The sequence below is a fragment of the Styela clava genome, chromosome 3 (assembly GCF_964204865.1).
Source record: "Styela clava chromosome 3, kaStyClav1.hap1.2, whole genome shotgun sequence".
Lineage (NCBI taxonomy): Eukaryota > Metazoa > Chordata > Ascidiacea > Stolidobranchia > Styelidae > Styela > Styela clava.
This window is the reverse complement of record NC_135252.1, coordinates 24,474,823-24,738,666: the sequence shown is the minus strand read 5'-3', so window position 1 is coordinate 24,738,666 and position 263,844 is coordinate 24,474,823. Positions and strand designations below refer to the sequence as shown.

The 263,844-nt window shown below is 36.6% G+C and overlaps 11 protein-coding genes and 2 long non-coding RNA genes across 15 annotated transcripts; 6 read left to right on the top strand and 7 right to left on the bottom strand.

Moving 5' to 3' along the window:
• The first annotated feature begins 3,018 nt into the window (after window positions 1–3,018).
• LOC144421114 (uncharacterized) lies at window positions 3,019–4,014 on the top strand. The gene is made up of 3 exons (XR_013474966.1): window positions 3,019–3,246; window positions 3,782–3,853; window positions 3,942–4,014. It is a non-coding gene; the product is annotated as an uncharacterized LOC144421114 (long non-coding RNA).
• Window positions 4,015–8,545: 4,531 nt separating this feature from the next.
• Window positions 8,546–18,869, top strand: LOC120343131 (pancreatic lipase-related protein 2-like). The gene is made up of 12 exons (XM_039412248.2): window positions 8,546–8,616; window positions 9,951–10,140; window positions 10,859–10,964; window positions 11,534–11,659; window positions 12,566–12,674; window positions 13,301–13,393; window positions 13,865–13,959; window positions 14,878–15,054; window positions 15,320–15,416; window positions 16,072–16,192; window positions 18,007–18,180; window positions 18,590–18,869. Exons 1-12 carry the CDS (start codon window positions 8,571–8,573, stop codon window positions 18,660–18,662), a joined length of 1,407 nt encoding a protein of 468 aa, XP_039268182.2. The 5' UTR covers window positions 8,546–8,570; the 3' UTR covers window positions 18,663–18,869.
• A 14,400-nt stretch (window positions 18,870–33,269) lies between these two features.
• On the top strand, window positions 33,270–39,242 carry LOC120343035 (uncharacterized). Its single transcript, XM_078111046.1, has 4 exons — window positions 33,270–33,421; window positions 34,874–35,191; window positions 37,126–37,203; window positions 37,739–39,242. Exons 1-4 carry the CDS (start codon window positions 33,358–33,360, stop codon window positions 37,945–37,947), a joined length of 669 nt encoding a protein of 222 aa, XP_077967172.1. The 5' UTR covers window positions 33,270–33,357; the 3' UTR covers window positions 37,948–39,242.
• Window positions 39,243–42,375: 3,133 nt separating this feature from the next.
• LOC144421076 (uncharacterized) lies at window positions 42,376–45,949 on the bottom strand. The gene is made up of 2 exons (XM_078111284.1): window positions 43,690–45,949; window positions 42,376–43,465 (listed from the first exon to the last, which is right to left on the bottom strand). Exon 2 carries the CDS (start codon window positions 43,403–43,405, stop codon window positions 42,668–42,670), a length of 738 nt encoding a protein of 245 aa, XP_077967410.1. The 5' UTR covers window positions 43,406–43,465; window positions 43,690–45,949; the 3' UTR covers window positions 42,376–42,667.
• A 3,517-nt stretch (window positions 45,950–49,466) lies between these two features.
• LOC120342185 (eukaryotic translation initiation factor 2A-like) lies at window positions 49,467–54,034 on the top strand. Its single transcript, XM_039410904.2, has one exon. It carries the CDS (start codon window positions 50,158–50,160, stop codon window positions 51,952–51,954), a length of 1,797 nt encoding a protein of 598 aa, XP_039266838.2. The 5' UTR covers window positions 49,467–50,157; the 3' UTR covers window positions 51,955–54,034.
• A 407-nt stretch (window positions 54,035–54,441) lies between these two features.
• Window positions 54,442–56,077, top strand: LOC120342186 (tryptophan--tRNA ligase, mitochondrial-like). The gene has a single exon (XM_039410905.2). It carries the CDS (start codon window positions 54,515–54,517, stop codon window positions 55,598–55,600), a length of 1,086 nt encoding a protein of 361 aa, XP_039266839.2. The 5' UTR covers window positions 54,442–54,514; the 3' UTR covers window positions 55,601–56,077.
• Window positions 56,078–57,533: 1,456 nt separating this feature from the next.
• LOC120342200 (uncharacterized) lies at window positions 57,534–62,363 on the bottom strand. Its single transcript, XM_039410929.2, has one exon. It carries the CDS (start codon window positions 62,138–62,140, stop codon window positions 60,314–60,316), a length of 1,827 nt encoding a protein of 608 aa, XP_039266863.2. The 5' UTR covers window positions 62,141–62,363; the 3' UTR covers window positions 57,534–60,313.
• Window positions 62,364–63,607: 1,244 nt separating this feature from the next.
• LOC120342078 (transmembrane 9 superfamily member 1-like) lies at window positions 63,608–69,497 on the bottom strand. Its single transcript, XM_039410750.2, has 2 exons — window positions 69,230–69,497; window positions 63,608–68,934 (listed from the first exon to the last, which is right to left on the bottom strand). The coding sequence occupies exons 1-2, from the start codon at window positions 69,418–69,420 to the stop codon at window positions 67,347–67,349; spliced, it is 1,779 nt and encodes a 592-aa protein (XP_039266684.1). The 5' UTR covers window positions 69,421–69,497; the 3' UTR covers window positions 63,608–67,346.
• A 1,817-nt stretch (window positions 69,498–71,314) lies between these two features.
• LOC120342942 (transmembrane 9 superfamily member 1-like) lies at window positions 71,315–78,973 on the bottom strand. Its single transcript, XM_039411998.2, has 2 exons — window positions 78,710–78,973; window positions 71,315–74,079 (listed from the first exon to the last, which is right to left on the bottom strand). The coding sequence occupies exons 1-2, from the start codon at window positions 78,898–78,900 to the stop codon at window positions 72,483–72,485; spliced, it is 1,788 nt and encodes a 595-aa protein (XP_039267932.2). The 5' UTR covers window positions 78,901–78,973; the 3' UTR covers window positions 71,315–72,482.
• Window positions 78,974–82,719: 3,746 nt separating this feature from the next.
• On the bottom strand, window positions 82,720–87,900 carry LOC144421093 (uncharacterized). Of its 2 annotated transcripts, none has more exons than XR_013474952.1 (5): window positions 87,702–87,900; window positions 85,550–85,746; window positions 84,805–84,926; window positions 84,187–84,347; window positions 82,720–83,208 (listed from the first exon to the last, which is right to left on the bottom strand). It is a non-coding gene; the product is annotated as an uncharacterized LOC144421093 (long non-coding RNA). The 2 variants fall into 2 exon arrangements; XR_013474951.1 differs by lacking the exon at window positions 87,702–87,900 and adding an exon at window positions 86,118–86,264.
• A 3,585-nt stretch (window positions 87,901–91,485) lies between these two features.
• LOC144420931 (uncharacterized) lies at window positions 91,486–95,304 on the bottom strand. The gene has a single exon (XM_078110785.1). The coding sequence runs from the start codon at window positions 95,302–95,304 to the stop codon at window positions 91,486–91,488; it is 3,819 nt and encodes a 1,272-aa protein (XP_077966911.1).
• Window positions 95,305–96,982: 1,678 nt separating this feature from the next.
• On the top strand, window positions 96,983–109,725 carry LOC120343168 (zinc finger TRAF-type-containing protein 1-A-like). Of its 2 annotated transcripts, none has more exons than XM_078110346.1 (7): window positions 96,983–97,103; window positions 98,811–98,994; window positions 99,400–99,510; window positions 100,114–100,292; window positions 101,436–101,574; window positions 103,844–104,089; window positions 105,226–109,725. In XM_078110346.1, the coding sequence occupies exons 2-7, from the start codon at window positions 98,833–98,835 to the stop codon at window positions 105,427–105,429; spliced, it is 1,041 nt and encodes a 346-aa protein (XP_077966472.1). In that variant the 5' UTR covers window positions 96,983–97,103; window positions 98,811–98,832; the 3' UTR covers window positions 105,430–109,725. The 2 variants fall into 2 exon arrangements, with proteins under 2 accessions (XP_077966472.1, XP_039268229.1); XM_039412295.2 differs by having other exon boundaries at window positions 97,086–97,103; window positions 98,823–98,994.
• A 155-nt stretch (window positions 109,726–109,880) lies between these two features.
• Window positions 109,881–233,068, bottom strand: LOC120343167 (titin-like). Its single transcript, XM_078110345.1, has 130 exons — window positions 232,856–233,068; window positions 215,889–216,039; window positions 213,331–213,497; window positions 212,542–212,664; window positions 211,495–211,620; window positions 210,710–210,807; window positions 210,116–210,284; window positions 209,033–209,163; window positions 207,764–207,902; window positions 206,868–206,942; window positions 206,236–206,349; window positions 205,392–205,475; window positions 204,515–204,592; window positions 203,233–203,421; window positions 201,929–202,006; window positions 200,260–200,445; window positions 199,793–199,870; window positions 198,879–198,955; window positions 198,316–198,427; window positions 197,452–197,529; window positions 196,522–196,710; window positions 195,167–195,244; window positions 194,572–194,642; window positions 194,161–194,272; window positions 193,453–193,530; window positions 192,879–193,073; window positions 192,164–192,241; window positions 191,376–191,446; window positions 190,313–190,424; window positions 189,826–189,903; window positions 189,223–189,408; window positions 188,053–188,130; window positions 187,818–187,894; window positions 187,285–187,396; window positions 187,030–187,107; window positions 185,976–186,158; window positions 185,292–185,369; window positions 184,986–185,056; window positions 184,506–184,614; window positions 183,978–184,055; window positions 183,156–183,350; window positions 182,737–182,814; window positions 182,000–182,185; window positions 181,379–181,456; window positions 180,165–180,366; window positions 179,218–179,354; window positions 178,571–178,648; window positions 177,835–178,023; window positions 177,121–177,198; window positions 176,413–176,604; window positions 175,891–175,968; window positions 175,473–175,546; window positions 174,643–174,754; window positions 174,136–174,213; window positions 173,346–173,540; window positions 172,275–172,352; window positions 171,588–171,776; window positions 170,984–171,061; window positions 169,957–170,145; window positions 169,707–169,784; window positions 168,080–168,153; window positions 167,611–167,719; window positions 167,316–167,393; window positions 166,449–166,652; window positions 165,656–165,733; window positions 165,019–165,213; window positions 163,993–164,070; window positions 163,596–163,781; window positions 161,973–162,050; window positions 161,582–161,657; window positions 161,127–161,236; window positions 160,520–160,597; window positions 159,473–159,549; window positions 157,328–157,439; window positions 156,873–156,950; window positions 156,568–156,756; window positions 156,048–156,125; window positions 155,082–155,158; window positions 154,474–154,582; window positions 153,625–153,702; window positions 152,849–153,043; window positions 152,245–152,322; window positions 150,873–151,061; window positions 150,110–150,187; window positions 149,816–149,957; window positions 149,544–149,635; window positions 148,926–149,003; window positions 148,389–148,571; window positions 148,036–148,113; window positions 147,047–147,283; window positions 146,185–146,262; window positions 145,708–145,899; window positions 145,418–145,495; window positions 144,694–144,894; window positions 144,052–144,129; window positions 143,101–143,292; window positions 142,634–142,711; window positions 141,780–141,965; window positions 140,930–141,007; window positions 139,825–140,016; window positions 139,296–139,370; window positions 138,745–138,936; window positions 137,919–137,996; window positions 136,814–137,005; window positions 136,615–136,692; window positions 135,953–136,147; window positions 135,140–135,217; window positions 134,177–134,368; window positions 133,640–133,717; window positions 132,910–133,113; window positions 131,927–132,083; window positions 131,294–131,424; window positions 129,746–129,893; window positions 129,161–129,285; window positions 127,972–128,128; window positions 127,250–127,380; window positions 125,788–125,935; window positions 125,077–125,198; window positions 124,536–124,699; window positions 123,588–123,693; window positions 122,377–122,501; window positions 120,265–120,335; window positions 119,129–119,250; window positions 118,333–118,386; window positions 117,720–117,853; window positions 116,674–116,770; window positions 114,641–114,756; window positions 113,850–114,003; window positions 113,238–113,412; window positions 109,881–111,854 (listed from the first exon to the last, which is right to left on the bottom strand). Exons 1-130 carry the CDS (start codon window positions 232,929–232,931, stop codon window positions 111,740–111,742), a joined length of 15,762 nt encoding a protein of 5,253 aa, XP_077966471.1. The 5' UTR covers window positions 232,932–233,068; the 3' UTR covers window positions 109,881–111,739.
• Between the last annotated feature and the right edge of the window lie 30,776 nt (window positions 233,069–263,844).

The window sequence follows — 263,844 nt, the reverse complement described above, 5'->3', positions numbered from 1 at the left end:
CGTAGGCTATCGTTCTACACAATTTTGACATAAACCATTCATGAACAAGAAAGTTAGAGCATAAAGCTTGATGGCAATTGACAAGCAGAAAAAGACAATTAACCCAAAACACAGAATCACCACTGCCAAACTTATTTTCCTTTCTGCAATTTCAATTTTGCGACATAATGGGAATAAATGTAAAATGAGAAGCATTGCAAGGAAATGGCGGCAATGTCCCCCACGCAACCATGCAAATGTGTCGCAACAATGTAAGGCGCAGGGTCGCACAGAAGGTAAACAATCAAAGTGCCGATTTTATTTATCGTCGCCAATACAATACGTGGCAAAGCGCTAAAATTCGTTTGAATATTTCTCTTGACAACGAAACACTGGTGAGGGCAAAAAGTGGCTATTATTAAAAAATCAGCCGCAGAAGTATTCAAATACTTATCCTTGACTGTGATGTGCGTACGACGCGTTACGATTCGTAAGGTCGGCTTATATGCGAATTTTTATAAAATCGCCGTTTTAAGGGAGAAGGCTTATATGCGTGACCGGCGTATAGGTGAGAATATACAGTAAGTAGACACTGTAGGGATGGGCCATTTAGAATAATTTACTATTCTAGAATATTTAAATTGAATCAAGAATCCTATTCTATTTTTATACTTATTTAAATCGTGGCAATTTCCCACGTTGATGAATTTAGATGTTAAAATAGCAAAGCTTTTTAATTGAAGTGTGAAGTATTTACAAAAAATATGATTGATATACAAAGGTTCCATATGCTACTCCCTCCTTCAAAAAGAAGTATCAGTATCGGTAAAAGAAGATTATGGAAACAAGAGAGCGATGCTCAAATATATGGACACAAAGACCAAATCAAAGTTTCGCGCAGGTTCGCGTCAAATCGGAAACATCCCTCACGCTTGGCGGATTGAAAACAGTGTTCTCATGAAAAATAAAAGTATAGCAAAATTTTGAATAAAATATCAGAACAGGATATCATCTCATAGGATTCATAGAAAATGCAGGAATAAATAAAAGTAACAGCCTCCTAGTGTAAAACTCTTTAACCACTGAAAAATTTCAAAGTAATTGGTCTAGTAGTTGAACAGAAAAGCGATTTTTTCATAACGATGGGAAGTAACGCAAAATACAAAAACATCATAATAACAAAACAATCCATAGGTCCACAACGTGTTCAACATAGCAAAAAGACCTGATGGCAAGCAAAGAACAGAAGAGTTTCATATAGATAGATAGTTTATTTCGAAAACTCCACAATATGATACAGTAATACAAAAAAATTAAAAATGGAGAATTCTGGAGAGCGAGCAAAACCTTTAAAATAATGATGAGTATCATGTGCCCGCTCACCAACACGCACTTACAAAAAAAAACACAAATCTTGTTAAACGAGGCTTGGGCCAAAAATAAACACACACGAAAATATGCAAATGTAATAAACTTTCGGGCTGTTGTATACTTTTAAAATACTCAAGCTACTGAGCTAATAAGGACTAATTCGATCTGATACAAAGACAACGTGTGTAGGTGTAATGTGATAAGATGGCAAGAAGGGTCAAAAACCATGAAAACTACATTGATTTGGCGTTGGTGAAAATGTCATACAGTGAATTTAATTTAAAATGCCACTGTCAACGTGTCAAACTTTACTCGAAGATTAAAGAAGAGCAACAAGCCAAAACACAGCTACAGACTGACAGAGTCTGAGAGTAGCATATCTTTTAACTATCGTTAGAGTATCATCTTTCCGTCTCTTTAAGCTTGAATAACGGAATGAGGAATTGTTTTGCTGGGGGCTTTCCTTTCGCAGTTTTATGATTTCAAGATTTGAGAATTTGAATTCGCTCATATTCCAAAATTTGAACAATCATATATACAGGTACTGGTACAGTATCACTTCATAAAATCCCGAAGTATCAGAATACGGCAGTGAATTAATTTTTACATGGTGATGAATAAATATTACGGTACCGGTATCGTACTCAATTCAGCAATTATAATACCGGTAACAGACTCTCTTATAAATATATAAAAGCAACTTAGTAAGCTTAAACCTTACGCACTAAAATTAATACAGTCTAGTGGACTACTTTGATAATTATATCTCACATAACAGGCACCGTTTCGCCTTCTTTTTGCCCAGTTTCCTCGAGCTGTCTTGCCTTGAAAATACGTACAAAGATCTCGAAGCAGGGTATGGTACTTATTATGATTTAAAGCGTTTATTATTTCACAAAAACAATTTAACTGTCAAAAATTTCATCAATTTGATATATTTATTTCATTCTAAAGAAAGTTTATTTGCCCTAACTAGTCATATTTAAACAATAAAACCATGAAAACTACCTAAAAATGGGTCTTACAATAAGACTGATAAATAGTAAATGGTTTAAGGTATTATAGGTTTCGATTCTGGCCAGTCATCAAAAACTCCCATTTCTTCACGTGACCTTGACGAACAACCGAGAAAATGGGATTTCTATCTCGAAAAAATGTGCGTGCAGCGCTTTAGTATAAATTGTAATAAGAAAATATTTATTCGAGATAAAATTCTCGATAATTCCCAAACATTTTGCGCATCCCTGGCCTATAGCCTGTCTGTAGGAGCTGAGCTTCGAAAATCTTGACGGACATCTTTTCTATTTAGTTATACTTCCCCGATATTAACCTCTTACCTTCTTGTACTTAGTAAATGCATTTTATTTATTTATTGCCTTATATCGCATTCGCATATTACTTTAGGCTGGCCATAATAAATATCTGAATCTATGGATTCTAGGCAATCAGTAAGGACGAACCCACTATCAAGAATACAATAAATCATTTTATTTCGGCATTCTGACATGAATCAAAACAACACAAAAAGTAAACGCACAAACGAAATGCAGAGATATTTGGAAGGCTGGCAAAACTTAGGATAAATGTTGAAAAAACGTACTAGTACGTGACCACCTACCAACAAAATCTGTTTCAGCGTTTTCAACAAAAGAATAAGTTAGATTCTGTGTGTAGGTCAGACCAATGACATTAAACAACATGATGCGCAACTCCGGCATTTTTGTCCGAAGATCGTATTCGATAGCACGCTCCAATGCACATACTTGACGAGACGAAAACGAGCGGATGTGTGCTGCTTTCGAGGCGTAGCACGAATGGTGTTCGTGCCTGCTTTGACAGTTGTTGTCGATTTTAATGATATTTTTGAAAGTTGGGGTAAAAAGAAATCGGTAAAAGGTAAGGTGAATACTATTGTTGTATATCACACCCGGGCATCGCACTGTTAAGTACATGTGGGAAAGCCAGCCTTTGTCAAATACTACGAAGTTATTAATTCAGTACGGTACGTAGTTGCCCATTTGCCGAAATTACATATTTACTTACCCCTTATGGTTTCAAATAGTTCATGCACCTCCAGTTAGATTTTTTTAATCAGTGAGGATATATACTCATTGTTGATTGCTGCTCATTGTAACATACTATTGCGCATTCACTTTTATTTGCGTATTGAATCAAAGTGTTAACAAGTTCACCTAACATTTCACTCATACCGGTCTATATTGTAGAGTCTGATTTCTCAAGTATTTGGAGCCACGAATGCTTGTAATTTTCTGACTAAACCCTTTTATTAGTTGGTTTATATACCAAATTCAGTAAAATATTTTTTACATAAAACATGAGATATTGGATTTATTAGCTTTTCCATTCTAAATCATATAGACTGCATTATTTATTCTTAACGAAAATTAATAAATCTCCTCTCTTTCTTCAGATGTGAAAGTTGTGGACAAACCTGTCTAAGCATTGTGAGACTCTTGCAGTACAAGAGGCAATAGCAGAAATAGTAAGTATATCAATCAAGAAATTAAGCCGACATAAAGCAAAACTTTCAACTATTCGTCTAATCTCAATTTCCTATTATTTATTCACAGGACAACTATAGCAGACGGGGAGATATCAGAAGTCTGGCGACATATCAGTGACAGTGTGATTCCAAGAAATATAATGTTTGCAAAAGAAAAACAACCTATGGAGGCATGCAAAGACATTTGACCCTCCGGTAGAGTTGTTTATGGCCCCCGCATCCTGCAGGGCTTGAGGAAAATAACTAAAAATTCCAAAGCGTAAGATTGCATAAGCGGTCTTATTTGTAAAAAGGCACAAAACACGCCAGACATACTTAAAACAGCTTTGGAAATGAGGATTACGGGTACCTCACTGCACCTGTGTTATATTTGGTTCATCAACTTTTGGTAGTACTATAGAAGAAATTCCGGAAGGGGTATAATCATCATTCATGATAAAATACTATCATATATTTTTTGAACAACTTCAATCTAGACCAGGGATCTCAAACTCGCGGCCCCAGAGAACTTCCAGTGCGGCCCTCGAACGCTTAACAATAATTGTAATAGTATTTTGGAAGTTTTTTTTTTATCTAAATGTAATAGATTTTTCAAACCTTCTAAAGTGAAATTGATTATTCACACAGAAAACAATTTACTGAAAGTAGTTTTGGAATATTAATTTTTTTTGTCCACATTTTGACCCAATTAAGAATACACATCAAGCTAGCAAAAGAATACTTGAATAAAACACTTGAGTAATTAAATTAAACGCAAAGTACATGAAGAAGGTGGCATTTTCGAAGAAAATGGGAGTTGTAACATTTCTGATTTTCACAAAATTCTGAAGCACATTGTTTAATTTGTCATATTTCCATCAATACAATCAAAAAACACAATAAGCTCAGCAGTCAATATGACAAATTCGAAGACCAACTTCGAACAGAAAATTTCCATGTGTTTATATATTAATATAATTATACAACGACTTAGTTACTAAAAATCAATATCAATAATAATTCAAGCAATCCTATGGCACGCAATGTAGTGCGAAATGTCTTGTCGAAAAAATCTGTCATTTGTTTTTTTACTGATCTATACATGAAATGATAAAAGTAACTTTTTTGCATTACTGGAATTAATTAAACATTCGTAAAGATCCAGATAAACCCATGATCATGTGGCCTCGTTAGTTAGAGTTGGTACTACAAAATCATTTCGAACTGGCCTTAGTATGCTGGTGACACGAAAAAGATGCCAAACGCCAGGACAAATGTAATTATTAAAACATTGAGTTTATACTGTAGTATTTTTGTTAATTTTAGGTTCATATATTTAGATTAAGTTATTTTTAGTGTATGTATTATTCTTTCCTTATTCAAAGCTTGTTCAAAAATGATTTTGATGGTTGTACATAGAATTTTACGATTTTTTATAATAAATACTGTAACTTGCAAATGTTGCAATAATAGTGGAATGCAAATATTAATATGTAATTGCATTTGAAATTGAAGAAAATAATAAAACTTAATCCAACTGTTTAGTTGCATCACAATATATGTCACAAACTAAAACTATCTTAAAAATATCTTTTAAGTATACATTATCAAAAACTGTTTGCGGCTCTTTTTACAATTTTCAAAATGCAATGCGGCTCTCGAAAACCCATGAGTTTGACACCACTGATCTATTCTAGACGATTCAAGCATTGCTTTGGGAAATTATATCACTTCATTTAAATTGAAATAATCTCGCTATATTAAATACAAAATCGTTGCTATCATAAAGGTAAACCAATTCAGCCACTCGAAATATATTGGCCTTCACAAAGCAATGGAGGCAAAATTGAGAGTTCATGAGCTATGAACATTTGTTCTTTTCTTTGTCTTGAACTTTTCATACTCCACAGCCCCTATTAATTTTTTTTAATTCTAATTACCCTGTGATGGTCATACATATCTTTAACTTGTATTTTCTGTCATGATGTATTATCTCAATGTGCCAAACTATTAATTAGTGTGCATATTTTGCTTCCAGATGACATAAATGTATTGTCATGTTTATTACCTCAGCTTGGAGTATTGACAAGATAAAGGTGGCAGTAAATTAGGTAAACAAATTTTCAACTCATTTTTATAATCAGAATTCACAATCAATAGGAATTATAAACAGCCAACAATCAGTGAGAATTATATGCGAAATCCCTCAGAATAAATTTGTCTAAAATCGGAGGAAGGCAAAAAATATAGGTAGTCCCCATCCACACAAGCATTTCAAGAAGACTTGCTCGAGCCAAACTAAATGAGCATCGTCAGGTGATCGGTAAGGCTGCAAGTTGAATTCAGCCCTGCAACCTCCTGCATAGAAGATAATATTAATTAGTGGGCTATGAGCTAAATTCCTAAATTTAAACAAACCTATCTACGATGCATTATGTACCAGCAATGTTACCTACGATTAACTGAATATGTAATATGTCTAATAAATTCACCTACAAAAGCAAGTTCGATAGGTGCAAACTTTGTGTTATGGAATTGTATCGCAGCACAGTTTTGTATGACACCCTCTTTAAATGAAATTTCAATGATTAAGCGCAAACATTAAAATTACTAACTTTGAACTTTGTCATTATCTGCAAAATGTTCCACACAAATCTTTCCGCTATCGCGTTTGTAATTTTCTCTGATAAAAAAAAACGTCTATGATGTCCAGAATTGCTCTTTACAGCTTGCCTGTTATTCCAGCTTTCCAAGTAAGCAAAACTTCTTAGATATAGAGATTATTTTGTTTCGTTACAGGCGCAAAAAGGCAGGTACTACACGTAAAAAAGACGCCGAGTAGCAAAAGCGAGCGGAAAACGGACGCGAAAGGCGACGAGAAATATGTGCATTGGAGCGTATCATGAAATATAATGTTTCGCCTGTAGTCTTATGGAGTGACGTCAGAGTTGCCTATCATGTTGTTTAATGTCATTGGTCAGACGCGCTGTCTTTTATATATTCTTATAAAGTTGAGTTCAATTAGTTTCAGATAAAAAATCACCCAATAAAACTTAACAATTACTTTGCTCTCGGCAAGCTTCATTCCGAGTCCGTTTTATGTTCTCAGCTCCCACACGGGTAGCCGACCACGTATATTAGAAAACGATTGCGGGTAATAAACGTATAGATACTGCAGGCACCACTCTCTCTCTCTCTCTCTCAAACAGGATGGTCATTGCTGACCAGTCGTTGCACTCTTCACAAATCAACGCCATCGGTTCTGTGGCATTTTGAACAACTGAGACATGCTCAGGTCCGCTATGTCCTTAATATTGTCTGTCATCCCTGTTTTTGGGTCGTCCACGATTTACAACACAAGTCACCACAGAGTCTGTTTTTCAATCGACGAATGTTAACAAGCTAAATTAGCTAACACAGCCGTACAGGCTCCCGCAAAGTCACTGGAAGCCTAAGATTGAGGATCGTATGACTTTTGTCTGCTTTCCTAAAAATGTCTAAAAGCAAGAAAGCAGTGCTCGAACATCAAGGTTAAATGGAAAATATGGTCATGATAATGTCAGTGAAAGTAAAAAAAAATTTAATGAAATATCAAACGAAAGTTTGTCGGTTAATTAATGGGAGGAAATAGCAATATTTGGCAGGTAATATTGGGCGCATCGTATTCAGGTGATATATGGAAAGAATAAACAAAAATAATAGCCCTCAGCGTCTTCTCCTAATCACACATGAGTAATGAAAATATGAAATAGATTGGTCCTGTAGTGGCACGGAGAATCGATTTTTAACAGCAATGGCAACAACAACAATATAGCGAGGTTGCACATGCCCCAGTTGCACAATTATATAACATTGAAAAACAAACGCACGATTATGCACGTTTTTACGTCGGCACATATATGGTAAACCATGAATGTAAATTTGCGCAGTGATGGGAACAGAACACCTGTTGCTGACGACTAATTATAACCTAACTTGCGGTTTATTATCAAACAATGCCTTCCTGCTCTGTATTATTACGTAGTCCCAAGTAGGGCGTAGAAAATTGTTTGAGACGGCGCGAAGCTAATTAAAAATAAAAATATTTAGTAGGATAGGATAGTATTTACATATTTATCCCGGGGGAGAGGAAAGCCGATAAGACGGCTTATCCATATGGCGAACCACGGCCTCTCGTCCGGTTACCATTCCAAGTCGGGTATGGGATTAGATTTACTGTATTACTTATTTTCGGAAGCATGGACTTGGTGGTGGAGGAAGCCGTAACCGACCAGCAGTTACGTGAACCACCCAACGACGGCGAGGAGTCCAGCAATCCTCTCGCACATAACCATCCCTGCATGGGATTCGAACCTGCGAACCCACGCAGAGTAGTTAGAGGTGCGGTGGCGAGCGTATTCCTAACGCTTTTCCCGTTGAGCCACACCGCCGCCCAGCTTATTTTGGATATTTAAGTTCCATCCACGTATTTTCAACGTGTTTTTGGAAAAAAACATACTTAACCTCACTATCAGTTATTTGTAGCTTATTGTTTGTTAGCTATTTATTTTTGAGCCGGAGCGCGAGACTTGACAAATTCTAAAATGGGGGAATTGCTTAAAAAGTTTGAGAACCACTGGATTTAGAATTAGATCATCACTTTACATTGCATGTTTACGTCTGTAACTGTGTTAAAAGCAAGATTGTTCTATTTTAAGTTTAGTGACACTAGGTCAATATGAATTTGGTGCGAATATCTGTTCTTGTGTCCTGTTTGTATTTTGGTGAGTATTGCTTTCTACCTTAATTCGGCAAATATGGGTCTCTAAGAGGAGTTGATAATTTGTTGAACTACGTTTGTCTAAAGAAGTCTGACCTTGGTCAGACGGAACGTTACAGAAATATATTTGTGTTAGTGTGCAGCAAGACTCTTGAATCATCCAAGAAAAGTGTAGGCAGTAGTGGGATTCAGCCGGTTCGCACCGGTTCTATAAATTCGTCTCACGGAATTTTATGATATCAGCGAACCGGTTAGCATTACTGGAAAAAAACATGATTTTTTTTGTGACAGAACCGGTTAAAAATATGACATTTGTGTGATGGAACCGGCTGACAAAACATCTGAATCCCACCACTGAGTGTAGGGTATTAAAAGAGAGATAATGATAATGAATTTTAAAATGCCAAAGTATCGCAATTTTTCTACCGAAAATCTAAAAAGCGTAACTAGGCAGAATAATTTTTTACCCGAAATGTTGATTGTCGAGTTGAAATGAAGCCAAATAATCCTGTTAAAAATAAAGTGAAATTTTAATCAAGTCGGTGCGTTTAAATATCTGGTAGACTATTTCCAATACCCGATCTGGACTGGTATCCAAGTGATGGATCACCATACGACTAAGCTAGTAGTCAGCAAACTGGGGGCCGCGGCCCGACTGTGGCCGCAGAACATTTTCTAGTGGACTTCCAATAATTCATGGCAGTGATACACAAAAAAGTTCTATAAATCCAACATTACACATAAATTTTCTGTCATTGGTTTTCTTCGTATATCAAACGATCATACATTGCGTTTATTTCAACTAAAGTTCTTCAACTTCAATTCCCTTTAACAAGTTTAGTGAGTGGTTAAATTTCAAACAAAATTGTTGGCTTTGTAACCTTCTTCGCTTTACTATTTGGGCCTCACTCAAAAACTTTGCCGATTACTGGACTGAGCCGATCTGTCGCTTTTTATAAAGTTTACGTATCTAAAACGAATAAATGTTAACCTATTCCAATGTCTGACAGCTGACTTGTACCGGTAACAGTCGTAAAATAACAGCGTCTTATCGGCCTCTCTCTCCTTGGAATAAATATATAAAATTATATCCTGATAATGGTACTCCCGTAGGGTATGTACCAGGATAGGGTTAGGCCATAATTTAATTCCGATTTCTCTTATTTTAGTTCTATTACTAGTTTGGGGACTGTCTGTGTTAGCCAAGTGAATATACCTCGCCCATAGGTTTCAGTCCCTTTACACAGCTTGGTGTAAAGTAGGCGAACAAAAATAGTTACCTCCATATTGGTACATATACTTTTCGAGCGCCATAAAAATTTCATTCTTATGATACAGTTGCTGGATATGAGACCGATTGCTATCCGGACATTGGATGCTTCACCAACGCCCCACCATGGGGTAACACCCCTGAGAGAGATATAGACACCATGCCCCAGGACCCCGCTAAAGTGGACACAAGATTCTTCCTTGACACGAGAAAACAATATGACCTGGAAATATTCTACAATAATATGGAAGCGGTGAAGTGAGTTAGTATTACACTATCGAAAATCAAAGCCCAATTACTACGATTTGAAAGTAAACTGGTAATTTATTAGTTACGCTCAATACGCTGGGATGGAATAGGATTTACATATTTATCCTTGGGGAAAGGAAAGCCGATAAGACGGCTAAATCATATAGCGAACCACAGCCTCTCGTCCGGTTACCAGTTCATGTCGGGTATGGGATTAGTTGCCAGTTTTTTTCAAATGCATGAACTTGCTACTTACTCCTAATACGCATTGACAACCGGAAACTTGGGATTACAAGGTAAAGAAAGCGCGATGGCTTATTCGACTTACGTTATAGCGGTTTTTCTGATTGTATTAACATGAAATTCCTTAAATCTCGCTAAAATATACATATTTGATAACGCACAATTCCACTCTATAATTCTTTACAGTGTCAATTATTCTTGGCAATTTGTGGTGGCCGTAGTTTCGCTCGGAGATTATTCTCCTAAATTTTAAATAAGAGGTAGAGAAATCATTAATCAACCAACGGTCAACTCACGGAAACTCTTGTCAAACTGTTCCGGCCACGTCTGCGTTCACATTTTATTAAATTTTTATCACATCGGACCCGCCAAACGTTATCAAATATAAGCGAAAAATAACTATAACTTGCACTCCTTTGTCTTAGGCTGGATATTGAGCAAAGCTCATTATTACAAATCATTATTATGAAATGCATATTTTCAGGTCCAGCACTTTCGATCTCACGAAACCGACTCGTTTGATTATCCATGGCTACATTGATGGCAGTGACGAGGATTGGATGAAAGATATGTCCGACACTCTCTTAGCGGTGAGTAAGTAGTAAAAATTCTTGGCGCTCCACGGACTTTGTCGCAGAAATCGGTAGGTTGGCTGCGACAACGTATTTGAGCATGGTGACGGGGACGCTCAACCAAAACTTTAAAAGACTTTTCTGCATTTTAAAATTGCAAGGAAAATTTTCTACAGAAGCAAAAATTACTGCAAATTTTGTTTTCTAAAATTGAAATCTCGAAGTCAAAATTGGAATAGCAACTGAAGTATTCTACCACCTCGCACTTATGCTGTTTTAAGTTGCTATATGGAATGTCGCCAATCGTTCCTCTCAATAGCGTGCAACATAGAATAACTGAACACCAGCAGCTATGAACCGGGTTTGCCGCGAAAATAACGGACTGGTCTGAGGGAATACCACATAGTTATGTTATATGAGCCAAAATAGCAAAATTTAGAAAATCTAAAGGTCTATGAGTTGCGCAGAAAGCGACTTTATCACAACAATTTAATTTCAAACATCCCAACAAGGACAACTACGAGAATTCTGCAAAACAAAAATGAAAATTAAATTGAACGTCACTGAATTTGCGCGTTCCTTTTCAGAAAGAAAACCAAAACGTGATCAGGGTTACCTGGATTGGCGCGTCTTTGAAAATAAACTATGACGAGAGCGTTGTCAACGCGGAAATCACCGGAGCAAGCACTGCAGTATTGGTCAACAATTTGATTGTGAGTTTCTAGATATTTTACGATTTTTTTGGTAGCATTTATGACGTCGAGGGTGGATAGGATAGGATTTACATATTTAACCCGAGAGAGAGGAAAGCCGATAAGACGATTCAACCGAATGGCGAACCATGGCCTCTCGCCCGGTTACCAGTTCTTGTCGGGTATGAGATTAGTTAGCCAGTTATTTGTTTTCTGGAGCATGAACTTGATCGAGAATACTATTCATCGTTCTGTCTTTAATCGAGCTTCGTTGATGGTTAAGGCATTAAGCATAAGCTCGCTATTACGTATATCAACTTTTGGTACTTGGCTTTGAAGTCTGCATGTGATAATTTATGCTCGTTGCGGGCGAATGCTCGATATAAAATATTTCATAACATAATAAATATGAAACGAGAATATCGGTCAGAGACCGAAGACTTGTCGATCGAAAGTTAGGGGATCCCCAAAACAGCGCTCTTACTCCATAGTGACACCTTGTGTCCCGTCACTAATTAATCAATAACTCGCTAATTATACGACATAATTCGCCCAAAATTAATAGGCTTCTGGTCCGAGATATGATAAACGGACATGCAAAATCTGGAGCTGATTCAATCTCGCTTTCGTGAGATATCGCGTGCATCTAACAGACAGACATACAGACAAATACCTATCAACATACTTACCGATTAAAATCGATAAGTAATAATTGAATATGCAACCCCGCTTGATCATTGAATCCTTCCATTATTGAATATGCCAGTGTATTGTTTATACAACAATATGTAATGTAAACAAATTCAATTTGTCTCTTTCCTTCAAGTTGAATATTTGAGATCAAATAAAATCTTATCCCAGAACGATTTGAACACAATAAGAAAAGATTTGAAAATATGAGGGTAACTATATTGCCTTATTTCCTAGGCTTCATTTGGATTGTCTGCTTCTCAGTTCCATTGCATAGGACACAGTATCGGAGCTCATATCTGCGGTTACGTTGGTGATGACGTATTTGGGCTTGGAAGAATTTCAGGTATGGTACTAGCAATTTTAATGAGTTTGGGGCTCACCTGCAAATGTTTCTGTGGTCTGGGACCCACTGGTTGAGAACCAGTGTGATAAAAGGTCCTTTTGAATACCAGACTCACTTTCAAAAAAATCTACTAACTTTTACGAGGGAAGGGGTTAAAGGTTGTAATCATGAGGAAAAAACGGTTCCATTACATTTGAACCCACGTACATTTGAACCCATGACAATTGCACCTGTATGCTATTGCACCTATGGAATTTTTTTTGTTTTTTGGATAGTTGAACCCATACTAACCCTAACCCATGGGTTTTAGCACCCGCATATAGATTGAACCCGTGGATATACACATGGGTTCAAATGTACGTGGGTTCAAATGTACGGTCACCGGAAAAAACACTCGTATTTCATTACTTGATCTAAACCAACCGTTCTTGTAAATATCAAAATATTAATCGTTTCTATTCAGAAACTCACGGTCGCGCTTTTTTATTCTCAAGCCTACTGACAGACAGTGGGTTTTTTCGTAAGAGACCTACTTATGAGCAACGATATTTAATTTCCCATACCAATTTTCGACGAGATATGTGTTTTTGGGATATAAACTCACGATTGCGCTTCTTCATTTTCAGGACTCGACCCAGCTGGAAGATATTTCGAGGGCACCGATGTCGCAGTCAGACTTGATGAAACTGACGCGTTGTTTGTGGATGTTATCCACACTGGTAAGTTTGTCTGTCAATGTACATAATGTATATTTTTACTTATAATAATATCGCTGAGATAAGGAAATGCAGATTGTCCATAAAGTTCTTTTACAATTCAATTTTGGAATGAAATCAGTTCTCAATATATCTTAACCAGGTTTACTTTAAAAATTAGTAATTGTTAAAGTTTTTTTTACTTGATTTATTACATCTGTTAGGACCAAAACAATATATGATATTGATAAATTCCCTCTTGCAATTTAAAACAAACTTAAGACTTTATGGACTTGGTGGTGGAGGAAGCCGTAACCGACCAGCAATTACGTGAACCACCCTACGGCGGCGAGGAGTCCAGCAATCCTCTGGCATATTAAATCAGCAAGAAGCCCAGCTGCATTCAGTCATAAAACCGCTTATCTTCTGATAGCAAGAGCACTGGTCTAGATTTAAGTAACAATACTCGTAATGATTAACTTTTGATATTTATAGATTCGGGCGCAGATAAAGGCTACGGTACTGAGCAGCAGTCGGGTGATGTCGATTTTTGGCCGAATGGAGGAGTGGAGCAACCAGGGTGCGATCAGGTAGAAATTAATAATACGTAACTAGTCGAGGAAGAGCCAATTTATGTCAAATGTAAAAATTATAATCGTTAATTCATAAAAACTTCGAACGATTTTGCGTCAAATCTTAAATTAAAATAGAGGAATGCATTTGAAAGGATAATGATAAGCCTTGTTGAGGGTGTAACTATGTATTGCTTTGTTATTATGGTATTGTTGTTGTTGGCGTTTTTCTTTTCGTTGTTATGAAAAAAATTGCTCTTGGTATTCACTAATGGACCAATTGCTTTCAAATTTTCAGTGGTTGAAGATTGTATTTTCGCTAGAAGGCTAGCACTTTTATTGATTTCTAAGTTTTTTGTGAATCCTAGGGGATCTGATATTTCATCCAATATTTCGCTATATATTTTTTTACATTGGGAACAAGGTTTTTAATTCGCCAAGCGTAGCGGCTGTTTCCGATTTTTCGCGACGCTGCAAGAAACTCGGAAAATAATTGACACCGGTAGTTGCGGTATGAAAAGTACTTTGCTTTGGATTCCGTGTCAATTTATTTGAGCGTAGCTTTCTTATTCATGAGTGATATTCAAGAGATACTGAAACCATATGAGGTTTTGGTGTTGCATAATGGGGCAGTTCAACGTCAGATTTGTAGAAAATTATCCAGTGTCTGTGTTGATCAATATTCCTTTTTGAGTTTCTTATGGTGTCGTTGTGTATTCCTTAATCTAAGCTAATGCTGATTTGATAAAGTCTGAAAAAACCTTTAGTGAAATCTAGGATTTATTTCAAATCAAATCTCAAAGTTATTTCCGAGCTGGTGCTGATTCGTTGACGTCTGAAAAGTATTAAACCTATTTCGTTTACGTCTGAAATTACGAAATTGGCGGACGCCCGCGAAACCGAGTATAATCTCAAAAACTCTCACATTACTTTTAGAACTTGGTGGTTGGAATAATTGGGACCGTAATTCCGGGACAATTCGTCGAATGCAACCATATGAGGGCCGTTCACGTCTACACAGAGTCAATTTTGTCATCCTGTCCCTTCAAATCGTATCCGTGTACGAACTACAATGATTTTGTCAACGGAAACTGCTTGACTTGTAAAGACACGGTGGGTATAGCGTTTGTTACGTTAATCAATCTAACAGATGCTTTCGAAAACAAGTAACTGGCTGACTAATCCCATACCTGGCATCGACTGGTAACTGGACGAGAGGCCGTAGTTCGCCATGGGATTAAGCTGTCTTATCGGCCTTCTTCTCTATCGTGATAAATATGTAAATCCCATTGAACACAAAGAATTGAAAAGCGGGGAAAATTGGACACTTTAGGCACTAAACTCACTATTTATTCATCATTTCAATGATTTTTTACAGGGCTGCCCACAGCAAGGATTTTATGCCGACGCCTACGCAGGGATGGTCTCAAAAACTCAAGCTTATCTAAGTACAAACGAGGAACCGCCTTATTGTGGTACGTATGTATGTCAATGCTAAGAGTTAAACAGAGTTCTATCTAATAGGCCAATAATTCCAATTTTAAAATCGTGTCCAGATAAGACTTTATAACAGAGGGGGGCGAGGTTTTTAAACCCGGGGCCAAAATTTTCGCCCACCTAGACTGGCGGGCCATGTGAGTGTGCGTAAAAAGTTACATTTTATGAACAATGTTTACAGTGTTACAAAAGCAAAAGTGGACAACAATAAGCTACGTGCTAAAACTAAATTCAATCGCAACCTCTACAATTCTTTGAGCTATTTTTCAGCTAAAACATCGAATGTGGTTTTATTTTGGTTGTGGCAGCATCAGGCGGCCAGATTGAATTACTCAACGGGGCGGATTCGGCCGGCGGGCAATAGTTTGCCCATGTCAGTTTCATAAGTAGCAAATTAGAATGCTGCCGTGCGAGAATTGAGTGGCAATTTTTATGAATGATCAGATTCATCTGCAGTACGCATACCGTGGTTCGTCTTTGATCTTCGCGTATATATATCCGATTCTGCTCTTTTCTTTTAGTTGTTTGTTTAGTTTCTTTTCTTGTTTTATGGTCATTGTCGCGGTAACGCTGTCTAGTTAGACTGTTTGACGTTTTCATATTCGTGTCAAATCATTTGAGCCTTATTTTCAGAGTACATGACTCACATCGGCATTACTCTTGGTTCATCTGGCAAGAAGGTTGATGGAAGTTTCTACGTTACTTTGGTTGGCACAACAGCAACAACACAAGAACAACAACTTGGCGGAAAAGGGTAAGATTCATATCTTAGGATGTTTGCACGAATTAAGACTAAGTTTTAAGTTTAAGGGTAATCGCTGAAATATCCAGAGATATAGGGTGTCCATAAAGTCTGAAAATCGCAAAGGTAATGTATCGATGCCATAAATTACCTAAAATATTAGTGATTAAAAAACAACGAACCTGGTCAAGATATATTGAATTAAATGACTTCATAACAAAATTGAAATTGTAAACGGACTTTATGGACACCCTGTATATTTAAAATGCAAGTTCCCTCAAAGCAATGTCCAACAATCAGCCAAAAGCTCATAGATAAGATAGAGAAGTCGCAAGTGGTCGCTGAGACTCTAATGCGGTGGTTCCCAACCTCTTATGGCTTGTGGCCGCCTTTCAGAGCTTTTAGCCCTCATGTCCGCCCCTGTTTATCATTTCAGTGGTATTTAGTGTGTTATTTGGATAGAATAGGATAGGATTTACATATTTATCTCGGGGGAGAGGAAAGCCGATAAGACGGCTTATCCATATGGCGAACCACGGCCTCTCGTCCGGTTACCATTCCAAGTCGGGTATGGGATTAGTTTTACTGTATTGTTTGTTTTCGGAAGCATGGACTTGGTGGTGGAGGAAGCCGTAACCGACCAGCGGTTACGTGAACCACCCAACGACGGCGAGGAGTCCAGCAATCCTCTCGCACATAACCATCCCTGCATGGGATTCGAACCTGCGAACCCACGCAGAGTAATTAGAGGTGCGGTGGCGAGCGTATTCCTAACGCTTAGCCCGTTGAGCCACACCGCCGCGCCGGATTGGTAATTTTGGATTGGTAAATTTGGATTGGTAATTCCAAAGCAAAGTGAAAAACCCTGTAGAATCACCTTATTAAAGAATAAAACTAGGAAGAACGAGACGTTTTCTTGTAAAATTAAAATCAGTTTTGCGCCCAGCGTTTCGGTTCGCCGCCAACTGCTCTGTACCCCGCTTGGTGGGCCCTCTGCTTCAAAGTTTACTCTTGCGACAGGCGTGTCATAAATAGCGTTTGGCACAAAAATTTTTAAAAAGTACTTGCTGGCACTTTATTGACAAACAAGGCTCTATCTATTGAAGCGGACACTTCGATCGTATTAGCTACTTTTTGTACTTTATGAAATGTTCCACTTGTTCCCTCTGATCAAGGGTCGGGAAATACACAAGTGGTGTGGTTTTCGATTTCATTATGCTGGCATCGCGAGTTTGAAGATTTCAAGTTTCGAGAAGATTTCTGTGACCTCCTGAAGTATGTGCACCAAAATGGCATGCAACCTGAGCGCAGGTTGTGTACCAGGTCAGGGTTCAGGTTGTGCGACATCTTGGTGCGCATACTTCTGGAACACCAATTTTTGTACTCGCACCTCGTGCAACCGATTTTTGTACTCGCACCTCGTGCAAGTTATAATAAACCGGGTAGGGCAGCGGTTCCCAAAGGGCGCGCGGCGCCGCACTAGGGCAACATGTTTACAAAATTTAAAGGGCATAAAGTACACATTATCGATTCGAAAATTAAGTATTTAAAAGCACCATTTTTTTAGTGTGAGTGCGCCGCGAGTTTTGTCCTTGATATTTTGACGCCACACGAACGGAAAGTTTGGGAACCGCTGGGGTAGGCCTGAAATGCTAACTCTTCATATCTATCAGCCGCTGCTTGTCAGGGGTCTTGTTCAGAATGGATGTGTCATAATGGCTTAAAAAAATAATTTTATATTTCATTGGTACTAAATATTTTGCCCCTTTTGCCATCCTAATGCAGATACAAATTTGCTTTCGGAAAACTCGGTATTTTCACTTTAGCACAGAGTACGGACTTGAACCAAATGGTCACTACGATGCAGTGGTTTACTACGATACTGACCCCGGTGACGTCACCAGCGTTAACGTCCAATGGAAACAAGAAGAAATTGAACTCGGGAATCAGTTCATAACTGTGCAACAGGTTACCGTGTGGAAAGGAGATACTCAGACAGAGTAAGTCATATGTATTTGTATCGCCTTCGCGGCAGAATTAGGCGATTAAGATTCACGTCCAGTGGTAAGATTCAGGGAATTCTTTTCGCCTGTTCTTGAAATTCCGCGACATTAACGAACCCGTTCCTGTTTATTGTAGTAGACGTCAGATGAACGCTCAAATGCAAATAGGTACTATGCACCGCAGCTGACGATTTGCGTCATATTTAGCGTTTCAGACGTTTTGTTATAGATTTACGTAAGGCGTGTTGTGTTGATGCAGCTCACCCAGCAGCTCATTTTCTGAAATGAGGGAAACTGGTGATAATGAGTTCGATAGAAGAGAGAAACTAGTATTAAAATTTTGAATCAATCCAAAGTACGTGAAATACACTACTAGGGCTTTTCAATCAACTGTTCTACATTTCAGGTATAATTTCTGTGGAGATGTCGCTGTTGAGCTGCAAGAGAAGACAGGGTACACATTATACCCAACTTGCTAAATGATTCAGAAAATGCAACGTTTTATTAATTCACCAATTAAATAATATAATTTAATAAGCTTTGTGATATAGTTTATTCCTTTTAAAAAGAAAATTTTAAATTATATGACGTCATTTCTGATGACGTAATTTCCCTTTCAGAAATTGATTCAAAAATTGAGTAGTCAAATGTGGTGTTTCTTTTAGCAGCATTTAAATAAATTAATTTTGGACGAAAATGTATATATATATATTCATATCTTACCAGTCTTGTGATAGGGCAGTGACAGCGGGAAATTGGCAAGGCGCATTTACACTTTGATATAAGAATGAAGAGGCTTTGAAAATAAATTTGACTTCATTATCATGAAATTAACATAAGGAAACGTTTTAGAGTTTTCGCCAAAGCCAGGAATGGTTAACCGGTTATTTGGTTAACCGATTTTAGATGGTTAACGGTTACGATATATTTTAACCTTTAACCCTTTTTAAGCCTCAAGCCCTGCCCATTTTATGGGTATTTTTAAACTTATTTTTTTATGTCAACCATTAATCCCTAAAGCTTTATTCATGGGTTTTTAAAAGCGTCTGCTAGAGTTCTATTCAGCAATATATCTTTAAAACACACCCCTCGAAAAAAATTTTTGCAAAAAAATTTCAAAAATTTCTAAAAAAAAAATTGGACTTTGAGATATTCTGTGTACAGTAGAAGGTTAATAATTAATTCCTAATTAATTAATTTTTTCTTCAACGTTTTCGTCAAGTTTTTCCTAACATAACAATACCAAAACGACTATTATAGCATAAATGGTTATCACTCTGAAATTCACAATTGTATTTACAGTATTGTCAAGTTCAAGGTCAAATTACCGATACTGATGACGTCACAGCTCTTATTATTACTGCACAGACTACCCCCAATGCAAAAAAATTAAATTTTTTCGACGGAAATGCGCGTAGAACGGCGTAACCAATCTCATACGAGCATTTACGCGTTAAAATTACCATTAATTTTACGTTTTTTTTACATACAAAAAATCTCCATACCTCTGCCAACTATGGAGCATTCGAAATCATATTTATCAAAACAACACAGCGCCAGGGATGGTCAGGGATAGTTAGTATGACTGAAAATACATGCTAAAACAATAATAAGTCGTTATAAAGGAGTATTTCCTGTCTGAAGGGAGTCACATTTTTCAGACGTCTGACAGGTGATTTTGAAATCCAGGATATTTATACGATTCGCACTTTGCGTCACGGCTGGAAAGTTTTATCGCTTCTCTCATATCAGGGCATTACGTCGATAAACAGCTAAGAGCGATATTGACTCTATAAGTACATAAATTTTACAATTTATCAAAAAGTACACCCATATGGGCGTTCCGGCTGTAGAAGGGCTGACACCCTCTTTGTAACCATTAGGACGTAATCAGCTAAAATTGTAACCCATCACGTCAAACTCCACGCTTTCCCTGAAAATCCCAGCCTTGGTATTCGCACATTCCACCGCAGTACAACCTAAGTAGCTTATGTCACGAACCAGGTGCCATTTTTCCGGTCTTGTTTTTAAAGCTAGACCCGTTTTAGTTTTACTGCATAAAGTCTACTTTTAGGGCTGGCCGTACAGGTCTGAATAACAAAATTGTTATTTTGTAACGGGATTCGAATTACTGGCACCCACCAGACTAAACTAAATTAAAAACTCGTTTCGCGGGCCGCACACCCTTTAAATTGGCACTGCTTCGCGGGTCGCATATTTTTTTCCTTTGGGCTGCTGGTTGCACAACCGTTTGTACAGTATTCGCACATTCCGCCGCGGTACAACCAAATTAGCTCATGTCACATTTAGTAATGGGCTTTGCTTGCCTCATGTCATTATGAATTAGGAGCCATCTTTTGTACTTGGTTTTAAGCTATACAAGTTTTAGTTTTTATTTTAGATACTGCATAATGTCAATGAGCATGTATATATGCTCATTGATAATGTCTACTTTTAGGGTTGGCCGTACAAGTCCAAAATTGCGATTTCTCAAAACGTTAAAATGTGACATGAGGTAATTTAGTCCTACCGCGGCGACTTATTCAATGCGATACATAAATTAGCTTTTGTGGGCATGATCGACCATAACTTGATCAGCTGTAAATTACAAGTCAACTTTTTATAACATATTCACATTTAATCAATGCGCAAGATTGGTTTTGCGTCCGCGTTAAAAATAAATTTGTTATAAAATGACCAAACCTTATAAAATTCACGTTGCCTGGTGACGTCGGGCATTCTGGCACGTTATGCCCACAAATACAACGCCGCTCATTCCGATTTACTATTAATAAACTCAACTTTCTTGTGAATTGTATTGTAAAAAGTAAATGTGCCGTAAGTGTTTGAGATGTTTGGGCGCCCCTGACCCCGTTGTTAGTCCGCTGAACCCAACTGTATTGGTGTCACATATAAAGAACCGAACCTAGGAGATACCTGCCAGAAACATCTTGTTATGTATACGTGGCTGCTTTCTAATGCCTTGTTCCGAGAAAAGATGCGAAAACTAACAATAAAATCTTCAAGTAAACAGTCGAATACTCGTGAGAATATAGGTCACGTTACGAGCCTTCATTTATATTCATAGTGTTGTTACGTCATACAGGAAACAGGAAATTATTGTAATGTGACGTCTCAATTCAATCAGTCAAGCATGAAATTTCGTCTGCATAATATTGCATGTTTGTTTGACTGCAGTTGAGTCGATGGTGGAGAAGTATGGATTATGAAAGGCAGGCAGATAGTAGGTGCACCGCAACGTTGTAAAAAAGCGGTAATAGCTGTAGTTAGGGTTACCATATTTTTGTTACCCCAAAGCGGGACGCCTCCAAAGACCATAGCTGTGATTTTTGGAATTTCAAATTTACCGATTTGACATTAGAGTTGATGCGCTGTCTGTCTGAATATCGGTTACAGTTCGAAAAATAGAAAGGAATTTACGTTGACGTTAAGCACCCTTTTGGCGTACGGAACTTACACATAACAAATTGTAGTGATTAAAACAACGGAACAAACAAAACCACGCATCCACATTCAGTAATTAGTAATGTTCGTGTATCGTGCTGACTGGCTCAACGTCAAAGCGGGATTTTTGGCTGACCGGTCGGGACGCCGGGACAAGACGTTCAAAAATGGGACCGTCCCGCCTAAATCGGGACATATGGTAAGCCTAGCTGTAGTCAATATGCTCCCCAGATTTTCATTTTAGTGTCGAAGTCGGAATGTAACCGTGAGGCACAACATTTATCGGAAAAACTGGAATCTTATGGCAGGATTTCTTAAACTTTTGGTGTTATGGAGCGTGTGACGAGGTTGTCTATTATTTACCGAGCCCCACCATCAATTTATATTAACCTATAAATAAAGTAGTGTCGAAATGTGGCAACAAGGCGGTAATTGAATATTGCATTATTTATTGGAACTTATAGATAATGTCATATTTGAATTACCGCATTCTTGCCACATTTCGACGCTGTTGTTGTCAAATTTTATTAATGCTGTTAATGTTCATTTGGACAGTTACAAAATTCGCCAAGTCCGTATGTTAATAGCCCAAAATAGGGTTCTATCACGCCCTGGGGCTCCGTATGGAGCACTTTAAGAACGTATGTCTTATGGAATGGAAATCGAAATATTCTTACCCAGTTCTATGATGTGTCGTCGTAGTTACACACTTCGACTCAAAGACATCGTATTTAAGAATAAGAATAAGTTGCGAAGTTTAACTGTGATGCCATGGCTAAAGAACCTTAACTTGCTTTTATTCGTCGCTTGCTTAATTTACAAGCTAGGTTTGAGCCAGGTTATACTGACCTTGAACCGTAACTTGAATTTAAAACCGAATTAGTTACGATATAGAATTAGTTATTTCCTGGAAATGTTCTCAAAAAGTCGACCCAAGGCAATGCTCGCATCTTCTGGTTCTCGTATGAATTATCTTTTATTATCAATTTATATAATTTGTATCATTTGTACACTATAATATATGAGAAACTGGTCATTAATGAGATAATAGATAAGCACAAGTATGAAATACACTTAGCCCTATAATATTGCTTAACGTTACTAACTATATAATTTGACTTTGTAACGTTACTGACTATAACCATAGTTTGTTCGTAAAAATTATTGGAGTAGTAGGGTGTTACTACTTACTAAAAAACAAAGGGAAAAGAATATAACAGCCTGAAACTGATAAAGATACCGGGAAACACCTTAAATATAGCGTGGAAGTACAAATAACTTAACCAGTCCAGAATTCCGGTGACCAACATTTTTACACGCGCCTTTCGCTCAGAACAAGGTGTACATAGTGGTGTATCTACGTAAAATGTCGCCCATGACGAAGTTTGAAAATTCGCTCCTTTTATTGTTGACTGACAATTTTTAACGACTGTTGACGAATTGAGATGCTTCTACGTTATTATTTAAGTGAAAATACGAGTTTAGGTTATTTCCTATTTGAAATCATTTTATTGAAACATTTTACGTTACGTTGAAACATTTTTTACATGAAACTCTTCGCTCTGTTTGCGACTATGTCTAAACGGCGCGCGCGGCACAAGCCATGACTGACACAGCATATAAACGCCATTGCTTGCGCACACCCGCGGTCACTGTTTTTTTTTTTCTTTTTATATATTTAAAAGAGGCTCGGTTGATATGTTTGGAGGGAAGGAATGATATTAAGTCAAGCAACATGGAACTATCAGTGAATTGTTCACGAATGAACCTTTCCTCGACCTTTGACCCCGTAAAGTTCTTCCAATACTTTACCTTTACAAGTTTTTCGGTGCTTATTTTAAGAGTGGTTTCGCGAGTTGGCGCATGAAAAATGGGGTATTTGTTTTAAACTATCATTCTGATTCATAGCATTCAACAATCTGTTTTTTAAAAGTACCGGTAAAGAATTTTAGACTGGTCTATCACAGCTATTTCTGCACTAATTTTTGAATACTGCAATTAAACTGACACTCCTAAGAAGACAAAGTGATCATTGAATTATTTTATATATATTTAAAATATCCGAAACACAACTGAAAACTAACGAATAGAATTCAAAAACGCGAAAACCAGGTAATGTTAACGACCACGTCTGAAAATCTGTCTGAGCGAGTAAAATGACTGAGCGGATGCGAAGCTACGTAACTTTTTGCAGCTTGCTGATTGGCCAATGTCACGAAGTAAACGTGGAAGTAGATGCTCGGGAAAAGGTCCATAGAGCAAAATAGTGTTGGGAAAGACGTGAGAGTTTGTGTCTAGCTGCAAAATCGCCTAAAATACGTTAAGAATAGGGTCTGGCTACGTCCGAGAGTTGGACACGGAAAAAGAGGCGAAAAGTAGGGAAATCGGCAAGAAACGAAAGAAAGCAAGGCAAAATCGTTTTGTTAAGTTCTTAACTGTTTTTCACACAAATTCTCACTGCACAATAGTTATATTAATTTTTCGAGTCCGTGAACTGTGAATTATATCAAATGTATATAAAACAAATAAAGCCGGCAAAACGAAAGCAAATTAATAGGTATTTTATTACATTTGTAAAATATACATATATAGAGTGTCCAAAAGTTTTAAAATCACAACGGGTATATTGTTTTGGCCCTCACAGATGTATTAAATGAAGTTGAAATACAACAAAAACTGATTAAAAAACAACAAACCTGGTTAAGATATATTGAGAAATGTCGTAAAGAGACTTTATGAACACCCTGTATTAATATGGACACTTATATCTAATTAGAAACTTGCGGAACCGCTTAGAGCAGTGGTCGGCAACCTGCGGTCCGGATCCGGCCCGCGGAGCACTATAATCCGGCCCGCGACGATTCACTAAATTATGGTAACAAAACATCCGTTTTGGCGAAAATATTCGTTAGACTAAATTATATTATAACCTAACAATTATATAATTCACAATTACTCGTTTAATGAGCAAATAATTTAATTATAATCAAGCAAATGGCAACAAAACGCAGAAAAGTTGATGTTAAGTACAAATGGCTTAATGACGCTAAAAATATTCAAATGAGATGCAATGAGGAAATAAATCTATATTCTATTCGAGAGATGTATCACTGCTTGATGTTTAATATAAAAAGCACCATCCGTTCGGTTTTTCAACTTTCTAAAAATATGTGCGGCCCGCCAATGACTTGCAACCTTAATTTTTGCCCGCGAACGATAAAAGGTTGCCGACCCCTGGCTTAGAGCCTTAGACTACATTGCTGGAACAATAGGGCGACACGGTTGAAACCGCTGAAATAATATTACCGAGTACATTAGTCTTAATATGGTTCAATCTGGCTTCGTCTTTTTTCCATTCTTTTTACCTTCAACGCCATCACTGCTCTATCGTTTCTGATTCGTTTATCGATATTTATACCAACATTTCAAGGTACGGTTTGCGTTTCTCGAGACGTTCTTGACGGTACTCAGAAGCCCTTTCCACTTTTTTAATAAGATCTTGGCACGGGACCCATTGTTTGTCTTTCAATTTATAGTTGACGTACGAAACAGGGCAGGTACAACATCGTTTCCCTCGAAACCCGCATTCACAGTCAAATTCCTCAGGTTCAGAGGGCAAAGATTCAGCGTCCGAATCATCACTGTCCTGGTGTCGCTCCATAAACCGGATAAAATCGGTATTATCCTGTTTTTTCAACGCCACGCTCAGCTGATTCGTAGCAATTTGATTTGTTAACCAATCAAAAACTTTTATCTTTTCCTGGTTGGTTGAAGACATATTGCTTTCCGTTTACGGACTCAATCTTAGTGGCTTTTACTGCGTACAGGTCTCAATTCTAGACACTCACTGATACCAAGGAAGTACTTCTCTGAGCTCAAATACTGCATATTGTTATTATTTGCTAAACAGACCTATTAATTGCCAATAAGGTTCGTTATTGAACCGGTGTTACAACGGTTGTGCGTTATTTATCTTTGACATGAATATACCTGGTGGCAATCATGCGCTATTCAAAGGTGTAGTATGTTTGTCACTCTTATTTGATTTTTATGATATCTGACGTCGCACGTCCAATATTTGCTCAGGCATGCAAGTGTGGTGCGTTTGATCTCATAAAGACATTCTCATACCGTGTTTACTTCTATTACGGGTTCGGGTACTAGCCAAGTGACTCCCGTAATATTTGTACCTGAAATTATGGCCTAACCCTAACCTGATACACATACTACGTTCCGTTGTCCGCCATCTTGGTTCGCATACTTCGGGAGTATCGGAATTACTCGCACATACTAGATTAAATTAAAAACTTGTTTCGCGGACCAAACACCATTCAAAAGTGGCGCTTCTCCGCGGGGGCGCACAAGTTTTCCTTGTGGGCTCCATTTGGCCCGCGGGCCACAGGTTGCACATCTATGACCTAGATCACACAAACGCTGAGACCGCATGCCAAAGGGGCACAATCAGAATCAAGAACGTTCATGTTTCAAGCATATCGAGTATTTGGCCAAAAAGGCCGAAAATTGAAAAAACTCGAAAAAATAAGTGAAACGTTTATTTTTAAATATTTGGTGAATATCAATACTATGACTAGATACCGAGCCCCAAGGAACATTCCCAAAGATTCGAGGAACCTTTGTGCAATGGTTTAATTTTCTTAATTGTTTATAGCCTATAAATAAAAGTGAACCTATTTATTACTGGCAAAACAAAATGATCTTCAAAGTGTCGCAAGTTTAATAATAGTGGCGAACTCAAAAGGTATTTTATTTAAACAATATACACTACATATATTTATATGGACAATTAGATTCAAGAGTCTTGCTGCACGCACACAAATGTATTTCTGTAACTATTTGTCGGATCGTGGTCAGGCTTCTTCAGACAAGCATATTGCATTATTACAAATAGACTCTCGAATTGGAATGAAAACTCGCGGAACAACCTGAGCTGTATGTACGAAACCCTGGGGTGCAGCAGTGATTAAAAACCACTCCCAAATTATATCTACCTGATATCAGTCGGTCCTCATGACGATGGAACGACTAACTGCGTAGACATACTATGAGTAAATTCAATCGGTTTTCAATCTAACGCGTAATGCATCAATGCCTATATTTTCATAATGAAGGTAATCCTTCCGACACAAGTCGACGGAACGCGGAAGGAAAGTTCATGTTAACCAACCTGCGACTTCGATGAGTCCAGCAACCCGCTCGTACGACGTTAAATTTTACCGACTCGGTTAGAATGATTGGGTTGTACCAGACTATGTGTGAAGATGAAAACGGTGTACCCTTTGAAACAAGGTTGACCAGCACTGATTCACATAAGGTTTAGTGCAGCTTTTCCCCACCCGGGAGGGAGGCGGGACTCTTTGTTTAGTTGATTCTGAAGAGGAGATGTTACCTTGTATTTGCTTTAATTCCATTATTATTGTTCCTTTACTTAGTATTATTGTAATGCGTAATTATGGATACTATATGAACTTATAATATACTATTTTAAACTAAGTGTGCAAAAGTCAGAGTTGTGCGTAGAACTAACTAAGGATCGATGAAAGATCGAACAAATACCCGAACATTAGTATTACTTCTTCAAGTTGAAGTTTGCAAAAGTCAGAGTGGTTTGTATCACTGGCTGAGGATCCGTCAAGATTTAACAGAAAGTTTTACTTTGTATTAGATGTAGTTTCACTAATATTGTTCATTTATTTCGTATTATTATAATATATATGTTAACGCATAAACTTTCCAACTGCGCAAAAGCAAGGATCTATGAAAGATTGAACAAATAACCGAAACTTAGTTATTGCTTATATTTGATATAGTTTTACTAATATTGTTTATTTGTTTAGTATTATTGTAATATATAATTATGAATATATAGCGCTTCCGTGGAATGCGCACCAAGATGACGCACAAACTGATAACCCGAACCTGTTACACATACTATGTTCAGGTTGTGCGCCATCTTGGTACACATACTACGGGAGCACCGAATATATTTTAAACTATTCGAAGTGTGCAAAATCCAGAGTGCGAGTTGTGCGTATCCGCTAGCTGAGTGATAGAGATTGTACTAAAAACGAAATGATTGTATAATATAAAGTGCAGCGTTTCTCAGTCGTTGTTGGCGGATTCTTTGTTTAGTATTCAGTATTATTGTGATACGTAATTGTGAATATAATATAAACTATTCGAAATGTGCAAATGCCAGAGTTCGGGCTATTCACAGAACTAGCTATGGGTCAAAGATTGAGCAAATAACGGAAACTTAGTACTTCTTTATGTTTGAATTTAATTTATTAATTCAATGTACCCCAACGGGGTATGATTTTCTCTCCAGAAAGAAGTTTTGTTGTTTCAGGGATGGGGATATTACCGTATAGTTTGACTAATCTTGTTTATTTATTTAGTATTATTATACTACATATGCATTGTAATCTATTCTATTCGACTGTGCAAAAGCCAGAGTGCGAGTTCACTGGCTAAAGGTTAAAGATTGACCAAATAACGTAAACAGAGCTCTTATGCTTTGTGAGGGGGAATAAAAAGATCCAAATTTGGCAAAGGAGGAATTTATCGAAAAAAGTATCGAATCACTACTTCAGTGTATTTTATTTCACTCAGTCAAAGCCGGTCAAGCATGGCGTGTATCTTCAATCAAGCGTGACGTACAAGGCCTAATTTAAACTACTTGAGTGCGGGAATCTGCAGTTAATTGAGGTCGCGACACGATCACAAATGTTATGACATGAAGTGCGAATCGCAGCGATTGTGTTTATTGTCGTGTTTGTCAGTCAGTTAGAAGAAAGCTTAGGCTAACAGTAAAAGGGCGTGAGCAAGTATTTTTTGTTTAGACACAGAATTACGGGTTGATTTGCAGATTATGTTGTTGTTGTTATCAGTCAGTCAGTCAGTCAGTCGTTTATTTTTCACCAAAATGAAACATACACGTAATGCGAACAAAAATTAGAGAAAACATAAATAAAGGCATTTCATGGTGAAGGGTGACGCTAAAAAACCAATGTTGGTTATCTAGCAGCGACACCTGTGATAAATGTCTAACTTTGATACAAGTAGAATAGAATAAATCGAACACATTTAAGCAGTGAAGGAAAGAATGTCCAAGAAAATCCAAAACCGTAACAAAAAAGAGACTCCAGGCACAACCAGGGTAATCATGGGCAACAGTATAGTAATATAACAGCAGTCCGACCACAGTCAGCGTCGTGAAACCCTACAAGAATATTGCTTTTGAGGCCGCGCGGTATGATAGTGGCCATGTACGCCGGGATACGTAATTAAGGCAGTTAGTTATTAAGAAATATATTTTGAAATATAAGCACATCTTGATGGTTACAATTATCTTAAATATGGGAGCAAGTTCAAGAAAGTATTGGCACTGTGGTATGGTTTCCAGAACTGGAGTCATTGGAAAATTTGAGGAAGGAATTGGTATTGGATGAAAATACAATCCAATTCATGTAAACAGAGAAATGGAAAATTAACAGGTAAATACATCATTCAATTCTATGATGTGAACTAAGAAATGCAAAAAATTGAAAATACCAGACAACACAATTAGAATATAAAATATAGAGACACTAGTTTTTAAGAACCAAATAACAATTAATATAAATAAATCAATATTAATTCAGAGAGCAGGATCACTAAATCAAAAAGACCCTCATCATAGAAACCAGAACAAAATATGATCCATGAATTATTCGATTATATCCTTAGGTAGGCATAATCTCACCCTTTATGGTTTAGTGAGGTAATCAATTACTGGGTACATTTTTGCATATACAGCGAAGGGCAAAACTGTGGGGATTATGGAAGAGAATCACTAAAATCGGATCCTTCACAACAGCCTTGATCCAGGTTCTGGGGGACACTTTTATAGGCTGTGGATCTGAACAAGTATTGAACTAACAATGGCAAGGCAAATGCTGATAGCACATCAAATCAAGGTGCTGGCAGGAGACGGGTAAGAAGAAAGTAAAAATTTTTTATACTTTACTTTGAATGTGGCATAGGTGGAGTCACGCAAACCATTGGGAATACTATTCCAGGTTATAACGCCTTTATATTTCAAGGAGTTCTGAGTTTTGCCCGTTGAAAAGCGGGGTACAAATAAATTGGATCTTGTCGAAGAGCGCGTATTATGTTCATGTGCGTTACTAAGCTTAACAAAATAATCGTCAAAAGCTGCAGGCAACTGGTGGTTGTGAAATAGATGCAGGACTAAATGTCGCTGTTTTCTAATACTGGGAAATTCGTTTTCGTAGTTCCTAATCATGCACGGTTTTAGGGATTGTTTCGCTAATTGTTGCCCATAATGTGATTGTTAGGACTAAAGATTTTATCTTTAAGTACTAGATAACTCGATATAGTCTTAAGAATACAAGAGCACGGGTAGAAATTTTTAAATATGCACGGCTGTTTTGCTAATTATCCAGTTAGAGTTTGGGCTAGGAATGCAGATTGCGCTCGAAGTTTAAATTTTAAAATCGTTTCTAACCCTAACTGGTTAATTACTGATTTGTTATTTTAAAACATTGCGGGAGTGTTTTTCGTAAATCTCATATTTTGCATTAGTGGTGGTTGCATCGTGGTTCGCCATATGGATAAGCCGTCTTATCGGCTTTCCTCTCCTTCGGGATAAATATGTAAATCCTATCCTATCCTGGTGGGGACTTTGTACAAAACATCCCCCGCGAATTCGTTACTATTTAACAACTATATATCGTATTTCTGGTTGAATCGATTTCGCTTTTTTTGGCAAATTACGCTTATTGTTAACTATCGCCTTTCTCTTTAACTTCTGGTCGACTCGATTTTGTGGTAGATTATTGTTGCTTATTTCGCCGTTATTGTGGAGACTAAAAATCGCCCTTTTCTTCAATTACTGGACGGATCTCCGGGATTATATTTGGCATGGAGGCGCAAGTGCTCTCAGTTTGCCATTTAAGTAGCAAATCTCCTTAATTAACATTAAACAGGGTGACAAGAAATTTGCTTTACAGTTTTTTTTTTGCAATCCAATCAATTTATAATGTTCTTTTTGGGCCTTCCTTTCGTTTATCGGTTGACTATATTTGGAATACAACGAAAGCGATGACGACGGTTATGCACGAGACGTTTATTGACGTCACAATATGCTCGGTCAAAATGCTTATTAAGCGAAATTTTGCGTGTGCGGTTCATAAACATCAGCAAATTTACCGGAATTTGACAATCAATGTGGCAACCCCTCAGCCAGAATATCGTGGCCATATCAATAGTATATAAGCTAATGCATAGACGTTGCTGTAGTTAGATATTTGTGGTTAGAATGTTAAACTGAAATACATTGGCGGTAAAAATTGGCGCCATATTTTTAAATACCAAATTAGTAATTATCCAGTTGGGGTTGGAAATGATTTGAAAATTTGTTTTTCCAGCGCTATCTGCATTCCTAGCCATCCCTCTAACTAAATATATGTTTTTTTTATTATTTTGAATGTTGGAGGGAACTTTGTACAAAAGATCTAAAATCGTAGGTTCGAAAGCTATGCCTAGCGTCTTGTATATAAATGTAAATCATTTGGTTGACCTTTTGCAGAACCGGATTTGTACGGTGACCGTACATTTGAACCCATGTATATTTGAACCCATGCGTATATCCATGGGTTCAATCTATATGTGGGTGCTAAAACCCATGGGTTAGGGTTAGTATGGGTTTAACTATCCGTGAAACAAAAAAAATTCCATAGGTGCAATAGCATATAGGTGCAATTGTCATGGGTTCAAATGTACGTGGGTTCAAATGTAATGGAACCGATTTGTACAGCTGAGGCACTGACACTGAGAGAAAGCGCAATTGTGACATAGGCGCGATGTCTGGAAGCTCGCAGCTTTAATTCTTTCTTTGGTTATGTTGGCCGATAAACAGAATAAAATGTTACTTCACCCAAAGTGTAGGTTGGAAATGCCAAGTTGAAAATGCTTATAATTGGTACCATGTCTAGGGTCTTGTTTGTGTGAAAATTCAAACGTCTGCTAGATAGTATAAATAAACGTATTGGGCTTACCTGATATTAAATTCACTTTATTAATGCAAAATTCATTTCCAAAGCTGATTTTAGAATTGCCCTTCCTTATTTGGCCTGTCAACTCAGTTGAACTCCGGTGTTCGCAACACCAAGCCGTCAATAACCAATATTGAATGGTAAGCATTTTGCGCTCAGTTGAGTCAGACGTCCTTATGCAATAATAGTGTTTAGGTCAGCTTTGCGATATATAGCATTTTAGGACGGGAGATATCAAAGGGAAGACAAATGTGTATAGAGTAGATATGAGGCGCTCCAGAAGTGTGTGTACCAATAATACAATATGGAGGTAACTAATTTCGTTCGCCTATTTTACAAGAAGTTGTTTGTGTAAAGGGACTGAAAGCTATGAGCAGAGGTATAATCAATTGGCTAACACAGACAGTCCCTGAACTCGTAGTAGAACTAAAATGAGGAAAATCCGAATAAACCTAAGGCTTAATCTTGTGCGCATACTACGGGAGTACCGATATTGAACCTCCGATCTAGTAGGTGAGTAGGAGACCCTTATCAGCTTATTCTCAGTCGCTCTGCCTGTCTGTGTGTTTAGTTGCAGTGTCTGAACGGCTGGGCAGATCTAGATTAAATTTTTCTCGTGGGTTATCCTGTCACCCTAGTTACGCGTTTTTCTCAAATTCAGGCTTGATGTTTCGTTCCATGGGAGCAGCGAAAAAAACGCGTCGACTGTTGAGAAATTTCTGATTTGCTCGTTTTTCTCGTAAGCTAAACCGTTAATTAAATTTCCGGGAACGCTGCCCTCCGCCGAGGCAAAAACTCATTCGAACGAATCGTCTTTCTTCTCGCTACTCCATAAACTGGGGAAGCCTTAGGAATCGTAGTGGACAATAGACATTATTTTAATTACCGCAATAGCCACAGCATACCAATCACGCAAAAATGTCTTCGAAACGCGCAGCGCTTAAAATGAACTAGCAGTTTCCATAACCCGCTCGCCAAATCACGCTGCCTTTATAGATCCGCAAGTTTCTATGGATGGTAACCGGTTGCTCGAGAGCGGGCCTCAACTAACAGCGGAGATCCTGGGCGCCTATCGGCTTGTAGATATATGAATTAATATAGTAATATTTGTCCGTAGATGTAATATTACAAATATAGTGATATATAAACCTAGCATAGTGAGGGGTATGAAATTTTTCAAAAATGACAAAGTAAGGAATGTGACAGAAAAAGTGGGAACCACTGGAGTAAAGTAAAACCAAACTGCGACAAATAATATTATTGACCCGAAACCTCATGGCTGTGGATTTTGGAAAACTTACAATCGAGTATTGAATTTATTCACCGCAATGGCGTCATATACCGGTGCAATCGCCACACCCTAACCCTAACTATGCCCAGATGTCTTTTAAATCCACGTTTGTTTGTATGTTATTATTTTCAAGCAATTCATACGGCGACCTTGAAACAAAATCTCAACCCAAGCCGTGTTGTGGTTGAAAAGGTCCGTGGGTGAAAAATCTGCACACCTTTGAATAATTCTTTGAATTTTTCATCTATCCGCATAACCGATTTGAATCGGTATTCATTTTATTTACTATATAAACAGACGATATTTATATATATTTTAAAAATATTGTGACGTCATAACAAAATGATGCCATCACAGCCTGGGATTTACCAAACAACGGCTCCAGTCGACGACGACGAATTATCAGGTGGGAATTTTTTTTTTTTTTTATAAATTGTTGGCCTTGAGAATAATTTAGAACAGTGGTTCATAAACTTTTACGAACTGTAGACATCAGGGGTGTGCAACCTCTAATACAGGAGGACCAGATACGAATAACTGGGTGAATTCGCGGGCCGCACCTTTATTTAACATAGGCTTACTATGGGTTGCAGGCAAAAAAAGTTTGGCTATTGATCTTATGAGTCGTCATGACCTGCGTTGTTCGCTTCGCACAATCTAGCTGGCAGGGCATTGTAACGTCATAAGAATAGATAATAAATTGGACTCAGGTATAGGCTTTGTAACACAAAAGAATTGGAATTACCCGCACGTTCTAGAACAGGGTGGTCCAAACTCAGGCCCGCGGGTCACATGTGGCCCGCCGCTTCAATATCTGTGGCCCGCGTCACATTCGGAGAGTAATCAAAAAATCGCATTTCGTGTTGTTTCGTCATAAAAATTCATCAGAAAAATCTCTTGACATATTGTCATCACTAATGTCACTGAATTAAATAGTGTTATGGCTAGCGGAGGCAACTTGAGAAGTTAAATAATGTGCTTGGCAGTCTAAATTGTTATCTGGCTTTCTAACTTTTTGATAGGGAATATATATGCTAACAATATAGGCATCATAGAAAAATAAAAATCGAATGCGCATTCCATTAGCCTAGAATGGCTATGCCTGCTAACTATATGTATGCACAATAAAAGTGTTTGTTTTGTATTGCACTTTTCACCTATTCTTGGCACTATTGTGGCCCGCGAACAATGCAAAAATAATTTTGTGGCCCGCGGAGCTGACAACCTTGGACCACCCTGTTCTAGAATAAACTAAATTAAAAACTTGTTTCGCGGGCCGCACATATGCAAAATTGGCCTTCTCCGCGGGCCGCACAATTTCTCCTTGTGGGCTGCATTTGGCCCGCAGGTAGCACACCCCTGCTATGCGTCAGGTATAATCTCAAAGCAGCCCGTTTCTTTGATTTCATAGCTACTAAAATGATTTGATTTCATAATACCTAAAAAAAACTTATAAAGCCCACTTTAGAAATATTTTAGGATTTGGTTTTCAAAAATAAAATTCTTTCAATGGCACAATAACACCTCGATCACTTTTCTGAAAATGTACAGATTGAAAAACCAATAAAATCATTGTTTATTTCGACTTAATGCATGAACGATCTCTCTGTCCGTGGACTAATTTTAGATATATCCCACCTTTATACTACTCTCAATAAGATCTATTTGGCGTGAGTAATTATTCCATTTAGGCCAAAACTTCCTAGTTTAAATCACTTTATGGCTGTTAGGAGGGTTTTGTCGTCAATTGAAACGCAAGTTTTTGGAATTAAATATTGCACTTTTTGAGTATGCAGCATTATCGCGAAACGTCGCGTGGGAAATTTGCACTTTTTTAAAATAACCCGAAATTTTTCAGGAGGAAGTGGATACCCAATTACGTCATTAGTGACGTCATCAGAGAATGGTACCAAATATTCCACATTTATTCATAAATCTGATCCTACTGCACCAACGTTACGAAGTATCCTATGGCCTAACATGACATCGTCGTCGTCAACGACTCAAAATGAACTTTCAAATGACATCACAACTTTGATGACATCTTCATCGCATGCTACATCAAACATTAGCGAAATAATTTCAGACACTACTCTGTCAGAAATTGACTTTTCAACGAGCGATGAATCTTTATCAAGAAACACTGTTTTTAGCGCGAACTCTACTGTGCTATTTGGTAAGTCTGTTTTTTTTTGCCCCAATAGACTGAATAGAGGACGGAGGTGACCGTACATTTGAACACATGTGTATATCCGCGGGTTCAATCTATATGCGGGTGCTAAAAACCATGGGTTAGGGTTAGTATGGGTTCAAATATTCGCAAAACAAAAAAAAATTTCATAGATGGAATAGTATGCAGGTGCAATTGTCGTTGGTTCAAATGTACGGGAATCGAGGACGGACGATATAGAAAAATCTAACTATTTCAGTAAGTCGAATAGAGAGTTTTTACAGATTTGCTCTGAATAACCACTAATATTGAGAAGGTAATGATCGGAGGGGTAGGGAAGACAATAGGACGGCATAATCATTTGGCGAAGGACGGCTTCTCGTTAGTTGATCAGCCCAGGTAGTGGAGAGAGCCGTAATCGCCAACGGTGAATCAGAAACCGGCCTGTGGAAGCAATCGTTTCGCACATGATTGCCGCCCATGGGATTAGACTCTAATCGCATCCGAATCACTGAGACTCCCAGATCTTCAATTCATGGAGGTGTTTCCAACTTTAGGGGGTAGTAAATATGTTGCTATTAGCGATAAAAAAATATATATCCCCTATAAGCGCTACTTTCTGGAAATTCAAATACAATTATACCTAAGTTTAGGCTTACCATACGTCCCGCTTTAGGCGGGACAGTCCCGCTTTTTAGCGTTTTGTCCCGCCGTCCCGACATGTCAGCCAAAAGTCCCCTTTGGCGTTCAGCCATCCAGCATAATACACGAACATGTTCTCGTTACTGTTGTTGCTGTGTAGCGCAACGCTAGCCTACTTACTGAAGGTGAATGAGTTATTTGCGAACGTATCACATGTAAAATCAATTCTAATCGGTCCTGTTCCGACGTTGGCGTGAATGTAACATTGAACAACGTCTTTTTGACGGTGTTATCTACAGAAAAGCATGCTTGGGCGAATAAGTAAATTCTCAATGCTTAAAAACGGCAGACTATTTCATTATTCTTTATTCCTTTTGTACATAAAATTCCCGTACATAAAAAATCTAAATTCGGATCATTTGTATCGTTAGCGTACATTCCTTTCTATTTTTCGAACTGAACCCGATATTTAGGCAGAGAATATGGGCATGAACGCTCGATGACAATATGGTCAATGAAGACGGCCGGGATGGCTTTAAATGTAGGCCTACCGTGTTTCCCCGAAAATAAAACAGTATCTTAAATTTTCTTTGGAAAAAGAACCCTAGGGCTTATTTTGGGGGGATGTCTTGTGTTTTAATTTAGAGAATTACGAGATTTTCAAATAAACAAAATATGAAAACCGATATTAATTTACCGTACTTATAAATAGCAAGTGGACCTCCCGAAGTATGCGCACTAAGATGGCGTACAACCTGAACTCAGGTTGTGTACCAGGTCAGGGTTCAGGTTATGCGACTTCTTGGTGCGCATACTTCAGGAGTACCCAACACGTTTTTATTCAAAATAACTACTAAACATAGAATGTTAATCCTTTAAAACGAGTAGGAAAGGTGTCTTGCTATCGACTAGGTAAAAAAAAATTGCTCTAGGTCTTATTTTAAGGGTAAAGCTCATATTAAAATCATTTTAAAAATTCAGGCTAGGTCTTATTTTCGGGGAAACACGGTATGTAGTAAAATCGGAAACTGTAAAGTTACAGGATCACAGCTAAAGGGTCGTGTCTTTGGAGGCGTCCCGCTTTGGGGTCAAAAAAATATGGTAACCCTATACCTAAGTTAGAAATTTAAAGTGTGGTATAACACTTCATAAGGATGGGGAGGCGAATTTTTTTTTTTTTTGGGGGGGGGGAGGGAAACAACTAATACCTATAGGAAAGCGATTGAATGTTTCGATTTCGTTTTGAATAACTTCCATGTCTTCTTGTCTGAATTTTATTCTCAATCTTTTTATTACAGAAACGAATGAGACTAATTCTACATCGTTATCGGACGTCCAGCCTTCACCAAACAGTGCAAGCGCTCCTTTGTTAGTCGGTGGGTACTTTCATGCCATTCTTTTTTGATTCTTCCGCTTCAAACAAAACACTGTGTCAGGGACGTAGCCAGAAATTTTTAAAGGGATGGTTGTAAATGTTGTGATGGCCACGTTCTGCTAGCGGTTCTGGCCGGGGGCCGGAGCACGTGGGTTTTCAAGAGTTTTGAGGGTCTAAAAAGCGTTTCAAGCTACAATCGCTATGTATAATAAAGAAAAATGCTTATTTATTTTTCATATTTCAAAAAGGGGAGGGGGAGTTCCGGCCCCTAACCCCTCTGGCTACGCCCCCTGAACAGTGGTCAAACCTAATAAGCATTTGATTATATTACTCATAACAATATACTTGAACAGTATGAAAATTGACTCTCGAATTTCAATGAAACTTGACAGACCCTAGGGTGCCGAGAAACCCGGTTTAAAAACCATTTCTCAAACCATTCAACCAAACACATTTCATATTGCCCGACTATATCGTTTTATCAAATATAAACTTTAATGTCGCCCTATTATAACTCTCTCATATATGTATTTCAGTTGTCGCCATAATCGCCTTCGTCACCTTATTGCTCCTATTCATTGGAATGATTAGATATAGATTCTGCAAACGGGCTTCTTATTACATCAACGAGGCTTACGACATGGATAAACTATATAGTAACAGCGAGAACAAACCTCTTAAGGAAACAGATGTCCCCCCAACGAGCGTTTGTGGTGAAAGAGGAAAACAAGAGTGGCTTGTTTGAAACGTTGTCACTAGATTTTGTTTAAAATTTTCTGAACAGTACCAGCCACTAATATCTAACGATCAGTTGGAGTAAATATGGTTTGTCGCCTTTAACACTGGTAAAAAGTCGGTTCGGAGTAGTTTTTTACATTTCCCGGAAACAGAGTCGAAACTATTTCGACGAAACTGAAAGGGGTGCAGTATTGGGTACAAGTCATCAGCCCCCAAGTCTCAAATTCTAGCCACGGGTTGTGACATGACATTTCGTATCAATCATTGCAAGGTCTCTCTCTACGAACAACGGGCGGGCCACTGATATCTAAGAAACAGTCTGGAGTTTAATCGGCTTTTCCACCGTATTAGGCCTGTGAGTTTCCCGGAAACAAAGTCGAAACTATTACAACGAAACTGAATGGGGTACACTATTGGGTACAAGTTCTCAGCCCCCCCCCCCCAAATCTCAAAGTCGAGCCACGGGTTGTCCGGCTATCGTGTCAAGTCCCAACAGATTCCGAACTTCGAGTCCAACATTTTCAAGTCTAGAAACTTGCGTTCGACATGGATAAAATAAAGTATTTGAAAGAAACAGATGTCTCGCCAATCAGCGTTTTTGGGGAAAGAGGAAAGAAACAGTGGCTCGTTCAAAGATCGTGACATGACATTTCTTCAATCATTGTGAGGCCTTTTGCTACGAACAACGCTTTATACAAGCCGCCACTGATATCTAACAAGCAATCTGGAGTTTGTCGCCTTTTCCACCGTAAAAAGTCGGGTCGGAGTAGTTTTTCAAACTTTCAGAAACCGGAGAAATTTCCCGCTGAAATTAAAAATAGATTGAGCTGAGGTGAAAATTTATTGTTTTTCCCAACAAACTCAGGGAGCTCCACACATCCAATTCCGCTCTTCCCTCCCAAACACTGTTTGTAAACGGCCAGTTTTGCATCCTGCAGAATTTGGTATTTTGAATAACTCCGGTTTGGGATTAATGTAATTTTAGTTATTGATGCCAAGAAAACGCCGAGTTTTCAGGTAAAAAAACAACAAAATTTCATGCTGTACAATGCATTATGTCTCCACTGAAGATAATACTACCACGAACACACGTTTATTTTTCAAATTATTCCTTTTAATTTTGTCAACCTGAGCGGGGTTAATTTTTTTTTTGAAAGGAGGTGAATAAAACTTAGGTAATGCTACATCCCCGGCGACATTTCCCTTCTTTTATTATTATATCTTATGCATTTTTTATTATATATTTTTTATTCTCTCCTTATTTGCTAATTTTATGTGGCAATATCAAAATACTACATTGTACATATTTTTATAAGGTGTTGTGCTTCTGAGACACTATCACGGCCCTAGACAAGCGGATATAAAGAGAGACTATGTGTTTTCGAGTACGCTGAAAATTCAGTACTCCCGTAGTGTGTGTACCAGGTTAGGGTTAGACCATAATTTTATTTCTATTTCCCTCATTTTAGTTCTATTACGAGTTCGGGGGCTGTCTATGCTAGACTAGTGAATATACCCCTGCCCATATGTTTCAGTCTCTTTACACGTAAAATAGACGAATAAAATTAGTAACCTTCATATTGGTACACATACTTCTGGAGCGTCGAAAATTCTTACCATGAAAATTATAGAACAACGATTACGACAGTACGCAAATAAATAATTGAAATAGTCTCTTATATGAGGTACTGTACTGTTTTCGGAATTTCCACGTTTTCAAATTCAACCTTCTTAGTCAATTAACCCATGAGTAACACAGTTTGCATGAAGTTTTAAAGTTTGAGTTTATTCAACAGACAGGGGCGTGTCAAACTTTTCTGCTGCTCGAGACCAGTTTCTGATAAAGATGCCCCTTTACCTAACTTCAAAAATATTTCGGGGGATAAACAAATTATAGATGTTGGCACACATAAATTAATAAATTAAAGAATAAATAAGTTAAAGGTCAAGTAAGAGTGAAATGTTTGTAATAAATCATCAAACTAAGCAACGAACTCACCCATATGCCCCCCTCTGGATACGACAGACCACGAGAGCGAAATGTTTGTATTATTTTCATGTAAATCATGAAAGGGGGCTCCCGAAGTATGCGAACCAAGATGGCGGACATCGGAATGTAATTTGTGTACTAGGTGAGGGTTAGGCCATAATTTTAGCTATAAATACTACGGGAGGCTCTTGGCTAGTCTTCTAACTCAGTGATTCCCAAAGTGGGAGATATCGCCCCCCCAGTGGGCGAAAACGATACAGAGGGGGGCGATTTCGCGAAAGCTGTTTTATGTTCGGCGCACTTAATTCTGCACTCTGTGTGCATTCGCAGGCTTGAATCATGTGGGCGATATTCACACGCGAAAGGATTACTGGTCTCGTCTTTGCAGTAAGGTAAGGTAGTTTGCGTATCCCAGTGGTCGGCAAAATACTGCCGAAGTAAAATAATCTGGCCCAGGACAATTCACTGAATGGACCTTTCCCCGACCTTTGACCGCGGAAAATTCTTTCCATATTTTACCATTTTAAAATTTTCGGTGCTTATTTTAAGAGTGGTTTCGCGAGTTGTTGCCTGTAAAATGGGGTATTTGTTTCAAACTATCATTCTAATACACACCATTTAACAATCTGTTTTAAAAGTACCGATAAAGAATTTTAGCCTAGTCTATCACAGCAGGTTCTAGACTAATTTTTGATTGCTGTAATTAAACTGAAACTCATAGAAAGACAAAGTAATCATTGACTTATTCGATTTATATTCAAATTTCCGAAAAACAACTAAATACTAACGAATATAATTCAAAAACGCGAAAATGAGGTAGTGCTCACGACCACGCCTGAAAATCTGTCTGAGTGAGAGTGTCTGAGCGCCTGCGAAAGGGGGCATTGTTACGTTTTTTGCATCTTGCTGATTGGCCAATGTCACGAAGTAAACAAGGAAGTCTATGCCCGGGGAAATATTCAAACGGGGGTTTTGACGATGAATTTTTTTTATTTATAATCTACGCTCGAGGAGTAAATTACATTTTTTTACGTAACAGAATTTATCGTGAGACACGTTTAGAGTAAATTATACTATATCCTAACAATTTAGTGAACAGCCACTCGTTTAACGAGCCTACAATTTAATTATAATTAGACAAATGGAAACACGCAGAAAAGTTGATGCTGAGTGCAGGGGTTCAATAGCGCAGTAAATATTCGAATATATTGCACAAAGCAATAAGGAAATAAAATTCATATTCTATTCGAGAGATTCATCACTGCTTAATTTTTGTAAGAATGTATCTTCTTAAAGAAAATATATATTTATCAAAATTTCACAAATCATGCGAAAATATTCACTTCGATGTTTGAAAGTACATATTTGTGCAAACCATTATTTTCGAAAGTGAACATTACAAAGAACAAGCAAAGAAGTGGGTTTGGTGATGCCCATTTAGAAAATGTTTCAATCTTGGCGTCGTGAAGCTATCCAGCGCGATGCAGCAACAAGACAGTGTCACATTAAATGTCATTGTAATATTTTTTTAATAAGACGACTGAGTTGAGTTCACGATTGTCGCAGTTTTCGCGTGTGTTCCGTTTTTAACTCTCAAAAAATATATGCGACCCGCAAAAGACTAGCAACCCTGAATTTTGTCCTGCGAGCAACATAAAATTTGCCGACCCCTGGGCGTGGCCGATAGTCAGTCACGGCTTCTTCCACATCCGAGTCCATGAATCCAAAAAAAAAAAATGGCTGGTTGATTATGGACTGGAAGCCGTGATAGGATGAGGAATCGGGAATGGATTTTTCCGAAGTATTTTGGTGCAGGTCATCAGGCTGTACAAATGAATGAAATGTACGAAAATCATTATTATAAGTTTGGGAAAATTAACTTTGTTCTTATTATTTTAATGTGACATGGGGTGAATTTAGGAAGTGAAATGCTATAAGGCAAGAGTACACGGCGGTTTTTGAGGAGATAGAACCCTGGATTCTTTCATTCCCGACCTATTATATGATGAAAAAGGGGTTTTCAGCCGTGCTACTATTGCTATTAGAACAATGAAATCACCTTTCCGTCAGTAAATGGGGTAATTTTAGATAAAATAAAAAACTCGCTGAAGAACACCAAGCTCATCTATCTTATTAAGAAACACTATAAACTATGATTTGTCTTCCTATTTGGTCTGTAATAAATTCGTTTCTGACTTTATATTTTTTTGTAGTGCAGGGGGGCGATGAAGTTGTATAAACTACTTTAGGGGGGCGATGGTCAAAAAAGTTTGGGAACCCTTGTCTAACTGATAATAGGACTAAAATAAGGAAAATTGGAAAGAAATTATCGCCTAACCCTAACCTGTTACCCCTGTTACTCATTTTGAATCAAAGGTAAAAGTAAATATATTTGGACGTCGCAACTCTGGACTGTCCGCTCATTCACACAACAAATAAACTCCATCTAGTTAAAATTATCTATTTTTTTTAATAAATAAATAAGAAAATTAAAAATGATGAAAATTCTATTATTCTTGGATAAGACAAAAAAGTAAATATCTAACAAATTCGTTTATATGAGAACTCAAGCACATGGTTGATCGCGTTGGGATTGTGGCGTCCTCTGTTTTGCAATAGATGCTATTTTGCTATAACCAAGGTTCGCTAAATATTAAGCCGCATTACTCCTTTCCGCTCCCAGGGAGAAACGGAAAAACCTCTCATAGGAACACGGAGAGACTGAGCTTCAGTCATATTATAAATCTTCTATTGAGCAATAAATAGGCTCATCTTCGCATTGTTGTGACATAGTTGAATCATTTGACCGCGAAAAGCTCGATGAGTGTTCCGTAACAGTACAAAGTTTTTGTGATTTGAGAAACAAATTGTTTTCCGAGTGTGATGTCACGACTGATAAATTCCTTGGCTGATTGTGATGCAATACTTCAAAATCAGTCATTGTTAGTAACGCCGGTGAAGATTCTGATTGGTTGTTCGAATTTAGATTGGACCAATCATCAAGGCGGCGACAAACTGTGGGTCGAAATCCGCGAGGGAGTGAATGTGATTGGTTCATATTTTCGTCTGAGCTAGAATTTGACCAATCATCGTGGTACGAAAAATCTAACGACGTGTCTGAGGTGACTTGCGCTGAAATCGTTCGAATATCTATTCTTTCAGGAAGTGGGGGTGACGCCACGCTCTGTTGACTTCTTGAGTCGTCATCTTGTGGCAAATGAATAATTCCGAGCTCCCTAGCAGTTACATAGTCATTTGGAATCGAGTTCTGTTTCTGACGAAGATATTTTCGTTTTCTTTTGCCTCGTTGTCTTATGACGTAACAAACTATTATTGACGTAATAATAGCAACAGTTGCAAACACTGTCGCTAATATGATGAATGGTAAATCCCGTGTTGGGCTGATAGTCCATTCTAAACGACTAGTTGTCGTTGACGTCATTGATGACGTCACGTCAGCTTGGGGATGATTCATAGTTGTAAAGTTTCACAACATACTTTATATATTTCCGGATTGATTTTTATAGCCAAATATCTGAAATAAAGTGAAATTAAATTAGTTTGCTGCGTCAAACATTTGGGCGATGGATTTTAATTTCGTGTGGAAAATTCGGCCTTCTAAACTATCGGAATTATATTTTATCAAAGCCTTAATTAAAATTATTATAAAAATGATGGCTTTAACATTAGTTTACTCATTCAGAGTCTTGTCAGGAGTATAGCGGAGATGCGGCATATTTCATGAAAATTTGTAATTACCCAAACTGCACAATTATCTCTCCCTGGTCACTTTAGCCCAGATAGTGACGAATAAACTCGGTAGACATTTCTGAACCGAGAAGAATCAGGTGTTTTCAATAATTGTATCTCTGCTTGTTTCGAGTCTTGTTGAGATCGAATCAAGGGCTTGGCGTTTTTTACGTAGAAATGAAATTATTCTAAAATCGAATTTCAATCAAATTTGTTGGCTGCTTAGCAAGTCCATATGGCATAGTAGTTGAAACGCCAGACTTGACTTTGTCTGTATCGCACGTTAAATATTTCGTTTCAAGCCCCATGCCCATCTCCTCAATAAAGGTGGAATGCAGCGGTTCCCAAACTTTTTGTCCGTGGGGCGCTAAAATATCAGGGGAAAAAACTCGCAGCGCACCTACACGAAAAAATGCTGCTTTTAAATAAACTCAATTTTGTGATCGTTAATGCGTACTTTATGCCTTTAAAGTTTGTAAACATGTAGGCCTAAACAATAAAAGCTAAACTCGGTTGAGCAAATACATAGACTGCAGTTCACGATATTGCAGCGAGTAGTGTCTATCTACATATATTGTTGCATAACAATAGAGGTAGCCCTACGTTGAAGAAAATGAACGACATAGAATGCTAAAATGAGTTTATTGACTCCCTTGCACAGCAATCAAAATAGGAAACAATAAAACATTTATATTAAATACAATATGTGAATATTCAATCCTATTTTAGGTATGTATAACACAATTCTGAAATTTTCGCGGCGCGCTTAGCAACTAGACTGGGAACCGCTGGTGTAATGTATCGGGTAGTCAAAATCAAACCAGAAAGATTTCGGTCTTTCCAAAAATAACAACTCCTTATATATCAGCCTACTTGTTTAGTTTATTGCCTTGCCTTGTTCGAAGTAAATGCTTGAAAAGACAGTATAGGGAGTGGGCAAGGTTTTTGGATCACGGGCCAATAATTTTGCCCACCTGGACTGGTGGGCCATGTGAGTGTGACGTAAAAAGTTACATTTTATGAACAATATTTATAGTGTTACAAAAGCAAAAGTGGAAAACAATAAACATCGCGCCGAAACTAAATTCAATCACAATCTCAACAAATTCATTGAGCTATATTTTTAGCTTAAACGTCGAAATTTGTTTTTAGTTTGGTTGTGGAAGCATCAGGCGGGCCTGATTGAATTATCCAACCGGCCGGATTTGGCCCGCGAGCCGTACTTTGCCCATGTCAGGTATAGAGTAAACCAGTGGTTCCCAAGCGACCCAAATTTCGTAAAAATGAAATTGAGTAAAGTCTCGCGACCCAATGATATGCTCAAATGTATGCTTCCATGACCGCGAAAGTAAATTATTGTACAAAATATAAGCAATGATTTATACATGAAATTTATTTTCCTATTATCTATCTGATTATTTCAACATTTTTTTTTCGATTGCCATGAGAGAGTTTTTGAAATCATGGCATGGCTTTATTCCAAGCAAAACAGATTTGTCCAAGATTTCACGATGTGTCTATAAAGTCTCTTAACAATTTCTATTTTGTTATGAAGTCAGTTCTCAATATATTTTAACCAGGTTTGTTGTTTTTTAATCAGTAATTGTTCAAGTATTTTTATGTCATTCAATACTAAACAATATATGGTATCGATAAATTACCTTTGCAATTTTAAAAAAATTCAAGACTTTATGGACACGCTATATATTTACTATTGAACAACACTTCAATACTAAAAACAAAATAAACAATAAAATTCACTTAAAAATAAAATTAACATCCATTATTTTATTGAAAAAACAAGCGACTCAAAATAATTTTAAGGCGGCCCAGCTTTGGGCCGCGACCCACAGGTTGGGAAACAATAGATTAAACGAAAATAGTCCATGCTGGATTGTTTATTTTCATGTCGGGGGTCCACTTAGCCGTTTTATGATTTATCTGAGTCACCCTTTTACTGACCATTGCGTTATTTACATTGGGGCAGTCATGTTTATTTTAGCCGGCGTGATACGTTTAATATAAAATCGTAAAATAAATGGCTTTTTACTATTGTATACTAAATGGTTTGACGTTACACGAAATTATGTACACATAACTCTTTTCCATGACAGTGTGACTTGAATTACATTCCGTCCGAGTTGAGGGTCAGAAGTCCCAGTCTAATTTCAATTTTATTTCTTCTTTCGAAAATAACACTAGGGTTTATTTTTGGGCGATGTCTTTTATTTTACTTATCAAAAACAAAATTACAAAGTGGAGAATTACAAGATTCTCAAATGCACAAAATTTCTTATTTTCGTGGAAACACGGTAGCTATCAGCACAATAGCGGTATCTTATAACTTTCATTCATTATTGTTTCCACTTTCGATTTTGTCAAGAGCAAAATGGCATAAAAACTAATCCTGATACATGGGTTTATCGTTATATTGCATTTCCGGTACTCCCGATGTATGTGAACCAAGATGGCGGACACTGGAACGTAGTATGTGTACCAGGTCAGGATGGGGTCATTATTTTATTTCAATTTTTCTTATTTTAGTTCTATTACGAGTTCGGGGACTAGCCAAGATACTCCCGTAGTATTTGTACCTGAAATTATGGCCTAACCTGGTACACATACTACGTTCCGGTGTCCGCCATCTTGGTTCACATTCTTCGGGAGTACCGCATTTTCTACTCCGAAAAATTCTTTAATATTTTGATCATCTGTCACGGACCAGAATCTTTACGCTTTGACACTGCCTGTCAAGTTTATTACACCATGGGTGAGCGGGATATCACGGAGGTTAAACCGCCGAGATCTTACAATTTTAACAAACAACCGGGCGCGAGATCATCGTTCGCCGCATGATTAACCCCCCCCCCCCCCTAAAATTCCGAACACCCTTCCCAACTTTGGGGTGTGACACCACACCCTAATTGTTAAGGTGAATAAAATTGTTTAAACAAAATATCTACCACATCTGAAATTTGGAAACAACCCACAAAAGTAAAAAAGCTAGGGGACATACTGCTAAGCCACATTCTTCTCGGAACGAATATGAAAAATTGGTTCCGTCGTCGCATTTCTTCAACACCATCCTAGGTTAATATAAGATAGGATACTGCACTTCTCTTTAGCATTTTATCCTGACCTTACCAAATAAAATTAAATAAAAAAAATCAGAGAAATCGTGGTGGGGCCATGAACAGATTGTACCTTAAAATATATATCAAAAGGGGTGTATGCCGCACATCTGTGTTTTAGGCCAATATGGTCTTGTGCATACATCCCGTCTTCCGTATTTATAATTACTTACTCTTTTATATTGCTTTTACGAGACGAATAAACATACATACATACATACATACATACATACATACATACATACATACATACATACATACATACATACATACATACATACATACATACATACATACATACATACATACATACATACATACATACATACAATTATATAATACCAAACACCCAACACGGTACTAAATCTTACAACTCAACCTCAAGCTATGTAGAGACTGTTTGATTTGGAAGGCTTTTCTGAAAACCAACGGACGACGCGTAATAGAAAACCCTCTATTCGGTAAACAAAAGCCCCAACCATATGGCTATGACAACACAATCGGGGTCATTGTACGCAACAATGGTTTAAATAACCCGGCTATTAAACCGATGTTTTTCTTTGAAATAATGTCCGCCATATTGAATCGATAGAATAATTACTATTTATGTTTGAATTACGACGAGAGATCAATTTAATAACCCTTTATTGTGTCGTCATTATCTAATGAGTTCTCGATCATTAATGACGCAACAATAGGAAGGTGCGATAAAGTTTTGATTACATAACAATGAGAGAAATTTGAGAGTAAGTACAGTAACTCTTGATTATAAGTTGATGGATATAATTAATTTTTACGCTCACTGGTTAATAGCCAGCTAAGAGCCAGTCGAAAGAGAAACTAAATTTTTACGGAATACGGTAATAACAGTGTAGTTGTTTTATTGTATTTCTGTTATGATACTCAATGAGTTTTAACTGTTTGGACGCATTTGTCCACTTTTTTAGGTCTTGAACCTAACTATTTTTGCAGGCGCTCCCGAAATATGTACACCAAGATGGCGCAAAACCTGAACCCCAACCTGGTACACATACTATGTCCAGGTTGTGCGCCATCTTGGTGCACATACTTCGCGAGCGCCTGTAAAAATAGTTAGGAAGTGGGGCACATTTTTGCATGCACCCGGGTGTAATAAATTCGGTTGCTAACGCCGAACTATAAAAAAATTCCGATCTTTTTGCAAAGTGTAGCTATCCGCTATTGTAAAGAATATGAATATTTAAACAAGTGTTTTATTATTCTTTTCTACCTTTACCATGAACGATTGTTTGTACGAATGATCGAGTGGAATTTTTGAAGAAGCCTCACAATATTTCTGATGAAGAAATTTTGTTGCAAATAACGAGAGCAGAATATTTAAAATTTCGATTAAATATTAATAACAATAAATGCATAACGAAATGTATAAAGGAGAAAAATGTAATTTAATGAAAGTAAAATAACAGTGCATTTTAATTGAAAAATAGATTAGTTACACGCCCGTAGCTGCTTATCTAGAGTCCTATTCAGTGCGAAGACAGAAAACATGCCACAACACTGCCATAACACACACAACGATGACAGTGGCTAAGAAACCTTTGTTGAATTTTAGTTTTTACTTGATCGGTATTTTTTGGCCCTGAATTGCCCTTTTTATCGTGTGTGTGTGTGTGTGTGTGTGTGTTTAGGTAACAGCGCGCTTTCAATGTTTTTGGGGGGTCCGTGCGTACCAATAAAAGTTTAGTTTTCTCCAGGATATGTAAAGATTTCCTTTTGAAGTGTCAATAAAACGGCTTGATCATGTGACCAGCCACGGCCTCTCGTGCGGATAGCCAGCCCATTTGTATATTTCACCCCGACCCATCTGGTTATCAATTTTCATTCTAGCACAACTGTCTGTATTAGTAACGTTTTTTGAATACATGTCAGAAGAGGTACAACTTCAGCTTATATTTACCATTACGAGACGAATAGAAGACATACATACATAGTTATTCATTTCATACCATTAACTTCGCCAACTAAGCATTTTGTTTTTCTAAAATCTGTTCTAAAACCGTAGGTTGCTCTCGCGATTCTATTATCAGTTTCATTTATTTTATTATTTTTATGAATTTTATTTTGTTATTATCAATTATCATATTGCTTATTATTCTGATTATGGAGTCGAAATAAACTTATACTTATTCATGTCATAGCATCAACTTTGTCAACTAAGCATTTTGCTTTTCCATTTGTTCATGTTATGTTATTTTCTTTAATGCCATAACAAAACGATTGACTTGGACGTTTTTCACGAATAAACCTCATATGTACGTCATGTATGATCGTCGATATCCCATTCGTTCATAAGGCTTTTCATCTTCAATCGTCTGTATCGGTCATACACATACATGAAGGAGTTTGCAGACACGTGCGAACAAAATACGTGAAGATACGATGCGTTATGTATTTTCTAAAAGTTTATGATTACCCTTGGCAAAATTATTAAGCAGTATAACTTGCCTTTTCTTTGAATCGATTAATTGAATATACGATAATAAATTTCTTAATATTTAAAAAGAAAAATAGAGATTGTAAAAGAATCGAACGAGTAATTATTTGAAATAATTTGTATCGTAACTTCGCTGGGATATTTATGCACGTCTGTTACGTTGCTAAATCATGGCTAAATCTTGCTGACAAGATTACTTACAGACGAAAGTTACGGTTTCAAAGTGGAAGTTAGAGAGGAAAAAAAGTGTTTATTCGATAAGAGGACTTTATCATAAAGATCAGTTCAATTGACTTGTTTTGGGAGCAAGAAATTTTGTATTTACACTTAGTTTATTTCTTTTAAAATGTTTTAGACCTAATTTAAAGTTTTGGCAACTTTTCTGACTTTCCTGTTATACCTGTATACAGTTCTATGTATTTGTCTTGAGTATTGTAATCATTTAATATAATGGTGGAGTTATTATCAACATTCAGTATATCCCACTTCGTTGTTGTTTGGTCAGTTGGTCTAAATCCTGCACAAAAATACAATATTGACATTAATTCCATTCATCTGTCTGCACAGTCAGATAGTTCAGTAGTGAAGAAGTATTTCACTTTTGAAAAATGATGCAAGTAAAACAGAAACTGGCTAACTAATCCCATACCCGACATTAACCAGATGTAGAGATGAGAGGCCGTGGTTCCCCATAATGCAATGTAAAGTCCTTCCTAATCCTATTGGCTTCACTCTCTCCTGTGATAAACCTGAACATCCTATTACCCTTAAATTCATTCTCAAAAGCAAAATAGTTCCCTATTCGATTTTCATGCACTGTTGACGAGCTTTTTTTGAAATTTCATCAAGGTTCACTACAATTAATCATTCAGTATGGATTTACCTTTATTGGTGTTTCGTGGTAAAGGGGAACACTCTTTAATTTTATCCGAGTGGAATCCAGAAGTTCAATTCTCTGAAGAGAAAATGACAGCACGATCGTTGCATGCTCCACCGAATAAACCATGCCGTGCAATGAAATTTAGCAACAAAGGATTCATGTTCGTGTATTGTGATAGTGAGAAAACCTATGTTTATAACACCGTGACGTTAAAAGAACTAGTGACTTTACCACTGGCGAAAACGTGCGGCCTTCATTTTTCTCCGGACGACAAAATTCTGTGCACTTTGGAGCCGTTTTTCACGTCAAAAGAACTCCCAGAGGGGAAAAAGAATTTGAAAATTTGGGATACGGCAACTTGGGACTGCTTAGCTGAAATAAAACAAAAATCTCAGTCGCTTTGGAGTCCGGTCTGGTTTGGCGATGCGTCTGTTTGTGCTCGTTTGATGACAAATAACATATTTTTTTACGCTGGAAATAATTTTAACGACGTCGTCACAAAACTACACATTGACAAGTTAGAAAATTTTAGTTTATCGCCAACGACAACAAGTCCGCATCGGGTTGCATGCTTTGTCCGTGGAGCTAAAGGTGCACCATCGTCGGTGAAGATATTCAACTATCCTAAATTTGAGCGAGATGACGTGATAGCGAGCAAAAGTTTTTTTAAAGCTGATACAGTGAAAATCACGTGGAATCAAAAAGGTACTGCAATTTTAATTCGTGCAGCCACAGAAGTTGATACAACGGGTGCATCGTACTACGGAGAGCAGTCATTACATTACATGAGTTGTAATGGAGATACATCGATTGTGCAACTACCAAAAAATGGCCCGATATATGACGTCGCTTGGGACCCGGATTCGACAAGATTCTGTGTTACATACGGATTCATGCCTGCGAAAGCAAGCATATTCAACCACAAATGTAATATTTTACATGACTTTGGTCCTTCCCCGAAGAATATGTGCGTATACAACCCGCAAGGCAATATATTGCTATTGGCTGGGTTTGGAAATTTGCGGGGAAACATAGAAGTATGGCATAACGACTCTAAAGGTATAAAGCAAATTGGCCAGTTGGAGGCGCCAGATACAACTCAACTTGAATGGTGTCCAGATGGGGTGCATTTTATCACCGCGACAACGACTCCTAGGTTGAGGGTTAACAATGGTTATAAAATATGGAACTATTCACGTAGTGCACCCCTAGTGGAGAAAAAATGGGAAAATGAACTTCATGAAGTTTTATGGCAAAATTTCCCAGAGGGTTCTTTCAAAATGCCGGTTATCAAAATTGGGGGCGTATCGGCCCCAAAAGTGGGACTAAATGCATCGAAACCGCAATCATATGTTCCTCCTCACGCTAGAGGGCGCTCTGACTATGACGCATCCAAGTTCAAACAAGACGAAGAAGAGATAGCTCAAGCGGAACAAAATCTTTCAAAGTCTGCGCTCAAAAATAAGAAAAAGAGAGAAGCAAAGAAGAAGAAAGAGCAACAAGTGCAGCAGCCGGCAAGTAATTTAACGTCGAGTCAGCGAGATGCTGTTGCCATGGCAAAATATTTGCTGAGTAATAGTGATGACAAAAAAGGACAGCAAGCAAAAACAACAGCACCACCAGGTGGAGAAATTGAGAAAAAGATCAAGAATTTACGCAAGAAGATTCAAACAATTGAAAAATTGAAAGTTCAACAAATCGAAGGAAAACGGCTCGAGAAAAACCAAATTGAGAAAATTGCAACTGAAAGCGATTTGAGAGCTCAGTTGAGGGAACTTGAATTGGGTTAAACTAGGGGAATTCCCAATGTTGGTGCAAATTCTAAAATTCATATCGAGCAATCTGATCATAATGCTTACTTATATATTTTTTCCTTTGTTGGGCTAGCATATTCGTCCTTGAAGTGCTCCATATGGACCCCCAGGGCTCTGTGAGAGAAACCTATGGGCTCTGCAAGCTATTCGTTTACTCGTTAAAATGCTGACTTGGCTAATTTTGTAACTGTCCAAAGAAGCAATCACAGCATTAATAAAATTCGACAACGGTAGCGTTGAAATGTGGCAAAAAGGCGGTAATAATTTTTATAAATTTATTTAGGGGTTCTGTAAATAATGGGCAACCTCTTCATGGGCTCCATGACACCCCTGGGTTAGCAAACTTTTACGAAATGCCTATGAATGAGAATCGTGTTTGAAACTTTGGGAAATCTTCAGGGGAGTATAATAATGTGCGATTTGAAAATTTTTTTGATATTATTTGGCCTTGTATACTCTTTTCTTGAATATTTTATATGTGTTCTGGAAGGCTCTTGGCATTTTAGTGGGGCACGTAACACTGTTGGATCAGTTTCCTTTAGAGTTCTATATTGACCTTGAAGTTCATGCCCATATTACGGGGGCAGCATCAAATCAAAAAGATTTCAGTATGTCCAAAGATAGTATTTCTGCTTATACAAAGTCATGGTCAAAGTGAAAACGTTATATGAAAATAGTCATTCATCATTTGATGCTACTAAATTGTTTGAAAATTTTTGATTCATTTGTTTTTGCTGACTGTATAATTAGTGTCTTGGTCTAGAACAGTGGTTCTCAAACGATGGGGCGCGCCACACAAGGGGGCATAGACAGTTCTTAAAGGGGGCGTGGAGCAAATTCAAAATAAAAACATTTGTTAGATTTGATCTTGCCCGCCTTATTTTGGATATTTATGTTCCATTCCAAATTTTTTAACGTGTTTTTTGAATAAAACATACTCTCGCTTTACTATCTGTTATTTGTAGCTTATTGTTAGCTAGTTATTTTTGAGGTGGGGTGCCAGACTTGACAAATTCTAAAACGTGGGTGCAGCTTATAAGTTTGAGAACCACTGGTGTGGAGGGATGTAAAAAATGGCATTTTTCGAGTGCCTGTCTATTTCAGCATTGCTCTCTTCTGAATGCATTTAATTCCAATATTCTTTAAACTTAAGTTTTGGTTGGTCGGGCTGGTAAAATTTTTCCCGTTTTCTTAAATTCTCAATTTTTGTCTAAACTAATTGGACACTCAATTATTCATATTGTTGTCGTTTCGTTTTGAAAATTCCTGTGGTTTATTAATGACCGTAGTGCCTTCTGAAAGTTCATTAATGTTATTTCTTACTGTACTGCATACTTACCGTAGTACATGTTTGGGAAAAGCTGGTCCAACCTAATTTTATACACCCAATAATTCATTTTGTTGACGGTCCATTTTCATCTACTCAATCCTATCGCTTTGAAATTTTCTGTGGTTGAAAATGGTAGTACCTCCTGTCCTCCTGGAAGTTCATTAATGTTATTTCTTTCCCAAATTTTGTGATACCGAGGATCACACACTGATTTTTGTCCATATATTTGAGCACTGCTTTCACTTCTGTAAATCTTTAATTTTAATTCTATCATAACATTCAAAACCAAGAATGGTCAGTACCGAATAATCCCAAATACATTTTAAAACAGACAAACCACGGGCTAAATCCAGCCCGCTTGTTAATTCAATCTGGCCCGCCTGATGCTGCCACAGGCAAACTAAAACCAAATTTTGATGTTTTAGTTAAAAATAGCTTAAGGAATTTGTTGAGATTGCGATTTATTTTAGTTTTGGCACGAGGCTCAATGTTTTCCACCTTTGCTTTGTAACACTGTAAACATTGTTCATAAAATGTAACTCTTTATGTCATACTTGCATGCCAGTCTAGGTGGGCAAAATTTTTGGCCCCCTAATTTAAAAACCGTGCCCACTTCTGTTCTAAAATAATCTTTTCGAATATGAAATATTGAATACATTCTGAAATGAGTCTCTTCCACAAGAGAAATTCTTCGAGACAATTGTAAATTCATAGAATTCAAATTTGGTCAGGCAGAATATTTGAGAAAAACATTATTCAATTGGTATTCTCTTTTATTCTGTCAGAAGTTAACTAACTTTTTTTTTTGTCTATCATAAAATGATAAATGCTTGGAAAGACATTTTCAAATAACAAATTGACTAAATGAATATAACCATTTTTGAATGTATTCGAATATTAGATTCGTTTAGGCCACCCCTGTTCAGAAGCAGTAGTGAATGTTTCCACACTTGAAAAGAGTGCAGTCTCCTAAGAGGCTAATAATGAATTTATACCTTGCTCTATTCTCTAGCGATCCTCTTAAATTTGCGAATTTTGAACTGCACCATTATGTGACAATTTCAACATCATATCCATGTATATTTAAGTGTTTTGTCTCTTTTTTGGAACACCATCATTTCAATTTTCGATCAAATTTAATTAATTCATTAGACATTTAGAATAACGAATTTTTTCTTCTTCTTTTTTTTGAGTTCTACTTACAAAATGTTACGCAGGACACACCATAGATTTTTTAGAAAAAAACTTTTACATAGAATTACTACGCAAAGAAGAAATTTCAGTGAAGATGTGAAAGAATCTCCAAAAGTGGTGTTTTCCGGAATCCAACCGACGGGGATTCCCCATCTGGGAAACTACCTTGGAGCTATAAAACAATGGGTGGATTTACAAAAAGAAGAAAATGAAATTTACTTTTCCATTGTTGATTTACACGCCCTGACAATCCCACACGAAGAAAAAATCTGCGAGAAAGTTTTGAGCATGGTAGCGACATTACTAGCATGCGGGATTGACCCCAAAAGGAGCATTGTTTTCAAACAATCAGAAATCAAAGAACATGTTATGTTGTCATGGTTATTGAGTTGCATTGTGCAACAAAACACTTTGAAAAATATGATCCAATGGAAAGAGAAATCGAAATCTACGCGGAATGCCGCTAATTTGGGACTTTTCACGTACCCCGTATTGCAGTGTGCTGATATACTATTATATAAAGCTACTCATGTCCCTGTGGGTAACGACCAAACCCAACATTTGGAATTGTGCCAGGATATTGCTCGAAAATTTAATAACCGATTCGGAACATTTTTTCCCGAACCTGTGACACTAATAGATGAAAATTGCACGAAAATTTTATCATTACGAGATCCGTTTTCTAAAATGAGTAAAAGTCAAGGTCATGAACTCAGTCGGATTAACCTTGACGATTCCGATGACCAAATATGGAATAAAATTAAAAAAGCAGTCACTGATAACACTTCAGCCGTGACCTATGACCCTATACGAAGGCCAGGGGTCGCGAACTTGATCCAGATTCATTCAAGTATGACTGATTTAACGGTTAATGAAATTTGTTCTCGTTCCGAGGAAGAGGGCCTGGATACTGGGCAATATAAAATGGCAGTTGCGGAAGCAGTTATTGATCATATAAGACCGATTCGAGCTGAATATGAGAAGCTAGTGGGCGATAGGGAGCATCTTGAAACTGTATTGTCCGAAGGCACGACTAAAGCGAAAGAAACTGCCCAAAAAAATTGGAATGAGCTTCGAAGCATGGTTGGATTGACTTGATTTAAATTATGGTACATTGCGCAATTTTTCAAAGGTCCTTAGGGGGAGAGGAAAGCATATATAACAGTGGTTCCCAACTTTTTATGACTCGTGCCCCCCTCCAGAGTCTTGAAGCACTTATAACCTCCCTGTTCATGATTACAGTAGTATTTATAGTGTTACTTTTATTGGTAGATTCCGAATTCTACCATGTTCAAACAATTCATGCTCAACAAAGTGAAAACAACCTTAATAAGTAATGAAACTAGGAAGAACGGAGAGTATTATGCAAACTGAAGTGGCCGCCGCTAACTGCTCTGGTTGGACAACACAGCTATATAAGAATCCATGATTACTTTCTATGTGGAAAGTGTGGGTTGGGGGATCTTGGCCTGAAAATATAGAAATTCTCTGCTCACGATTCCACTTTTCCGAAATTCTATTTTAACATGTTTCTATCCTCGAATTACGGTAATATAATTAAAAATGGAGCAGAAATTGGCAAGTGTATATATGATATTTGATCTGGGTCGGGTGGTAAAATATACCAATAGATAATTTATTTTGAACTGTGGTTTCAATCTTGTGAACATTGTGATAGCGACTCGTATTTAGCTTAGAAAATCTAGTCCAGGAGTAGGCTAATTACAACCCGAGGGACAGATCCGGCCCATTGATATGTTTCATCCAACTCACTTGCGTCTGCTGAAAATGTGCATCCTAATGCCAACATAGTTATTAAATCTATGGCCTCAAACCAGAGGGATGTCATTTCTGAATCACTTAATGCAGAAGTACACAACGTTATTATTAAGCGGAGAGCGTGCAACATGCTGCCAGCCACTCACGTAAGTAAAACACATGAAGTTTTCTGCGCTCGTCACTGCGTTAAATCTTTGTTTGTTTTGCCCAATGGTTTATTGCTTCAAGGCTAAGCAGTGTGGCAAGGCTGAATATCTGGGGTTGGGTATATGGCCCACTGACAAAAAATGATGCACACCCCTGTTATGGAGTTTCTAGTAACAGATTTGACACGATTGACGTAAGGTCTTAAACGATTCAACTGCGCAAAATTAGCAAAACATGTCTTCAAAGTTGAAAATTTTTATGTATGCTGGCTACTGTGACCCTAACATCCCACTGTCAGAATGATTCAAGGCGGGCCACAAGAGAATTTTTGATAATTATTCCTTCCCTCATTTCAAATGAATATGCACACAATTCTCATCTAGCTGTGTGTTTTTAAAGCACATAGATACAAGCAGCTATGTAGTTACAAGCATAGTTTTTATGGATCTAAATTTCCGTTAAAAATCCATGAAAATAACCCCAAATGTTAACGGCCCGGAATCTTTCAGGATTGGCTTTGCCCACCCAACTTATTACTCTGGTTGAGGTGGCATGTGATTTGACCAGAGATGCCAACATAGTTGGTAAACCTAACGCTTCAAACCAGAGGGGGTCATTTCTCAATGATTTAATAAACGAGGGTTATTGAAGAGCAGGGGTGTGCAACAGGCGGCCCCCAAGCCATCTGGCCCCACTCAGATTTTCCTCGTCAAGCATAATAGTTTTTCTCAAGGTTCTCCTAGCTTCAAGGCAAAGCAATAGCCACATTCTCTTTTCTTGCATATCCTGCATGAATAAATTTATTGTGTGGCCCAGCTAGATGTGTCTGAATTTGGGCATATGGCCCATCGACAAAAAATGTTGCATACGCCTGTAATGGAGTTGCTAGTAACAGAATTGACACGATTTACCAAAGGTTAAATGCACAAAATTAACAAAACATAGCCTCTGAAGTCTGCTATTTTCTATGTATTCTGGCTACTGTAACCCACATTCAAAATAATCCTGATTGAGCCAAAACACGTCCGTAATTATTCCTTGTCATACAGGCCCTACTTTCAAACAAATATGGAATTCAAATCCTACATCACAAAATTGCACACAATTCTCATTTAGCTGTGTATTTTCAATGCACAGAGATACAATCAGCTATGTACACCACCATGTACAATTAAATAAGTAAAGTGAATTGCAACAGAATGAAATTAAAAATGATAATCAGCTGGCAAGCTCTGTCACGTGTCTGGCAAGCAGCCTCGATTGAAAGTGCAATCGAATCAAAATTTCAAAAAATAATACTCTTGACATATTGTCGAAAAGTTAACTATGTATAATCAAAAACGAAAGCAGGTTATTTATATATACTACATGAACAAAAATAATGGCATGTTGACATAATAGTTGAAATATGCTTGTCGGAGAAGGTCAGACTTTGGTCAGATAAAGCGTTACAGAAGGTGACCGTACATTTGAACCCATGTACATTTGAACCCATGCGTATATCCACGGGTTCAATCTATATGCGGGTGCTAAAACCCATGGGTTAGGGTTAGTATGGGTTCAAATATCCGCAAAACAAAAAAAAATCTCTAGGTGCAATAGCATACAGGTGCAATTGTCATGGGTTCAAATGTACGTGGGTTCAAATGTAATGGAACCGTTACAGAAATATAATTGTGTCAGTGTGCTGCAAAACGCTTGAATCACTTAAGATATATTGTTGAAAAACATGTACCGTATATATATTTGAACTATGTATATCTGAGGAAGCCTGACCCTGGTCAGACGAAACGTTACAGAAATATTGTGTCAGTGTGTAGTAGGACTCTTGAATCCAGTGGCCTATCTACATAAAATGGCACGCATGGCAAAGTTGAAAAATGCGCCCTTGGGCTCGATGACTGACGATTTTCAACAAACAACTGTTGTTGAATTTGGATGCTCGTATGTTATTATTCAAGTAAAAATATGAGTTTCAATCATTTTACTTTCAATTTGAAATTATTTTATTGAAACATTTTACGATTAAAACTTTGCCCTTTATGTGCCCCTGTCCAAATGGCAACCTAGATTCGCCACTGCTTGAATCGATTTCATGGAAGTCTCTCAATGGAGCCAGGTTAGGACTGGATTGCGTCAGTATTCAAAAAATACGAGTAATAATGTATCATATATGACGTTTCATATAAACTTAACAAAGTTTAGTATGAAAATAATTGCAACAAAAAAATTAGGAAATGGATGAAACTTGCTATCACTACCATGTCTTGAATCCTTTACAGCAGAAGTTGTGTAAAAAAAGCTGTGAATAATAGAGCAGTTGAATACTTTTTCACTTGGATTGAATTATGATATGACTTAATAATGGACATGTCTGAGAAACTACAAAGCTTGACAACATACATTAAACAAAATTTAAAAGAAATAAAATAAAACCAAAATTCACGACCATAAATTTTACACTGATGAAACTAAGGTAAACTGTACCATATAAATATCAATGGAGAAATAATCCTAACAAAGAGTGTAAATTCTAATATTCAAGAAATTTTACAGCAATGAAACTAAGTCAAAAGGTATCATGTATAATTATCCTCATTAAATAAGTGCACAAATGACAGTTAAATACATTTAACCACTGCCAGTTGGGTGCTTTGTCCAATGAAAACTCAAGTACGAACAAAAACTGTAAATTTTAATAATCACGAAATTTTACCGAAATGAAACTACAGTAAGTCAAAAGGTACCATATAATTATCCTCATTGAATACCTACCGGTAAGTGCACAAATGAAAATTAAATACATCTTACCACTGCAGGTTGGGTGCAAGTCAGAATCTCATCTCAACAAAAAGTGTAAATTCTACTCACCACAATGAAACTAAGTCAAAAGGTACCATATAATTATTAATGGAAACCCCAGTAAATAGGTGCACAAATGAAAGTTGAATGTTGTGCGCCAGTCAGAATCCCAATGGAAAGTGTAAATCCTAATATTCAAGAAATTTTACTATAATGAGACTAAGTCAAAAGGTATCATGTATAATTATCCTCATTAAATAAGTGCACAAATGACAGTCAAATACATTTTACCACTGCCAGTTGGGTGCAAGTCAGAATCTCATCTCAACGAAAAGTGAAAATTCTACTCACCACAATGAACTAAGTCAAAAGGTACCATATAATTATTAATGGAAACCCCAGTAAATAGGTGCACAAATGAAAGTTGAATGTTGTGCGCCAGTCAGAATCTCAACGGAAAGTGTAAATCCTAATATTCAAGGAATTTTACTATAATGAAACTACCGCAAGTTAAAATGCGCCATATACTATTTGGTGACAACTTATTTTAAAAGAAATTTGCTCTAAGCAAAGTAATGAATGCGTACAATAAAAGAGATTAAGCGAAGTTACAGATATTTGGAATTTAGTACATGCATCTGAAACAAATAAATGGCTAACGAATCGGACAAGAGGTCATGGTATCTCATATGATTAAGCCATCTTTATCGGCTTTTCTCTCCCCCGAGATAAATATATAATTCCTAAATCTAGATCTCGTGGCCATAGGTACTCACAAATAATCTCAGTGGCTCTTGGATAATTTCTTTCAGTGGTTGTATTATTGTATATAACTTCACTCAGAAACGAGTATTTTCCATTACTGAGAAGGTAACCATGACCCCAGCTTGGGGAAAATTCCTTAAAAATAAACTAATTTTCCATTATCATACATAAATACACCCTTTATTAACTTCTCAAGGAGATCAGTCTTCTTCATTTCTGTGAGAGTATGTAAACTTTGTTTGGGCAAATTAAAAAAAAAAATAAATTGTCAGTCACAGGCCAAAATGACAATGTAATTAATAGTTGCATTCCTACAATTCACACAGTGTTATTGTCATCATCAGATGACAATTCATTTGCTTCCAGTCTTCGATATTCATCAGTATTATGTCTTCCTGAGGATCCAAAACTGCCAGGAATTTTTCGCACCACGGCCGCAATACTGAATGAATCGGCACTGTTTTTTTCACTCCACGCTCTCACTGGCACCGTTATTTCACCCCTATTCTTTTGACAGCAACGTGTTGCTGTGATGCCGAGAATAGCTCCTAATGCAAAGCAGAGAAATGATGCTAAAATCCAGAAAAACGTGTTTTTCGATTCTACAATTTGTACTTCAGGGGTATCATCATTTTTACTTTTATTTTGGTCTTCAATGAGAGAAGTTTGAAACTTAGCTTCTACCGCAGTAAGCACTTCAATATGTGAAAAAGTAGGATTTTGCGTATTTTCTGGCAACGACGCTTCGTATGTCGGTAAATCAGTAGATAAAGCTTCATATGCTTCGTGCTGTTCTTCTAAAATGGTTCCAGGTGTTGTTAACTCAGTAGGTGAAGCTTCTTCTAAAATCATTCTAAGTGTCGTGCGGGTCGTGAATTCATGCGGAAATATTCTTTCCTGATCGAAAAAACTAGGATTAGTCATTTCTTTACTCGGAGATATTTCAGATGATTCTTCGGAGATCGTCTCAGATTCATGCGGAAATATTCTTTCCTGATTGATAAGACTAGGATTAGTCATATCTTTACTCTCAAATACTCCAGGTGATTCTTCTAAAGTCCCAGATTCATAGGGAAATGTGCCCTCTCGATTGTGAAAATTAGGCATTTCTTTGAAATTATTTGAGTCCATTTTTGGAAAATTAGAATCTTCATATGCGTAGCTATTTCGAGCAGTTGGGTTTGGAGGAGAAATATCTTCTAAATAATTGTTATTAAAAACTGAGTCCGTTTTTAGAGTACTTGATCCATGGTGATGAAATATTCCTTCTTGATTGGAATCAGACGTATCTACAAAATAATTCTTGTCGACATCTGACTCTGTTTTTCGGGTATCTGATTCATCATGTCGAAATATTCCTGCTTGATTAGAATCTTTTCTATTTTTAACGATATCTGAGTCCGATTTATGAACATCTTCTTCATGTGGTAAACTTTGAGTAGAAACGTCCGGACAAAATGTTGAATTCGTGACTTCGAAATTTGTAGGTTCAATAGAAGGAACAAGCAGACCAAAATTATATTCCCCATTTCCATATACATTAGACTCAGGGCTTAAACCTAAACGACCTCTTATCCAGCGTCTGATATTATTTGGCTCAATTTTCGACATGCGGAAAATGCAACCATAAGTGAGAACAGCAAATGGATATTTCTTTGTAAGCTTTGGAAATGCAGTGAGAATATATCTATATAAACATGACGTGGCTAATTGTCTCAGTTGATTGATACCCTCTTGTGGTGCGCATGGGTGATACATAAACACAACCCCACCGTGCTCTAAGTTATGAACATATCTCCCTGGTGGGATATAGTTATATTCACCGTATTGTCCCCATACTTTTCTATGTGGTCCACTATGAGGGATATTACTTTCGTATAAGTCATCAATAGTCTTGTCTATACAGACATGATATGCTGATTCTGTCATATAACACCTAGGATCAAATCGCCCAATTTTGTCTGCTTTCCATGGCGAATTTTCGTAACATTTGTAATCACTATCTCCATGTAAATCAATTGAAATCCGGTATTTTCCGTCATCACAGCCATGGTTTTCCTCTCCATGTCGTTTGACAATTCTTTTCCCCAAACTTTCCCACGGAAAACAAACAAATATGAACAACACAAAGTACTTGCCATCCATTTTGAATTTCTGATTTGTCAGTAACAGTCAGCAAGCCAGCCCTCTGGCTATTTTGCTTGCGAATCTCTATTCTCTCGGCGCTATTACGTCACAGGTAATTTGATCCGATTATTAAATTAGTTCTTGTTATATGGCCCTGCCAACGCTTTAAGCCCAAAAACTGAAAAATATATGAAAAAACGAACGAATGAAAACGTATACAATGTCGGGTCCTGTTATAAAAATCGTCCATGTGCATATTTGTGTGTCAGTCTCATCCAACTAATTAAACTCACGCTAAGTTATGGCACCGGCGTTTTTCGTCATCAGTCCTTTGTTTGCATTATTCAAGCCCCAGTGGTTTTAGTATACCATTTTTGAGAAAGGCCCGTTTCTATTTAACGCCTATAACATTATCATATTTTTAATTAAATTGTAATTGCTCTCCTGATTTCGTAATCAGTTTTATTTATTCTTTTTTTTTTATCAAGTATTTTATCGCTTATTGTGCTGATTACTCCAAGTTCTCTGCATTTTAATTGTCCGTTTGTTGTTATTTTGTTTCTTTCAGAGTGACCGAAATAAATTGATTGGTTGATTATAGAGTTGATAAACTTATACTCTTACCAATAATTTTTGAAGCTGTTATGCCGAGTCATATCACATTTCAAACTCAACAGTGACTCAATGTTTACATGGGTGCAAATGTATGTGGGTGCAAATTTACATAGGTGCAAATGTACGTGGGAGCAGATGTAAGTGGGTGGGTGTCTTTTTTTTACCCAAGTAATAAAATATCAAGTAATACGATACTTGCACCGTCGAAATAAATAGCAGAGTAGCAAACTAATACATAATGGGGAAGATTGCGTTAGGGTTCCCGTTTATTTATTTTTTCAATTGATTGAATTAAAATTCGTTTAGTTCCCATCCAAATTTGATGATTAGATCCCATTTCACGAGAATAAACATTTGCATAGAAAAAACAGGAAAACCGAATTTTATATTGCAAATGTCTGTGGGCGCAAATGTTCCTGGTTGGGTTCAAATGTCCGCGGGTGCTAAAATCTATGGGTGGAAATCAATGTTCCCTCTAATTTTTTGTAGTATGTGTGCGCAGAAATTTTGGTGTGTGTGCACTTTTTTGGAAATGACTAATATTTGTGCAAAAACCTATGAAGAAATTGGCGTTCTGACCGGGTAATAAGTGGGCCAACAACAAACTTTCTCAACCTGCCAACCGAGCACATTGTTACATTACATCGAAATACGCCTGTGCGCAGTAAATCTATGCGTGTGCGCGGCCTCTGAAAGTTGTGAGCGCGCGCACACCTTAGAGGGAACACTGGTGGAAATGTATGGGTTCAAATGTCTGTGGGTGCAAAGTATGCAGGTGCAAATGTACGTGGATTCAAATGTGCTGCCACCGCACGAATCCTATTCTTCAACTATCTTCAACTTTGCTCATCCAAACTAATGGAACACAACTTTAACATATACATAGCTTTTATATTGTGCATTGAAAAACAGCAAAGCATATAAATTGGAAACAAAGCAACCATTGGTGGCACAATCAGAAAATAGTGTCCCATAATAGGGGCCCATAGAGCAGTTGGGCGGGAAGAGGGGGGGGGGGGGGGGGGGGGAGGGCATCATGCCAGGCGTAAAATCCCCCCCCCCCCCTAGAAAACTCCCTTTTCTTCCTAGTTTCATTGCTCGATAAGGCTATTTCACAGGGTGTTTTCACTTCGTTGAGAATGAATTGTATGAACATAATGGGATTTGGAATCAACCAATCAAAATAACACTATAAATACCACTGGAATGATAAACAGGGGAGCTATCATTGCTAAGTCTGTAAGGGGGCATAGAAGGTTGGGTACCAATGGTCTATACATCCATTCTTGTTGGTTATCATCCCAAAAAAGATGTGAAAATGGTACATGAAAGATCTCTTACAATATAGCAAAACAATCATATAGAAATGGCAAAAATATTCTTGATTCACAATAAACTGACCATTGACCAAAAATTTGCTCAATCATTTAAGTGATTTTTACAAGATTTAGTACTGGGAGCAACTCTTGTACATATGCAAAGATAGGGGTTCTCATATATTGTATGGGAGAGGAAATTTGATCAGAGCTGTATATTCTTGTTGTTTGGATTTGCACTGGAGATTGAGTTAGATTTCAGAGCTCTCTGGGGTCAGAATTCCAGTTTTTGTGGTCAAAATTTGGTTTTCCCAGGAAAAAAATTATTTTAACGCAAAGACGGGGGGCATTTTTTTGAATAAAACAGGGGGTAAGGATAGATGTGTACATTTTTCTTGGAGGAGAATGAGTCGATTATCACACCCGGATGTCTGTGGCAATGTATGCACGACGGTAAGAAACCAATGCTTCAAATGTCTATATTGGCGATATGTCGGCTTATTATTCCAAAAAAGGAGCAAAAAGTTTGTTTATAATGTCCTTTATGGGGTGCTCCCGTAGTATGTGTACCAGGTTAGGGTTATGCAATAATTTTATTCCAATTTTCCTTATTTGAGTTTTATTACGAGTTCGGGGACTGTCTGTGTTAGCCAAGCAAATATCCCCCTGCCCATAGGCTTCTGTCCCTTTACACAACTTGATATATGTAAAGTGGGCAAACAAAATTAATTACCTCCATATTGGTAGTTGGTACACATACTTCTGGAGCGCCCTTAATGGTTTATGAAACTTCCCAACAATACAGAAAAGAATCATTTAGAAATGTCAAAAAATATCTTGCTTGAATATCAACAATTTTTATATTTATTTCATCTAGTGCTATCATTTCACAAAAGCTGACCAAAAAATAACACACATCATCAAATGGCAAAATGAGTTTTATAACGTCCCAATGAAATATGTTTGCTTACAATACAGAAAAAACAATCATTTTTGGGTGCTCCAGAAGTATGTGCACCAAGATGTCGCACAACCTAAATCCTAACTGATACACACATACTATGTTCAGGTTGTGCGCCATCTTGGTATGCATACTTCTGGAGGTCCCATTTTTGAATGGCAAAAAATAAGCTTGCTTGAATTTTTATATTTTATGTTTACTTTGAAAAGCACCAGTAGCTAAACACAGGGAATGAATGTTTATTCATCTCAATAGGAAGCTAAAATGTCTTGATAACGTCTTTAACTCTTGCAATAGAGGAGAAACAGTTATTTTGAATGTCAAAAATATGATTAATTGCTAAAATTTCTGACTTTTGTTGGATTTTATATGTTCATGTGGTGAAATGCAGTAAAGAGATGAGGATGAAAAATTGGAAATGAGCCCCTGAATGCCATTGTACCAAGGATTAAATAAGACCTGTATGTATGGACATAAGACAACTAGAATCAAAAATTAATTATGTGTAATAAATAAAACTCCAAAGTAAAAATCATTCGATTCTATCTACCCATAGGATTGAGAGACAAAACACACAAGCAAATTATTTTTACTTCTACGTGAAAAAGGAAATTATTATTCGGCCACTAAGTCGACTAAGGATGATGTAATTTAATTCAGGGATGCGCAACCTGCGGCCCCCAAAGAAAAATTGCACGGCCCGTGGGGGAGTGCCAATTTTGAATGATGAGCGGCCCGGGAAACAAGTTTTTAATTTATTTGTAATGTGCGAGTAATTCCAATCCCTCTGCGTTGCAAAGGCTATACCTGAGGCCGATCCCCTTATCTATGTCTATGACATTACAAGGCCTTAACATCAAGCATGTGCAAACAATGCAAGTCACAAGATCAAGCTACGGCCCATGGTTTCACCCAGTTATTTCTATCTGGCCCTCCGGTATTAAAAGGTTGCACACCCCTGATTTCATTGATCAATCCACATTATTAAACACAAGTTCAACAAGCATTCCAAGGTGCTTCAAACCTAGGAATAAAACCCCAATGTATAATCATAAACATTACAATACAGGTGTCCCAATAGCAAGTGAATTTCAAAGCGAAAATTATTTTAATTCCAATTGGAATGGATAATTTATATACACAAGATGGCGACTGTGATTGAGTTTAAGCAAAAGATTCCTGTTTATAGTACACTCAATTTTGTTTTAGAATATCATGTGGATCCAATTTACAGCATTTGCGGATATTGAAATAATTGGAAACTTTTGGGCCAACCAGTGTATTATAGCATTTATTATTGCTGTCCATAGGACAAAAAATAAATCACTTTTATTCTGAACTATTGGAGCAATGACTTCGAAATTTTCCTAAAATGTTAATTTTATATAATTGATAAAATCCACTTTTCAAAATTTTCATTCGATTCCAACAAGCACTTGGATATAGCCATCATTAGGGCTGTCCGAGCGCACCACATATTTTTTATACATCTCTGGAAACATAATTATGAAAAATATCAGCAGTATTTTACACGTTTTCCACATATGTTATCACAATATCTACGGAGGAAGTTTTCATAGTACAATTGAGACAGATTCAAGATTGCGCAACAATATTCGATTCGAGAAAAATGTTTGATTCAAACCGAAAAAATATTCGATTTAGGACATCCCTAGTCATCATTGACAATATATACAATAAATTATATATGTTCTCTACTAATTTCTATTAAATTATGAATTAAATTGAACAAAGAAATGACATTGCTCAAAATTTAAAAATGAAAAAATGCTAACAAAGTTAGTGGTGCAGCAAGTCATATTTTAAAGGAATGGGGAGATGGGGGAATCCCCTGTATCTCCCCCCCTTTGGCTGTGAAAATGAACAAATTTGAATGTCTTTTTTTTTCAAAATCTGAATTTCCAATCTCGTTGAGGGGGATGTTGTTTAACATACCGGCATGATTTGCCTAATAAAATTGAATAAACCATGTCAGCACCCCTCACTAAAATATTATTAAGACTTGCTATAATTGTAACTTTCCAAGATCATAATCTGCGAAACCGTGACCATAAAATATTCGATTCAAGATATATCTAAATATTTGGCCAGTAATGGGGGCACCACTTTAGAATAAACACTCGTCTCCAGTCAGTTTAAGGAATTCTTGCCTCTATTCCATTTTCAAATTCATTAAATAAAAGCAGTTGGATTCAATTTAAATACCAAATTCAAAACATATCCGAATATTCGATCAGTTTTGGGTATCACCTTATTAAAAGCATTTGTCCTGTTTGATGGACATTTTACTGTTTCTGTGGTATCCTTGCCTCTAGTCCATTTTCAAATTCACGTAAATGTAGCGAATAAACTTGAGGGAGGCGAAAAATGACACAGTTCCTAACATTAGGAAAAAAGCGAAGCAAGTCAGTAACGTGTATCCAAAGAATTCGACTGATTGTACAGTTCCAGACATGTTCGAACGTTTGAAATAGAAGAAAGACGCGTATATAAACACGAAAAATCCAGTCGAACCAGCGCTGAAAATGGAACGCCACCACCAACGAAAATCTTCTGAACTCAGCTGGAAGTACGTCAAGGCAACAGAGATGCACGCAGAGACAGATAAAACAATCCCAAACACGAGAAGTAGAACTCCATATAAGGTGTAGACCTCACGGCCCCAAACGGTAGCAAAGATGTAGTACAGCTCGACTGAAATTGCACTAAACGGCAAAAATCCGCCAAAAACCATATGTGCCAATGTCATTCTGTACCATGGCTGAGGCGGGATCTCTCTCGCTATATTCTTGGTGCGACACGGAGCATCGAAATCTCCAGATGTATTTTTTCCAAGAATTCCCCCTACTACAGTTAAAGGGAATCCAACTAGAACCCAAATGAAAGCCAGCAGAAGGACTGTCGTGAACGGGAGAGCTTGCGTTGATCCATAAATCCAATGTACAGTGTTGATGATACTCCAAATCGCAAAAAACGGGGCAGTAAACAACGCCGATGTTAGAACAATATTCGACACCCAGTTTGCACCTTGGAACTTGCGGTAGTATGAACTTGAAACGTATCCTGCGACACACGATGTCAGTGCATACAACAAAATGGCTGCTGTGTTTATTGAACCATGACGATGAGGTTTAAACATCCCAAGGAGAGCCATACATATAATTCCAGTTCCGATTGAAAGTAATTGCGTCCCAACTCCAAGAATCGAGCAAAATAACGATTTATATGGCGGGAATCGAAAAACATCAGCGTGTATTATTTTCCATCCATTATCATCGTCAGAGAATTCGGCAGATTCATCATCTTCAGCCTTGTTATATCTGGTAAAGTCGTTCCTCAAAACCCTGGTTAAAATCACAACTATAAAACCCATCAACAGCGAAACCAGGATTACAGAATTAATGATGGACAACCAATGTATTTCTAGCGTCCTCGGAAAGAAAGTATAGTCTTTGAGTAACTTCGATCGATCTGCTGCGTTCAGTTTCGTTTCAGTCCATTCTACGCTATATTTGTACGTAATTTTCATCGGCGCTTGTTGGTCTAAAGACAGCGGGCTGTGTCCTTTTGTAGTCGCATTTGCGGAAATTATTTTATCTCCATTATACGTAAACCGAAATGTTATATGGTTGTATAAAGATAGTTTATGTATGTGTGGCATTTGTAAGAATCCTGTTTCTTCGAATCGCCCAATGAAACTACGCATCGGTAAGTCGTCCGCAACCATTTCGAAGTAATACAACTCCTCTACAGCGTCTCTGAGTTGTTCGAGTGCTTTTTCATCCGCATCGATCGTACACAGTTCTTCATCTTTTTTGTTTTTACCGAATTGAACTTCGTACAAGGAATACGCCATACGGTCTCCGTCCAAAACTTCACCCAAGGTTAGTGATCGGTGCCTGTTAAAAGAATTATAATTACATAAAAGTCTTGGCAATTTTAAAATAATTTGCTCGATAGCATACAGCTGCAGTAACACACACATACAATACATACAAAAAGGAGAGATATTAAGCACGTTTCTCATATGTTTTATAGCAACTTCATTCTGAACAAAGCTCTTTAAGCAACTACTTGACAGCCGAAGGTAGGGTCACAATTAACACAGACAAAAAAATAGAAATTGGAATGGTGATTGATAAAGCATATTCTTTAGTGAAAGATTCCTCAATTCAACCAAGTTAAATATCTTACTTAATTTTATCCGGCCGACACACAGGCAACGAATAGTAGTGATATGTCTCATGTGGGTTGAAATATGGTCCAACTTTGTTAACGAATATATCCACATTATCGCCATCCTTAAACGACCCCATTCCTTGGATTAGGGAGGGGCCTGTTGCTATGACGACAACCCATAGTGCAAAATATTGTAGGATGTTCATTTTTGTTGCTTGGTTTGTCGAGTGTAATATTTAGATATGTGCTAAGAAAGATCTACCATTTTATCTGTTAGATAATACAGTACGGTAATAGAAAAAAGGTTATATCCTGGAATGGACTAAAAAAGTCTACAGTTTATTCGATTATCGTAGTTCTGCTACAATTTATTCACCAAACAGCCGTAGGGTAGTTCACACAGCTGCTGGTAGGTTACGACTTCATGCACCATCAATTCCAGAATTCCATGCATCTGAAATAAATAGTGTAACTGGCGAATTCAGGAATTAGGCTTTCTATTTAAAAACAGAAAAACGAAAGCCTTTATTAATCACACAAATGGAACAATCCTATACTATTATCATCTGGTCTCAAGCCAACCCTCCAACACTCTTGACTGCAAGAGTAGATCAAGTATACACTAGTAAAAAAACATATGGGATGACAGGATGAGCAGCATAGACAACCTTCTGACCTTCCTAGCAAAAAAGGCTGTCCTCGTCCTCATTGCATAAACGATTGATACTGATGACTGGACAAGGTTTCCATTTTCTATGTGGTTAATCCATTTATAGCCTTTACTTTCCCAATACCAAATCTGAAATGCGGTATATGGCACCTATTGTATAACTATTTCTGTATTTCGAAGCGATCAACACACTCACTGACATTTCGAAGTATTTTTGCTTATGCCTCGGTGACGTATTAATACGTCATACACAGAACCACGCTTCAACGAATCTGGATAGGAAAATTGTTATGAAATTACCTGAAAACCTGTTATCACAATCTAATAACTTCTAAATAAAGCATAGTATTAACGCCATATGCGCTTCACATAAGCGAATTCGCCTCGAAGTCTCGACCCTCGGCGTGTGCCAACATGGCAACACCATTTGTGCCTCGGGCAACTTTTGTTAACTCGAAGGGCGTCGAATTTCCTGTTCTGGCCACCATTAGAGAAGTTGTGTAATGCCGCAACGAGCTGCCTAACGGCTAAAATCAGATGTCTGAAACACCGGCATGTTCGCAATGTTGTTGCAAATGATTAACTTGTATGGGTAACCTCTTTGTACCATCCATGTATTTTCTATCCAGGGGTCAGAATGCAAAAAAAAAAGCATTTTTCTCAATAACACAGAGCAACTTTCGTATCTTGAGACGATATTTAGACCCTCAAGTCTCTTAAACCCCACTATTTCCGAGGCCTGAACCGGCCAGCTGTTAGAGTCTACTTTGGCAATTAAAAATTTCAGAACCCCTCCCTCTGTCCTTAAAAAATTCCTTCTTGGGGTTAGACATCCGAACGCTGAGTCCATACACAAAAAACAGGCCTGAAATGGACTGCAACCAGACAAGAGGCTGTCGTATGACATATGATTGGGTCTTTTAGCGTCATCAGATTCGCTCTTCCCGGAAACATAATAAAAATCCTATCTAATATAATCTGCAAGATTTCAAACTTTAGAGCGCGGCGGTGTGGCTCAACAGGCTAAGCGTTAGGAATACGCTCGCCACCGCACCCCTAATTACTCTGCGTGGGTTCGCAGGTTCGAATCCCATGCAGGGATGGTTATGTGCGAGAGGATTGCTGGACTCCTCACCGTCGTTGGGTGGTTCACGTAACCGCTGGTCGGTTGCGGCTTCCTCCACCACCAAGTCCATGCGTCCGAAAACAAAAAACAATATAACTAATCCCATATCCGACTTGGAATGGTAACCGGACGAGAGGCCGTGGTTCGCCATATGGATAAGCCGTCTTATCGGCTTTCCTCTCCCCCGAGATAAATATGTAAATCCTATCCTATCCATATTTCTAACGCTTAGCACGATGCATGATTTTGTCCTCCATAACTACTACCCTCCTATGAATAAAGTGCACCACACAAGAATGGAAAATTATATCAGTGAAGACATTATTTATTCAACCTATTGAAACAAATAATAAATCTATTATAATACAAAAATTAGAAGTTACAGAAATACACATGACTAAAATGAGATGAAGATCTATTATTACTTATCAACTAAGAAAGTATATTTGTCAAGCCATTTATTTATAAGGCGCCTTTAGTTCTGAACAAGGCCGTGTACAAGAAACCACTGATAAGATAAAGAGATTTTTTTTTAAAGGAATCTTTTTGTTTGTGAGTTGTCCAACCATCTCGTTACTCCCTGGGACGGCCGAGCACGGTGAGATTTAAATGAGTATGAGATAAGTTTAGTGCTTTAACCGTTAGACCATCTGTCCCACTTTTTAAAGGTGAACTCAGATTCGTATGAGATGTGAACTTGTTTAAGGTTCGCAGTAGAGGTTTGAAGGAAATGAAAGGAACAAAAAACAAAAATGTTTAAAATAAAATTGAAGAAATGTTGAGTATTATAATTAAATAAATACATAAGTATTACTATAATATCTGCAACTGGGAAAATTAAAATGGAACGTCTCTCCATTGTGAGAGCATGATAGTCGGTGTTGCGAGGAAGTCGCTAACCAGTGTTAGGTGCAATTATCTGAACCCTGGGTCAAGGTTTGTCTGAGTTCCAAGTCAATCATTGGAGTTGAAACCTGACTTTTTCCGAGAGGAAGTCGGAAAGAGAGATAATAATTTATTTTTGAATATTTCATTACAAACAAGTACATAATGCAGTGAGTATAAACAAACAAACAATAATCATGAAATATAATCGGAGGAGGCGGGCAAAACTTCAAGGTCGACTGACCTCTAAGGAAAGTTTCTTTCAAGACACTCTTGGAACAGGCATCACAATTGCTGTAGGGAGAAAATAAATTTAGATTTTTAAGTTTGGTTGAGGCCTCAAAAATAATGTCTTCAAAAAATACTAAAACAAGAATAAAAAATAGGAAAGAAAAAAGAATATCACATGATAATGCAAATCTTAAAAAAAATTGTCAACAGCAATACAACATGCAAAAATATAATAAGAAGGGCTTAGGACTAATTATAAACAATTGGAAATTTTCTTTTGACCCCAAAGCCTTGCTTCAAAGTCAGAATTATCACTACTAGTGATGATCAAATTTTCTGAAATTTTTTGTGCTTTTTCAAGTTTCAGATTCAAGTTGTTTTGTTTCTTCTAACTCTATGGACTCTGCGAAGTTAGATTTAGACAATCTGTACTGTATGAAAGCAAATGAGGCCAAAAATGAGATCGTACCAAACATCACAGACGCAGCAAATGATATTAAGAACATCGAGCCAAAGTACGTAACACCCTGCACAAAACCATCCATGTTTGACCGTTTGAAATAATAATGTAAGGAATAAAGCATTACGTAAATACCGAAAGTCCCCCCATGAAAAAAGGATTTCCACCACCAGTAGACATTCTTTGACGCTATTTGCACATTGGTAAGCACAATGGACATGCACATTGTCACCCAGAATGCGAGAAATATTTGAGCAAATAGGATCCAAGATTGAAACACAAAAACTTGTCTCTCCCATAGTGATGTCATAAAGAAGTAAATCTCAATGGCAATGACACTAAATCCGAAACCACCAAATGCAAGATGAATTATTGTACTTTTATACCACGGCTGCTTTGGGACTATAAAAGGCGTACTTTCAATTCCAAACGGTGGGTCATAGATTTTTACAACATTTTTACCCAATATGCCCCCAAATAAATTGAGCGAAAACCCAAAAATGCACCATAAAGCAATGATAATTAGAACAGTAGTGTAAGGTAAAGCGAGGGTTGTACTATTAGCCCAATGGATAGTATTGATTATAAACCATATACTCATGGTAGGAGCTGTGAACAAAAAAGCAGATAAAATAATATTTCTGGTCCATTTTACGCCATGCATTTTTCGATAATAGGATGCAGAAACGTAACCAGCTATGAATGAAGATACGATATAAAGCAAAATAATTATGATGCATATAGCACCCTCTGTGTGATCATAATACCATATGCATTTGTAGATTAGTAAACTTACAAAAATGAAGATGAGTTGCCCACCGACGCCTAAAAGTGCGGAAAGAAGGGATTGGAAACGGGGGAGGGCGTAAATACCTACACCGACATCTAGTGGCAAGTCTTTCTCATTATTTGGGAGTTGGAGATCACGACGAGCCTTTAGTAACGCAGCTACTGCCATGCTTGTGAGAAAAAACGCGACTATTATTGAATTCAGCAATGAGAAAGCTCGGACATTTGAAGTTCGTTGTGAAAGGTCACGCTTCAGTGCTTGTTCCCGAGTTAATTCCGTTTTTGTCCAAATGACGTCATATTTTATCAAGATTCCAAATGGCACGTCCTCATTGTTCAAGTCAAATGGTGGGTGACGGTCAGTAGTGATATTAACAGACACGATAGTACTGGTGACGTTATTATACGCTATGTTGATGGTAATATCATTAAAAATGTCTGAGTAATTTGTCCTGAAACGCGGGTCTATATATCGACTGCTTTCGTACTCCCCAACAAATCCTCGTACTCTCAAATCGTCGACGTACATTTCGTAATAGGAGAACTCCGAGATTACGTTTTGGAACTTTTTCAAAATAGTGTCGTCTTGAATATTCAAAACACAGAGGTCTGAATTTTTCTTTGTTACTCCAAATTTGACGTCGTAACCAGATTTGACTTTCCTATCTCCATTCAAAACTTGAGACAATGAAAGAGGTTCGTACCTGAAACAAGAATAACATGTAAGATTTACTATTTTTTTACGTGATAGTTGGGTATTTCCTCACCGCTGATTGATAGATAGATAGTTTATTTCGAAAATTGAATAGCAAACATAAATTAAAAATGGAGAATTCTGGAGGGCAAGCAAAACCTATAAAAAAGTTTAAAACATGAAGTATCTCATGTGCCTGCCCACCAGCACGCACACAAAAACACAAGCCCAATCAAATGAGGCTTGGGTCAAACTTAACAAAATACACGATAGTATTAAACTTTCGGGCTGTTGTACATTCAACATGTATTGTATGTTTATCTTGGGATAAGTCACCTTCAAACTGAGATAATGATGGGTCTGGTGTAGTTGAGTGGCACAAAAACTTCTGGTATAACTATTTTAGCAAATGTTATTCCTAACCCTCATCTGACTTTGCCAGGGGTGGGCAACCTTTTTCGGCTCGCTAAATTTAAGGACAAAATTCCTTCGCGTGCCGATCAAAATTCAAAACAATGCTTTGCCACTTTCAAAGCAGAAATACACAATAATAAACCTTTTAAACACGTACAGGCAGATTCACTATTCGCGAAAATATCAGCCCGACAAATAGATTTGATTACTTTTCTTATTCTATATTGATGAGACTTCTGCAGCTGCATTACCCCTTATAGAGATTTTACATTGGGTTTATATTTTATAACTTCCAGAGAAAACTACTGGTTTCATCTTTCAGGCTACTCCTATTACGAGACTCAATAAAGTTCTTAACTTAAAACCAAGATTCACAAGCATATGTAGATGAAAACATGGAGAGTAATGCAGTTGCAAGTTTTTAAGACAAAAAATTTTTTGGGGAGTGGCATCCCAATCACGCAATAGTTTATTTTCTGCACTCCTCTCTTGTATTCCCCCCCATAATCGCTTATATCTCTTTCGAAATCAATTTATAACTGTAAGTTAGCAAGTAACTCTAGCCAATATAAGCTTCATAAAGCAAGCCTAAATGGAGAAAAAGGGTGGCACAGACGAACTATATTATGTAAAAATGTAGCAAAATGAATGCTTTTCTCAAAACCCACTAATTTGTTACATCATGATATATTTCTTTGGGTGACCGTACATTTGAACCCATGCGTATATCCACGGGTTCAATCTATACGCGGGTGCTAAAACCCATGGGTTAGGGTTAGTATGGGTTTAACTATCCGTGAAACAAAAAAAAATCCATAGGTGCAATAGCATACATGTGCAATTGTCATGGGTTCAAATGTACGTACGTGGGTTCAAATGTAATGGAACCATTTCTTTGTAGCCATGACTGCATAAGGACAAAAAGAGTTAAAATAAGTAACGGATTGTTAAATAAGCGATAATGAATAAGCGAACACAGAGTTTCATCAGATAATTCAGAGTCTTGAAACTTTTTATCTGAAGGAGAATGATCTCGTTTCAGAGGCCTCGCTCGCGTGCCGAAAAATTGCCCACCCCTGGACTATGCCATCGTTCTATCAATAATCCTTTCTTCAAAGGAACGGACCGAGATAGATAAAATATAGCTTGGATGAGTAGTTCTGTGTAGGGATTCTTTAAGATATTTATATATCAGTGACTGCTTTTATCTAGCTTTGTTCGGAGCAATAGACACCAGTACTGCAGTAAGCGTCATATTACAGTATTACGTCAATATACCTACAAAAAAATTGTCTCTCTCCTGAATTTAGGGCTGGCAACGACCTTGGGTTATAGGGTGGTGTAGCCAGTCTGCGGACGATTTCATTCAAACCGCTATAAAACAAAAACCAATATTTCTAACCCGTTCATTTTTTCACCGTAGGTGCATTGGCATTTATTCTACACGCTGAACTTCGAATTAACTTTCTACGACCAGGGGTTAAAGCTATACAAACCACCAAAGTACGACACTCTGAAGACGTATTTGCGACCGAACGACCAGTGTGCGATCACGGATTTCAAGCCTTGAACATCGTTTCTGCTTCGTCGAGACTAGGGCATACGCAGCCATGCGTGAAAAAATGGGCTTCTAATTGCATTTCTGACCGTCATATATTTTAAGAACACGGTTATTTCAAACAAAATTCTTCAAATTATAAACAAAGCACCGCGTCACAGCTAGGGTTGCCACTTCTGGATACATTTTTTTTCGAATCGAATCTCGAATCAAAAGTTTTCGAATCGAATCTTTCCGAATCTGATTCCATTAAGCTTTTTTTTATTGCATGCGTATGTTTGCTCAAAGTCACAAAAAAGCTCAAATCTGGAAGAGAAAAACTTGAAAATGGAATACGCTATATAGCAAGGATGATAAGGGTTTTTCAGTGAAAAAGCCACACTTATTTCCACCATGATAAAAAAGATGTAGGTCATAGATATCACCAATAAATGCATTGATGAAAAACTTGCAGTTGCAACTAATTATCTGTGAGTCTTATAATACTGAGTTATTATTGTATTATACTTGTATCAGGACTGAGGCAATTTGATGGAATTCATATGAGAAAATAAGCAGGGAACAGTTGTACTGTTATGTCATAAACACAGTAACAGCACTGCTTTCCCTAGTCTCACACCATTCACTTCTTGTTATATTAGATAGATAGTTTATTTCGAAAACTCCATAACAAACCTAAATTTAAAATGGAGAATTCTGGAGGGCAAGCAAAACCTACAAAAAAGTTTAAAACATGAAGTATCTCATGTATCTCATATTGAACTAGGGCCGGCGTTAATACCGATTCTTTATGTTTAAAATTTTAGTACAATATTTTATATTTATGCTAGCAGCATAGGGTAATAGGACAAAAACATTCTAATTGCATCTCAATTACTATAAATGGGAAATGCTTGCAAGAATATGATTGAAGACGATAAAATTAACCACGATTGAATTACATTAATTTCGAGAAAAACAATCGTTCACCCGACTACGATTGCAAACAAAAATTTCTATAAATATTTGAGACAATATTATTTGTTGGCTAACAGCGTTATTGGCTATCTCGGGCTTCATTAGTATCGTGGATTACGTTTAATTTCGTAATTCAGAAAGTCCGAGTGTGCATAATGGACGCCGTGCTGACGAGCGATAATTGGTCGGCGCTTTTTCTCGATCAAACATAGTCGCTGGGGCTAATGCAAGACGACATTTGCACAGTATGCTTGGTCTGGTATGAAATCTGGCACGTGTTGATGTAAAACAGTGCACAAGTTGCCATTCCTCAAGTATTATTTACTCCCACCTGTCCATTATGACATTTGCTAGAAATAATCCGAAATGTTTTATTCCCGCTTGTATCGCGCTAACAAAATTAAAAGAAAAGATTACATTTCTCTTAATGTAACAGCTGGACAAAGAAACGTATGTTATGTTCCTCTCATTTTGTTTACCGCCCGCCACGCGAGTGGAAGGCCTGACAAACGCAAAAAAAAATAAATATATATTTTAGGATGAGAAACATGATTGTCAATTAACATTGCCGGCCGGTGAACTCATTCAGTTATAGTTCTCTTCAAATGTACGCGAGATATTTCACTCAGAACAAAGTTTGAATTAAATTTGAATCAAAATTAAGTATTATCTAGACGTCGGTAACTGATTCTTTATCCAATCATGCCAGGGCGTACAATAACTTGGTCGCAGAGCAGGTGTGCTGTTGAAAATTTTCATCAAAATTGTCACGAAATTTTAGCTATACGATCTATTTAAATTTGCGCATAATAGAAACTTAGGCTATTTAGTGGAAAACTGAACTCGCAGTTTGATGGAAATTATGCCACACATCATCTCGAGTGTGCGTAAAAAAGTGTGTTGCGCCGAACTTGAAACAAATGACGGCAGATAAGTAATAAAGTCAATCACGAAAATTTCATTTTCATTATTTCCGTCCCGTAATTTGATGTTATTTGGACTGCTGCATAAACGCATTAGGCAGTTTTAACGTCGCCGAAAGCAACGATTAACAAACGTTCATTTTTTTTTTTTCGGGAAATCGTTCTCTTTTTCCGAATCGCGTAAATCTGATTCGAATCGATTCGGAAAAGATGCGATTCGAATCGATCCGATTCGTAAATCCAAAAGTGGCATCCCTAGTCACAGCAATCAAACAGACAAAAACACGGTGGTCGCAAATTAGTTGACAAAGATATTATTGACGTATTGGAAATGCGCACCCCATTACTCCCCCTTCTTTGAAGATAGAAACGCGAAACTTTAAAGATGGTGAAAAAAAAACACAACTCTACCCACCTGCCAAGTTTCATCTCTTTATCTCTTATATTTGTATGGATTTTCAAGCTTTTTTGAAGGAACAATGGGTAGTTGGCGACATGGTAAAATGGTCCGTTTATTTTCTTCGGTCAGGTTTTTGGTCGTAACTTTTTTATTTGTGGCCGCATTTTAGTGTAATTTCGCAGAGCTACGAGGGATAAGTGGACGATAACGCGTGAGAAATATCGGCGCGGTTCGTTATTTTTTTCAGCATTAATTTAATCGATGAAGTTGATGGTCGCAGATAGGTCATGGCCGCAAAGTGGGTAAGCCACCCTAGTCCTACCTTCTCACATATCCCGACCTAAGAGAAAAAAAACTACTCTACACTAGACCGATTTACATTTCTTACCTCAGTTCCTTGGGCTCACAAACATGCATTGCTTCATAGTAAGGATAGGTCTGATGCGGATTGTAATAAGGGCCAACTTTGTTCATAAATACATCCACTTTTTCACCATATTGATACCGTTTTTCTGCGACACACAGCCATGGAAGGATAGCCAATGTTAAAAAGAGCGATTTAATCACTGGTAAAGCCATTATTTTACTCGAAAACGTGAGAAAATTTACAGCAAAACAACATGCGATAACTAGTAGCCTCCATAACCAAATAAAATCTCAGACTGACGTAAATACTATCAGGTACTAGTTGGCGGTAGTGAGTTGCCATGAAAATTTTTTCGTGCTCGTGGAAAGAACCGTTGGATGGCGGTAGTACACCGCAGCGATCAAAGCCCATATGGCAGCGATCAACCTTTCTCATCCATGTTCCCTTCCAACTTTCTCGGGCATCAATGTCGAAGTCAGCAAGAGGTTAACGACGTTCCGACACAGCAAACGTTGACTCGCCGTCGTTAGTTTAAAGTTTCATTTGTGAGTTTGCAGTTATTTTGAGTATAAATTCGATAAACTAGCTATCATTATGCCTTTGGAACTAATTTTAATTCGGCTGCAATAACAGAAAAACAGCCGAACACAGCTGATGTGGATTGTAGGCTAAAATTAGTCACAATGCTACATACCGGTACTAGTCTATTAGAACTAGGTTATAGGCAACTTGTATGGGGCACTATGAAAAGCCTGTGGCGTGTTGGTCGGTGACATCTCTCGCTGTTAACCGCTTTTGGCTCAAGATCTGCCCAGGTTTAGCTCGGCGGTGTGGTGCATCGTGCTAAACGTTATGAATACGCTTGCCACAGCACCGCTAATTACTCTTGCATGAGTTCGCAGGTTCGAATAATTTATGTGCGAAAGGATTGCTGGACTCCTCGACACCGTAGGGTGGTTCACGTAACCGCTGGTTACGGCTTCATCCACCATCAAGTCCATGCTTCCGGAAACAAAAACACCTGGCTAACTAATCCCATACCCGACATGGAATGGTAATCGGACGAAAGGCCGTGGTTTGCCATATGATTAAGCCGTCTTATCGGTTCTCTTCTCCCCCGAGATAAATGTGTGAATCCTAGGAGCTGGGTTACTCGATATCAACAGCGCCATAATTTGTAGTTTGCTTTAAGCATATAGTAGCGAAAAACACAGTTCTCGCTGATGCAGGTCAGATTTTTGTATTCCATAATTCCTGTTTTTAAGATTTTTGGTGGGTGGGCACGTACTTGTACGTTTTTTAACTTTATTTTAAGTTATGCTCGCCTTCCAGGTATCTCTGTATTTGTTGTCTGTTTACTTTCTGGTATTGTTCTGTATTTGTTGCCTGTTTACTTTTTTGTATTGTTCCGTTTTAGTCAGAGAGCCGAAATAAAATGATTGGTTGATTGAAGTAAGCGTTATTCTACGAGCTACTTCTGTTTAGTTGAACACGGAATGGCCATAATCATCTTTTTGTTTAATCATGGACTACCTAGGTTCCCCGAAAATATGAAAATATATGACATCCCAAGAAAATAAGATCTGATGTTATTTTTCGGAAGAAAATTGAAATAAGATTCAGTTTTATTTTCGGGAAAAAAGGGTAGTAACCGGACGAGGGAAGGGGAGATTTATTATTTTGTCAACCAGAAAACTAGCAATGATACAATAGAATATTTCGGCTACCCTATCTCCGAGATAAATATGAAAATCCTATTGTTGTTGTCAGGGTGGCTTTTTTGGTCCGAAAAAATGCATTTCTCGGTAATTATTAGGCCAATAGATCAATCAATCAAATTCCAGTTCTTAAATATGTAAGTACTAAGTAGTCGCCGGAAGGCTTTCACTTTTTTGTTTAATTTTCTCCGAATTTCCATACTTTATTCAAAATTTCGCCACGGCTGTCCTGCCTTTCTTTCTGCGACTCACATTTAAGTATAAGTTGTGTACTGTAGGCTGTCGCTACTGCGGTTAGTTGTTTGAGTGCATAAGTCATGTATTCAATAAGTCATGTGTGCATGTATTCAAGCATTGCTCTCTTGTCGGACATGAATTGGGTCTATCAATCGTTTTGTTGTTGATCTTGTTGGTATATTTCTTCTTGTTGTGAAAGAATGGCTTTTCTCTTTCACTAATGGACCAATTGCTTTGTAATTTTCAGTGGTTGAAGATTGTGATTTTCTCTAGAAGGCTATTACTTCTAAATATTTCAAAACTTCCTCTGGACTCTATGTAAGTCGTTTTTCAATTTGAAATTGAAGGTCGGAAGTTTTTTGATGGTACCGGCACTGTGAAAGATAAGGTAGAATACTGCTTCTCTTTGGTATCCGTGTCCATATATTTGAGCATCGCTCTCTTGTTTATATTTTTACGTTAGGAATCAATATTTAGGATATTTGTGTGATAATATTTCCTAACTTTTTCAAAATAGGAATAACTAAACATATTAGAAGTATAAAAACCCAAAACAAAGATCTGGCTGTTGGCTCCAATTTCAGTCAACCGGGACATTCTCTTAAAGATTTTAGTGTCATTGGCATTGAAAAACTATTTCATGACCACATTTATCGAAAGAACAAGGAATCTCATTATATTCATCTCTTCGGGACACATGAGCTACATGGGATGAATATTAAGGAAGTTTAGACCAAATACAAATCTTTTATTCATTGTTTTAATCAATTCTTGTAGGCTACCTAATATTTTTTTCTTAGAATTGGATCATGCATGGCCAGATATGCTAATAACAGAAACATAACTAAAAACACAAAACACCATTGTTTAGTTTGGACTTCAATTGTTAAATATAAAACAAAGAGAGAGATCTCATCAATGACTTTCATTTCGGTCACCTGCTGTTATCTGATCAAGAATTCGCCGATTTTTTTGATTATTTAACATGCGTGACTGCCATAATTTTACACTGATTGTTCAAATATGCAACAGGGGTGATAACTTTTTTGTGGCTTTGGAGCCAGGCCACACAAAAGGGGCCAGGCCACGGAGAAAATGGGGCCAGGCCACAGAGAAAATGGGGCCAGGCCACAGAGAAAATGGGGCCAGGCCACGGAGAAAATGGGGCCAGGCCTCAGAATATTCGGGGCCAGGCCAGCGCAATGGTAATGTTAAGACATCCGTATTTGTTTAGTTATATTTTTGTTTATAAGTGATGTGGAAACTGGTAATGTTAAGACATGTACGGTACCGTACCGGTACTTGTACAATTGAACCGTATCGTATGTTACAACCAGGGAAAATGCTGTATTCGAACACTTACTCATTACAAATGTACCGACTCCATAATCAGCAATAGAATAGAAAATAATAGATAAAAACAAATGATAAAGTAACTGATTATAGAATCGGGAAAGCAAACAAAACCTCAAGTAAAGTTTGAAGCCTACATATTTCAGATGGAAAGGTATTGATAAAAGAAGTAGTACGTGTTCGCTCACCCAATGTATTACTTATGTGAGGGGGTATATTGCGAGCGATACATTATTGTAGTGTTTCTACTGGTCACCGTACATATACATTTATATTCCTCCCCGCATTCATTGTCTTTTTACTGTAGCGTGAACTGGTGCCTATATGTTAAAAAAAACTCAGTGAAATAAGTTATATTTATTGCTTGTTGCATACCTTTTTGTGATTGTTAATTTTTTTTAGCGAATATGTGTTATTTAATTATTTTCATACAATACATGGTTAATAGATCATGGAATAATTCCACCAGTGACTCAAATGCTATTATTAAATGAAGTCCGTACTGATAAATTGTGTAGTTCTACCTGTATTGCATAGGCAATTGACAGGGGTTTACACGCTAAGATGTTTTAGATTTGTAATACAAATTGCAGGCACAACATATCGGTAGCTGGTATACGCTATCACAACCACTAGTATCCCAATACTCAACATGCAAAAAGACTACTCTTCTCAGTTATACATTATCCCTAACAGAAAACAAGATCCATGCATACCAGTTGATAAAACTGTTTCATTTATTGAAAAATATGCAAAAAAAAATTGCAAACACCAGATTGGCAGGATTCCAACATACTCTTTTTTAAAATAAGATTCATCTCCGAGGGAGTCCTTTTTTTTAGCATCTTAAGACTTTCCTATTACCGATAATTACTTCAATTATATTCAGCGTAATGAATATCAGGGATAAATGTTCAATCATAAGACTGTTTTTTCAATATAAGTCATCATAGATATATCGGAAAAGTAACAGTAGTACAAACGCATATTAGATAATCATAAGCAAGGAAATTGTAAGACTCTTTTGACTGGAACTGGTTTAGAGATTCAAGGGAAAATTCGCAAAATTCAATTTGGTATTTTTTCAAATTTGTTTTTAGCAACCACACTGGTAAGGTTGAGTATCTCCTACACAATATAAAACCAAAATTATATAGAGTCCGTATTGTTGTCATCATAGCAGACACCATGATATAATTTCTTCTCTCCAAGCTATAAAACAAAAAAATTATGCTAAAATTCTTGATGACTTGAGTGGTTTATTATTTTACAGTACTGGGAATCAAAATACCTATTTCACCAATAAATACTTTTTAATCCTGCACACCATTTTGAGAATACAGGTAAAACGTAAAATTAAATGGTAGTGATATTAGGGAGTGGGGTTTTATGGCACGGTTGTTAGCAACAATATGGGATGAAATTTATCTAACAGAAGGAAGTATGTAGGTTTCATATAGAATTATTACATCATTTTTATCATTGTCAACTATTCAATCCAAATCTAACGAAGATTCAATAAAACATGGTGTTTATTCGACTAGACCAGGGGTTCTCAACCTTTTTTCTGCAAAATACCCCCCCCCCCCCCCAGGCACGAAACAATCAACGTGAACCCCCAGTAATGTGACACCGAACAAAGTTGTGATATATCGATTAACAATTTGTTGAAACAACAATTTATTGACCAGATAAAACTAAATTTAATTTCCCTGTTACTAATATTGCCCTAACTAATAAATTCTTGAAATCCCTTTCAAGTTTCAATAAGGATATCACTTTCTCCAGTGCTCGCAGCACGCTGTATTTTCTGTGAATTTCACATTGTTTACGTCACAATCACAACAACGCAAGATCAGGGAAAATCTATGTTTCAATTGGCATCCAGTTACAATCGGCACGCATTTTCCTCTGGTAGTAATAAAGGATATTAAAAACAGCAACACGCAAAAACTCGACTGCCATCCAAGTACCCCCTGAAATCTTTTCGCGAACCCCAGGTTGAGAACCCCTGGACTAAAGACTGCTTGGTCCATCCCTGATTTGTATACATCGCAGATCACTTCATTATCAAAAACTCATTAAGTTAGGAAACAAATGGAATGGGCCAATTTTTATATTCTATTCTGTTTTTACTTATTGTTGCATGTCCTGCTATAAAGCTCAGTACAAACAATACGTCAAACTCACATTGAGGTACGTAGAATCTGAATAAATCTTCGAGCAATCATAATACCACACTTGCCAATTCCACGTCATTCTATTGTTTTATGTACGCGATGTTTTGGAGAAGCAAAATCAATAACATGGAAACTGCGACAACTGTTTGCATGTCGTTACGACGTGAGCACCTGAGATTATGTTATTTGTTAAAGCCATACTGAACAATTTTTTATCATGTGATACAATTAATACATATTAGGCATTACATGTATTTCTTTACAATGCTTAGTGATTGAGGCGATATTTAAAAATGAAACCAATAGTGGCAAAAAATTCACATCTTACACTTTTATAAAAAAAAGAGTGCTTAATAGGGAACACCATTTGCAAAAAACATCTTGCGAGAACATCTCTTGACAATGAAATTTTTCCAAATACAGCATAAAAATAGCAAATAGTCAAGAAAAATTGTGAAAGAACTTGCAAATGTTATTTTAGGAAAACAAATGTACAAAATTCAGACTCGACTATTAGACACAATCTTGACTGGAACAAAAAAATATAACCATGGAGATTGTATTCAGGTCTCATCTGTACAGTTATTGTTACAATGATGTGATCAAGGCAAATAATACCAAATCTTACCATCATACTATTCCATCTATTTTAGTATTTAATCTTTGTAGTGGAATCTCGTTCGGAATATAGTTCTTCTCGGAAAAACTTTTTCGCTTGATTCCTGTTTTCATTATCAATTTAAACAATCCCTGAAAGCAGATCCAATTATGTATGTAGTAGTAATCATCACAAGAATATAATACAAATATGTTATGCATGCTTCAGTTGGATATAAAAATATAAGGAATATTAATAAGTATTTCTAGCTTTGTCACAACCGTAAAACATTGCAGAACAATCTCAAAAACAAATATATACTTAAATCTCCACTCAAACCATTTGAATGACTAACGAATATAAAAGTGTGAATCAAAGCTTCCCCCAAAACCAGTCTCAAATGAAAAATCCAGTGCGCCAGCTAATGTTATCTAATAAATAATATACATTGTAATATTAGGCTAAAATGTATAGTCTGATATGAGTATTACTTATAAATAGTTTGAGTAAGATAAGCTTGAAATATTTTTCCCAACCTGGTAAATGTAAACTACAAATTAGCTTTCATATTCATAATCTATGATCAAATTGATATGATACCAGCTTCTCACAGCCTAATTCTTGTATACATTCCTCAGTTATCGTATAGTATCTGTTTCACTGCGATCATTACTCATATCAGCATATATACTGAACAAAAAACATTAATTCCCCAAAAAGTGAAACAAATCTTATGGTACTATTGTTGTAAAGTAACTTAACCATCATTACAAACCTGTTATATGAAATAAAAACTATGACTATTCCACTTCCGACAACATTCAGACATTGCGTCCCCGAATCACCTCGCTGTATGAATCCACTTTTTAAACTGCACTTCCCGGCAACAAATTTCAAAGTATTTACTTTTCAGACAGTCAAACATGATTTCATACTATTATGGTTACCTGTAACTTGAAGATCTTTACTAACCTGTTGAAAACCATGAAAAAAAAAAATACAAAATCATCTCCATAACAGAAATCAAGCATGGCTCCATATACAGATATACCATGTTTCCCCAAGAATAAGACTGGGTCTCATTTCAATTTTCTTCCGAAAAATAACACTAGGGCTTATTTTCGGGGGATATCTTATATTTTTATTTATTAAAAACAAACTTAAAAAGTAGAGAATTACGAGATTTTCAAATATACAAACTATGAACCTATATATATTATAACCTATATATGAACCTCGGTTAAATGTGATTCAAGCGAATTCTTTTCACTAATAAGGTTTGCCTGTACCTTCAAGATCATCACTAACCTGTTAAACACACAAAAAATAAGACTAATCCACACCTCATAACAGAATTTGAGTGTGGCTCCATATTACTGAACTGCTCAAGTCTGTGGCTCCATTTTCTATCCTGTATTTCCAGGCAATAAATTCTCGGTAAAATGCGATTCAAGCATATTCTTTTCACTAATAAGGTTTGTCTGTACCTTCAAGATCATCACTAACCTGTTAAGCACACAAAAAATAAGACTAATCCACTTCTCAAAACGAATTTGAGTGTGGCTCCATATTACTGAACTGCTCTAGTCTGTGGCTCCATTTTCTATCCTGTATTTCCAGGCAATAAATTCTCGGTTAAATGTGATTCAAGCGTATTCTTTTCACTAATTAGGTTTGCCTGTACCTTCAAGATCATCACTAACCTGTTAAACACACAAAAAATAAGACTAATCCACTTCTAAAAACGAATTTGAGTGTGGCTCCATATTACTGAACTGCTCTAGTCTGTGGCTCCATTTTCTATCCTGTATTTCCAGGCAATAAATTCTCGGTTAAATGTGATTCAAGCGTATTCTTTTCATTAATAAGGTTTGCCTGTACCTTCAAGATCATTACTAACCTGTTAAACACACAAAAAATAAGACTAATCCACTTCTCAAAACGAATTTGAGTGTGGCTCTATATTACTGAACTGCTCTAGTCTGTGGCTCCATTTTCTATCCTGTATTTCAAGGCAATAAATTCTCGGTAAAATGCGATTCAAGCATATTCTTTTCACTAATAAGGTTTGTCTGTACCTTCAAGATCATCACTAACCTGTTAAACACACAAAAAATAAGACTAATCCACTTCTCAAAACGAATTTGAGTGTGGCTCCATATTACTGAACTGCTCTAGTCTGTGGCTCCATTTTCTATCCTGTATTTCCAGGCAATAAATTCTCGGTTAAATGCGATTCAAGCGTATTCTTTTCACTAATTAAGTTTGCCTGTACCTTCAAGATCATCACTAACCTGTTAAACACACAAAAAATAAGACTAATCCACTTCTAAAAACGAATTTGAGTGTGGCTCCATATTACTGAACTGCTCTAGTCTGTGGCTCCATTTTCTATCCTGTATTTCCAGGCAATAAATTCTCGGTTAAATGTGATTCAAGCGTATTCTTTTCACTAATAAGGTTTGCCTGTACCTTCAAGATCATTACTAACCTGTTAAACACACAAAAAATAAGACTAATCCACTTCTCAAAACGAATTTGAGTGTGGCTCTATATTACTGAACTGCTCTAGTCTGTGGCTCCATTTTCTATCCTGTATTTCCAGGCAGTAAATTCTCGGTTAAATGTGATTCAAGCGTATTCTTTTCACTAATTAGGTTTGCCTGTACCTTCAAGATCATCACTAACCTGTTAAACACACAAAGAATAAGACTAATCCACTTCTCAAAACGAATTTGAGTGTGGCTCCATAATACTGAACTGCTCAAGTCTGTGGCTCCATTTTCTATCCAGTATTTCCAGGCAATAAATTCTCGGTTAAATGTGATTCAAGCGTATTATTTTCACTAATAAGGTTTGTCTGTACCTTCAAGATCATTACTAACCCGTTGAACACACAAAAAATAGGACTAATCCACTTTTCATACCAGAATTTGAGTGTGGCTCCGTATTACTGCATAGCACCATGGCCTGGCCTGGCCTGGCCCCGATTTCTCCGTGGCCCGGCCTCAATTTCTCTGTGGCCCGGCCCCAATTTCTCCGTGGCCTGGCCCCAATTTCTCCGTGGCCTGGCCCCATTTCAGTGGCCTGGCCCCAAAGCCACAAAAAAGTGATCACTCCCTCTCCAAATATGGTCAGACGAAACGTTACAAAAATATATTTGTGTTAGTGTGCAACAAGACTCTTGAATCACTTAGGATCATTAATTCAAGTTGTGGATTTGAGTTGAATATTGCAACGAGGGCCTGTTCGTATGTGAAAACGCAGGCGACAGACAAAGAGGCGAGTGGGACAAAAACGATAGAATAGATAAAGAAAAGAGTGACAAAAGAAGAGGAAATGGAGACGAAGCGATGAAAAAACGAAGTGACAAAAATGATAGATAAAGAAAAGAGTGACAGGAGTGACAAAAGAAGAGAAAAGGGGGACGAAGCGATAAAAAACGGAGTGATAAAAATGATAGATAAAGAAAAGAGTGACAGGAGTGACAAATGAAGAGAAAAGGGGGACGAAGCGATAAAAACGGAGTGACAAAAATGATAGATAAAGAAAAGAGTGACAGGAGTGACGAAAGAGATAAAAGAACAGAGTGGCAAAAAAATGAAAAGAGTGATAAAAGAAAATAGTAAGTACGAGAAAGAAACACCAAAACAAGCGAGCGAGCGATGCTTGAATATAGGAAAACGAAGACCAAAAAAGCATCCTAGCAGTAGTAATCTCACAGTGTATTTTGATTTTTCCGCAACAAAAAAAAGACACGAACGGGTATCGTTCGGGCGTCAAAGTTGTGTAACATAAACACTCGGTGGGTCCGAATAAATAAATACACTTTGATAGGATAGAATGCATGGTTATGGTATGTGTGTCACAACGGTGCTTTTCCTACAAAAATATGTAATAAAAAACACTCGTTGACGTAAAATGGTGATGCTGTAGTTAAATTTCTTTGCAAAAATAACACAGTGACAAAAAATTGTTAGTAAAAAAAAACAAGCTCTTTAAATAGATTGAATGTATTTCCCCATCAAGCATTACATTTATATATAATGGCTTACGTTTTGCACATTGTTTTGCGCCGTCAAGTGTGGAACCGATTGGGACCTGACTTGTTAATACAGGGTCAGTAGTAGTCGGTAGTTTATTTTTCACCATCTTTGAAATACACTAAACCAGAGTTTCTCGAACGTTTTGGGCCACTGACCCCCATTTGTGAATCTTAGTTTTGACGGACCCCCATATGACGTATCAATTTGTGTGCCTAACTTACTAGGAAGGATAATGTTTCATTTACAACACAAACGACACATTAATGTGATCGATGAGATTTCTTTTCACCGCACAATTTATTAATTCTCGGAGTAATTTGCGACAAGCAAACTCTTGGGTCCGTCTCTACGGCCAGTCTCGACCTGTGTTTTGTCATCATATTAGTAAAAGTTGAAAATGCTGCCTCACAGATGCAGGTTGTTGCAAAAAGCTATAAAATTTTATTTGCTTTCAATGATAGCAATGAATATATAAAATGAATATATCGTCTGTATCCGTATTGCTGGGTGTACATTCAACATGTGTATTTGTATTTATAGATGTTAACATCCTGAACAATTGCTTAGTTCATTTCTTGTTGTTTGTTTTTTCAAACTTTGTTTCGTGAACTTTAACCATTTTTAATAGTCATATTTTACTGTAAACTCATCAGCGTAAACTTGGAGGAGGCTGACTTCAATGACCGCATGGTTGTATCGCTCCTTCCATTCTATACCGAAAAAAGTGTATTTTTTTATAGCCATTATTTATTTATTATCATGACTGTTTTTTTTTCTGGTTGACGAAATAAATCTCTCTCTCTCTCTCGCTCAACCAAAAAGGTACAATGGCGTTTCCTTGAAATCAATCATTAATGTTGATCAGACTCCTTTTATATCGTTGCGGACGCCTTGTACAGTCATCATGGAACCTCAGGGGACCGCGGACTGCAGTTTGGGAAATCCTGCACTAAATGAATACAGAATGTAAAAAGAAGGAAAAACGGATAATTCGGGATGAAAGGAGTCGCGAGAAACCAACACTGGTTATCGAGCGGCGACACCCGTGACTAGAGCTGAGCATTTTTGAATACCTGATGATTTCAGAATCGAATCGAATATTTTTTTCGAATCGAATCTCAAATACTTAGGATATATTTCATTGTATGCGACATTTTAGTGTAATTAGTCTTGTGAACAAATGAATTTCTGAAGATATAGAATACATCTCTCAGGCAGATTGCTGAGTGTTCACACAGAATAAGAAACATGTTTTCATCAATAACTCACTACAGAAAAGCGTCATATGTCAGAATTGCGTTGATAAAATATGGCTTCAATAAAAAAAATTAAGAAATTCACCTAGAGTCCTAGAGTAGACCACAGAAGAAAAACACGTGGTGACGATTCGAAATTTTGCTCTAAACCGATTCGAATAATTCACTATTCGATTCGAAATGCCCAGCCCTACCCGTGACTAAGTCTAACAGTAATTGAAAATACAAAGAAAAGTCAAACAATGATTTAAGGAAATCCAAGAAGAAATAAAAGTTGAGCCGACCAGAGTTGGTAATGGTGATTTTTAGAAATTTTAAAACTCTAGAATTCCCAATCTGTTGAATTAGATATTAGAACCTTGGGTGTCGCTGCTTAGTTTGGATTTCTGCCCATTGACAAATCACCCTTGCCTACTATGTCTCTTTAACTAATATCCCGAAATGAAACGAATAGATTTCTCCCAAAGTGATTTAATCCAGATATCAGTAAGACAAAGTGACCTGACAAACAATAAAGATGAATATTAAAATGAGCACAGACAATCAGGCACAATACAAAGCAAGAATATACCAATTCACTTACATTTAAATGAGGCTTTGTCAGAACAGATTATCCCAATGTAAGAAACTTAAGAAATAGATTATTCATATCCAATGACTATAGCACCATTAACAAGCTTATGAGAACAGATCTAAAGACAGACTAAAGCTCTAGACAGTTAACTATAACAAGAAGTAATCGAGTAATCAGCCAATAATCGCGATGCAGTCAACCATACGTAAACACACCAAAAGTAAGTAGTACCAAGATAAATCAGTCAAATGTTCAAACCACTCGCCCCCAGTCTATGAATGCAATGAAAAAGACGATAATATTGAACATTGTTGACTCGGAGTAACTGATATGAGATTAGATGTCTTTCAACCCACACTGTAGCTCTTCTTTGGTCGCAATTAGACAAAGTTTATGTATTGGTCGATTGTATAAATTCCCATCGCTGTCTTTGATTGTAACACTTCTCACCAAGCCATCTGAACTGGGCATAATGTTGTGAACCAGTGCTTTTTTCCATAAACCTCTGGGTGCACTTCCGCCTTTAAATCCAGGTTGAAGAATTAATACGTAATCTCCAACTTGAAGATTGCGTCTTGTTTGAAACCATTTGTTAGAAAGTAATAGCTGAGGCGGTATGTGTTTCATCCATGTTTTCCAGAACACCTCAACTCTGTTTTCCGCCACTTTTAGCATGTCTCGTGGATTAAATCTCTCTTCTTGTGTAATTTGAGGGACTACCTGCATATGGATGTAAAAGAGTATTGCCAGTAATAAAATTATATTCCAAAGGGTTTCCATCTGGGAAAAGTGGTCGACTATTGATGATATAAGTAATTTCGTTGAGAACAGTTGTCTATTCTTCGTAGGTCATAAGAGCCCTGCTGTAATTCACCACTGATGCATCGAGTGCTTTGCGAACCGAGTTGATAAGCGATTCTACTACTCCATTCACATGTGACGCGTAAGGCACATTATATTTCCAATCAAATTTCGTTTGATTCTCTGCCATCTCATGTTGAATCAACTGAAAATTCCATTTCTCGATCCATTCCTTGATAGGCGCTTGACTAGCTTGAAATGTAGTACCTCCGTCGGAAAATACAAATGCAGGATGAATTCCCCTTATAGATACAAATCGTCTCCATGCCCGAAGGAACGAATTAGTATCCAGAGCCAGACACAGTTCCAGATGAATACAACGAGTGGTTGCACATGTAATAATTAAAACAGACGCGTTGATAACTACATTTCGAGATTGCTTTACTTTCAAGTATCCGAAAAAATCCATTGCTACAGAATTGAATGGTGCCATCTGTGGTTGCATTCGAAATGAAGGAAGTTCTCCCATGCGTTGCTGTAGCAACTTTCTACGACGAATCCTGCAAAATATACACATTGATTTTAAGAGTATTCTTCCACCAATAAGAACAATACCGTCATTCTTCATATTTGCCAATATAACTCGATACCCTTGATGTAAGAACTTTTTATGATAGAACACTCCAAGAAGACGAACGAGGGAATGTTTGCCCGGAAGCACGACTGGATGCTTCATTTCCATATATAAATCAGTTCTATTCAGTCTTCCACCAATACGAAGAATTCCGTGAGAATCGAATAACAAGTCTAATTTCCATAGAGTTTTGACAGCCTTCCCAAATTCATCAATCATAGATTTTTGACAAATTCTGAATATACACAATTTTGCTTTCTCTATGTATTGTACGACATCGGCAGGTTTAAATTCCCAATTGACAAATGATTTTTGCTGAAATGCACCCTTTATCCAAGCTGTCGCTCTTAGCAAGTCTTGCCATGAAGAAAAATTATCCGCTAAATCATTATCATTTTGATAAGGCAAATCTGCTTTAAAGACGTTGAATTGTCTTTTTCCGCGATATGCTTTTGACTTAGTTGGTGGTTTTTCTTCCAATATTTCTTGACGTAATTCATCTAATTTTAAGTCATCATCATTCGGCCAATATTCCATTGGTTGCCTTAGAAATTCAGGTCCTTCATGAAGGCTTGGAATGAATTTGACTTCTTTTGTTAGATTCTTATGTGTATCTTGAAATTCTTGTACTCTTGAAGCAACGAATGGTTTGAATTTTTCAGATTGGGAGTTCAACCAATAAATAACAACTTTGCTGTCTATCCAGAAATATTTGAATGCAATATTGTACGGTAGTGCTCTACTTATTTCATGCACCAATCTGCTCACGCCTATTGCTCCCATTAGCTCCTTTCTTGGAGTACTTTTGTGTTTGAGTGGCGCCACAAATCCCTCTGCTGCAACGAATGTTAGCTTAACTCCACCTGTTGTAGGCCACCGTAGGAACACACAAGTGCCATAGGCTAAATCTCCACCGTCTGAAAATGCGTGCAGTTGAGGAGGTCCAGTTGTGTTTTCAGGTTTCAGACATCTTGGAGTTGAAACTTGAACTAACTTGGACATTTCTTGAACATTGTTATACCAGCATTTGACCACATCATCTGGCAAAGTTTGGTCCCAGCTAAATCCATCTGCCCAGATCTTTTGAAGATCTATTCTATACTGCATTGTGACTGGAAGTAAATAACCCAGAGGGTCCCACAATTTCATTACACATGCTAAAGCTTTTCTTTTAGAAAATCCTGTTTGCATGAAAGAAATGTCTTTGAATTTTGAACTGAAACTGTCATCAGTTTTATTCCAGGAATGACCAAGTACATCAACAACTTTTTCACCAGGATTTTGATCTACTTCAGGATGGTTTGAGTTCCAAATCTTTATAGAGAATTTTCCACGAATAGGTATTTGATCAACATCATTGATAACCTTGTTTGCAAGAATGTGATTCGAAACAGAATGACTGACGTCATCAATGTATGTATCTTTGTCCAATACAACAGCTCCAAGAGGATGATCTTTTCGAAATTTATCGGCTAAAAATTTAATAGTAAAGCATGCCAAGTCAGGACTAGATTTATCTCCGAACATAACCCGAAGCCATTGAAAGATTGTTGGTTGCACTGATGAATCACCATAGCGCCAAAGGAAACGATGAAATTTCTGATCGACTTCTGCCATTTGAATTTGATTAAACATTTTCGATATATCACCAGCAATAGCCACACTATCAGCTCGCCATGCCATGAAACATCTGAACAAAGAATTCGCAAAGCTGGGGCCTTTCTCTAAACCATCATTGAGACATGTGCCCTTAAAAGGACACGCAGAATCAAATACTATTCTTAATTTTGTTGAGGTTTTATCCGGACGTTCTACGATACGATGATTGAGGTACCATGCATTTTCAACTTTAGCCGTTTTCGTTTCAACCGGTGTTAGTCGTCGTACTACGCCTCGCTGAAGCAGATTTTTAATCTCCATATTATACTCTTCCGTTTTTCCTTTTCTATACAATTCTTGTTCCCGTTTTTTCATTTGTTCATACGCCTTCTCAAAATTGTTGTGCAATTTTTCTGGGAAACCAGGTTTCCATGGCATTTTGACACAAACTCGGCCATCAGCACCAATATTGGTTGTCGCTTTTACATGTTTGATAAATGCTGATTCTGCAATTTCTGAGTTAGAACAAACACACAAAGTTGTGGGTTGCACTCCAAGAACTTCACCATGGAAAAACTTGCGCAACTCTTCATTTTCTAATGATGAAAAACTATTAATATTTGCTACATGATTGAAAGATCGTTGCGGTGCTTGAATAATGCCTCCATATAGATAGCATCCAAGAGATGTGAAAGCTGCTGAAGGATGATTATCGGGATCAATTGGCGAACGTAATGAATGCATTGTTTGAATTAAAGGTGCATAATCTCTACCAACAAGAACATCGACTGTTTTTTGCCCAACTGGTATTTTATCCTGAATTCCTCTAAGATATTTAAACTGTTTAAAAATAGATGGCGGAATTGGTGTAACATCGTGACAAGGTTTTCTCACAGCCGTAACTCTGATATCAAATATCTGGTCTCGTGAAAGAGGTCTAATTTTTAAATTATAATCTTCAGAAGGTTCTTCATGAATGGCTCCTCCTGCGACATCAAACCGAATTGTTCCATGACCTATTGCCTTTTGTTTCAATGATTTTACAAAATTACGTCTTACCAAAGAATGGTTACTGCCACCATCAAGAAAGAAATTTGCCTTGATCCATGTTTTGTCACTCGCCTGCACTTCTGCAACAAGTAATGGAGAATAATCCAAATTAAAAGCGCTCAATTGTCTTGAATGCATCTGAGATTGGTTGAATACTGCTGCATTAGAGTGAATATGTTGACTTTCCAAATTCGAGTCGTTCATACCAGAATTTCTCATTGTATTGTAATTTCCCTGTACTTTTCCGGTACATAATGACCAATGATGCTGTCTTTGGTTACAATTTACACAGCTATCGGCTGTTGTTCTTGCACAATTTCTTGCAAAGTGAGTTCCTAGACATATAAAACATCTTCGATCATCTGCTATAAAGCTTTTTCTTTCAGGAATTGATAGGTTTTGATATTTGTTGCAGTCTATAAGGCGGTGCTTAATTCCACATCCAAAAATACAAGTGACTGTCCTTTGACGTGGCTGAACTGAACCCATGTTATCATTCTCGTCTGTAGCATGATTAACCGTATTGAAATTAGATCTTGGCGACTGGTTTTGTCTCGGTCGAAACCTCATATTCTCGGTTTGACTGATAAAGTTATATAAAGTTACCAGATATTTCCAACGCTGTAGCTTCAGATCTCAGAAAATTCGTTATAGATTCCAAGTTATAATTACCTTTGCTGGAACTATTATATCGCAGTGCAGTGTCTGCATCTAGACACTCTAATGCTCTATTGACAGAAATAACCGAGTTTGCATCCTGTTTTAACCCAAGATCTTCCATACGTCGGCAGAAGAGAGAAATTTCGTGAGCTAGTCGCCTAAGGTTCGCTGGATTACGAGAGATCTCTTCCTTCCAGAGAGTGCTCAAATCGTGTTAAAATTCTTTCCAAATTTACTTTGAGTACCGGAAACTTACTCTTGAGTTGTTTGAAATTCTGACCTTGAAAATATTCTGCCATTGTTAGTTGGCATTCTTGCTTTGATGTATTGCTGAATCCTCGAAAGGTTGAAGAAGAGCTGCTTGATTCAGAATCCAGTTTGTAGGTGTAGGTGCAGTATCATTAAATGTCACTAGTTTGGATTTCTGCCCATTGACAAATCACCCTTGCCTACTATGTCTCTTTAACTAATATCCCGAAATGAAACGAATAGATTTCTCCCAAAGTGATTTAATCCAGATATCAGTAAGACAAAGTGACCTGACAAACAATAAAGATGAATATTAAAATGAGCACAGACAATCAGGCACAATACAAAGCAAGAATATACCAATTCACTTACATTTAAATGAGGCTTTGTCAGAACAGATTATCCCAATGTAAGAAACTTAAGAAATAGATTATTCATATCCAATGACTATAGCACCATTAAAAAGCTTATGAGAACAGATCTAAAGACAGATTAAAGCTCTAGACAGTTAACCATAACAAGAAGTAATCGAGTAATCAGCCAATAATCGCGATGCAGTGAACCATACGTAAACACACCAAAAGTAAGTAGTACCAAGATAAATCAGTCAAATGTTCAAACCACTGCTCGATAACCAGTTTTGGTTTCCCGTGTATCCCAAGTGTAAACTCCCTAGTAAAACTTGAAATATCATTTTCTCGTAATTTGTGTGCAATATTTTTTACTGGTTGGAAAAAATAAACTATATAAATAAGCATCATACCGGGGCTGCCGGACGATAAAATTTTGAATGCAAAGCCAACTGAAACACTCCCATTGTAACCAGTAACAGGGTCCGGTCATTTTCAATTCATCAAAATTCACCTATTTTCAGCTTGTGTCGGATGGTTTCATAGCTACCATTTTTTGAGTTAAGGGCTCGGGAACTTGATTTTCTCCACATGCCGAAACAGATAACCAGATAATTCACGTGAGCTGGATATATCTGAACTGATTACCAGGCGAAGGTCCGTTAAATTATTAATCCATCATACTGACTTTCCTTCTTCGTTACAAATTGACAAAACCTACCATTGTCAGTCAGTCCCCGCTATACTTCCATCGGACTTGAAGGCCGAAGGGCCCATGCACCTGGAACAATTAGCTTATTAACTAATCCCGACATAGACAGGTCACCGGACGAGAGGCCGTGAGTCGCCATATGGTTGGACCGTCTCATCGGCTTCCCTCTCCCCCGAAATAAATATGTAAATCCTATTCCCTCCTACCGGAATTTCTCCCAAAATAACCAAAACAACTCGCAAGATCGCAAAGTTTCCAGCCTTGTCGACTCCTGATTGGCTATTGATGACCTAATTGTTATGACACGTGACTTCTTTGTGATCAGCTGTCCAAACAAAAGAGGTCAGCGTCGCAGTTGCTCACACCCAACGGTTAAAATTCACGCCGAAGGAGAAAAGGTAATGCCTTATATTTTGTTAAATATGAACGCCACGTGCGTGTAATGTTTGATGTACCCCGGTATTCCCCATCATTTGTGAAGTTTGTATTCTGGACTTCGGTACGATACGGTGCCGTACCCATAGCAGTACGGTAACCTTGCAATTGCAATACTGCAATTTGTTTTCTTTCAGTCGTTGGTCAGTTGGTAGGGCATAATGGGGTATCATATTTTAGTATTCACGGCAGTGCAGTACGTATGCGCCATTATCGTGTTTCGTCAGCGTTTTGTGGTTAGGTTTGAATTTAGTCAGTGTGTTGTGTATTGCCTACGTTGTTGTTATTGTGGCGTTGTTGTTATTGAGGCGGTGTGACTCATCGTGCTAAGTGTTAGGAATACGCTCGCCACCGCACCTCTGATCACTCTGCATGGGTTCGCAGGTTCGAATCCCACGCAGGGATGGTTATGTGCGAGAGGATTGCTGGACTCTTCGCCGACGTGGGGTGGTTCACGTAACTGCTGGTCGGTTACGGCTTCCTCCACAATCAAGTCCATGCTTCCGAAAACAAACAACTAAATATGTAAAGGATAATATTTGAACTAAATGCGAAGATAAATTCCCCACCCCCTGAAACATTGATTTTAATATAAGCCCTCACTTTAAAACAAGACCTAGTCAATAGCGCGAATTTTTTTTTGATCTAGTCAATAGCAAGAAATCTCTCCAACTTGTTTTAAATGATTATTCTAAAACGTGTGAGAGAGGAAAAAGTGTTATTTAAGTAAATGGATATCGGTTTTCAAATTTTTTAAATTTAAAAATCTGGTAATTCTTCACTTTGTAATTTAGTTTTTGATAAATGAAAATAAAAGACATCCCCCGGAAATAAGCCCTAGTGTTATTTTTCGAAAGAAAATTGAAATAAGAGACTGTCTTATTTTCGGAAAAACACAGTTCTTATCGAATTCAACATAAGCAGCGTCCATGCATCTGAAAACTAAGCCATCTTATTGGCCTTTTTCTCTCCTCGGATAAATATGTATAATCTATCTCAATCCTATCCGGAGGAAATTAAATCCTCAAGTAGAGGATCATGAGACGTGTCATTATTCATTATAATTTAATACCCTCACTCTTTTTGTTACTCTTGTGTTAGTCAGCTGACTTCTAGGGAAAATTTCTTAGTTTTTTTAACATGACTTTAATAAAACATGTCCTTTGTAAGAAGGATAGATTTTCCCATTTTTTTACTAGAAGAAAAAGAAGATGATAGGACTGCCTAGTCGTACAGCAAACCACTTCCTCTCGTCCGGTAACCATTTCATGCCGGGTATAGGATTAGTTAGTCAGTACTTTATTTCCGCAGCATAGACTTGATGGTGGAGGAAGCCATAATCGACCAGCGATTTTGTCAATCATCCTACAGTTGCGAGGAGTTCAGCAATCCTTCCTCAAATAATTAGCGATGGCATGCGTATTTCTAATGGCATGACGTGCCATACTGCAGAGGAGCGAATGATAACAGTATCACTAGATAAATAAATAAATGGTTAGATGGTTTATTTTGTAATTTATAGATTATTAAATATGGAGAATTCTGGCCATCTGAGCATAAGAAAAGAGCACTTGCATGTTAGTATGTGAATATTCCCACCAGTCACAGTCCACCACGGATTCAAAATATCAAAACTGAAATATTCTTTTCATTTGTTTATACTTATATAGTCTTAATATTAGTTATAACACCATGGAATCGCAAGCCACGTCTTCTGTACCTGTCCATGAGCGAGAAGTCGAGTCGGATGAATCAACACCTAAACCTACCTCAAAGTTTTCAGACGAGCCTCCAACAAAGAGAAAGAAGAATTCAAACCTTGAAGACAGATTGAGCCATATATTGTCTTGTAATGTAAGTTTGCATTGGTTTTTTTGATATGTGATTAGTACAATTCAGGGACTGGAGCATGGATTAGCACTTGGGGCCTGGGGACCCCCCAAGCGACCACAGAGCAGCTGGAAGGGAGTCACAATGCTAGGTTCAAAACTCCTGTTCTTTTCTGTTTCCTTTATTACTTTCATTATTTCACAGGGTGTTTACACTTTGTTGAGCATGAATTGCTCGAACATAATGATATTTGGAAACTACCATACAAAATAACACTATAAATACCACTGGATTGATAAACAGGGGGGCCATGAGTGCTAAAGGCCTTAAAAACTATCTAGTCTGTTTCATTACGTTCTGTGTGTTGTCATTTTTGTATCTTAAAAAATGAAAAATAAATGAATTATCTATCTCACATTTATTTCTTAGGTCTGTTTTGACTTGCCTTCATCAGCATGCTACCAATGCTGCAGAGGACATCTCATGTGTGCTGCCTGCTATAACCACTTACTTGCTGATTCAAAGTTAAAAGATGAACAAGTGGGTATTTATTCTTCCTCTAGAAAATTGCTGAAGCGTAACTAGACAGAAAATTCTCATCTGAAACGGGTGGGTGAATGCTGTCTGGTATCGCCTCGTTGATTTTCAATTATAATTCTGAGTTGAAAGAGGGAGCAAGTAAATATTACAAGAGATTATGACTAGAAATTGATGGTTAGGCAGAATAATCACATCTGAAAGAAGGTTGTGCAATGCTGCCAGATCATTCTTAAAGTTACTTTTGTCTGTGTTGTACATTTTTTGTTCTGTGTTACAAATGGAAAATTGAACTAAAATTGTGTTATATGAATTGTATTATTGATTTTTATATGGATGAGGTCAATTTGTAGGCAAGCGAACTCTAGTCTGTTTCCCAGACAAACAGTACTAGTATGTTTACGGCCAAGACTTGTTGTGTATCTGTAGAATCAAAATGATAAACTAGAACCTCCAAGAAAGTCGGTGATTCACCTTATAAATAAGCATCCTATTGCATAATAACTCCAAATTTGTATCTGTGGTTCGCTACCACATCAGCTTAAATTTCATTTCCGCTTACTTTTTTTTCATTGTCAAGACTTTACATTAGCTACCCCTTCCTAGCCAACGTGTCCATCTTGCCGCGTTGACATCGGCCACGGATCTTGCACAAGAAATCTCACTGCAGAGAAAACAATATCAGAATTACCGGTCGTTTGCGTATATTGTTGCGGAAGTTTTGCTCGACACATGATTAAAGGTCATCAGACCGAAGACTGTGCTGATAGGCTAGTCAAATGCAGGTTTGTGATTTTCTTGACACTCTAGAAGTGTGTGTACCAATATGGAACTACCGTATTTGCTCGTTTTGTAGCCCGGGCCCATATTTTTTTATCCGAACTCACCAACCGGGCCCTTATTCAAACCTTATTGTCATTTCCAGTTCTCAAGTATGATTTAAACGAGAATAACGAAAATTTTGACTTTTTCTACGCACCGCAGGTACAAATCCGCAAAATAAGAAAAGTTTTGCGACGCCCCATCAATATTGAAATGACGCACTTGGTCGTCGCGTCACCCAGTTTGAGAACCACAGTGTTACGTAATCAATGCTATCTGTTATGTAATTGGACGTCTAAGGGGTGAGTGTTATCCACCAGCGCTTAAAATTCAACAGCATTGTGACAAAAGCACTTCTTATTTCCTATTGTTCTCTACCACTGAAAAATCAGCTTTTACATCGAGCGGGTATCCAAGCACCGGCCCTTATTTATTTTTATGTTCTGTTCACACGGGCGGCTAATCAAACGGGCCCTCAATCAAGATCATGCGGTAAAACGAGAATATACGGTAACTAATTTTGTTCGCCCACTTTACATCAAGCTGTGTAAAGGGACTGAAACTTATTGGTTAACATAGACAGTCCCTGAACTCGTAATAGAACTAAAATAAGGAAAATCGGAGTAAAATTATGTCCTAACCTGGTGCACACACTACCGGAGTACCCTTTTCGGCGCTCCAGAAGTATGTGTACCCGTATGGAGGTAACTAACTTTGTTTGTCTATTTCACATCAAGTCAGTGTCAGGCAGGGGGCGTAGCCACGGATATTTAAGGGGGGGGGGTTCTGAAATTTCTAGTTTACAAGTTAGATCGTAACAGCTAGCAAGTCTTGCTGGAGGTCGGAAAACAATGGATTGGGCATTTTCGAATCTAATCAAATATATTTTTTTAATCAAATCTCGAATACTTGGAAGATATGTAGTTGGCGTCGATTTAAAATTCTTGTGTGAACATGTTCAAATTACTCACTATTCAAAATGCCCAGCGCTAGTTACGGCTTCGTTTTAAGGAGACTTGTTTGGAAAGCTGGTGACCACAAAATTATTGTTCAATATTTCCATTATCAACATTGCGAAATATAAGATTGGGATCTTCTTTCTTCAGGTTTGAAACGTTCGGTTGTTCTTGGAGTGGGCCATATCATGAATCAACCAATCACGAATCGACATGTGTTCATCCAAAAAAATCAGGAACTGAATTACTGGAATGCCTGGACAACCGAGAAGAAAAACACAAAAAACAGGTAAATGGGTGCGCTTCTTCAATTCAATTGCATTTCCCCAGACAGTTTGACTCATGCTTAATGCTTAATTAGATTGTCTGAATGAAAATTGTTTTTGCTGGCAAAAATCGTGACCCAATTCCCAATTCTTTTTTGCCGAATGATTTTAAGGTCGGATTCTTTCTCATTCGGCATTGCCTTATTACACCCTGGGTGAGATGGTGGGTAATTTAAACCCAATATTTTTACCTTGCGATGGCAACATATTCTGGTCCAATGCTGTAACCCTGGGCTTCTCAAACTGGGGGGCCGCGACCGCACAGAGGGGCTCGCAACGAATTTCAGGGGCTGCAAAAAGTACACCAATTTCAATATATTGTACTTTTTCAGAATTTTGATTTGAAACACAAGTATTCAAACTAGTGCAATATAAATCTCACGATTTTAAAAGAATACATTGGATTAGAGAAGCGTCTCGCTTGCCTAACAATGCCAACTTAACAGGGGTCACGGAAAAGTTTAATATATTGGAACGGGTCGCGAGTTTAAAAGGGAAGCCCTGCTCTAACCAATAGACGCCATGCCCATCACATCATTGGATGAAGTTGCCTTATTAGATTAGTAAAATGTTTTATAAAATTCGACATTTTTTAACACCCAGTTAGGGATGGGCAATGTAGAATAATTTACTATTCTAGAATATTCTAGAATAGTTAAATCGAATCCAGAATACCGAATCCTATTCTATTTTCATACTTATTCAAATAGTGGGAATTTCCACATTGCTGGATTTAGATGTTGTAAAATTGCAAATGTATTACTTACTATGAATGTATTATTTATTTGGAAATGTCCTGAACATTGGATTTCATTTGATATTAAACAGGCATTTCCCAGGACAATAAAATTGAGGAATATTACAATCTTTTTTGCCTCCAATTGTTCCAAATGTATGTAATCCCTAAATACTAATAAATACTGATATCCTAAATTAAGACACGATTTACACACTTTAATAGTAAGCGGTTAAATACAAAAATAGACATGAAACGGCGTTAAATCATTATTAATGTAAGTCTGCCGAGTGTACTGAAACACACCCGCTGAGAATTAATTAGATGCAGAACCAGTGTGTGGCCACTGCAACCTATGCGCCGTTGTAAAATATTAAATTTAACCACTATCAATTAAAATCAACTTTTTTTTATTCTGTGCCAGCAAGACACGTAAAACCAAGTTCCCGTAAACGCGATTTCGTACTTAGTTATTAGGTAATAACATCTAAAGACTAATTCATTTTCTATGATTATCGTTACATATCATTATCTAGCCAGACTTGGCCCTACTCAAATTCAATACGTCACTAGCTTCGCCAGATGCGGCAACTTTTTTTTAAATTTATCGGCGACTAAAATATTACAGACACTCGATAAAACATGCGTATATCTTGAACGACTGGGAAATATGTAATCTTTTGAGAGTGAAATTTAAATGTGACAGATGTTCGCGTTTTGCGATATAAGTTTGTATTTCGGAAAATGGTATGATAAAACTATTTGTAACTAATATTTGATCTAAATCAATCGCAAGTAATGTTATAACATTTAATGCCTGGCTTTTGGATACGTGCATCATTTTTTGGGAAAACTCGTAGGTCGCGAAGGCACGTCTGTAAACAATTGAAGATTGTTGCATTCAGATTATCGGAATATCACCAGTAGGTCGGCACATATAATTATTATTATTATACGCTAGCTAGATAGCAAAGCGGAAAAACGCAAAAATGGTGCAATAACGAGTCTTCGCCGTGAGGTTACATTGCCGACATCTTGTCCTGGATATGCCGATTGAAATTACAGTGTCTGATGTTTACCGATTTACGGGTTCTCTGCGAGCAGATACAAGTTTAATTAAACGAGAGAGATTTCCACGCGAGAAAAACGGTCGTCTATAATTGATAAATTAGAAACCCGAAATACAAAAATTGACGGATGGCGCCGGAGAGGCGGAAACCGAATCCTGTTATCGAATCCCGTTGGATTCGAATACTTTGGGATTCGAATCATCCGGATTCGGTATTCTATATTGCCCATCCCTACACCCAGTTACATATTTCAAAATAACTTTAATATTTCTGATTCGGCCTTGTCTACCCTATTTATTACATCTTGAGATGATGGGCCAGATTCTGTGAAGGCAACATGAAAAAGTCGTTTTATAGGCTTTCCTTTCTTTCCCTTGATATTTTCTAAAAAACTCTATTAATGAATAACAACTCATTTTTTAACAGTTGTCAGTATTTCGCCAGTCGGTGTCACTGTTGAGCTGCGAACAAATATCATTTTCTGACATTCAACTTCGACCTTTTCGAACGATGGATTTTGTCACTCGTCTTTACTATGAATCAAACCGTTTTCATGCCCTTGGCCACACGTGGGCGGTAAAGGCTTTTATTGACAATGTGGAAAAGCACCCCTCAAACCCAACGGTAATCGCAGACAGACAGTTGAACTACCAACTCCTGTTGAAATCAAAGGTAAGATGATTAAACTAGGAAAAGCAATGAAGCATAACTTGACGGAATTAGCATCTTTTGCATGCATTGATTTTATTCCGTCTAGTTATGCTCCACTGCTTTTCTAGAGATTTCATATGCAAGCCCACGGACACACTCATTTCCTAGTAGTACAATGTTCAAGTGAATTGTTTTTCCCTTTAATCTCTTGTGATATGCAAAACTGTGATATTAATAGAAGAGAATTTTAACAAGGATAGGATTTACATATTCACTCCGAGGAGAGGGAAGCCGATACGACAAACCACGGCCTCTCGTCCGGTTACCAGTCCATGTCGGGTATGATATTAGTTAGCCAGTCATCTGTTTTCGGAAGCATGGTCTTGAACCTAGATAAGATGAGTTTGATCATTTTTGAAGTCCGCCTTGGTGCAAAAAATGAAAACACACAGGACAGAAATGCTAGAAATTTATCATTAAATCAGGAAGGCTTGCATAGTTTGGCCCCAACACGAATTAGAACAATATACTAACCATTCTCAAACTTAATAATCGCCCCGAATTGCTCTTGATGGGCATTCTAGTGACCGCTTATGACTTTACTTATGACTGACTCTGATTGGTCTTGTTCTCTTCTGAATGAGCATGTTCAGGCTATGCCTACTTTAGTGAACTGAACCATGATTTTACTGAAGTGAACACTTAATTGTGCATACTAAAGTGAACACCTCTTTCTGATGTGAACAATGATCTTACTCTAAAAATTAGCTTATTTTGCTATTTTCCAAACAAAGTCACTCTTACTAAAGTGAACACTACTTTATAAACCTAGTCCCTCTTACTAAAGTGAACACTGCTTTTCAAACAAAGTCACTCTTGCTAAGGTGAACACTTTTCAAGCAAAGTCACTCTCACTAAAATGAACACTGCTTTTTTAAATTTTTTTTGCTAAAGTAAACACTGCTATTCAAACAGAGTCACTCTTACTAAAGTGAACACTGCTTTTTTTAATTTTATTTTGCTAAAGTAAACACTGCTATTCAAACAGAGTCACTCTTACTAAAGTGAACACTGCTTTTTTAATTTTTTTTGCTAAAGTAAACACTGCTATTCAAACAGAGTCACTCTTACTAAAGTGAACACTGCTTTTTTTTGAGGTGAGCAACGATTTGGAGTTATATTCTCTCCTTGTAAGAGCACCATTTGAGGAAACCCACATAGACCCGGAACCAGTTTTCCATCGATTTACGACCAGTGAAACTGAGAGTGAACTCCGGCCTATCAGTGTTGCCGATGCCAACCGTTTGTTGGGGTCGAGGGTCATAAATTTGAGGCTGTTTTTGTTTTATAACAAACCATGAACACGTTAAGAAACAAGTTTTATTGAATAAACTTTGAATTAACTCTTGTCACTTGGGGGTGTTGTGAGTATTTTTTCATCACTCCTCCAATAATATATTTATATAGACAGTGATTTATTTAATTTTAACAGAATCTAGTTTTGGGTGAAAATGACTTTTTAAAACAAACTACTCTATCAAGTTTTTTTCTTTGAAAAAGAATTTTAATCATATAGGTGTTGTCTTTTTTATAGATTTATTTTCCAATAACATGACAGCAGTGTTCGGACTCCATTTGAAATATTTCACTGTTATAATTACAATTTAATTTTAATTTGAAATATTTTATACTTGTGGCCAGACCTTTTTCGGAATGTTTAATGCTTAAAATCCCTAATTTTCTAATAAAATGTTTTGAATTATTGACTTATTCCTAAATTCAAAAATTTACTATAAAGAATATAATGAATTTTGAAGTATCTGAAAATTTGAATCGTTCTGGACATCTCCCTGTTTATCCTTTCTACATGGATGTGGTGACAAAGGGCCAATGATGTTCGAAGAGCCATTTATATATATACAGGATGTCCAAAAAATTTAGCTCGATTTTATAGTAATAATAATTAAAAATTTCCTTGTCTTTGTTCATAAAAAGCTCTTCTTGTGCTTGTAGTTCTTATTTATCATACAATAAAATTTATTGAAACTTGCAATTGGTATTTCTCTAAAATCAGGCGAAATTTTTTGGACACTATGTATATAGGTTTACATGTTGATACAATACAGATCCTATTGATATCAATACAAAACTTGCGACCTTGGCCGCTTGATTTTTTACGTTGTGTAGTTCGGATTCGGAAATTCTCATGTAATGGCTTATGATACAGTCAATGCTATCACCCCCATATATTTGTAATGTTTGTTTTATGTAATTTTCGAAAAGTAAGTGCACAGCATTGCTAGGCTCAAGCTGTTTCTTTAGATTAAACGATATTCGAAATGTTTTTTTTCAGTGTTATTCTTGAATAGTTTAGTATTCGGATATAGACATCATGCCTAAATATGATCAATCTGAACTGTCTGGAAATTTATCGGATGAATATAATAAAACCTTGCTAAAGGTGTTGTTAAAATATGTCCCCCTGCCCTATTATACTGTGTCACCCTAACTAGTTTATGCTATATATTTATGATTTTACATTTAAGGTGACTATTTTATCCTGAGAAAACGTATTTTAAATGATATAAATTGCACACTTTTATTTTTAAAATAATATTATATTATCATCACTAAAAACGTTGAAAAATTTCAAATGAGAATTTTGTTTTTAAATATTGCAACATTCAACATTAACATTAGATTACCCATCTTAATATTTCATTATTTGTCTGATATATTTATTTTTGGTTGTCTTTGCAGTCTATCTCACTTGTGTCTATGTTATCAAACTCTTCTGAATTGATATTTAATGGAATGACCTTGATGGTCAAAAATTATCCTTGACTGTTAAGTAAACAACTCCAGTGGTCGGCAAAATACCTGCCTTACTCTATTTGACAGTGGTTTCCAACTGGGGGCCCCCGTGGCCCACCAAAGGGGCCACAGAGCAGTAGAAGGGGCCACCATGCCAGGCGCAAAACTGATTTTATTTTTCCTTTTACTAGAAAACCACACATTCTTCCTAGTTTCATTGCTTGATAAGGTTGGTGTTTTCACTTTGTTGAGAATGAATTGTTTTAACATAATGGGATTTGGAATCTACCAATCAAAGTAGCACAATGAATACCACTGGAATGATAAACAGGGGGCCGTGTGTACTAACAGACTCTGGAAAGAGGTCGGGGGTCATAAGAGGTTGGAAACCACTGCCTTATACTCAGTGTCGGCATGTTTAGAATCCTTTTGTAGCAGTACTGTGAAGACACACCATAAAAAGAATTTTATGTCTTGTTTACTTTAAAATCTCCAAATGAAGAGACTAATAGAATATTTTTTGACATTGACATATCTTGGTGCTTTGTATTTAACCACAATGAGTTTTTAAACAGATATAGTTATATTTTATTGAAAGATTTATATTCATAGATTTTCTTTGTAATTTTTTTCTGTGACTCTGCGAAGAAGCATTCTTCTGATGCTTGGGGCGGCTGCCCTTATAACCCTTCTTCTCGAGACACGCCCCTGTCTTCTCCCAACCTTTCAATTTTTTCTTTTACTGTAATTTCAAATATCTGAAATTCATATTATTATAGCTCTTGAATAGCATTATTGTCAAAAATTTATGGGCTATATAATGTAATAATACTCTTGAGTCGAATGAAATTTTAACTCCGAACTGAGGGGTATAGCCAGGGGGGAGGGGGAGGGAAGTCGTGGGTCAGAAAAGTGGAAAAAAAAACTTTTCTCTGGGTGGACTCGCTAGCCCGGCCTAACTTGGCAATTAGAAATTTCAGACCCCACCCCCCCTGCTCTTACTCCTCGGTGATGAAATACTCTGAATATCATGTAGTGTTAAAGTTGTGACGGAAAACCTATCAATCACCCATCTCAAATATTTTGTTTATCTGTATATTTATTTTTACTTGTATTTAAAGTCTATATCACTTTGTGTCTTTGTTATCAAACTCACCTAAATTGATATTCGATGGAATGACCTTGATGGTCAAAATTTGACCGTGACATTTAATTACCTTGAAAATATTCATTTGTTGATTGTCGACCAAAATTTGGCTATTTTTTTCCCCATAATTTAGGATAAAATTTATGTGAGTATTTTGTGAGGGCATAGATGATAAGATTGCTTAATTATTAATCGAACCAAATTCTTTCTGAAATATCATTGTTAGTATTTTCGTATTATTACACTAGAAATTTTAAAAGATCTCTTACTAAAAATTAGCTGATTAATAAATAAGGAAGCTACATTTTCAATATGTCTTAGCTGTCTTGTCCCCTTATCTCCTCCCGATTGAAACTTGTTTCCTTTTCCATGATAAACTAAACATTTTATCCAAGTCCATATTCCTGGAACTGTCTGACTATTCCTAGAACGTATAATATCTGGACAATCTAGATCTGGCAACTAGTGTAAGGCCCATCAGCTTTCCTTTTGTCTTGGATAAATATGGAATCTCCTGGTGCTCCAGTATGTGTATCAATATGGAGGTAACTAGGTAATTTTTTTTGCCTACTTTACATCAAGTTGTGTAAAGTGACTGAAACCTATGGGCAGGTGGTATATTCACTTGGCTAACACAGACCCCGAACTCGTAATAGAACTAAAAAAAGGAAAATTGGAATAAAAAACTCTAATCTGGTACACATACTATGGGGGTACCCGAAGTGAACGGTATTTCATTTTTTCACCCTCATGGAAATACACTTTACAAGAACAATGGAAAAACAACCCAAAATGACATTTTAAGGGGGTCGCGAAGAACCAATACTGGTTAACAATAAGGGCCACCCAAACTTGTTAGTTATTTGTACACAGACTCGGCCCCAAATCTATAAAAGCGATTGCTATGTGCCATACGATCGAGCCATTTTATCAGCTTCCCGCTCTACCAGGATAAACTTAAAAATCATACCCCATGTATATTATTAAATTTCCCCCCCAACCTCGACCAATAACCACAAGACAGACCGCTGTCATTAAGTCGTCTTATTCTTAGGCTGACTCAGGGGGGTAGCCTGAGAGGTCAGCCCCCTCCCCACGAATTTTCAACATTTTTTAAAAATGCAATTTTGCTGTATTTGCGATAAGACGAAAACACCATTTTGCCCTATTCTTGAACGATTTACTGAAAACAGGATGTTTCCTGGCTTGAGATCAATAATTCTTCCACCAAATAAAGCAACCAAGATAGATGAAAAATATGATGTCAATGTACAAAACAATTCCCCCCCCCTCAACAAAATGTTGGGCTGACTACGCACTTGGTCTTATCGCTTTCCTCTCTCCCAAGCTTAAACTTCTTCTCTAAACTACTACCTCGCCTTTTCATGTTATTGCTATTATTGTTATTGCCTATATTATTATTATGTGAATTATCGTCTCATTTTAAGCAACGAAGCATGACCGGCAGCATTGGCATTCCATATTTAGGATAAGATAATTCTGGCCAACCATGCTTCGTTGATTATAATGTTGCTTTATGTTTCGATTTCATTTCAATCATTGAAGTGATGCTGGCAGCATTGGCCTTCCATGCTTAAGATGATGATTATTCTGGCCAGTCATGCTTCGTTGATTATAATGAGGCCGGATGATAGTAAAATCACCATGCCTTTGTTTAAATAAAGTTGAAACAGTATGAGTATATTTGATGAAATGTAGGATAGGATTTACATATTTATCGCAGGGAGAGGAAATTCGATAAGACAACTTAACTATATGGCGAACCACGAACTATATGGCGAACCACGGCCTCTCGTCTGGTTACCAGTCCATGTCGGGTATGGGATTAGTTGGTTATTTGTTTTCGGAAGCATGGATTGATGGTGGAGAAAGCCGTAACTGACCAGCCGTTACGTGAACCACTCTACGACGACGAGGATTGCAGCAATCCTCTCGCACATAACCATCCCCGCATGGGATTCGAACCTGCGAACCCACGCAAAGTAATCAAGATGAGCCACACTGCCGCGCCACAGAATGGGGCAGCTATGATATATTGACCTAGTCAGTCAACTTCAGTTGAGAGAGGGATTTATTATGAATATTCTGGCTTCCTCGATTGGACACAAGGAATCTCCGTTACTGATTTTCCTAGTTTCATTACCTGATATGGTTATTTACAGAGTATTTTCACTTTCTTGTGCATGAATTGTTTGATCTTAAACGGGATTTGGATCAGCCAAACAAAATTACACCATAAATCACTTTTCGTTCTGTGAATTCTGACTGCCCATATGACCTTCAGATAATAGGACAATTTCACAGGAATGCGAGGTAGCCGTTGTAAACGTATTGTAGAAGCAGAAATTTTTTTTTTAATTTTTAATATTCTGGAGAAACTGAAATCAGTCGACAATTCTGTTGCATGAGAGACTTGACCAAAGTAAGTCTAAATTGTTTGCAATCCGTATGAGTAAGAAACGTGTCGTGTCTTTAACAAAGAATGGACATAGAAATACTAGTCAATCAAAAGCTGTTTGTTGTACATTAGCTGTTTACGCTAGTTATTATTTGTATCTCCGGCCCAGTAACCAAGGGTATTATCTTTAACTTGCCTACTCGGGAAAGCAATTTCCCACCTAAATTTAGCCCTGATTTTGAGACAATATGTTGATTGCTCCCGGTTATGCCTCGCACTGTCGGAATTGACATCACCACGCCTCCAAACAAGACAACAAATAAAACTATTTCAATGAAAAAAGAACAAAATATGATTTATTTGGCAAAATATGAAAACATATCTTTGGCAGCATTCTTATATATATTATAACATATATAACTCTTATAAGCAATAATACAAAAATAACCAAAATTTAGGTGCTTAACATGAATAGCTAAGTCTTAGCTTTATATATAGCTAATGGAGACTAGAGAAAGAGGAAGGACTATAAAACGGCTACGGGATAATCATCCGGCCATGGCCTTCACATACTTTGAAAAGCAATCACCGTGTTATTGTTTTTGTGATGTCACATTCAATGTATTATGACATCATTCTTCATTCATTTTATATATAACAACATTATGCGTTGTATTATGAAATCATAGTTTTTGTATTGTGACTTCAAATTTTAGTGTTATATATTGTAAAATAAAATCAAAATTGTGTAATGGGACGTTTCATTACCTTCCGTATCAATGCCTTAATGAAAGTCAAAAGCAGATATTAAATTCACAAATATAGTAATGCTTTATCAAAATGGAACTGATCGCTCAATATAAAAACCCTCTCGCCTATACTGGATGTTAAGAATACATTAATTTGTCCACTATATAGATACCAAGTATATATAATATATACACTTGTTTTGTCAGCGACTTCTGTTGGGCATCAACTATATTATGACGTAACATTTTGCTTGTGTGATGTCACACTGCTTTCCTCAGGATAGGAGATCGTAAATACACCATTTATTATCTTCAAACTTGGTCACCTCAGAAATCTCGAATAGTCGAAAGAAATAAAAAACGTTAACAATTCAATATGGCAATTACATGAATATAATACTGACATTTTCTAATTTGCAGAACTTTTATAAACAAAAAGGTTTGTTTGAGACTAAGTGTTCTTCTCAGAGGCAGCTCAATGTTTTGTTTGAGTCTATTTAAGGCTTCATTTGAGTCTATTGTTCGTTCTAGATTGTTAGATTCTACTTGGTTCGGATTCGAAGCCTTGGGCTTTCTTTTGATTGTTTCTTCGCGCCGATGTCATAAGAGGACACAGTGACATCATAACTTGTTTTTCTTTTCAACTTTGTGATATTTCTGTAATGAGAAATTTAAAAGACTTAAAACTCCCTGACATATATTCATGACTAAAATACTAAAATTAAATTTTATCAGGATTTTTATCCTAATTTGTCCCGCCAGTCTGAAATGGTAATTATGGTATGCTGGCCTGGTAATTAGAGCGCTGAGCACGTTGGCATCACAGATTAAATATTTCAGATCCAAACCCCATTCTCCCCTTTTCACCCAGGGTGCAGTTAATTTGGGTAATAAATGTTGAATCTAAAAAATTTCTGGGGCTCCCGAAGTATGCGAACCAAGATGGCAGACATCGGAATGTAATATGTGTACTAGGTTAGGGTTAGGCCATAATTTTAGGTATAAATACCACGGGAGGCTCTTGGCTAGTCTTCGAACTGATAATAGGACTAAAATAAGGAAAATTGGAAAAAAATTATCGCCTAACCCTAACCTGTTACCCATGTTACGTTCCGATGTCCGCCATCTTGATTCGCATACTTCGGGAGCACCAAATTTCTATCCTTCCAAAAAATGGGTAGCTCCGTACGTATATAAGGTATATGTCTAGGAAGGCAATGACCAATCGAGTAGCTCTTTGCGTGTAAGCCGATTATTGTACTGAGCTCGGTTTGGAGTAGAAATGGCTATCAGATCTTCACAAGATTTCTTATGTCATAAAATCCTGCTATCTGCTAGTTCAGAGCCTCAATCAGAGCTATCTCTGGATTCTGATACTTTGGTGTATTAATATCAGTACCTAAATCGAATCCAGAATATCGGATTCTTTTTGATTTTTATAGTTGTTCAAATAATGAGAATTCTCCATCACATTGCTCGTTTAAAAGAGCAAAATCATATTACTGTCTTTGTACAGCATCCGAGTCTTTTAAATTCTCAATTGCTTATCTCTACTGACAAAGCCACTTGCTTATGAAATTCAGACACTTGCTTGATCATCATGCACGAAGTAGTAGTTTTTTGCTGCATGTCTGAGACGGACGATGGGACAGCCTGTCAAAATCGTGACTGTCTCGGCTAAACCTACTTGTACAAAGCCAGAGTAAAAACCAAGCTTACTCCCGTAGTATTTGCATCAAGATGGCGGACACCGGAGTGAAGTACGTGTACCAGGTTAGGGTTAGGCCATAATTTCTGGTACAAATACTACGGGAGTCATTTGGCTAGTCCCCGAACTCGTAATAGAACTAAAATAAGGAAAATTGGAATAATATTTAGTCCTAACCCTAACCTGGTACACATAATATGTTCAGGTGTCCGCCATTTTGGTTCACATACTTCAGGAGCGTCCTTTTCAGAACCTCGTACATTTTGCAATTTAGCTATATGCATATTCATGGCCTTATTCGGAGCAAAAATAGAACAAATAAATTCACTCACAAAGAAGTTGCTTTTTGCATCTTGAACCGTTCGATCACTTTCTTTCCGTTTGGTCGATACAATCTCACAATGTAGGTGATCTCAGTGTTTTCTTTGACTACTTTTTTCCATCGCACTGTGATGTACGATCTAGCAGCAAATTGGATTCGGAGAGCGATCGGTGGCGGTGGAGGGACTAAAAAGTGAAATTATTAGTGATGAAAAAAATTCAACACTCTTGCGTGATTTAAGTCAGCGCAGTCAATTTCAGGCAATTAAATCCACAGTTCTGTATTGAAATCATGATATTCCAAGACCATTTTCGTCTTAAGGCACTGTAGTTAACCGTGGAATTGAAAATGTAAACAAAATTTTTTTTTTTGAAATTTGCAAATGAGTAAATGGATAAACCTTAGGAACCTGTGTAAATGAAACGTGAAAAAAAAGAATCATTCTACAATAGATGAACAATACAAACCATTTGTTTCGTAGAGTCTTGCTCGAGGAAAAGTACCACAAAAAATGAAGAATAATTGAAAAGTTAGCCTTACGATTAAAAAAACAACGCAACCTTAACTGGAAGCGTGCTTTACCTAGTGCCCTTTTCATAGCCACACATATAACCAGCCTTACCGACAAATAGACCTTGTTTAGTTGTAGTTTCTTCAGAATATAAAATCCTCGTGTCATCGCTCGTTGCAACGAAGATCTCATAGTTGGTGTTCGGCGATAGTTTCTGGAATTTGACATCGGGAGTGTCTTTGTCCACAGTGATGCTTTCCAAAAACTGAAAGAATAAGTGAAGTTTAGGTTTAGTTGGAAAAGTGGTTCCCAACCTATTAAGGCTCGTGACACCCTTCCAAATGCTTTTAGCACTCATGGCTCCCTGTTTATCATCCTAGTGGTATTTATAGTGATATTTCAGTTGATAGATTCCAAATCCCATTATGTTCAAACAATTCATGCTCAATAAAGTGGAAACACCCTGTGAAATACCCTTATCATGCAATGAGACTAGGAAGAACGAGGGGGGTTTTCTCGTCTTGTAAAAAGTGAAATCAGTTTGGCGCCGAGCATTGACCCTTCCAACTGTTCTGTGACCTCATTAGCAGACCAAGAGCCTCGAGTTGCGAACCGCTGAGTTCGAGGTTTAATTTTGTATGCTTCAAGGCATATCATGCTAAGAGTAGGAGACATACGAATATATACCAAATTTACATCTGGCTTATCATTTTAAGGAACGCCAACGAACCACATATTGGTCAGTGCTGGTCAAGTATTGGTCAAGAGTGGGTGAGAATTTACGCCCGATTCAGAACTCCGCACAATTTAAAAAACAGTGTTAGACACATTTTATGAAAAAGATACACTGAAGCGTGACCAGCAGAATTAATAAAATATTCCCATTCTAAATTAATTCTTACCGTGTCGGAATCAACTTCACGAATTTTGAAAACAATCTCATCTGTAGGTATTTTACCGGACCATGTCAGCGCGATGTTTCTTGCTTGCACTAGTGAAATTTTCACCTCAAATTCACCTGAAAATAGAATATATGTACGGTATGTTAGGAATACGCTTGCCATCAAAACTCTAATCACTTTGTGAGGGTTTGCAGGTTTGAATCCTGTGTGGGAATACCGGTTGACATAACCACTGGTCAACTGCGGCTTCCTTCAATATCAAATCCATCTGAAACAGATGCATGGTCAACTAATCCCATACACGACATGAACTGCTAACCGGTCATGGTACGCCCTATGATTATCATCGGCCTCTCTATACTAATTATAACATCAGTGGGTGATACATGTACAATACCTTGCTGGTCTAAAACACAGTTGTGTTGTAATAGGACAATATACAAAAATAACAAAAATATACAATTAAAACCTCGAAACAATAAAAAATACAATGGCGAGGTACAACGAGAATAAGGAAAGTATGGTTAGTTTATGTGATTATGAGGAAAATTTACAAAAATAATGCAACAATTGTTGTGAACTGCTTGTCTGAGAAAATCTGATATTGGTCAGATGAAACATTACATAAATACATATGTGTTAGTGTGCAGAAGGACTCTTGAATTGCATAGTATGGTATGTTAATTCCTGCTACAGCATTATGCATTATATCCATATAGATCTACTAGTGCAAAGGCATTGAGTAAGCATTGGGAGTTAGTCTCATGTAACCTCTACTGATAGTGTATGCAAGTCTTCTTTATTTGCCTGTTAAGGATACTAGGTATTCCTGATGCAAACTATAAAGTTATGTTGTTATAGCCTTCTTTTTTCTCTTGAGATATAAAAAATTAAACCTCAAAAGAGTTTTTATATGCTTACCCTAACCATTTGCCTAAAGTAGTATATCTATCTACCAGGGCTGCCATAACCTCCTTATTTCTAAGATTTATCCTTATTTTGAAGGTCTTTGTCTTAGAACAGATGGCGGCAACCTTTTATCGCTTGCGGGTCAAAATTTAAGATTGCAAGTCATTGGCAGGCCGCACATATTTTTGGCCGGGTAAAACCCGAATGGAAGGCCAATGCATCACATTTTTTCACACAGATCCGACGTTAAATTTCAAGCAACGCGCGAAGACTGATCATTTGAATATTTACTGCGCCATTACACCATTTGGACTCGGCATCAACTTTTTGACGTTTTGTTGCCATTCGTCTAATTATAATAAAATTTTGGCTTATTAAACGGGAATTATATACTTGTTAGGATATAATATAATGTAGTCTACACATGTCTCAAAATAAATTCTGTTACGTAAAGAATATAATCGTCAAAACAGTTGTTTTGTTACTATAATTCAGTGAAGCGTTGCGGGCCGGATTATATTGCTCCGCAGGCCGTAGGTTGGCGACCCCTGTATTAGAAAATATTTTTGTCCTTATTTCTATGAAACTTTCTTATTTTGACATGTGTCCTTATTTTTTGTCTTATTTCAGCGGTAGAGGTTCTTATACCCGGTTCTTAGATTGGTTAATATGCATGATCTATTTGGTAGAAATGATATCAGAACCTCATTGATTGCTACGCGCATTCATGACAAAATAACAGCAAATTAATTGTCACAATGACAAAACAATAGACCACCGGCAAAGATCAGTTCATGTTACTTGAATCAAAATACAGTAGTGAATCTAATTTTAATCCAATTGAATTCTACAAGAGAAAGTGAACGCAGAAGTGAAATGGAACAGATAGTTTCTAAGAATAAAGAACTGCTGGAGCACATTCGTTCTAGTGCAACGCATGATTAGACACGGGTCGCAGTGGCATGAATACATTTTGTTTATTACATTTCGGCTTTGTTATCTTATTATTCGTTTCCCCGATGTCCTTATTTTTGGGTTCATATTGATGGCAGCCCTGTCTATAACCCCCAAAAATGGTGCATGTGGGTCCAGTTGTGCAACAAGGTGCAAGTGGTACAGCTTACCCAGTATAACTTCCAATAATAAATCTTCTAATATCGGGGCCATCTCTTCCTGAATGTCTTCCTTATCTGCAGCACTGATACCTTCGGTCTCAGGAGTCTGGGAAATATAAGTATAAGTTTATTTCGACTCCATAACCAGCATAGTAGCGATAAAGTAATAGATAAAAAAATGATTATAGAATCGGGAGAGCAAACTAAATTCCAAGTAAGATTTGAAGCGTACAGATTTTAAATGGGAAGTCATTGATAAAAAGCTCGGCGGTGTAGCGCATCGTGCTAAGCGTTAGGAATACCCTCGTCACCGCATCTCTGATTACCCGTGTGGGATCGCACTAATCCCATCCCGAACTAGACTGGTAACTGGACGAGAGGCCGTGGTTTGACATATGATTAAGCCGTTTTATCGGTTTTCCTCTCCCCGGGGATAAATATGTAAATCCTATCCTCTCCTAAAAGAAGTAGTATGTGTTCGCTCACCCAAAAGTGTTAAAACTAATTAGGGCACGCACACACACACACACAATCCCCGAGATATGATAAGATCGGGAAAAAAAGAGACATAAAATCAGTTACTCGGTAACAAAGATAATAAACAAATAAATAAAAAAATGGAAAAATTCTTTCTTTTTTGCCACACCATATAAGAAGGCTTTGACCCATTACCTAGTTTTGCTCTGTGTAAAGACAGATAGGCAGATATAAGTGCTAATGTGGACACGAACGGTTGGGGGTTGAAATGTTGGACTCATTTACGCTGGTATCACAGGTTAAAATATCCTATGTTAAGCCTTAGTCCTCGCTGCCTTAAATTACTGTGAACGGGTGAAAAACATTTTCAGGTTCCAGGTAAAGACCACCTCTGTGTTACGATAACCCCTAGTTTCATTTACAATGGTTTACAACTTCCAGGAAAATATTTAAAAGAGTTCATAACACAGGAACTTCGGGAACCAGAACATATTTCAACCATATTTCAACCATATTTTTGTTATAACTATAGTTTAAAGTCAAATTATGCAATATTTTGGTAAAAAAAGAAGAAATACCTGCAGGAATATAGTTGATAGTATTCCAGCAATCTCCATCGCAAATTTCTTGGCTCCTGATCTGCCGAGTTCCTTTCCGTCATCTCTGATATGTCTGCTCAGTATTATCAGCTTATCCATTTGATCTGAAACTTCTGTATAAATAGGAGATAAGATTGTGAGATAAAGATATTATGTTTATGTTTATTTGAAAAAAAGAGAGGAACTGCGATTAGAAGTTCACACCAGTGTTTCTCAATGTGGTCCTGAGGTTTTCTGAAATTGAGGAAAGTGTAAGACTGTAAGGTTTGGAAGTTCAACTTCCCAAGCTGATAAATGTACATGTAATGGTCATGGACCACATGATTTATATTAATAAAAAACTTTTTTATGACAATCAAAATTGTTATTGAAAGTTTTGTTGGCCTGAGACTTCTTTTGACGCTGAAAATGGGCCTTGAGAGAAAGAAGGTTGAGAACCACTGGTTTATGTCACATGGGGAACATTGCTGTTGTTTTTACGAACTATGCAGTACTAGATTTCTCATATAGGGTGGAGTTATGTGAAACCCCATAATTACACCCAGTTTTCACACTCATATGCCTATGAATATTCACCGAACTCTTCACGAACCTTTTGAATTTCTTTGTTGCAAAATGGACAAGTCGCTTTTCCGTTCTGCCAGTTCTGTACGGAAGATAAAATGAAGAACTTATGCCGTGCACTTGATTGATATAATGGATCATGATTTTTAAAGAATTTATACCGAGTGCTGATGTACTTATATGATATGAATAGGTGCTCCCGAGGTATGCGAACCAAGATGGCGGACATCGGAACGTAACATGGGTAACAGGTTAGGGTTAAGCGATAATTTTTTTCCAATTTTCCCTATTTTAGTCCTATTATCAGTTCGAAGACTAGCCAAGAGTCTCCCGTAGTATTTATACCTAAAATTATGGCCTAACCCTAACCTAGTACACATATTACATTCCGATGTTCGCCATCTTGGTTCGCATACTTCGGGAGCCCCTATGAATATATGTTACCGCTTTAGCTTGTGATCTAGCGGCAATATGAAAGTTATTCGTTACAAACCAATATTAACCAAAAGATTATATGGCATTGTTTTTGATTTTTTTTACCCGAATTTCAGTTAGAATTGGTATATGAACCAAGGGAAACTTATGACTCAAAAACTTTATTTCTGAGTGTCACCAACACTAACCATTACTATTTTTGATATACTAAAATGAAATACGTATTGCTGTTCTTCCAAATTGAGACATTTGCAAACATAATTACATGATTTTACAATATTTGCCCTTGAATTTTTAACTTTTATAGGAATAATACAGTGTCCCATGGACAAGCCTGGAAATTCATCACATTCACAGGCATAAATAAAGACTGATTTTACAACACTCACGGAATAAAGTTTGCCCCATTACGAATCTTCTGATGCTTTCAACGGTTCTCCAGATACGGTTCCTGAAAATCGAGGATTCTTTGATGATTTCCTTTCCGCTGCTGCTTTTAGTAATTTCATCGCTAAATGAAAAAAAAAAGGATGAATTTCTGATTTGTTAGTTCGACAGCTATATCCTCCTTTGGACATGGTCAACTCAAATGGGATTCAAACCCGCGGTCCCGAGAGCCAAACCATGCAAATAGAACAATTTTGAACTGGGAACAAAGACTGCACAACCAACTACCTATATGCAAGGAGCTATTATAATTTGAAAGGACTTCAAAATCCTTCAGGTTCAGCATTGCCTCTCTTTGAGTGAGTACGTGTTATTCTGCTCGTAGACGAATCTCCTTTACATCTGAGTGAGATAGTATTTACCACTCAATGTGTAAGTGTAACTTTGCCTCAGAGATGAATCTCTTTTAACTCTGAGTAAGTGAGTGTAACTTTGTTCGGAAACGAATCTATTTTACTACTGAGTGAGTGTGTGTAATTTTGCTCAGAGATGAGTCTCCTTTGCTTCTGAGTGAGTGTGTGTAACTTTGCTCAAAGATGAGTCTCTTGTACTTCTGAATGAGTGCCTGTAACTTTGCTCAGAGATGAGTCTCTTGTACTTTTGAATGAGTGCTGTAACTTTGTTAGAAGATGAGTCTCCTTTACTTAAGATATTAAGTGTGCGTAACTTTGCTCAGAGATTAGTCTTCTTTACTTCTTAGTGAGTGTGTGCATCTTTGCTCAGAAATGAGTTTTCTTTACTTGTGAGTGAGTGCGCATAACTTTGCTCAGAAATGAGTCTCTTTTACTTTTGCATGATTGCCCGTAACTTTGCTCAGAGATGAATCTCTTTTACTTCTGAGTGAGTGCCTGTAACTTTGTTCAGAAATGTGTCTTCTTTACTTCTGAGTGAGTGTATGTATCTTTTCTCAGAGATGAGTCTTATTTACTTCTGAGTGAGTGCTCGCAAATTCACACACAGATTGATTGAGTACACGTTTTTCCGCTCATTTATGAGTCTCTATGACCTCCGAGTGAGTGCACATGACCTTACTTTGAGCAAATTTCCTCAAAAAATCTATGAAAAGCAATAAACTTACTCTGGTAAATCCATCATGTCAGAGATCAGCTTGGACAAGGCATCTTCCAATGAATCAGGCTTTGGGGAGCGCTGGAAATATAGATTAGATACAAAGATAGTCATTTGCTTTGAATAAGGTAGCGGTTTTCCTACCGGGGAGAAATTCTTACCCAGGAAAGAATTAAAATGTTTTCACTTTATATTTGTGTGTAGTATAACCCATATTCCTTACTAATTCAGTATTATTGTGAATCATATATACGTTAAAACTATCAAAACTTGATAAAGTCTAAAATGTATGTTCCACACATCGCAGGCAAATGTCCCGTTAAAAACTGAATAAAAACACAAAGTTTTTAAACAAGTTTTTAAGTGAAGTGTGTGGGGAATGGAAAGTTTAAAACTATGCCAAGAATTTGTCGCAAATAGTTCGGAACCACTGGGTCAGGAACTTTATTATTAGTATTGTGTACGATTCTGGCTTTTTAGAATTTATGTTATATCTAATGACGGCCTAAATCCGGACAGCCTTTGACTTAACTTTAAAGAGATAATGGCAAGAGTTTCTGACATCACATTTGATGATGTTCATATAGTGCAGGGGTGGGCAACCCTTGGTTCGCGTGCCAAACATGGCACGCGAGCCCATTTATTCATTTATTCGGCACGCGAGCGAAGTCACAGATACGAAATCATTCTCTAAATAAAAAAGTTTCGAGACTCTGAATTATCTGATGAAACTCGAGGTTCGTTTATTTATTATCGTTTGTTTATAATCCGTAATTTTTTTAGACTATTTTTTTCCTTTCATGACATATGGCTACAAGGAAATATATCATGGCGTACAAATAAGTCAGCTCTCGAGAAATTATGTCGAGAGAGCGCAGAATTCATTTGGCTACATTCTTACGTAATATAGGTCGTCTATGCGAGTGATTCCCAAACTGTGGGTCGCGACCCCGCTCATTTTCTGGGGTCGCCTGATCTCTGTCAAACATGCGCGCACAAGTGACTAGAATTTGAAAGTTGGAAAGGGGATTTTGTGCTGGTCGGTAGGTACCGCAAAAGGGCCTGACTTTGGACAAAATGTCCTTATTTTCAGCAATAACTCGACCATTTATTGTCCAAACGGTGCCAAAATTGCTCGGTAAAACATTCATGCCGTACTTCACCTCTCCAGCTGGTAGGCAGGTACCAGTATTAGTAAATGCATTTGAGTAAGAGTGTTATGAGCGCCAATAGCTTTTTTGATCCTGCTACATCCGAATGAGTAATTGACCTTACACCTTTTATTTTCATTCGTGCGTAACTGCAGGCTAAACCAGTGTCTGACCCGCTAGTACACGAATCGGATTTTTAACCAGGTTGGGTGAAAATATGTTGGTTTGTTATTTTTACCAGTGCAGCCGCTTGGTTATTGAATATACAAAGCAAATTCGATTTATTTGGCAATTGGCCCTTACTCAGGTGTTTGACAAGTGTGTCATTGATTGTACGGTGGTGTCGTGGCCGAGAAATCATACTTTAGGTTTCGATCAGTTGCGAAAGCGCCTTTAATCTCTCTGTACCTGTTTTTAAAGTTTAATATTGTGTATTTTGCTTTGAAAGTAGCATAGCATTTTTTTTTAATTTTGGCGGCACACGAGAAAAATTTGGCGTTAAATTGAGCCGATTTTAGCACGCGAGCCAGAAAAGGTTGCCCACCCCTGACATAGTGGAACAAGTCTCTAATTTCACTTTGAAGCAGACATTCGAAATTTCAGATGTCATTTTCGATGATGTCAATGATAGAACCAAATCTCTGACTTTACTACTTTTAGGAGAAGAGAAGTCAGACTTTTTGACTTTCTAATATGGTTTGTCATTTGGCAATGCATATGTCTGACTTTAATTTGAGGGAAAATAGTAAAATTTGATGACATCACATGACGATGCCATTGAGTCGATACTTTGACCAAGGAATTCGAACTCACAGGGCTGGAATGTGTCCCAACATCATTCGCTTGTTCGTCGAAAGTTGGGAGAAAGAGAATGTGTAAAAATAGACCAAGGGATTAATGTATCAAAAATTGTTTGGGCGACTGTGGTAGGATCATTTTTAATATTAGTATTATTGGGAATTCAAACTTACGGGGCTGGTAAGTTTTCCGGGATCCCCCGGCTGTTCTTCGGGTTCATCATCATCTAACGTGCTTTCATCGATTCCAAACTCATTAATGTTTTCATCGTAATCTTCATCACTGCCTGATGTTGGAACTGGGAATATAATAAAAATTGTAACCTATATCGCTCTAAATGTTGCAACCTACTCAGGGCAGTGGTGAGATTCAGCCGGTTCGCACCGGTTCTATAGAACCGTCTCACAGAATTTTATGAGATCAGCGAACCAGTTAGCATTACTGGTTACTGTAAATGTTATGTTTGTAATAGAACCGGCTGAAAAATAAGACTTTTGTGAAGGAAACCGTTGACAAAAAATTGAATCCAACCACTGACTCAGGGTGTAATATTTTGTGCAGGCAATCCAAAATATAGCTCTTTACATATATATTTACTGAAAGCTTATACTGAGGAGTGAAAGAAATGAGGAAGCACACCACGTGCAAATGCTTCCAATCTACATCAGCAAAAACGTAATGCTTAAATATAAGGGCATTCAGGGCTTTTCAACTATTTTCACCAAGGGTCCGTGCAGAAAACTTAAAAATTACTGGGGACTGGAGATTACAAAAAATTTATTTCATTAAATAAACAAAACTTCAAATGCAATATCAAATTAAATACAAGAGCAATGAATGGCTCGCAACTATAGACACAAATGTCGCTCATCGGTACCATTACGGTGAAATGTGTATTTAAATTGTATCAAAATCATCTAAAACTATAGAACAATGCTAATGATGCATAAATAAACAAGCAAATGCGGTCCGAGTTAAATCAAACGTTTCTTTCCCAATTGATCTTTATTTGATTTATTCTCGTGTATGACGACATCTATAATCTGTTTATCACCCAAATTATTTTAGAAGTTAGGTATAAGGGGCAGCATTATCAGAAACTCGCCCCGGGCAGTAGACGAGTTTGGCACGCCCATGCCCATAGAACTGTAAGAGAATTTGTAGAAAAAAGTAAATATTCTAGTGGCCTTAATCATCTCCAAATACTCATAATTTCAAATATGTTGGTCCATTATTTGCAGCTATTTTTTCAAACAACAAGAAGAATTTTAAGTGATTCAGGAGTCTTGCCGCACATCAACATAAATATATTTCTGTAACGTTTCGTCTGGCCAGAATTTAGCAAAATGACCCATATGCACTATTCATTTTCTAACCAACTTACGAGTAGTAACGTAAATGTATTGTTCGTTTCCTTCATCTTTTTCCAAACCAATCGGCTTCACTCCCACTTTGTAGTTTTTATCTGGTTTCAAGTTTTCAATTCGAATCTATAAAAGTACAAAATAAGGTCAAGCATAGTGTGCGGTTAAGATTGAATGATGAGTTATTGCTGATTGGCCAATGTTTAGGATTGAACAAGAAAGGTGAAGACGATATTCATTTAACAATTTTTACAGTCCAGGTCAAATTTCTCCCAAAATTTCTGTAAAGTGTGAGGCTAATTGGAATCCTAGAAACTTTGTACCTCTAATTGGTTGTGGAGCCTCGACCCCCAAAAAATTCTTATTACCGTATTTGCTCGTTTTGTAGCCCGCGCCCATATTTTTTTAACTGAACTCATTAACCGGGCTCTTATTCAAATCGGCCCTTATTCAAGCACAGGCGCTTGTTAGTTCACATATGGATAAAATTGATCGTTACAATAATTAATATACTGTCATTTCCAGTACTCAGGTATGATTTATACGAGAATAACGAAAATTTTGACTATTACTACACACCGCAGATACAAATCCGCAAAAGAAGAAACTTTTTGCGACGCCCTATCAATATTGAAATAAGCACTTGGGCATCGCGCCGCCCAGTTTAAGAACCACTGTGTTACGTAATCAATGCTATCTGTTTTATAATTGGACGCCTAAGGCGTGAGTGTTATCTACCAGCGCTTAAAATTCAACAGCGCTGTGACAAAAGCGCTTCTTATTTTTATGTTCTGTTCACACGGTCGGCTATTCAAACGGGCCCTTAATCAAGAAACAAGCATATACGGTATTTATTCAATGTTGCGAAATTGATTGTAATTAAAATTCACAAATATCTAGAATAGCTTTCTCGAACTGCAAGCAGACTAAAACTCTTGCGAACACAAGATGCATAATAAACTACTCACCGAGTTCCCAAGAATCTCCTTATGTGTCTGGACTTGTTTCCCATTCAAAGACACCGATATAGTGTAACTAACAGCGTAGATAGCGGGTGACCACAACAAACCGATTGCGTTCTCTTCAACAAACCTCGTTCTGATAACTCTTACATCTCCCGGCTTCGGGATTTCTGTAAATTGAAATTGGAATGTTAAATGAAAAGGGAAAAAAGAAGGGTCGGATTCTGTGCTCTTGCAAAACAACACTAGAAGAAATTCAGCTTCGTCAAGTTTTGTGTTTTGTATTAAGAAATGTTTAGTTGAAGAAACTATGGACCCCTAACTGGGAACTAAGCACATATCGCCAGAACATTTTTCTGCACATTTCTCTGGCAAAGTCGCTTTATCAAGTGGTTGCCATTGGAACCCAACTTAAAAAGAATACACCTCGAAGTGTCAATTCAAGTCCATCTGATTTTGATTAGACGACTCAAATTGAAAATGGAGTGAAATTTCAGTGGAGTCAATGACTGGGGTCCTCCCAACCCTGCCAAACGCTCATACTTACTAGTTTTAAATCTAACTTGTCCTGAAGGTCTTGATCTGTCGAAATTTCCTACTGAGACGACCGCTACAGCGTACCTTGTGTCAAACACTAACCCAGTAGCAATGAAAGGACTTGATACATCCCTGAAGAAAATAAATATGCGGGATGAGTATCTTCTAGGCTACGGTTAGAGGAAAGTCGGATAGATGACTTAGCTATGAAGCGAAATGATCCTGTTTTTCATGGCTAGTATATTTATGCACGATAAGATGGACAGGCCCCTCGCAGAGTGGTCCACTTAACCACTGGTCAGTAAGGGCTTTAACTCAGCAGAGTTTATGCATATGCTTCTGATGAACTATATCCATATCACAAATAGCTAGTAACTGGCAGTTTATTATAGAGGTATTCAAATAGTTCCATACTTAATTTAATTAACACGAATTGTAAATAATTATGATGTGATGTTTCAATTCTAAAGCGAAGCGATTGTACACTTTTCAGCATGGTATGCATTTTGTCATTGAAATTTGAACAAACATAAAACGTTTACTTAAATTTTCTATAATTTTGGTACTTTCAATTTCTTTCTGGCCCAGATGACGCAATCAGCTATGGTGTCAAATTTGCGTTTGTTGCTTTTCAAATTAGACGACTTAACAAAGTTCATGCTTGCATTCTAAGCATATTCTAAATGCTAGGATAGATGACATTAATGATACTTTTACTCACTGGAAGAATGTTGGTATAGAGGTCAAAAGTTCAGTAATAATGACGTCATATGAGACAGCACGATCTGCGTCATCCCACTCAACCACAACCGATTCTGCCGTCATGTCTGATGCACCGACACCCTTTGGTATTTCCGGAGTGTTTGCCACTGTAAGACAGAGAAAGATAAATTTAAGAGAATTTAATTTTGGGGAACTCCGACTTATTGACTCAGCCCGAATAATTGACTCGACTTGAGTTACCATATCTAAGACTCGGAGTGACTTGAGTCATCTGAATTAAATGACTCTCACAGTGAGGTTTAATTCAGTAATCGACTCGACTTTGGAGTTGGTGTCCTCATTGTACCACATATACCTTTTGTCTCACTTGCACATTTTGTAACACTTGTACCGCCTAAACCTTTTGCACCACTTGTACAATTTCTAACGCTTAAACCAAATGAATCTTTTGCAACACTTGCCCCAATTGTACATTGTGTAATCCTCTACCAAATGAACTTTTTGTACCCCTCGTACCTTTTGTAACACTTGTACCCCATGAACCTCTTGTATCACTTGTCAATTTTGTAACACTTGTATATTTGTCCCACTTGTACTTTTGCACCACTTTTACATTTTGTAACGCATGTACCTTTTGCACCACTCATACATTTTGTAACGCTTGTACCTTTTGCACCACTCATACATTTTGTAACGCTTGTACCTTTTGCACCACTCATACATTTTGTAACGCTTGTACCTTTTGCACCACTCATACATTTTGTAACGCTTGTACCTTTTGCACCACTCATACATTTTGTAACGCTTGTACCTTTTGCACCACTCATACATTTTGTAACGCTTGTACCTTTTGCACCACTTATACATTTTGTAACGCTTGTACCTTTTGCACCACTCATACATTTTGTAACGCATGTACCTTTTGCACCACTCATACATTTTGTAACGCTTGTACCTTTTGCACCACTCATACATTTTGTAACGCTTGTACCTTTTGCACCACTCATACATTTTGTAACGCATGTACCTTTTGCACCACTCATACATTTTGTAACGCTTGTACCTTTTGCACCACTCATACATTTTGTAACGCTTGTACCTTTTGCACCACTCATACATTTTGTAACGCTTGTACCTTTTGCACCACTTATACATTTTGTAACGCTTGTACCTTTTGCACCACTCATACATTTTGTAACGCTTGTACCTTTTGCACCACTCATACATTTTGTAACGCTTGTACCTTTTGCACCACTTATACATTTTGTAACGCTTGTACCTTTTGCACCACTCATACATTTTGTAACGCTTGTACCTTTTGCACCACTCATACATTTTGTAACGCTTGTACCTTTTGCACTACTCACACATTTTGTAACGCTTGTACCTTTTGCACCACTCATACATTTTGTAACGCTTGTACCTTTTGCACCACTCAAAACACCATATAAAAGACTTACATGTCGTTGCAAATAGAGATGGATCGCTTTCCTCTGATTCTTCTCCTCCAGCACCAACTCCGACATAGGTGACTTCATAAGTAGTCATCTCTGTTAGATTTCCCACCGGATATCGAGTGAAACGGATATTACTGTTGGAATACAAGAGAGCAATGCTCAAATATATGGACATGAAAGTAGCATACTGGTACTGGTATAGTAAAGCCTCAAAGGAGCAAAATTCGGATGGGCGGACGGATTAAAGTATTCTTATAAGGCGTAAAAAGATGTTTCCAGTCGCGTGACGTTATCGAAAATGTAAGGTCTCTGAGCACTGAGTTTATTGAAAAGATCTACAGATTAGCGTGAAAGAAACGATAAAGTGTGATGAAAAAAAGTGTCGTTCCCCATGAATTAAAATGAAACAGTGAAATTATGATTGAAATATCAAGCCCATTGTACTCAGAGGAAACAAAACAAAAATTATAGTATTCTAGTGAGAACTGTTCTTTTCTGAGTTTCGTGCTACATATTTCATGCCTCTAGCAGAAATATGAGATTGGTATATACATATGCATTCAATTCAGGTATATTTATGATGAGCGCATGTTTATTCAATATTTTGACAAAACTTCTTTATTCTGACATCTAGCCATCCACTTTATATTGAGTGCATGTGGCCTTTCTCTGAACAATTGCTATGGCATAAATAAATTAATATTTTCACAGATCTAGGAACTTACTTAATTTCTCTGAAGATTTCTCCACCAGTTCTCATTATAATCGTGTATGTAACAGCGTCAGGTATTCTCTGTAGTGTCAGTGTGAATCCATTCCAACGTATATTCGAAGCTTGGATCAATTCAACTCCTGTGTATGGCATCTGTGGTATGGGGTGAGCTGCAAGAAAACAAAAAATTAGTAGATTAACTAATTTTATATGGATCTACTGAAATGTAGAAGCTACCATATTTTGTAATATTTCAGATTAGCCATTGTCCATTCAATTATTGCACTGTGCGTGAGGTCATCGTCTCCCAATTCTGCATAACAAGCGTTGAAGAATCTTTCCATGAGGTGTTTCAGGAAAATAGGAAATAGGAAAAGTTGAGTGCTTTTCACTAACAGGCCACGTTAAACAACATTACTACGTTGTTTCTAAAGAACGTTTCAACTATTACAACCTGAGTTAAAGTGGTAAGCTTGTACTTTAACATGGGAATCCCAGTATATTTACATTGAAATGCTTATAAGCAATTGATTATTTGAAGAGGAAAATTGAAGTATGATTGATCTTTAAATGTACCAAAACGATGTATACCTCATGTACCACATGTCCCATTTATCTCACATTTTCGTCTACCATTTAACACAGTGGTTCCCAAACTTGGGGTAATTACCCCCCCAAATGGGTAATTTGGCAATTTTAGGTGGTAATCCAAAAGTTGACCATTTTAACAATTTTTTTTTATAATCACTGTACTTTTGACTAGTCTGTGCGGAAAAGTTGGAAATGCCATGCTCACATTTTGCCAATGAGTCTAGTCATCTAGAAATGCACTCTGTATGAACATAATAACAATACTTTGTCGTACAGACTACCGCAAGCTAAATTGCTGAGGTAGCGCAAGTTAGCATCTTAGAGTTTAAAAGGGGCGATTGAGTTTTTGGCAATTCGATTTAGGGGTAACGATATTAAAAAGTTTGGGAACCACTGATAACATTTATCTCACGGGGACCAACTGTTCCACTGGTCGCTTATGTATCACTTGTAATACATGAACCATTTCTTTCACACTTGTCCCAAGTAATTCATGTGCACCATTTGTCCCACTTGTACTGCATACACCATTTGATAGTTGGTTTATTTGACAATCTAAGTAATGGATTCGATCCCATGTTCCTTGATATGCAATGTTAAAATAAACTTACTTGATCCTGTTCTTATTTCATCACTTAATTCTGATTTCTCGAATCTTCCGACGGCAATCACTCGGAAAACATAGATTTTTCCAGGTCGCAAGTCCTTTATCTCCCACTGAGGTTCTTGGATTTTTCTGAGTAAAAGATATTGTGACAAAGTGTTACATAAAGAATGCATTAGTAGTAAAACTTTATTCAAGAACAACAGTGAAAGATAGTAAACATACTTTGTGTTTACTGATGGGAAACGAAACTTCATTTATTGGCCACATATAAATCGTTTGGTTATTACGTTGTTGTTCTTGTTGGTATTTTTATTCTCTTTGTTACCGAATGAAATTTTTAGCGGTCAATGATTGTATTTTTTGCTAGAAGGCTAATCATTTTATTTATTTCAAAAATTTCTGTTTTGTTATTCGTTTTTTGCATAATCAAAATTAAAACTTATGCTTCTTGTGGCGATTCCGACTTGGGATAGTGATCTTATGGTCCGACGTAATCATGAAGACTGCGGTACCTTGCTGAAAGGTTACTCTGACTAACAAATAGCAGGTCAAGAATCTTACCAGAGATGTTAAGCTTGATATTTCTTACCTTATTACTTGTTTATTCTTAGTGACTGGGTCCACCTTTTCTATCTCATACGATTGAGCTCTTGGACTTGGCTCCCACGTCAAAAGAATCGAATCCTTGGTCAAACCTGTTGCTTCCAGCCCGCTTGGTTTTGAAGGAGGTAGAGGCACTGTGTGAAAATAAGTTAAAGATTTTGAAATAATTATAAAAATATTGTGATATTTTATTTTGTCTAGTTCGTGGGTTAATTTTTGAAATATTTCATATATCTCATTATACTCTTGAGAAACAGGGCGACAAGGCCTATTAGCCAGTGATTAGATTCAAGATTTTATGAACGGGTTCTTGTTGTATCGAATTCACTAACAACAGGTTCCCTCATCAGAGATATATTTAAGAATGGGTTCTCTTTTTTCATCGAACTCACTAACAACAGGTTCCCCCATTCAGAGATATATTTAAGAACGGGTTCTCTTTGCATGGACTCACTAACAACAGGTTCTCTCGTTCAGAGATATATCTAAGAATTGGTTCTCTTTGTATCCAACTCACTACAACAGGTTCCCTCATTCAAAGATATGCAAGAATGGGTTCTCTTTTTTATCGAACTCACTGACAACAGGTTCAGATTCAGATATTTTATTTCGTCACGCATGACACATTGTCAACAAATAGTAATAAAAATAAAATAAATCAAAGACGCAATCGAATGTTTCGCAATTGACGAGGAGTCGCGAAAGACTATCGAGTCATCGTCTCAGCGACACCTATATGCTGAATTACAGCAGGTTCCCTGATTCAAAAAATCATTTCGAACTTATAGCTGTTAATAAAAAAATTGACTTGAACCGCCTCCACTAACGCCCTCTGAATCCCATCACTGCTCCCAGCCCTTAGCACAGCCCTTTTTTTGCAACTTTACTAACAGTACTCTACTCAACTTCTAGTAGAAGAATCAAAACCTTGCTCTGAAGAAATTATTAAAAAAAAACAGAAAATGTCAGAATGTATGTATGTCACTACGTTAACTACATTAACATGATACGCTTTACATAAATCTGATACATAACTTTCGAAAAGCCAAACATAATGTTGGTCTTCAGCTGTGGTTTACGTTACCCATTCTCCTGCAGTCGTTAAACATTAAAGGGTTTGCTGATTACCATGACATTTCAAGAACGGTGTCACAGAATCAAGACACCAGTGACAACTAAGTTACAGAAAAAAATAATCAGCGGTGTGCCACACCATGCTAAGTGTTTGGAATACGCTTGCCACCGCACCTCTGATTTGTAGGTTTGAATCCTATGCGAGAATGATCATGTGCGAGAGGATTGCTGAACTCCAGCCGTTGTAGGGTGGTTCATGTAATCACTGGTCCGCTACATCTTCCTCCCCCCACAAGTCCATGTATCTGAAACAAATAACTGGCTAACTAATCCCATACCGGACATGGACTGGTAACCGGATGTGAAGCCATGGAATGCAATAACCAGGCTCATCGGCTATCCTCTCCCCCGGGATAAATATGTAAATCCTATTCAAACATGTAATCAATCAAAATCTTACAGGTGTTGAGTATAGCTGGGGGTGAGCTCTCTTCTGTTTCGTCTCCGCTTCTTCCAATGGCAACGAGTGTTACCAGATACTCAGTATTCGCGGATAAACCTTCAATAACTGCCGTAGTGCCATTGATGAAACTAAAACGTATAGTGAAAAGAAAATAGGGATTAAATAAAAATAAATTCGATTAAATAGAAATTCTGGACTCCACACTGTTGAAGCATGGTCCCATTGAAGTACCTTCATCAGCCAAGCCCATGTATCTACAGAGGTCTCCTCAAAAGTATAAGTATATTTCGACTCCATAATCAGTATAACAAGCAATAAAATTGTTGATAAAAACAAAAATAAAAACTGATTATGAAATCAGGAGAATAAAAAAAAAACCTTGCTTAATCATGTTTTCTTACTTTTCATACGAATTGAACTGGAAATAAATTTTGGGCTGATTAGCAGGACTAGGCCCGATAATGTAAGGATATTTTTATTAGCTAGCTTTAAACACCCAAATCTCATTTTTCGTACTAAAAACGACAACTATTAACAGCATTTCACTCTAATTTGTGACTGGGGATAAATCCCTCCTGTCGCCGGTCGCCTGCCTAGTTAAGTAAAATAAGGAACACTTTGTCTACTCACTCAACAGCAACATTAGCGGCATCATCAGATATGGCCAGCAGTCTGTACTCGAATGCAAATTGTATGGCGTCCCACTTCGCTGTTGCTGTGCTCGAACCAACTTTGGATAACCTTACAAGAGGTTTTGTAGATTGAGGCATAATTGGTGCGGCGTACCCTGTATAGAATAAAATTGAGAATTAGAAATTATATACTAGTAACAAGACGAGTGCTAAACCATTCTAGGCAAGGATCATGCCTTTTAGAGGCCTTAAACCAGCGGTGGGCCATGGCATACTGCTGGGTCATAAAGACTCTTTGAGGAGGGGCACAGACCTACTAAAACTTGTTATTTTATTTGTGTCACTATAATTAATTTTGATTGTTGTAGCAATGAATGATGATTTTAATTAATAAAGTTAAAGTACTTTCTTCTTTTAGATTTTTCCATTGCATAAAAAAGTTAATGGACCACAAAATATTTGTGCAACAAACTGGGCCACAAAAGGGAAAAGGTTGAGAACCACTGCTCTAGGCACTCAAGATTTTGATGACCTATGTATAGAAATGTTGAAACTGGTGTTCCATGTTATCTGAAATTGAACAAGCAGCTTCATTATTCATCATATATTGAAGGCCAAGTTACGATTAGTTTGCTTGATTTTTGAAAAAAATTGATTGAAAAATCAGAAGAAACTTCTGTTGGGCTCTTTCTCCCTTGGTGTCTTAATCATGTGCTTATTTTGCTTAATGGTTAATCCAGCACTGATTGTGCGTTTCCTCCAAAAAAAATTTTATATAGCATTTTCACCATTTCAACCAAACATGGCTCTGTTAAAGCAGAGACCAACGACATGTGAACTATTTCTTCTTCTACTGAAGAGCAAACTCTTTAACTTGCGATGACAACATAGTTGAGACGAACCATTTGAAAATATGAAAATTCATTCTTAGTCTTAAAGTATGAGTCGAGTCATCTCCCCCCTCAAAATATTAAAGCATACTTGTTCGTTCAGAAATCAGTGCTCCATCCTCACTCGTTTCTCCTTCTTCAGTTACGGAAACGACTTCAAACTCATATAAACTTCCGGGGTCAAGGTCAATTATCTCAACTGTGAGGTCAAGGATTCCATCGATGAACAATTCATCACCTTTTGGTGTTCCGTCCTCGTTCAGTTCGTAGATATAAATATGAAAAGATGCCGCACCTGGGTTTAAAAAAAAATTTATTGAATATGAAGTATACCTATGAGTCGATTTATTAAATTGTTCTGTTGAAAACTGGCATTACTGCACTAGTCGATTTCAAATTTTCACTACTTGGAGATAGAAAAGATTGTCTGAATAGCTTTTTTTTGTCTATTTAGGCCTACAGGGTCGATTTTGCTGTTTATTTGCCTACTTGTTTTTACTATGAGTTCTTTTAAATTTTCACTCATAAAAAGGTTTTAAACATTCAAGCATTCATAGTAAGGACCAAGAGCTTGAAATACATACAAAATACAATTGTAGGATAATTATACCCGAATAACACTTTAACATGGGAAATAAAATGAAGTACTAGATTTAATTTTGGCATTTCAGCGTTTGCTTGTAACTTTCTCTATCGGTATACTTTCCGCTTTTAATTCATGACCTTAACGTGAGCAACTCCAAACCCGATGCAAACTGTTATAGCGGACAAATCTGGTATGTTGATAAACATAGATATATAGAATCACGTTGACAGCTCACCTTTCGTGTCGTCCCATTCCAGGGAAACAGCATCAGAAAATCTTGACGTGACTCTGAGGTTTGTTGGTGCCAGAGGTACTGGAAGAATAGTCTCAGATTACAAATTATATTTGAAAAAAAACTAAAAATGGAAGAAAACTGAAGGGAAATATAAAAGTTATAAATGATGAATGATGTTTACAAAAAAAAACTAAAAATAATTGAATCAGCATATTGGTATACACTGGAAGGATTTATGACTCGGAAGGTTTGACTCGGAATCTAATATAAAGAATATCATTGTTGTTTTGTTGCAGAAAAAATGTTCATGTGTTCTTGTGCAGGAAAGAAAAATATTTAAGAAATAATTATTTGCTAAAATAACAATAAAACTATTTGCGTAGTCGCTTGATACATACGGTAACAACATAATCTGCCACATAGAGACTGGAAAAAATGCGTAAAACTTCCATATTTCAAGATAATAAAATATCTTTCAATTACAATATATAACAGAAATTATTTTAAAAACATCCAGAAAAATTGTTTATAGCTTACATGTTCTCTGCATTACTCTGTAGCTATTCCTGCTTGTGACATCAGCGTCTTTCCTTTGTGCGTTAACAGTGATTCGGTAGAGTGAACCCGGAACTAAACGAATGAACTTTGTTGTCACTGTATTTCCTACTGATTTGATTCGCTCCTGTTTCGTGTCTTCATTCACAACTTTCAAACTGTAAGACGTTGCTCCTGAAAGATGAAGACAGTTAAAAATTGATAAGGCTAAACGAAAGCCACATTCTACTCTTTTGCCTTTTGCTCTTTTAACTTGTTGTGTACATGTTGAAACATAATTTTTTTTATGTGGCTGAGCTAGATGTCTAAAGTTTGGTATATGGCTCACCAACAAACATGTTGGTCTTCTTTGGTTTAGACATGAAATGATAAACTGATGTCGCGCACCTGTTCAAGCGTTTTAGCACTTTCGCTTAGAAAAGGGTTACAGATATGATATGGATGGACCAGAACAAGAACGTTTTTGGTTCGGCAGACGGTTTATCCATTTACTCAAGATAATGTTACACGCACTCTGTCAGAAGTAGAGGGGCAACCACATTCATTCCATCAAACTCAAACCTACTCAGCGTCGCAACATCTACTCTAATGTCAATATTTAGAAGTTAAATGGAAAGGTTGCTTAGGGCAAACATTGAAATATTGCTCGGTACCCCTGAAGTATGTATACCAAGATGGCAGACACCTGAACTTAGTATGTGTACCAGGTTAGGGTTAGTCCATAATTTGATTCCAATTTACCTTATTTTAGTTCTATTATGAGTTCGAGGACTAGCCAAGTAACTCCTGTAGTATTTGTACCTAAAATTATGGCCCTAACCTGGTACACATACTACGTTCCGGTGTCCTCCATCTTGGTACGCATACTTCAAGAATACCTATAGCTCTTCCGGTGAACATGTATAAAAAATATAGACACTAATGTTGCAAGAAGCGATATCTCACCTTCAGATTTTGTCCAATTTACTCTGAAAGAAGTTGATGTCACTTCTGATATGACGATATCTTGAGGTGGAGCTGGGACTGAATTAAAAAGAAACATTTTAGGAAGATAAAATTTTACTTATTTGAACTTGAATTAGTTTAGGAATATGGGTACTAATTACACAATACCATGATCGTATCGCAAGGTGCATCTCGTGGATGGAAGAGGAAGCTGTAATGGATCTTTGGTTCATGAAACCCACTTTTTTTTGCAAATGTTTATCCCGAAGGATAATCGAAAGTGAACTTTGCAACCATGTTCAAAATAATTGGTTCAATGCACCAACAATCATGCAGTTGAGATTCTTTTTTGAGTTTTCATGCTTGAATGAGGCAAAACAGTCAACGATATGAAACAGACAGGTTAAAACCACGGAAAGTAAACTATCACTCCAATGTGTAAATAGGAAAGGCACCGGTTCTCAACCTATGGGCAATGGCTCAGTACTGGGCCAAAGTCACATTTTCAAATGAACCACAGACCTTAAAAAACTTCTAGACTTAATGATTGACAAATTGGATAAATTTGATTGGAGTAGAAATAAATTATGGGGTTGTTTTTTGCTACTGAGTAGTAATTTTTGTTTTATTTATTATAATTGACTTGTCTATTTGGTCGAAAATAATATTTTGTTTTTCTTCTAGTTTTTTTTTTTATTGCATGGAAAAGCTGTTGGGCCACAAAATTTTAGTGCCCCGAAAGTGGGCCATGGAAGAAAAAGAGTTGAGAACGATTGTTCTATGAGGATTTGTAAGTAGACAAATCAATCTTACCAGTTTGCTGCTGAACCTGGTCACTTCTCTTTCCAGCTAGTCTGTCCTCAGTCACAGAAGCTACTTCGAATTGATACAGAGTTCCAGGTGAGAGACGATCCACAGTCACTAGTGGTGTTGAAATATCTTTAACCTGTCTTTCTAAGCCTTGTGCATCACCAACTCGGTTCACAAACACGGTATAAGTTTTGGCCCCTGTATGAAATAAAGTTTATTATTGTAATGTAGTAGGTGTGGTGGCTTTGTTGTAACAGCTGCGGCCTCCGTTTAAGTTAGTTTGGATGTCTCCGCACCGATTCTGCCCTCGCGGTCTCGCCTTAGGTTAGGTTAGATTGGTCGTCTCAGAAACGCTTTTGTCCCTACGAGCATTGCTGGTTAAAGATATCGGATAGCATTTCCATGGCTACCACTTCACTCAGGGTGTTACAAATCTGGTCAATGATGAATCGAAAAGATTCAGGCTCTTTGCTTTTGCAGGGCACTGTTCTGGTTAAAAGTGTGACAAGTGTAGTATAAAAACGCTGCAGAAAAAGAATTGCTACACTTGTTAGCTTATATGCGTTATTTTGATATGAAATTTCAACACCATCACTCTTAAAACCAAGTTCTAAAAAATCGACCACCAATCTTAGGCGTAACTATATTCTAATACCAAGATTTACCTTTTACTTTTTTCCATTCCAAAGAAATGCTTGATTCTTTCACATCGAAGATGACAACTTTCTTGGGAGCAAGAGGCACTGAGGAAAAGTTAAAAAAGTAGAGTTACAGTCAAAGCAGACAACACACTTTGTCAAAAACAACAAATTGTGAAAGTATGTATAAATGAATTATTATGGAATTGGACAAATTGCCACTTACATGTTCTTTGTTCAATTGTTTCACTCCTATCACTTCTTGTATCATCGGGTAGTGTCAATGCAAAAGCATAAATAGAAAACATCGTTCCGGCTTTCAGTTTGTTGAACCTATATTGTAGGACTCCTTCCACATCCACTCTGGTCTTTTCTGATGTTTCAATGTTGGTGAGCACGAGTGTGTAAGACGTTGCTCCTGGGAAACATAAAATATGATAAGTAATATAAGAACGATGCTCAAATATTCACTTATAGATCCGGGGTGCCATATCAAAGTGTTCACATGTAATTCCCGATCACGCTCAAACATATGGAACTTTATAGACCCATATGTGACATAAATGTATTCGCACACGATTCCCACCAAAGCTCAAACACGTACCTTATAGACAGGGCTGGGCTTTAAGATTTGTCCTTATTTTTGAGGTCTTTGTCTTATAAAGTATTTTTGTCCTTATTTTCAAAAAATGTCCTTATTTTAACATGTTTCCTTATTTTGGTTTTCTTTTAGGGTTAGAGGTTCTCAAATTGGTAAATTCAAATGATTGAATTGAAATAAGACAAATTTCTGGAAGGCTCGTAGAAAACTTGGCAGAAACAACAACAGCAACAAAAATGCAACCTTTTCGTGACTTCAAACATCTTAAAGTACTTACTTTGAATCAAGTTTTGGTATATATGTATTTTTTGCAACAAAAAATAAAAGAAATAGTTTTCCACCGACATCAGCCATCTTCAAGAACTGAAATTTCCGAATAGCATTTCAGCGAACCATATATGTTCAGTTTATGTCCAGTAAGAAATTTTCAGTACAACAAAAGTCACTCCCATAGTATGTGTATCAGGTTAGGGTTTGGCCTGAGTTCGGGACTGTCTGTTTTAGCCAAGTGAATATACTTTTACACAACTTGATATAAAATAGGCAAACAAAATTAGTTACCTACATATTGGTACACATACTCCTGTAGTGCCCAACAAAATGACAGCGCACAAGACAAATACACATGAATGCATGTTTACAGTTTTGTTTAAAACGAAGACATGGGTCGACTGAAGAAATAATCAAAAATAGTTGTTATATAAAGTTTTACAAAGTGAACTACTCTAACCTGCAGCAGGGATCCAGGTTACAGTGAAAGCATTCTGTGTGACGTTGACAGCAGTGAGTCCACTTGGTGAGTTGGGAGCTGAAAAGGGGCGAGAAATACGATTAGTTTTATTGATCAACGTTGAAAACGCGCTTTTTACACCGTGTGATACAAAATTACTTGTGAACATCATGTATAGTAGTTAGAGCAGCGATCTCAACCAGTGGGCCTCAGAACATTTTCACAAACCTATTTAAAATTGCTAGAGTAATTGATGAATTAGTTAACTCTGATTGTAATAGCAATGAATGATGATGCTGTTTTCGCTACTGAGTGATAATTCTCATTCAATTATGAAAGATTTTTATTTGTAGTTGTTCCCCTTGCATGAATGAGTAAATGAGCTACAGAATTTTTTTTTGCAATAAAAGTGGGCCACAAAAAAGGTTGAGAACCATTGAGTTAGAGGGTTAGATTTAATTATTTTGGAATTTGCAACCCCCTCCTTTGAAATGTCAAAAAAACTTTTGCTGTATCATGCATAACATTTTCCGTATCATGAAATGTTTTTTAAACCCTCAAAACTCTTGAAAAACCCTGACCCGCTAGATGTTACGTTCTAACTTGGCAATTAGAAATTTCAGACCCCCCCCCGTACAGAACATTACTCAAAGTGAAGATTGGCTGCCTTGGTAGGCAATGGTGGCTCGTACAGAGTGAAGGCGTAAAACGCCTCAATAAAATATGTTGAATAAATCAAAAAATTTCTACATATTTCTACAAGTACTACAAGTACAAAGAGCATTTTTGAAGCAAAATTCTAGAAAGTAGTTCAGAATATACTTACATGTAAATTGTATAACCCTAACACTTCTGTCACTTCTCAGTCCTCCCTCAGTTATTGCAACCACTTGGATTTCATATTCGCTTCCCGACTTTAGTTCATCGATAGTATATTTTGTCGCCTTCAATTTCTCAATCTCTTGCTCCCCTTTGGAACCATCAACTTCCTTCACATATAGTGTATAAGAATGTGCTCCTAAGAGTAAGAAAGTTCGTTAAACGAAAGATCTAAGTTATTCCAGTAGCCTGGATGTTGAGCTTAACTGAATTGAAAACATATGTGGTGTTGGTAACATATAACAAATTGGTAACATATTGGTCTAAACCACCTGCCCCATCTTAGAACATCATTTAAAAAACCTATTTTTCGTAAGAAAAAATTATGATTATTTAGTGTGTACAATCAAACTATAGATTTATTCATAGCAAGTAAAATGCACAACTTGTGAAAACGAGCGATTTAATCAGACATATAATAAAGAGAGAATAAATACACAAGAATAAAGATAATACCCCCGTCATAAAAACATTACCTATAACAATGTTCAAACTCACCTTCAATTTTATTCCAAGACAGAGATATTCTGTCCGGCGAGAAGGAAATCACTTGAACGTTTGGTGTCTCAGGATCTGGCAACATAGAAATAAATTGTGGGTTAAATATTGTGTGATAAAATAAAATGACATACAGTATAGTTAGGCGTAAGAATGGTTAGTTATATGGTGCTATTCAGTGATGAGATTCAAAATTTCTGGGAACTTCTTTAGAACATCTGAGTATAAAGTTCGAAGGTTAGCATCATCATGTAGGAAGTAGATATTTCAGCATACTTGAGATGGGATTCAAACATGTTTAAGAACATATTCTATTTTGTATCAAACTCACTAACAACAGGTTCCCTCGTTTCAGAAAATGTATGTATCTCATGGGTCAAGAACGAGTTCGCTTACTATCACGACGTCCCAAGAACAACATCGCGCGAACTCATACGAATCCCCTGAATACCTTGAATTTGAATGGAACTCCATAAAGGGCATATTGGGCTGTCATATTGGGTTTGCCATATAAACAAGCTGTTCTTACATGTTCCTTGAATAATCGAACCACTTTCATCGCTAGTGAGCCCTTTGTCCTGATCCTCCCCACGAATTGTGAATGAATAGACACTTCCGGGGGAAAGGTCACTAATCAGGAAGGTCAAAGTTGAACCGGCATCAATCTCAGAATTTTCTTTTGTTTGTTCGTCGGTCATTGTAATAATGTAACTGGTCGCCCCTGTAAACAAGGAATGATATTGTTTAAAAAATATAGCATTCATGTGATTTTTATTTTATGGGTACTCCCGTAGTGTCAGTAATTTTATTCCAATTTTCCCTATTTTAGTTTTGTTACAAGTTCCGGGACTTGTCTGTGTTAGCCAAGTTAATATGCCCTCTGCCCGTAGACTTCTTTCCCTTAAAAACAGTGAAAAACCGTCTAAAAACACCAATAACCCTGCTAAAACGCTTAAAAACACCAATAACCCTGCTAAAACGCTTAAAAACAGTGAAAAATCGTCTAAAAACACCAATAACCCTACTAAAACATTTAAAAACAGTGAAAAAGATGGTTTTTAGATGGTTTGTCACTATTTTTAGGCGTTTTAGCAGGGTTATTGGTGTTTTTAGACGGTTTTTCACTGTTTTTAAGCGTTTTAGCAGGGTTATTGGTGTTTTTAGACGGTTTTTCACTGTTTTTAAACGTTTTAGCAGGGTCAACACAACTTGATATAAAGAAGGCGAACAAAATTAGTTACCTCCATATTGGTACACACACTTTTAAAACGCCTTTTAATGGACTAGCCCTGACGAAAATGTAGAGATACAGCAAAATAATCTCAATCGATATTGTATATACTCAAATTCTAAGGTTTGAATCTCGAGATGAAGATGAATACAGTATACGACTTCTGTCGGTTGGGCACTGTGACACTGTATGTCTCTATATTGTCGCACACTACTCATCCCTATTTTCCTACTTATACAGGGAATTGTACATTTTTGAGACACTCACCGTCCTAAAAGTTTATTCAAAACGACGTGAGATAATAATAATTGGGTCCCTTTAAAGATATATTTGTAACCATGGCAAAAATTTTATAATTTATTTACGAGGAAACAAATATTTCTTTCCAATAACTTTTTCTTACCTTGCATTCTCTCCCATTCCAACTCGATAGAATTAGTAGTGAAGGATTTCACAGTCGGAGTTCCTGGAGCGTTGGGTGCTAAAAAGAAAAGTTAAAAGCGTTAAATTGTGCCTTCGTCCAATTTTTAAATAGGAGAAATAGGATATTACATCTATGACATAAAATAATAAAACATAAACCTTAAAAGATATGTGAAGTTTTTTTCAATTCCTTTTCAATTTTTCAACATTACAAAAATAAATTTTGAATTTTTGACAGTAATAAAATGACCATGTCATGTCCAGATCTGGAGAAAGATGCGAAGAGTGGGGAAGAGAAAAGGAAATCAAATGTGAGATGAATATATATATATACTAGTGTCATACTAGTTATCGTGGGAGACAAAAAATTTGTTAAGGCCTTACGGCACCAAGGTTTCAGAAAGGAGCTCGTCAAACACAAGTGAATATAATAGTGATTATATTTGATTTGTATAAAACAGCAGAGCGTTATGTCAAATATTGGGTTCTATAAGACTCACGAGAATTTGAGAACGAATAAAAGTAAAAAAGAGCCATCTTCCAATTTAATCATTAAAACTTTGAAATTAATGGGTTTAGTAGTTGCAGAGAGAAGTGAAGATTTTCACAACATTAACAAGATCAACAACAGAAAGCTGAAAATTTTTTTGAGGGAACTCTTCCAGTTTATCCAATATTCACTCTCACCAGTAGCTAGCGTTAATTAGGAGTCAATCAGTAAATTAGTTGCAAAGAGCGACTTTCCACAACAGAAACAACAACATACAACAAAATCCAGCAAAACATCTACAGGAACACTTCATGTCTCATAAACTAATATTAACACTCACCAGTAGCTTGCGTCAGTCTATCGCTTCTTCTACTCTCGTATCCTTCCACCGATGTTGCCATGATCTGAATCCTGTATTCCGTTCCAGGTTTTAAATCGCTCAACATCGCAGATGTGAACAGGTAATCAGGAATCATTTCTTCAGTCTCTCCTTTCTCAGCCAGGAATATTGTGTAGAAATCGGCACCTGAAAAAGATTACGATTGATTAAAGTACTATTGCTATATTAAATGCAATAAAAATGGACATTATTTCAATTTAAACGACGGTACTGTATCTCCTTAGGATTAATTAATATGTGAAGAGTTACCATAGTTTGGAAAAACCAGAATCTTTTCCATATGTCATTCCCTACCCGATTTGAATTTGATTTGAATCCAAGATATTCAACTATGTTAGGATAAGCATAGCTTAGTCCAAAACTCCAATCACATGGTCCGTTGTATTTTAATATTACCAAAGTTGATTACATCATTTCGAATCGCTTCTAATTTGGTGGCGCCTTTGTGCTGATTCGTGAATGCATGTATGCTCCGTTTTTCAAATCATGAGATGTAATGCAAATTTATCATCAACCAACATCAAATTCGACATTTACTTTCTGCCATTTTTATTTTAGACTGAAAAATTGTTGAATTCTCAAATTATCTGCTTAGTTGTGCTCCTCTGATTGCCTTGTCCCCCACAATGTAACAGTACACATATGATTTATTATATCGCTGAGTCGGTTTTACGGAAGTCGAAAGGAACTCTTATTGCTTTTTTATCATCCTTAGTTGTTAAGTATTTCTCTTTTCGCCTTTTAAACCTCTATAACCATTGTAATACCATCAAAATAGATTAAACTTTACTCACCTACGACAGGATCCCATTTAACATCTATAAAATCTGCTCCGACTTCAATGACAGTGACGAATTGTGGTGCGGATGGAACTGAAAAAAGTAAACCTTATTATAGTGGTTGTACAATGATATTGATCAAAATAACTAATTTTCATAACACTATTTGAGGAGTTTTTTCCCACGTTGCGCAGACATCCTCGGCGTATGTAACTGATCAAACTTGCACTTCAAAACAGTGATTTCGAACCGATTTTTTTTGCACACAACCAACTAGAAGAAATGGTTAATTGAAATGGACTTAAATATTATTTTCTGAGATGCTAGCACAGTTAAGTATGATGTTCTAAATCAAAATTAAGTATCATAACTTATAATTATGGCTGGGCATTCTGAATCGAATATTCAAATTGAATAATAAATTATTCAAATCGGGTCAGACCAATATTTCGAACCGATATTGTATAGGAAATTTTTTTCACCTGTTCTCTGCTGAACAATATTGCTGTGTTCGCTCATCATGTCATCTTTTCTGTTGATGCCTCTGACAGAAAACGAGTACAAAACTCCGGGTTCAAGATTCGTCACATCTGTAAACAACTCGTTTTCCAAATCAATAGGAGTGATGTCATCTTTTTCTACGTCACGTACGTAGACGGTGTATGCAGTTGCACCTAAAATAATTCAAATATGTAACGAGTTACTGGCGAACAATAAACAAATTGCTAGTTACACAAGGAGACTCAAAAAATTTGCAGGGTATCGTTTCTACGTCAAAACTAAAATAGATGACTAAATAAGACTATAAGCATATTACAAACTATAGCGTGTAACATGTTACAAAAAAAATATTTATCATGTAAAAGCTTCCATTATCTACTCATGAATTATTTATCTCAGGCTTCATTATCTGTGTCTCACGTCACATTCGGAGAGTACGGTAATCAAAAAATCGCATTTAGTGAGTGCTGTTTGTCATAAATTTAACCAGAAATATCTTTTGACAATTTTGTTACCTCACTAACATCACTGAATTGACTAACGTTATAGCTAGTTGGGGCAACTAGCAAAGTTGAATGATGTTCTTGGCTAGTCTCAACTGTTATCAGGCTTTCTATCTTTTTGCTAATTCTGGCATCGTAGAGAACTTAAAATTGACAACTTTGGACCACCCTGATTCAGCTATTCAAAAGATAAAAGTTCTTTTCACAACTAAAATCTTAGCTACAGCTCTATGTAGAGAGCATAGTGCGGGACCGGGTTTAGGAAACTTTCAAACAGTTCATTGCGTTTTTTTATTTACACTTAAACTATGCAAATTATAACCTTTTCATTTAATATATGTCAATCTTTTCTTCCTTTTCAGCTCACTTTAACTCATTTATGAGCTAGAATTTAGTGTTGCTTATTTTTAAAAGATATAACTATCTCACCTGTTGTAGGTTCCCATGATAAGGCGACGTAATCTTCAGCAAAGTCATCCAAAGTAAGATTTGCAGGAGCAGCCAATTCTGAATTCAATAAAAGTATTTACTTGTTTTTCAACAAGAAGTATCATGATGATTAATTCGATTAGGCTCCATAGGAAAACATCATTATCTGACAGTTTTCACAAGCAATCAAACATTGTCAAAATTTGACCTGTTTTTGTTAAATAGAAATTGAAAATTCGTTGCAAAAAAATTTGAAGATTGTAAATTTTCCAGGCCCAAGCGTATGATTGTGCCAAAATGGGAATGGTCGACTAATTCAACTGTTGAAATAAAAATCTGTTCGCATATCTGCACCATAAATAAACAAATTTAATTATACAGTTAATAAACAAAACATACATATCATCACCTTCTAGAAATCATTATCATGAAATCCCTTGAGCTATTGAAAAGTCACCCCTTCTTACAAATATTTCATCCATTTAAAAATCTATTACTTTCTTATACAATCATTCGTTTCAATATTCAACCAGACATTCAAACATTTAGTCATTTTTTCACGATTCCATTTAAACATTCAATCACTCAATAATTCAATAGAGAGTGTAAAACTGTATTGAGGAAAGATGAATAAAATCCCACTTGTTCTTTGTACAATAGCAGGGCTTCTTTCACTCTTTGAAGCTTCGTTTCTGTTTCCGTAGGCTACAACTTGCAACACATAACTGATACCAGATTGCAAGTTTCTGATTCGGAAATCAGGAGTCGTTGATTCAAATTCGAGAGTTCTGAGACGCCTGTTTAGATCTTTGTATTCAGCTAAGATACCGTATCTTGTTGCTCCTATAAAGTTAATCATCAAATAATATGGTGATTGCAAGTGAATCTCTAAACAGTGTTCAGGATTTCAATGAGACATAATTTCGAAAACACGGTGTAGCATTCCTATAACATTTAATGAGATAATTGAGTCACAAAAGTAATTACAAGTGAATAATCGGATGCTTGGAAGGGATGTATGGAAAATCACTTTCAATTGTACAATTCAGTGTGGATCTGAAAGGCAGATAGGGGATCGTTTCTGGATCGCCCCGACTTGAAAAGGTTTCGCTCTTGCTCGGTTGTTTTTGATGCGCCTATACATGACACTTCTAAATATCTCTAACTGGACTTAGCCTACTCTGTTGGAAGCCAACTATCTTAACCTTGCTCTTACAAAATAGGTTCTTCACTGCTTATCGTTTATCAAATTTAGTCAGGCTAATTTAGTCTAAAATACCACTGCTGAGATACTATGGGAAGATTTAATGAATCCTAATGCTTTTTTGAGTAAGCACGAGAAAGGTCGAAATGTAAATTTTTTTACCGCGAGATGGTGTCCAAGAGATATCAATACTTGTTTGTGATACACTATCAACTTTGATTGAAGATGGTGGCAGAGGAACTGTAAAATAAAAATAAATTAGAGCAATATTTATAATGAGCACGATAGCACAGAGTGAAATTTTGCTTCAGATTTTTTCTTGAGGATTACATATCCGATATTCCACAGAAATCTTGCGGCTTCATTTTAATTCATGGGACCATGTTGGCATTCAACCTTTCGTACCGACACATTTAAGCATCACTCTCTCATTATTGATTCCAATAACTTACTCGTTTTAACCCTTATACTGGAAGTTTCAACTTCATCTTGATTTCCTTTAACTCCTCGAGGCCTGATAACAAACTCGTATGCAACACCAGGGTTAAGATTATCCACAATAATCTCTGGCCTCTTTGTTTGCCGACGCATTGGAGATCCAGCTGCTTTCATATTTGAGATCAGGATGGCATAGCTGCCGGCACCTGAATTTCGAATAAAGACATATGTATATTAGATTCTGATACAACATCAGTCCCCAACTGCTAAGGGGTCCCGGATAGGTTGGTGGGGGTCACGATGCTAGGCGCAGAACTGATTGTACTTCTCTATTGATAAAAAAAAATTCAGTTATTTCTAGTGCCATTGTTGATAAGGTTATTTCACAAGTCAGACTTGAGACTACTATAAAAGATTTGATACTACTTCGTTTTGGCCTTTGTTTCCATATATTTGAGCGAGCATTGCTCTCTTGTTTCTATATATCTTACCTTTAATAGGTTCCCAGGAAAGAGATATCAATGTGTTTGTAACGGCATCGATGTTGATTTCAGCGATTCCGTCCGGCACTGTAGAAAAAATAAAGGATCAATGTTAAGTTTAATGTATCGTATTCTATGGACCATGAGGCGCACTTGAACTACTTTTTTTTCTCGACATATAGAATAGTTCGGGGCACCTATCGTATGAATCAGGTAGGGCTTTATGCCATTTCCTACATTTAAAACCAGTACCAGTATTGGTCGCATCTTATGGTCCGTAAAATACGAGAGTAAATTAACATAAAGAAGAGAGAATCAAGTCGAGTTGAAGTTATTTCATACACCACGGCCATGATGTAATTCAATTAGGCAATTTTTTTGAATCCCCGGAATCTTCCCAGTTCGACATTGCCTATCAAATTTACCTACACTCTTGGTGGGGTGCTGGGCATGAGATTTAACCAAACATGTGTAATCTGCGATACCAACAGAGTTAAGTGTTACGATTTACCCGCTAGACCTGTCATGGAGAAACTACAGCCCGTAAGCCAAATCTGGCCTGTTGTGTTAGGTAATTTAATCTGGCCCACCAGAAACTTAACTAAAACCAAATTTTGATGTTTCAGCTAAAAAATAGCTCAAGGAAATTATTGAGATTGCGAGTAAATTTAGTTTTGGCATGAGGCTTTTTGTTTTCCAATTTTGCTTTTGTAAAATTGTAAATATTGTTCATAGAAAGTAACTTTTACTTCACACTTACATGGCCCGCCAGTCCAGATGGCGAAATTTCTGTCTCCAGGTCCAAAAATTTTGCACACCCCTGCGTTATATCCTCGCACCTCCCAAAAGATGATAAATTAAAAAATCTTACATGTTGTTTCATTTGCTCTGTTACTCGGTAAGCTTCGTCTCCCTTCTTCGGAGAAGCTGGTTATTTCATACCAGTAAGTAGTTCCAGGATCAAGTTGGCTAAGTTTGATTTGAGTCAGAGGGCTTTTGAATGTTTTGAACGTCAACCCATCTCTGTCCTGTGGTGCTTCACCTTTAAGATGACCTGATGATACTTCGTCGGCAATCCAGAGAAGTTTTAGTTCGTAAGATTTTGCACCTGGTTTGAAATACAGTCAAAAAAGTACAGTTACTTTAAAAATACAGATATGTTAATTGCATTGTTCCAAAAATCGGGTTCATGGATCTCCATGGCGGGGGCGCTATATGCATTGCCAGAGGGGGACAGTAATCGCACAGTAATATTTAAGGGGGGTTACGACCCTTGTTCTTCAAGAAAAAAAAATAGAAAAGTTAAATTACCCGTCATGTGAGAGACGATAAATAAATCGGAAAACTATAAAATTTAAATTTTAAATATTTTATTTTGTAATATTATAACCTGCGCCAAAAAAGCAAATGAATGAGGCGGGATAGACTGGGCCAGTTTATTAAAATTACTGAGTAAAACTTTGACTAATTAATTTATTAATGAATTATTGAAAAACTGACGAAATTCATCAAGAAATAACAATCACAAATTTTGGGTTTTAATCACAAATTATATCCCTATTATCTCAAATGTATGCAAACGCAAATTAACCAAATATCTCACAAATGAGATATTCCTATATAGACTGGCTCACGGACAATTCGTTATAATGACTCTTTAAAATAGCTGATTTGATTTTAAAAATTATCCCGTTCATCTTTATTGACAGCGGACATGGACTGGTAACCAAACGAAATAGCTCGTTGTTCACCATATGATTCAAGCCGCCTTATTGGCTCTTCTCCCCCCAAGATAAATATGACAATCTTATTCTATCATATTTTATTTGAGAAGGAAACACAGAATGCATAAGACATCACCTTTGACTGATTTCCACGATATCTTCATGCTGTTGATTGTTGTTTCACTTGATTCAAAGTCGGTGATTTTGCGAGGAACTGTAAAATAAAATCCATTTATTTACAGAATTAAAAAAAAATTACAAAAGAAGAAGAAGGGGCATAGCCAGTGCAGTTGGAGGTTGGGACCCCCTTTTTGAAGTTTAATGAAAAGCATTTTTTTTTATCACACATAGCAATTTTTCATAAAAATGGCCTTACTTTGAACAAATATTCTTGCAAATACACTGATGAGTACACATATTCTTCAATATTGGGCTCTTCATAAATTAAAACAAACTTAATAAAATCAAAAGTTCGATAAATCTAAATACCCGTTTGAAATTGCACATTCTCGCTTTGAACTCCACTTGTCCTGTTCAGAATATCAAATGTAGTGACGGATACATTGTACCAAGTACCAGCTATCAGTCCAGTCATGGTTGCGACAGGTTGTTGGACGTTTTGTACAATTGGTTTTTGTCTATTTCTCACGCGTACTCGATAGAAAGAAGCACCTGAGATACAAAGAATAAAGTATCAGAATAAACAGTTTAATAAAATAGTTATCTGTATTTTTCTTGAAGCTTTCTTGCCTTATACGTATGCGAATCCACTTGCACAAAGGCAAAGAACAATAAAAAATATTTAGCCTGATACTGATAAAATCAGTTAAACGTGGGATTTGATGTAGACTTTATTCATAACATGCTCAATTTTTTGTGTAAATAGGCGAGTGTTTTTTCACTTCACAAGTTCATGGTTGACAAGGGTCGCATCATATAATAAATATTCACGAGCACGCAAGTGAGTTAATATGCAGGTTTGCTGTATTGAGCTTATTACTTATTCCAAATTTTTAGATTTCTCACCTTTTACATCAGTCCATCTAATAGTAGCAGAAGTTGTCGAGATCTTGCTGACTAATACGTCTTCAACAATAGCAGGAACTAAAAGAGAGAAAGCTCGTGTTAACCTTCACCACAAGTATAATTAAAGACATTTCAAAGAATCTGAAAATTATTAGGATAGCTCATCTTAATATTGTTAATTTGGTATATATAAATGCTGACATCACGTAGTCATGACGCCATTAAGATGTTCAAGAAATTTTCCAGGAAGCCGAAAATTATCTGATGTGTTTTACCGTGATATTATGGAATGGGGATATTTGAAAGAATGACACCGTATACTTATGGCATACGTCATTGGGTTCCAGGTTTTCCATATTACGGTTTTCTGGTGGCGACCCAGCTGTTGGTGGCAAACAATACGTAACACTCTGATCAAAAATTTATATTTCTCCCAAGTAACCAATTGATTGCAAATTAATGCATTTTAAACCATTAACTGTTAACAATTCCCATACCCAAACCAGACCAAAAGTGATCGTGGTTTGCGATTTGCTTGAGTCATCAAACCGGTTTTCCTCTCTCAAAGAATAAAAATAAAATTTCATTCTAATGAAATTGTACTATAATAAAACTTACGCGTTGTCGCCTCCATAGAGATCGATTCGCTTTTTCCACCTTGAGCTCCGATTGCTTGAACTTCAAAACGGAACTGGGATCCAGACTTCAATCTAATAAGTTACAAAATAAGAAATGATACAATGAGCATGTCCCAGGGATGGACTCAACGATGATACTGATAGGCGCGATGGTCCAATGGATATAAAGGGTTGTATTCAAACTCCGTTTTGTTGTGCTCTTCTATTTACCTCATTAAACGAAGAAAAAAATCCAGAATAATCCAAACTCACCCATCAACAGTGGCCATGTTTTTATCTGTCGTAATTCTGAAAGAAACTTGTCCGTTTGACATTTCAACATTCTGCCAAGATTTGGCAAACTCAACAACCTCAGATTCATCGGCTGTCACGGTTAAGACATAATTCTCCGCACCTGAAAAAATTCAATAAAAATTTTAGTTAAAAGACATTTCACGAAGTCACTGAATTGGTTGTATAAGTATATGTACTCTGTGAATTGATCGTATATGCTTTATACTCACAACATGGACTCTATGATCAATTTGCTACACCGTTGGTACTTACCAACCACTTTTCTCCATGTTACTGACACAGAATCCATGGTCACTTTCTCTATCTGCATTCTTGCTGGAGGACTCGGAACTGAAAAATGAGAAAAAGTTATTGTTTCACCAATTTAGATGAAATATTTACTTGTACGAAGAGTTCTGTTCGTGTATACGATGAAAATTAGAAATAACAAATTAGAGATCAGCAATTAATGTATTTACAATACAATTAGAAATTTTTCATTGCAAGAGCCTTTATGGAATCGAAGGCTACTCATACCACGAATTATGAATAATATTATTAACATACTTGTAGAGTTGAAATTGGGTGGGGTCAACCTAGTGTTTAGAGCAGTGATTCTCTAACGGTGGGGCGCGCCCCACAAGGGAGGCGTAGACCAGTTTTTGTGAGGGCGTGAAGCTAATTAAAAGTAAAAATATTTGTTAAATTTGATCTTGTCTGTCTTATTTTGAATATTTTAATTAGGTACTTTTTTATTTTATTTTCAAGTTCCGTCCACATATTCTTCAACGTTTTATGAACATACGTTCACCTTACCATCTGTTATTTGTAAGTTATTGTTAGCTACTGTAACGGCCGAGTGAGGCTCTACCGTTGAAACAATATGTTTGCCATCTCACTCTAGGTGTAATAAATTGGGTATGAAATATTAAACCGGAAAGATTACTGACCTTCCAAATAGGAGTAGTTCTTTAAATATCCATGGATACTCTCACAGACCATTTGAAGGCGTGACAAAATTGTAGTATAAATATACCTGTCTGAATCCTGAATGCGGAACTTCCCTCTTTATTCATTCTTCCTTTTGAATCCCGGGAGAATACTTTGATGCTGTACCAGTTTCCTGCATCCAGACCTTTCAGTTGAACTTCAGCTTTGTAAACGACCAAGGTTTCTTCCTTCCCGGTTGATTCATCAAGAATCTGTACTTCGTATGAGGCGGCACCTAGTTGATAGTAAAAAAATATAAAGAATGAATTCATGATTGGATTTTATGATATTTCTTGAAACAAGGTATCACATATTCATCTCATAGTAAAAAGAACTCATTTTTAAGCAAATAAAAAAAAAATTATCTCAAGGCAAGGGTACACCCACTCATGGCTCACAAGGCGGCTTGACGATGTGGGGCTTCATGCTAAGCATTCGGAATTCGCTTGCCATCACACCTCTGATTATATGCGTGGGTTTATAGGTTTTAATCTCCTGTGGGGATAATTATGTGCAAGAGGATTGATGAACTCCCCGCCGCTGTAGGATGGTTCACCTAATCGCAGGTTGGTTAGGGCCTCCTCCACCATCAAGTTCATGCTTCCAAAAGAAATACCTGACTAACTAATTCCATACCCAACATGGACTGGTAACCGGACGATAGGCCGTGGTTAACCATATGATTAAGCTGTCTTAACGGCTTTCCTCTCCCCCGGGATAAGTATGTGAATCTTATCTTTTCCTAAGTTACGAACAATTCATAGCAACTAAAATGGACAGGTGAAGAAATCTTCCTACTAAATTAGACAAATCAAGTGATTGAAATATCACACTTTCACAAATTTTATTCTGCAACATATCGTCAGGTCAATATCAAATCTTCCCAAACAAGCGTGTTTGCAAGGAGTATCACTGAAGCCAGACTTTTTGTACAACTCAATATAGCTTTGATTCTTTCAGTAATAACAGTGCTGCACTTACAGTGCAAAGAGGAAGGGATATACGCTGACGCAGCCAATACAGCCAAAAATAATGTAGACTAGGGGTGTGCAACATTTTTTGACGGTGGGCCACATGACCAACTTCAGACATCCAGCTGGGCCACACAGAAAATTTAGCGGGAAAGGCAAGAAAAGGGAATACGCCTATCGCTTAGATTTACAATAATAAATGCACCGGGCAAAGTGCCGAAAGATGTAAAGCAGTGATAAGAGCAAAAAACAATCTGTATTTTTATTCACATGGGCGCCTTTGTAAACGAAAAATGTTGGATTTGGATTTTATGCTTAATGGAAAAAAATCTGAGTGTTGACAAGGACCACACCAAATGGCTTGGCGGTCCGGGTTATGGCCCGCGGGCCACCTGTTGCACACTCCTGATATAAACAAATCCTCAAAATACAAGAGAAATAAATTACCTGGAACTGGCTCCCATTTCATGTTCGCAGATGTTGTTGAAACTTCGTCCGTCTTAGGGGTCGGTGGCGCCTCTGGCACTAAAATAGTATAGAAGTGTAAAGAGACAATTTTTTTTATGTGGCGAGATTGAGTGCAGTATAAACAGCCAACAGGAAAGATTGTAATCCTTTCAAAGAAAGTAAATTTTTATCTAGCAGTAATGTTAGAATTTAAAAAAAGGCGAATGATAAAGACCATCAAAGCTCATTGATATTATTAATGCTTTGAAAATTTGCCAATTCACTATACATTACTCCAGCGGTTTAGGCCACAATGCTCGGAGCAGAGTTTATTTCACATTTGCCTTTACAGGAAAATTCCTCGTTCTTCCTAGTTTCATTGCTCGATAAGGTTTCATTTACGGGGTGTTGTCACTTTATTGAGCATGAACTGATTGAAAATAATGGTATTTGGAATCTATCAACCAAACAAAACAACAGGTAGGGGGTTCGGGCTTGAGTGCTAAAAAGTTGGGAACCACTGCATTACTCCAATATATTATAATGTAACTGTAATCCATGCTAAACTCAAGTTCAATTATATACAACATAGAGTATTTCGTACAGGAGCTTTCCTCTAGTATTGCACTTTCTTGACTTTTCCCGCCTTTTCCTTCCGCTTCAACTGTGATGTCATACTTAACACCAGGAAGTGGAACCTTGAATTTGTATGATGTCATAGTGGTTGTTGCATTGATCACTCTTGGCTGACGAACGCCGGGTCTTTTCCATCTAGCATATATGACATACCTTGTAGCGCCTAAAGTAATAATCGTGAGTTTACTCAAAGCAATATTCCAAGCCTTTTACTAAAAGTGGTAAAAGTTTCAAGGCTGACAGGCTATAAGCTGTATCTACATTTTTTCATACAATTTCGCTCTAAACAAGTTTTAGAGCGTAAAGTAAAAAAAATACTGATATGAGATAAGTGAGCGGCATTGACACATAGACAAGTTTATTTCTTTTTTCATAAAAGTTGCCTCAAAGCCCGATGTTTAATTAACACTATAAACAATAATTAGGTCTAAATGATTACCGGTAAGTCTAAATTGTGGTTCATAGGCACACACCGCTACAGAGATATTTGATGGCATGAGTTTCGAAGAAATGTTTTTCAGTTACGATAGATATAAAATTTTGTAAGAGTGAATATATTTCATGGCTGCTGATTTTTGCATTATTTTTATACTACTCATTTCTGGATAACAGTTCAGTTATCTATAATTCACGACCTAGTAGCAGTTTTCCTGACACGAACTGCTTCAAGTCGCGTGTTAACCGTTATTGAATGATTGTGTCATCTTGATTCGACCAAATATCACTAAAAAATATTATGCTCACCTTTCACTCCATCCCAAGAAATTGACAGATAATCCGTTGCAATAGAATCAACCTTTTTGATTCGTGGGATTTGGGGAACTATAGTAATAGATATAACAAGAGAAGCATTAATGCAATACTGCCAAGATGATGGGGATGACGTAAATACAAACTTTGCCGTCATAATAATATATAATATAGTAAGTAGTATTGAAAGTTGGCAACAGGATATAAATCAGGGGTGGGCTAGGCTTTTGGACAAGGGCCTAAAAATTTCGTTCACATGGACTGGCGGGCCAATGTAAGTGTGACGTAAAAAGTTACATTCGATGAACAGTATTTACAGTGTTACGAAAGCAAAATTGGAAAACAATAAACTCGAGCCAAAACTCAATTTAATCGCAATCTCGACAATATCCTTAAGGTATTTCTCAGCTAAAAAATAATATTTTGGTTTTAGTTTGGTTGTGACGGCATCAGGCGGGCCAGATTGAATTTCCCAACGGGTCGGATTTGGCCCATGGGCTGTAGTTTGCCCATGTGAGATATAAATGGATGTCTTATTAAAGTGGACGTTTTTTTGTTTATATTGCAATCGGAACATGAGTTGGAGTGGGAATCAATTATAAAACGCAGAGTACGGGAGTTGAAATTAGAATTTTGTAACTCAAAAAAACTGAAGGTCTTCGATTATTCAGATTTCAACTAACATAACTAAAGTAAAATTAGACTTGTTTAGAGCAGGCTGACTTCGGTAGAACGAAACATCACAAAAATACTTTTGTATTAGTGCACACCGTACAGCAACACTTGTGTTTTATTTTTAGCCATCTTTATTAAAACGGAATCGCTATAAAAAGAATCGTTTACTTGTGTGCAAAGTTGTTGTCGGTCCTTTCTCACTCTGTTTTCCGCTCTCTCCGACTGCGATGATTGAAAATGAATATGTAGTACCGGGAACAAGTTCTTCAACCACAATCTGTGCGAAAATAGATTTTAGGCATCTTTAGGATGGGCAGATTGTAGCATATGTTTAATTGAAATGAAGGGCGCTCCAGAAGTTTGTGTATCAATATGGAGTTAACTAATTTTGTTCGCCTACCTTAAATCGAGTTGTGTAGAGGAACTGAAACCTATGGGCAAGTTCACGAACTGGTAATAGAACTAAATTAGAATAAAATTATGGTCTAACCCTACACATACTAAAGGAGTATCAAACGAAGGTTCAACGGTTAGCTATCTTATACCTCTGATTTCACTATATTATCATGCCCAACATGAACTGTAAACCATAGTACGCACGGTTCGCCTTTTGGTTAGAAAAACCTAAATAAAGAATCTGGGGAAATCTGATAAGACGGCTCAATCATCCACAACTTGTTGTCCGTTTACCAGTCCATGTCGGGTATAGAAATAATTAATCAGGACTCAGTTTCAGATTCATGGACAAGATTTCATAAAATTGTGGAATCACTCACAAATTCTTCTTCAACGGTTATCCTTGTCTGAGTTGCTTGCTCGACATCACGGACAATGACGATGTATTCTCTGGCACCTGATCAGTAAAAAAATTGTTTTCGTGGATACAAAACGCCGCCATATATAAATAAGTGTGAGAGTTACCCAGGTTGAGAGAGCGAAATTTTATAACAAAGGGGGGTAACCCACTGGGTATGCCCCTGACAACAAACAACACTAACTTTCAATTCAGATTTTTATCAGATTTCTAATCTACTGTTTCAAATTATTTAAACTTTTTTAGTTATTCAAATTATTTTTTGCCACAAAAAAAAAATTAAAATAAATAAATCTCTTAAAAATATTCGCATCTTTTGAGTTTTTTAAAGATCGACAGCGATCATGAACTAAGCATTCTTTTAAAAGTTTTTTAAATTCACTCATCTATACTTTTGACAGAGACATCATTAGATTACTATTGTACAGTGTTTATCATAAACATATGAGTCGCGACCCAATAGTGATCGCCTAAAGTTTTTTTGGCTCGCTTCCTTTTTTCAATAAAAATGTAGAAGTTAGTAATTTTATTTTATAGTAAATTTTATTGTTTATTTTATATTTGGTAATGACGATAGTAATTACATGCATGGGAAATACTTCTGAGTAAAAATTTTCCAGCATTTATTTTGCTTCGATTTCAAAAACTCACTGATGGAAGACCCCGCAGTTTTCTCACTTTAAAGCAAAAATGAATGCTTTATATTATTCATTTCATTTTGGTCATAAAAGTACTACACCTTTAGTATTTGAGTATATCTATCCTTGGGTCGCAGGATTTTACAAAATCAACTTTTTTTTCAAATTTGGTTCGATTGAAAAAAAGGTGGGAACCACTGCTATAGTAGATAATAGAAACAATTCAATCCAATGCTGACAGGAAAATACCGTAATGACCATATTATTATTAACTATTAACTATCACAAACCTTCCACTTCCTTCCATCTCAGAGTTGCACTCGAGTTCGTCACAGTTCTCGCAACTGGTTTAGCCGGGGCTGAAAGCTCTGTGGAAATATGATTAAATAGTTGTAATCCAGTTCAGTTTTACAATTGTTATTTGTCAATATTACTCTACATAAAGGGCCGCTTCTCGCACACCCTTGCTCTATATGGAAAACTTCATCATGACAAAGAATAGAAAATCGAAATATACTATATATATATAAACTTTTGTCACAAAACCAATGTTTTTCAAAAGATTCGAGTGTGTAAAAGAGATAGAGAGAGAGAGTTTATTTCATTTTGTCAAACCAAGAAAACAATATATACATACATATATAAATATCAAATGAACAGATGTTTTCGGTACATGATTGGGAGGCAATGATACGATCTTCAGGGGTCATCAGAGTCAGTTGCCATAGTAAAGACATCTATTAGGAAAGCTTGGTAGCAGCCCCTGACTGCATTCCAATATTGTTCGCTATTAAAACACACAATACTCACTTGTGCTTACGACAGCAGGTTCACTTTCGTCGCTCTCTTTCCCATTGTTAGCGATGGAAGTCACAGTGAATGAATAATTCTTTCCAGGCTGCAGGTCTTCCACTAATTGTTGTTTGGCAATTACATCGAATCTTTCCACCAGAACACCGGTAGAATGGTCTCGGACTTTGATAACATATCTTGCAACACCTGGAATGAGTAGGATGATAAGGACTTGAACTGATGCTTTTTTACTTTTATCTTCCCCGCTAAACTTTTCTATTGGCCAGATATATATAAAATCGTCCGACTCAGAAAACACATACCTGGCGATCTGCTCCATCCTAGGAGAACCGTTTTCGGAGTAACTGACATGATTTGAACCCCTTGTACTGGTGATGAAACTGTGAAAGAAATAAAATAAAGTTTACATTTGTTTGTGGACAGAAATGGGGTAACACAAAATAAATCGATCAGGATATGTTTCTGCGTGCCAATTCGGGAAGTACTTGATGTGAACCTTTCCCATTTGGCGCCAAATAAATCTATCTTAAAGAAAAGAAATTATTAAACAAATATTTACAATTTTTTATATATAACTTTTTAATAAAAAAAATTCAATTTCAAAATTAGGTGAAATTCCCAACTGGGACCTTATTTTATTGTGTCCAACAGGTTACGCGCAACTGTCGACAACGACGCCCTTCCAGAATAAGTCACCAAAAAGAGGTCTCTTGTCAAACTGTGACACTAAAAGTGAACACTGAATAAATACGCGTACCTGTTTGTTCAATCAGCATTCTGCTTGGCACAGTGTTGATTCTATCTTTCTTTCCAACAGACAGAACTCGGAATTCATATTCAGTTCCAGGTGACAGGTCCTCGACTGTAATCTGTAAAGATAAGAAAGTAAAAGGATCTTTGTGATACGCTCGTTTTACTGTCTCCTTGGACGTGAAGTGAACATACGGATCAAGGTTGTAGCCAGGGGGTGGGGGTGAGATCGCGAGCTCAAAAGTTTGGGAACCCCCTATCCATGGAACGTGAAGTTGTCGCCCAACTGACCGTTCAGTATCGCTTCACCATCGGCTTAAATCGTACTAACTGAGGAGGGATAGTGGTATTTTCGATAACTGTCGGCCTAGCTTTTTAACTGTTAAGTTCATTATCAAGTTTACAGCAATCATTTTGGTTTTGCTATAGGCAAACGAGTAGACCTAAAGAATAAAGGCAAAGAGTCAACTCTTCTTCCTCCATCTCTGCCTGGTTTTACTTTGAAATGCTGAAAAAATTACTCATTTTCGCTAAACTCTATTAACCTAATCCTCCCGGTTTGACGCATGCGCGAAATTTCAGACGTTTTGCAATGCTGTGTGTATACCATGAGGTCTGGAATGTTTGTTATGGTCTTGCTTGAAAGGAAATCTTATTCCCCACACAACGATATGAGAATGAACCTTATATGACATTTAGAAGTGATAAAATTTCGCTTACATATCACGCGTGTACTTCCCGCTGCGATATAAAAACGTCGCACAACAAGAAAATGATTCCATAAACCTTGGCGTTGCGCGCTAACCAATAACAAAAGCTAGTATGATAAGGTCTTATTTTGAAGGTCATTTTATATGCTACATAACATAGGAGAGTGGACATCTCACAACGTCAGGAAGTTATAAAAATATCGAGTCGTTTGATCGCAGCTGCCTCACCGAAAAAAAGTTAGGCGTTTTATCTCGCAAATTCTCCTTGTCTGACGATTATAAGCTTTTATGATTCATAATAAATGTTTTATTATGACTCACAAAAGCTTTCAACGCGATAAAGCACAAACAAACAACCGATCGATCTATCAAGCTTAGCCTGGCCTGATTCGATGTGGTGACTTCTCAAACGGAAAATTTCCAAAACGTTTGAACAACGCGAGCTATGAAAAAGCGTTTAGTACCATATGAAAGAGAAAACCAATGTGCAGTCAACTGTATAGTCACATTTCAGCTTTACAATAGCTGTAGACGTCCAACAGCTGATAGAATGAGAGAGTGTAAATATTTTTGTTATTTTTTGACGTTACGAGAGACCTCTTGAAAGAGGTGTTTTAGTTTACGGTCCTCCAGTGACATCTAGCGTATAGTACTCTAAAATACCTTTCCAATGGTATATAATTATTGTATATTGGGTAAATTTTGGGGGTCGTATGACATTAATAAAAATGTATTCAAAATTGGGCTCGATTGGGCGTCTGAAACAGGTTAAGTAGATAAATGCAGCGAAATTGCAGCAAGTACTTCTATCTCCATTAGACGTAACATTAGAGGCAAACACTAAGTAATGGAGAGTAAACAACATAGAATGGTAAAATGAATTTATTTATTCATATACTTTATCTGTATCAAACATAGCAATTTTCCGCAGCTTGAAACGCATTTAAACCCTCGAAATTCTTGAAAACCTATGTGGATTGCGGCCCGCTGGTTGGCAATTCAAAATATCAGAACCTTTGCTTTGAAAATTTCTGGCAACGTCTTCCCCAAGATGATATGATTCATTTTAGTTAAATTGTAGTAGTTGTTAGGGTTGTAAAATAGCTTTTCTCTTTAACAAATGGACTTATAGATTTCAGTATTCGAAGATGGATGATGTCGGGCACAAAGTGAATGTATGAATGGTTTAGCTAAATTGTTGTTCATACTATATCTAACCAATTATATTGACCAATCAATTTTAAATTTCCAGTACCTAAAGATGGAGCAATGAAGGTCCTATAAGACCCGATTATTCTGTTTGGCCTTTTGATCATAAAAATGAAAGTTTTAAATCAGTGACGTCATCAGAATGACATCATCAATTTTGAATATTCCTGGAATAATGTAATCAATTATGACATCACCAATTTTGAATAATACGGATTTGCTTCAATACTCACCTTATTACTTATCGTCTCAATCCTAGTTTCTGTACCAAATAAAACTTCTGTCATTACGACAACATAGCCGATTGCACCTGAAAAGAAGTGTTTATCAAAAAATGAAACATATTTGTGGGTACAATGGCTTGATTGGTTAGATGATGGGCTGAAGAATTAGTTATCTTGGTTATGCTAAAAACCAATGTGTTAGGTCATTGATGATGGTCGGGTTTGCCCTTGTCTTGTTCATTATTATGAGATTACTATCGACAACCGATAATATCTGTGTTGTTTTAAATAATCCTTGTATAAAACTGGATGAAATTTGACAATTTGTAGAAAGGACGATTAGAATCAAAATAATGATGTCGGCATGGTAGGTAATGGATATCAGTTTCAAACTTTAATATTTACCACCTCCGCCAAAAAGTAAAAAATTGATTACACCAGCGGTTTTCAAACTTTTTGTTTGTGGGGCGCCAAATTAACAGGCAAAAAACTCACAGCGCACTTATGCACAAAAAAAAATGCTGCATTTAATTAAATAAAACTCAATTTTGTGATCGTTAAAGTGTACCTCATGCTGTTCAAAGTTTGAAAACATGTAGGCCTGAAGGATAAATCCCAAAATTTGTGACATTGTTACTCCTGAACCGAACTACCAAAAGCTCAATGGCCCTTTTGCATCTTACGATCCAAGTTTGGAATGCTAAACTTGTGCTAGCTCAGCGTTTTAGCATACAATCTGTATGGCGATGTATTGTTATTATGTCCCTATCGAGTGCTTGACTAGATGACTAGGCTCATAGACTCGATGCGAACATTGATTGTCCAGCTTTTCTGCTGACTAGTTAAAAGTACGGGGATTACAAAAATAACTGTTAAAACAGTGAACGTCTGGATCACTCTCTAAAAATTACCAAATTACCTCTTTGGGGATAATTACCCCCAGTTTGGGAACCACCTATCTAGAGTCTTGTTCGCAGTGGTGTGATGTTATTTTGTGCTTTTCCCAGGCTTTATTCAAAGTGAGGATATGTAAACACTATTTTATGAACCACTCACCTCGTACATCTTCCCATCTGAACGAAATTGATGTTTCCGTGGTGTCGATTATTCGCAGCATATTTGGTGGATTCGGCACTGAAGCAAAAAAAGCGAATTAATTAGTAGCACTTAAAAAACATCAAAGCATTTGAGTTTTAATAGCATGATAGGATTATGATCGAATACAGTTTCCTTTATCAGTGTACCATGTAAAAAAAAATATATGCCCAAATTTTAGTTATGCGAAATTCATTACCGCATAGCATAGCCGATCGAATTGTTATAAACTGCTTGAGTTTCGCGTTTAGTTTGAGTGACTTTTGCCTTTTTTAGTGGTTGTCTATCTTTCGCCCAGGGATTAGTCTCTTTCACTTCTGAGTGAGTGCGCATAAAAGTAAATCAAATAACTTCGTGGAAGTGAACAAATAAAACAAAATTGAGCATGAAAGAGAACTTTTGAATAATTCTGGATTCATTCACAAATTGAGCAATGAAAATTATATATTTGTTCAAAATTGGAACATTTTGATTGAAACAGTGAAATATATACCGGTAGTAGGGCTTATGCAAGTAGAATTTTGATGGGAGCACTCGAAAAAAGAAAATTTAAATTTTATAATCTTACTTGTTTGTTCCGAAACCTGTCCACTTGGTGCGCTTTCTTGTCCATCGTATCCAACAGATGACACGGATACAGAATATTCCGTTCCAGGTTGCAATTCGGTGAGGAAATGGCTGTATATAAAATAATGGTATTTGCTAATTTTGGGTTATTTTGAAGTCATAAAAATATTGTTCGTAATCTTTCTTCGCACTCAAGAATGAATTTTAACTTCAAAAAAATTAGTTGTGATTTTGGACTATTTTCAATATTTTCACTCCGATTTCAGAATTTTTTATATTTCATTTTTATATAGATTCTAAAAAATATACTATTTTGTTTCCTGTCGGGAACTTCTTTACAGTTTGACTCGAATTTGACTCAATATTTCAATGACAAGCTCGGGAATTCAATTATTAGTATTCCAAAACCTTTACAAGATATTGAGAACAAAATAAGAAAACATCAAGTTGGGTTACCTGTTAGTCAGAGTGTCGTATTCCTCTACATCAACTTTCCCTTTTTCTTGAACAATAACTTTATAGTTTCTGGCACCTGGTAAAAAAGTAAAGACAGGTTGCTAACAATAAGTATACAAAAAACGTGTTGAGTGTTTAAGTGTTCAAATATCGTAGAGTATATACCTCCATATATTTATTTCCAGATATATTTAGTAGTAAGGCCGAGTAATTTCCCGACACTTTGTAAAAACATCGTGCTTACAGAGTGCATATTTCTAATTATATTACAGCGGGCATCGATTCAGAAATGATACCACGCTTTCTGCTTGTCTTACAAGAATTTTAAGACTGAGTGAGTACAATTAGCTTGGAGAGTATTTTCTCGTCTTCTCTCATTTTTTTTACTCACCTGTCACTTCATTCCATTTCACTGTGATTGAGTTTGTTCTTACGTTAGAGAGAGTCACTCCTGTTGGTCCAGATGGTTCTGAAAATATATGATTAGGTTATTAGTAGGGATGGGCCGGGATTCGGATCCGGACTCGGATTCGAGTCGAATCCAGACATTTTTTGGACTCGGATTCGATTTCGAGTCCACGTCATTTTTACCGAGTCCATGATCAATTCTGTTTTTACTAATTTAGGCCTATGTTTGTACTTTTACCTCTTTAAATCCCACTACATACCTTAACTAGTTAAAATTCAAAGTTAGATCTGTAACAATATCCCTCGTGTGCAATATAAACACTCCTAATAAAACGACGACAGATATCCAGATAATATAGCGCAAGGTAAAAACTATTGATCACCTATTACAATGAAGTTGCGCCAGTCGCCTTCAAACTATCTATCCTTTTTGGTATAGATGTGATAGGCCTACACAATAAAATATGTGTTAGCGCAATATTTTTGAGTTTTTGATTCGCGTAAAAATGAAACATGCCCTGGATCAACCCAATGGGGGATCTCATCAATACCTCTTTCAATTTTAAATCGAGTTTATTACGTGCAATCCTTTCGTTAAAAAGGCAATGGAAATCATGGAGAGTTTTAGAACGTTTACATGAACTGCTAAATTGCAAGCAGATGTACCACAATGTATTGACGACGAGTGTCATTTCTCTACCATATGCGCACGTGACGTAGTAAATTTACGGCTAGAAATATCTTGAATTATGGGAAAGCATTGTAGTTAAAAGCTTTTTATTTTTCATATTAACATGTAAGAATATTTGAATAGCCGACCAGAATTGACGCAAGGTGGTGGGCTGGAAATTCAGTTCATAGCCAAGGCGCACATTGACCCACGTTTACGTTTGTATTATGGCCGCTAAAAAGAGGAAAATATATTTTTAAAATGATTCAACAGCTATCTGCGGAACCATTAGGAAAAAAATTGGAGCTACGACGTATATATATTTGTGAGCGCACGATGCTGTAGCCTACTCATGTAGCTTGGTCAAAAACGTGTTTTTCTGCCTTTCTATTATGACGTCACGGACTCGGCAGATTCGATTCGAGTCCTTGACCTATTACTCGGATTCGTCGAATCTCTGTAATGCCGGACTCGTCCCATCCCTAGTTATTAGTCAATAGATAATTAAACACATTGCACGTTGCTTAGAAGATTAAATGATGCTATAACAAATGACATCATTGTCAAACTTATTGAAACGCTGAACAATTAGAAAAGCTTTTTACAGAATTCAAATTTGCATAACGATTATATACAATCGTTAGATTTTAAGCCACACAATTACTAACATTTGTTCTATTAGTTTTCGTACGGCTTTCTCCGACATCAAGTCCTTGCATCTGAAACAAATAACTGGCTAACTAATCCCATATCCGACATGGGCCGGTAACCAGACAAGAGGCCGTGGTTCGTGGTCTTATTGACTTTCCTTTCTCCCTGGATAAATATGTATATTCAATCCTATCCCACCTTCTTTGTCTTCACTTGACCCCTGCCTAACAAACGTTTTCAGTCACACAGCCTGTTGTACAGTATTTCCTAAGTTAAACTATTTACTTGTAACTTGTTTGACAGGGCTCGAGGCCTTGCCCTCTCTTCCACTTGTTCCAACAGCACTGATTGTGATAACGTATTCCACACCGGGATTCAAACCCTCGACCTTATGTTCAGTTTCTCTGACATCGTCAGTTTTGGTTTTATCACCTTGCTTTGGTTTTGTTGACACTCGGTAGAAACCGGCACCTGTGGGTGAGAAATATTTTACCGTTGTAATCAATCAATCAAATCGTTCATTATTAGCCATTCGGGAAAAGCACAATGAAATGAAAGCAAAAGAGATCACAAAATGTATCTATCCAAGTATTTGCCCGGAATGGACAGGATAACCGCCAACTGACCATTCGTGAAACTTACTCGGTAACATAAATCTTGATGCTAATATTATACTACTTACCGTTTACAGATTTCCATTTGAGACTCATAGTGGTAGTTCCAACTTCAGTAACTTCGACGTCAGATGGCTGTAGAGGAACTGAAATAATGAATAGTAATAACAGATTTAGCGCTGATGAGTCATTGTTTTAGAAGAGTAATTTGAATTGGATCATTATCGATGCCATCATAGATTTAATCAAAAATTTATTATAAATCTTTTGTTTATAACTTTTTAAAAAATATTCACGAGCATGGCATATAAAACTGCGATATTTTTCGCAGTATATGACTTCGATTTAACTACTTTTTCTTTTAACGTTCAAGATACAGGTTTCAAGAAGTGTAAAACTATAGCAATATTTTTTCATGGGCGTTCCAGAAGTATTTGTACCAATATTGAGGTAACTAATTTTGTACGCCTAATTTAAATCAAGTTGTATGAAGCGACTTAAACCTATGGGCAGGGAGTATATCCACTTGGCTAACACAGACAGTCCCCGAACTTGTAATAGAACTAAAATAAGAAAAATCGAAAAAAATTATGGCCTAACCCTGCCTGGTACACACACTACGGGAGGTAGTATCTTTTCATGTGAGTGGTAAAAAATCAGGAGGTTGGAGATTTTTAACTATTTTCTCTCAAATATTATGAAACATTTCTTGACGGAGACATATTTATTGATGTTTGATAATAAGTAAATTAAATTTGTTGTTACTAAGCATGTAGACATCAATTCGAAGTCCGGCACCACTCCTTTCAATTTAACTTTATGGTTAAAAAATACCACAACGGAGGAAGATATGATCCATCAAAATAATGGCTTTTAACCTTTTTATTTGAGTGGAACTCATTCCAGATTCTGAGGAACCCTTGTAGAATAGTTTAATTGTCTGTAAAATCTAACAAGTTTAATAATCGTAGCAAACCTGAGAAATATTGAAACAATAAAAGTATATTAATATAGACTCTCGAATTTGAAGGTAAACTTGTGGAACATTTGTACCTGCAGGAGCAAAATCATTAAAAATCTGTAAGGAATCTCACCGGTTTGGGCTTCGACTCTCGGGCTCTCTTTGCTTAGTTTCCCGCCAAAACCTTTCGATCTGATGGAGAAGTAATACAAATCTCCCGGCACCAGAGCAGGGACAGTAAATGTGGTTTTAGTTGTGTCGACTGTTCTTAAAACTGTGTTGGAACGATCACTGGCTGATCTCACAACTATAGTGTAACTGGAAGCCCCTGTTAAGATGAAGTATGTTTTTACATGGAGATTTTTTCTGTGACGGGAGAACTTGAAATGTGACTTCATGATTGTCTGAAACTGGAATTTTTTTATTGCCAGTCTCGATTTGAACGGTGGTGTGAAATTTGATAATGGCAGTTATGTGAGTGCATTGCATGTGAACTTACTTCTGAATCTGTTACCAAAAGTGTCATATGTTAATTTTGCAATGATTTTTAAGCACACATTTTTCATTAGACTTTAAATTTAAAAATAATCAGTTGATTGGATGTTAAATAAATTAATGCTCATCAAAGTTTAATGATTTTCTCTGTACCAAAACAATAGAAATCTCTTCTATAGAATTAGTCGAATAATAAACGAGAAACTCAAAATCTCAAATTCAAGATTTAATTTCTGCACGTCAGTAAACAGTTAACAACAAGTCAAAAGTCCAACCTGTGACGCCAGACCAGCGTAATGTAACAGATGTTGCTGTAGCGTCTTCAACAATGACGTCATCGAGTGCAGCAGGAACTGAAAATATAAAATTCATAGTTGTGTTGAATATTAAATACACTCAAACATTCACTGGCAGTGATCGTTCCAAGATAGCAGACTTCATAAGCTTTTCCCAACTGGGAAAGAATTTCCCCTCAGACAGGAACCTCATTGTTTATGATGAGAAGAGTTTACTTTGTATATGCGTGTGATATTACTTAATATAGTATGCAAAGTTTAAAAGAATAATATTGAATACACATTTCACTGGGGAAGAAGTTGCGGGTCAGAACCCCCGTTTTGAAATGTAATGAAAAATTCATTTTTTTGTATCATTCATAGCCATTTTTCGTCGCTTGAAGCGCTTTTTAGACCCTCATGACTTTTCAAAACCTACGTTTTCCTGGCTAGTATTTCTTTTGTACATATTTTTCCCACGTACACAATAAATTGAAAAATTCTCACAATGTCAAATTTTATTTTTTCAATATTTTAGTGGGACACTTGAAATTTCGAGTTATTGCATAATTTGTTAACAACAGTTTGACAAAAGTTAGGATTTTATGCTTGTCTGTCTGAGTCTGAGTGTTGACGAGGGCCACACTAATAGACTTGGCGGGCAGATTTGTTGCCCATGGCCGGCCTGTTGTACACCCCTGTCCTAGATAGTTATATAGTTTAATGTTTGGTTAGATAAACATTATACACTTGCGTAATTTTCGAGAAAAAGAAAAATACTGGCATCACGTACCAGTAGTCTGTTTCAATTCTTGACTCGGTCTAGATTTGCGTCCACTAGTACCGACTCCAACAACGGTGATGGTGTAAGCCACGCCAGGTACAAGTTGATTGACAGTATAGTCCGTGTCATCTGAGATGAACGTTTGAGAAGTCTGTTTGCCTGTTTCTGTTGGTCCGGTTCGGCCATGGATTGTTACTTCATAGAATTTAGCACCTGGTGGAATTGTGTTTTCAATTAGAGCAATGTATAGGTTTGATCAGGTTGGAACAGATTGGTATTTTAATTATGATCTATAATTTTCATCCATTACAAAATGACAGGCGTTCCAGAAGTATGTGTACCAATATGGAGGTAACTAATTTTGTTCGCCCATTTTACATCAAGTTGTGTAAAGGGACTGAAACCTATGGGCATGGGGTATATTCACTTGGCTAACACAGACAGTCTCCAAACTTGTAATAGAACTATAATAAGAAAAATCGGAATAAAATTATGGCCTAACCTCAACCTGGTACATATACTACAGGAGTATCGAAAGCCTATAAAATAGTAAATAATCTTGTCTATCTAATTTTATTGACAGGAGAACTGCTACACAAGACCCATGTGGGCGGATACAGTCTTAGATAAGAGACATAAACCATTATCCGATAACTGAATTAATACCATCCAATTTGGGCTCACACACTCAACTGGCTTTACTATACAAGGATATTACAAATTTCATAACTATTTAATTGACAAATAGTGGAAAGCAAACATTTAGTTTAGTGTCATAGGTTGTTTGAAAACACTGTTGTTTTCTAAATCAAATTCCATATCTCGTTCAAAAGTGCATATTATAAGGGGTAAATGAAGTAATATATTTGTACATACCGCTCACTGGTTCCCATTGGAAAGATATAAAAGTTGTTCCCGTCTTCGTCATAAGCAGTTTAGATGGAGATAATGGAGCTGGAATGAAATAAGATAGTAAAATGGAACAAGTTGTGATCCATTAATCCAAGTGATGAACTTTTTTTAATTACTTAAAATAAATTTGGAACCAATTCATAAGTGTTACATGGCAATATCGTTATGTATTGTTGTTTGACATGGCTTGCAACTTTGAGCGAGATGAAGGGAATGGAATTTGGCCCATGCTTTTTTGTCTAGCGCTAATCTTTCATACCAGTTTGCTCTCTTAGCTTATCACTTTGTTTTGATTGCCTCTTCTTTCTTCCGACAGCCAAAACAAAAACTTTGTAAAACTGCCCAGGCGAAAGAGCTTTGATTGTAACCTGTGAACATAAAGTAAGTATAAATAAATTTGTTGACGTCAGTAACAACTTCTTTTTCAAAAATGAGAAAATCTAATGCAAATTTAACACTCGGTGTTATGCCTCGGTCAGTCGTAAAATGCCTTGCTATCTTAAAAAAGCCCAATTTTTCCACTCGTCCCACCTGTATCCTAGGAATCACCCATGTCTCACCTCTGTCTCATTCGTCCTACTATTGCACAAGCTTCAGTTGCACCACGTGTCCCCCTTGCCATAAGATTCCCACTGGTTTCGTACATGTCGCATTCGAATCATGACATTTTTAGAACACTCCAACTTTGTAATGTAACGTGTATTTAAAGAATAGAATAAATCATTTACCTCTGCTTCAGTTGAAGTTAATTCACGATTTGTTTTATCATCTCCTTGCACATATATGGTGTACTGTTCTGCTCCTATAAATTAGAAAGCATCAAATTTAAAGACTTTGAAAATTAAAGATATTATATTTAATATTTTTATATTTTCTAACTGATAAAGTGGAAACTCTAATTTTTCTCGTTGAGGAGAACCAAATATTCAGCTGTTTCTCTTGTTAAGGAGACAAGCAAACGTAAAAAAAAACAGTTAAGAGGCTTATCAGTCATTTACAATTTAGTCATAGTCAAGTTTATTTTTTAAATCCACAAAAAAAAGAGTAACGTGTAGTTCAAAAGAATAACATTGGATACACATTTCACGGAGGAGGGAAACCGTGAGGAACAAAAGCAAGGCTTGAGTCCATAATTGAACATTTTAAGTTCTAACATTTTGATTGTCTGAGTACTGTTATTATTGATGAACGAAGCCCTAGTAGTTAAACAACCAATATTGCGTAATAAGTATAAGTATAAATTTATTTCGACTCCATAATCAGCAATAGACGATAATAATAGATAAAAACAAAAATAAAAGTAACTGATTATAGAATCAGGAGAGCGAACAAAACCTCGAGTAAGGTTTGAAACTTACAGATTTTAGGTGGAAAGGTATTGATAAAAGAAGTAGTACGTGTTCGATCACCCAAAAGTAAAAAAAACTAACTAAGGCATGCACGCACACACACACACACACAATCACAATCATCGAGACATGATACCGTATGTGAACAAATAAGCTTAACTAAATATTAAAGCAAAATAGTGAGCTGAGATTGGAAAAGTATAAATATAACTCAAAAGACATCTTAGATGACAACATGACAGGTGACATCAATAAGTTATGAAGAATAATAAACAGTGTGCTTATCTGCTCTTGTGTGACAAAACTGATGAAAATAAGCTCTTACAGCTTTTAGAAAACGTTGATTGAAATAGTTTATTTTGATAACGCAATTATTTACAAACAGACGTAACACGTTCTCACACAACTTTTCAAATATTGCCAAAGTTTATTTACAGACAACATGATTTGATTATGTCATGACTGGTGACGCCATTGGGTTTTTGAAATGGCCTATTGAAATTTGAGGCAGTGGTACTAATAAACTGACATAATCGTTTGGATTGCGTTTGTTAGATAGTTTCCAGGGCTATCATTAAGGTTACGATGAGCAAATGTTTCTAAAATATTGCAATATAAAAAATATTAGGAAAGTTGTAAATCGAAAAATATAATGTCTTTTATTTTAAAGTAAGATGGGAATTGATGATGTCATGTACAATTATCGGCGCTCCCGAAGTATGTGTACCAATATAGAGGTAACTGATTTTGTTTGTCTACTTTACATCAAGTTGTGTAAACTAACTGAAACCTATGGGCAGGGGGTATATTCACATGGCTAACACAGACGGTCCACGACTCGTAATAGAAATAAAATAAGGAAAATTGGAATACAATTATGGCCTAACCCTAACCTAGTACACACACTACGGAAGCACGCAATCATTAATTAGATTCTTTCTGTGACCGCATTATGAAAGCCATGTCTTGAATTAAAATTAACAAAATTTCTAAATTATGTCCTTACCAATAACTTCATCCCATTTTAGTGACATTGAAGTTGATTTGATGTCGATGAATTGAAGACCTGTGGGCTTCTCTGGGACTAGAAATAAAAAATCATTTTTAAAAATATGGCTTCATAAAAATTTGAGAGATTTAAATTGATACAAGAGGGTGGCTATTCAAAATTATCGTCTGAATCGATTTGAATAATTTACTATTCGATTCGATTAGAACATTCGATTTGAAATACCAAGCCCTAATAATAAACTCACATGTTGTTTCTGTGACAGCTGCGGCTGCTGTACTTTCTCTCCCGCTTGTTGCTACGGATACGACACGTAAAACGTATGTCTTTCCTGGTGTTAGTTGCACCACCGAGTGTTGAGTTTTCTGTACCTCGTCTGTTCTCCAGATGGAGCTAGAGCCCTGTTCGCGTATGATAACTTTGTACAATTTGACCCCTGGAAATAAAAATGAGAACCTTGTTACGTTCCTTGCATATAGAAATACTTTGATCGAGTAATGTAATTGACCTGGAATCTTAACGGGTAAAAAGCAGGTATTTCACCGCGAAATCTGTAAATAATTGGAATAACGAGCTGATTCGTGTCATGAGCAAAATTGAATCTATCTTATGGAGAATTTGGTTTATATCAGGGTGGTCCAAGATTGGCAGCTCCGGGCCACAAAATTACTTTTGTTCGCGTTGTACATTGTTCGCGGGCCACAATAGTGCTAAGAACTTCACTCGTTTAACTATGCTAGTTGCCTCAGCAAGCCATAACACTAGTCATTTATGTGACATCAGTGATGCAACAATACGTCAAAAGATTTTTTAGTTAATTTATGACGAAAAAACACAAATTGCGATTTTTTGATTCCTTGCCGAATGCGACGAAGACCACAGATATTGAAGCAATGGGCCACATGTGGCCCGCGAGCCTGGGTTTGGACCCCCCTGGTTTATAGGATAATTCCAATTGTTTCTTTAGATTAAGGGTGTGCAACAGGTGGACTGCGGATCACAACCCTGCCCACCAAGTCATTCAGTGTGGCCCACCTAGATGTCCGAAGTGGGTTATGTGGCCCACCAACAAAAAATTTTGCACACCCCTGCGTTTAGATAGTCACAATAAAACTTCAAGATAGTGGGTAGCGTATTCGAAAGAGTAAAACTAGCTTTAAAATCCTAAATTTGGAAGAAGAGTTTTTACTCTGTTACGCTGGTGGGATGGAACTTTTTTCTTGAATAAAAATAAATGAAAAAGTTTGAATTTTTTCAAAACTTGAGACTTTTACCTCTTACTTTGTTCCAGCTGAGGTCAATAGCTGTAGTGGTTACTTTTTCAGATTTCACACCAGTTGGAGATAACGGAGCTGGAAAATAGACAAATCAGTTATCAAAAATGAAAGGGCAAGTTTTTATTCAACAGGTAAACCAGACGAATCTAATCTATGATTCAACAAGATCTTGGTGAATATTGGATTATGTGGAGAAGCATGCAAGATTGGTAAATAACAAGCAGGAAGCAAATGGGATTTGGATCTAGCTAAAGACAATTTAAAATACTAGGAATAATGGCATAGAGCTTAGAAAATGATCGTAGATAAAATAAAATTTAATAATTTAATATGAAAAAGGTATGAAAGTTTGATAATCCCTTGAGAATAGTGGTTCTCACAAAATTTTGCTTATAGTAAAATTAAAAGGTTTGCTCTGTCTGTTTGTCGCCATTTGAGAGACAAACTTAAGACCCAGAGTTGACGAGATTTCCATGGCGATCAATTTAGTCGCAATTTCGACCTTTGTTCTACATAACGCTCCAAACTCAATTTGAGAAATGCTGGGCTAGGCAATTTGCCTCGGAAAATATTCAAAATTTATGATAAATTTTATTCTTACTTGTCTGTACTTGAATCTCAGGACTTTCTCCGCTCTTCTTTTTGTCTTTCCCAATGACAGTGACTGAGAATATGTAAGTTGACCCTGGTTGTAGGGACGTCACCACAAGTGAGGACTTCTTGGTATCGAGAGACTTCACAATCTTACCACTGCCAGGTATACGCATAAGCAAAGTGTACATTGAAGCACCTGTAAGAAGTTGGAATAAAGTGAATCAAAATCCCCAAATTTATGGGAATCGCCACTTTTTCAAGTAACTTGCAGTAGCATGGCATCGTTTACTGGTCTTAATGCATCGCAGAAGAACCGCAGTCACAATTGTTTTTGTTCTTTGTTTGAATTCTAGTTTGTATAAAGTATTGCCATGAACTTCTTTTGATCATTGTCTCACATTTTAAAATTGATTTGAAAGGCATTTCCCGATTTTACATTGTGTCATTATTTTATCGTGTTCTTAACTCTTTTTGGTGGACAGGCGCGTACTTGTAGTATATTTTAAACTTTTTATTAAATTATGCCCGTCCTCCTGGTCTTCTGCTTTTTGTTTGTTTGTTTGTTTGTTGTTGTTTTGTTTCTTTCAGAGTGACCAAAATAAAATTCATTGATTGATTGATCGCCATAATTTATTGCTAATAGAGTGCTATTATACTACCGTATAGACAGCTGGTATAGCAACAAAGGTAGTACCTGTTATCGGTGTCCATTTCAGGCCCACGTGACTTGTAGACACATCAGTTACATTTAGTTCCCCAATCGATCCAGGCACTGTAATGCAAAAAGAGTATTTGATACTTTCAATTTATAAAATTTTATTGGAATATTCAAAATTTTCTCTAATTCAGCATTTTTAATGAATCACACACACATTAGACTTCCATAATGTTATGTCGTACAATATGGGAGAGAGTGTTTTCTACAACTTGAATTGAAACGTGAAAATGAAGAAATAACGATTGTGGATCAGAATTCATATATTTATCCTGGAGGAAAGAAAAGCCGATAAAATGGCTTAATCATAAGCAAACTACAGCTCCTTGTTCGGTTACCAGTCCATGTTGGGTATGACCAGTTATTTGTTTTCAGATGCATGGATTTGATGGTGGAGGAAGCCGTAATTTTTCCCCCAGAATTCAAGTTTTTTGAGTTTTTGTTTTGAAAGGTTGTTAAAATGAAGTTTTAACAAAAAAAGCAAAATGATTGCTCTTTTATGTGAGTTTCAACCTTGCCCACACCAATTTGGTTTGCTTTGTTGTTTGCTGAGTATCCATATTCAAATATTCCCGAGTGAGTATAAGTTCTCTTTGAAACATTTTATGAGGTCTTCTCGACCCTTCATCACTAATAAGAGGGGAAGCAACTACACGATTTATATTTATGTGTATCATTGCTATATATTGTTTCTTGCTTGAGGGAAATAAAACTAACAGTAGAGGTGGTTGCGCGAGACTCACTCCCAATCTTTCCTCAATGCTAGTGGGTCCATATGAGAATAATGCAAGAATGCTGTAGCAGGAATAAACATGACTATACTATGAAATTCAGAAGCTCTGCTGCACTAACACAAATATATTACTGTAACGTTTCGTCTTTCAAATACTTGTCTGAGGAAGTCTTTATTTGATCAGATGAAACATTACAGAAATACACTTGTGTTAGTGTGTAGCAAGACTCCCGCATTGCATAGCATGGGAACAAAATATCTGAATCTGATACCATTTTCTGATTTTGAGTGAAAATACCCATTAAATGTCAACCAACCTGTTGCCTTTTGTACCGTATCGCTCTTTACACTGCTCACTCCGCTCGTTCCTACAGCAATAGCACTTATGGAATACGTCATGCCAGGAGTGAGTTGACTCAGGGTGAAGAAGCTTCTGGTAACGTTGAAAACACGGAGAGTGTTCCCTGTCGTATCACCTGCTTCCTCAACGAATAATCGGTATTGCTTGATTCCTAGAAATATAAGTTAAGGTGAACATGGTAAAAAGAAAAATTCCTCCAGTATTTCATTCAAGAAATTGGATTTGATGATATTTTATGGATCAATATACGGTAAGTGTAAAGCTTCAGACCAATGGCGAAAGTAAACCTTGAGTTTCAACGATATTGGTTCAAAGTTAAAACCACTACAGACAGAAGCTCCTAGAAACTACTGATTTCCTAGATTAGGGGTCTTCAAACTGGGTTCATGAACCCCCTACCAAAGGTGGGTCGCAAACAGGATCAATAGGGGTCACGGTAAAGTCATTTCCGATACTAACTTATGTTAAAAAATATTGAATAAAGATATTGTCAATTTTATTATAAGTATTGTAAGTATGGATTGATATTTTTGCATTGTTTCAGTAATTACCGTATATCATCTTAATTATCTTCAAAGGATGACAAGGCAAAAAAATGGATTCATTTCCAACAAGTAAAAGAAAGAAACATAGAGCAGAAAGTACAAACAATGACCCAGTAAATATTAGGGTCTCAACTTAATTACATGGACAATCATTTAAAAGTTGATACAATTGATTTAAAAGTGATCATAACTTCTACTGACCATGAACTTTCTTCCAACTCAGTGCAATCGTAGTTGTCGTGACTTCTTCAATTTTGATTGGATCTGGCGATTCCGGAACTACAAAATAACAACAATAATTTTACTTGATTATTTAGAAAAGACACACTACGAGTTTTTAAACAAAATTGTCATTTATTTAAATTTTAGGGCCAATGTTCTAGCACAACGTACTCCAATGATTTTACAAACTACACACACATGACTTTGGATGATTGACAGTTTGGAGCCTTGCTTCTAGTCCAAAAGGAAAACCATTGTAAAAAGTAAAGACTTGCTTGAGAGACAGCTATGATAAAAGATTACTAGAGTATACCAGCGTTTTACTTGTTAAAAAAGAAACAAAGATGTTTTCCATCCGAATTTTATGGTTATGTCTTTTGCGGTGGTAAAAGTGGGGGTATATTATACGCCGTCATGAAGTGGAATAAAATATTTCCTAACCCAATAAAATATAAAAATTCTGTACATAAAATATAACACAATTACCTGTCTGTTTCCTAATGATATTACTTTCTTTTTGATTCACTTTTCCATTGGAACCAACAGATTTGACCCAGAATTCATACCATACGCCAGGTGTCAAGTTATCGATGGATATCTGTAGAGTAGATTATAGTCAGTTTCGCACACTTGGCCTTAGCAGAAGCATGGTCAATTTATCAACGGTTTATACAATTAGGAAAGACAGGCTCATAATAATTTCTAGCTCTACTGCAGTTCTTGAAAAGAAGAACCAGAACAATATATATGTAGATATAATATGCATAGGTCAGCTTATGCAACAATCAGCTTAAAGAAATAAATCGTCACTATCTAAAAATGGTTAAAAGATTAAATATCACAGCCCTAGTTTTCTAATATGTGAAGCAGCGATTCCTAATTGAGGGGGCCATGGCACCCCAAGAGGGCCTCAGGGAAGTTGGAGGGGCCTGCGATACTAGACACAAAATTGAATTAATTTTGTTTGAATATATTTCTGACACTTAGGTTGCTTCAGCTTTACCAGAGTGAATAAAAATGGACTAGAGACCCTAGAAGGTGCGCAATGGGTGCTTCTCATTTTTGAAATATTAAACAAGGAGCCACAAGTGCTAAAATCCTCTGGAAGAGGGCCACGAGACCTAAAAAATTGATACCACTAGCTTACTGCCAGCAGCCTTAAATTGAAAAGAATAACCGATGCTGTGTATATATAATGATATTTTCCCAAGGCGTAACTGGTCTTATACTGAAAAGTAGGGACACTTCCTTCATAATTTTTTTTCGAGATAGAGCCAGCTTCTCGAAAAGAAGGAATTTCACTATGTTTAGCTTACCACAGTGCCTTTAGTCTCAACTTCTGAACTGGTTTTGTCGTCTCCTCGAATACTGACAACGTATTTGAATGCGCCTGGTAATGGAAGTATTAAAAAAATATTGAATATGCTTACATCTGGGCGAATATAAGGTCTAGGAAAAGGCACCCTGAATAGACAAAAAGATCAAGAGAGAGTGTATTTTGAAAAATGAGGTGAAAATCTTGAGTTATAAAGCGATTTCAACTTTTCGCGATTTGTTATGGGAATTAATAAATGAAAAAATACAAATGAAAACACGGTGATAAAGTTTACTTTTGAAAAAAGCTAAATGAATAAAAGAAAGCTTAAACTTTGAATTAAAGTGCAAGGTTTCAAGTTTGGCCAGTTGTAAGTACAACTCAATTGCTGAAGATGATATCAAATTCTACCATCTTACCTTCAATATCTTGCCATTGTAGATTAGCAGTTGTTGAGCTGATATCCATGAGCCTCAAATCAGATGGTTTTGCAGGAGCTGAAAAAAAAGTTTAAAATGAAATGGGTCGTTTTTTATACACAGTAAGTACATGCACAGCATGTGAAAAAAAAAAGTTTGACCTTCAGATTGGCTGTTTATACATTTAAAATAAGTTTTATTCAGTACAATGTTTTACAGACTATAAGGCACACGGGCTTATAAGGCGCACTGTTAATACATTGATTGGATTGGATTTTTATTCATACATAAAGCACACCAGGCTATAAGGCTTAACCGATTAACCGGTACTGCTTTTGAGTGTAGACAATAAAGCACTACCTGATCCATACATTAGGCTTATAAAACGCATGATCGATTTAAAAAATTGCTCTACTATTGCCGCCATGACGTCATCTAATCATATACCCTCAAAATAACAATTTTTAAAAGAAATCTGTAGAAAACAATATAATTTTCATTCTTAAAATCTGAGCAACCAACTTGTCGTTTCCAAAATCAATCTCGATGATGTGCTTTCCCGTCCACCCGTGGAAACTGAAACCACAGTGAATAAGTACTTCGTCCCAGGACTGAGTTTCTCTACAGTGTGACTGTTGGTTCGAACTTCCACAACTCGATGAACAACTCTGAAGGGTTCTGTCAGTCGAATGATGATCTTGTAGTAGGAAGCCCCTGGGTAAGAAAAAAGCATTGATAAAATAAGAAATCACAAATCAATAGTAAAGTAAAAAAGAACTTTATGGAATAGGAAAGTATATACTGGTAATGTGTACCTATGGTAGCTTATCAGAAGAATACGATTTACATATTTATTCCAGGGGAGAGGAAAGTCATACAACGGCTTAATCATAAGCAGAACCACGGCCTCTCGTCCGGTTACCAGTCAATTTTGGTTATGGTATAATATTACCAGTTATTTTTTTTCAGATGCATGGACTTGATGGTGGAGGAGGCCATAACCAACCAGCATTTACGTGAACCACCTTAGGGCTGCAAGGAGTCCTGAATATCTCTCACACATATTTATTCCCCACGGAATTCGAACCTGTGAACCCACGTAGGGTAATCAGAGATGCGGTGGCAACCAGAGTCAGAAGAAAAATACCAAGAAGGACAGCAACAACAACATAATAACAAAACGATCCATATGTACATTTAGTGTCCAAAAAATCTATATAATTATCTCACCTTCACTCTCGTCCCAACTCAGGTCCATTGTTGTTGTCGATACATTCGTGATTTCGAAGTTGGTAGGAGGAGAAGGCACTAGGAATAAAAAAGATTATATTTAACCAAATATTAATAGCGGAAACCTTCGAGAAAACTCATTTGGACTGTTCAAGGGTTTTTTGTTCTTGTTGTTAGTCTTGTTAAGATGCTTCGGATTTTTGTTGCTGAAGACCTTAGTTTGGCAACTCTTCAGAAAGTCACATTTTCAACCCAGTAAAACCTTTAACTACAACTACAGTTACATCCAAGTCACATGACTTATTTTGTCCAATCACAGCACGCAAGTCAATTTTGGGAGTGCACGAGCAATGTATAGACTGCCCAAAGGGGTACCCATTAACATTGAGTTTGGAAACCATGTACTGGAAATAAGATTTCACGTAATGGAAAACGAAAGGTTTGCTAAAAGACTATAAATTGCATTTTTTCCCAAATCATTTTTGAGGCCTAAGAGACCAATATTTTACCAAAAAGTTTTTTTCGAATCAATGGAGCCCTGTTTTCAAGATTTACCCTCTTTGACCCTACCTTTTATCATCGCTCTTTTGCTAACCTAAACATCAATACTAGACAGAAATAAAGAGCAACAATTTATAAGATGTCACAAACACGTCATTTTATCACATCATTTGTCATATTCTCAAAAAATATAGGATTTAAAGATAAACCCACCAGTTTGGAAACTTAATTCTTCACTCCCTGCATAATTCATGTTGCCATCAGATCCCACGGTGAAGATCTCAACATTAAACCAGGATCCCGGAGCCAGTTCTTTCAGTGTAATCATTGAGCTTTTTGATTTAAATGTTTTCACTCTTCCATTTGATTGGCTGGTAACGTTGATGATGTAATGTTCAATTCCTGAAGTACAATAGTTTGAATTGTGTAAAATAGAGTGCTAACAACCATCCGACAACTTATCTGATGTAGTAAGGAAAAGCTATATATAACTGTTATCATATTGTTGTCGACAATTCTCTTCTTATCAAATAGTCTTTCTCTACTTTTAGTTGAGGGATTGTGATCTCACTTCAGGTAACTAGTGCTTGGAGTTAGAAACCGGGGGGTAAATTTTCTTCGACACCACACTCCAGGTCGAGGGTGTAACAAGAAATTTTGAAGGAGGGGGGGGGAGTCTAAGATTTCTAATTGCCAAGTTAGACAGTATCGGCCAGCAGGTCCAGCGGGGGGCCAGAAAACATGTGTTTTCAAGAGTCTTGAGGGTCCAAAAGGCATTCTTTCAAACTATAAAATATGTATAATACAGAAAAATGCTTTTTTTTACATTTCAAAAGAAGATTCCCCCTGGCTATGCCTCTGGTCACGGTTTCAACCTCAGAATGTGCGGTTTGAAAAGTTGATAATACTGTCAAATATATTTTATATTAGTACTAAACCAAATGTGTACCTTCAACGGCGTCCCATGTAAACATTGCTGACGAATCAGTAACTCCAAGAAGAGTGACGGTTTCTACTTTTTCCGGCACTGAAAAAGAGATTTAAATTATATTTGGGTATTTTTATAATTCGTATATTTATTGAACATTGTGTGATCAAGCGGAAACAATGAAATGCTAATTGCAAAACATACAATATTTCTACCAAAATTTAGTATTTGACTTTATGTCACTTCTACGCCTTCTCAAGAATTTAGTCAACACAAAATGATCTTTAGAGTGCTGCCAGTTTAATAATAGTGGCAAACCTAATACAGTAGGTATTTGATTGATATCAAACCATATACATATATTAATATAGACTCTCGGATTTGGGTGAAAGCTTGCGGAACCTTTGGACTGTACTGTTGGAACAAAGTGTGCCGCAAAACCAGGTTGAAATTTTTGTGTTAATGAATTCCCGCTAGATATCGATCAAGAGATATGATGTTATTGTCAACCACGTTGCGTTGCGGACATTCTTGAAGGACATTTGAATAGTGAAGCTGGTCACGCTAACTTGTATGTTGCTGGATCTACTTTTCAGTTAAATCGTATAATTTGCGTGATTGCTTTATTTATGAATATTGAATAAGCACTACATAAATCACATCCCTACCTGTTGTTTCGTTCATGTACACTTTTCCATGACTGACTTTGCCTTGTTGATTGACAGTTTCAAATTGAAATGAATACTGAGTCGCAGAATCAAGCCCAACAATCTCTATGCTGTTTGTCCGAGTCTGGAACTGGAACCTGTAAATGATTCGAAACTTGATAACTAAAAATATGAAAAAACGGAGAGTTATAATGGGAAAATAGTATGTTATATAGAAAAGTAGCAATGGATATAATAGGATTTACATATTTATCCTGGGGGTGAAGAAAGCTGATAACACGGCTTAATCATATGGCGAACCACGGCCTCTCGTCCGGTTAGCAGTCCATCTCAGGTATGGGATGAGTTAGTATTTTATTAAGATGCATGGACTTGATGGTGGGGGAAGCCGTAATCGACCAGCAGTTATGGGAACCACCCTACGTGCCGAGAACTCCAGCATGCTTCTTACACATAATTAGCTCCCACTGGATTCAACCCAGTGAACCCAAGCAAGACAATCAGAAGTGCGTGGTCAGCATATTTCTAATGCTTACATGATAACATAACCACAAAGACCATGTCGTTGATGTTATGTCAATATCATTATGAAAACTCGCAAAAGTTTAAAGAAGTTTTAGAATTAATTACTCTTCTTTGGCATTGATAAACGAAATATCTTAATAAATCAAGATTTTGTTTAGTAGTGGAGAATTAAAGTGGAGCGGGACGTGAAAATGAAACGCAATGTCCTATTACAAAACACGGACGTAATAATACAAAAAAAATGATGTTTAAAAAATATATTGCCACAATAATAAAATATGATGTAACATCATAACATCGTCATAGACCAGAGATCACATAATCCATTTAATTTTTTCAAAAATATATTACAGAATGTACTGTTTTTCGATAATTTCAAGAAATTTATAAAATAAATTGTTGAAAATATTTATCCTTCTAACCATGCTCTTTTATCTTTCACAGCAACTTCGGAAGGATTTATCTCGAACTGTTCCAGCTTAGATGCTTTCAGGCCGTCTTTCTTTATTCCAGATTCCCCCTCCCAAACAACGGTTTCGGCTTCTGGAATTTCTTGTGATCCAAATCTGTTGACAAGCTCATCTTTAACACTCCATAGGATGGTTACAACATAGAAATCGGCACCTGGAAATGGAGGAAGTGGTAAAGTGCTAATTATAACCTACCTAATTGTTTATACATGGGGTGTCCATGCAGTCTTGAAATTTTTTAAAATTGCGAAGGGAATTTATCGATACCATAAATTGTTTTGGCCCTCACAGATGTATCAAATGAAGTAAAAATACTTAAACAATTACTGATTAAAAAACAACAAACCTGATTAACATATATATATTAAGAACTGTCTTCATACCAAAATTGAAATTGTTAAGGAACTTTATGGAAACCCTGTCTATCATTTTGAGTATGTTTATATTTTTGTGTCAAGATTTAAATCAAAAATATAATGATATGAAGAGTTGGAAGCGACTACAACCAAGTTTCTATAAATTCTCAACCTCTTTTTTTATGTGATTCAAGAGTCTTGCTGCACACTAACACAAATATATTTCTGGTTGTGTTGATTTAGACGAAACATAACAGAAATATATTTGTGTTAGTGTGCAGCAAGACTCTTGAATCACTTAGGATAGTTATCTTTACTCTTGCTACAACATCCTTGCACTATATGCATACGGATCCGCCGACAAATAATTTGTGTTAGTGTGCAGCAAGACTCTTGAATAACCTAGGATAGTTATCTCTACTCTTGCTACAGCATCCTTGCATTATATGCATGCGGATCCGCCGGCACAAAGGCATAGAAGAAGGATAAGTAGTTAGTCTCGCAGAAACCAAATCATTAGCACTCTTTTTTTATTCTTTTGTTTTGCTCAATTCGAATGCCCAAACCATACATCAAAAATGAGAAGAATACTGATAGCAGAGTTGCAAAATATAACTGGCATGATAATATATATAAAGACTTATATAAAAGTCCATTTCGAGAGAAACACATTTGCGCTACGAAATTCTTCAATGCAGCAGTCGCAAAGTGAAAGAGCATAAATCAAGAAACAGAGTCAAGTGCTACTGTAATATATCATCGTATGAAAATCCAGTTAAACAATGTGCATAAAATTTCTCGTAATCATACCTTCCATTTCGTTCCATCCGAACTTCACAAATGTTGTTCCTATTTCCGACATTTTAACATTGCTTGGGCGAAGGCAAACTATAAAAAAAAGTTAACATAAATGAAAATTCGAGAAATGAGCATGTCTAAATTTGCAAAGGACGGATTTTATTTCTACAAAATTTTGTTCACTTCTGAGTCACTTGATTATATTTCCTTTCCCACCTATTATACGACAAAACTAATTTTAAAATTACAAAGCCAAGTTTGACTTTCTCATATTATTAAACAAAGATAGTTTATTCAGTGACCAGTTGTATGTCTTTTGGGTTATGGTATCATAAAATATTTAAAATATGTAAAGAAATGGGTGTCTCAAAAATGTCGCATTCCACTTGTCCCACGTGTATCATTTGTCCCATGTGTCCCACTTCTGCCACACCACACACACATGGAACAAATGGGACCAGTGGGGCTAGTGTAAGGCGAGGCGGACAAGTTGCAAATGGAGCAGGTGGGACAATAGAGACAATTGTGGAAGACGTCATTTTTGAGACACCGAAAAGTAATAAACTCCTTCCATAAAACACACTTGCAGCCGCAAAAATGATATAACGCATTGATATAGAGATGAACACGTACTTGTTTGTAGCTCCAACATGTCTGTTGCGACACCATTTCCACGATTTTTATCATCTCGAGACTGAATATTTATTTTGAACCATTTTCCTGGCTTGGTTCCTTTTTCCGTCCATTCTGTTCTTTCAGTTATTCTTATATACTTAGCTCCAATCTCTGGTGTGATCTCAACAACGTAGGATGATGCACCTGTGAGGATTTGCAAAGTAAACGTATTTATTGCATTTTTATGTATAAAAATATGAAATCGAGGATTTTTGAACCCTAATTTTTATTGAGCTAGCGTTTTTATGGAATGTTGCAGGCTCTCAAAAAAGCTTTGAAAAGGTAATTACCTTTATCAGGATGGAAAATACTACGTTTTTGAGAGGACTGGGTATCTTTTTAGTTTGACCACATCTTCACTTTTAAAATAGACTCTTGAAAAGCAATTGCATGTGGGTGAATAAGTCTAAGCTTTTAAAGCTTTTTCCGGTTTGACCGAAAGCCCTTTTCATGAGATATTTCACACATTTACTTCGCCTCAAATAAGGCTCTTTCCATGCAATCCCCCATGAGTGGGAAAATAATCATTTGAACAGATAGAATCATTTTGGTTGAGTATTGCCTACTCAATTTATTACACAAAGGTGAAGCGGCGTATACCTTTTTTTCGTGTTTAATCTCATCAATATTCAATTACTACAAGAATGCTGTTTTAGGAGTTAGTTTATCATTGAAAAAATAAAAAAATATCTGACCTTTAACCTCTTCCCAGTCAACCGTGAACACATCTGTTTCAACATTCATCACCACCGGTGTATTTGGTGTGCTAGGAACTGTAAAAAAATATATCGAAGTAAATCTTGGGGCGTCCAAAATGAATCGAATAATCAAATCTATTTCAATATAAAATAACCGCAGTCAAACAGGTGTCAAATTTTAGAATGGATTTAATTAAAAATTAATTATTTTTTTTATTATTGAGTGTAACTGAACATGAGTTCATTTAAATTCCGGAAACTGTTGAAAATATAAAAATTTCACAGAATTATCCATTTCAACTCTCCAGCTTAATATCCAAAGTTACTCGATGTATTTTATTAAACATCATATAATAGAGAATATATCCAATATTTCAAATTCTATTGCAATGATCTAACTTAAAATCACTACGTACTGGTGTTCTCAATCAATGCCTTGCTCTGTTGGGTTCGAGATCCAGTTTGGCCGATTGCAAGGACCTTGATTTCATATTTTGTTCCAGGAGTGAGATTGGATAAGTTGACACTCGTACTTTCAGAGTTCACTGTCTCCTTTCTTGTTTCTCTGTCATCGTCTTGCCAATTGTAGGTAAGTTTATATGAAGAAGCCCCTGCGTTACAGGAAAATAAACATACGTATGTGTTTAGTGAAGTGATATCCCATTTGGAAATAGTGAAGAGTTAAGTGACGCGGCGGTGTGGCGCATCATGCTAAGCGATTGGAATATGCTCGCCACCGCACCTCTAATCTGAGTTCACAGGTTCAAATCGCGTGGGGGATAATTATGTGCAAAAGGATTACTGGACACCTGATTATTTTTATTAATATTTCTTGACGTTTGACACTCCCATAATATATAAGGCTCTACACAAATAGATAAGAAAGTATAGAAGAGTTGAATTGTTGTGTTTTGCTACAGCTTATGGGTTAGTGAGAATTGGATTCATATCAGAATTTGTTATCAGCATAGTCGAGCTGATTAATATGAACAACCCCATCCAATATCATAATCAAAATATATTTAAACCATCAACTGAACATTTCACAACATATGCAAATAAATTTTGAAAGAAATTATAGATTCTGAGATAGAGGTTTTGAACAAGGTGTTGCAAAATTTATTTTGCTTCATATCTTTGTTATAATTATAGTTATGGTAGAAGGGACCAGGAGGTTGACTATATAGTACGGAAATAAATAAAAAATACATAAGTGCGCATATTTTCAGCCCTCTTACCTGCGCTCTTGTCCCATATAACGGTAATATGGTCCATCTCCACCGTCTTTGCACGAACGTTTGCAGGGATTAGAGGCACTGTAAACATTTTTATAAAAATTAGTAGAGAAATGAAAAACTAAAACCCCAAGGCCATGTACTTTAGTCTAATGTGGAATATTCAATTGATTCTAGATTTCACTTTGAGAAGGCTTTGCACAATGAAGCATTCAATGATTGAGAGCTGCTAAGTTTGAAGAAATTATCAATTGCGTTTCGATGAAGTTTATTTATGTTCTCTTTCCTAACGAGGAATTAACGGGTATACGATAACAAGGGTAGATATTTTCTACATCCAAGAACATGAATATACATTCACCTAACAATAATGACGGTAACGAATGCAGTGTTTGTAAATAGGAATAAGTGAGAATATCATTGTTAAGAGCGAAGGAAATATCTCAATCAATGAATTGGAATAAATATTATGTTATGTATTGAAATCATAAATTAAAGGAAGCTTCCAATATAATTCTTGCGTGGCATTACCTGTCTGTTCATCCAACAGATCGCTTTCCTCGCTCTTCTCTCCGCCCGATCCAACAGAAACCACAGAGAAATCGTACCATTGGCCTGGTTCCAAATCTGTGACAACGATCTATAAAAATGTAGAGGTGATCACAACGTGCCAACTATAAAAGTGCCCAATGTCCAATTTGATCACAGTATTGACACAGATATTAATTAATACAGAAAATTACTGTGTGGACACAGTCTTTGTATTATTATGATCTGAGATGGCATCTTCAGAAACGAATATCACTGTCTGTGAACTCCAAATCCTCATTAACAACAGCCTACTTGAAGAAGAGCAATTGAGTTCAACCCTCAATGCCTTCACCTCATATATTCTTGTCCAGAGCAAGGTTTAAAAAGGAAGTGTGAAACCCTACATTAAAAAACACTCAGCATCGGTAAATATCAGTAATGAAAAATTATTATTTAAAAAACAAATGAAAGTTAAGTTACTTTAGTTTTAGTTGTTTCTTGGCTCTTTTTTTCGCCGTCCTTTACATAGTACAAGATGTATTTCACGGCACCTAAATATAAAAACAGTGCATTTTCAAACCATGATCTATTAAAAGTGATCGGGCAATCAAGTATAGCATGTAATGCTAGGGATAAGCTCATTTGCAAGAAATATTGAGAAAATTGCTGGTAATCGCAGGATGGTTTACATCAGGGATGTGCAACAGGCGGCCTTCCAAGCCAGTTAGCAGGCCCTTGTCAACACTAGTACTGGTGGATCAGTAACCATGCAAGAGCTTATATTACCTGGTATATCCGCCCACTCCAAGGTGGCTTCAGTGCTTGATATGTCCGTCAGTATTGGTTGCATTGGTGCTTCAGTGGCTGAAAATAAACAAGGATTTAAAATTTGAACTAAATAAATATATAAATTGTTTTATCTAAAACTAAAATAATAATACCTGAAGGGGGAAGAAAATTCATTCAATTTTCATCTGATGTATTCAATTAGTACAACTGGGGCCCCCAGTCCTACCAAGAGGGCCACAGATCAGTTAGAAAGGGACCACTATGTCAAGCACAAACTGATTTTATATTTCCCTTAACAAAACTCCCCGTTCTTCCTAGTTTCATTGCTTGATAAGGTATTTCACAAGGTGTTTCTCGTTTGTTAAGCATTAATTGTTTGAACATAATGGAATTTTGAATCTACCAATTAAACTAACTGTATAAAAACCACTGGAATGTTAAGCAAGGGGGCCATTAATGCTAAAAGACTTCAGAAGAGGGTTACGAGAATAAATATGTAACCACTGCTCTATGCCAACACAAAGAGCATCAAAAATACAATAAAGTTAAAGCTCAACGGTAAAAACTAAAATTTTGACAAGGTAATGTTCCACATAATTATCCAACATCAATACAAGACAAGTAAATGTAGAATCAAATCGGTTAACAATTGCCTTTTCTAATAATCAAAAATCAACTTACAAGTACTAGCCGTCAGTACTTTTGATTCTCTGCTTTTACTTTTGTCTTCCCCAAATGCCGATACAGTAAAGTCATAGACAACACCAGGCTTCAAACTCCAGGCTGTGTATACATTCCCACGAGACGTCAAATTGGAAAAGCTTTTTCCGTCTTGGTTAACGTATACTTCGTAATAGCGAGCGCCTGTGTGGACAAAATGAATGTAGGTTTAGAAAAGATAATAAACATATCTCGGCAGAGAACTTTGATTGTGGCTACAAAAAATATTATTCAATTCTAACATTTAGTCGATTGTATAGGGTCTCATAAAATAGAAACCATCTTATAAGATGATTTTGCGCTCCCGAAGTATGCGAACCAAGATGGCGGACATCGGAACGTAACATGGGTAACAGGTTAGGGTTAGGCGATAATTTTTTTCCAATTTTCCTTATTTTAGTCCTATTATCAGTTCGAAGACTAGACAAGAGCCTCCCGTAGTATTTATACCTAAAGTTATGGCCTAACCCTAACCTAGTACACATATTACATTCCGATGTCCGCCATCTTGGTTCGCATACTTCGGGAGCCCAGATGATTTATTACACGTTATATTACCGTGCACTCTTATATATTGTATATTGGTAGGATTTCCCCCATCCATAGTAACGGTTTAGCTATATTAGTGTTCCAGACCTTCATCGACTATAGAATTGTCATGAATCACATATAGTTTCATCTCAGGTGGGTGTTGAACTTGTATGTTTCAGTTCATGTTGATTTTTATCAGGAATATCAAGATGAACAACAGTTAAGTGTTTAATCTTGAATAATTGAATTGTTTTAAAAGATTGTTTTTAGTGTTGGTGGTGTAGGGACAAAGAACTATATTTTCTCTTTTGCTGCGTTATTAGATATAGATGGATGTGTCTCGCAAAAGGCTACTTATTGGTTTTACGTTTTTGCCATGGCTTCACGGTATCATTTAATTTCTGATTATTTGAATAATTCCGCCACTAAGAGCCGTCCAGATATTTGAGCATCGCCCCCTCGACTAACAAAAAATGGTACTGACCTTTTATTTCATCCCAGCTCAAGGTTACTGAAGAAGTAGTTGAGTTTACAAAAGCAACATTTGAAGGAATCGCAGGATCTGAATGAAATGAAGACTTTAGTTCGTGAATTAAGTAATGATTTGGAGAAAAAAAAATAGTTTTTGTAAACTTATTGACGATGTGTTCTCCACCTTCTCCAGCTTCAAATTTTCACTCAGGTTATTAGTCGTAAGATCAGCGTATTTAAACCATATGACAAGTATCTAAAGTTTTACCTGTTTGAGCGGTGACTTCTCCGCTTGGTTCATAATTGATAATGTCACCCGCACCGACGGAATAAGTGTAGAAAACATAATGAGTTCCAGGTTCAAGACCTTTCACCTCAACCTGAACGGGAAGTAAAGTTCAAGATTTATAATACTGTTGAAAATATTTATACATGCTGGAAACCAGCATGAGACGACTACCATCATTCATCATAGTGTGGTCATCTAGCAATTGCATCCCAAATTCATAAGGTTGGATAGATTTTGATACGCACTACCTTTGCGGTAAAATAAACATGTACACAGTTTTACAATGTCAGTGGTTGTCGATAGTTTTTCTATTTTTAATTTTGGTCTTTGAGCAAGTTGAGTCATTTGACTGCGATATAATTGTCATAGGATTAGGCCGTTTTCCCCCTAAGTGAAGCGAGAGTTTGTCTATTTAGAGTATGTACGAAGTCCAAAATGGGCTCTTTGCTTCATTATTATAACTCACTATTTCAGTATATTTTAAACAACCGTACCATCAGGCCTACACTGACCTCTGTTTTGTCCACGTTAATCGAACGTTCTTTCACTTTTCCTTCTTCACGTACAGACATGATGTATCTGACAGCGCCTGGAAGAATAATATGTTGATATAAATTAGTGTATAAATTACATGGCCTCTAAAATGAATCGTATTCATGGATTTGAGACATATTCCGGGTTCCGAAATATAAAACATTTTTACAAATTACCATTCTCATAATTTTATACCCAGTCTAGTAACCTTACCTACTACTGGTTTCCATTCAAAGCTGACAGAAGTATCTTTGATGTCCACGATCGTTGGTGGCTTTGGTGCAGCAGGAACTGCAAAATTAAGAATAGGTGCTGAATAAAATTCTATAGGATTTAAAACAACATTTTCTTACTTTTTTATCAAGAATCATAAAAACTTTTATCTGGTGAGTATATCCATATAGCATGCTCAATGTTATTGATTTAGAATGTATGAAAGTGTTTTAGTAAGTGCTGCCTTTGACACCCCCATACAAATGTTCGAGTATATTGCAACTCAAGTAATCTTTGTTTACATTTGCGTCTATTGAGCCATGGCATTCCGTCGACGGAATCGGCAATTGCATATTATATAGGCAGTGGTGGAATTCAATTTTTTTGTCAGCCGGTATCATCACAAAAGTCATATTTTTCATCCGGTTTTGTTATAAAAAGTCATATTTTTCAGCAACTAAACCAGTAATGCTAACCGGTTTGCTGATCTCATAAAATTCCGTGAGACGGTTCTATAGAACCGGTGCAAACCGGCTGAATCCCACCTTTGTATATAGGTACTTCCAAATTTGGTGGTGGAAGAAGTGGTTCCTCGAAGTGATTTTGTGTCTCAAAACAGCATAGAATTTAGGATAGGAAAAGATAGGATTAACATATTTATCCCGGGGGAGAGAAAAGACGATAAGACGGAATAACCATATAGAGAACCATGGCATCTCGTCCGGTTACCATTCCATGTCGGGTATGGGATTAGTTAATTATTTTATTTCGGTAGCATGTACTTTATGCTTCTTCCGGGAGAAAGAAGATATTGACTGTGGTTATAGATTTGTTAAATCTCGGTTCTGGCTGACATGAGATTATTCTGGCTCACCACACTTCATTAAGTAAATTGTAGTACTTATATTTTATATTTAAAAATGAAATATTCTATCTAGACACGTTCTATTGATTTCCGTGTTAAATTACATTGTTTGCAGTATTCTAGCTGGACAGGCTTCATTGATTTTCTGAGTATATCAGAGTACTTTGACACAGTTATGACTGAGATCAGAAAATTCTGGCTGCTTCTCGACAAAAGTCATAGTATTTAGTGACAGTTATGTTAAAATTAGAGAATTCTGGCTAGACACGGTCCATTTATTTTCATATCTAAGTCAAAGTACTTACTTGTAGTCACAGGTATAGGTTCACCAAAGTCAGATTCGATGAAGTTCGTTCCAACGCTTCCAACAAAAAACTTGTATTCGACACCAGGTTTGAGGCGCTTCACTGTGTACGGCAATTTGAATGCGATGTATTTCTGAACAAAGGTTCCGTCTGCGAGTCGAACTTGTACAACATAGTAGACCGCTCCTGCAATAAAAATCAAGTTCATGAAAAACTGAATCAAAGTTTATGATGAGTGTGTCAAAACTTTAAAACCTATAAATTCATAAATCTATCGTCAGACAAAAAAAAAACAATAATGAGCCCTAATTCCATAAAAATCAAGAAGTTTTCGTTGAGAGTATCAAAATACCAAAAACAAATTTCAAATATTTTTTAGCAAGAAAAACCCATAAGATGGCTTAATCAAATGGAGACTAAAGTGCTCTGTTTTAAACTTATTCCTAATGCTCGAAAGCCGATAAGTAGAGACAATTATATAGAAAACGAGGGCACCATTTACCGGATACAAATCCTGGTTGTGTTGGTCCTTATTCACGTATCTCGATGGTTGAGAGAACCAGGTAGATTAAAACAAGAAAAACTAAATATCTGGCATACTACCTTTCATTTTATTCCATGTTAGTTCAACTGTAGTCGAAGTTGAATTGAGGAGACTGAAACCGTCAGGTGGCGATGTTACTGAAAAATAGAAAGATAGATTCACTTATAGATTGTAAAAAACGTTTAGTCAACTTAATTCGACTTTTATCATAACTATAATTACTTCAGGAGGAGAGAATTCGACTCCAGTAAAAACATGTCAAGCTTTGACTCCAACTCTACAGCCTCGCAGGGTTCACAACTCTAAACATACACTCCAAGCCATATTCCAAGCTTCAAGAATATTTTAAATCCATTCATCATTTGGATGTCTGAATATGTGAGGTGAAAATTTAACAAAAATATGACTCAAATACAGGGATCAAACTCATGACTCCATATCCTTTTATTTAAGCCTAAAAAAACTGGTTCATTTATACATTGTGTGATAAACTACTTTTAAACCATTTTGTACTTTCATCAATAATTACCGTAGTACTTTACTTACATGTTTGTTCTCGTTTCTTTTCACTTTCAAAATAATTCACTCTCTTTTTGATTCCAACTGAGATCACAGTGAATTCATATTTTGTACCGGATTGGAGGCCGTCGATTTCAACCTGTATGAAGAAAACATAATCATTACTTTTTTGAAAATATGCATCAAGGAACTCATAGGACAAATGCCGGTATATAGAAACCATCGCGTCTTTCGTGTGACATAGATACCACATCTAATTGGTTGGCATGTCTTACCCAACTTTGGTGATATTCTAAACCGAGATGCCTTATTTTCAATGGGTTTCTATAACTGGGACCTCGGCACTCTAGGTCAGGGCTACTCAACTGGCGGGCCGTGGTCCGAATCCGGACCTTTCGGGTATTCGATTCGGACCGCGCATAATTTTTCATTTTGGATCATTAGCCCCACTTTTGAAGTTTCCTTTCATAAAATCACTTTTATAGATTTAAAAATATATATGAAAAGAACTATAACGCCATAACAAACAATCTTGATAGCTAATAATCATTAGTCAGTCGAGGAATCGCATGTTTGAGGATGCCAAAATATAATGTCTGGAAAGTCCGGACCCAAATATTTTTGAAGTTTTGTATGCGGACCTTCGGTAAAAATAGTTGAGTAGCCCTTCTCTAGGTGGCACAAAAAAGATCGGTTTTTAGGCCCAAAATAGAGGCCCTTGCTGGGTACTATTCTTGATGACTATAATAATTTAAAGTAAATTAACTGGGATTTGTTTAACCCAGTATAAATAAATAAATAAATATGTTGATAGTACAAATTAAAATATTGCGAATTTGAATCCTATCCCTTCGCCCTCTTCCAATGTGTAATAAAACGTGAACAGCCAACCGTAAAAAGAACAATTATTCCAAATCCATTTTTGTGTGTATCAGTGACTTCCTGTCTATTATAGACTTGTCCAGTAAGAACCCCTAAATATCTAAGAACATGGTTGATAGAAACTGACTACAAAAAAGCTAATCGTAAATATACTTCCCTCTTGTTATCTCTATCTTGGAATATGATATAATATGCTCAGTAAACCTACCCTCGTTGTGTTGCTTTTGAATTTTTTTTCAAATCCTTTGGCTCTTGCGAATATGATGTAGCTTTCGGCTCCTGTAATGAAACAAAACAAACAGCAAATAAGTATATATGTAATCAAGTATATTTTAAAACACTATTATTCGCTGTTCAATTGAGTTACATCTTGTTTTGTTTAAATAGGTTAAGCTTATCTATCTCATCTATCTATATATCAAGATCTTGAAATATATTTACAATATTTTGGTTGGTAATGACTATTAACCCACAAAAAATTTTTTCAGAGCAATTCAAACCTAAAGTACTGGATCCAAGTTGTGGGCATAAACACCAAGAGCTGTCTTTTTTGTTATTCCAGCTATGTCAGTCAATTTTTTAGTTTTTTGCTTATATTTATTTTACTACTTTAGGAATGGTGCCAGAATCATGATATGTAATAAAAAATAGGGGACAAATTGACCATTTTCACAAATTTCTCATGAATGTTGAGCCAAACACGAAAATATATGCTAAATGAATTTTATAAAAGAAGGGCTGTTATTGCAGAATTCTCAAAAAGGTAAAACTCGATGCCAAAATATATGACTGCAGTTTTGAAAAAGTAAAAGTTCCCGAAAAATGTTACAAAGCTACACCCTTAAATATATATATATATATATATATATGTATTATGCTAATGACTGTTCAGCAATATTTTCACAAATGTATTATTGTAGAAGCTTGGAAAAATCGACCGTTTAAGCAAATTTCTGACCGATGGCACAAAATTTTTTTTGTAAAATTTTGACTGACCTTTTGCTGGATTCCAAGACAATGTCGCCGTTGTTGAACCAATCAGTAGAATAAGTGGTTTATCTGGAGTTGCAGGTACTGTGAAGAAGATGAGTCAATTAGAAGTGGTAAACTTGGAGTGTTTAGGGATTCTTGAGAGATTACATCCATTTTGAGAAATTTTATCTCTGTATATATCAGTACTTTTTTATAGCACCTTGTAATGGCAAATGTATAAGCCTCATAGGGAAAAAATAGTAATGTTTATACTTGAACTGCTGGATGACTCTTAGCGTTTTACCACGTGTATCAGTGAAAGCTTGTCTCAGGCCTTGTTCAGACTGATGACATGGAAACGCATTGACCTAAGTATTTTGTCACAAGTTGCTATGTTGCCCTCATAGGCGTAGCAACATTTTACTGCAATTTTGCAACATTAGCATTCAGGACAAGAATTCATTGCTTTTCCCAACACATTTTGCTCTATTCTTGAATGATTTACTGGAAAAATCAGACTTTTCCAGGCTTGCTATCAATAATCCTTTCACCTAATGAACATAACGAGATAGCACTTATGTGCCTTTCATAACTTCGACAGCGAGGTAATTTGCCTAGTCTAGATGCAGAGCTAAAACGATTCCAGTCTTCCAAAAAATGATAGCTCCTTACGAATTGGTCTTGTTTGGAGTAAAAAAAATTAAACAAGAAATAAAGAATGATAAAAAGACCAACTTACGTGTTCCATCTACCAGTATTCCTGGATCACTTTTGCTTCCATCTGTTCCGATTGCAATAACAGAGAACTCGTATATCATTCCTGCTGTAAGCTTTCGTATAGCTTGGAAAGAGGGGTTCTTTGCCGGCATTTCCCCGCTTTGTAACCCCTCATCTTCACCAATGGATTTGTATCGAACGATGTATGAAACGGCTCCTGAAAATGTTAAAAAGGTATTTTATATATGCAGAGGTTCATAATAAAAGGGAGACATGGAATTGGGGGTTGGGCATTGAATCTATTTATTTGAATTTGCATCTTGATCCTTTAGTAAACCACGGCCTCTCGTCCGGTTACCAGTCCATGTTGGGTATGGGATTAGTTAGCCAGTGATTCGTTTTTAGATGCATGGACTTGATGGTGGGGGGAGCCGTAACCGACCAGCAATTACGTGTATTACCCTACGACGGCGAGTAGTCCAGAAATCCTCCCGCACATAATTAACCCTGCATGGGGTTCAAACCTGAGAACCCACGAAGGGTAATCATAGATTCGGTGGAGAACAAAAACATTAGTAGCAAATTGAACAACTTACCTCTAACTGCATTCCACGCCAGCTCAACGTAAGTAGTTTCAGCATTCACAATTCTAACATCAGTTGGTGGGCGCGGTGCTGAAATGAAAAACAAGAAATGTTATCTCTGATTGACATTGAACTTTTGATTAGCAGAAAAAACCTGAGCAAATAATGGCTTTTCCAAGTAAATTATTCATTTGTAACTGAATTATCATTAACTCTCTATTAGACATTTTCCAATGAGTCAGCGTCAACTACTTTTTTACTTCCTAGTTACTACCACTTTCGAATCCTCATACCGAAACCAACATAGGATAATTAAATGTGCCAACGCTAATGTCATCAATTATATGTGGAAAGAATACTTATAGAAGTGGTTCAAGTTTGCCCAAGGTAAGGTGAAGATTCTTCAACTGTAAGTGGAATAAGTACTGACACAAGAGTTCCAAGCAACATCTTACACATGGTGGCCCAACAAACAAAATTCATAAATTTCTCAATTGCTTTTAAAAAATGAAGAAAGTTTATTTAACACCTGAACGCTTTGCACAGAAGTTACACTCCTTCTAGAATATTTTCAATTTATCTGGGTTCTGTTTTTTTGGGGGAGGAGAGAGAGGGGGAAGTTATATATAAAATTATTCTCGCAACATAAATGTCATTTGGTAACAATTAACAGAAGACTTAAAACAATCTGAGTCAAAAAGAAAATTGAAGTTGACTAACCGGTTAATGCTTCAACTCTTTTGCTTTCTTTTTTATTTCTGGTTCCTTCAATAGCGACGGAGTAAAGTCCGAACGAGTATTGGGTTGATGGTGTCAAGCCTTCAATTGTGAACTGTAGAGTAAACAAGTTACCGGTAATAAGCATTTGTTCGCCTGATCGCGTAGCAATACCGCTTGAAAATTTCACCCAATTTCACAGCAATAACAATTGTAAGTTTAAATAATTTTTATTAGCGAATTTGGAGACAATGCATAAACTTTTGGAGTTGCTTTTGCTGTTGTTAAATTTTATCTGAGTGAAAAATTTTCCTGAGTAAAATTTTCCCAGGGGAGAATTTTCTGAATGGAATTTTGAGAAGGTTCCGAGTTTTCTAGGTTGAAATAGAACAGAACAGACTTGTATAAACCTACCTGTGTATCTTCAGTCTTAACTTCTGTGAGTTTTCGTTTGTCTGATATGGAGATAACGTACGCTGATGCTCCTGAAAAGTATAAGGTAACATTATGGGTCGTTCAACCTTGATGACCTTTAGGTCTTGCCCGCCCCATTCCGATTATATTTCATGATTATTGTTTTTTCTTTATTTTTACTGCAACATGTACTTTTATGTAATTAAATATTCGAAAATAAATCATTTTCCATCTTTAATCTATCATTACAGAAGCAGACTGGTTACGACCAAATTAAAAAAAAATTATTAAATTAGATATGAAGCTAATATAGGAAAGGATTTAAATATTTATTCCGGGGGAGAGGAAAGCCGATGATATGACTTAATCATATGCCGAACCACGGCCTCTCGTCCGGTTACCAATCCATGTCAGGTATTGGATTAGTTAGTTATTTGTTTTCGGTAGCATGGACTTGATGGTGAAGGAAGCCGTAACTCACTAACGGTTACGTGAACCACCCTACCTACGGCAGTGAGGAGCCCAGCAATCCTCTCGCACATAACTATCTTGGCATGGGAGCGAATCATAGTGAACATTATAATGTAATACTAACCTTTGACCTCATCCCATTCTAAGGTGACCGTTCTCGATGAAACAGAAAGAACTCTTGGCTTGTCAGGAGCACTTGGCACTGTGAATGAAAAAGTTTAGAATTGAGCTCGAGTTGGTACAATGAACAATTCAAAGTAGGGGAGCAATGTTTTTGTGCTTAAATTTCTGTGTAGACAGTTGATTTAGAGCAGGGGTCAGCTTATGGCCAGCGGATCGGATCCGGCCCGCGGAGTAATATAATCTGGCCCGCGACGCTTCACTGAATTATAATAACAAAACAGCTGTTTTGACGATTATATTCTTTACGTAACAGTATTTATTGTGAGACGCATGCAGACTAAATTATATTATAATATAACAAGTATAAAATTTACAATTACTCGTTTAGTGAGTCTATAATTTAATTATAATTAAACAAATGGGAACAAAACGCAGAAAAGTTGATGCAAAGGGTTCAATAGCGCCAAAAATATCCAAATAGAATTTTTTGAGATGTAATGCAATGAGGAAATAAATCTATATTCTATTCGAGAGATGTATCACTGCTTTATTTTTACCATAAAAAGTACCATCCGATCGGTTTTCAACTTTCTAAAAATATGTTCAACTTGCAACCCTTAATTTTGGCTCGCGAGCGACAAAAGGTTGTCGACCCCTGATTTAGAGACTTAGATAGTGTTTGTGTGTGCATTGGATTTGGATTATGTTGTGAGTTTGGATGTATATAAATCATAAGGCAAATACGTAGAGTGAGCATTGAAGATTGAATTGAAGGAGTCCAAAAAGTTGTTTCTCTCTGAAGAGAAATTGAAGGACCCGGCTCATAGTACATTTGGTATACGTTGTCGTCGCAGGTTGAAGATTCCAGTTTGCAACCCATTCCCTCATAAAGAATGCAGAAAATTTGGTAATATTTGGAAACACATTTTTCTTTACTTAAGCAGTCGCTTGTCTAAAGCATTGTTCAAAGCAAATGAAAGAATGTCGTTAATTATCAATGGCGCTATTCTAACTTTCATCAAAGCGTTTCCCCTTGTCTGTAATTCAAAAGGCAAAAGACTTAAATTTCTTGTCTTGAGACTTGTTCAAAGCAAATGAGCAGAAAATCTGTATTCTCATAGTATTTGTACTATGTTAGGGTTAGGCCATAGTTTTATTCTGATTTTCTCTATTTTAGCTCTATTACGAGTTCGAGGACTGTCTGTTTTAGCCAAGTTAATATCCCCCTGCACATAGGCTTCCGCCCCTTTACACAACGTGATGTGAAGTAGGCGAACAAAATTAGTTACCTCTATATTAGCACACATACTTCTGAAGCACCAAAAAATTTTTGAAAAAAGAAAACTCTATACTTACTTGTTTTCATCAAGGTATTCTCACTCTCTGCACTGATGGACCCATCGTAAGCATAAGCTTTTATTCCAGCCAGATAGCTTTCGCCTGATTCAAGATTCACGACATTATATTCAGTTTCAGTTGTGTTACGAGTCTCAAAAAGTCCTTTACGTCCGATCATTCGGATATTGATTATATATCCAGTTGCAGCTTAAAAAATACAAAAATAGGGTTGCTATAACTTTGAACTTGTTTGTATTCGAAATTCAATATTGTCAAATTTTTAGACACAATCTCAATTTAAAAATTGTTATGTCAACATTTTGTAATCAAGACAAAATCATGAACGGAGCAGTTAAAGGAGTTCACAATACTTGATGCAAACTGATTCTACTTTTCTCTTGACAACAAAACTCTCCATTATTCCTAGTTCCATTGCCTGATAAGGTTATTTACTCCATTGCCTGATAAGATGTTTTTACTCAGTTGATCTTGAATTGTTTAAACATACCAGGATTTAGAATATCATCAGATGTCTCCCAATTGTCTATTCATACAAACTTAATTAAAGAAATTTTAAAAATTATAACAAAGGAACATCTGTCATCAGAATACTCGCATTTTTGACCCTAAATAAACCAGTCTTAATAGGTAAAATGACAGTGCAGCATATGAGTGTTATTAAACAAACCCAATGCATCAAAATATTATTAGAAAATTTCCAGTTTTGAAATCAAACCTGAACCTAATTTTTTTTTTACATTTGTTGTACTTAATTTTACATTCTAATACATTCTGTTTTGCTTCATAAGGAGTGAAACCAAGACGGACGTGCTCAACTATCAGCTGGTGCTCAAATAGGAGTGTGCAGTAGCCCCTTTCGTCTGGGGGGACTTGTAATAAAATATATAAATCAAGACTTTCTATAAAATCTATTGATGTGTTCATTACCTTTTACTTTGTTGAACTTGATAGTCACAGACGAAGCAGTGAGTTCGCTGATTCTGGCTTTCTTTGGAACAGCAGGTACTGAAAAGCAATAAAATGTTATAAATTCCAGTAAAAATTAAGAATTTTAATCAGACTGTTTTGGCATTTGAACAAGTTTAGTACCAGTTCAGTAATGGCAAGTATACTGTGCTGCTATATATTTAATCTAATTTGCTTTCGCCTATGGTACTAACTATACTATGCCCTGATGAGCTTACATACAGCATATACACAATGGTCGAGACTCGAGAGCCTAAATGACCTTTATCGGTCTTGCACACCGACACGCACAAAACAATAATCAATCACTGGTATTATTGCTAAATTCTTTTCGTTATTGTATTATGTTTATGAAAGGGTTGACATTTTTTTTGTGATACTAAACTCACTTTTTCTCTAAATTTTATTTTTCACATAGAACAGGTAGGTAATCAAATTGTTGTAATACAATGGAACAAACAAATTAAAAATAAATTTGGGTATTATCAGTTATTTGTTAAACTATGATGATATTAGGACAAACAGAGAAAGGTGGCACACATAACTCATCATAACGACCTTTAGTGGTGGGGCAATACCAGTAAAATTTTTAATATTTTTAATAGTATTTAAACAGACCCGAAAATAATACTTTAATGATTCCAAGAAGTCAGTACTTTTTACATCTTATGAAATACTTTGTACTAGAGGAGCAGCCAGAAATTTAACAGGGTTAAGTTGGAAATAAAAACTGCGACAGACGCGATTGATAGAATCGTCCATGCATGTTTGAGCCGTCCAACCCCTGTAGCATCAATACTGGCTGCCCCTCTGCTCAATACCAACCTGTCTGTCCTTCCCCGGCTTCACTCATCCTCATATTGATTCTTCCGCCACTTCCCACAGATCGTAAACGCAAAGTGTACCAGGTACCAGGCTTCAACTCTTCAAACGTGAACTGAAAAAGAATGGACATGCTAAAATTTGTATGGCTATGGTCAATATTGTGAAATAACAGACACATAGAAAAATCTTAGGAAAAAATGTGATAGCGTTCCAGCCATTGCTACTAGCAGTGACACCATACTGCACCGTGATGTAGCCAAGATCTATAACGAAGTGAAATGCATCAGACCCAGTAAAAAAAGCAAGATATGTATTTAACATAATATGATTATGAAAGTATTGAAGCAAAGTTTCAGGTGAGTGAACACATACCACTTCTTCTTGGCAAAACCTTCCATCCTATATTCTGTACGTTTAAAACCTTGTCTAAGGTTTTGTTCGCTCTCCTGATTCTATTATCAGTTTTATTTGTTGGTATGAATAGTTTCATAGTCCATTATGCTGATTATGGAGTCAAAATAAATTTATGCTTGTGCTCATACTTCAAGCGAAAAGTAACTCACGCTAGTTTTTCTTGTTCTAAACTGTGTGGGTCCCGTGGCCTCCTCGGATTGAATATCAGCGACGTATTGTATGGCGCCTAAATATAATAAACAGATTTATTACTGGGTGGTATAGGAAGGAAGTTTTTCATATTGGGAATAAAGCTAATAATACGATGTAATCATGAGATCAACCATGACCTTTCGCCCTGTTGCCAGATTAGATTATGTATGAGAAGAATCAAGTATATTCTTCATTTCTATTATATGAAAAGAGAAAGCTGTTAGGACAATGAAATTTTATGGTGGACTTAACTGGAAGATATGGTGTCACTCGCTGTAAGAGTAAGGTTTCTCAACTTTCCTCTCCTCTTAGATAAATATGTTTAGGCCAGGAATGTGTTTAGAATTCCAGATGTTTCAAAAAGTGTGATCAACCAACAGTTACTTGTGTTACTAGAGTGTTCCATTTAGGGTTGAAAATATTTATCCAGCAATAGAGGAAAGCCAATAAGAATGCTTAATCGTATAGTTTGACATAGAATTAGTAATCCAGTTTACTATTCAAGATTCATACACTTTGGGAAAGAACAGGCAAACGTGAACTACCCTGCAATTGGTCTCGAGAATGTGATGACAGGCTTAAAATGGATCACCTCAACCTTGCTTGGTGATTCATGCAACAGCTGGTAAGTTTTTCCCAGTCTATACATCTGGTACGATTCGCTGAATAAAGATGCCAACACCCGATATTGATTAAATTCCATGCCTAGCGATTCACCCAGAATGCGATATCAAATTCGAAGTGCTTGTTTGCACAGAATCTTGTTCGAAGCGAATGTCGTTTAGAAATCGAGCCGATTTCAAGTCCATAGATCAAACGTTTTCAACAACAGTATTCTTCTGAATAATGAGATAATTGTGACAATACCAACCTGGAACGGCTTTCCATTGAAACGTCAAGGTTTTATTAGTTTTCTTGATAAGAGTTGGCTTCTCTGGGACATCAGGCACTGGAAGATAAAAACACGAATGATTGTAGCAAAGCAAAGAATAAATATAAATTCAGCTACTTTGCTATTTCTTTCATAATCTTAGCTAGGCCAACCCCAACTTGGAAATTGTAATAAACAAATTTGATTGCAGGGTATTGAAAAAAAAAAAAATGATTGTGAAAATAGTATTAGAAAACCTGGAACGAGAGTTGTTTTCCACTTGATTCGTAATCTTAGTTTAGATTTACAAGTTAGATATTTTGAATGAAGTTTAAAATTATGTAGCTGTAAGATCTTTGCAGAACTTTCTCCAGTAGCAGGCAGCTCAAAATGTATCGGAGGGATGCATGTGGCCCGCGGGCTGTAGTTTGCCCATCTCTGCTTCAGATAATTTATTATTTACTTACATGTGACAACCACTTGCGGGTCACTCTCTCTTCCAACGACGTTCAATCCAACAGATGACACGGTGATGTGATACGTGATTCCAGTTTTCAAATCTGTGGCCTTGATGCTGTCTGATTTCACTTTCTCTTTTCTCAGAACTTTGCCAGTCAGTGAGTTCTTGAACGTTACAAGATATTCCTCTGCCCCTGTTGATAGATAATAATGATCTAAATAGTGTCTCGCTTTTTCCTTTTCCAATCTAATCATATATGGTGATTGTGTGTGTGTGTGTGTGTGTGTGTGTGTGTGTGTGTGTGCGTGTGTGCCCCAATTAGTTTTAATTTATTTGGGTGAGCGAACACGTACTACTTCTTTTATCAATACCTTTCCATCTAAAATCTGTACGTTTCAAACCTTGGGGTTTTGTTTGCTCTCCCGATTCTATACTCGGTTTTATTTTTTTTTGTTTTTAACAACTACTTCATCGCCTATTATACGGATTATGAAGTCGAAATAAACTTATACTTATATGATTCCAAGAGCGGGTTCTCTTTTGTATCGAATTGCTAAAAACTCATTTCAGAAAATGTATGTATGTCACTACATGAGCTACATTAACATGACACACCTTACATAAATTTATTACATAACCTTTGAAACGCTAAATGAAACACTAGTCGCCAGCTGCGGTGCATGATATTCATTTGCTGCGGTTGCTTAATCTCTAAAACAAAAGGGTTCGCGCTAACCAGCTCTACCACTTGATTTAAGAGTGATGGGTGGTAATCTGCACCAGAATTTTTCAAACTTTTTTGCATCACGCGGACCAATAAGTTCTAATGTTACCAAAATATAAAGGTGAAATATGCTGACTTGTAACAATAGAATGCTACTTGATAGAGAAAAAATGCTTGAAATACAATTTCGAGAATTTTGAAAATAAAATTATCCTGGTTCAATAGCTAAACGTATAAGACCTAGCCCATATTCATGTCCCACCATTTTCTTCATCATTAATATAGCATCAAAACCTATTTTTATGCTGCATATTAATCTATAGCGTATTAAAGTGAGTCCCTCAAAGGGCGATGCAGGTGAGAGTGCTAATTGACGTTTTGAGTGACAATATCGTAGCAGCGATTTTAGACTGAGTGACTAGGTCGATCGTGCATATTACCAAATTTCTGAAACAAGCTGACATATACACGCAATACAAATTCGGAAAAGGACAAAAAACTCTTCATCCTATATATTTGCCTTAACTTTTTTTCTTATAATATCAAATTGATTTCATCTAAAAAAATCAATTTTCATGCACCATGTTGAAACTAAAAATCTCATCGCCTAAGCCAGCATTTCTCAAGCAATAAGCCATGACCCACTGCCGGACCACAGATACATTTTCAGGTGGGCCACAAACCTAACATAAATTGATAAAAATATAGATGATTCAAGTTTTATTCATGTCACTATAGTTAGATTTTGATTGTAATGGCAATGAGTGATGACACCTTTCTTTGCTAATTTTCATTCTGATTATTAAAGTAAAAGTGTCTATTTTTGTGGACATAGGTTTTTGCTTTTCTTTCGTTTTTCACCAGCATAAAAAAGTTAATAGGCCACAGAATTTTTATACAAAAAAATGGGCCATAGAGAGAAAAAGGCTGAGAACCACTGGCCTAAGCTTACCTCTCATATTGTTCCATTGCATAGTGACAGAGTTCTCTGTGATTTCTTGGATTCGAACTCCTTCGACCTTAGCGGGAACTGAAAACATAACAGAATAGGATTTACATATTTATCTTACATAGCAAACCACGGCCTCTCATCCGGTAACCGATTCATGTCGGGTATAAAATTAGTTGTCAGTTATTTGTTTCAGATCCATGTAATTAGTGAACATGTTTGCAATGAAAGTTCACAATCTTGTACTAGTCATTACCAACGATACCTATATACAGATGGGTATTAAGGAAAGAAAATACACAAGTTGAAATTTCAATCAAAGTGTAAAACGTTAAGCTTCAGACAAACATGTGTGGGGCCAAAGCATAAAACATTCAAGAATTTAGGGCTCCAAGTAGTGAAATTTACTGATGAAAACTTCATTTGAAATTATACAATAGAACAGACTTTGATATTCTCTTGCACTTGTCACTGAGAAGCTAGCAGAATTAAGTGGTTGGTTTGCTGTTTATCAAATAATTTCAAGATTTATTTGTCCGTATGATGTAACTATATTATAGGAAGTAAGAAGAATAATTTAAATATAAAAGAGAATTAAAACACAATAAATGAATGAATATGTATGGTTTTGTTAACTGTATTTGTTAACATCAATTCAGTTATTGAGAAAGAAAGGTGTTTCCTAGAATGATATTACTGTTATAAAAATGTTAATACTATTTCATAAAAACCCCACCGATTGGAATTTCAAAAAACCTCAAAGAATGACGGGAGCCCATTGATTGACTGAAGAGCTACTGTAACTATCTAGATTTATCGTGGTGCATAGATCAAAAGCATAGCCAGCACAAAATTTCAGAGAGGGGTCAAATTTTTCGTTTTTCTGTAATGGCGTAATACGACGCTCACACGTGCTATTTTCTCTGAACGAAGCCAAATAAAAGTAGCCACTGAAATTTAACAATATCTTAAAGAACCGCTTTACAGGTGTACTTTGCTGTCAAAGTTACCCAACGCATATAAGTGTGCATTTTCATCTATCTCGATTGGTTCATTTGGTCGAAGGATTATTGATAGCCAGCCAGGTAACTGGTTTTCAGTAAATCGTTCAAGAATAGAACAAAATGGTGTTAGGAAATGCCGTAAAATTGCAATAAAAATGTCGATTTTTTTTCTGGGAGAGGGACATGGCCCATACTTGGCTACAGTGCTTCCCGAAGTCATGAGCATTCACTCCGTTTACAATTTCCATCTAGTATATACAGTTAGGAACAAGCACTGAAATAAACTTATACACCAACACAAACCTGATTGGATCTTTGCAACAGCAGGATTCTCTGTGTCAGTCTTTGAGTCTGTTCCGATTGAAAAGACTTTGAACAGGTAAATCCCCCCACTGACCAGGCCTTCTGCAACAAACTCTGTCGTGTTGACTATCCGTGTCAGTAAATCAGGGGATATTTCCAGCTTGAATTGGATCATGTATTGTGAGACAGCTGAAATTGAAGATAAGTGATTGAATAAAAGTGACAGAAAACAACTTTTAGAATTTATATGGTGGCACAGTAGTTATCGATTCAGAATTATCTACGTTAGCATCTCAGGTTAAAAATCATATTCCATAAAAGACCTAAAAATCTATTGAAATTTGTTTTAAAGGTAAATGAATAAAAGTGGTGCAATATTTCTGGTGGAACTTTTGATTGACGGTTTAGTGAAGCGTTCCCCAGCCATGAAAATCATGATCAGGCATATAATTTGATTGTTTTCTGATGTGACTTTTTATTCAAGTTTTAACAATCATTTCATTTAGTATTATTGCAATGCATATTTGTACACACATTATGAACAATTCAAAACGTGCAAAAGTTGGAGCGGGGAATAGCAGTAGTTTGGGACATTTTAGGGATTGAATATCAATGTATAATGAGGGAGAAATAAAGTTATCTAAAATATGCAAAAAAGGGAATATATAGGAAAAGATTGGGAAACACTGGCCAAGTGGTTAAAGCGTTAGGCTTAGCTATGCTTGCATCACAATTTAAAACTTCGTTTTCAGATCCCATTCCAGCCAAATCACTCAGGGTGTAATAAGTTAGATAGACAATGCCGGGACAAAAACTAAAGATTGTAGATCTTTACATGGGAGGTATTGCTTGTCTGAAACATTGTTCAGAATGATAGGCAATAGGCTAAAATCGTAAGCAAATCTATTAACCGATAAGCCAAAATTGAGATGAAATGGGTATTTCAACATGCATGCATCCCCGGGTGATTACTGAGGGACTAAATATTTTATGCTTACACGTCATGGGTCAAAAAATTAGAAATAAAAATGTTGAAACCTTATGAAGAATAAAGTTTTTTTGGAGGAGGTGGTCTTGGCATCAGGGTAGAGATGAATTATGCCCGGAAATCTTATGGAAAGATTAGTTAAATTGCATCCTCATATTATAGCACAACGATAACAAGGTTGCGAATAATAATTAAACTCATGCATATCTTGCCAGAAATGGCTCAAATAAGTTTTCTCCACTTACAATACTAGTTTATCCTACAAGTAGAAGAATACAAAACGTTGTTACTTACTTTCCTGCGCTTCCCAGCCAATCTTGATCATTCTGGTATTTCTTGAGATCAGATTGATTTTTCTCGGATTCGATGGAGCTGTTAGAAGAAGAAATAAAAAGTGTATTTTAGAAAAATGGTTACATGTGTGAGTGCTGTTGAAAAGCGACCAAATCAAAATATGATTTTTATATTTATCCCGGGGTAGAGTAAATCCGATAAGACGGCTTATTCGTATGGCAAACCAGGGTTCACACATAGCTTAGGAAAGTCCTAAATTTTGATTCCAACTCTATCTTTAAGCACAAAATGTGTCAATTTTGAGACGATTTTTCATCCGATTGCCTTATTTATATATTTGCTGCTGTATTACAACATCATGGTATTGCTGACTTGATAAATCCTTGAGTCTTTCGCGACCCCACGTCAACGGCTCAAAGTCAATGTTTTCTGTTTTTTTAGTTGTACTTCATTTTTTTTTGCTTCATATTGATCATGGCAAAATAATTATCCGAATCTTAATCTGAGTAGTAAACTGCTTGTCCGAGGGAAACAGATATTGGTTATATAAAACGTTACAGAAAAACATCTACCGGTATGTTAGTGTGAACAGGAACAAAATTTTAAAGGGAGGTTGTGAAGTTTCTAATTGCCAAGTTAAACCGTAACAACTAGCGGGTCGACCGTGGCCAATTTTTTAAATTTCACTCCTTACTACACTTTTTTTACCTCGTATTGATTTTTGCTTGACGAAGCAAATATCTGAATCGGCCAATTGTTGGAATAATGAAATTCATAATCTGATTCAAACAATTCAAAATTGCGACTCTGGGTACTAGTGAAAATTTAAGCCTTTATTTAGGCTTCACAGCCTTGCTCAAAACAGCCTTCTACTCACCTATTCTCTCAAATATAGGCGGACTTTCGTCGCTTTCTTGTCCTCCTTTAGTTTTGGATGTCAACGTAAACTTGTAACGTTTTCCTTTGAAATAAAGTTAGATAATTTTTATTTAACATATAACAATATATATTTATTTCAAATATTTTTGATCACAACATTTAGAAATTAAGGGCACCTGAAGTATGTCCTAATTAGCAAAAAAGGGCATTCGTTCGTAAGTTTACCAGGGACATTTGAAGGTAGTCATAGATTTTACACTTCTTTTAATATATTATACAGATCTTAAATAAATTGATTAGATTGGGGTTTTATCCACCGGGCTATAAGATGCAATCTTGGTACTCGTTTTGAGTGCAGGCAATGAAGCATGAGGTGCTACCAGATATTAAGTGCATGTGCACCGACTTATAAGACGCACGATCAAATACGGTACAACATTTTCTCTAAATTAAATGTTGAGAGGCTTTGGCATTCAAACCATCTATCCGGCATTCAAGTATGTTCAAGCAAAATACAATTTTTTTATATATTGCTTCGAAATAACTAATGATATACCTCCTTTTAATATATCTTTTAATGGGTGAATGAATAGAATTCTTATATTTATTTTAGGGGAGAGGAAAGCCAAGAAGACGGCGTGATCATGTGAAAATCCACGAGACTTTAGTCCAATTACAAATTCATGCTGGAATGATATTATTTGTTTCAGATGCAAAAATCCAGTAAGAGTAAAACCAGTAATGCTCTTACACATGACTTTTCCCCGCGAAATTCAAACAGAGAAATCAGAGCTTCAATCGCCGAGCCTTTATAAATATGAAAGAAGTATCGTTCCACTTACCTGATAAAAGTGGTTTAACTTCAAAAGTGGTATTTTCTGTTTCATCAATTCTGACAAGAAGTTCTAACTTTCCTGTTTCTGTATCGTATGTACGGATTCCATAGATGGCAGAACCTGGTAAAATAAGAGTAATTAAATGTATGGCTGGCCTTCTCTACAGCTCCTTGCGTATCCGTGATCACTTGCCTTGTACAATTCTTAAACATTCAGTTAAGGCAATCTGATAGGTGCTCCCGTAGTATGTGTACCAAGATAGTGCACAACCTGATAACCATAACCTGGTACACATACTATGTCCAGGTTGTGCGCCATTTTGGTACATTTACTGCGGATAAAATGGTGTCAGTAGTCAGTAGTTTATTTTTCACATACCGAGAATACAAAGTGTACAAACACTGAGGTAAAATAAAAATAATGTATTTCATCGTGAGAGAAGGCGCATTAAATCAGTATTGATTAACGAGCAGTGTCACGTATAAGGGAGTCTAACATTGGATGATCCTAAGATATTGAAAAAAGAAAGCCATTTTTTTAACAGAAGCCTTTTAAGGGATTCCTCGAGTCTTTAGAATGTGCTATTGGGGTTCCGCGCCACCAAAAAGGTCGAAAACCACTTGTTCAAACAAGGTTACCTCTTACAGGTTCCCATTCCAATCTCACAGCTCTATCTGTCACGTACTTAGTCTTTGGTCGTGGTGGATCAGGCACTGAAACATACCAAAAGAAGTAAGAAAATGGCAAATGAGATCTAGAAAAATTTACTTATAAAAGTTAACGTCAATATGGAAATTATGCTGATCTATAACGATAACAGAAAGTATGAAATGACGAGTGCGTAAAGGAATATAATTTCAGTTTCTTGAAAAATTATTTCTGATTCACCCGGGTTAGAACATGGCACAAAATGATCAAATCTGTTAAAGGTAGTTATGCGATTGAAATATAACCGGCTTCATCGAACATTCAATCATGTTGATCATTGATTAATCTTTTCTTTGAGATAATTTAAAGATAAAAAGTTGCTTGCAATGCATCAAGGTTTGTATTATAGAAAACAATGCAGGTGGGATTTTTAAGAGTTTGGAAACTCACTCACTCTCGTGTTTTAAACCTCATTCAAAGTTTTGGCAACTTTCCTGACATCCCACCCTATGTGTTTGCTTTGTGTATTGTACTGTTTGTACCAAGGTAGAGTTTAAGTTATCTTATCACTGGGAAGTCAAGGAAAGTTTATTTTTTCGAACCATTGAATAAAAAATTAAAAAATTAGAACAGAAAATACGAAAAAAATGAAATTCACACAGTTTTACTGGGGAAGGGAAGACGCGCAGAAACAAAGCTGGTCATCGAGCAGCGACACCCAAGGTTCAAATATCTAATTTAAAAAATTGAAATTTTAGAGTTAGAGAGCTACTGTTTTTAACGATGAGTACCGTAAAAATTACACTAACATCTCTTAATAATGGAGATGGTAAATTTCTCGAGATTGCATTAAAGAGTCGAAACACCAACTGCTGGAAATTCATACCTGTATTAATAACAATCCTCTGGTTGCTATCGCTTTTCGCTCCTTTATATACAGCGGCAATTTCCACCGTGTAGGAGGTGCCTGGACGCATCTTTTTGATTAAATGACTGGATCCGGATACTCCGGTGCTCAGAAAAAGCTGTTGGAAAATTTACAATAATTTCAATTGTTTACTATATATTTGTACAATGCTCTGTATAGGCTGTTTCAACACGTTTATGTTTTCTCAAAACAACCAATTGTAGAAATAATGCCCAGACGGTGTCTCAAAAATGCTGTGCACCGTGGGACAAGTGGGACTATTGAGACAGGTGGGACATGTGGGGCAAGTGGGACAAGTGAAGTGAAAAAGGGGGACAAGTCAAACACGAAGCACAAGTGGGACACATGGGGCAAGTAGTACAATGGGTGCAAGTGGGGCATTTAGAGCGAGTGGGACAAGAGAAATAAGTTGGATAAGTGGAACCTCACATAGCACAAGTGGGACACATGGAACAAGTGGGACAAGTAAGACAAGTGGGACATGTAGAGCGAGTGCGACACCTGGAGCCAGTGTGAAACATGTGGGGAAATTAGGACACGTGGGATCAGTTGGACACGTGGATCGTGTTGGACACGTGAAACACGTGAGACAAGTGGAACACATGGGACAAGCGGGACACAAAATTTTCATTGGACCCGAATTGATTCTACAGATTGTTTTGTTAAGCAGTGAGTACTGTTAATATTATACGTGTTGTTCATTATTTACCATGAATCATCGATGACCGTGTCTGAATGGAAATATTTTAGCATACAAACCCATTACGTTGTTGTTTTAAGCACTTAGGGGTTGATAAACATTGATTTTCTCTACGACGAATGAAACAATCAATACCAAATGTCAAGTCTTAAATATCGAAAAAACGCTAGGATGCTATCCTATATCTTACAACAATTTACTTTGAGTCCTTCGTAATCCGATATTTTGCTCTGAATTTTTTTTTTTTTCAAATGCTCCTGAAGTTTGTGCACCCTAAACTTGTACACATACTGTGTTCAAGTTGTGCGCCATTTTGGTGCACATACTTCGGGAGCACCATAATATGAAGCATTGTGTAACAATTGGGGTCATTATGACGTAATTTTCGTCGATATTTCAAAACGAAATTCATATTCAAAAAAACTATATTCGTAATTCCAGCAGACACAAGTGGGCCAGATGAAATCGCCCCGCGGGCCGCAATTTGCCCACCCATGCGCTAGTTCTTTCATTCAAAGCTTACTAACCGATTGTGTTACCAAATCCCGTATTGTGATGAAATAAGTTACGCCGGGCAGTCTCGCCATTTTCCATCGGACGACTGCGGTTGTCTTTGTCACAGACAATTCATCCAATATCAACTTTGGAACTTTTATACCTGTGGAAAAATAAGAAAAGGTTATTGGACTGGAAATGATTGTTGTCGGAGCAACTTCATACCTGTAGAAGGAAAAGAAATCCTTAATTTCGCAGCAAGTGAATAGTAAGTAAGAATAGCCGTGTACTTGATGGAACAATCAATTTTAGGTATTCTGTAGTCAAAGATGAAAATAGTAGTCAGAAGGTTATTTATTTTAATTATTTTAATTTATGTCTAGAGTCTTATGGGCCTAAAATTCTGTCCAAATTTTTGTTGTTTTATTTTAATCCACAGATTAATCAATCCATAACTCTTTATTATTCAGCATCATTTAAATTCGGAGCGAGGGTTACTCTTATCACTACCAGCTAATGATATATTGATGATTAACCAACAATCGGAAACATAGTTTATATACAAAGGCATACATAGTTTCAAAGTAGGCAACGGAAGGAATATTTCATTTTATTCAAGTGTCTTGCTGCACACTAACGCAAATGTATTTCTGTAACGTTTCTGTATATGAATGAATGTAGCAACAAAGTCCGAAAATGTACTAGGGAAATATCCTAAATCCAGGATGTGCGACATTTTTGTCGGTGGGTTATAAAACCAACTTCAGATATCTATCTTTGCCACACGAAAAAGTTAGTTTTTCCATGTACACAACGAATTAAAAAATTCGCCGCGGTGAGGACAAGAGAAAAAGATGCGGCTATAGATCAGCCTTACAGTAATAAATGCACTGGGCAAAACGGCGAAAGATTTAACGCAGCGACAAGAGCAAAAAAACATAAGAAATTTTTACCCATGTGAGCGAATTTTAAACGTAAACTATCGTATTAGGATTTTAAGCTTGATGCAGAAATTATCTGAGTGTTGACATGGGCCACACGAAATAGCTTGGTGGGCCGGGTTGTAGCCCGCGGGACGCTTGTTGCCACCCTGGTTTAAATCAATGATGTTTTACCTGACGACACGTATAGCACAGATCTTGGTCCCTTTTCTCCATCATGATCGACTGCCCAACCGTCAAACGAGTAGCTGGTTCCCTCCTTTAAGCCAGTGAATGTTACATTGTTATCTGTAGGTTCCGGCTTGAAAACTTTGAGCGCCTTGGATTTGCCAGAATTACGTATCTGGAAAAGAAGGGAAATGTAGCATATTGACTGTCACGGTCTAACTGAATTCAGCTAAATTACGTTTAGTAGTACTGGGATAGGACAGGCAGAGAATGGTCATTTTTTCTATTACAATATTACATCAAATATAATATCAAAATTCAGCCCATAGAACGAAAAACCGCTCTATGGAAAAGATTTCGTCGCTCCAGAAATGTGTGTACCAATTTGAAGGTAACTAATTTTGTTCGAATACTTCACATCAAGTTGTGTAAAGGGACGGAAGTCTATGGGGGTGTATTCACTTGGCTGGCACAGACAGTCCCCGAACTTGTGAATGAACTAAAATGAGGAAAATCGGAATAAAATTATGGCCTAACCCTAACCTGGTACACACATTACAGAAGTACCCAAAAAACTTGGAAAAAAATTTAGATCAGTACCTGCACAATATATTTTGAAGCATATGGCTGAGTCTCCCAGATTATTTGGATCGATGTGTCTGCAACTCTGCCCTTTTCCATTCTCATCGCCGCGATAGCTGTTGATAAAAATAAACATTTTCAGAAGTATTGAACTGAAATATTATTAAATCTGTTATCATAGGTAATGTTACGTTCGAATATGGTGCAGTTACATAACCTAATCAAATTCAATAAATCAGTTTAAAAAATTAGTGAAAAAAGTAATCGGAGCGGACGCAAATGAATTGGAGATTAAATGGAAAAATAGAGTAGGAAATTGTAAATCGGCAAAATTGCAGTCAGTGTCGTTCATGGACACGAAGTGGACCCATAGATTGTTGGGTTGTAATTTGCTGTTGTTGTGTTTAGTATTCGTTTTATTGTTACTGGACCAATTGCTTTGAATTTTTCAGTGGTTAACGTTTCTTATTGTCGGTAGAAGGCTATTACTTTTATTTATGTCAAAAAATTTTGCGAGCTTTATGGAACTCGTTTTCGCTACGAATGTTCGTGTGAAAACGTAATCAAAAATTAAATTATTGTGATCTAGTTATCACTCGAACTGGGAAGACTACGGTAGCAGTACGAAAAATATCTTGATACCCGTACTACTAACTTTCTTTTAACCTTCGTGTCTATATATTTGAGTATTTTATGCGTCTTTTGCTTTATATTGATAGTTGCATGATGAATATGTGAATATTTTATTTGTTTTTGCTTTATATTGATATTTGCCTGATAAATCTGTGGGACACTTTACTCACGTGGTTTGCATATTGTTGCAGCCGTCCACTTCACGAATCTGATGAGATCAATGTACGATTGCAAAGTCTTCACGTGTCCCATGGTAGGTTTGGAGCCGATCTTTGATAATTCGTAATAGTTGGGTCCTGGGACGAAAAAGTGACTCTTATTAGTAGGATTAAATTACTATGAATAAGTTCAAGCTGGTTATCGAGCAGAGACACCGAGATTCTAATATCTAAATCGAAAAGTTTGAAATTTTTTCAAGTTTTTCAGTCAATCAGTCAGTAGTTTATTTTATCCCATACCAAAAGTACACAAAGGACAAACATAATTCTGAAAAAAATACGTTTCAGTGGGAAAGGAGACGCGATAAACCAGTGAAGGTTATCTAGCAGCGTCGCCCTAGAGAGAGTGAGTCTAAAATTGAATCATGCGGAGGAAAAGAGTCGCGAAAAAGAAATAAAATAAAAAAGAAGTCAGCCTTTGAGACACATTTGAGCGCCGATATCCCTGTGTCACTCAAACCAGAGAAAGATTCTAAGAAATAATTCTAATTCATGATTGAACTTCAAATTTTGAAAATTAAGGTTTAACATGCTTTGAAACTTTGGAAACCTTAATAAGTAGCTAATGCCTGGGACCACACAACTAATCAGAGTAACACGTTGTATATATTCGCTTGGGACCCAATCCGAGAATGGACACCATAAGTAATTAACGAGTCAATTCAGTTAGTCAATATTCGACAGAACACACCAAAACACAAACAGGGTTCTAGGCTTCCGGTTCTAGATTTGGTTATTTGAATTGATTTGGATTATGTGGGGTGAATATACGAGTACGTGTCGCTCAATCATGAAGACCTACCTAGTGTTTAGAGTCGTATCCATATGCAGATAATTTCAAAAGACGGGTCTGAAATTTCCTATTGCCAAGTTTGACCTTGTCATTGAGCAGGTCCGGGTCGGGTCAAAACGTGGGGATATTGTTCCAACCCTTGCATATTTGTTAGTGTGTACCGTGACTCTTATATTGAAATATAAAAAATTTCACAAAAGACTTACTATTGACGCCCATCACCAGAATACGGCACATTGTTCTAAGCTTTCCAGCAGCCTTCTCAGTTTGATCTGATGAAGATCCTTCAAATATGATGACGCACACTGCTTTCGTGTCTTCTCGGCGACCTGAAATTTTGCATTTTGCCCCGAAAATAAGACAGTGTCTTAGTTCAATTTTCTTTCGAAAAAATAACACTATTTTAAGGGGAATGTCTTTTATTTTCATTTATCAAAAACAATTGTACAAAGATAAGTATTATGATATTTTTATATACAAAATATGAAAACCGACATCCATTCAATTATAAATAACACGTTTTTATTTAAAAAAAAAATGCTAGACATAAGAATATTAATCTTTTAAAACGTGTAGGAGAGATCTCTTGCTATCGACTAGGTCAAAAAGAATTTCGTGCTATTGACTTATTTTCGGCGAAACACGGTATGTTTGTTAAATTCTCATTGTTGTTGTTGTGAAAATTCGCCTCACTTTGTAACAATTTGACCAATTCATTTTAAATTCACAATGTTTGAAAGATTTTCTAGAAGACTATTATGTACATTCTTCTTACGGATTCCGATATTTTTCCCCAAATTATTCGGTTTTCTAGGTATTAATGTAATATCACCTCGCGCGCCAGTAAGTCTGACTGGACGAGAAATTCTATCTCGAGGAATTCTATCTCTCTATCTCTACTTCTTTTGCTTCCGAGTGAGTGAGTGCGCCCGACAGCGTACGTTCGAGTTGATTTATTTGCTTCTGAGTGATCAAATTTTCTCATAAAAACTTACCTCGTTCGTCAGTGAACTTCGAATCAGTCAGGAACTCCATTGCATTTCCTAGGTTCGTTGTTTTTGTTTTCCCATTCCAGTGGGATGTGGCATCAAGACGTTGGGTTAAATCCTTGAATCCCTTCACATCTTTAGGATCAATAATATCTTGAATATCTTTGTTGAACCTGGGAAAGATATCGATTTTGTATCAATCGGATAGGATTTACATATTCATCAAGAGGGAGAGTAAAGCCGATAAGACGGCTCAATGAAATGGCGAACCACGACTTCCCGTCCGTTTACCATTCAATGTCGGTTATGGGATTAGATAGCCAGTTATTTGTTTTCGAAAGCATGGGGGGGGGGGGGGGGGTAGACTCGCTATTTATTATTTATCAGAGACTCGAAATGACTCAATTAAGATATTCAAATAGGTAGTCCTCATCTTCTTTTAGTTTGCTGACCGGTCCAATTTCAAAATTGATTCTGCCGACTGATGAACCTTTGAAATCAACCCACAATGTTAAACAAACACCAAACACAATTAAACGAATGTAATTACGACAAAAGTGTGCAACTAAAAAGCAGACGATCAATTTAATGAGAAATTTGTTGCAGTCTTTTTTAAATCATACGTGTCATATGCGTTTTCAATCATCTGATAGGAACACGGCTTTTAATCCGACAGGCGTGACAGTTGCCCAAGATCTCGTTGAATCAAAGATATCCTTAATGTTAGGTCAACAATGTGAGGTCATAACATCATGCAAATAATGAATTTCTACAGTCTCACGAAATAAAAATTACAGGTTTTTGAAAATGCCAGCAGAAAATGATATGCAGCAGCGCATTTGAGATTTAAAGAACTGTTATAAGTGATTTCAGATGAAGAGCATTGGTCAAATTTTCCTCTTCTTATGTGTTTTTCCGATGAACATAAAAAGTACCATTCCATAAGGCAAACTGCTGAAAGCTGGCATCGGTGTATTGAATATTTTCTTTGTGGGGAATTCTGATTGGATCATGAATTTTATATTGTTACGTCATAAACCACTTGTGTCTCAACTGAAAAACGCGGCTAGAAGTAAGCAGCGCGCAAGGTAGTGTTGATCCGTATGAGAGTGTTTTCTCGCGTCTAGTCAACTTCAGTACTATTTGGGCTCAACCTTATACAAGCAGAATAAGGAGGCGAGGAATAGCCGTACCGGCACTTTTGAGTTAGGATCAGACTATCGGGTATGACGCACGATTATTGTTAGTAGTCGGGTTGTACTAAAGTTAGTTAGAACTGTTTTTAATGATGCAGAGGCAAAACGGTTTTAGGGTCTAGTATAGGGGTCTCGTGTAGTTTCGTACCTAACGTACTTCTAGTGGGCGTAGCATAACAATTTTTTGATACGTCAATCCTAACCCCCATCTGACTACGCCATCCAAAAATTAAATCACTACGACATTACAATCACGTCATAGATCTTGCCAAATATACGCACGATCGACCGAAATGGCATTGGCGCCGACGACAAAAAACTGACAGACGTTCTCGATCTCTCTCCCATTGGGATGGTAGTTCGTATAGTTTGAAGGGCTCTATTACGCCACTGTGACGTCGTAATGACGTAATTTTTGGATGGTGTAGTCAGGTGAGGGTTAGGATTGATACGTGAAAAAACTGTCATGGTACGCCCACTAGAAGTTTGTTAGGTACGAAAGTACATGAGACCCACGGAAAGTACGAGTGTTTACAGAGATAGGCTACCGTACGTATTTCCAGAAATAACTCTTTGTTAGATTATGATTGATGTAGTGATATGATGGTAGACGATGTGAGTGTATAGGGAGATAGCGGCTACTTTGTGTTAGACTATTATCGGTATGTATCTTTAACGGTTACGTTTTATCGATCATTGGAGTTCAATACCGGCGATCGCAATTAGTCACCACCGAGTTAACTAAGTGGATTTTTCTACCGATAAGACATCTTAGTTTTATGGCGAACGACGGCCTTCAGTTCGGTTACCATGCTGGGTTAAGAAATAGTTACACGTTGTTGTTTGGGTGACGCTTTTGTCAGAAACTAATGATCAATCGTTTTCAAATTCTGACTTCCTGAACGGATTTCGAACGGATTGTTTTGCAATTACATTTGAAGCAGGTGGCCGATTCCATTGTAAGTCGCACAGACTACTGGTATTGCTGTTAGAAGATAGCATAGGATTTACAAATTCATCCAGGGGGAGACGACAGCCGCGGCTTAATCGTATAAGAACCACGGCCTCTCGTCCGACTACTAGTCCATGTCTGGCATGGGATCAGTTAGCCAGTTATTTTTAGATGCATGGACTTGATGGTCGAGGCAGTCGTAACCAACCAGCGGTAACGTAAACGACCATACGACGACGAGTCCAGCAATCCTCTCACACATTAATATCTCCCACGGGATTCGAACCCATGCAGGGTAATCATAACCATGCGCTGGCGAGCGTATTCCTAACGCTTAGTACGATGTGCATCACCGGCAGTCATTCGATCTTCGTGCCAGAGAAAATTGCAAGCTTTGCTCGCTTATAAGTACTTACAATGTTAAAGAAATTCTATTAGCGGTTTGCCCAACTCCAAGTTGTTTCCCGACATCTCGAATATAATTTTTCAGCAATCTAAACGAAGACGGGTTGACACTCAGTGACGATTCGACGAGAAAATAGATGTCTTGATTCCCTTCTCTGCAGTCTGAAATAAAATGAAATTTGGTTAGTTTCAATTTGGTGTAGGATATGACAGTTTCCCAATCGAGGCATAATTTGTCTTCGAAATGGATTTTTTAGTTTCGGGGCGAGAATAGAGATGTATTACTCTGGATTCCGTGTAGCTTTACTAGTATTGTCAACCTATAATATTTATTTACAAACTATTCAAAATGTGTTAGACCTAGCGTGCGAGTTTCACGTAACAGTATCTAGATATCTTTTATAAAGATTGAGCAAATAACGGGAACAGTTTTTATGCGTGGTAAGAGAGGAATAAAGAGATCAAAATAAAGCAAAGGGAATGTATCGAAAAATATTGGGAACGACTGATATAGGGTGACTGATATATATATATCGTGGGATCTGTCGCCATACGTCGCCTAAATGAAGTGGTTTTGCTTAAAAATAATGTTTGGAATTGGTAATGTTTGGCCAGGCTACCGCACCCTAGTCATATCTTGTTTCGGTGACCGTACATTTGAACCCATGCGTATATCCACGGGTTCAATCTATATGCGGGTGCTAAAACCCATGGGTTAGGGTTAGTATGGGTTTAACTATCCGTGAAACAAAAAAATTCCATAGGTGCAATTGTCATGGGTTCAAATGTACGTGGGTTCAAATGTAATGGAACCTCTTGTTTCAGCTCTTCAGTGTAACGTCTACCTTGAGCTAGTAATATAGTTCGAGGTCCACCGCTGTATTTATAGGAAATATGGCGGTAGACCTCACGCTATGTAGGAGATATCTTGCCTATTTAACCCAGCGAAAGGAAATCTGAGAAGACCTAATCATGAGAATATCGGTCAGAGATATTCACAGTGACACCGTGTGTTTCATCACTAATCAATTAATAACTCGCCAATTATACGACCTAATTCATCCAAAATCAATAGGCTTCTGGTCCGAGATAATATGATGAATGCAATATTCGGAGCAGATTCAACTTCTCTTTCGTGAGATATCGCGTAACATACAAAAGTGTCTAATAGACAAACAGACAAATACCTATCAAATACCTACCGATCTTAAGATCGATAAGTAGTATTAAGGCGAGCCACGATCCGTCGTCCGGTTACTAGTTAAGGAGAAGTGTATATTGGTACTCCCGTAATATGTGAATATTGTGAACCAAGATGGCGGACACCGGAACGTAGTATGTGTACCAGGTTAGGGTTAGGCCATAATTTTATTCCAATTTTCTTTATTTTAGTTCTATTACGAGCTAGGGGACTAGACAAGTAACTCCCGTAGTATTTGTACCTGAAATTATGGCCTAACCCTAACCTGGTACACATATTACATTCCGGTGTCCGCCATCTGGGTTCGCATACTATAGGAGTAACGGCATATTTAGTCGAATATTCGTTGATTGCTCCATATACATGGTGTATGGTAGTAGAGAAAGTCGTAACCGACCAGCGCTTACGTGATCTTCTCTATCACGGACTCAGCAACCTCTTGCCCCGTTGATCCGAACTTATTACTCAAGAGGCTTTTGCTTGTGTGTTTTAATAGTTTATTCCAACGGATGGAGCCTAACTCTGAATATCAAAAATTACACTTCACCTCCGGTAATATTGATCTCAAAGCTCAAGTTCGAAATTGTAAATATAGACCTAATTAAAAACCACAGTTGGAGGTATGACAACCCCCTACTAGCACGACAGTAGATTTACAGATCAAGTTCGCGATAGCGCTATGTTGTACTCGATTAACAATTGAATTTTTGACAAAATTTGATAACATCTACATGAATGTAACATCCTTGTTTGTTGCGGCATAAACACCTCTGTGACGTCCGCATTTTTTTTAAATCGGATTAGTATGACGCAACAATTGCTTTAATTGTTCGAGGAAATACATGTTGTTTGTGCCCTTTAGCCCCGAATTGAGTTCACATACCAAAATAGCTGGAGCTAAGCTGGAACAAAGTATTTTGGCATTTTCTAGAATTGTTCTTGCGCTGGACTTGAACTTAATAAAATTGGTAGGCCCATATTGGTTAACGCAGCGGTTCCCAAAAGGGAATTTTGACTTTTTGCCCTCATTCGCTAGACATACATGTTTATAAACTTTAAAAGGGGTAAAGTACACATTAACAATCACAAAATTGAGGTGAGAAAGCAGGCAGGTGTTTTATCGCACTGGAATGAATAGCCTAGCACATTTCGATTCACACAACCTTGTTACGGCATAATTTAATTGTTTAATTGCAAAAGTATTGCATTCAAACAATCTTGTTATATTATTACAGTTGCAAAATCAGGATTCGAGCGCTTGCGTCAACTTAATGCGTGGTGATTCCGATGTTACCGCCAAATGCGTACTTTGATTCGATAGATATCCAAGCGTTATGTCATGTATTATACCGTGCAAATCATGCGTATGCAAAAATCGTTATTTGCACGCAAGCTCTCCAAATGTTTCGAAAACATTTCATTTCTGACGCAAATCATTAGCATTTTTTAATTACCTATTAAATTAATAATAATTCGATTTATCGAAATTCATTACAAACCGAGAAAAGGTCACTTCACTTCATTCGAGAACACTGTCAGAAAACTGGTAATATTAAACGAAAACAAATATCTTGATACCAATGCCTCACCAGTGGAGGTTTTTTTAGTAAACAAGCTAGCTAGTGCGACACATATTTTACGTCAGTGTTATGCATATTTGATGACCATATTACATCTCGGAATGTTCCACAACAATATGTTTTATCTCAAACCCGTTTCGCCATTACTAAGATTTATTACATGAATCATATTCCGAAAAAAGCTGGTTTTCTGGAGACCGCTCAATTAGTGGTCTGAGCCTATACAGATAAGTACCCTTGTCATTATCAAACGAACTTTAGTCATATGTTGGGAGAAAATGATGAATTGGGCGAGTCATTATTACGGCCATTGTATATTGGAAGGCATCACATAGATTGAGAGCGGCATAGTACTTTTAATTTTGTATAATTTCCTCTAATTTTTTAACTCATATTTTGCCGATTTGTTACATGTGGATTTTTAAGTACCGGAGATAGTACATTCATATATTTGGGCATTGCTCTTTTGCCCAAGCCAAGCTTACAAGCTAGAAACCAAGTTAACTACGATTGGTAAAGCGTGCCACCTTGGTGTAAACCGTGTTCAAATACAGGTGTATTGCATTTTGGGTACTCCCGTAGCATATGTACCAGGTTGGGGTTAGGCCATAATTTTATTCCGATTTTCCTTAAGTATTTCGGTTGAAATGAGAATATTTTGATTCATTTACGAGTTTGCGGACTGACTGTGTCAGCCCATAGGATTCAGTCCCTTTATACAACTTGATGTAAAGTAGACGAACAAAATTAGTTACCTCCATATTGGTACATACACTTCTGGACAGCTGTATTTCGTTATATAAAAAAGGTAATGAGCTTCTATAGTTCGGGAAAACGGAAATCCTCCCGATTCGTCATTGGCTAATCAATTTATTACAATCGGGGTAAGATGGTGAATATGAAACCGAGATTTTAACCCGCGATGACATCATAGTTGATGACGTTTCAACCACTTATTATCGATTGGATATTAGAACCTTGACTATCGGTGCTCGGGCTTTCTTAAGTGAAACGCGTGTTCGCTTTTTCTCGTAATTTGCTGGACTTTTACGGGTTCAGAATCACAAACTCGTCTTGACCTGAAATATTCTAGTTTCAATTCCGGACCGAAATTAGTTTTTCGTAGTTTGTGCGTATTTTCAATTTCTTGTTTTCAATCCCGTTTTTAGCCTGCGAAACATTATAACAGTCACGTCGACTTCTGTGTCGATTCAGGTCAGGGAAATCCCATATAGAGAGGGCATGGTATCATAGTTGTACCTTTTATACTAGTTTACTTTCCATTTTGAGTTGAAAGAAAAAATCTTGTTTCGAATGTATATCATGCAGGAATGAACCCAAACACGTATTTTGCAATAACATTTGTAACTCTTGTAATTTCTTTGTACATGGTCTTTCCATTTTTAGCTCGGTACTGTTGCTCTGGCCCGACTCAGAACAAGGGAATACCATCAGAGAAGAAATATAGTTCGATAAGATTTTTGTTTTCATAGCTGTAACTCTTATATATTATCTTTCAATGGGTTTCTACTAGACTAACTACCTATCCCTCTTTTGAACCATTTTTGTTAGTGTGCATCAAGATAGTTAAATTGCATAGTATGGTCGTGTTTATTCGTGCTGCATCATACGCACACGGATCCAACGGCATTTGTAACTCTTAGAATTTCTTTATTAGGGGCCTTTCCATGCTTTGTGTCGGTGAATACGTATGCGTAAAATGAATGCAAGAATGCTGTAGCAAGAGTAAAAACGAGAATATCAGTCAGAGACCGAGGACTTATCGACCAAAAGTTAGGGGATCCCCCCAAACAGCGCTCTTACTCCATAGTGACACCTTGTGTCCCATCACTAATTAATTAATAACTCGCTAATTATACGACATGATTTGCCCAAAATCAATAGGCTTCTAGTCCGAGATATGATAAATGCACATGAAAAATCTGGAGCAGATTCAATCTCGTTTTCGTGAGATATCGCGTGCATCTAACAGACATACCGACAGACAGACAAATACCTATCAACATACTTACCGATTGAAATCGATAAGTAATAACTATCCTAAGTGATTCAATAGTCTTGCTGCACACTAACATAAATATAATTCTGTAACGTTTTTTCTGACCAAGGTCAGACTTCTCCAGACAATTATTATTCAACTACCCTATAGTAGCGCCCACTTTGAGGTTTGTAACCTTGATTAAAACGATCAAAACTTAAAAAAAAAATATTTCACATTTTAAAATGTGATGCTAAATTAAACCTAAATTTATGTTGCAATTGTGGTCGCAACTTTTGTAAAGGTGCTTTCCACTTTCATATTTTCATTTTAGTCGAGAGATCGGAACCTGTATTCGGTCACATGAGTACAAAGTATTTTGTTCTGATTTCATCATGTGATGCAAGAATAAACCTATGTGCACATACTATCCAATTAAAGAGTCCTGCTGCACACTAACACGTAAACGTAAACTGCTCGTCTGAGAAAGTCTGACTTTGGTCAGATAAAGCGTTACAGAAATACATTTGTGTCAGTGTGCAGTAGAACTCTTTTTTTAATAGAATAGTCATGTTTATTCCTACTAAAGCATCCTTGCAGTATACGCATACGGATCCACTGGCATAGGGATAGGGAGTTGTCTCGCGCAACCCAACTCAAAGTTGCTTGTTTATTCCACTTTTAATTGTAATTATGCTCTTATGAAAAAATAGAGCACAAATCTTGTTTAGCGTTCAAAAAATGTGGTGCACGATAGGCCTACTCACTTTGGGCAACTTTGTTCAGAAATACATCTACGGACAACCTTTGGCACAGCGGTTCGGAAGCTTGCTTTGAGCAAATGTGCGTAAAAATCGCGCGCACACTCTCGCGTAGGGCACGCGCCCGGAAATTATTCATTTATATCAAAGCCAGACATAAAAAGTGGAACATCACAGATAATTTGATAATGCTTTTGAACTTTCCAACAGAACTGCAACCGCGAAACCAAAATATTAAATCCCTACTCTGAACTTTGTCCGACAATTATAATAATTCATAAATTACACATCGTTAAACTGGTGGCTCATATATTATGGTTTGCGATCATATATAATTAGAGTTATGACTGTGAAAGAGATTATTTGTAAAAAAAAAAAGCGTTAAAACCTACCATGGGTATTATAACATGCAATAATATTGCCTGTACAAGTAAAGTCAAGTTTAATTTAATCAACCCGACCGTACACGGAATGAGGTGTGGTTTAGAGCAAGGGTTCTCAAGCTTTTGGAGTTATGGGGCCCGCGAAGAGGCTGACTAATATTTACGAGGCCCCGCAATAAATTTATAAAAAGTATTTATTGGAACTTGTAGATGATGTAATATTTGAAATCTGTATTTGTTGCCACTCTATTGTCATATTTCATTAATACCATTATTGTTTCTTTGGACAGTTACAAAAATAGCCAAGTTAGTATTTTAATAAGTAAACGAATAGCTCGCGGAGCCCCCAGGTTTCTTTCACAGAGGGGAACCTACGCTTTAGATTTAGGATAATGTTCCCTTTCAATGTGTCATTTTTGCGCGTGTAAATAAGCATAGTAAACATTTTCCTGTTCCTTTGAACATTTTATACATAAATTTATGAGCCTTTTCACTCTTCTAAGTAGAGGACCGAACTCTTCACATATCGGCACTGCTTAACCGATTTATAACATCCTGAAAGAGGCGGTCGCATGGAATTTGAATCGAAGATTTTACCCTACGCTGCTATCACAGTTATGTCGAATGCTTCAACGCTGACATGGACAAACTACGGCCCGTTGGGCAACCCAATTTGGCCCGCCTGATGTTGCCACAGCCAAACTAAAACCAAACTTAAATTTTTTAGCTGAAAATTGCAATTAAATTTAGTTTTGGCACGAGGCTTATTGTTTTCTACTTTTGCTTTTGTAACACTGCAAATGAATTTTCAAAAAATTAACTTTTCACGTCACACTCACACGGTCCGCCAGTCTAGGTGGGCAGAACCTTTGGCTCCTGGTCCAACAACTCGCCCACCCTTGCTTTAACGGCTATGTCATCGCTCAGTTCCTTTTTTACAACATGCTTGCCAAACCTCATGGCGGTCGAACCATTGGGTCATCCGACATGTAAATATTTTGGTCTGATTACTTTACCACACACTTATAATCGTTGTGTCATTACTTGCTGTTACTAAGTAATTACTATTTGTTTACTTATCACAACCAATCTTGACGTATATTTTACCGACAGTCGTATAATCTAGGGCTGGAAATGGTTAACCGATTTTAGATGCTGCTTAACGTCGAACGTCACGCTGCGGTTAACTGTTTAACCGGTCAATTGTACCCGGGTAACGGTTAAAGTGGTTTCAATGAAATTCACAGCCCTAATAATTAAATATATACTTGAATACGTGTTCAAAAGAGAAAGTAGAATTTGAATTATATATTTCGGGTTGATACCAGACCAAGTCCTACTATTTTATACATACATTAATTGGTTTTCTAATTGGTTGTTTCGACGCTAATGAGCGCAATTTACTTCCATGAAAGGGCAAGGGTTATTAAATAATTATTTAATATGTTATAACAATAGCCTTTAAATGCCAATTGTTTCGTCATAACTACAATTGTCTACGATATAATCATTTCTCTTTTCTCGGCGAAAGTGGAAGCCTTCCTACATCGATAACCTTTTCCGTGTTTGAAAAGGTCAAGTGTTATACAAATAAATGTGTAATTATACGCCTGTATGGCAATTAATCTTGCTAAGCTAAGAATTAGCGTTACCGTGGACTACGTTTTATCAATCTGGAAAGCGTAATTTTTCCCGTTATTATGTTACAATTAACGCTGAAAAGAATTTAAGACTAGGCCTTGTTTATATTTGATTTGAAATTTGATTTTGAGATTATTCCAGCTTATGTATTTTTATGTATTTACGATTTCTCTCAGAACAAGCCTCAGAGCTTGTATTCTGATATAACCTTTCCGATTTGGCGATGAAAGCACAACCATCAAGGCCATGCCCCATTTTCAGAGAATTTTCTGATATTTAGGTCGCATAAGCTTAATCTGAAAACGAGTTTTCTTAAAGCGAATGATCTGATTCAACTTTTTATGATATATTTCCTTATAGTGGATCAAAACATATTGATTATTCCTATTTCCGTCTCTAAAGGTCAAGGGGTCACCAAAATAATGTGTGATTATACGCTTGAACGGTAATTATCTTTATAAACTATGAAACAGTGGCATTGTGCACGAAATTTAATAAATCTGGGAAATGTAATTTTTTCGCTATTTAATTCCAAGTAATGACGTGACCATGATTTCATTAGGTTTGTCGGCGCTCCAGAAGTGTGTGTACAATATAAATGTAATTTATTTTGTTCGCTTACTTCACATCAAGTTGTGTAAAGGGACTGAAGCCTATGGGCAGGGGGTATATATTCACTTGGCTAACACAGACAGTCCCCTGACTTTTAATAACATTAAGATAAATAAAATCGGAATAAAGTTATGCCCTAACTCTAACCTGGTACTGGAGTACCGGTTTGTCATTTGAATTTAGATTATTTTAACATTTGTAATAAAATAGCATTTGCAAAATTGTTATTGAAACTTTCCGGAATTTATGTTTTAAACTCAGTATGAAACCAATTATTTTAAAAGAAATAAATATTTTGAAGTGATTACACCCTTTTATGATATATTTTCACGCCATGGACAAACAAGTTTCGCAGTGTTGTTTGGTGAAACGTTCCATAACATACGTGGCACTCACTCGATCACAGTTACACAATTAGATAGTCTTATCATCTATCTAAGTATTGCCCATCCAATTTATCTCACCACGGTTCAGTTGGTGTGGGCGGGGAGGGATGTGCAACGAAACGATTGTCTATAGAAGCGATCGGAAACCCGCAACATCGGAGCTTCGGCTACTGTGAACCAAAGACGTTACAACAGTTTTTTTTTTAGCTAGAGCAGCTTAATTTTTCTATCGGTTTGCACACACACATCGGTTTGATGGGGGGACAAGTTCAAGAGTCTTTAGAAGTTGCCGCGGGTCATGAAAGTTTGGTAACCACTGGATAAGTCTGACACGCTGAATACCAGACTGGTATACAGTTACTTAATACTCATAAGGAAGCGATACAGGATATTATCGATTATATCAGTGTAATATGAGAAACTGCAGTTTAATAAAGGAATCCTATAAGGCGCGTGCCAAGCATGTCATAAAATTTGGTACTCCGGTGGTGTGTGTACCAGGTTAGGGCGTATTTTTATTCCGATTTCCCTTATTTCAGTTCTATTATGAGTTTGGGGACTGTATGTGTTAGCCAAGTGAATATACTCCCCGCCCATAGGTTTCAGTCCCTTTACACAACTTGATGTAAAGCAAGCGAACAAAATTAGTTACCTTCATATTGGTACAAACACTTCTGGAGCGCCGACAATTCAACGTTCAAAATAAAATTTTGTTTATGGGTGTAACAACTTATCTCAGATCCAATCATGTATGTCTTCACGACTCACGAGTGTTTTCACTCCGAACTCGGCTCTGGACCAGTCATGTCTAACTCAAATGGCGCCTGGAGCCACAAATCATGTTCAGTTTATGTTCAAGTTTCGCAATGAAATTCAGGTTCTACGTGTGATAAATTACCATGTTGCTTTGCAATTTTCTGTCTATGTTCCCATTTTACGAGTATTTTTACTCTTAAGTAGGCTATAGACAAACAATAACTGCAACTTCATGAAGTACCATATTTTTGTAAGGACTGAAGTTTTCCCGGTTACGCAGTGCCTTTCTAATTATACATGTCACATCCAAAGTGAGAATAACAATACGATAACAATTAACAACCTAAGCCATTATACACACTGAGATATATCTGTTACATTACTTGATTACTGCAAGATCTGTGGTCATAGCGCAGTAATTTTTGTATCGAAATTGCAAACTTACAACGCTAATATCATTATCATTTATGTTATTTTAAAAATTTACAAAATATCAATTAAGAATTAACTAGATTCATTATGATTACCGAGTTGCAACAAACCCAACAAAGCAGTGGTATTTTTGCATTGAAATCGTGATGTTACAGAAAAACGAATCCATCAAGATAATTTAAAATTGAAACTAATTGGGCAAGGGATCGAATTGGCAAAGGCGTGCGATTAGCCAAGGCTGAACAAAAATTTTGTTCATTTGAATATTTCATTGACGATACCAGACAACACTTCAAATGCCTTGGAGCTATGTTCCATTCAATTATTGAGAATAATTAAACCATTAAAACGTGACTGAATGTTGTGGGATAAACAAAATGCACTTTGTAATGCGTTGAACCTGAATACAGTGCAAGTTTAGCATTTTGAATCCAGACCCCATGCCTACTACCTTACCCTCCTGGGTGTATTAACCTGTATTTACTGGGTGACCCAAAGAACGCAACTCATAAATTTTTAATAACTAATCACTCACGAGTCACACACACTCCTCTGATTTTGTTGCAATCGCAGTTTTGGGTTCACCAATTGTTTGGGGAGTTTAATTCACGCTGTACAATTGCCAGATCACTGTCAGATATGTATTTCAAGTCAAAGCGGTTAAGAAAACTGATCACTGTTGATTGATAAAACACTGCTTAAGCATAAAATTTTTTGTACGAATTTGAAATGAAATGATTGTATAATTTGAAATGAAATGATTGAATCGTAGTAAACTTATAAATTAAGTTGTTATATGCTTAGTTGTCACATTTTCGTCCCACTTGCGCACCTGCGGTGTTAAACGTCACCAATTCAAAGGAAGACGAATTCGTTTCTTCTTATTGTTACGACATAGTTGTAGGTTGTAAATTTTAACAATAATGCTAGGTTTACAATTATGACGACTATACGAAACTTTACCAGAATTTTGAAACGAACAATCAGACGAAACGAACTGGCAAACGGTCGCATGTAAAGTACGCTCGCGACAGTTTCATCTCGCCAAAATAGGTCGTAACAATTTTTGATGTTTGTTTTCGATGTTAGCGCTGGAAACGCAAGTAAAGCGTAATCATGCAAACAAATCCATTTCTTTATTGAATTTGACAAATCTCGTTAATTTTCATTGAACCCCCTCTATTTGCCGTAAAATATTATTAATTATAAAGCTCTTTCACAAAAAATTACCATTTTCCTTATATTTGACCCAAGACTAAATTTAGTCAATTTTCATTTGAAAACTCTATTTATTTTATTATAAAATATGACTAGTCAGAATTGCCGTCAAAAAAGCACTCTTTCGCATTGACCAAATTACATACCAAACATCTGCAAATTTGATACAACTTCGTAACAACGTTTGTTGCGTGATGATTTGCAACTAATTATAGACAAACTGAAACCGCCAGCCAAAATGCGTCATGAATGAATTTCTTATATCTTTTAATTAATTTACAAATGTATAACAATAGCCCTCTGTTAGGTGATATTTATTGCGATATCTGTATGCAAATTTATTTTTTGTTATGTGAAATAAAAAAGAAATGCTAATACGGAATTTCTGTACTATTTTCGGCCGTCGGATTGGCTAGGTTATGCAAGTTTGTTATAGGATTGAACCAAGTATGTGTATTGCCTAAAAATTAAGTATTAGTGGTTGGAACATTTCGATTCTTTAAAATACAAAAATCAATGTTGAACACTGCGCGAATGCCTTGATTATACATGATTCCCAAAAGCGGCTTATGTCTAGGTTGTTATTCAAGTTTATTGTAATTGTGTATAATGAGAATTGTATATATTATAAACAAGATCGGAAGAAATTTGGCTCGTTTTCTTCAGAAATGCATTCGTTGCATAAAACAAAAATAGTTAGTTTAATAGTGGAGATGGGTTGGCCACAAAAACTGTTTATCGGTTTCCCGAATTATCTAATTTCGGAATATAGTTTTAGTTTATCCAAACTCTGAACACATAAGTTTATATGATTATTAATACTATAACGCCAATGCCAAGATGCCACAAAAACCGCGCGCCAAGCGAATTTCTACTTTTGTTCTAACCGTGCAATTAAAATTGGTTGCAAAATACGATTTGAGTTTGTAGTATAGCTAATACCGTGATTGAATGGTTTGGTTTACCGAACATCGCCGGTATATTTGTTGGATAAATGGTTAACCGTACATCACCAACGTTTGTAGAACAAAGTGTTGTTAATTTGTTTATTGAACATTACCACCATTTGAAGGGCATACTGTTGATAATTGGTTAAACGAACATCACTGCCATAACCGAACATCCCCGCACTATTTAAAAGACAGATAGTGGTTAATCAGTTAACCGAAAACCACTGCCATTTGAAGGGCGAATAGTGGTTGATGGATTAACTTACCACAGCTATTATAACTTCAACGGTTACATAAAACCCACAACCGTTATACAACCAACGTACTGTTGTGGGATACGATGACACTCCTTTTAGATAATCCACATTTCTGGTTTTAATACTATTTGTGCTTTAGTGCTTGGTTTTGATTGATAATACAAAAAAAGTATTGTGATTAATTCGTAAACAGTACGTCACAAACATTTGCAGAACAGAAAGCGGTGAATTGGTTAACCAACCATACCGTCACCGTGTTATATAATGGTTAATTGGTATACCGAACATTAGCTACCCCGTGATATATAGTGGTTAATTGGTATACCGAACATTAGCTACCCCGTGATGTATAGTGGTTATTCGATTAACCGAACATCCACGTGATATATAGCGGTTAATCGTGCAACTGAAGCTCGTTTCGAACAACTATTCCCCCTTTCCAAGGCATAACACAAAAATCCGCAACCGTTATACAACATACGTACTGTTGTGGAATTCAAAGTGATTCGAGATTCTTGCTGCACACTAAGACAAATAATTTTTAAAACTATGAACTATGAACTATAACTGTCTGAGAAAGTCTGACATTAGTCAGACGAAACGTTACAGAAATATATATGTGTTAGTGTGCAGCAAGACTCTTGAATCACATAGGGAAAGAATCTCATTTTTGTCATTTTCTGTCGCATACATTCGACAAGTTCGAGTTACAAGTCAAATCATAACTGCCAGGTAAAAAAAACTGAATTTGCTTCAAAACAAGAATTTTTTGGGAAAGAACTGAGGTGACTAGACGGCTTAAGTTCACGCAAAAAAAGAGCCAACTTTTGCAATATTTGGAAGCAATAAATTTACATACATAATTTGTATAGCAAAGATTAGAAAATACTGTTGATGTATTGTGAACCCTCGTCATCTTTTTTATTTTGCCACAAAGGCGGTTTCAACGGCTCACAAAAATAGCGGAGCTAATCCAATCGTGACACCAACGTTACAAAAATTTTCTCAATAAATCTTTGTAGACGAAGTCTATTTATAAAATTTGCGAGACGTAGAGAAATCATGTTCAATAATGGCATTGAAAAATAATTAAAATGAACGAACTCAGACTTGAATTGAATTAATAAACGTCATCCGTGCAACAGAAATGGATAAAAGTGGAATTTTTCAGACTATTATGAAATTTTAACATGCACAAAATTAATAAAACATCTTGCCTTCAAGGAAAAATGAACTGAGTTCACGCAAAGAATAAAATAAAAAAAATCGACAAGTTTGAGTTGTATGTCACCCTGACACACGGAGAACTCACAATATAGGTTTAACGGTACTTCTGTAGTGTATGTACCAGGTGAGGATTAGGCCATAATTTTATTCCGATTTTCCTTATTTCAGTACTATTACGAGTTCAGGGTCTGTCTGTGCTAACCAAGTAAATATCCCCCTGCTCATAGGTTTCAGTCATTTTACACAACTTGATGTAAAGTAGGCGAACAAAATTAATTACCTCCATATTGGTACACATACTTCTGGAGCGCCGGTTTAATCATGCGGCAGAGATGAGCGTTGAATGTGATTTACACGAGACTAGAAATTAATCAAATCACCACTATAATAAGGTAAACAAACTGAATTCGCTCCAAATCAGAAAATTTTTAGGAAAGAACTGACGTAACTAGATGATGGCCTGAGTTCACGCAAACTAGAGCAAACTTTTGCAATAATTGGAAGCAATAAATTTACATACATAATTTGCATAAGCGAAGATTAGAAAATACTGTTGTATTGTGAATCCTTGTTATTTTACTTTGCCTCAAAGGCTGCTATAATGTTTTCACGGCTCACAAAAATAGCGGAGCTAATCCAATCGTGACACTGATGTGACTAAAAATCGCTCGATATGTCTCTGTAGACGAAGTCTATTTATAAAATTTGCCACACAATGAGAAATCTTGTCCAATATTGGCGTCAAAAAATAATTAAAATGAACGAACTTGAACTTAATTAATGAACGTCATCCGTACGACAGAAATGGATTAAAGTGGAATTTTTGAAACTATTATGAAATTTTAACACGCACAAAATTAATAAAACATCTTGACTTCAACCAAAAATGGACTGAGTTCACGCAAAGAATAAAATATGATAATCTTGCGGTTTCTGACAATATAACTGAATTTTTTCGAAAATATTATGAGACGTTCGGCACGTATAAAAATGTTGAGGGTTGGATTGAAAGGCCAAACCCTCGTTAAAACTTCTAAAAAAATTGAGCTATTGTTTATCTCTGTTTCTAATGACTTCTTTAGCATGCAGCCGAATTTTATTACTTGTTGAAATATTGGTGCTCCTGAAGTATGCGTACCAAGATGGCGGACACCGGAACGTAGTATTTGTACCAGGTTAGGGTTAGGTCATAATTTTATTCCAATTTTCCTTATTTTAGTTCCATTGCGTTTTCGGTGACTAGCCAAGTGAAACCCGTAGTATTTGTATCTGAAATTATCGCCCAACCCTAACCTGGTACACATACTACGTTCCGGTGTCCGCCATCTTGGTACGCATACTTCAGGAGCACCAATATTTCAACAAGTAATAAAATTCGGCTGCATGCTAAAGAAGTCATTAGAAACAGAGATAAACAATAGCTCAATTTTTTTAGAAGTTTTAACGAGGGTTTGGCCTTTCAATCCAACCCTCAACATTTTTATACGTGCCGAACGTCTCATAATATTTTCGAAAAAATTCAGTTATATTGTCAGAAATCGCAAGGTTATCACATTTTATTCTTTGCGTGAACTCAGTTCATTTTTGGTTGAAGTCAAGATGTTTTATTAATTTTGTGCGTGTTAAAATTTCATAATAGTCTCAAAAATTCCACTTTAATCCATTTCTGTCGTACGGATGACGTTCATTAATTCAGTTCAAGTTCGTTCATTTTAATTATTTTTTGATGCCAATATTGGACAAGATTTCTCATTGTGTGGCAAATTTTATAAATAGACTTCGTCTACAGAGACATATCGAGCGATTTTTAGACTTGATTAGAACGAAGTCGGATACACATTATAGAAAAAAGTTCGCAAAAATTTGGTCATTGGAAATTTCGGGTTGAAAATTTTTAAATATTCCTTGAGCGTGCAGACTAATAATTTGTTTTGGAATTCATAAATCACGACATTTTAATCAGTAATAACTGTTTATTTAACGAAAGTTTCGATCGATATTTCTTGTTTATTAAAATGATACAATTTTTTATTACAATAAAGAAACATCACATATTGGAAACATTAATGATTTTAATAGGTAATTAAGTTGTTTCCTGTTTGGCACTCCTATTTCCTGATGAATTGAATATACATTTAAAATGTTTTTTCCTGACGTATCGTATGGTTTCAGTTTTATTTATGTAAAGTCTAATGCATCGTTTCTCAAACTCAGACTTTGCTCGGAACACCTATACGCTTTTCATCTCGCCTCACGAAACACCAGGTAAAATTGATAATACAAAAATTGTGTAATGGATTTGCTTTGTGCATCAACTTATCAGACATCTTTTGAGCCTTCCAATATCCAATTAAAACGTTCTAGCAGAAAGTTGATATTTGATTAGAGTAGATTGTTAAGTAGAGCAAATTGTTAAATATTATAAACTATATCGTATTTACAGTTTTCATTGTGTCAAGTCTAGTGGATTAAATATATCCATTTAAAACGTTCTAACACAAAGCGCACTATATGATATTTAATTAAAGTAGTAAAAATTGGTAAATGTTTGAAACTTTCAGGAATTATCGTATCAGTTTTTTTTATGTAAAGTCTAATGAATTGAACATCAAATTACAACGTTCTGTACACTGATGTACACCGATTGGCGTTTCAAGTAAAGAGAATTAATAAATGTTAGAAATTTTCTGGCAATATCGTACTTACAGATTTCTTTATGCCAAGTCTAATGGATTAAATATCCATATAAAACGTTTTAACACAAAGTACACTGGTTGATATTTAATTAAAGTTGAGAAAATTGTTAAATGTTTGAAACGTTTCCCATTTCGTATTTACCGTTTCCTTTAAGTTGATTGAATAGAACATCCATTGAAACATTCTAACACAAAGTATGCTAAATAGGACTTTAGTGATCTGATATATTGATTGATTAGAATATAACAGTATACTTCCACGTTTTGACAATATGGATAATTGAATTGTTTCCTGTATGTTGATCTTAATAACTTGTATTTGCGTTTTAACACATAATTTATATAACTGATTAATTTTGTTAAATATTCAATTGTTGCATTGCTAAATAGATATAAAGTCAATCTAAAAGATTTCAATACTTAATTCATTTAAATCCTATCCTATTCACCTACATCCTATATGTTCCTATCACAACATATGCCCAAAAAATTTAAGTAACTTATACCTCATTTCGGACAAATATTCTATTTTGTTCAATTCCTAAGGCCTAAATCCTTAGTAGCAGTATTTCCTCGTGCGTGACTCAATGCTTATTTCAATAAAAGAAATTAGTGTATTTACTCAGCTTATTTTCTGTATTTTAAATGGTACTGCCGAGGTATGTGAACCAAGATGGCGGCCACCGGAACGTAGTATGTGTACCCGGTTAGGGTTAGGCCATAATTCCAGGCACAGATACTACGAGAGTCACCCGGCTAGTCCTAGAACTGGTAATAGAACTAAAATAAGGAATATTGGAATCAAAATACCAAAATATCTTCCGGGATGAGAAACACTGGTTTAATTAACTATCCACACAATGAAAAACCATGACTTACCATCTGCTGCATTTCCGGAGTCTTGAAGAAGTAGTAATATCCCTATGACCGTTAGGGCCCGGTATAGTCTCCGCATATTTTCTTGAACTTTTTGAAAGTTGACGTAATTTCTTTGATGACGTCACTTGAGTGAAATTGATGTCTTTCGAAGGAACTTTTTGGAGTTAAATTATGATAGTAGAAAGAAAATGCTGTTATAGTTACTTATGTTACAAAGTCTGGAAATAAAATTGGAATTTTGAAGTAAGCAGAATACTAATAATTGGTGAAATTCCTTCGACCATGAACAAATTTGACCGGTTAACCGGTGAAAAAAGTATTATCGTTAACTGTCATTTAGATGTATATTTTACACAGTTAAAAATAGAAATGCAATGGCAATTAAAGAAACAGAGCCTTTTTAACTTTATGCAGAAAATTTATTAGAAGCTAATGGAACACTTGGACTGAGATATATACTTTCGTTACTGTCTAACTTGTTGGCCTAACCCTAACCTGGTACACACACTACGGGAGTAACAAAAATTCCCTCATTTTAGGAAATGCATGTGTGTTATTACTACTTATACTAAACTACACTAGCATTGTACGCATTACATAAATACAATAGTGTACATAACTTAAAAAACGCCAAATATAACGCTGATTGCACGTATATTCCCTGTGGTCGTCTAACGTCTAAAACAAGACCAGTTCGCCGACTATCGCAATATTCCAAGAACGGGTTCGCGCAAATCCAATGAACCACAGCACTATCCTTCTGTGAAACACAATCGCGGTCAACGACAAAGTTCTTCGAACGAAATATCGTCTTGGAATTTAACATGTCAAATGTCAGAAATACAATAATTTTAATCTGTTCCTCCACCATCAAGTCAATGCATCTGAAAACAAAATAACTGGTTAACTAATCTCCTACGCGACATGGACAGGCAACCGGACGACACGCCCACCTTGCTGAAAACAACTTCACTACACTATATCATTACACGCGTTACATAAGTCTAATACATACCTTTACAAACGCAAAATTTTATGCTGATTGCACGTATCTCATTTTCTGTGGTCGTCTAACGTCCAAGACAAGAATTCGCTGATTATCACGACACAATGCCAGTCAAAAACGATAAAGTCTTTTGAACGAAATATCGCCTCAAAATCTAACGCAACGCCGAGGCAAGTCACGTCAAAAGATACAAGAATTTTTACCGCGCGTTAACTTAATCTTAGCGCTAGGTTTTCCCACACTTTAAAAACGATGATGTAAATTTTACTGGCATTGCAAAAGGTGGCCATAAGTTGTTCTAATTCAATCTAGACTTTAAAATGGAAATTCACTAAATATAGCTAACTACTCGGAAACAAACGCATATAAAAATTTATCACAAACTCTTGTTTTGCTGTTAAGAACATTTTGCTGAAACAAAAGTCTCGATTTGTATAGAAATTCTCTCGATTTCGACAGATATTTTTAACAGCCCTAATTTCCGGTAGTAAAACTGTCTTTTCCGAAGGCTACAGGTGAAATATAATTGCAAGTGTGAGAATACGCACTATACTCCGAGTAACTGCCGTGAAAACGTATTTACAAGTAATTTATGTCGTTACGGCAATTCGTAATTATACTTTAAAAAATAAAGACAAATTACGTTAATTTATACGTTATTAACGCCTTTTTCTTTTTCTGAATAATCTAAGATGTTTTCATAGGACAAGTTCGGGCCTTGGATGAACTCTGCATATAATGCCGTGTTTTGATTGATGTGACAAAAATTTGAGATTGTGACATCCTGATTAATTTAAAATTACTTCAGAAGGTTTAAAAATGTTATGATTTTTTTCGATTGTTTTGTGGTGGCGGTCACGTGTGCGTCATGTACAAACTTGAAGACATTTGTTCGCGGTTATGTCGATCATAGTTGTTATGTGGGCGCTCCAGAAGTGTGTGTATCAATATGAAGCTAATTAATTATTTTTTGTTTTTTTTTATACTTGATTGCTATTAGTATGTATTGTTCCTATTTTCAGTGTGGTGAAAAATAAACTACTGATTACTTGACTCGAATAATTCTACCTAAAACTGCCATATCATGCCTTGATGAAGATTTTCAGAATTGCTCTCCTGATTTCGCCACATAAAAACGCAATGTCGTGTTAGATTGCGCTGTGGTCAACCATCTACTTAATGATACAAATTAACCAGCTTTGAAAACCCATAATTTGCAATTCGTAACCTCCAAACATCTGTTTGAGAAAGTTATAAATAGTATAATGATTTTCGTTGTGTATCGGCTTTCACGAATAGTCGGTAAACCGAAATTTCGGCAAAGGATGGTTTTTCGGTTAACCGAATCGTTAGCACAGCTTAAGAATATAGTTATATTGATGACTGAACATAATAAATATACATTATACGGCTTTAGATTCTACCCATCAGTCAAGGCAACCAAACTAGCGGTCAACCGAATTACCAACTTTTGTGAAGTCACTTTAGGTTCATGTAATTGGTTGAACAAACCGAACTTTAATCGCCAGTCCAAAAAATGGTTGATTAATCGAATAAATGATTTTTTAAAAATACACGGTTAACGGTTTACATGATCTAACCATGGGCCATAAAATATGATCAACCGAATAACACACTGTTAGGCTTCGGGAACCTGTAATTTACGATTTCAAAATCTTCAACTTCGTTTTTTGTTGCAATTGACACCTGTGAGAGATTTTATAATTGGCACGAATTCTTTTCGGTTGTTTATCGGTAACCACGAACAGTCGGTAGACCAAAATTTGACAACGAATAGTGGTTATTCGGTTAATCGAGTTAATTCGGTATAACGAGAGCTGTATGAGTCTTTTGAATGAATGGATGTTGGTTATGGATACTGGTATGGCTGGTGGTTATTCGGGTAACCGATCTGTTAAAAGTAGTAACCGACAGCTGTATGAGTCTTTTATAACTGGTACCGTAACAATGGTAAGATGTCGAAAACACCGCGCTTCAAGCGTAAATACCTGCCTTCGTGCTAATCCAGCAATTAAAATTGACAAACAAGCCGTTTGATGGCTGTAATGCAACATAAAGTCATATTCTTCACATACTTTCGATTCGGTAAATCGATATAAGCCATAATGGTTCTTTGATTAACCGATCATAAGGCACAAATATTGGTTAGTTAGATAACCAAACTTGTCATTAACTTTTGAATAGAAATGCCAAGTTAAATGAATAATATTCACATAAATAGGTTTATAGATTGCCGTCTATTCTCCAATTTCAAAGTGTTTATCCTATCTTGCAAAATATTGGCAGCAGTACTGGCATTCCAGCTCTAACCCTGCAATTAAATGAACAAACGGGGTTTCGGTTTAGTCGGTGTTTTACCGGTTTACTGAAGTTGATGGGTAATCGGTTAACCGAGGGTATTGCTTAGTACTAAAAATGTATAAATTGAGTTCCAATAACAAAATTCTTAGTCAATTAAATGAACAAACAGAATTTCTAGTCGGTGTTTACCGGTTTACTGACGTTGATGGTTAATCGGTTAACCGAGGGTATTGCTTAGGACTCAAAATGTATAAATTAAGTTTGATTAACGAAATTCGTAGTCACAAAAATAGGGTAACGGAATTACTGACAAACTGCAACATACTGGCATCTGACAGGCAAAGTTTGGTATAATTAACATTGTAACAACGTCGGCATGCCGCAAAACGACCGATAAGATTAAATAAATACTCGCTTTAGTTACAACCATACAATTAGGTTTGGATAACAAGCTCTTGGTGGTTGTAATACAACATAAAGAGGTGTTGTTATACTTTTGCTTCGTTAAATTGGTTTAATGGTTAACCGTGCACAGCGGGCATATATCAGTTGGCCGGATAACCGAATTGAAAAACAAGGTGTTAAATATATATATATATGCTAGATTTAATAAATAAAATTGATAACAAAAAATCCTGACCTGCGGAATACTGACAAATCGCAACATACTGGCGATACACTAACAACTTCAACATGCCGCGAATACCGCGATCAAATATAAATCCGTCCAAAATCTATAATTCTTTTCTTCGGTAAGTTTGTACTATAAGCGATAATGGTTCATTGGTTAACCGATCATAAAAGACAAATATTAGTTGATTGAATAACCGAACTTTAAACAACCGGGTTGCACGTGAAAATATTGATCGGTTGGATAACCTGACTTGTAAAATAGTTTTTAAATATACATATATATATATATATATATATATATATATATATATATATATATATATGCTAGTTGAATAAATAAAATTGACGACCTGACTTGCGAAATACTGACAAATCGCAACATACTGGTGAATGACGCTTGGTATTCACCAACAACTGCAACATGCCGCAAATACCGCGTCCCGATGTAAATACCTGCCCTTGTTTAAAATCTAAAATTTGGATGCTTCGGCAAATCGGTACTATTAGCGATAATAGTTTATTGGTTAACCAATCATAAGAGACAAATATTGGTTGGTTGGATAATCGGACTTGCAAACAAGTATTAAAATATATATGCTAGACGCTATGCCCAAATACCGCGTTCGAAATGTAAATAACTGCCTTCGGTCAAACATATAATTAAATTAACTATCAAGACTTTTGGTGGTGTTAAAACAACATAAAGAGGTGTTGTTACACTTTTGCTTTAGTAAATCGGTACTATAAGCAATAATGGTTTTTTGGTTAACCGTGCATAACAGTAAGATAATGGTTTGACTAGATAACCGAACTTATAAACAAGTTTTAAATGCTAGATTCAATAAATACCAGTGGTAATCTCAAAAAACGGTTTAAGGCTGTTATAATTAACAACGCCAAACATGTCGCAAATACCGCGCTTCGTTGCAACCCTGCAATCAAAGTTGAGTACCAAATCTTTTAACCAAGAACAAAATCTATATTAAAAATAACTTTACTTTTACAAGCTTTGAGATTGCACAGAATGGACACACAATTATAATTCGATAAATTACACCAGAATTAGAGCGGGTCGCTGAGTTCACCACGGGCGTATCCTGGAATGTTCAAGGGAGGGTTCTGATTTTCTAATTGACAAGTTAGACCAGGGTGGTTCAAACCCAGGCCCGCGGGCCACATGTGGCAACCAACTTCATTATCTGTGGCCCGCGTCGCATTCGGAGAGGAATCAAAAAATCGCATTTCGTGTTGTTTCGTCATAAAATTAACCAAAAAATCTTTTGACATAGTGTTGCATCACTAATGTCACTGAATTGACTAGTGCTATGGCTTGCTGAGGAAACTAGCAAAGTTAAACGAGCAAAGTTCTTGGCACTTTTGTCGCCCGCGAACAATGCAAAAGTAATTTTGTGGCCCGCGAATCTGCCAATCTTGGACCACCCTGAGTTAGAAAATGTGGGTTTCCAAGTGTCTTGAAGGTCTGAAAAGCGTTTCAAACTATGAAAAATTGCTATGAAAGAAATTGTTTTTTTTACATTTCAAAAGAGGAGGGGGGGGGGGTTCTACCGAAAGCTGCCAATATTTTTCATAAGCTAGTTTTATTTAACGTGGCGTGGCTTTACTGCCAGGTTTTCAAGTCGTGATACTTCCATCATATACGATTACTATTGAGCGACACTTCAATACACATACAAATGAACAATAAAATCAGTAACGGTTAGGTTTTTGTTGAAAAAACAAGCAACACGGAAAATTTTTCGGGCAATTCAATTTTGGGTCGCGACCCATAGATTGGCAAACACTGGCCTAAATGAGAGAGCTCAAACTCATCGTCAACCAATTAACAGTGAGACTTAACTCAGAGATTAACTCAACTCGAGAAGCTTGGGGGTTTCTACCCAACTCTGCTCCATATCCTGTCTTCACTATCATATTTCACTTTTCGGTACTCCCGTAGTATATGTATCACAGGTTAGGGTTAGGTCATAATTTTATTCCGATATTCTTTATTTTAGTTCTATTACGAGTTCGGGGACTGTCTGTGTTAGTCAAGTGAATATATTTTCTATCCATAGGTTTCATTCCCTTTACACAACTTGATGTAGAGTATGCGATCAAAGTCAGTTACCTCCATATTGGTACACACACTTCTGGAGCGCTCCGCTCTTTAGTCTATCTTTACTGCACTATCGTATCTCACTTTTCCACGTTCATTTATATATTCCGTCCATGACCTTTCTTATCTCATACGAAACCATAGGGATTTTTTCAACACGTTTCGAGCATTAGAATCGCCCACGTAATGTTTTGTATCGAAACATCGATTAATTTGCCCTTGGTTATAATTTGTAATTTAATCGAATGCTTTCCTCAGATTGCATGTTTACGGCTTGCGGTTGGCTTACGTTGTAAAGCGTCTTTTTACGGTGTGGCTTTAAACGTGGGTTCGAACACCATAGACTCGAGGTTGGCAAGCTCATAATCGAATCTCAATGCTCATTAAAGGCTCTTTATCTTCTTTACTCTGTGTGAACACGTGAAAATGGTGGGCAACGTCAAGACAGAAAAATTACTTTTAGCAATAGCATTGCACATCCTTGGGATTTTATTTTGGATAACCGCGTGGAAAGGGCAGGTCTTTCACCTCAACCTTCAATGCACAACGAATGCTTTTCTCAGAATGCGTGTTTACGGTTGGCTTACGTTGTTAAGTGCCAGTGACATTTTATACCTCTTCAAGATAGGGTTTGAATGAGTTCGAATCCCGCAGACGTTGTCAAACCAGGATCTAATCTTCACAAAAATAGAATCTTACTGCTTATCGCTGCTTGTCGCTTTTCTACAGCTCCAACGAAACACAGCAAAGAATATTCATGGCCACGACGTTAATATTTCTCTCTAAATAGCAGCGCATTTATTAACTGATCAAATATAGGCTTGTTCAGATTGAAATCTTTAAAAACTTAGGCGATGTTGAACCGAAAAAATTCAGTCTCCACAAAAACTTCTTACTTATTAGAGGCTGATTAGCTGGGATTTTCTCATAGGGAAAGCGTGAATAAGAGTAGGCGATATCAAGTCGGGAAAATTTCTATCCTTTACAAATATACCAGCTCCTGTGCACCTAAGTGACTAATTTTTTGAAGTGAAGGCATGGATAAGGATAGACAATGCTAAACCAGAAAAATTACAGCACTTTCTAAATGGTAGCTCATTACACATCAGTGGCTTCTAGATACCTAGACTGTTTGTCTAGACTAGGGGGTGTGCAACATTTTTTATCGGTGGGCCATATAACCAATTTCAGACATCTAGACGGGCCGCGCAAAAAATAGTTTTCCCATGCAAGAAAGGCAAGAGAACATAATGCAGCTATTGCTTAGCCTTGCAGACGCAGCAAAAATGGCAAAAAACATTATATATTGTTACTCCGTTGAGCTTTTTAAACATAAACTCTCGGATTCGGATGTGAGTATTCACTGCAACGGCCGGACTAAATGGCAGGGCGGGCCGGGTTGTGACCCGCGAGCCGCCTGTTGCACTTTCCTGGTTTAAAGCCTTGTTTAGAGTGAAAGAGTGTAAGCACCTATCTATTGTGAAATTAGGAATTGAGAAAATTTCGTTGTGGTAAACCGCTTAAGGTTGAAGTAATTTCCGGCATCAAGTGACAGAGTAGGTCGTAGGCGTAATCGCTCGATAATGATCGGAGTCGCGAAATGACAAACAGTAAAAGCCACAGAAATTAATTGAACGATGCTATTTAGTATTACAGTATTAGATTTCAATACCTCTCTATGCTTTGCGTTGGGCGAACCGTATAATGCAAGCATGCTGCTGTAAGAGTAAATATATCTATTCTAAGTGATTGAAGAGTCTTGCTGCACAATAACACAAACATATTTATGTATTACGATAAACAGTGAAACAGAAAGCCAATTAATTGAACGATGCTAATAGTATTACATTCTAACAACTTTCTATGCTTTTGCGCCGGTGAATCCATATAATGCAAGAATGCTGCAAAAAGAGTGAAGATAACTATAGTGGTCTTACAAGACTTCGACGATTTCATTTGAAGTCACTAATTTCACCACTTGGAGGTTTTAAACCTAGACCTCACTACTTTGCCGTGTAGCAACACACTGATTGTTCGCATACTTACTCTAAAACAAACATTACCTATAGATAGGCTTACCATACGTCCCGGTTTTCGCAAGTTTTTCCGCCGTCCCGGTAGTAAACCTAAATGTCCCGGTTCTGCAGTATGACGTTCGAAAATAATTTTTAAATTTGATACTATTACAAAATTGCTTTTTTTAACGAAGGCAGCCGATTTACCACCGATTTGCGTCTCACTTCCCTAGTTTTTGAACGATAAGTTAATTCAACACCCAGATGTACTGTCGTTAAATCGTCAAAATTCCGAAAACAAAGTGCAAGTTTTCTAATGAGTTGAACGATCACCATTATTTGGAGCAAAGACCAATAGAAGATATTTTCATAGGATTTACAGCTAATTTTGATGCCTATAATCTATCCACAATGGTATGGAAAAGTCTAAACTATCACTAAGGCTCTTGAATCGAACCGAGGTCGGCCTGTCCACTTCGTACCGTCCCGGTATTTTTACTTACTTTATTTATGCAAATCTTATGGTATATATGGTATAGACAGATCGCTCGATTGAATGATCAAAATCTGCGGCAAAAAACATAGGGCAACTCCGCCAAAATTTTATTCAAACCTCGAAGGGTTCGACATAAACTTCATTTGCAAAATACAGAACACTGAATTGCTGCATTTTCTCTCTTCTGTACAGTCATGATTGGACTTTATTTGATCAATTTTCTCATAACTCTGACAATAAAAGTTAATCTTTTTTCACTATCAACCTAAGAAAGCACCTACAGAAGTGATTTTCAACCAATGTTCCATCAGTGCAGTCCATGGGTTCCGCAAGTTTGCGTTCACATCCGAGAATGAATACCTGACACGGGCAAACTATGACCTGCGGGCCAAATCCGACCCGCTGAGTAATCCAATTTGGCCCGCCTAATGCTACCACAACCAAACTGAAACCAAATTTTGATGTTTTATTTAAAAAATAGCTCAAGAAATATGTTGTAATTGCGATTAAATTTAGTTTTGACACGAGGCTAATTATTTATCACTTGCAACTGTTTACGTCACAGTTATATGACCGCATTCTATTTAAACACAGCGTAAAGAAAAACTCTAATTGCTACAACACTCTTTTTTGTGCAATGCGGTAATTAAATTTCCTTAGAAATTAAGCAAATATTTTTTCCATTTTTAAGTTTTTCACATTTTTTTTGACAATTAAAATTTCTGTTCGTGTGAAAAACGTGACAGGAAACCGAAATGCGTATTATTTTATTGATAAACGCTTAAAAACTTGGCACAAAAATAATCTGAAACTTTCAGACGTCAATAAAGATCGAAACTACGATTAATCTATGTTGATTATAATGAGGAATTGAAGGAAATAAAAACGCGCGCATATAATGCATGTTCTTGTTTGCGGCCTATGGGCTTATGGTTTTGCAAAATAGTTGTTTGTTTCTTAATTACCGGACGAACAGCTTCTGTAGCGTCTGAATATGTGCCTTTTCGTAAGTAAATATCCTAACTGTCATCAGAATTATAACACTAGAGTTAAAGGAAATGAATACGCGCGTATATAATGCTTGTTTTTGTTTGCGGCCTTATAGTTTTGCAAAATTGTTGTTTCTACTTAATTACTGGACGAACAGCTTGCATTTTTGGTAGTTTGAAGTGGCTTCCGATTGTGTGCCTTTGCATAAGAACTTTCTAATTGCCAAGTTAGACTGTAGCTATGTTTGATACAGATTATTTTTTTTTTAAAAGAGGAGGGGGGGGGGGGGGTCCGACCTGGCGCCACGTTTGAGCATATGGCGTGCCCCATGAGCACGCATGCCCGTGTTGTGCACCCCTGCTCTACTTTTAACAATTTATGCCAAATTTTCGGCAGTTTTTATCACACGTCAACAAGCGTCCAACGCGTGTTTTGTATGCGGAGTGGGAAAACAAAATTGTTTTTGTCGTTAGACTGAAATTTTTGTTCCTATTTTGCCATTAAGCCATTTGATTTGTCAAACTTGGCCATTTCCGGAGAACTGCTATATTATATTCGCCAAATCCTCTCTAAGCTCGTAGCAGCGAAAGATAAGCTTGATTATGACTTTCCTGTTTAATGGCTTGACAAATCACTTTTACATTCCCAGTAAGTGATTGGAGATGTACCTCCTTGAAGGCTACTAATTTTGTTTTGGTTCGCAAATTTTGGATCTCGTTAAAAATATCTTATTGTTTTTGGATACCAGAGTGATCGCTTTACATCCTCAATAGGTGAATACAGAGGTATACACTCCAAGCTTTTTGCTTGTTTTTACATTTTCTAGATGTCTCGTTGTTTTAACTTAACTCACAATTGAATTGTCCCTCAAATTCTCAGCACTCTTTGAACTCGGAATTCCCGCCATGAACCTTATTCTTTCACCTTGAACTGTCATGGCGTCGCTTTAGAATCAAAATCAATCTTAATATATTTATTATTCATATTCTGCTTATAGAATCATAACAAGCCTGCGTGCGTGGTCAGCTTGGTCAGCTTGCTGTTTTTAGAGCATATTTGGGATCGTATTAAGATTCCCCCAAACCTACTTGAGGGAGGATCCTCATCTGATCAACCCTAACCCTATGGTCTAACCTGGAGGCGGGGCAGGCGGGGGGGGGGGGGTGGTATATTCATTTGCTTTAGCCTAGATGTGGTGGATCTGACCTGAACAATGACTAAACCTAACGAAATTATGTAGATAAATGGGCGCTCTGTAAAGTATTCGTACCAAGATGACGCACAACCTAAACAACTCTAACCTGATACACATACTACGTTCAGGTTGTGCGCCATCTTGGTACGAATACTTCGGATGCACCGATAAATCTACTGCAATAACCATAAAATAATCAGTATGTTTTATTCTTTGAATCTTTTGTTGTTTATTCATAAGATCTATATTGGGGTTTGGGGTCCTCACATGATCTAGCTTGGAGAAAGGAAGTCTTCATATGATCAACCCAACCATTTGGATACTTCAGTTAGATACTTTGGGAAGATCTTCACCATATACCCCATCATTTCTGGTTTTCCTAAACTACTCAGCCAAACTATCTCAAATTTTCATTTTCAGTACTTAGACACCAGCGCACATGTTTTGTTCTAAATGAGCTTATGGATCGTTTTGTTAGGTTGGTAAAAATAAACATGGACTTTCTCATAAACTACTGAGCCTACTGATTACTAATTTTTAATCGTTTGAGATGGGAGTGTATCCTAGAGCCTCTTAGAGAATTTTTTCATCTTCAAGTGCTGAAAGTATGTAATCAATTGGCCCACTAGTATCGGAGAAAAGTTTTTTGTTGGGCAAAATCGACATATATAAGTGATTCAAAAGTCTTGCTGCGCTCTAACACAAATAGATTTCTTTAACGTTTCGTCTGACCAAGGTCATAGAAGAGGGATAAGTAGTTAGTATAGCAAAAAACAAATCATTAGCGCAAGACAACATATAAATACAGTATAAATGTACACTTTGCGTTCAATTATAGAATGGTTGAATGACTATTTCCATTTTCTCTTTTAACCACTCAAATTTACAGAATTTAAATATGCCGTCAGAATGTATTCTTCAATTTTGTTATGAAGTCAGTTCTCAATATATCTCAACCAAGTTTGTTGTTTTTTAATCAGTAATTGTATTTTCCTAAAAATCATTATGAAACTGCAAGATTTGGGGTTAAATATCGGGACCGGTGGGTTTCATGAGAAATGAAGAATAAAAGACATTCCAGAAGTGTGTGTACCAATATGAAGGTAAATAATTTTGTTCGCCTTCTTTACATGAAGTTGTGTAAAGGGACTGAAACATATGGGCAGACTCGTAAAAGAACTAAAATAAGAAAAATCGGAATAAAATTATGGCCTAATCCTGACCTGGTACACATACTACGGGAGTACTAAATAAAATAACAATGGTCTCCTATACTACGTATGCCATCCACAAGTACTCAAAATTTAAAATCGCTTATTTGCGAACAAAAAAGATTTTTCAATTTAGAAAGAAGATCCATAGTCGCACTTCCTGTCTAATTGTTGAATGATTGATTGACGGTTTCCAGACTGTAGTTATGTCCAAGTCTATCCTTATTCTATATTTAACATTCAAATACTGGCAACACACAGTTATTATTTTTGGAAAAACATTAATCTGACGACGGAAATGCCAATCTAAAGCATTTATTTATCTTGAATTCAACCTCGCAAACAACGCAACAAGCAAAACCAGCCATTTTATTGAAATTTCAAAAACTTCCAGACTTGGCATTACCTAGTGATTTTTCCACACCTTTCCCACTATAATTTAACTTTCAAACACTGGTAATCTTTCCAGATAACAACATTAATCGTGCAACGGAAATGCCAATCTGACGCAATCTTAATAAACCCTATAATTAATGCATCTTATCCCACTTTAGTTAGTCACGCAAACGTCAAACGTCAGAAAAGCACACGACAAACCAGTAAAAAAAATGTAAAATCCGAAAAATATATAATTTGCGACTCCAACATGGTTAAGTGCATGACCTTTGCATTTTATATTTATGTTACAAATACTGGCAACTGTCTTTACCCTCTCCAGAAAACAACATTAATCTGGCTAGCGGAAATGCAAATCTCAAGTATTACAGAGAAAGCTTAGTATAGAACGCCTTGATTGACACAAAGTATGGATGGCATTGCGAACTTATTTTGCTGTTGTTTTGTTCATACATCCGAAACAAATAACTGGTAAACTAATCTCGTACCCAACATGGACTGGTAACCGGACGAGAGGCCGTGGTTTGCCATGTGGTTAAGCCGTCCTACCTCTTTACTCTCCCCCGAGATAAATATGTAAATCCTATCCTTGTTCTTGTTAAAAATACAAAGACATAATTTGATTCTAGATTCCGAGTAGCTTCAAATTCTCTCCGGTTCCGGTTTTTAAAAAACGACTCCGATAAATGAGAAATAAACCACGAAATAAAAGTAATCTTAAAATAGAAATGTTGTTGCAATTCTAAGAGACATGACCCCCCACCCCTTTTTGAAATATAAAATAACCTTTTTTCTGCAACAAACATAGCAATTTTTTTAGCTTGAAACGCTTTTTAAACTCCCAATATTCATGAAACCCACGTTGTTTGGCGGTACCGGCACTGTAAAAGGTAAAGTGGACTATTGCTTCGCCCTGGACTTCGTGTCCATTTATTTGAGCATCGCTCTCTTGTTTTATATTTAATTTACAAATACTGGCAACGCACTTTCCAAAAAACAACGTTTATTAATCTGGCTAGTGGAAATGCAAATCTCGGGTATTACAGTGAAAGCTTACACAAAGTGTATAAATGGACAGCGTCGCAAACTCGTTTTGTTGTTGGAGTTGTTAAATATCCTAGACATAGATTCTAGATTCAATTTGAATTTTTTATTTTTATTTAAACAAATTCGATTTAAAAAAAAAAAAATTTTTCAAACATTTAACCAGACTATTACTCTGAACGGGCTCCGCACTAGCAGCGATTTCTGAGTAAGGAGCTAATATGATTAATATTATCTGCGAATGTTTCAACACGACAGACAAATTTTAATTCAGAAAATATTTCTCATTTATCATATTTATTTGCCAAAATATTTGTTATCTATCATTTTTATATTTTTAAAACCAAATACTATAGACAAAATTTTTGGCAAAGCAGATATAGAAATGCGTTACATTCTCATCTGTCATATATATTTACATCATGACATCCTCATTTGCCATATTTATTTCCCAATATATTTGTTTTCCATTATTTTCATGTTTTTGAAACCAAATATCGTAGAAAAAATATTTGGCAAATCAGATACGGAAGTACGTTATACATTGATGGTTCATTTCCGTCTTGAAAGAAGTCATAATCTTGTTTCACATTACTTTCATACTGAAATTTTCGAGCAAAAAAATATGAAAGAGATCGTGATAGCCTTAGAACAGGGGCTCTCAAACGGTGGAGCGCGCATCACAAGAGTGGCGTATACAATTCTTTTTTTTGGGGGAGGGGGGGGAGGGGGGTAGAGCAAAGTGAAATAAAAATATTTGTTAGACTTTACCTTGCCCGCCTTATTTTGAAAATTTGCATCTCTTTATTCTGGATATTTACGTCCGTTCCATTCACGTATTTTCAACGTGGTCGGCTTGACCATATGGCGAACCACGGCTTCTCGTCCGGTTACCAGTCCATGTCGGGTATGAGATTAGTTAGCCAGTTATTCTGTTTCCAGATGAATGGACGTGACGGTGGAGAAAGCCGTATCCGACCAGCGCTTGTGTGAACCATCCTACGGCAGCGAGGAGTCCAACAATCCTAACCTGATAATATTGACACCGCAGGTTTTGAAACTCTTTTCTTGAATCCCATTCCGGGATAGTTTCGTGAAAGAGGATTGCTGGACTCTTTGCCGCAGCGGTAGGGGGTGTTTCATAAAACCGCTGGTTGGTTACAGCTTCCTCCACCATCAAGTTCATGCATCTGAAAACAAATAACTGACTAATCTTATACCTGATATGCCGCTTCCCCAAAGGTTTAATAATTTGATAGTCTGTGCAGCCTTATTTTAGTCCTGATCAATACACTAACCACCAAAACACCTGAAGCTGCTAATCTAAACAGATATTATCGTATAAAAGCTGCGTTGTTTCAAATACTCCAAACTGGGTCCATCATTCTATACAGGGCTACTCAACTATTTTTACCGAAGATCCGCATATAAAATTCAAAAATATTTGGGTCCAGTCTTTCCAGAAATTATATTTTGGCATCCTTAAACACGCACTTTCTCGGTCGACTAATGATTATTATCTACGCAAGATTGTTTGTTATAGCGTTATAGTTCTTTTCATATATATTTAAATCTATAAAAGCGATTTTAGAAAAGGAAACTTCAAAAGTGGGCTAATGACCAAAATGAAGATCATAATTTTTACCGAAGATCCGCATATGAAACTTCAAAAATATTTGGGTCTAGTCTTTCCAGAATTTATATTTCAGCATCCTTAAACGCGCACTTTCTCGGCCGGCTAATGATTATTAACTAATCAAGATTGTTTGTTATGGCGTTATAGTTCTATTCATATATATTTAGATCTATAAAAGTGATTTTAGAAAAGGGAACTTTAAAAGTGGGGCTGATGATACAATAAATATGAATTACAATAGCACTAAATAACTCGACAATATTAGTTAATTAAACTACAACAAATACGATGCAATATGTTTATATTCTCTCTTGGAAAACAATCAATTCCTTGTCGGGGTAGAATTCCCGGTCGTGAAACACTGTTTTAACGCAATGCGGAATAATGGTTATATTAGTAGCAAAATATAGGGTCCTTCCGTAGTATGTGTACCAGGTTAGGGTTAAGCCATAATTTTCTTCAGATTTCCCTATTTTAGTTCTATTACGAGTTCGGGGATTGTTTGTGTTAGCTAAATGAATATACCCCAGTCCATTGGGTTTAGTCCCTTTACACAACTTGATGTGTGAAGTAGGTGAACAAAATTAGTTACTTCCATATTTGTACACACACTTTTGAAGCGCCGTAATATTAGTATCAAAAATAGTAGTTTGTCTAAAAAGTTATCTCTCTAAAGGCCTCAACCTCAGAACATTCGCCTTAATTTTAGTTTTCTTCAAAATTCTCCAACAAAATTTTGCTCTGTTCTACGTAGCTAACTGTCAACTATGCCCGCATAAAGAGTCGGTCTTACGCAACAATAGCCTACAGCGAACATGAATACAAACAAACTAATTGTTCTTTTTATACATTCGGATCAAGCTAGGTTATTGATGGCCCGCTGTTTTGAAGACTGATTTCGACTGGCTGTACAACTTTCTGCATTCACGTTTAATTAACGTAACTTTGTATATAAATAATAATTTAATTAGAAGACGGCTTAAGCTTGTAAGCGGAAGAGCTAATTTACCTAAATATTTTATTTACTGACGCTACTTTCAAATTTTATTTCTCGCCAATTTTTTTTTTATGTTTATTATTTTTTTTCGGAAAAGCTCTAAGGGGACATATGCTTAGATGTAAAGATATTAAGGTATCCCTCTGAACCGCCGATTGACCGATTTTTGATTAGCAGTGCATTTGTGATTTATCGTTTTAATTATAATGGAATCAAAACATTTTGCTTAATGTAAATAAATAACTTAGTACTAGGGCTTGAGGGGTGGAAATTTTGGTTCCTAGAAATAGACAATTTTATTAAAGCTTCTTATACGTTACCTGTCTCCTAATAGGGCTCAAAACAAGCGGAAACAATCCGATAATGAGGCATGGAATGCAAGTCTTCGAGTTATACTTGCTTTGCGCTCCAGAAGTTTGTGTATCAATATGGAGGTAACTGATTTTGTTCGCATACTTTACATCAAGTTGTGTAAAGGGACTGAAACCTATGGGCAGGGGGTATATTCATAGAACTAAAATAAGGAAAATCGGAATGAAAATATGTCTTAACCCTAACCTGGTAAACACACTACGGGAGTATCAATAGCACAAGTATACACGTACGACTTTGGCGTAGCAAGAGAGAGGTCGAAGAACCGCTACAAATTTCTTGTATTCATTTTCAAGAGGTCATCACACTGAGTTTCGAAGTGAAAAACGAGTCATATACAGCCAGCATAAAGTTTTGAAATAAATAAAAGTAATAGCCTTCTAGCGAAAAATAAAATCTAAAGTTAATAAGACTGATTTCTGACTTACGATACAAATATCCTTCATAATTGTTTACTTCATGTATCTTCATAAATAAATGATTTATTCAGAATTTTAGATTTTGTTGAACTTTTTTGGAAGTGTTTTTCTCCGAAAAAGGAGTCGCACAATCACTATTATTTAATTTCATAATTAAAAGAATTCTGAAATTCTTTCATAAACCACTCGGCTACGTGGATTGTATATATTACCATCCCACACAAAGAAACGCCATTGTTGCTGCCTCACAAATGAACAACGTTGTTGTGGTCTTGATTCATTTTTACGAACGCTCTGAATCAGAGGTGGGCAAGGTTTTTAGACCAGGGGACAAACATTTTCCCACTTAGACTGGCGGGCCAATTAAGTGTGACGTAAAGAGTTACATTTTATGAACAATATTTACAGTGTTACAAAAACAAAAGTGGAAAACAATAAGCCTCGTGCTAAAACTACATTTAATCACAATCTCAATAAATTCTTTGAGTTATTTTTTAGCTGAAACATCAAAATATGGTTTTGGCAGCATCAGGTGGGTCAGATTGAATTCCTCAACGGGAAGGATTTGGCCCGCGGGCCGTGGTTTGCCCGTGTCACTTCCGAATGAACATGACATCGACTTTATACGAACTTTCAATTTAAGGTGAAACCGAATAATTCCGAACTCGAATTGAAAAAGAATCCAAATTTTTTCCGAACTCGAATTGAATAAGAATCCGAATATTTTCGAATTCGAATTGGAAAAGCACCCGAATTGAAGGTTAAACCGGATAAACATTCCTATTGAAAGATCAATCTTGTTTTTATCGAAATTATATTACCAGACCGCAAAGAAGCACTATTGTTGCTACTCTACATAAAACAACGTTGGTATGGCTATATCGCGGTTTGATCAGTATTTTTATTGTCAGCTGTTCACGTATTTCACAAATATCAATTTCAGTTTTTCGATTTAATTTATAACCAAACCAAGAGATATTGTTTAAAACGATCATTTTTGGCACTTCGCCATGAGAAAGGCCCCGTACAAGAAAGTCCCGCCGCTCTGTAGCCAATCACCATGAGATAAAACATCTGGTTTCGAAAACCATGACACGGGTTTTGCCAAACTCATTCAGTAATCAATCAATTAATTATGACAGCGTATAATTAATAACGATCCGCTAAAATATTGTACCATTTGTTTAACAGAACGGTACCGTTGTCGGCTATATGCTAATCAAATAATATGTCAAAATGTCAAATATTTAGTCACCGGAAATTACTACATTATGCGCGGTTAATTATTATCTTGACATGTTATCAATTTCATAGATAACATTATAGATAACAAAAGCTAAGAATAGGGTTAGCATGTACAAATGTTAGAGCAAGCTTCTGGCAAGATAGCTTATTCAGTCAGAGTCATGGTCGATCTGTTATCTTATCAGATGTTGATCTAATTCGCAGATAACATATATAGATGATAACGCAAGGCACAAATATGACCAGTGCAAGTTTTAACAAGCTAAATAATAGTATGGTCAGACATAAACACGGCCAATCCTTTGTCTTATCAGTTGTTTATCTAACTATTAGATAATGAATAAAGATAACGAGGTCGCAATGTGGAGCTCAGCATCTAAATCCAAACATTCTCAACGGTTTAGCATTGGATAATAAGAGTAAACCACATTCCTTTATCTTATCAGATGTTTATCTAATTCAGAGATACACTGATAACAAGTTCATGAAGTGTGGGCGCTAAACATCCAGATGTTCCCAACAGTTTAGCATTGGGTAATAGAAGTATAACAATCTAAATTGAAAAACTTTGTGACAGAAGCAGGAAATTTATTATTGAAAGAAATTTTATTTACTTCTGCTTTTTTTGTTTTTTGAACTAATCTGTCTTATCACTCTCAAATAGTATTAGTTGTGTGATGTACTAAAATTTTAATCAATAATTGGAATCTGGAAGAAGATCCATATTCCAAGCCTAGGCATTTCGTTTACTCTATTTATTTTATTTTGTTCAGAAGAAGGGACTACTATCAATAAGCCTCCCCTGCAAACAAGTAAGTATAAAAAAGTAAGTGTCGGTGGGTCGAGACCAACTTAAAAAAAGTTTCATATCCTACGTTACCAGTCCAAATAAGGCATGTGCTTAGAAGACCTGAGTTCAAATAAAGGCCAGTTCAAATATTGTTTATAATATTCGTGATAACGCGGTGAAGCAGCAACAAACAGGCAACGATCCACTTATGCAAGACTGCTGACTTTGTTGGTTGAGCCTGCAAAAATATGAACTTCTTTCTGTGCGTTGCGAAATATCAATCTAATTTTGAAAATAAAATCTTCTTATCCGAGTGTGTTCATAGTCAAGTTTATTTTCCATCCAGTATAAAATAACATACGAAATTGACAAAATACAAATTTAAACACGCATTTTTACTGGGGAAGAGAAGTCGCAGGGGAGCCATGATTGGTGATCGAGCAGCGACACCCAAGGTTCAATATATAATTGAATTTCTAAGTTCGAAAATTAAGTTTTTAGAACTTGACAGAAAATTTTTGTATCTTCAAGTTCAAACAAAGGCCATTTAAAATTATATTTATAATTTCGGGATAACACGAGCAGCAAGAAACAGGCCGCGATCAACTCATACAAGACTGCTGACTTTGTCGATTGTGCCTGCAAAATATCTCAAAAATAGGGACTTCTATGCGTCGCGAAATATCAGTCTAATTTTAAAAAAAAACTTCTTACCCGAGCTTGTTCATAACGTGACATAAAATGATTGAATATTGAGTACTCCAATTTTCCTTATTTTTAGTTCTATTACGAGTTCTGGGACTGTCTGTGTTAGCCAAGTAAACATACCCTCAGCCCATAGGTTTCAGTCCCGTTACACAACTTGATGTAAAGTCGGCGAACAAAATTAGTTACCTCCATATTGGTACACACACTTCTGGAGCGCCCGATTTTGAGTTCAAACAAAGGCCATTTCAATCAATGTTTACATTTTTTGTGATAACGCGGTGAAGCAGTAACAAACAGGCCATGATCCACCTATGAAAGACTGCTGACTTTGTCGAATGAGCCTGCAAAAATCGAGACTTCTGTGCGTCGCGAAATATCGGTATAATTTCTAAAAACGTCTTCTTATTTGAACGTGGCTAGAACTTGACATAAAATGATTAATTCTCTTAAAATTAACGCTGTAAAAAATTATGACAGACAGACGATATCGGACACCCAGACGTGTTATGCTTGTTTATGTGCCCGTGTATCACATAGATAAAAACCAATATATAAAGAACTTTTCCTAATGCAACGCTATAAGGTCAATTTTTTTTAATAATGATTTGTATAAGGCTGCTGGCATTGTCGGCTGTGCCTGCAAAAATACCTAAAAAATAGGGACTTCTGTGCGCGGCGGAATATTATTAATCTGATTTCTAAAGAACACTTCTTATCTGGCCGTTATCAGAATTTGATTGAATCTGTCAAAGTTAGGTCTGTAAAAAATTATCACAGACAGGCGAAATCGGACAATACGTTTATGAACACATAAGAAGCTCACGTATTTCATTGATGAAATGCGCACTTATTGTAAAACTTTCCCCGTCGTAACCCAATAAGATCAGATTCTAGGGCTGGGAATTTCAGGGAAAACACTTTAACCGTTAACCGAGTAAAATTAACCGGCTAACCGCCGCGTGACGTTTGACGTAATAATTTATAATTTCAGCGTGTTACGTCACAATCCTTATGAAGCAATTTCGCGTGTTCTACTGCGAGATATCATAAAGTTAACCGTTAACCATCTGAAATCGGTTAACCGGTTAACCATTCCCAGCCCTATCAGATTTCAATGCGTCGTGGTTTGTATAACGTGTACAAAGTATATGTATTAAGCGCGGGGAACCACTAACGTATGGCGGCTCAAGGTCAAAGAAAGGCCATATCACACAAAGCCGGCCACTAATGAAAAAATGTGAAATTTGAGGAAAATATTCCAGCCACGTTTGTACCGCAGATTGCGCTCACCACATTTTAGGTAATTGCGAGTTCGCAAAGTTTGCATAAAAGATCCCAAAGCCACGACGAACACCGCTGAAATTTTTTACAATGGAAATGTTTGCGTTTATAATGGCAATAATGGCGTGGGGTTTTGCTCCACCAAAAAGGTTGAAACTACTGTACTGCGGGCTACCTCTTACAGAGGACATACTAATCTTCTATTGATCGTTTGGACGAGGACCGTATTGTTGTGATGTCACACAAGTAGCGGATTGCTCCATTTTTTCATGTGTATTCATGTGTGATATATTTGTGATCAAGGAAACTATTGTCGTTGTCATAGTAACGGTGTTTACGGAAGCCGTATGTTTTTGACGATAAACGGAAATTGTTCGCTAACAATAAATCGATTGTGATTTCATAGAGTTTGTACCTTCAGACTTTTTTGAATGTGACATCACATAAAGTTGTTTTGGACGACGACCGCATTGTTGTGATGTCACACAAGTAGCGGATTGTTTTGAATTTTAAACCGCGGGAATTCTAACACGCTAAGTAGGAGATTAATTTTGTTCTTACAACAAATTAATTTGATGTGTGTCTGGAAATCGTCACGTTTTTCTGCTATTAATAAATTTTTGTAAATAAATTGCAAAACGTGCTGAAAAACAACGCAGTAAACTCGTGGCAAACGTAAACGTTTGAGATGTGATCGGAGTTGTCTTGTTGCTATTTCAACCGGATACAGATATTCGCAAGACGACTGTTCGAGCAGTGGTAACCGACTCTGATAATCCTAACCGCCGTAAGGTTCCCAGTCCCAGTTGTGATCGGAGTCTCCTCGTTGTTATTTCAGACAAATACGGATATTCGCAAGACGACTGTTCGAGCAGTGGTAACCGACTCTGATAATCCTAACCGCCGTAAGGTTCCCAGTCCCAGTTGTGATCGGAGTCTCCTCGTTGTTATTTCAGACAAACACGGATATTCGCAAGACGACTGTCCGGGCAGTGGTGACTGACTCTGATGACCTTAATCATCGCAAGGCTACCAGTACCACTAAGTCACCGAAAATTGGCCTCTTTAAATTATCGGCATTCCCGCGTTAACTTGAAACAATTTATTCCAGTCTAAGTTATGAGATGGTCATAGGGTTAGAAAGAATAGATTTCTGGCTAGGCAAACCAGCGATACGTACTGACTGCCCCATAGTCATAGCCAAGATCATTTATTCCAACCTGCAAAATAATAAACGATACAAAGCGAAAATGTCAAAAACATAATTTCACTGGGGAACTAATTATATTACAATACTAACTTAGCCATGCCCAGCGACCACCATAAATTTTCCCCTAAATCGCAATTCCCGATAAAAATCTCGAAACAACAATTCAATACAGTCCCATCACCGGTTAACACATGTAGGCGGAATAAAGATTGATTTACAAAACGTCGTTTACTTATCTAACACCGATATCTCAGATAAACACTGTTAAAAAAGTCGTTAAAATTTGTGTAATTTAGGGGCGATTTTAGAAGCTTTATCTCTCTTAGGCTTTCAAGTTTTTTATTATATATATCCACTCTGAACAAGATTCAGCAAAAGTACCGACATGGGTTTAATATAACACCTATATCTCAGATAAGCACTGTTAAAAAAGTCGTTAAAAATTCTTTAATTTGTGAATGATTTTAAAGCTATAGCTCCGTCAGAATTTCATGTACTATAATTTATATATTCGCTCTAAACATGACTTAGCAAAAGTACCGACATGGGTTATTCGGTATTCCTGTAGTATGTGAACCAAGATGGCAGAGACCTGAACGTAGTGTGCGTACCAGGTGTATCTAACCATATATTAATCTGATACGATAAACATGCGACGTCACATGCCGGCAACATTGCGGCAAATGAAGAATTTTGTTTATTGTAAGTAGATAATACCGAGAACTATCGAACGAATACATTTTGAGGTTTCAATAATAATTATTTTTTTAAGCAATACAGGCACTTTGCAAAAAAACATTTCGTGCTGAACTGAAAAAAATATGTCAATCAATTGGGATGAAAAAATTACTTCAAAATATTCTATTCTATTGCGTACTATACCTAAAGTAACTCAACCTACATCAGAAGTCACTTTTTTGTCATAGCCAGTTTTTGCATAAAATAAACTCTTCTTAATTCCACAACTTAAATTTGCATAAATTTGAGTTGGGTTGCGCGAGACTAACTTCCTATCTTTTCTCTATGCCTTTATGCTAGTGGATCCGTATGCGTATACTGCAAGGATACTGTAGCTGGAATAAACATGACTATTCTATCCAATTAAAGAGTCCATCTGCACACTAACACAAATGTATTTCTGTAATACATTTGTGTTAGTGTGCAGCTGGACTCTTTAATTGGATTAAATTTGCATACCGTCATTTTTTTTTTGCAAAACTCTTCTCACCCCAACCTCCATCAGAAAATGAATAACATGAGAAGAAATTTTATAACCTACGTACAACTTTCGATCAATGAAACTCGCTGATCATAATGCAAGTACATTTCCGCTCAACTTTATATAAATAATAAACTATCCTTAAATGCCACAACACAAATAGCATGACGGGCATTTTTTTCTTTGCGAAACTTCTCCAACAACCCCCCCCCCCCCCCTCCAAAAAAAAATTGAGATATGAATTATCTCAAAAATACGCGTCACTTCCACACAAAGTTCTTCACTGACCTTCTACAAGAACCCTTTTGCTAAACTTTATATAAATAATTACCTCTCTTTAATGTCACAGCTTAAAATCGCAAATTGCGCATTTTTTCACCCAAATTATAATCGAAAATCGTAATGCGATGACGATAAACATAAAAACATCGCCGAGGCGCCGGTGGCTGTGGAACTGCGGTCGGCATACAAATTGCTCATATTTTTTACCTGATCGGAACCCTTCTCTCCTCCTCCCCCCATCATGCGCCCAAAAAAAATCTCGAACTAGTTAAACTAACTCGCCCTCCATCAGAACCACTATCCTTAGCCAGTTTTCTGTCATTCATTCTGCTGGAAACTTTCCGCTCAACTTTGATAATACGATGACGATAAACATAAAAACATCGTCAACACGCCGGTGGCTCAGAACTGCGGTAACGTAATGCTAGATTATATTCAAATTCGGGGAAAGCCGGCATACAAATTGCTCATATTTTTTACCTGACCGGAACCCTTCTCTCACCCCCCCCCCCCCCCCCATCATGCGCCCGAAAAAAAAATTCGTACTACTTAAAGTAACTCGCCCTCCATCAGAACTACTTTCCAGTTTTCTGTCATTCATTCTGCTGAAACATTTCCGCTCAACTTTATATAAATAATAAACCCTCCCTATTAATGTCACATCTTAAAATCGCAAATTGCGCATTTTTTCGCCCAAATAATGATCGAAAATCGTAATACGATGACGATAAACATAAAAACATCGTCAATACGCCGGTGGCTCAGAAATGCGGTAACGTAATGTCAGATTATATTTAAATTCAGGGAAAGTCGGGATTTTCTCCAAATAACAGGATAGAAATACTTCATTGTTTAGTGCCGTGCTTATGTGCAAAAAACGATTTTACATTTTGCGTAATTTACAATGAGTGTAAACGATGGCATAGAAGTTAAAAGGTTAAATTAACTACGTTGGAACCGTCCCTCACATAACTTCTTGTTCACTTACTTCTTGAAATAGCTGGATAAATATTCGATTATATTAAATTCGGGGAAAGTCGGCCTTTTCTCCAGATAACAGGATTGAAGTACTTCATTGAAATACTTCATTGTTTTGTCAAACCTTACACTTATGCTTAAAAAATAAAAATGCTTCGTGTGTAGTCGAAACGTGACACCACACACATTTTTAGATATCAGTGACTACCAGTACAAAGCGTTGTCCGGGGCGGAAAAGACATAAGTGTCATACATGAAAAAATAACCAGATCAATCCAGCATTTTCTCTAAATAACAGGCTTTAACATTTTCATTGTTTCACATCGTGGAGCGCGTAAAATATTCAATATTCTGCCGAATCTGGAGTTGATATACACATTGACTGCCTTGTGGTTTAGAATTTAAACTTAATATGCTGGCATCAGGGGTGTATAGTATTTTTTGTCGGCGGGCCAAGTAACCAACTTCAGACATCTAGCTGCGCCACAAAAAAAATTTTTTTTCAGATACACAACGAGTTACAAAATTCTCCGGTCCAGCTGTTACGTACTAACTTGGTAATCCGATATTCTAGACTACCCCCCCCCCCCCCCCCCCCTTCCTCTTTAAAGTTATACACTACGTCATCTGCTGCCACAATCTCTCTCAGAGTGTACAAAATTAGGTAGACAATCAAAAGGATACCAGTTTTTCCAAATAATCTTTAGATTCTGTTTAGCGCATTTACTTCAAACCAGCTTCTGTACAATCTCTCAATGAAAAACTGTGAACATTGGCTACTTGTGTATAACTTTGCTGAAATCTCCATTTTTCAATCTTTAGGTTTTCATAATTTACACCTAAAAACATGCTTAAATGAACTGGATTTGTTTTTGACGAATTAGATTCTTATCAGCAGTTGTACAACGAACTATCACGACGTCGAATCTAAATATACTTCATTGCTTCATTAACGCTATTAAAACGAAACAAATGTTCATAAAGTAAAAATAGGTAAAAATAAGAGATTAATGCTCAAATATATGAACATGTTAACTAGAGCGAAGCAGTCCTTGCCTTTGACGCTACCGGTACCTACGGCTCTGTTCGCCATTCCCCATTAACAAATCTTGGCAAAGCAAGAATTTCGCTGCACACCACCGACATTCGATGAGCACGTGATCAAAGGACCAACAAGAAGATTGCCAGCCTAAAAACAAATCCATTACGTGTCAAAAAAAACGAATCCCACAGTGCTATCAGAAATATTTTGAATAAATGAAAGAAATAGTCTTCTGAGGAAACATTTTATCTTTAACCACTGAAAATTTTAAAGCAATTGACCCAGTAATCAAAGAGAAAAGCGACTTTTTCATAACGTGTCATAGAACAACAAGAAGAAAAAGAGTGCCAGCATAAAATGCAAAACGATCGTTATGTTCACTAACGTGTCCAAAAACCACGTATAGTGAACATATAAGCTAGCGGTTCCGATGGAAAAAGCGTTTCAAGATACGAAAAATAGCGCTCCGGAAGTATTCGTACCGAGATGACGCACAACCTGAACAGCCCTAGTACACATACTATGTTCAGGTTGTTCGCCATCTTGATACGAATACTTCGGGAGCCCCCGAAAAATTGCTATGCGTGACACAGAAAAATAGAAATGCTTTTTTGTACATTTCAAAAGGAAGGAGATGGTTTCGTATCCGGGGCGGAGGTCTGAACTTCAAAAGCTGGTTCAATCAAGGGTCAGGGCGAAGACGTCATCTGGTAATTATGTTGTTTCCAATATTTTCAAGTTAACATAAAACATCTAAATTTTGGGCGAAAGTGTAATTATTAGCCGAAAACACCAATCGAGTTAAAAAAATTTTGTGATATTATGAAAAGGTCACATGAAATAAACTTCTACGTTGACGATAAATATAAAAGAGTTTTGTTTAATAATTACTCGGGCTGGGCATTTCGAATCGAATATTCGAATCGAATAGTAAATTATTCGAATCGGTTCAGAACGAAATTTCGAATCGCCACCATCTTGTTTTTTTCCTTTCCGCCAATTATCGAGATAAATTTCTCAATTTTATTTATTGAAGCAATATTTTTACAAGGTAATTCTGACATAAGACTCTTTTCTGTATTGAGTTATTGATGAAAACGTGTTTTTTATTGTGTGTGGACGCTAAGCAATCTGTCTGAGTGATGTATTTTACGTTTCCAGTAATTTATGTGTCTGGAGGACCAAATACAAGAAAAAAGTTACATACAATTATATATCTCCCAAGTATTCGAGATTCGATTCGATTCGAAAAAAATATTCGATCCGATTCTGAAATCATCAGGTATTCGAAAATGCCCAGTCCTAATAATTACTAATAATCAATTTTGGTTTGAATAAATATAGACAATATGAGTCCGCGTTCAGTAATGTGACGTCATATTTTATTTTATACCTTTTTTTTTAAATTTAGGGCGTAAAGACTAAGCTATCAAGAATAACGATCGATATAATGCAGGATTGGGCAAAATAAAGCCCGCGGGCCGCATGTGGCCAGAGATGATCATTTGTGCGTCCCGCGAAAGCACCAAGTTAATATATAGAAAACGAGAAAATGCAGACTTGTTGTCAGACTGCAATCATTGGCATGAATTTCCTATCAATCAGAAATAGGTGCTCCCGAAGTATTCGTGCCAAGATGGCGTACAACCTGAAGATAGTATGTGTACCAGGTTAGGGTTGTTCTGGTTGTGCGTCATTTTGGTACGATTACTTCCGGAGCGCCCAGGAATAAAACAAAAAGTGTTTCATTACCTACAACAGGGGTAGGAAAATTACGGCCGGCTGACCGGATCCCATCTACCGACATGTTTCATCCGGCCCACTTGTGCCTGTGGAAATTACGACTATAGTTTTTTTATGGATATAATTTTACGTTGAAAAAATCGATAAAAATAACGAATCGCGACTAAAATATAGAAAGTAATTCCCATGTATTATCTGCACCTTAATATAACGCGCCACTTGGCACACTAGGTGTTTGTTGTACACTATGACGTCATATTTTACGATAACTTCGCAGTTTCACAATACACTCGGCCATCAAGAATTATGATTTGTTATTTCCAATATTTGGTGAAAACTATCGGAATTTTCGGTAAAAATGAGGTTTTAACCAAAGGGATAAAAAGCGTCATACCTATGTAATATTTGGGAGAAAAATCGTAAAAAAAAACTTTCGCGGTAATGTAGACTATGATTAATAGACATCATGGTATTTTCATGATTAACCATTGACAAAAACAGCGAATTTTTCTTCTTGAAATTATTAATCGAAAATGTTTTTTCAACAAAAAAAAGCAACCGTGTCAAAATTGTTGCAAATGTTTTGGGAGGAAATGTCGTAGAAAAAATTTACGTTGACTTGAATGATAATAAATAATGGGCGATTTCATTGTTTTATCATAATGAAAGTGAATGTTACTCTTCAAGGTGGACTGTTAATCACCGTTGAGTTGCAAAGTTTATGCCTGAGTTCAATTTATTATCTATGCCTGTGACCTCTTGACCTCCGTCCGGATCGAAAGGTGTGAAAAATTGAAATTGCCTCATTCAGATATCATTGTGGTCATAGAGTAATCCGCTGGTAAAAATTATTCGCTATTTCTCATCGCTCGTCTCGCTTCATACTTGAGTTTGAAACCGGTGCGATTTTCTCCTTACTGCGTCAGATTGCCATGATGATTAATTAAGCGTTGCTGTATCTGTAATTTTTTTATGATTATTTCTGAAAGTTTCGATAAAATTATTTTGTAGATTTGGTTTCTGTTTTTGGTGATCTATTTTTTTATTCGTCATTCTCTGAATACAGACCACAAGAATAATACCGGTTTTTCCGGTTTGAGAAAACTTTGGGAAACGTTGAAAATTTACGAAATTTATGGAGCTCAAGCAGGGGTGAGTGAAACTGCTAAGCCGACCGGTCCTAGATAAATCATTTTCTCGAGTATCGTATCAAATCTACCAAACACATTCAATAATAAACGAATTTGGCCAAATTTTGAAAAAAATAACACGGTCGCCATAACATCTAAAACATGTGTAGCGAACTCGGGTCGGAGTAAACTTTTTCAATGCAAATCGGAGACATAGACGTAGCCAAAGGGAGTTCGGAAAGGCAAAATTCAAATTTTGCGGCATTTGTTGTGAGACACCATTTTGTTCTATCCTTGAACGATTTACTGAAAACTGACGTTATCCTGGATTGCTATCAATAATCCTTTCATCAAATGAAGCAACCGAGATGGATGAAAATGCGCGCAAACTTCGACAGCGAAGTAAGTATGTAGATAGGTCCTTCAAGATGTTGTTAGATATCGGTGGTTGCTTATAGCCTTACTCGGAGCGGAAGGCACAAGTAAGCCACGTATTACGTCATTACAAAAAATTCTGGGATAGCTACACGGTTTTGCTCGGGAAAACTTGAAACCGGATCCGTGAATGCCAACAACAGCAGCAAGCAATTTTTAAATCGTTATTACTTATGGATCTTTAGATAGGATAAGTATGTTGATAGGTATTTGTCTGTTTGTCTGTCTGTTTGTCTGTTAGATGAACGCAATATCTCACGAAGGCGTGGTTAAATCTGCTTCAAATTTTGCATGTGCATTCATCATATCTCGGACCAGATTATGTCGTATAATTAGCGAGTTATTAATTAATTAGTGATGGGACAGGCGGTGTCACTATTGAGTCATGAATCGGAACCGCAGTTTCGATCGATAAGTCTTCGGTCTCCGACTGATATTCTCGTTTCATTTTTACACCGTTGGATTGCATCACTTTGGATAATTCTTGTTTGTTTTACGCGTTTTTTGATCAAAGTCGGTCAAACGCATCGAGATAGATGTACATAGTAAGACATATCTGACTCGTACTCTCCAATCTAGGAGATTTTGAAAAACTCACTCCGGATTAGAATCGTTTTTGACTCAAATTCAACTCGCAATTTAGGAATAAACATATAAATTGAAATGAAAAAAAAAATAGGTTCCAATTGAATGATGAAAAAAATTCATAGGTCATAGGTTATGGTCGAAGTATTTTCTCTAGATCTTTTTCCAACCAATCAGCAATAAGTCAACATTGACGTAACAATTGCAATTTCTGCAGCCGCTCAGATAGATATTCAAGCATGGTTGCAAACATTACCTCGTTTTCATGTTCTTGCGCGTAAGTTTTCTGGTGTGTTTCCAAAACATAGTCTTGAATTAAATACTTAAATTGTCATGATTCTTCCCAAAATGGGTCTCGCAAACGATGCGATAGACCAGGCTAAAATTAGCTATTAGTATTTGTAAACGACATGCGGTTGAATAATTTTAATAGCAATGATGGTTTTGAACATGTGAACCAGTTTGTAAGCGCCAACTCTCCATAACTCTCTTAAATTAGGCATAAACATTTTTACTGGTAAAGTATTGGAAAATTTTTTCTGGGGTCAAGGGTCGGGAAACATTCATTGGCATCTAAAGCAAGCATTTGACGTCTGACTGAGCTATTCCTAGGCTGAGGGACTAAAGTCGTATTTTTCAATTTGTCTATATTACAAAATAAACCCCTTTGAACCCGTTTCTGTGAACTCGTAACCTGATTTTTAAAATACCCGAAGTCAACATTTCTCCGAATCCGCAGCCAAGTTTAATAATCTCAACATTTCCAACCAAACAACTCCAAACTTGTTATTCCATGTTTACATCGTCGTTACACGTCGGATTACAGAAATCCAGTTTATCCGTATTTAGCCTTGTTTTATAAATAAACATGTTTAAAGTGTAAATAATGATTTGATCTCGATGCTAGTTAACAAAATAAGACTTAATCTGTTTCCATACAAACAATCGAACGAAATGTGCAATTCTGCAGTTTTCAACGAAACACATTTAATTGCTAACTATTTGAAAGGGGGTATCATACATAACAATTTTGGGTGCTCCCGAAGTATGCGAACCAAGATGGCGGACATCGGAGCATAACATGAGTAACAGGTTAGGGCTAGGCGATAATTTGTTTCCAATTTTCCTTATTTTAGTCCTATTATCAGTTCGAAGACTAGCCAAGAGCCTCCCGTAGTATTTATACCTAAAATTATGGCCTAACCCTAACCTAGTACACATATTACATTCCGATGTCCGCCATCTTGGTTCGCATACTTCGGGAGACCCCAATTTTGGTTTATATGTGAACCAAGATGGCGGACACCGGAACGTAGTGTGTACTAGGTTAGGGACATAATTTCAGGTACAGATACTACGGAAGTCTCTTGGCTAGTCCCCGAACTCGCAATAGAACTAAAATAACGAAAACTGGAATAAAATTATGGGCTAACCCTAACCTGGTACACATACTACGTTCCCGTGTCCGCCATCTTGGTTCACACACTTCGTGA

What these genes read in the sequence shown, in the direction of transcription:
- LOC120343131 (XM_039412248.2), top strand. Translation starts at nt 8,571, where the DNA reads ATGAATTTGGTGCGAATATCTGTTCTTGTGTCCTGTTTGTATTTTG. An exon ending in TGTCCGACACTCTCTTAGCG is followed by an intron (nt 10,965 to 11,533) that starts GTGAGTAAGTAG and finishes GTTCCTTTTCAG; the next exon opens with AAAGAAAACCAAAACGTGAT. An exon ending in AAAGGAGATACTCAGACAGA is followed by an intron (nt 18,181 to 18,589) that starts GTAAGTCATATG and finishes TCTACATTTCAG; the next exon opens with GTATAATTTCTGTGGAGATG.
- LOC120343035 (XM_078111046.1), top strand. Translation starts at nt 33,358, where the DNA reads ATGATGCCATCACAGCCTGGGATTTACCAAACAACGGCTCCAGTCGAC. An exon ending in GAACTCTACTGTGCTATTTG is followed by an intron (nt 35,192 to 37,125) that starts GTAAGTCTGTTT and finishes TTTTTATTACAG; the next exon opens with AAACGAATGAGACTAATTCT. An exon ending in AAGCGCTCCTTTGTTAGTCG is followed by an intron (nt 37,204 to 37,738) that starts GTGGGTACTTTC and finishes TATGTATTTCAG; the next exon opens with TTGTCGCCATAATCGCCTTC.
- LOC144421076 (XM_078111284.1), bottom strand. Translation starts at nt 43,405, where the DNA reads ATGAATCATCCCCAAGCTGACGTGACGTCATCAATGACGTCAACGACA.
- LOC120342185 (XM_039410904.2), top strand. Translation starts at nt 50,158, where the DNA reads ATGGATTTACCTTTATTGGTGTTTCGTGGTAAAGGGGAACACTCTTTA.
- LOC120342186 (XM_039410905.2), top strand. Translation starts at nt 54,515, where the DNA reads ATGTTACGCAGGACACACCATAGATTTTTTAGAAAAAAACTTTTACAT.
- LOC120342200 (XM_039410929.2), bottom strand. Translation starts at nt 62,140, where the DNA reads ATGGATGGCAAGTACTTTGTGTTGTTCATATTTGTTTGTTTTCCGTGG.
- LOC120342078 (XM_039410750.2), bottom strand. Translation starts at nt 69,420, where the DNA reads ATGAACATCCTACAATATTTTGCACTATGGGTTGTCGTCATAGCAACA. An exon ending in TGTCGGCCGGATAAAATTAA is followed by an intron (nt 68,935 to 69,229) that starts GTAAGATATTTA and finishes TTCTTTTAACAG; the next exon opens with GCACCGATCACTAACCTTGG.
- LOC120342942 (XM_039411998.2), bottom strand. Translation starts at nt 78,900, where the DNA reads ATGGCTTTACCAGTGATTAAATCGCTCTTTTTAACATTGGCTATCCTT. An exon ending in TGTGAGCCCAAGGAACTGAG is followed by an intron (nt 74,080 to 78,709) that starts GTAAGAAATGTA and finishes TTCTTGTTTCAG; the next exon opens with GTACGAACCTCTTTCATTGT.
- LOC144420931 (XM_078110785.1), bottom strand. Translation starts at nt 95,304, where the DNA reads ATGAGGTTTCGACCGAGACAAAACCAGTCGCCAAGATCTAATTTCAAT.
- LOC120343168 (XM_078110346.1), top strand. Translation starts at nt 98,833, where the DNA reads ATGGAATCGCAAGCCACGTCTTCTGTACCTGTCCATGAGCGAGAAGTC. An exon ending in GATAGGCTAGTCAAATGCAG is followed by an intron (nt 100,293 to 101,435) that starts GTTTGTGATTTT and finishes TTCTTTCTTCAG; the next exon opens with GTTTGAAACGTTCGGTTGTT. An exon ending in AAGAAAAACACAAAAAACAG is followed by an intron (nt 101,575 to 103,843) that starts GTAAATGGGTGC and finishes ATTTTTTAACAG; the next exon opens with TTGTCAGTATTTCGCCAGTC.
- LOC120343167 (XM_078110345.1), bottom strand. Translation starts at nt 232,931, where the DNA reads ATGCGGAGACTATACCGGGCCCTAACGGTCATAGGGATATTACTACTT. An exon ending in TTCTTGGGATGGAGTGAAAG is followed by an intron (nt 153,044 to 153,624) that starts GTGAGCATAATA and finishes TTATTACTTTAG; the next exon opens with GCGCTACAAGGTATGTCATA. An exon ending in ATGCAAAAAGCAACTTCTTT is followed by an intron (nt 111,855 to 113,237) that starts GTGAGTGAATTT and finishes TTCTCATTACAG; the next exon opens with AAATATCACAAAGTTGAAAA.